Here is a 202,930-nt window from a genome sequence, read left to right as displayed (position 1 = left end):
CCATACGACCAGTGCGGACCAAGATAAGCTGGCACATCTGAGTGCCGACTGATCATGGTCTGCATTGTTAGCTATACAGTCAGTAACTCATTTTGAAATTTTCCTTATAAACGATGAATGGTTGAAAGATATTAAGCATGGTAAAGGTTTGAGAATGTCTTACCATCTTGGTTTATTTTCAGGTTCACATCAGAGCCGACGTTTAACGTCAACTGAAGGCCGCCAAGAGAATCGTCATCGTAGACTGCAACTCTCGTCACAACAAAATCAGGTTGAACGTTCTCGTCCACATCGACCGTGTAGTAATTCTGGGAAAATCTTGGTGGAGTATCGTTAACATCTTGTAACTCTATATGTGCCTAAAATGAACAAACAGACATCTCTTGTAAGGGTTTTTGTATGATAATTTCTGTATCATGCCCGATAGAAATATAAAATTATTTAATATTTTGTGTTGGTTATCTAAAATCTATATTGGTCATTGATATTTTGCTCTATATTTCTATGCTTCTTTTCAAAGCTTCATCTTTGTATAAACTACATTTGAGCCGCGTCACGACAAAACCAACATAGTGCGTTTGCGACCAGCATGGATCCAGACCAGCCTGCTCATCCGCGCAGTCTGATCAGGATCCATGCTGTTTGCTTACCAACCCTTTTACAAGTAAAGAAACTGATAGCGAACAGCATGGATCCTGATCAGACTGCGCGGATGCGCAGGCTGGTCTGGATCCATGCTGGTCGCAAACCCATTATGTTGGTTTTGTTGTGACACGGCTCATTTATTACTTTAGCATTATCGTCAGACTTGCACTCTGACATTTCATCACAAATTAATTCTGTTTCTCATGTTCTCTGTGCTTTTGATTGGCATTTCTGAACGTAGGCTGACAAATAGGTCACCAAAGATTAAACTTTTTCCGTCACCCATCAATAAAGATCATAATCTTCATAATAACCTCTATAGACGTAACAAGTCTTGTTACGGTTTTGCAATGGTCTTGTAACCGTCTTGCAACGGTCAACTTTTCAGATTATTATTTTCATAACATATTTACATCCGTTTTAGTAAGGGTCAATAAATCTGGTATGATATTACAGATTTGTATATAATACTCAAGACTTAAAAGGTTTCCCGTCACTTCATCGGACAAAAGTTGTTGTTCTGTAAATCGTTGTTTAAATCAATTTATGGACTATCATGTCGGGTCACTGCTAATGTATAAATATAATCTAAATACATTATGCTCGGCCCATAATCAATATAATCCTGACCTAAATCTGATATAAATACATATTACAAACTGATCAATTGAAAAAAAAATAATCATGAAATGAAAACTTTTCAATTCATTCATTTCAATTTGATATAAAACTGTCATCTGTGAAATATAAAAACTATGAAATGCAAGGTTACTCAACTTCTATTCCATTACAATTAATTCTGTATTTCAATTGATTTTATCTTAAATACATTATGATCAAAATGAAATTTGACACTTATAATGAAACGGTTATCAACAAAAAGTAGGTAACCAGTAAATAATCTCCACACATTTTTCTTTATTTATTTAGATGGGAAAGAAGATTGAAGATGAGAGCAAAGGGGATTGTAATGGGGCAGTCATTTCTGATGAGGGCAAAGGGTATTTTTATGGGGTATTCAGTTCTGATGTGGGCAAAAGGGATTGTAATTGGGTAGTCAGTTCTAATGAGGGCAAAGGGGATTTTAATAGGGTAGTCAGTTCTAATGAGGGCAAAGGGGATTTTAATAGGGTAGTCAGTTCTAATGAGGGCAAAGGGGATTTTAATAGGGTAGTCAGTTCTAATGAGGGCAAAGGGGATTTTAATAGGGTAGTCAGTTCTGATATTCTTTTAAAGACACAAAATACATTAACACTGCATGTCTACAAACATCAAGGTCAAAAGTTAAACAAGCTAAAATCTATGAAACATGAGTTTTAACTAAAAGGAACAAACATGTTATTGACTGTGGTAAAATGGCTAAAGATGGCCTGCAATTCCCAATGGCTTCAATTCTCTCCTAAATATCATATTCTTCTGATATTCCCAGGCCGTAGCATTTACTAAAGATACTGCAGGTCATTTTTAAGTAACACCACAGGATCATGATGAAATGGACATTGATTTCTAATTATATCCACAAGTGTTTTCTAATTGGATACTTTGCCTGCATGTTCAATGGATATCTTGTCACTTCCTATTTAATATTCCCAATGGTTGTCAGAAACCTCAAAGCAAAATAAGGACCATCTGTTAGCATTATCTTTATTTAAAAGAATAAAATATGATGTTTTCCTTATTAACATGTTGCATAAACTGTTCTTAAGTCTTTAACATTAATTTAAAATAAAAAAAATCTTCATCCAACCAACTATAGTCAAAAGCCATTGTCAGACTCCCTGACAACCAAATTCTTTTTGTCTTTAGAAGGTCTATTTAATTTACTACTTAAAAATTTCATTGCTATCTTAGGCTCAATAAAAATAACTAGTACTTAGCTAGCTTTTAAAGAAGTTTGAAATTATCTTCACATCTGTTACTTTGTACAAATAATATCTTTATTCTGATTATCAATAACATTGTAACCTGAATTACTTTCTGATTGTTTCATGCCAGAATGACATTATTTGAAAATTATTACATCATTTTGATTTTCTTTTGAATAATTATAACTTTTAAATGTTGTTTTTTTTCTGATTGACATCTTTTTAAACTTGTAATAAAATAATGAACATATTTTGGCCAACTTAATTATCATAAATCAAAGTACATCCCTAAATTTATAATTCATACTAAATGCCCTTAAAAGTACAAGCTTGCAGTACATGTAAAAAAAATCAAAAAAAAATCAAAGAAAATAGATCAATAAATCAATTTCTAAACACAATTCTGAATTGGTTATAGGTAGCTATTAAGAGATTTTGATTTTCCATTTATGCACCTAAACTTTCAACACAACACATTTAGCGAACAATTTAATAATTATATCTGTGTGCCGTTACAATCACTTTGATGGCATCCGTCAAAAAGTGAAATTTTACCGTGTCTCTTTCTTCGAGACAGTTAAAACTATTAAACTATTAAATTGTTTCAAATGACTGAATATATACTAAATTATTAATATTTTATTTCTTCTCCCCTTAGGCATTTTATTTTAATAGCTAAATTAATCGCTAAAGGCACTGGTTTTTTTCCTTATTGTTTAACATATGTTATGTGTTATTTTCTAAGCTTTTATTTTTTCTAATTATACAATGCCAATGAATGGGTATTTTATATGTTGAATAATTATAAGCATTTTATCACATTTTCAAGTTTTAGATTAGATTATAATAAAACATTTTATGCAAGCATGTATAAGAATTTTTATATCAATCAATTTTAATTTGTTAATTACTGATGTGAATTACTTCCCTTTATTCTTAACACTATAACAGAAAAAAAAATTAACAATATTATCCACAAAATTTAAATTTTAATGACAGGTGAAAAAAAATGTGTCCATCAATAAAAATCAGCCATACATAACCAATGAGGGGACAGAAGATAATTATGCAAAATGGAAAATATTTAAAGAATGTCTCATTGTAACAAGGGGTGAATGCATTATCTCATTTTTAAATCATAAATAATTTCCAATAAGATAATTTCCAATATATTTTTTTAAAATTTCCTTCAATAAGCAATACCTGCAATAACTAATAAGGAATAAGCAAAACCAAGTACCTATAAAAGGCAATACAAATACCTAATACTCAATATAAAAATATTCTATGCTCAATCAAACTCAGAGCCTGCAACATTTACAATTTTGTTGTTTTGAGCATCATTTAGGGATTCTGTTTTTTTCTCTATTTCTATAAGTAAAGGTTGCTGACAAAACAAGAAAAAATTTCTATTAACAATTCTATATAGTCAATTACATCCTCTTTAAAATTGCAAACATCACTTCATCTGAATTTGATACAGTTATCCAAAATACAGATTCAAACATTTGTTTTTTTTACTCAACATGTTCCAATATTCTTACAAATGTTCTACTATTATTTCATATTGACCTTGAAAACAATTGGGCACAGCTTTGTTTACTTTTGTGCCACAGCTGTTTCTTTGATACCTTTGACCAAAAATCTGCCACATACAAATCTATTGTATAGTACTGGATTGTTCCCCTACTTCTAAAACAAAGATTCAAATCAATTTTCTCAAATCAGTTGCTCTTTTAAATCCAGTGACATTGAACTTAAAGATACATGTAGCAATGAATTAAAGCACAAACTTGATGTGCTGCCTTGACCAGCTCTGTTTGAATTCACTCACGGTAGCATTTTATTTGGCATACAAGTACACAATTAAGTTTATTCTCAGTCACAATCTTTAAGGCATGTTGATCAAAAAAGTACCGAATGATGAAATATAAAAATGCAATGAGCTGGCTAAAAACATCAGAAAAAAGATTCCCGAATGACAAGCTTGTAATTGCCGAATATCATGTTCTAAATGATGTGTAACCCCCAAGTAGCCAAAGACTACCAATCACTGATAAACAGATTTTGCATTATCAGTTTTGCACCATGTATTTTACAAACCAACCGACATCTGACCATCTGTTAATGTATCAAACAGACTTTCTAAAAACTTTCTAGACCAGTTTGTTTCTTTGAAATAGAAAGCACAATAGCAAAAATGCCTAAAATATTGATTCTCCATACTTTTTTCAGCACATTTCACAAATTTTTCTTTATTCATTTATTTTCATTTTTCATTTCATTAACAAAAACAGTGTTATCTTCTCCAAAACAGGCAGCTATGGAATGTCTATAAACTACAGGGAGGAGACAACAGAAATGTAAATGAGGTGGTCCGAGAGATCAGTCAGATGATTTGAGATGACATGCATATCATTGCAGAGGATCACTTTTTAAATGAGCCGAGACCTACTGAGACCTCCCGATTCAAAGACATCCTGCCAGGTTGAACAAGCTCCCCTATCAATATTGCACCGCCTCTTTACCAGACAGTTACATTCTGACCATCTGTTAAATGGATTTTGCAGCCTTTTTGGAAGACACCATGCCACCGCTAAAAACTGCTAAATGAGCCAAGCCAATCAGACAATGTCAAGAGGGTGTCAAGCCCTCGTAAATCATAAACCGCATCTTTCCCTGTCTTTCTTCGATATCCATATCTTTCCTCAGCAACTGTAGCCGATATTAATTAATTCAAATATTGGCAATGTTCAAAGAAGCCGGTAAATGACCAGTGACAAAACTCATCCATCTTTATGACAACTGATTGACAAACGAACATTTAAAGATCAAAAACATCAAGGCAAATATGATCCGGCAATGCTTAATGTGGTATCTTTTCTAGATGAGTTACAAATTTAATGATTTAAAGATTTTGATTGACCATGTACTTTTCTTATCATTAGGATTTGAGTAATAAGCCAATTTAGGATAGGAATATATTCGATAAATGTATTGTATATTTTTGATCTTGCATTATAGTCACTAATAAGTTATAATACAAATGTAAAGTCAGTCAATGTATAAATCACTTGTGTTAAGTAATTAAAAAATTACACACTTTTATTTCTATCACAAAAAGCATTGTTGTTGTCAATGCCATATTTTGACCATTTCTTCATTTCTCTTGCAACAGTAACTGTACCATATCTTCCACACAATAAACAGATTTTTTGGTCAATTATCTCAAAATATCAAGAGCTCTCTTGGAAATGTAAATTCTAGGAAATGAAGTGGTTTGATACTGACATGATTATCGTGTCTTTCCGAGAAAATAACAGAAAAATCAAAAACACATTCTCTACAGAAAAAGAGACACAGGCACTGTTTAGACCCTATTATTATCATCGGACCTGTTATTATCGTCAATTCACAATCCGTGTTCATATTCATCACTTTCATAAAGATATGTTGCCTAAAGAACATTTTTGTCTATGCTATATTCAATGAATCGGAAACCCCCCTGAGCTTAATTCACTATTGAAAAGATTTATTCGAAACAGAGCTCTGTTAATGACACAGTTTCAGCAGCCGATTTCAAGTGGAGTCTGATTAAGTACGACTTTGCAAATTTGCCGCAGGATCACTGAATACTTAGTAAGACAAATCCTGAGCTTCATATAACAAAGTCGAATTAAAAAATTTCTTCAGTCTCGAATAACGTAATTTCCATCTTGAAAGGGACAACAATCATTTTGTTTCCTAAGGCATGTCTGCATCTGCACTTCGATGGTGGGTCTTATTATTATCTATGGACCGAATATAATTCATTTTTTGAAAAAAGGGAAGTTCAGTGTAATCTTATCAATCTTTAATTTAAGTACAGTAGTGGGGAGTTAACTGGAAATAGAAGGGCGATTTCACGCTGGATGCGATCACTTGTAAATTGAATTATGGACACAAATTGAAAGACCTAAGCATGATTAGATTGTTGAATTAACGGAAGCCGAGGGTTGCTGATTGGATAAGGAAGTCAACAATGGAGAAGCCTTTGACATATTAGATAGAGTCCAGAAGTATTTCGATCAGTTTATTCCTAATTTGTCATGAACATACAAGAGATGTAATGAAAACACTGTCAATATTATGAGGCCCCAGAACTCTCCTTACAAAAGATGTATTCGATCTGGAAAAAGTCAACGTCAACCAATTTCAAATTATTGCGGCAATAATTGTAATCAAAACGAGACAAACTTAACTCTAGGGAGAAAATGAATATTTGATTATGGCATATTCTGTGGAAACAAAATAGTACTATCTATTATCAGAGCTTCTATCTTTAACAGAACACATTGTTTCCCCATGATAATAGTGGGAACAATTCAATTAAGATATTAATATCGGCTAACTGTTTGAGCAATAAGCACCATGAGACAGGGATAAAAAAACAAATCTAATTTAAAACATAAAATACCCATTCTCAAGGTCAAATTCCCACAAAGAAAAAAAACTACAATATATAAAAGAAATAATACTGGTAGTACAAACATTATGTTTCACATACCACTACATGTTGTTAAAGTTTTAAGAGACTTTTTATCAGGAAACTTGAACTCAATTCAAACAAGTCTTTTTCCGAGGTATACCTCTATACTATATATTGGCAATCAATGAAATTCCAGGCAATAATTGGTCAATAAAATATGTCAACAAAGGACTTCTGTTAAGAAACACCATTAATTATTCATAAGTCATTAACATAACAAAGGGGTTTGAATTCACTCACCTGGTTGTCAATAAATAAGAAAACACAAATGAGCCGTGTCACGACAAAACCAATATAGTGCATTTGTGACCAGCATGGATCCAGACCAGCCTGCGCATCCACGCAGTCCGATAGTAAACTGGTAGTAAACGCACTATGTTGGTTTTGTCATGGCATGACTCAAAATTTAATGCACTTGCAGTTTGGAAGGAATGGGAAAAATTCTTAAAGTACGTAACTCTTAAGCATTTGAATTTATTTTAAGGGGAAAAAAATGATTTAGAACATTTAAACAAGTATGAGACAGACATGGCTTCTTATGTTGAAAAATTAATTTACACACTCCTTGAGGATGAACGTAATCATATCAAAGATATAGAAACTTTTTAAAAGTAAATGTCAATATTAAACAAGAATCTGGGCCACTTTTTTTCTCCTACTGCTCCAACATGCAACACCCATTATAATAGTGCACTCCATTCAAATATGGGATTAGTTGAAAGATCATTATAGTCCACTCAGGCCTACGTAGGTAAATCTTGACAAACATGCATATGACGACCACAATGATAAAGAATTAGTTCAAAGACCATCATACTAAGGCCTACGTAAGTAAATCTGAATATACGCACATATGCATGTAATGATCAACTTGAAGTTATTTTTTTCATTTGCTATGCAAGAATTTGACAAACCTGAACACACCTATGCCTGGACTGAACCATAATTTTTTTCCTTGCCAAAAATAGGCTGCATCATACAGTATGCTATGAAAACAAATTTGTACAAAACTTTTATTTACTTAGCCTCGACAAAAAAATGTCAAAGTCCTTGTTGATCTTGGGGTTTTCCATTCAACACTTTTAATATAAATACATGTAATGAATGAAAGGACAAAATTACTCCTTGTATTGTAGGAGTCTGTTTATTTTACATTAAAACCATGTCAAACTCTAACAGAACCCCCTTAAATTATCAATTTTACATTGACTAAAAACCCACTCATAAAAATATTATAATAACTATTAGTGATGTTAAGTACTGAAAATAAGTATGTACTGTATTATAATGTTTTAAATGTAATATATGAAATAACTGTATTTATGTATAGATAAATTGTAGACCTTAATTCAATAAATAAATTTTCAAAAAAGAGTGTTTTACTTTTAATACATAACCTCCATGACAATCCGATTTAGTGTGAATGCCCATTTTACAACTGTAAAATAAAACTTTTCAATTAATTAATAAAGAAAAATATACTTGTCCTGACTGTGTGATCAAAAGGCTTTGATGGAAAAGTTTGTTACATCTTTTTTATTTCATTTGATTAGAACGTAATATATTTTGACTTTTGCAATTCTACAATATGGTAGAGTATAGCAATATAAGTCAGGACAACAAACAAATAAACAAACAACAAACACTGTAGATCGAAACAAAAAGTCTCTGTATCCCATCTATATTTCTGTGAGGATCAACACAAGGATCAAAGCAAGGAAAAAACAAAACTGGACAATAACTGACCACATATTAAGGTCACACAACTGTCCATGTAGACATGTGAAACATTTACCATCTTTATGACAAGTGATCATTACACTTAGGTAACAAAATACCTCTCGTTTGACAGGTGTCAGTACACAAGATCACTTAACACACTAGGTGCTTTCTCTCATGTCCATCTCAGACAGCTAACATTAATAATCTAATGTTGAATCCAAAGCTTATTTGGTATTATATTTGGTAAAGTAGTCGTTTTTTACTCTTTACGCCACTGCATAATTTTAGCTTGCCTTGATTTGTTGCAAATTTGGGGTATTTGACAATATAATATGTCAATATAAAAATTCAGTGAGCAGGTAACAGCTCTGAAGTCCATCGGAAACTCATATGGGCAACTCACTCCAGAAGACGTACCTTAGTGATATTTTAGGAGCATAGTGCACAAAACAATTGTAAAGAAATTTCTCCATTTCAGAAGAAACACTGGTTCTTTATGCGCAAAGTGTAATTTAAAAACCTTGGAATCTCCTTTTTTTGAAAGACTTTTTACTATTTTCAAATGGTATATCAAAGGGATCAAACTTTCCATCCCCGGATTTGTAGAGACTTTAATACCAATTGTCAAATGTAACCGCTCCAACGATCCATTACTTTACTGGCGTTTCTGGCTATGTACTGATGACATTCTATACATGTCATTTAAGCCTTGTTATCACTTGAAATGTTGAAGCCTAATTTGGATTGAGCACATTTATTTTTTAAATATTCACTTAATTCTCTTCGGGAATAAAAAGCTATGGAAACAAATTATATTTACATTTTATTTACATTACAGCATTGTACATAATGAATCATTAAAATAAATGTGTTTTTTTTTCACCCTCTTCAAACAGTTAACAACTTGTGTAAAATAAAACTTTGCAAATTCATGAAACACTTCGTTTTTTAATTAATATTTTGTGAAACTCATTTTCACTGTCAGTGGTAAAGTAATTTAACATTGGAATTTGAAACCACTTAAATTCCATTCATTACATTCAAAGACAAGTTCCCATTGCCCATTGTTAGTACATTTTTTTTAAATTGCCAAAAAAAACCCAGAACATTTTGTTCATTCTTAGCAATATAAATGCCAAGACCTACCAAGAGCAGACCATGTTTCAATTAGTTCAAGACACTAAAATGACCGTAAAATGCCCACTGCTGATGTAAACAACATGGTAGAATTTGGACAATGTAGTGCTTTTATTGTCCTAATAATTCTGACAAAATGTAAGTAATAGATTTATAACAACTTAATTGTCATAGACCCTGGCTTGTTTGATTTCTAACTTCGGATTTTGCTTATGTTTTCTCAGCATGTTGAGCAGTATAATGTGGAAAATTGTAAATAATGATCTTTTTGAACACTCTTGGTCATACATTGGGACAGGATCAATTTATAAATCAACATCAGAATTTATAAATCCAAAGGATCAAATAAACCAACATCCAAATTTATAAACCTAAAGAACCAAATTAATAAATCAACATCAGAATTTATAAAGTTATATTAGAAAATCAAATAAACTAATAAGCATCCAACTTAACAAAAGAATAAAATAACATCCTTAAGAATCAAATAAACCACCAAGTTTAATATCAGTATTCACCTAAAGAATTGATCAATTTATAATACATTGTACTCAAATAAACCATTTTTATAATTTAAGAAACCTAAAGAGTTAAAATAAACCAGCATTGGTATTTATAAACCTAAAGATAATTATAAAACCCAAAGAATCAAATAAACCAATATTGAAACAATAAATATTCAAATTTTTTTGCAGCAAAGACACTCAAATGCTATCACAGAGACCAATGCATTCCTTAGTAATACCAATCAAGCGGGTACGTCAGACCGTTCATAATATTACAGATGTCTACTATAAAATTCAATAATAATGATTTGATTAAACAAAAATCAATCTCCACGTAAGAACATTTTGTTGTAATTCATAGTGTAATTCGATTACACAGTAGGATATAATTGTTCCACAGTCCCAATATATCACAGGTATACTGGTATATAAAATGACGGGGCTATAAACAATGGAGCCTCGTTTCCGCCATTAACGTTGTGCATAAAATCATTCTTTCTCAACATAATTTTTTTCTGTTTATAGGTATATGCATAAAGATAACTAAATAATTCATCATAGTTTCCTATTTAACATATCTATAAATCATATCTGTACCAGAATATTGACAGGACGTTAATTAAGCCTTCGTTTTTTTCCCCCTGTTAACATAAGTAAACATAGTTACAAGGAATCGCCTTATATAACGATAACTGTATATCATAGGAAAAAAATTCCTGTCTGAACGATGTTATTCAAGACTTATTTTAGCAATATCAAATTAATATTAAATCAAAAAGTTTTTAAAATGTTATAGTAGCATCAAACCTCACTTTTTAAAATATGGTCAAGTCCATTTCTGACTTACGTTAACATTATATTAAATTTGTAATTTTGATGGAGGATGTAAATTATTAAGTTGTTGAAGATTACTTCTGTCAGTGGGTTACTAAGTTATTGTTGCTTCTTCAATCACATTAATCTTTCAATCTTGAAGTAAATTGGAAATGAATTTAACAATGCAGTTCTAATTCGCGAAATTATAGCAAGTATTTTCTTATGATTTTGTTTCATTGTTAAAGTTGATTTATTTATCATCATGCACTCAATCATACTGTCAAGATATTTAATCTGAAAATCTCGAAAACACATTTTCAAATTGTGTGAAAATAATAAAATAAATAGAAAATACTGTAAAAATAAATGTAATTTGGAATTGCAAATTGCATAGAAAATGCACAAATACTTTAATTACGTAACCAAATACTACCTATATTTATGTGAAGACGGGGAAAACCTGATCGTAACAATACGAGATGACACTATAATCTTCTACTCATCAGACCGGTTTTCTTCATCCAATCAAGTTTATCAATTTTACAATCAGGATTTAAATCAATTTTCCTTTCCAGTATAGACATAATCTGTCCTGAATCGGACAAATAAAAGGTGCATAATTGAAAAATTGTCAAAAAAAAACAGTCAAAAAGCATTTTGCTATTTAAATTCTGTCAACATTTTTTTGGTATATTTTACAAAGAGGTAAAGAAAACATGAATTATTATTCAATTATGAATGTCTTCAAAAGCCTAAATGTGATAGGATAAAATCAGCAAATTTATTACAGAAATTTTAACACACAAAATTTTCTCCAACAGTACTTGATTTTCAATGTGTGTTAATTAAGGGCCACCCTGGCAGTGATGTTAAAATGGTTATAATTATTTTTTCTATAATTAAAAATATTTCTTAGTTCAAATATGACAAAGCATACAGAATAACAAGGTGAAATAAATTTTTAAGAATTTCTGTTAAAAAGTTTTCAAATAGTCATTGGCTTGCCTTCAATATAAAACTTTTTGAAATGGTCAGTAAGGTCAAAAGCAAGTATGTGCGTTATCTGAAGGGCGAGGCATGCGTTACTCACTTTAACGAATGGTCACTGGTTTTAATGCATTGCACGCAGCTGTGACAGAAATATATTCATCAACCCTATTAATGCTTTATTTCCAACCTATTACTCCGACATAAAGGAAACACAAAACCTACAGAATGTCGGAAATGAGCTTACCGGTTGAACTCTACATGTATAAATCAGTCACAATGAAATAATTTTATGACAATTTAATCGGGGTCCGGTGGATCAATTGAATCTCATCAAAGATTTATACAGATACAATTAAGGTTATCCGATTACAATCAAACCCCAAAAACCGCCAAACATATATCAAGTAAATCAATTCTAAACTTTATAATTAAGTGGGCAGAGAAAATTCAAAATTCTTTTATGACCTGTGCCTTTCCTTCTAATTTTTGCGCCTCTAGAAAAATTTTAAAATTTATTTGTCATTACAAACGCCAGCAGCATCAAAGCAAAAAATAAAATTTCATCCTATTTGGTTGATTTCAACATGAGAAAATCAGAAAGATGGGTGTAAATTTTGATCAGTCAGAAGGTAGTCAATGCTGTCTCCAAGAGTTTGCCCATGTTAACTATTATGATCAAATTAAAGATAGTTATAAACGTGAGTTAAAACTGTTGCATTTTGAGAAAATAATGCTCTGGAACATAGCTAGATTTGAACAAGTTCAACCAAATACGAGTATTGTCCATATTAATATAAATATATTATAAAGGCAGACCCCTGCCTGCACTATAGCTAATATATCGCACTGTGATCGAAAAAAAAGGAATTGCGCACTTCCGCAGATGTAATATCAAGCTTCAATTATATTAACATCCCTTATAGATTTTTTTTAGGACATAAGTGTTTTCAGTACATTTTTTATACCCTCATCACTATGTATGTATGCATTTTTAAATGCGACATAAAAAAAATAGTCAAATTTCATTTCATGTTTTGATAATGACTCATATACATTTTAATAACGCAAAAGAAACCACATGTGCTCTTCAAGCTTTTATAAAATACGTACAATGTACTTGGTGTCCAGAATTTAATATTTTGAGTTTACTGTCTTTAATTTTAACAACACTGAAAAGCATTTGATTGATTTTTAAGAGTTTAACACCTGTTCACAACAATATTTTAGTCATGTATCTTGACCACATGATCAAATCAAAATCGGCAAGAGATGATATTATAAAAATTGTTTTACATCATGCAATATCGTACTGTACTAAATGTTTAAGACCATTTTGTACATCTTACTGAACGTGTATCCAAAAGAGACAGTTTATATTACGCAAGATGATGGATATAAATCTGCAAATTTGCTGCCTTCGATTCACTCAGCAATCGGGCATCATTCTTCAAATATTTAAACCCGTATAATAAAACGCATGTCCCACCCACAGGTATTAATTGATAACATTCACTTCTTTAATTCAAACATCACGACAGGCGGCCATTTTGAATTGATGCTCGCACTGTCAAGAAAGACGTGAATTCAATGAGAGGGAAAATACAAACATTTAAATGTCAGTTAGACATAATATATTAATAGCATATTGCAAGTGTCAATATGTTAAAAAAATATTTTAACGTAATCTTTTCGTTCATTTATCAGATAGCCCATGCTGATAATACCCACAAATATTGCGATAAAAATCTATAATACACCTCGATAGCAATCTTTAAGATGCTATAAAATACGTTTTAATATGCTCTGCAAAATTTGATAACTGAATAAAGAAGGCATCATAAAATATCCCCCCCCCCCCCCCCTCCCGCACCCCCACCATTATGTTAATAACTGAAAGCAAACATTTTTTTTCTTGTTTTAGTCATACACAATCATTTTAAGGTCCACTTTTAAACTACTAAACAGTTCAGCGATTTTTAAAAATTAAATCTTTCATTATCACTTTATTTTTCATACATTTTTTTTTTTAATATAATACATTTAATATGCCACTCCCTGCATGCATCAATTCTGTTTTATTTCTGACACAAATACTTCATCATCATCAATAGTCATTCATTATATCAAAGTTGTTTTTTTATATATAAAAAAGAAGAAGTTTTTCATTCACTTCCTCAATGTCATGTGAAATATTTTATCTCTGACTAAATCTAATGATAAAAAAATATTGATCTTTGTTAAAAAATATTGACAAAGAAAAAAAATAATATGATTTTCATATTCTCCATTATTTCATTCCTCATCAATCATAATTCAAACAAACACTGCACAAAATTATCTTCAAAATTTTTTTTGGTCATTCATCAATCATTGCCTAATGCTGTCTCTTTTTTTTTAATTTTTGAAACACTATACATTCTCTTCTTCTGCGTCAAACTTCGAGACATTTTTTTGTAAAATAAAAAAATTATGACAATATTTTCCTTCTTTTTTTTATTCCTATCTCAAGCTTAATAATGAATTGCTGCCATATTTTGTAATACAAGCAAGCGATTGTTATTAAAAGAGGCAGTGCTGACTCATAAAATATGAGCCCAGGTAGCATCTCAATGTTCTTTAACTTAATAGTTAGAGTATAAGCACTATTAACAATTAGATTTCATTTTATATTTTATATAATTACCTTAGAATTAATAGTAAACTTACATTGAACATTTTATATACTGAAGTAGATAATACACTGTAAATGTTTATTATAATCAGCCAATTAAATCATTATCATAATTTTTATAAATCCACAAAATTCTCAGTAAAAGGGCTCTAAGTATTGTAATTGTCACAAATTAGTTAAGAACAAAATTCTACTCATGCAACCAGTGCAGACCAAGATCACATCTATGCCCCCTGTCTGATCATGGTGCACTGTTCGCTATTCAATCAGTACAAATTTTAGAAATTTTCCCTAAAAATGATGAATTGTTTTGTCCAGATTTAAATAAGGGCAAGAACATATAACATATAAAACATACTAAGGGTTATTAGGGACATTTAAATGACCTTAACCTTTGAAATAGAAAATGCAGACACTGCTAAATCAATCGGCCTTGTTCAAAATTAATCAAAGACTGATATACACTGATATTAACTTCAAACTGTGAAACATAACATTTTTACTATCCCTTCAAATTAAAATACGACCATTTACTTTTACAATCTTGTGACATGTCCAACTTTTATATAATTAAGTTGAAATGAAAGTTGACTTGAACATGTCAATGTATAAAATGTACCATCAATGCCCTGGAGTGTGACTGGTCATTTAGCTATAATGTCACCGTATTGGTATTTCTAATATTCTCTCTGGAATTTAATTACCTCACCTGACGAGGGACAACCCCGTTACATACCAATGGTGATCAAGCATTTAAATAAAACTTTTAGGACAAAGGTTTATATATGCATGGCAATTTTTAAGAGGTATTTTAAGAAAACTGTCTTTGTTTCTTCCAGATAAGGCACACTATAAATACTTTACAATTTTTACATATAGTTAAGTTGAAACTTATTACCTTAAGTTATTGGTCTCCTTATTTCAACTTTAAATCTTTAAAAATTAAAAAAATAATATTTACCGTACATGTACCTTATTTAAAATTAGGCCTGAAATTAGATCTTTTAGATTTCAACTCCCAATGAATTTATATGTATACTTTTAACATATAAATCATGGAAATCTCAGACATAGCGCCGTACCTGAATAACAAAATAAACTAAGATATAAAGAATGAATTACAACAGTAACAAAAACTCTCCCTTTACTGACATTTTTTAAATGCAAAATCATGTTCCTAAAATGACTCTTTAAAATAACATACTTCACGGGCCTATAAAAGGAAAGTCTGTTATCTTGTACACCATAAATTTTCAAAAACTTAAGAAAAAAGTAACAAGTGGCCAATCTACCAAGACCCATGTTCTGTTGAGAGAAAATGCAAATAAATTTGAAAGAAAATGCAAATAAAATTGACAAGAAAAATATATTTATAACTTGGTAGAATTATGGTGAGATTATGCCCAGGCTATTGAGAAAGGGCTATAAGCTAAAGTAGCCACTAGATGGGGTGTCACTACTGATAAGTAACGCTGAAACAAGTGTTTTTTATCTTTATTATTTTCCTGTATCAAGAATGAACTAACTTCAGTAAATATTTAACAGATCTTTTAAGTATCCAACTTTTATCCCATTTTTCACCTACTTTAAGTCTATATAAAAAGTAACACCAAAACAGATAGCTTTGTATCTTCATCTGAGTTCCATGCAAAACAATTGTCATCTTGAAAGTCAGGCTTATTAGGGTCCACTTGTAAAAGTTTGAAATCAGAACAAATATAGAAAATATAAGTTACAAACAATATAAAATTTTGAATTTTAACACAAGAAATTTCTTTACGACTGAGAATAGGTATTTGAATCAGTATGTAAAGGAAGACAAAGCACACTGGGTAGGAATAACTTTATTATTAAGTAAGTGTTAATGTGAATGTTTCACGAGATTAGTTGTGTCCATGTCTCAATGATATCATATACAGTTTTAGACTTTCCAAAAATCAGAGGACATACATTTATCTAGGTGCAACATGAAGTCATATATTTATACCTTAAGTACCTTAATATATGTAGTGGAATGAGCAATATTAATTTGCAATTTAAATTACCTCCCTTTAATAAATATTCAATATGAAAAATTAACATCTTTACATTGCATTAAACTTTGCAGCTAAGAATTAAAACACAATTAAATAATAAAACACAATTAAATATTTAATATCGCTTTGGGGCTCAGATACCTAAAGCTAAACAAGTGACTGACACAATAAAATTAACTAATAAAAACAGTTTGACAATAAAATGAACTTAAAAAACACAATGCGAATATATTAAGCTAAAGCGAGAAAAATAGAGGAAAGAAAACAAGTGCCTGTTATCAATCAAATTTCATTTGCCATGTTGACAGATGTATTTTATCTTCATTGACAAAAGGTGCTTTTTGCTATAGGTTTCTAATGTGAAGTAATAAATATGCAATCTTTACAAAACACGAGCCCCAGGCAAAATCTAATGAGCAATTAAGTCATTAACTTCCTAAACCAGTCTGCTTTTGTTCTCATCACAGTCTATATGTAAACATGTACATGAATTTACCTTATAACAAAAATATCTTTGAAAAACAAGCCCCCTGAAGAAGTATAAAATTTAAACATGAAAGGAAAATGCATCAATAAAACTGTAATTTATATGTCAATATTAGATTTCATTTTTTAAAACAGTAAAAATGTCTAACATTAAACTAAACTATTAATATTGTAGATCTACTTGTGAACCATACACCCTTTTTTGTTGCCAAGGAAATTTAAGTAATGGGGTCCATAGCGACTGACCCTTAGAACGCAGTCTTCAATGCCTACCATTATCATATTCATTAGAAGTATCCCTAAGGCTTACCTTAACAGTTCACATAAAATTCATTATAACATGCATTATTTCTTTATTTGAGATCATTTATAATTTATATCAAACAATTATTTCATACTGCTGATGGACAAACTTTTTTTCACAACCTGCATAAATGCTACAATGCTACCAATATTGTCCGTACATCCACTTATGCCATTTGAGCCTTTAAGCCCTAACTAATTCTTAATCAAACTGCAAAGGACTTCTAATCACTATAGTAACCGGGCAGAATGAGGCTATCGGACTGCCTTAAACCATATCTAGCAGGGGGTAGCATATGGAATTCTAATATCTCGGATTAAAGAACATGTTTTGATAATGAACAATTTGTTACCATCATTAGCAAGCACAGAAACCCCCTGGTAAAGTTTAAATCAAGGCTGTTAGGATCAGAGAGGTAACCAGTATAATATTTTCCCTGGACTTAATTTACCCAACATCTGTCATCCCCCAGAAATTTGTCAAAGTAACAGGGACACTTCCAATCCTGTGTATGCATCCATTTAACCATTTAAGCTTATTTCCAAATTTCTAGATTTTAAAAGCAATCAGCAAATTTAGAATGGGTATATATTCAGTTTTCTCCCATTATTGCAAAACAAATGAGCCGCGTCACGACAAAACCAACATAATGGGTTTGCGACCAGCATGGATCCAGACCAGCCTGCGCAGTCTAATCAGGATCCAATTCGATCCATGCTGGTCGCTTACCAACCCTATTACAAGTAGAGAAACTGATAGCGAACAGCATGGATCCTGATCAGACTGGGCGGATGCACAGGCTGGTCTGGATCCATGCTGGTCGCAAACCCATTATGTTGGTTTTGTCGTGACACGGCTCAAATATTCTAGCAAAAATACAGCGTAGGATGATAATCAATTAAACATTTATTAAAAAATTCACAGATGTATTTTTTTAATTATGAAATACAAATATGTTTTTATTTTGATAAAACTTACACTGCATATAAATTGTCTAATTAATTTTTAAATGTATCAAAATCCTATGAGAATGTAGTCCCAAGTTTTCATGGAATAAAAAGGGAGCGTAACAAACAAGGTTCCATGATAACCGCCATTATTGCCAACAAATATCTGCTGGCATTGCAAAATATTTAAGTATGCCATTAACTATGTATATTTAATGTTGAAGTCTGTTTAGGATTGGTTATATACATGCATCATACAGCACTACTACCAACAGTCCAAGACAAAGTTCAGTCAAACCAAACCTGCAACATATCGCACTATTTTAAGTTTGTCCTACGGCTATGATACATGTATCAATGAAAGATATTGTCACCTTAGGGCAGTAAGGGATGAGTGTGTATTTTAGTTTATTTATACTTGCCACTGGTTGCTGAATTACCTGTGAGTCCTCCAGAAGTCTTAGGTATTAGTCATTTTTAAGATTTTGAAGGAAAGTGAAAGATACAGATAGAGAACGATGCCCCAATTCAAGAAGCTTCTCCTGATTCCTTAGCCTGTCAGGTGTTTAGGACCTCATTTTAAAGTCTCATCTGAAAGACTGGTAATTTTAGCCTAGGACAGTCGGAGAAAGTCTTGGCAAAAATGCACTCTAACCGAATAAGCTATGAAGGCTAGCTAGCAGTAAAAGCTTAATGTCCATAAAACTTTGACCGGATATGGTATATTGTTTTTATATAAATGGTTCATACGATCATCAATTATAACTTCTTCATACGCAGAAATACATGTCAATTATAACTTCTTCATACGCAGAAATATTGAAAAATAAAAAGATCTCGAAAATTTGTGATTATCAATAAACTGTTTATATGTTTTATAGCAATATTTAAATAGACTATAATTCAGTATTCAAATCTATCATGGCGAGCGCGGTATTAATATATCTTATGACATGACATCGTAAAATCTACACTAAGTCTAATTTCCGACAGGGTATGTACATAATTTCTTACAAATTCAAACGCTATTTCATTATAAGGAAAAGTTTCCAACCTGTGGTTAAATTGATTTTTAACTTGGTAAAATAGATAACCAAGCTTTCAACTGAAGAAGCAGAGCATACACTCGGCATGGAAAATGTTTGAAACTCTTCATTTTGGAGATTAAAAAAGACATCATTCAATTTTATTTACTTATTTAAATCGCTACTGAATTTGATCTACTGAACCAAAATCCTTTTCAAAACCATTCATTTATAGTTGAATTATTACTATTCAATTGGTAAAAATATATATTTGATATTATAAAATTTATAAGATATGGCGGCATATGTTTATGGTACTAAACAAGTTGATAAACATATTCTTAAGCTATTATACCTCTTGGACTGTTTTCCAAGTAGAAAAAAATCGAGAAAAAAAATCACCGAAGTTGCTTATACCATAAACAGAAAAGACAGGATCTTGATTAATCATCGCTAAAAAATGATATACAATTGTACAATGAAAAGAGTACACTTTGACATCAAAATCTCTGATCTAAGATGAATTTTTTCTTTAGGAAGAACTTTATTCACAACAGTAATTCACAAATAGGGACTGAGCATGCTAGGCTGAAATTCTAAACAGTAACCGATATACCACAAAGTGAAACATGAACGGGTTGAAAAGGGACGAACAATGAAACAGCTAAACATTACACGGGAATGACTACCGCTCTTGCACTAAGCAACAGCCTCGTATAAACACAAGATATGCATCATAAACTTGAAACTGTATCAACCCTGTATAAACCTAATGACCAAATAACTTCAGATTAAATTTCTCGCGTGAACAATGGGGCATGAAAATCTGGCATGCTATATGACAGTAGCCATATTAACGTATGCTATAAGTCATTTTTCTTAATCAATAATGAATTCTCAAGTACCATCTTTGGAGACTAAAATTAAAATTTATGAAATTTCGACGACTAAATCTTCGAGTAACATTTAGCGTTGCCCACGGTTTAATGTCTTAAATCTATCGAGGCATGCCGCGATGGTATTTATGATAATTTCTGCTTTGAAAGAAAAAAGCTGATTATAATCTGACTCAAACAATGTCAAATTAAACAAAAGGTTGTTTGATTTTTTGCCAGGTTTAATGGCGAAGTGTTTTGAGCCTACTCTGAACACTTTGGGTTTGTGTTTTTGGTCTTTTTTTTAAAATAAAACTGTACTTTTGAACTATTTTTAGACCAATATGGAAAATTTTGTGCTGCTGTATTTATTATAAATTATCTCCTCTTAACAGTAGCTGCTGATTTACAGTGGTTAAATTGTGATTAATCTATGAGTGTTTTTATATAATTCTGGTCTTTCCATTATCCTTCATGAACAGAGGGTTCTATTTAAAACCTTGTCCACAATTTTTGTTGAATCGTTGCTCTCAAAGGATTTTTTTTTATTTTTGTAAACATCAGTTCCTTAAAATGTGTATTCGTTTTTTTAATTGTCCTCAGGTGAATTAAGAACAAGGCAAAAACCTTATCAATCAGATAATTGGATGATAACGAAATTTAAAACATGTAAATATTAGTTAAACATGTCTAATGGAAAAAGAAAAGAAAACAAAAACAATATATTAACATGAAGCTGCAAATATTTTCAAAAGTTCACCAAAAACAACAAACAAACGACATGCATTATAATTGCAATTAAAAATACCTTTAAAATGAGTAATCAACCCTTGTAAAGAACTATCTATATAGCTAGAGGGAAGCCTTGACTTAAGAGATAAAATTGTTCTCAAAAACGAGAAAATCTTTACAAATTTGACTAATTACAAAATATTTTTACACCAAAAACGAGACCTCTCAAAAGGATTAAAGATAATACTTTGAAAATGTAACCCTCAAACAGACACTCTATTTGCCAATTTTGCCGCAGGTTAAATTCATACTTTATTTTCCTTTTGTCCCTCGTTTTATTGCAAAAGCAGATTGAGCGAAATCCCCTTAAATAATTCATCCGTTCAAAATATTTCAAAAAATTATTTGAAAAGAAGACACTGTCTTGAGATTCATCAAGTGTTTCACCAAGGTAGGCAAAACATTTTATCGTAAAACGAATTATCAATAAGACCGAGCTTTTGTTACTTGATTTTTTTTCTCCCTCGATAGAGATAAAAGAATAGCTAGGTACCATTGTACGACAACTGCCATTCAACAATGTAGTTGCTAGGACAGGGATAAAGACGGCTAAACTGAAATCGTGAGGCTTTCAATACAATGCTTGAGAAAACCGAGGATTGATGAAAAGGTGAAACATTAGAAGTGACAGTGTAGTTAGAAATATGGTTTGGCTCAAAATCAAATTAGTTTTTGACATGAAGTAACATTTCGATACTAAAATGTTTTAAAAATTCATGTTTCCTTGTCAAAATAGAAAATTAAGAAATCAGAAAGTATTTTCTAGATGAGAATATCAAAGATGAAACGTAGAATCGCAAAATGATACGAAAGAAACTGTTGTGAAAATTGCAAATGCAAATCAATAGCTATGCATTTTTTATAATCTACTGCTCACATTTTGACAATATTTATAAATTGACAGAAAAAATATATCTACAAAGAAATCAAAATGGGTTGTTATATCATTCATGAATGAACCCAATTAAATATAGAAATTGAAAAGGCCCGTAATAAAAGTATATTTATCTGCCGTTGATAAATTGATGGGTAAATCACTGTATAATTTATTTGCCGCTGATTGAGGAAAGATAAAGCTATTCATATAATAAAAGGCGAACCTGTTTTTTTTAAACATCATACAGAAGCTGTGTTATCATTTCCATGGTTACCGCCTTTTTTTTTGATAGTCATCCTCCATTAAATACAATTGGGCATGACAATATTTTCTTTTATAAAGTAAGTAACATCACTCTGTTTGAATGTTTACGTTCATTCAACTTATATTTTAGCCCTGCTGGGAATGATTAGCCATAACGTAAGCCGGCAAAATAGTGCTGGGCCAGCCTGCACATCTTGCAGTCTCAGACCACACTCTTGTTGCTAGCTCAATTTTTGTGTTTTGTATTTGTGTACATGCTGCAGCATATTATATTTGCCCCAGACTTCATGCTTTTACTAGAAATGTTTTGTTTTTTCTATTTTAACACCAAAATGATCATTTCCTTTCATTACAGCTTGGCGGGAGTCTTTGATAAATAAAAGGCTGTAATTTTGAGAACTTATAAATTTAATTAAACCTAAAACACTTCCGCTGTTTGTCTAATTATCTTGCTGCATTAATTACCAGTATATTTTCTTACCTATCTATAATACATAATTTTAACTACATTTTAATAATTTCTTCATAACTGAATCAACGGTCTTCCGTTAATAATCGGAAAAAAGAAAAAAAGAAATCTTTTAACAACCTGGAATCAAATCCTGTTATAATTAATACCTTTTTGTACATTTTTAAGTAGTAATAACCCAAATAACAATAGAGACACCAAAAATGTTTTATACAAATAAAACCATAACAGAGAAAAAGAGCTTGAGGCCACACACTAATAAAATATTTTTTCAAGGCATTCTTTTTAGTATAATTGAAAAACCAGTCCTTTGTGTAACTAAATCATGACTAATTAAACTGTCAAATTGAAAAAAATCAGTGGTTGTAATAATTGAAAAATCACAAAGGATTATTCCAATCATGTCAACTTAATAATACATACTGGAATAATATCTTTATTGCAAATAGTCAAATATATATACATGACAAAATATGACTCACTAAGACAGCTCCTGATTTTTGGTTGATTTGTGCTTTTTTATTATATAAATGATACTCATATGAGTAATTAAGGAAGATTATTATTGAAATCAGTATAAATGTTGTTAAATGTACAAATATTAAAAGGAGCAAGATCTGAGTATCCAAAAAAAATTGTCATTATTTTGCATAAAACTTAGTCACATATTGTGAATATTTATATATTTCTCAAATTTTAAATATCATTTTTCTTCAGCTTTTCCCCTCATATATATGACTTAAAGTTCTGTGCAAAATATTAAATGAGAGGTTATTTTTTTTTCCATCAGCTGAATGCGGCTTCTAAATTTAATATGAAACTTTAAGAAGAACTATTAACATTCTAGTTTGGTTCTAGAATCATTTTGTTAACACTGACTTGTGAACTATTCTTTCCTGAAATGGCAATATTTTGAAAACAATAAAAAGACCCGTTTTTTTTTAACTACAACCTCATTTTGATAAAAAGAATATGCTTTTTTGGCAAACTTTGCATTTCAAAAAAGATGATTATAATCAAAAGGCTTTTTTTATAAAGATAAATAAAGCAGATAAAAATTTTTGCTGTCTCATTCATTGTCCGTCTTCAAAGAGTTAACGTTTTATTCAAACATACAGTCCTATCAGCAAGTGTTTCATGCAATAAATGACATTCTTTTTGGTCGCTATAAAGGTTGAAAATTGTTATCAATTTTTGAATTGAGTTCCACTGATCTGTTGGCGACAAGAAGTATTATAAAAAATCCCCTCACGTGTCATTGAAAAACGGTTTGGTCTATCAGTATATAAGATTGTGGCCGTCTTAGTTTATATAAAACGGGCCTTTGAATCACTCACTCCAACAACTGTGGAATTCGAACTACGATCTTACATGATTTGTGTTTGTGCAATGTCCGAACCTAATAGAAACTATGAAGTTATCATCCACCATGGAAATGTTTAGATTTGATATCATTGGTGTCAGGCCACGAAAACATATCCATTAACTTTTGTAAACATGACTGTATTTTACCATTAAAGTCACCTGTATTTACCTATACTATAGCTCTAATCTTTCCTGTTTTAAAATTCTAACACTTAACCTTACCTGTATATGATGAAATTAAAATACTTCAAAAATCTTAAGCCTTATTTAGACATTTTTTATACTGATTGTTTGAGGAATTTAAGTTCTGAGTTTGAGACTGTACAAGAAATATGTATGCTGCAGGTCTGTAATCAATTTGAAGCACCATTATTCTTATACAAGTTTAAATATTTAACAACGAAAATCTTGAGAAATCTTAGAGAAATACTATTTAAACAAACCTGTCAGTTTAGAAACATTGGAGAAAAAAAAAACATATATGCAGGCATTCAAGATAAATGAAAGTTTAATTCTGAACCGAAATCCCCCAGGAGTTAGTTGAAATGTATCTCTTTGATAATTCTATGAATGTACTAAAACCAGTCTGATCCCTGGACAGTCAATGACAACAATGGTGAAACTTAAAACCCTCCCCATAAACTATAGCACCACTTTTGTGTACCCAAGCTGATAACCTACCCTAATAAAAGCATGTGAAAAGGACCGAACAAGATAAATGGGATAAAATAATCTCTGCTGGAATTGAATCATATGATTGCATTATTATTTTATCAAGTCAACACAACAGGTTAAAACTATTCGAAAACAAAAATATGTACCCCAGTTATCAAAATGGGCACATGAGTTTACATTTGTGATTTTTTTTTCTCTCTAGCTAAATGCAGGTTATGTATGGGGTTTGGTAATTTCCTTTGTTGCAAACATGTCTATGTCCAATTGATCATCTATGTACAAATAAGCATAAAACATATTTTGACATTTATAAAACAATTAATTTAAGGTATGTACACCAAAGTTTGATTAAATATATGCTTTGTAATCTCTTTGATCTTTGAACACCTGTAATTCGAAGAACACCTTGAATTCGTTATTTGAATGCAATGTTCGCACAAGAATGTGCAAAAAGTTTAAAGAACAAATATTAATCAAAAGGTGCTGGAATTGTATATCAGTATAAAAAATATATATAAATATATTAATTTATGATACAAGTTTTATTTTAATATTGTTTGTTTGACCATTAGATTAGAATTCATATTTCTAATATATGCTTAATTAAATAATTGATTAATAGATCATAATTTATAGATTTTATTAATATTGATTAATAGATCAATCAAATATAAATATACAGTATATACAAATTTATATAATATCTAAATTTAAAATCATACGTAGTGAGACAATTTATATTAGTAAACAAATTTCAGCTATGGGTTTGGGTTTTTTTTATTTTTTTTTTTTTACACTTTATTGCCTTTTGCATAATTACATTAATTCAGCATGATGCTTATTTTTCTGCTCATCTCAAATAGACCACATGATACATATATTTAAACTGATAAAAATTAGTAAATGACTGAATGACATAGGGAAAGATTACAAATTTGATAATTTGTATCGATTAAATTTACACTATTTTTGACTAGATCTTGATAACGAAATTTCATATGGATGACACAACTAATTGGAATGGTCAGATATCGGCCTGAGGGTTGGTATATTGATAAATTGGCTGTTAAAATAAGATATTTGTACCAATTATCACCATATTGAAAACATATTTTCAGCTGATTCATGTATCATCAAATGATTGAACATAATTTATTCAATATAGAATGAATGACATGTAGGTAAATTTATTAGCCAAAATTTATTCTGTAAAAAAAAAATTCCTTTGATGTTGTAACAGAAGACAGCCTGGTGTCTGTCTATATTTAATAATGTGAGAAAAGCTTTAGAAAGTCATCTATGCCAACAACATATAATAAGGGATCAAGTCATCTATAGAAATCGGGAAAAATGAAAATCTTTGTATTTTGTCACACTACAAAACTGTTAAAAATTTATGGATTTAATCCTTATTTGCATAAATACCATACTTAAGGACAAGTAATAAAGTTTGCAACACCTTGCATAGGGATAATGCCATAAACTGTCTACTTCTTATCCATAAAAACTGCCAATTTTCACGATGATTATCATACATTAGATCCAGAAAATCAGAATTTAGCTATTCAAAGGATAATTGCATGAGAATACACCAATAAACACATAGTCACATATATCAGCAACATTGAAGTAAATGTTCATTTGCATAGCCAATTATACCATATATATTCTTTGTTATTGTGTAAAATAGGTTAAACAAAACCTCGAGGACTTCAATGCTTACCAGGGATCTTCTCCTTTCCAGAATAATTTTTGTTGTTGTTAAAAGTGGTGAAAAATGTTTATTGTAGGGGAAATCATTTCCTTTTTTTGTGTGATAATTATGTTTTGTTCAAATACCGGTAGGTTATAAGAAAGTAGAGAACTTTACAAAAAGGTGTGATTTATGTAACTATAAGGTGTGAAAATTGTTCATTGAAAGGCGATTCATTTTGTATTTGTGACTATAAAAAAATTAATCTCTACTTACAACAGTAACTGTGGTCCTTGGCATTGATCCAATTGTCTCCACTGCATAAATCTCCACTTCAAATGAATCGCCAACAACTTCCCTGTCGAGAGATCCAACAGTTGATAAAACTCCCGATGTTTTATCCACAGAAAAGTACCTATCAACTTCGATTTGTGTATTTGAATGAGTAATATTGGTCACATAATATTCCACTGGTGAATTTTGACGCGAAGTAGCTTTTACACGTAAAATACTTTTGCCAGGAACACTGTTTTCTACAACAGTTCCACTATATGGGGCTAATTCAAACACAGGACCATTATCACTATTTGCTACAATGATGGTAATAGCAGCTTGGGTTGTTCTTTGACTAGGTGTGCCATAATCGTTAGCTTGTACAGTAACAGAATATTTTACAGGCGTGTTTGGTAAACTGTTGGTTAGCAGAAGGCGTCCAGAGTTACTGTCTAAACTGAATGCATTTGTTCCAGATTGCGACAACTGCACTGAAAATCGGCCATTATTTCCACTGTCTTTGTCTTTAACTTTAATGGTGGTGATATATTCGTTTCTTGGAGTTGAAAGTGGCACAGCTATAGCATTAAATGAAGTTACAATAGGATCATTATCATTGACATCCTGGATGTTAATTGTTACAACGGTTTCCGTTTTGAGTCGTCTGCTAACCTCCTCAGCTTGGTCAGTGGCAACAACTGTAAGCTTATATAAACTTGTCACTTCACGATCAATTGGCTTATCAATATAAATCTGTCCAGAATTTTTCACAATCTTAAAATTTTCTCCAGGTGGATCCTGATACGCGATATGGTACTGAACTTCACCATTTTTACCAGAATCAGAATCAGTTGCTTGTATCTGTGTAACAGAACCGCTTGAGTTTTCCTGAATTGTAATAACGTATGGCTGATTCTGGAAAACGGGTGCATTATCATTGACATCATCAATTGTTATACTAAATCTAATGTAATATGTCAAAGCTGGGATGCCTTTATCTGTGGCAGTAACATTCAGTTTGTAGCTTCTCTTGGTCTCAAAGTCGGGTTTTTTCAGAAGGTACACCTTTCCAGTGTGACGATCTATTCCAAACATTCCGTCATTATCCTTTCCGGACAAATGATATGTGATTTCTGCATTTACGCCGATATCTACGTCAGTTGCTGGGAAGTAGGCAACTTCACTACCAGGTTCTACATCCTCAGAGACACTAATGTCCATTTGTGACTGGGCAAATAGTGGGAAATTATCATTAATATCACTGACAGAAATCTGTACTTTACAGGTTGCATTATGCCTTACAGTTTCACCAGAATCAGTGGCTAATATTGTCAATTCGTAGAAGTCCAATGTTTCCCTATCAAGCTGTTTGTCAAGAGTTATCTGCCCTGTAGTTGGAGAAATAACAAAATGTCCATCTTTGTTCCCAGCTATGATATTGTATGTCACAATGCTATTAATTCCTGCATCTGCATCGTCAGCCTTTACCACAGTTATATTAGAAAATCTTGCCTCGTTCTCAAACTTAGTAACTTTGTAGACTGGTCGCCTGAATATTGGTGGGTTATCATTTTCATCTTGAACTGTAACACGTACAGTAGTGATATCTTCTAATCGGTTAAGTCCATTATCTTTCACCACTACATCGAATACAATAACGTAGTTGCTCTCTGCAAGTTCTTCTCTATCAAACATCTTCAGTGACGTAATTTCACCACTTTGTGGGTCCATATGAAAGTCATTTTGTGCATCTTTGAAGGAATAATAAACTTCAGCATTTCGACCCATATCATCATCAGAAGCTCTTACATGGCCAACAAATGAACCAATATTCTTGTTTTCCAAAATGTAGAAAGTATAAGTTGCATTTAGAAAGATGGGCTTGTTGTCATTATAGTCAGAAATATGTACGGTGATGTTGCACTCAGAACTTCTCTGTTGTGCACCATGATCACGTGCAACAACACTCAACTTGTACAAGTCTTTCGTCTCCCTGTCAAGCTCTTTCGCAATATATAAATGTCCATCAGGAAATATTCCAAATTTTTTATCTTCATTTCCACGAGTGATATTGTAAGTCAGCCTTCCATTGTCACCAAGGTCATTATCTACAGCAATAACATGAAAAAATCGACTGTTCACTGGATGAGATTCTATCAGGGACATTTCATATGTGGTATGTGAGAATTTTGGTGTATGATTATTCACATCCTTTATCTTGAGGCGTAGTTCTTGATTTGCAGTAAACTGAGGACTTCCTGCATCACTTGCTAGTACAAGCAATGTCACATGATCAACACCAAGATATTTTACAGGCTTATTCAAAGTTAGAACTCCAGTATCAGATTCTATTCCGAACATGTTGTTTTGATTTCTTTGTAACGAGTATGATAACTTTGAGTTAGGACCTTCCTCGTCAGCATCTGTGGCACTTATCAATGCAATATAATGACCTACAGCCCAATTTTCAACTACTTCTATTTCTCGATATGGGAATTCAAATACTGGTGGGTTATCATTTGTGTCCTTCACAGTCAAAACAACTTCAGTCTCTGCAAATTTCTCGCCAACTTTAGCAATCACTTTCAGATTAAACACTGGGAATATTTCTCTGTCTACTCCTTTGCTTCTTTTAATCCATCCTGTTGATGGTTCTATTGAAAAGATATTTAAAGGATCTCCGTGAACAATGCTGTAACTGATACTAGATGCTGAAGAATCTGCTTTTGCAGTCACTCGACCAACTTGCACACCTATGTATGTTGGAGAATCGGTCCCTGAATCTTCTATTAGATTAAACTTATATGAGTTACTGGTAAAGTATGGTTGAGAATCAGTTGGTGATTGGACAGTGACTTGAACAGTTGCTGTTCCTGATCTTTGGCCTGTCTTGTCCTTTGCAACAACATCAAGTCGGAAACTGCTTTGAGGGTTTTTCTGAAGGACAGCTTTTGTTCTTATGGTCCCTGTTATTGGATCAATTGTAAATTTTCCAAAATCACTACTGCTAAAGGCATAGCTTATTTCTGCATTTATTCCTTCATCCAGATCAGTTGCAGTGACCTTGACAACTTCAATACCACTTGCTTGACCTTCAAAAACTCTTGCAAAATATGTTTCTGGATAAAAAACTGGAGAATTGTCATTTACATCCAGTACTTTAAGATAAACTGTTGCAGTTGAAGTAAGGGTAAATGGAGCAGGGGCTTTATCTTTTGCAATAATTTTTATTGTATAGTTTGGAATTTCTTCCCTATCTAATAACTTTCGTGTAGTAACTTCCCCTGTGTCAGGATCAATATGAAATGTTTTTGGGTACATCAGTTCAACATGTGGATGAAATTCATAAATAATTGTCCCATTCTGTCCAGAATCATTGTCAATAGCAGAAGCTGACACAACAGGTGACACTTTAGCTAGATTTTCCTCAAGACTAGCATTGAAGACAGTTTGTGAAAATTCTGGCGCCATATCATTTTCGTCCCATATTGAAATTTGAAGTTCAGCATAATCATACAATGGTGGAGAGGCCCCATCATGAACAGAAATATTCATGCGAAAGTAATTTTGTTGTTCATAATGTAATTTTGACTTAGTAGTCACAAGACCTGTATCTTTATTGATATAAAACCACTGTGGATCGTTTCCCGAAAGTATATCATAAGTCAGCTTGGCATTTATTCCACTGTCAAGATCAGTTGCTAACATGCTTTGTATAAAAGTACCAACTTCAGTCATCTCACTTATTGAAACCGTAACTTTTTTGTCTTTAAATTGTGGTGAATGGTCATTGATGTCATTAACAAATATTATCAGTGCTTTAGTGGATAACCTTGGAGGATTACTATTGTCACTTGCTTCAACAGTAAGATTATACATATGGTGACGTTCTCTATCTAAAACGCTGTCTCCGTTGACTTTTACAAAATATATTCCTGTGCTGAACTGTTCGAGTCTGAAATGCTGTAACTCGTTTCCAGCAATTATTCTAGCAGTTGGGTTGGCTCCATCATCTGCATCTGTTACAGACACTCCTGCCACGATGTGACCATCCATATCATCTTCTTTTATGCTAGAAAAGTCATTTCCTTTTGGAACATACCTAAAACTGATGACTGGGTCATGATTGTTGGTATCGATTACCGTGATATATACAAATGCACGAGTGCTGAAAGATGGCACACCTAAATCACTGGCTTCTATTATAAGAAGGCACTGGCCTTTAGGGCAAGACAGTGGTTGCTGAGTGGTATAAATCTGCCCTGTGACATTATCTATGCGAAACTGGGAGTTACCATTATTTTCGTCTGCAATGCTGTAAGTAATTTCCTGATTTACTCCAATATCAAGATCTAATGCAATTAGCTGAATAACAAATGTTCCACTTTCATCTGTTTCATTGACTTGTGCAAAACGTTCGCTTGGATCAAAAACTGGTGCATTGTCATTTTCATCATCAATTACTATCCTGACAGATGTTGTACCAGTTCTCTGTGGAACTCCAGAGTCCTTCGCTTGTATAGTTAATGTATACAAACTGGTCTTTTCTCTATCTAAATCTCCAGTTGTTTCGATGATCAAAACATCGCCATATATGTCTGGGTTGAAAACTAATTTGAAAGGACCATTGCCGTTTATTATTTCATACTGATTAACTAATGAATTTATACCATCATCTGCGTCAGTAGCTGTTACCAGTAAACCTTGTGTCTCCATTTTAGCATTTTCTCGAAAATGAACTGTTGCTGATTCAGTTGGAAAAACTGGTCCGTTGTCGTTTTCATCTAATATTTCTATTGAAACCTCAATTGGTACATTAGTATTTGTTCCATCAGTACTATGACCTAGGATTAAAAAACTAAATTTATTTTCTTGTAAATTTAATTCCTCTCTATCGATAATATCTTTTGTTGTTATTCTGCCACTGTTTGAATCTAAATCAAAATAATCTTTTGCGATTGAGCCTTCATTAATGCTATATGTATATGATGATTCCACAGAAATAAATCCAACTTCTGTCCCAGGCGCTTTATTTTCATAAACCTGAAAATTTCCAGGTCCTTGTCCCTGGGCAAATTTAAAGAAAAACTGCAAAAGTAATATAACGCAGGGTAAATATTTTTTTCTTGTTACTGATGGCCCCTTCCTCCTTAATCCACACTCCTTACGTAAATCTCCCATATTTTTCTCCCTTTCTTTTACAGAGGTGCACAATATACACCTGACCGGCGGCTAACATCAAAGACTACAAGTTTTACTATAATTTATCATGTTTAAAACATTTAATCCAATCTACGACTGGATTAATTCACATCTGAAATTCCCTATGCCGACGATAAAACAGTAGCGTCCCAACAAAAATGTATATTCCTTCTGTAAACACTAAGATCCCTTGATCAAACGTTTCGAGGGTCCAGGTAAACACTAATTCACCTGTATATACGCGAAAACTGTGTCCAATAATTTTACAGTCACTTTTCTTTTGTTTAAATTCCTTATTTTGTGAAATTAAATGTACGTACTGAAAGAATATTTAAAAATGTCTCTTATCACTAAAAATTACATTATTTTAAAACTTGAAACAGTTAAAACTCAATTAAAAATTTCACTCATTCTTCTTATCCGTCCTCGCACGTTTGTTTCCAATACATGTTATGTGACGTCACCAAATCCCGCCCTATCGAAATGATTGACAGCTGATCGCGTTCATTGAAAATCATTGCAGGGACCATCTCAAAATTAAGCTTTACCTTTTACAAAGTTAGGCGAAATCTAATTTGCAACAGTCGCATACGAGTTATCTTTCTTGCATTACTTTGCGTAGAAAACAAAATATTCCAGCTTGCATTGACAAAATCTAGCTGGTTTAATTTATGAAATAATAAGATTAAGAGTTATCATGTCAACTTTCATATTTATTGTTAAGTATTGTATTCACTGTGCAAATAATAAAACAATTATAAGTTGAATTAATGTTTCAGTTTGCAATATATAATAGTGATTGGAAGCTATTTTAAAGATATGCTTTGTAAGCACAATAACCAACGTACACATTGAATTGCATATTCTTGCAAATAAATGACACAGTGATTCTGTTTCTACACATTAGTAGGCTGAAATATTTTGCGTCTTAAAACAGAAACTGTTTGAAAGACCTGTTCATTTGTATAATTTCAGTACTTAATCAATTACAATTTAACCATATTATCATTTTTAGAATTTAGAACCACCCATATTTTAATCCAGGGATTTTGTTGAAAGTAAAGAATCTATGCTATATAGGTTGGTGGTACAGCACATTTTATAAATTGTTGGCTTTTAAATGACCTATTTTTTCATTATTAAAAAAAAAGAGAGAAAAAAATACCCTTAAGATTACATCCGGACTGCTACACACAGCCTTTAGAATTATATTCGGACTGCTACAGACTTTAGAATTAAGTTTGTGCTGTTGACTTACAAGAAATAAATAACAGGCCTGTATCCCATTCATATATCACAGCCATTGGCTTCTTGCAGTAAATCATGGTAAAACTTTTCAGTTAAGTGTTGTTTTTTCGGTACCTATCAACAGTAAAGATGCTATTTACAAGAGTCATTAGAACTGCTGAACAAGTTTGGTCTCTTTAAAGTTGAATAGCACCATACAGTACTGTCAATCATTACTATACAGATAGCAGCAGAATATATAGTCAAATGTGGGCCAAATGTTTTGTGAGGGTCATTCAATTAGAACTGTCACTTGGTTCAAATTTTGTATCTGCTACACTTTATAAAAAATGTTTTCTATTTTAAACCTTCAAAGTATTCCCTCTCTATCAAAATACATTTTTGTAATCTCTCTTTGTCCAGCTTTAAAAAGCTGAAATTTAATCCTGACGCAAACACTGATAAATTGCTCTGCCAAAAGAACTCCTGGAGGTATATATCTTTTACCAGAAAACATTATATTAAGCCTGGGAAACAGAAAGAAGTCGCACTAAGTCAGGAGAATAAGGCAGATGGTTTACAACTTTAACATTTTCAGATGCCTAGAAAGACTTTGTCATGTATAAGATAGACTCCTGATCATCCTTTGCTTGTGCACTGTAAAACAACTTCACTTTTTTCAGTACAGAATTCTTGTAGAACTGTCCAGTGACTGTGTGACCAGATGGACAAGGCACTTGAACAACTGGTCCAAAATACATGTATATTCCATACAACATCTTTTTTGTGATGGTCCTTTTGCCAATATAGGGAAGTTTTTTTGTTTTTTTATCTTCCTTCTTTGAGGCTCAAACATATGTACCCAAGTTTCATCACCTGTCAGCAAGTTAGAAATAATCTATCACAGTCTTTGTATGTTTTCAGAAGTTATTGGGTACACTTTAGTCGCTTTATCTTTTGCTCCTTAGTGAGCAAATGGTGTACCCACCTAGTGCAAACCTTTCTTAGACCAAAACACTTGGTCAGAATTAAATGAATACTGCCTTCTGATATGCCAGTATGACTAGCTTTCTTCTTTACTGCAATCTTACATACTGCTCTACTATAACCTTTACACTTAACTCTTCATACCATATGGTATAACCTATATATACATGTACATTACCTCTGTAACCTAGAATTTGGAGCTATTCCTTTTTCTCTTACAAATATTTTTTCATTAATGATTCATTCTTTACTGTGACCTTGAAACTAAGGCCTGATGACTGTGTCGTGAATATTGATATTCTTTTACTGGATGTTTTGAATTTCTTGCGTCATGTATTTTTCTTTCCCTTCACGACCATGATCATAAAAACTAAGACCATGAGTCATGCATATCACACATTATGACCAGTCGATTGTCTTTTAGGAGTCTGTGGTCGAGTGTTTGAGGTTGTCGACTTCAAACCACTTGCCCCTAACCATTGTGTGTTAGAATCCCCCCAACCCCAGGGACATTGGATTTTTTCATGTGAGCTATTCAGATAATTTGCCGAACATCAAGTGCTCATAAGTATCTATAACATTATACCTGATGCGTTCCTGGAAAGTCACCAGTAAGCTAGCTGCATGATTTCCTCATATGAAAGAATATGTTCCTTCCAGTATTCAAACCCACAGTAGTAAGCACTATGTGAATTTAAGTCTGCAACTTTATCCATTCAATTAGAAGGACCAGACTAAAATTTGTTTTAGTAATCTCTAACTTGTTAATAACAAGATTGCATTTGAGAAAAATGCTATGCCACCGCATTAATACAACACTAAATAGTAGTGTAGGAACAGATTTTTTTTGTTTCTATACAATTTTGAAGATTGTCATAATGCATAAATCCCTGACCTATCTAATTCTTATTATCAGATTAGTGGTTAAATCTGTTGTTAACTCAACAAAAGATCAGAGTAGGAATATATCAATGCACTCGAGTCTAGTGAATTTGGTGGTGAAGGTCATATTTCACACAGCCTAATTTTCATGACTACATCAAAGGACAACACAGTAAGACACCTTGTCAAAATCTAGGTCAGCTGATATCAAAGTTCACTTTACATCTTAATCTGTGCACATGGTTCAAATTTCATAGCTGTACATCAAAGGACAAGAAAGTAGGTCACATCATCAAAATCTAGGTCACCTGATATCAAAGTTCAACTTTACAACTAAAACTGTGCACATGATCAAAATTTCATTGCTGTACATCAGAGGACAAGAAAGTAGGTCACTGTCCCATTGGGCAAGGCAAAAATTTGGACCCAAGGGTTTAATTCAAAACAATCTTGATACAGGTCCATCAAACAACATTTCAAGTCAAATATCTAAGCTGTAGCTTTCTCCCATTCAGAAAACATTTGTTTTATTTTCTGTTTTTACTATGTGTACATAATGAAAATCACTGCCCCCGGGCAAGGCCAATTTTGACACCAGGGAAAAAATTTCACCAACTTTGGTAGAGGACCTATAGATGATATTATATAACAAACATCAAAGCTCTATGCCTTGTACCTTCAGACAAAAATATTTTTTAATTTTTTACTATATGTACATAATGTAAATCAATGACCCCCGGGACAGAACCAATTTTGACCCCAGGGCTATAATTTGAACAATCTTGGTAAAGGTTCACTTCGCAAAGTCTCATGCCATATATTTAACCTCTAGCCTTTGTCAATTCAGAGAAGAGGATTTTACAATTCAGAGAAGAAGATTTTTCAAGTTTTAATTTTATTCTTTTAAGGAAAACTATCGCCTCTGGGGCAGGGCAATTTTAACACTAGGGACATAATTAAAACAACTTTAGTAAAGGACCCATAGATGATGTTATATACCGAATATCAACGCTCTAAGCCTTGTACAAAAAGATTTTTTATTTTTTTACTACATGTACATAGTGAAAATCAATGACCCCTGGGGGTGGGGCCAATTTTGACCCCAGGGCTATAATTTGTACAATCTTGCCAGAGGTTCACTACATAATGTTTCATGCAAAATATCTTAACTCTAACCTTTGTAAATTTAGAGAAGAGGATTTTTTAAGTTTTTACTATCTACATATAAGGAAAACCTATGGCCCCTGGGGCGGGGCTAATTTTGACACTAGAGGTGAAATTTGAACAACTTTGGTAGAGTACCTATAGATGATATCATTTAACAAATATTAAAGCTCTTTTTTACTATATGCATATATTGAAAATCATGACCCCTGGGGCGGGGGCAATTTTGACCCCAGGGCTATAATTTGAACAATCTTGTTAGAAGTTCACTTCACAATGTTTCATGCAAAATATCTAACCTCTAGCATTTGTCAATTGCTAAAAGAAATTGTTTTAAAGTTTTTACTACATACATATAAGGAAAACCAATGACCCCCGGAGCGGGGCCGATTTTAATCCCAGGGCTATAATTTGAACAATCTGGGTAGAGGTCTACCAGACAATGCCTTATGCAAAATATCTAAGCTCTAGGCCTTTTGGGTCTTTACAAGAAGGTATTTTAAGTTTTTACTATATGTACATATAGTGAAAATCAATGACCCCCGGGGCGGGGCCGATTTTGACCCCAGGGCTATAATTTGAACAATCTTTGTAAAGGTCTACCAGACAATGCCTTATGCAAAATATCTAAGCTCTAGGCCTTTTGGGTCTTTACAAGAAGGTATTTTAAGTTTTTACTATATGTACATATAGTGAAAATCAATGACCCCCGGGGCAGGGCCGATTTTGACCCCAGGGCTATAATTTCAACAATCTTGGTAGAGGTCTACCAGACAATGCCTTATGCAAAATATCTAAGCTCTAGGCCTTTTGGGTCTCTACAAGAAGATTTTTTTAATTTATTCTTATAATTCCTTTTGGTTGCCATGGCAACCAGTTTTCTGCATGGAATGAAATTCTTTGAACAACTTTGGAAGCCCTTCACCCAAGGATCAATCCTGCCAAGTTTGGTTGAAATTGGACAAGTGGTTTTTCACAAGAAGATTTTTTAAGTTCACTATATAATCTATATAACACACACACACACAAACAAACAAACAAACACACACACATACACACACACAGGTGAATCGCTATATGCCACTGCATCGCAGATGCTGCGGTGGCATAAAAAGAGAATCTTAAAAGGTTGCTAAGCACAGTAAAACTAAATGTATCACATTCATAATTTTTTATGCTTTCGAATCTTTTCAAACTTACGGTCTCTCCAGACTCAAAAATTGCAGACGACACATAAATTGAAGATGCAAGCTACAATAATCATATTTTGAAATAAAAAATTAAAACAATATAAGTTTTTTAGTTTATTTTATTTCATTAATAGTCACAGCTTCGAAGCTCAAAGAAATTAAAAAAAGTAGATAACAAAAGATTTCCCATAAACTCAATAAAACACATTAGGCATGCCAATAAATAAATAAATAACACATATCAATATGATATCACATAATACTTGTAATATGTTCATATATTATCACATGTAGCATGATAATTAAGGTGTTACATCCACTAATTGCTTGTAAAAATCAGCCAATTAAAGCACTAGTCAATTGAAACCACTGCCAATCCACCCCTGCTGAATGATTGGGGCTTTGACCATTGGATTACCAAACCCTTGTAACAGCACCACTCTGCTGGGACAGTCAGAAAATAAAATTGACGCTAAAGACTCAGCACTGTGACTTGGCCAAATCCTTTGCCATTTTGGCGACAAAATAACATTATTAACCCAGCTGTTAAGGGACAGATGAGAGTTAAGAACTCCGTTCATCGTTCATATACTCCATTATCCTTGCCCTTGCTGGGGAGTGGGGGAGTGCATTATATAATGTATTTAACTTGTTTGATTATTAGAGATAATTGGCCTAGAATACCAGTATAGGGACAGACCATCCTATTCTGTTGGTCGCTCAATTTTTGTGTTTTGATATTGAAATCCCTTCAACTTTGAATGGGCAGTTCCAAATTCAATGTGTGACAATAATCAAGGTAAAGAAGAGGGATGAATTTTAGACACATTTGAGTTGATCAGACATATCTAGTAGTGACATTATTTGCTAAAATTTCTTACTAAAAGAATGGGTATTAACTTAAAACTTTTACTAGCATTAGATGGATGCAACACCTTTGACAAACAAAAATATAATGCATAGTAATTAACAATATACAGTGAAACTATGAACATGTATTTTACATTATCAAAGCTGTATTTTTGAGTATTGAAATTAAAATCCTTTAAACTTTGACTGGATTGTTCCAAATTAAAATTAGGGCAGATCCATTAGAAAAACTCAACAGATAAAGGACCAAATGTCAGTGGAGAAAAGATAAAACATTGATAATATGCTAAAAAAATTCAATTCAATTATTTTATTGGCTGATTTATATAGAGGATATTTGTTTAGTTCAGTGTAAGATCGGAATATATTTCACCGAGTGAGCACCAAAAGGTATATTTCACAAGTGGCGCAGCCACGGGTGAAATATGAACTTTTGGTGTTCACAAGATGAAATATATTTCGATCTTACACTAAACTAAACAAATTTTCTTTTTATTACATGCAAAAAAACGTTTTAAAAAGACATTAAATCTAATACTGAATGAAAAGCGCGCCAAAAAATAATACAATGTGACGTCATTTACGACGTCACGTCATTAAGTTGGTACCCTGTACTGTGCACGCTGGTATTTCACTGAAACAACGTAAGGGGCTTAAATTCAAAACAGTGAAATTATCAAAGTGGTAATTTCACTGTTTCAAACAGTGAAATTACCAGTTTTATATCACTGATATATTTCTATAAACCACCGAAAAGCATGTAATAAATATGTTTTAATATATTCATTTTAGTTTGATAACGTTGAAAGCTTGAAGCTTATTTTCATCATTAATGCCAATTAAATAAGTTTGACATCATAATTAGAAGCATAAATCTGTTTCTTGTAACACCAGTAGAGCCTGAACACAGACAGCACAACATAGCAACAATGACGTGGTGACCTTGTGCTTAAAGTGCCTGCCTCACAACCCAGGTATCCTAGGTTCAAGCCTACAGATTCTTAAAAGGTTATATAAAGGTTAAAAACAATTTGTTGACAGCTTAAATTGCCATATATAAATGGTTGTAGCAACATGCCTAGCAGCTTGGATTATTTATGCAGGTTATATTATGCAAGCAACCATTTATATCCAGCCATATAACCTATCAGATCTTTATAACTAGTAATTAACAATGATGTGTTTGAGAATATCTCAAATATAAAATGTATCATAGACACAGAATATGTAAAACAAATGTTGAAAAACATGTGCAATATAATGCTCAAAATGGGCAAACCTCACACTGAATTTAGTCTGTCTAGATCAACCCCTATCAAATACCAAAATGTTATAGATGCTTTTCACATAGCAATTATAACCCCCCCCCCCCCAGGCCATCATTTTAGGGGACATTCCAAATATATCACATACTTATGATAAGATAAAAATCTCTCATAGTTCTAACATCTTCATGAAAACTGATATAAAATCTTTCACATATTGGTGCTATAATAATATTTTGCTGCATATGTATAAAAGAAATCCTACAATTCACTTAAATCAGCTGTATATATATTTTTTTCTTCATATTTTAGCAATTATATTATATAGAAAATTTACCCCCAAAATCGCTGCAACTTTTGGCAAGGGAGGTAAAAATATATTTAAGATCGGGAACTATCTATACTCTCAAATGCTGTTACTCTACAGATGATTTACTATATCTCACACAAGGATATAGATGTCATTTACGATGTCAAAAGTACACTATTTCTATTTAACTTTCCTAAAAAGTTTGCATAAGATTCAATAAAGCTGTTATAAAGTATATAAAGGTAAATCTGATGAAATATTATATAGAAAAATTAGAAACAGTAAAATTATGTTGTTTACATGATCTAATGGTCATTTCTTGAAAGATTTGTTGCATAAATTGTCAATGTAATTTAATATACATGATTTTTGTATGTAAACAGAATAAAATGTTCCAGAACAAAATATTTTGCAGCTATTCTTAGTTAAGTAAGTTTGGCAATACATGCCATACTTGCCTTCAATAAAATATGCTGACAAATTTCTTCCATTCTAGGTATACTGTAATCATTTTAATCACAAAATAAACAATAGTGTTACAATCTATAGACAGCAAATACAGAGTCTTTTATAATACTGCATGTTTTTTCAATTTATGAAGAAGTCTCACTTTTTTCTCTAAAAAAACAGTTTTTGCAATATAACCCTTGCCCAGTGGCTCAGGTGATATATACAACCAATTATATAAAGCCATTTAACATGTCAAAAGTCTTTATAACTAATACCGGTAATATACTTTAAGGTGAAATTATATCGAATATTAAAAGACAAATATATGGTAATTATAAAATCACAATTTTAAATAATCTGGACATTGTTGTCAATCATGTACATTCATTTACACAAATTCTCATTTCATATTATCATTTATTAGTGTATAATATACACATTAGTGTAAAATATACACTAATAAACTGTAACATGCCAATAAAGTGAGCCTGTGGCAAACTTTATAACATTTCTGGGAATAGTCTAAGGCAATGCTATATAAAATGGCAACCAATATACCATTCTTTTCTACCACATGTTATACATGTATAAAGAGGAAAAGGAGATAAAATCATCGCATGATTCTCTACATTTAAAATATCTTCACCCTTTGACTTCAAATAGAGTTGATGATGTCAATAAGATTTTTTTTTTATATATCAAACATGTATAATATAAAGAAATAAGTAATTGCTACATAACACTGAACACAACAGAAGCCATGTGATAATGTATAGTTATATGAAACTGAACATAAGGCCAATATAGGTATCCAAATGGCTAGGCCACAAATTAATATATAATAGAATAATATATATATATTTTCCTTTCCTGTGATTACATTTCACATTAAGTCTGTAACATCTAAGATAAGTCTAATAAAAAGACATAGTCATAACATTTAAAAAAGGTCATAACATCTAAAAAGTAGTCATTTCATTACAAGAGGAAGAACTTCCATTAAAGAGGAAGAATTTCCATGCAAGAGGAAGAATTTCCATGCAAGAGGAAGAATTTCCATACAAGAGGAAGAATTTCCATACAAGAGGAAGAATTTCCATACAAGAGGAAACATTTCTTTACAAGATAAAAAGATTACCGTAACATACAAGATGAAGAACAATTCAACAAGAGGAGGAACCTCTAACATGAGGAAGCACTTATATTGTAAAGGAAGAACTTCCATACAAGTGGAGATACTTCCTCATTAAAACACATTTTGGAATGACAAAATGGAAATTTTCTATGTCAAAACATGTTTTTGAAAACACACAGAAAAAGTTTCTATGAGAATGCTAAATAATGGAAGTACATATCAATATTTAAATTTGTTCTGGATGAACATTGGAAGAACTTCCAAACCAATATGGCATTGGAATGTAAAATAAAGGAAGAGCTTCCTTTTCAAAATATGATCATGATTGAAAAAAAAGGATTTTGTGTATACTGAATGTTAGTTGCCATTCAAAACAATACATAGTGGCTGGCTTTGTCTTTGCATTAGATAGGGAAATAAGTATTATTGTAAACAAATTGTTTACATAATAATAAATGGAAGTCTTTGCCAGGATAATTTTAAAATTCATGATGCAGTCTGAACAGACTTGATATTGTTGGCTGACTAACTTTGACAATTTCATCATGACATCCCTATATGTGAGACAATGGACTGTTTCAAAATGGAAGTTGGACAAGTCCATTTAAGAAAATAGGATGTTTAGGATCAATAAGCAACTATCACAGCATAACTATTAGCAGATGATCTGTGTTTATGATTCAAGCAGTCCTTGTCTGTATTTTCAATCATGTATGAATTCTTCTCCATAGTAATTGATCACCCTCAGGTCTTTTTTCCTTCGAACCATGTCTACAATGAGGTTATCTAGTATCTAAAAATAAACAAAAACAATATTTAACAATATTGAGTATCAGTCAAGAAATAAAAGAAATAATTTATTCTAATACAACCTCATTTTTCGCTACTGAACATAGAAGAACCGAAAGTGTGTGTAAATATGCAATAAAATCACTGCTGATGATCTATTTTTAGACATGTGATGTAAGTATTAAGAATGCGCTGCAAATAAATTCGGAAACAAATTAGGAATAATTTAGCTTGATAGCAGGTATGGCAGCATTTACTTGTTGATGTTGAATCAAAATAATATATCCCAAGCAGTGATGTGCAGCATTATATTACTCAGGCTCCCTTGTGATTTAATTCCTCACATCCAAACTCCAAACAGTGATTCTATTTAGTGATTAAATCACTGTTCGTGATATATTATTTATATAAGAGCTTGTGTTCACGAGTAAAATAGAAATTGATCTGAAAAAATAAAAAGGAAACAAATTTTCTACTGTATTCGTTTCATGCAATTTAAGGGTTTTAAATAATAGTTAATGAATTTTTTCCTTGTAATGACATGCAAACTGATTCATGACGTCATCAAATCATGATGTCACATTGCTTTTCAGAAAAATAACTCTGTAAAATTTTACACATTTTTGTAACATTTTTAAAACGATATGTGCAGATATTCATTTGCCTTTTGTAATCAAGAACATTTTACACACAACAGAATGTGTTTTTTTTATGATATTTCCACTTATTTTAGATAATTTCAGTCTACTGTAAAGGATGTAATAAATAATTATAAATAACTTGACAGTTTTCCAATCTACAATTAATTGTTAAACAATAACCTTATAACATGCTAGAAACTGGAATAAACAGAATTTTAAAACTAGCATACCTTATTGCACTGTCTAAGATCAAGGAACTGCAGTCTAGTCATTTCCTCCGGTACCCGGGATAAACACTCCCCATATATTTTGTCTATACCCAAAATGTCCAGGCTCTCCAAGTTGCTGAAAGTAGACAAACAAAAATTTTATTTAATAATCATTGGAAATAGAATATAGTACATTATATCTCATTGACCTGAATGGAATATAGTTTATATCTCATTGAACAAAAGAGAATGTATATAATATCTCTTTGATAGGAAAATGATTATCACATTTCACTGAGCTTCATAGACTTTGAAATACAAATATATTTCAAATATTCTCATGGGCCTTCATAGCAAATGGAATATAAAATATTAAGATGTGTTTTGAAATAGACAAATGCTCCAATCCAAAATCAATAAATAAGTTAGGGTGAAATTTTCAGAATTAAATAAAAAAAAGTCCTGGTCATTTAGTGGTCAAGATCATATTGGTCATAATGAAAACCTCATTCACATGTTACATTCATGTAGAAAAGACTGTAGCTTATTTAATGAAAATGTTATGGTCAAGGTTAAAGATGCCAGCTAAATAAAGACAGACTGACAAACAGAATAAACACAACGACTACTTATAATATATACATATTCTATTTTTCTACTGATTAGCTAAGAATAAAACAACCAAACTGTTCTCAAAAAATAATGTCTTAGTTCATTCCAAACTCCCTCATATTTTTAACTGAAAATTACACTAAAATTCAGCTTCAAATATCAAATAAGCTATAAAACAAATCTGTTCTAATTATAAAGCAATTTAAAATGCATGTCGTACTCGAGACCATCTTTGGAATGATTTAATGCCTTATTATTTTCAAGATTTACTGTTTAAGATAACATCCCTATATTAGATATTGAAAAGATTTATTAAATATGAGCCAAATTTTTCTTTCAATAAACGCTTTGCTCCATGAATTTAATTGACATTGGCGTCCATTTTTTATTATGCACCTAGTAAATTATACACGCCTTGCGTCATTCTATTATTTATTGTGATGTAAAATTTGACAATAAATAAAGCAAGTTGCGATATGAAATTCAGGAAAGGGCAAACAAGCATTTTATCTCATCACCATTATTTTTAAAAATTTGCATAACAAATGATTCTTTTATATTGTATACAATTATGGCTATTGAACAAAATGATACAAAACTTCAGTTCATTTATTCATTTTTTATTAATCTGGGACAATTAAAAATAATCTGGTCTCTCTGTCATTGATCTTATTTACAATCAAACTTGACCTTTGTCATAATTTACTTTCAAAACTTTCTGTCCTAGATTATGGGAATTCTTAAAAGAAATTTAAAGGAAATAATTTTCACTGGAAAAAAACTACATTAGTATTAAGAAAATTTTCAACTTTATTTGTATTTTGTTTTATGTCAATACAACTCCCTTTGAGATATATTTTTGAGGGCTACGGTATTAACATAACAGTTGTAACTCATTTATGATAAAGATGGCGCTATGGTATTTTAACTCACTAATTTCTTAATTGCATATAGCTTTCACTTTATGATCAGTTGTACTGATTTGAGCATAAAATTCAAAGAGTTATGACCCTTTTTATGATCGAGACGTCAATTTGGAACAGGAAGGGATCTAAGTACATATATACCAGCAATGGTCCACTATAGAAATAAGTCCTGTATCTGTCAGGAACCAACACCAACTTAGGGACAAATCACGCAGCTGCTTGCCACACCTACAGATAACAAAGAAAAAATAACATTTTATAACCAGACAGAAAAGTTGGCTTGCTGCTGCTGTACCAACTATTTATACAGAAGGTAAGTGTTAATTTGTGGTTCGCAGTATATTTTTTTATAACATTTACAATTTAGCGTGCCATCATCTTTTTATATAAGGTAGTATTGACAAAATTCAACTGATCTGTTAACAGACACTTGAGTGTCCTGAGCCAATATTTCAAATTAACCAATAGCAGGCCACAAGGTTATAAAACTGTTTTTTTCTGTGTTCAGTCTCAAATATCCAGATTTTCATTGGTCAGTGTACATTCTGAGCTGTTTTCTGACCAATCAAAAACTGGCATTAAGATTATAACCTGTTTTCCTCTGAGCTCTGTTTAGAATCTCAGGTTTTTTATTCGTCTGTATACATTCTGTGTTAGTTTCTGAACAATTAGATACCCGAAATCTGAGTTTGAGATTAGAACATTTTCATTTAACTTCAGACCCTAGAGAGATATCAGTTTAACCTAGATATCAGTTTAAGGTAAGAAATTTTCTTTATAACCCTTAACTCTGATGCCAAACTGTTAATTGAAAGTCATCCCTCAAGTTTGTATCCTCTATTATTTTGTAAATACTTACGCTTGAGCTAAATCTAAAATCACCTCATCTGTAATCAACGAGCACTCGGAGAGATTCAACACCTGTAGTTTAGACAGAGATGCCTCCTTAAAGAAGTTGGAGAGACCTTGTGGAGAGAAGTCACTCCCTTTACGCAATCTGAGATTCACCAAATTCTTCAATTCCTGGAAAATAAAATAAAAATAATAATTTCATATATCAATACTCTAATGACAAATCAAACAAGGTTTTAACTTCTCTTATTAATCTTCAAAGCTGAGTTAAATAATTAAATCTACAATTCAAACTTCAAAAAAATAAATTTATAGTACAAGAAATGTATTGATAGGAGAAACTTTGAATGTATTATGCAAAATGTGACCAAATCTACTTTTTTATTTCCAAAATTCTAATGAAATGAGAATACGCCAAACTCTTTGTAATATTTTGACGTGGCCTCTATTGATGTCATGTGACAATAACATAATTTCCTTTTTTTTATTGTTTATTATTTATTTATTTATACACGCTAAAGAAGCCTGTTCAGCCGAAACATTGGTATATTAAAAGGAGTCTTATTTTTTTTAAACTATATTTTTTATAAACTATTTAATGAATTAAGAGAAATTTCCATATATGCTGACAAATTAAAGGTATTTTTATGGATAGAAGGACTCTAAGGCTAGTTTAATCCCTTAATTTGTACACTTGATGATAATCTCATTTATTTAAATAATATTCAAGCCTTTTTCTACAAATATTTGCTCAAATCTGGAAATGTGCCGCCTTAACCTGCTTCTCTAATTTTGACTTGACAAACATCATTTTGAAAAAGTCCATTATTAACCTTCAATTATGATAAAAATTTGGATGCTAATCATCTTATTATATAGGTTCTGGTAAAACTGCACATGTTTTCCAGTACTACACGGGTTGAAGATCAACAGAAATGTTCTACTTCATTGAAATCATATTACGGCCTTGCATGTTTTTTTGATGAGACATCATTTGCGATATACAAAGCATTACATTAAAGGCAATTAACAGGATTACTTTCAGTGTAAGCGGTTCTTATGTTGGTTATGTGATAATAGAATATTATATTCATATAGATTCATTACTAAATTTACTGAACTCGTTAAATAAAGTAATATTATACTCGCCAGAGGCTCACATAATATTATTTTATACAACTTGGTTCAATAAATTCAGTATTGAATGATCTACACTAATGTTATAATATCCTCTATTTCTCTACAGAGGTTGTACAGTATATTTACCTTTAGATATTGCAGTGACTGGTCAGTGAGACACTCACAGAATGAGATACCTAGATGTTTTAACTGTTTACAGTGTGACAGTTGCTCTACACCCAAGTCTGATATTTCTGCCCCATCTAATTCTACCTCCTCCAGATACAGATAATGCTTCTCCACCAACCCTTGCACCGCTCTGGAAAAACATAACAAGGGACACAACTTATGTTTACTTTCATAATTAGCAGATTTAATTCAAAAACAACCAAGAAGGAGAAGAATAAGAACTTGATTCTATCACTTTTTTTCAATACCTCTTCAAGTTGGTACAGTCAACACAACTTAAGACGATATCGCTTATATTTTAAGTTATAAGGATAAACTGCTTATAATGATTCTGTTGCCGCGGTTCCGACTGTTGTTTTCAAATTGGTTGCTTCTTGGTTATAACATATGAATTTGGCAGTCCATATCGTTTTAAGTGGAGATTACTGTATATTTCTATTTTTCAATCAATAGTTATTTGATATTACCTGCCAAAACATGTAAACCATTTTTTAACACTACATACACTTCACGTTAAAGGCTAAAATTTGTCTCCCTTTAATGAAATATCTGGTTATACAGATAACTTTTTCTATTTTTATATTTTATATTCATAACTTGATAAATTTCATAAATGGACTTGTCCAGCTATGATTTTTCGGACTATCCATTATTAATGTTGAAGAAAACATTAGATAAAAATTTAAAGATAGTCAGCTAACAGTAAAGACCCTGATAAAACTGCATGAATACTGACTCTATACTGGTGGCAAAGGATATTCACTTTCTGTACCAGCAACTGCCAGGTAAGGGCTAAAATTAGCCTTACAAATGCTGGACAGATGGAATTTTAGTAGTTTACATTGAAAATACCATTCTATATGATTGTCTGCTGTTAACATGTGTGTGCTTACTATCTTTGATTACCATAAAAACAAAATGTAAAATTATAATTATCATAAATATTATTATAAAACAGTACAGTAATATTATGTTAACATTCTGGTATACAGTATTTTTTACCATAAATAAAATAATTACATGTATGTATGGATTCAATAAGCGGACATGACACAATAACAAAATCGATTAAGTACTTGATAAAGTGAAGAAAACAAACACTCAAAAAACAACTACCCATACCTGTCAGTAAGAAAACTTATTCCATCCAAATTAATGCTTTTAATTTCTGGAAGCCTTGCAGCTAAAAATATAATGCCCGAATCCTGAAAGAACATGCAGTGTGAGAAATTCAGATGAGTAAGCTTTTTGCATCTCACTAAATACCTCACAGTCTTGTCCTGTTCTAGTTTGTCACATCCCTCAATATTAATTTTCCTTAGTTCTGGACAGTTTTCAGTTAAACATTTCAAAATAACACCCGTGATATCACAAAATCCAAAATCGATCTCCTGAATCCCTGGACAGCATTCAGTAATGATGGCAACCTCTGCATGTGTCACATTTACTCTACCACTAACAATGAGTTTTTTTAATAAAGGTGTACGCTTTAACACCCATAACAGATTCAAACTTGAAAGGTGCGGATAAGAGCTAAAATCAAGACATTTCCAAAGGCTATTGTCTAATGAGATTTGCCGCCACTTGCGACAAACCGGTGCTACATTCAGACAGAGTTCTTTGGTGGTTAAGAATGAGAATATCTTAATAATGAGTTCATCAGGTAAATCATGAAAAACACTTTCTTCACAGCCAGATTTCGACAATAGTTTATCAACATTTGTATATGGCAGAAATTCGTAAGTTTTCTGATTTCTAGTAACCCAATGTTCTCCAACATGTTCAGGATTCACACTAGTATTCATCCTAAAGTCATCTTTATCGTTTGAACAAGTAATCTCATTTCGGACAACAGGCTCATCTGGCAAAATTATCTCTTCTACATCATCAGCCACACTTTCTAAATCATATGATGTGACAAGTTTCACTCTTTCCTCTGTGCCGTCATGCCGTAAGCAAAATGATTTAGCAACATCCTGATTGATTGTGTCCAAATTGCAATCACCTGTAGCTACATGTACAGAAGCATTTTGTTTAAAACTAGAACAATGCGACCCTACTAAATCATCAACATGATCTTTTTCAACATTAACCATTCTTTCATTTATATCTACCTCTGCTGACACTTGACAATTATCAGGGTCTTCTTCATTTGTATTCTTTTTGGTGTTATCAACAACATGACTGTCATGTCTGCCGAAATCTTCAGAACCCTCGATATCATCAATATTTTTGTTTTCTATGCAAATACCATTGTGCTCAATATTTACACCATTTATTCTGACAACATTTTCTGCATCGCAACTTCTTAAAGTTTCAGAATCTGCTGCCTCCATGGCTTCAAAAACATTGACTTAATCAATTATGTAACAGATTCATCTTGTTCTGAAAACAGAAAAAATACAAGCATTTAGATTAAATCTGAAACAAAAGGCTAAGGTGCCACTGTACCACTTAAGAATTCCTAGTTTGATATGTGCAAAATATAAATACCCCTTAAGTCACTCAAGTTCATGCACGCTTGGCATGGTAAAATACTGATTGAATTTTGTCATCAGAAAATTTTACAAGGTGACTGACCTATTAGTCATGACTTTTCCATCTTGGCAATTGTCTTTGATGTTACCAGGAAAAATATAAATATGGCTCTGATGATACAAAAAGGCAAATTTTTGCTCGAGATATGGATATCATGGGGCAACAGATGAAGTGTTTACCATGTATGTTAATCTTTCAAAGACATTTCATAGTAAAGTTTTCTCATGTTTTTCTTTACAAATACAGTTCAATCTTAAAGATACAAAGTATACACAATCCTCAACAATCATCTGATTCATCAGATCATTTATGATATTATTTTATTTGTTTAGACGATTACTGGAGGTTACGTACCACGGAGGATACGTACCAGGAGGTTACGTACCATTTTTGGAGGTTACGTACCACTTATATATTTTGGAGGATACGTACCATATATATAATCACATCTGACCTACCATTTGTTCCTAACATAGACAACATAACGAGGGCAACTAACTTATTTCGTCGGAAAATGCGCCCATCTGAACCAAAGGAAGATGATTTGTCGTTTACGGTATTATATATCATCATTTTTGTATTGGAATGGAATCTTATTGAGTTATGATATATTTTTACATAATATATTTATGTATATATTAATGTCAACTTTATATACTTTCAGTTGTCATGTGACTTCATCAAAGAGGATGAGTTCCTCGTTGATGATATTCGTGTGGGAGAGGAACGCCATATGATGTTTGCGACGGCAGCCCAGCTAAGCCACCTTCAGACTGCAAGGCGGTGGTTTATAGACGGAACTTTTAAAGTGGTACGACGACCATTTTATCAGTTGATGTCTGTTCATGCTTTTGTAAAGAATGGTGAACATGTAAAACAAGTACCTCTTGTTTTTGTATTGATGTCAAGGAGAAGGAAGGAAGGCTACGTTGAGGTACGTTTCTTCAATTGAAATGAGATGAATTGAGAATTATATTTCATGTGATAGAATTCTAACGATTTTTTTTTATTTTTCAGGTTTTTTCACGACTGAAGGAGAAACTTGGAGATCCGATGGTAGAGTGGTTTATGCTGGACTATGAAGCAGGTAAATAGCATCTCTATTTTGTTTTTTGAAATGATTGAATTTAATGTGTAACATGTATACATCCACTTATTCTTGCTAATTACTCTTTTTCAACTGCGTGGCAGGCTATCAGACAGACTTTCCCAAACACCATCGTCAAGGGGTGTGTTTTACACTGGCTCCAAAGGGTGTATAGAAAGGTCATTCAGCTTGGACTTGCCACCGCATACTCTGATAAGAGGGACAAGTTCCTTTTTATTAGAAAGCTGATGGCCCTTCCATACCTTCCTGCGGAGCACGTGAGACCCACCTTCATTGAGTTGGAGTCTCAAGCTGAAGAGTCCAGATGCGTTCCCATCATAGATTTGACAACATACATCCGAGATACATGGATCGACGGCAGACTTATGGTCTTGTTTATTTCAGTATATTATTATTATTCAGTGCGGATAAATAAAACTCAAAAAGTATTTTTAAAAATACTTGTTAATTGTAACATAATTATTGTTATTTTCATTTTATGCACAGTTCGGTTAACGTGTAAATAAAACTTGTAAATGTTTAAATATGTAACGCTTGTTTTTTTCCAAGGTAAAGTAATTTTGTCCGGTATAATAACATGCATATGAAATATTATTATTGCTATTGATTATTTTGTTTATTTCAGTTGATTTCAGTGTAACGCGTATAAATAAAAAAATAATACTATAAATGAAAAGTGTTTTTTTTTATATTTACCGTGGTTTGTTTCATTGTACTGTTCATTTCAGTTTAGTGCGTGTAATTATATTAGTGTTATTAATTATTTTCATCGTTTGTTCGTTTCAGTTTTGTGTTGTAAATAAAACTTGTTTATTATCGTTAATTGGTTTGTTGTTTATTCTTTTATATTCATACATATTTAATCTCATTACAAAATTAATACAATTAATGCGCGAATTTGAACAATAAACCTGATAGTTTCACACCTTATCCCTTATTATCACTTTATTATATATTTCTATAGTGGTACGTAACCTCCAAAAATGGTACATTTATGCAGTGGTACGTAACCTCCATGGTACGTAACCTCCAAATTCCTGTTTAGACAGTAACTGCCTTTACAGTTGTATTTCTTTAATATATCCAGTATAAAAATACTTATTCTAGTTACTCTAATGTTAAGCAGAAAATTTGGTAAGATTTACATTTCTTTGGAAGTTTTAATGGTAAGTTTAACATTTACTTAAATAGGACACGACTTAATTCAATTATATCCGAAATTGCCATTGTCCGAACTCAAGGCTTCTTTGTACAACTATCGATTAAACTCAGCTTTAATCGTATCTTCAAATCAGGTTTGTGATAAAATTTATGTTAAACATAACTATTATGAATTTGATAATACTAAATGTTAATTATACCTTATTTCTTGTCGAACAATGAAATAAAATAAAATACAATATTATTTTATCAGTATCAACAGACGCTTTTTTCCAATAGAAAAAAAGAACATAAAAGTTTTTTAAACACCAAAAAGACAATAAAAAATAACGCAACTGACACAAAAAGCATATTTGAATTCTTAGTCAAATTTTGAGTTCATTTTTATAACAGTAACACACGGACGGTAGCTTGCAATTACCATTAGAGTCTACAGTAAACGTTAAATCCAAAGTCCATGAAGTCCGTTGCTTACCAGACGTCAAACTCCTCACAGTGTTTACCTCCCTTGGCAGAATTGTAATCACTGCCTTCACAGACGTCAAATGATGATGACAGTCACATGACGTAACGTCGAAATTCAAATGTAAATATCGACCGTTACATAGAAAATCTAACGTCATTTTTCTCTTTCTGTTTTATTTTTAACTTTTTGTACCTACGTCCGTTATATTTTATCAAAAAATTAATATGAAAAAGGCAAAGCCTCAAAGCGAGCTCGATGTACTTTTTACGTGAAATAGTATGAAACAATCTCAAATGCAGTGACGAGACGGAGTGCGTGTGACGTCACACGTACTGTGTTAAATATGACCCCGTCCCTGTCGTGAAAGGAATAACGAGTTTTGAAAACGTTGATAAAACTTTGTTTGTTTTATTTCACTCTATAATTTTTCAAGCGAAATAAAGTTTATTTTAAGTGAAATAAATGTAAAACTTTAAACGTTTGCGACATTAAAATAGCGTACTTGATTTGTTTGTTTTGCACGTGCTGTTTGGCGCTACATTGTGACGTCACGTAAACAATACTTTAAACGTCTGTACAGCGTTAACGACTGAATAAAAGATATTGGTGTTCGGATTCATTTTCTTAGTTAGACCATTTTCTTTCATTCTAGATAATTTTTACAACAAAATTCGACAAAAAATTGTTTTTATTTATCAGATTTCAAACAAAATGGCGCTTTCGATTTTCATTTTTTATACACAGCTTCCGTTATTCTGGTTCCCTGTCCAATTATGGTTCCCATAGACGTGCGCAGGTGACCAGTCTACACATCCGTTTTCAGTCAGAATTCCTCAGTTTTTACCGTTATCTTTAAATTCGAAAGGTTGCGATGTGTCCAATTTGGTACTTTGGACGAAAGTTTTCAAAACCATCACTTAGCAGGTACTCGCGTTACCGTAAAGCTCGCTTTGCGAGCAGGCCCTTCGGGCCAGCTCGTCGAGCTCGCTATCAAAAGTATACAAAATAATGAAAAATAAATTAAAAAGCTAAAAAATATAGATCTAAATATCAAAATATTGATATTTCAATGTTTGTGATGGCAGAGATTTCTGTACTGATAAGGGGAGATCACTGCGTAGGAGATTGACCAGACGTTAGTCAGATACCAGCTTGAATATGGTTCCGAACAAAGGGACTCGGCACGTTGGGGTGATGAATACAAAAGTAAAAACTAATAAAAAAAATCACCACATATGTATATTATATAGACTATAATATGAAATTAGGCAAAGCCTATGAACGGGGAAGTCGTTAAAAAATTCCTTTCATTCTTTCCGTTTTAAAATTGTCATTCGGTATTACATGCACCGCTTCCGTTTTCACTCGGAACACTCGACGTTTATTATTTATCCGAAAAGTTGAGATTTGTTCCGTTATCGGAATACCCCGCCTTTTATCATTGAGTTACATTGTAAATGGCGGCGCTCGACTAGAACTGACACTGAAAATTTCATTGATAGGTATAGAATTCTAAATATTTTTTAATTGTTTTTTATTTGATTTTATTTTAAATATACACGTGTAGTCTATAGCCGGGCAAGCCAAAGCCCGGACCCGCTTCGCGGGCCCGGTCTTTGACTTCCCCGTATTATACATATGAGGTGATTTTTTATTAGTTTTACTTTTGTATCCTATCACCCCAACGTGCCGAGTCCCCTTGGTTCCGAAGTATGGTCTCTCCAAACCAAAGTACAAACAGACAAAATTGAAAATGTCTAAGGAAGAGCAGCGCAATGGATCAAGCTAGATTATTGTCAGACATCTAGCGTCACGAACATGCTTCACTCACTTAAGCTACGAAGACTGGAACTCATACGTTCAGATGCTAGGTTATATTCACCATGGCCTGGTTACTACCCCCATAGAAGAATATGTCACACCCCTCTCCTGAACATCAGACATCTCTGTATGATATGGGCTATAGCATCTTCAGACTATTATAAATTCTCCTTCCTTCCTAGGACTGTATACCACTGGAACCACCTACCCCCTGCAGTTGCCCTACTCCCTACCCCAGAGCAGTTCAGTGAAGCCATAGATTGAATTTACAATTAACATGTCTCGCCTTAGTTTTTTTCTAGCCCCATCCCGTTTTTAATATTTTTATTATTCTTTTTTATACTCTTCTATTAAACAAATCTTTTTAAATTTCTTGCGATTTAACGCGTAGAGATGTCTACGTCCCCGCGAGGAATCTGATATTATGAAAGTTAGATAAATGTACAGGATTAGTCAAACGGAGCTTCAAGGGAGACAGACATTTAAAATTTTTGGTTCTCAAATGAAACAAAGGGTACATGTAAATAAGTTCATTGATAGTTCATTATTGATCAACTAGAAAATAATCTCTTTTTTATAGCCATTTGATATGATATTTCTTTTATTAAATTATTCTGTTTTGATGTGCGAAAATGTTCTAATGTTTTGAACAACTAAATTATATTGATTAAGATATAAGCTTAGTCTTATGAGTCTTATTTAGTCTTAGTTTGCCTTCTTGGTGCCCTGCTGTAGAGGCGGGATTGTGTCGGGAGCTGCGTCCTGTAAACGTTGCCTTTGCTTTCTTGATCTCTGTTCTCATTTTTTTTATGATTTAAGGCTAAAATATAAGTATCGACTAACATATACATGTCGCTTTGTTTCTACATATATATATTTTTATAAATAATATCATAATAAGCTTATATATATCCATTACACTTTCTTTATTTTGATACATGAGCACACATTATATATATGAAACAACGCCACGTACTGATTCTTGAGTATTTAACATTTTGTTTCTTCTGATTAATAAAAATAACCATCGTCCGGTTAGCGACTTTGATAGAGCGTTGGACTATGAATCGGGCGACCGAGGTTCCATTCCTGTGACAGTATAGGGAATTACGTGATTTTTATGGTTACGCTCACTGACAATATGGCGTGTTAAACCCATCGTTTCGCATGTGTTTTTCAGATATTTCTTATTTTTTTTTACATCTCTTATACTTAGATACAAAACCTGTTGCAGCCTACGCGTAATAAAGAACTGATGTCGCCTTTATACGAAAACATGTGCTAATTGTGCTTAGTTTTCACAAGAACTAAAAAATTCAACCGACAGTTTCTATTTGGCCATTTGGACAACAATTATGTGGGTAACATTCAAGCAAATTTTGTTATTTTAAAGTTAACAAATTCATGAAACAATGAGATAGCCTATAGAGAAGAGTCATCGAATTTCTTAATTCGAAAATGAAATTATTAGGCATGGTCGTTTTCCTTTGCAGAAAGAGAGAGAGAAAATGATTTGGATAATGGACATGTGTTTTTGTTTTGCTTATAATTCCCACGTAATATATTATGGTCAGGCAATATCTTTGCAAGTTATAGTTTAAATATTGATTTATTCAAATCGAAATCAACCTTTCTTCACAATAGGTATTTATGTAAGCACAAGGGATATAAATAGAAATACCTGAAAAACGCATGTGAACCGGTGAGTTTAGGCCTCCATATATTGTCAGTGTTCATCTCAATTAATCCTTTCTTACGGTCATTTGGGTTCAGATTGGCGTACGGGGGTGAACGGAAAGAAATACTAAATAAAAAAAAACAACAACAAAATGAAAGAACCACCCAACTATCAACCAACGAATGAATGAACCAACAAACAAATGAATAGACGGACACATCGACTCACACCAATCAACTAACTAACGAATGTAGAAATGAACTAGTCAACCAACAAATTAATCATACCCATTCCACCAACTAAAATCAACATCAACAACAAAACATCTTTTTTTCTCGCACCATCACGCTAGGGGGTCATACGGCAACATTCCAATTGAACTGGGGGGGGGGGATAAGGTGCCCCTCAGTGCATTATTTTTAAACACTAACAGGCACCTGAGTAGAACCACCAAAGTTCTATACGTACGCTAGCTTTGAATTCTTCAACAGAAGCAACAAATAAACAAATATTGATACTTACAAAAATGCCATAAATTAGGCACGTTAGAAGGATTGCATATAAATTATGTGTACCCAGTAGGAATATGGAAAATCATTATAAAAACAAATTATAAACAAAGAGAAGATCGAATTTATTCACGATATGAAAAGAATAACAAACAATATATCTTTTTTTTTGCATAACATTGAGATTATTATGCAAATCGTTGAATCTGATATTCCAATAAGTGTCTTTCAGTCAGGCGTTCCGTCGTATTAACCATAGCCTCGTATCAACTAGTTGACGTTATGAATTAATTTGGAATTTGCTTTCACAGAATGTAATCGTAAAATATTTTATGTTTATAAACCATTGCTCGAAGCGAGACCGATACTGCGGAAAATAATCAAGGTAAGTCATTTTGACTGTTGTTAGATAGCAAAAAAAGGTATAATACAGGATTCGAGTTTAAATTATACATGTATAGGAAAAAATTAATGCGCGCAGGTCACATAATGCTAAAAATAAAACTGATTTCAATAAATATTTTTGAAAAAAGAAGGCTAAATATGCTTGTATGAATGTTTTTCTCACTATTTCGCATCGTTTTAAAAAGATGAAATAGGAGAAAAATCAGCATAGCACTATAGGTTTAAAATAATCAAGTAAAGGTTAAACAATACTCGTGTTTTTTATTATTAAACTATAAAATTGCGTATAATCTGGTGAATGATAAGTATTTCAGTAACCCTGATATCAGAGAAAAAATTTAATTTTATAAAAATGACATGAAGATGTCTTATATATGTACTGGTACATGCATATCAGTTGAAACACATTTATACTGTAACTAACCCTTATTCAGCCGGATTTATTCAATGGTTTGCCCTATTCCTGCTGTGAATTTGGAAATCTCCACTTGAATATTAAATGATTCAGTAGTGAAAACCGACCGATCGATCGACCGAGCGACGGGCCAACTAACAAACTCACACCTCCCCCGTTTAATAAATCAAGCGGCAGCGTGGCCGGGTGGTTCACGCGTCGGATCCGTAATCTTAGGACTGCTGGCCGTGTAAGTTCGGATCCCAGCAAGCCGTTGTTTACGCACACAAGAAACTTTGCACACATCGCTACTAAGCAATGATTGGTTCAAGGAATGGAACTGAACTAAACGATAAAAACAATATATATATTAAAGAAAAATACCCAACGCTATATATCGAGCCTGTTTACCTGTCTTTTTACTGACGATATTAGCAACAATTTAGGGTAATCACTTCCGGATCATAATCCAACATGTAAAGGGTTAAAGTAATTGGAACCTTTCTTAGATTAATATATGGATTTTGTTATTTGTAGGCTATGCTAGAAATCATATTTAAAGCCCTACTATCTTAAGTAATGTTAGAGAGCTGCAATATTGTATTCAAGTGCGATGGGTTTGATAAAATGTCGCTAAAAATAAAGCGGGATATGCCCACTCGGTGGATTGGCACTCATTAAGCGGAGATTTAGAAATAAAAAAAAACCCAAAGTCTGCGCTATTTCCCGGAGTTTGGAGGACTGACACAAGTATATTACAACAGAATAGGTCCGTATGGTGCATGGATATACAGTGTTTATCTCAAATGTAACACAGGCATTGCTCAATTATGGTGGGTGATTTGGTACGCTTGGTGTGTTGCGTTGTCGCTAGCGACAACACGACAAAGCGCCAAACGGCGCGTTGTCGCGTTATCGTTCTGTCTCTAGCGAAGCACGCCAAACGACGCGTTGTCGTGCGGCGCTTTTCGCCCTGTCGCTTGACTTATAAGACAATCCTTCGATATGAACCGAGCGCCAATTAAACATCGCGACAACACGCCGCACGACAACGCGCCGTTTGGCGTACATCGTTAGCTCTTCGATTGATATGTGTTCTTTTGTGTGTGTGATTTTTATTTTTTATTTTAGAATGACGCATTGTAAATAAGGTGTTAAATCTGTATATGTCTTAATGTGTTACCTTCGGTAAATAAAGTTATTATTATTATAAGTTATTAAGACGAAAGTCCGACAACGCGCCGTTTGGCACTTTGTCGCCAACACGACGCACAAAAGCGTTCCAAATCAGGCACCATTCGCAATAGTAACGCCCAATATGTGCAATATCTGGCCGTAACAATCCTACATTATGTCATATTGATATACATAATTGTATTTGTTTGAACTACAATCTTTATGAAATAACTACAGCTTAAACCAAATCTCCGTTTTTGTGCAAAATTTCACTTGAAATACAAATGTGGGTATAAATATAAGCCAACATTAATGTTTAAGAATATTAAGGGATTTGGCGGCCATTTTTAATGCCATCTCGGATTTCTAAGCTTCCGTCAAGTCTTTAGAAGCTTCGCAGAATGAATAGTCATTCCGTAAATTACAGACTAAGACAATAATTTAGTATATAAAACATTACTTGCTGTTGACTTCGATGTCATTAACTTGTGACAAATGTCTAGGGTAAACAAGATCGTTTATATCGTCTTTCTACTTACATTAGATCTACTTAGTCTACATATAAATCATTAAGATTAAAAAGAACAATGGAGCTAATTATCTTTTCGGAAACTTTCATTAGATACAGTAGATCTATCTACATTCGTCACGGGACTATATAGTCTAGCTTTCCTGATTGTATTTCAAATCTTAATTAGAGCTAATTAATATGCACAATAAGTAAATACTGGCAATGACAGTATGCTAAAGTTACAGGAAGCTTTATTGAAATTATAAAACTAGCTTAAAGCTATTTATCGTTAACAATGTACGGTGTTCCGTTAGGAATAAAGAAATTTCAAACGCGAAGTCAGTATAATTATTTAAAGATACATTGATTTAACTCCGTACTTGCTCACTGTCTACAATATTAAAAAAAACAAAAGTTGTATCATAGTTTGGGGACCTTTCTGTTGAAAATGTGTCAGAGTTAAATCTTATACATATACATGCACAGTGCGTTAACTGGAGTGCAGGTATTAGTTACCCGCCCTCTAGAGAATGCCCATTGGTTGGCTCATTTTTGCAGGGGTTTACTTATTGTGACGGAAGAGAAAGGGAAAAGCGACAGAAATATCATATTCAGATGCTCGTTTATTGGTTACCTTTTCCCGGGGTTTCATATTGTGACAACAGGGAACGTGTTTTTATGTTTGACTATGATACAAAAGAGAAAGAACATCAAAACACTCGGCAATCTGATTAATGCTCGGGGGCTACGCCCCCTCGTACAAATCAGATAGCCTCGTGTTTCGATGCCCTTTCTATTACTTAACACATGGGTATCAGAACGTATGGTTTTTTTTCTCTCCTTTTTTGACACAAGTATACTGAGTAGTAAAAGGGCGCAAATGTGTCGTAATCGTTACTTTTCAATAAAAAGCATAGCATCTTAAAATCTACAATTATATAAACGATTTTAAAATTATCTTAACTTCCTTATCCTATATGAAATTTCTGCAAAGGTAAAATATCTGATTTATGAAACTCTCGACGTCATCTCTGTCATATAATAGACTTAACTATTGATGAATTGCATATAGAGTATGGTACATTAACTATTGTTTGTAATAGAGGATCAGTATTTGTCAGTTTCAAGGATATCATCATCATCATCATCATCATCATCATCATCATCATTATCATTATTATTATCATTATTATTATTATTATTGTTGTTGTTGTTATTATTATTATTATTATTATTATTTTTATCATTATTATTATTATTATTATTTTTATCATTATTATAATCATTATTAATATTATTATTATTATTATTATTATTATTATTAAGGTAATCACCATTGAACATTGTCAGTGTCGTTGAATTATAAACAATGTTAGTTATAAAACCTGTTTTCCAATACAAGATTTTACTTCGCAAATCAACATTGATATATGCTAAAATGAATTTGAACTGATACAATAATAAAACAATAGGTTAAGGTCGGGCGAGGTAAACAAAAATATATAAAATAAGTAAATAAGTTAAAGACTCATTATGCGTCAGAAACATTGAAATTTCGCTTACAATGAGTTTTATATTGTTGAAATAATTGTTTTAGAGTATGTGAGATACTTCTTACCTATAAAGAAAGTAGCGTTAATTTGAAATTATATGTCATAAAGGTAGAAAAATGTAAACAAAGTAGTATTTTGACTTCCATACAAAATACTTAACCACCATAAATGCGCCAATTGCTAAAAAGCAAAAGAAGCAAAGAAGCAAAAGAAAGTTCAGGTAATTGGCCAATTGGTATCTTTTTGGAAACTGTAGCAGGACATAACTTTTGAGAAATATAAATAAAAACATTTCTTGAGACTAATGGACCTTTTTAGGTAAGCTAGCTTATTTAAAGTCTGCACTTGTACTATTATTTTACTTTTATGCCAGTGGAAAAGTTAATGTAACATAAAAGTAATGGAAAATTGCCAGTAATGCGTATTTTGAAACAACAACCATAGCTTCCAATTATTCAAAACAATCTCAGTTAGATTAATATACTACATATTTCCGATGGGTTGTTAAGTAGGGGAATCAATTACAGTCAATTCCCTTATTCAGAGAGTTCCTGCGAGGAAAAAAAGAATTATTGATACGCATAACAGACCCAAATGTACATTTATTCTACATTCATTCTTTCCTAGGAAGTATATATACGGTATAGAAGGCATTTGTTAAAACCGCATTCCAGTAAAACAGATACACTTTTTTCACAGTATCAAATATGGCACTTCATTTCAAACAGCTTGAACAAGTACCCGACGTGTATATGTGTTTGGGATGTAATACGATTTAAATTCAAAACACTATTTCAAAGATATACTAGTATTAACAAATATTTTTTAGATATATAGCCTAAATTTTAAGATTTGAACATATTCATTTTCTCATTTTTTTGTGCTTGTTTTTGGCTGATTTTAGAGAAAAACGTTGCAACCCTTTAAAATTTATGGTAAGTTTGCACAATACAATTTATTATTCCAGGGAAATTAAGTGGGAGTATTTTTTAAAGTTATCGGTCCAGACCTACGACCAGTTATACAAAATCTTGAAATAATATTGTAGGTCCCTTCACGTCAATAAAGTTCATTGAAGTCATTTTAAATACCTGTAATTTTTTCGGATTACCTTGGCAAAAAAAAACAAAAAAACCCCCCAAAAAAACCCCAACAACAACAACAACAACAACAAAACAACAACAACAAACACCTTCAAATCAAAATAGAATACATTCTCAGGGTTTCAAACCCCGATCCTCTTGCATTAGACGTGAGCGTTTTACCTCTGCACCACAGACTCACTTAGGAAATAATTTAAGAATAAGCTATTACACAATCAGTAGGCAGTACATGCAGTTTGCATACATTGATTTCGTTAATTGTTTAATGTTTTGAACCCTTAGACTATTTTATACTCTCAATTTAACAGTAAACATAAATTATTTTAAAACTTTTCATTTTATTTCATATCCTAAACAATTTGACATTAACCCATTACTGCATGAGCATTTTGTGAAAAATGGCTGTATTTTTTTTTAAAGTTTCCCGTTACAAGCTCAAATTGTTATAAAACTATAAAAACTGCTTCAATGCTAATCAAACTCGCACAAATGTTGACTTGACCATAGCCATGCTCAGTCTTAAATGTCCTGTAACCATGGCAACGAGGGGACATATCAAAATTGCCAAAATCGCAACTTTGCGTAATTTTTTCCACCAAAATTGATTTCAAAGGGCTGCAACTTCTCAATGGATTGAGATAGAGTCAAAGGCTTTTCAGCAAAGGTTACACGTTAACTTATGATCGACCTGGGAACGTTTGTAGCCTCTCACAAGTCATAAATTTTCTTAGCGATGAGTGTGACTGCCGTCCCTTCAAATACCAAGACAGAAGGGGGCACAAAAGAAAAACGACAATTTGCGATGATTGCACTTGCTGGTATTAAAACCCCTCTCATTTCCCTTCTATCCAGTATGGCATCAGGATTTTTCAGAAAATCATCATGAATAACTAACTATTCTGGAACAATAGATATTATATTAGATAAAAATTATGTATCAATGTTATCATTTTCGGGCGTTTTCAATCCACCGGGGTTCTACCGGGGCTCTGCCTTGATCGTCCTGGGCTCTGCCGGGGCTCTGCCTGGATCGACCGGGGCTCTGCCTGGGTCAACCAGGGCTCTTCCGGCGTCATCCGGGAACGACCGGGGAAGCACCGGCATGAACCGTAGCTGCACCTGGGCTCTGCCTGGATGATCCGGAGCGCATCCTGGATGGTTAGTTGAGAACTACCGTAGTGCTGCCGGGGTAAGTGTGACCGCAACAATAATTTCACCCCGGATCGTCCCGGATCATCCCGGTAAGTTACCTGGGCTCTGTCGGGAGTAAGTGAGACTGAGGCTTAAGCTCTAGCTAGATCTTATTGGCTTTTTTAAAAAGAAGTGTTTTTTTTTTTAATTTTTCATTTCATTTAATTATTCTACATATAAAGAAAATCAATAACCCCCGGGACGGGGCCAATTTTGACACATGGGTTTGATTGAAACAAACTTGGTAGACACTAACTAGAGGATGTTTCTTGCCAAATATCGAAGTTCTTTGGGGTTTTTTTTAAGAAGAAATATTTTAAGTTTTTTTTAGTTCGGTTGCCATGGCATACCATCTCGTTCCCACGACTTAGCTATCTTCTGGCCACGAGTTAGTAACTCCTGGCCACAACTTAATAACTCGTGGCCACGACATACCATCTCGTTCCCACGACTTAATTTATCTATTTTAACTTTCTCGTTGCCACGACTAAGTAACTCTTGCCACGACATAGTATCTCGTTCCCACGACTTAATTATCTCGTGGCCATGACTTAGTAACACGTGGTCACGACATGAATCTAGTATCTCGTGCGCACGAGATGAATAAAAGCACACATACATGCACATGTCGCCTTTGTGCCACCGTAACTTTTCGTGTATTCGTCATCGATTGTTCGTCATCATCACTAACGCGTTTTCGACTTTTCGCATTCAAATTTCTTCTTTTAGAGACTATGGCCCTAAATTACGGAACACCATAAAAATGTCCCTGGTCATCTTGTCATCTTGAAACTAGTTCACGCATAGTCTAGTCCCCGCGTACTTACATGAAGGGGCAGGTAATTCAGGGGACTAGTTCACTTTGATTTTACGTAATATCCATTCATGACGTCATCAATTCCTTGAAAATCCTGAAAGATATGTCTTGTGCTGAAGTGAAGTGTAGAGGCAAAGTTCGTATCGAAGTTGACGCTGTTTTCGTGTTTATTTAAACGATGGTAGTTCTATAGGCTTAAATCTAGGTTTGTGTGATTTAATTATTTAGTCACTGTTTGCTATCTTCTCTTGAAATATTCTCAAAATGGCGATGTTTAAAAAACTTTTTGCCTGACCAAGATTTAAGTAAAGTCAATGATCTTAGTTAAAATAACAACTAGCGGACAATTTCACCTAAACAATGGGCGTGTGCTGGAAATGGCAATGTATCGGATTAGGAAATTTTCTAATATTTAAATTTTTGAATATAGATCTATTATTTTGTCTTAAATATCTACCATATAGGTAAGAAAAAAGTTATGAAAAACGAGGGGGGGGGGGGGTGTATAGGACCCCTATTGAATTTGAGGTCACTTGGTCAAAGGTCATAGTCACAGGGGCCTCGACTAAAAAAGCTTGTCTGCCCAATAACTTAAGATTCCTTTTACCCAAAATCTTCATATTTGGCATGGAGGTTAGTCATGATTAGAACATGGCATTTATGTATTGACATTTGATTTTGAGGTCACCAAGTCAAAGGTTAAGGTCACAGGGACTTGACTTAAAAAGCTTGTCTGCCCAATAACTAGAGTTCTTTGACCCACAGTCTTCATATTTGGCATGGAGGTTAGCAGTAATTAGTAGATGACCCCTATTGTTTTTGAGGTCACTGGGTCAAAGGTCAAGGTCACAGGGACCTTGACTTCAAAAAGTTTATCTGCCCAATAACTTTAGAAACCTTTGACCCACAGTCTTCATATCTGGTTTTGAGGTTGTGTGAGCATGACTATAAGGTGACCCCTATTGATTTTGAAGTCACTAAATTAACGGTCAAGCACCGTCAAGGTCACAGGGACCTTGACTAAATAAAGCTTGTCCCAGTGTATTCTTCTTTATATAACTGCTACCCTAAAATGGTACTGTTGCCAATAGAAAATAGACATTAAAATTCCCAATTTCCAATGTTGAAATTCCCAAAATGGCTGTTCAAAATTTCCACAAGGCCAGGTGATTTCTCTGAAATCATTTAAATCCAACATATTCATATAAATCACCACTCAATAGTTTTACCAGGACAGTTGAGGCTGTTAGCTATCTTTATTCATGATGACTTATCTTTTTTGTAGCTGAAAAATGCATAATTTTTTTTCCCAATTTAAGTCAAAATAACGCATTTTTTCCCAATCAGTCTGATACCATCACCATTCCCAAAGTAGAGGAAAAAACACTGTGTCCACTCAATTGATTGAGAATGCTTTGGTCAACAGTCTTCATATTTGGTTTTGAGGTTGTTTACATGACTAGTAGATGACCCCTATTGATTTTTAGGTGACTGTGCCAAAGGTCAAGGTCACAGGGATTTTTACTATAACAAGAGCCATGTCAACATGGCCATCCCCCGCCGAATGTGTTTGCTCATTGGAAGAATGTATATGTAGTAGAACAGAATAATTTCATTTTAAGAGGTCTTTTGGTAATGAAAACTGATGGCTATAGTGATTACAGATTTGAAACCTATGTGAATACTGATGGCTGAAAATAACAAAGGGCATTAACTGAAAAATAATGCAGGGTAGGTTATCATTCTTGTGTGCTGCATCCCTCCTCAGTAAAATCTATCCACCTATGAAGTTTCAAGTTGATACCTCAAATACTTTTTGAGAAAAAAATTGAATTGAAATATTAAGTATGAAAAATAACAAAGGGCAATAACTCAAAAATTATAAAAGGTAGAGTTATCATTCTTGTGCTGTGCACACCTCCTGAGGGAGATCTATGCACCTATGAAGTTTCATTTTGATATCTCAAAGGCTTTTTGAGTAATGCTCTGGACAAAAATTAATTTTGAAAAATAACAAAGGGCAATATCTCAAAAATTATGAAAGGTAGAGTTATCATTCTTAAGCACTGCACTCCTCCTCAATGAGATCCATCCACCTTTGAAGTTTCAAGTTGATACCTCAAATACTTTTTGAGAAAAGCTCTGGACAAAATAGCATGTAAAAAAACAAAGGGCAATAACTCAAAAATTGTATAGGGAAGAGTTATCATTCTTGCGCACAACATTCCTCCTCAATAAGATCTATCCACATATGACATTTCATGTTGATGTCTCAAACACTTTTTGAGTTATGCTCCACTCATGTGAAAAATTAGGTATGAAAAATAACAAAGGGCAATAACTCAAAAATTATGAAAGGTAGAGTTATCATTCATGTGCACTGCACACCTCCTGAGTGAGATCTATGCACCTATGAAGTTTCATGTTAATATCTCATAGGCTTTTGGAGTTATGCTCTGGACAAAAATCAATTTTGAAAAATAACAAAGGGCAATGACTCAAAAATCATGCAAGGTAGAGTTATCATTCTTGTGCACTGCACTCCTCCTCAATGAGGTCTAATCACATATAACATTCCTCCTCAATAAGATCTATCTACCTATGACATTTCATGTTGATATCTCAAACACTTTTTGAGTTATGCTCCACTCAGGTGAAAAATTAGGTATGAAAAATAACAAAGGGCAATAACTCAAAAATTATGAAAGGTAGAGTTATCATTCATGTGCACTGCACACCTCCTGAGTGAGATCTATGCACTTATGAAGTTTCATGTTAATATCTCATAGGCTTTTGGAGTTATGCTCTGGACAAAAATCAATTTTGAAAAATAACAAAGGGCAATGACTCAAAAATCATGCAAGGTAGAGTTATCATTCTTGTGCACTGCACTCCTCCTCAATGAGGTCTAATCACATATAACATTCCTCCTCAATAAGATCTATCTACCTATGACATTTCATGTTGATATCTCAAACACTTTTTGAGTTATGCTCCACTCAGGTGAAAAATTAGGTATGAAAAATAACAAAGGGCAATAACTCAAAAATTATGAAAGGTAGAGTTATCATTCATGTGCACTGCACACCTCCTGAGTGAGATCTATGCACTTATGAAGTTTCATGTTAATATCTCATAGGCTTTTGGAGTTATGCTCTGGACAAAAATCAATTTTGAAAAATAACAAAGGGCAATAACTCAAAAATCATGCAAGGTAGAGTTATCATTCTTGTGCACTGCACTCCTCCTCAATGAGGTCTATCCACATATAACATTCCTCCTCAATAAGATCTATCCACCTATGACATTTCATGTTGATATCTCAAAACACTTTTTGAGTTATGCTCCACTCCTGTGAAAAATTAGGTATGAAAAATAACAAAGGGCAATAACTCAAAAATTATGAAAGGTAGAGTTATCATTCATGTGCACTGCACACCTCCTGAGTGAGATCTATGCACCTATGAAGTTTCATGTTAATATCTCATAGGCTTTTGGAGTTATGCTCTGGACAAAAATCAATTTTGAAAAATAAAAAAGGGCAATAACTCAAAAATCATGCAAGGTAGAGTTATCATTCTTGTGCACTGCACTCCTCCTCAATGAGGTCTATCCACCTATGAAGTTTCAAGTTGATAACTCAAATACTTTAAGAGATATGCTCCGGACAAAAATGTCGGACGGAAGGACGGACGAACGGACAGAGGGATGGACGGACGGACGGAGACTATTTCTATATTCTCCGCCTAAAATTTTAGGCGGGGGATAATAAGCTTGTCTGCTCAAATGCTTAAGAATGCCTGTTTGCAGTGTATTGATTTTGACATTTTTACATTTGAAGTATGTTAACAGAACACATAACTAAGCACTGGCTTAGTGACCTCAGATTTGTCAGGGAGGTTGACCTTGAGCCCTAAATGGCCACTGTTGATTCTGTCAAAGTGGTATGCAGGGGTATTCACCCCATGACAGTGGCAGTTCTGGTTCCTGCTTTTAACCATTCATATTTTGCCAGAACCTTGCAACAGAGGAATATCTGCTTATTTTATAATTATAATTCTGTCTCTGTTGAATGTCATAGAAAAGAAAAGACATTGATTGAAAAGAATGCAGAAGGTGCCATCCTTCCACCACTGGGAAAACTCAAATTTTTAATTTTAAGACAGCCTTTAAGATGTATACCAGATCATGATAATACAACATACAGGTCATTATTATATAAGTGCATAATTTGATGACATTCACGTCAGTTAATGGCAAGAATTATTTTTAAGGTAATTTTCAGAAATACGAAACTCATCTCTTTTCTGATAATGACCTGGTACATGCACAGGTACTTGAAACAAACCTTTTTTAATGTTGTATATGGACAATACACTATAATTACTTAAAACAACCTATTTATAATGTTCTATATGGGCTATACACTATAATTTTAGTATATAGCCCTTATAGAATATTAAAAATAGTTTGTTATCTGTGGGTACATGTGTATAAAATAAATACCTTTTGTAAATTGTAAAACCATAAGCAGAATAGCCTTACAATAATCTATAAATATCCTTTGATTCTAAATGTAAAGTAGGTCTGTCAGATGTAATCCAAAGAGGAAAGCGTACTGTCCAATAAAACGTTTAATGATTTTAGTAAAAACAGCAGGAAAATTACCATGACCCATAATCTTACGAAGTTTGTAAATCAAATTGCCATAAAAACCAGACTGGCTAATCCTTTGTCAGAGAAACAATATATATGTAATGTCTTTTTTCTTAAAAGAAACATAAGCTCTGTCAGTGATTTTTTTCCCAAAAAATAAAGAGTATGTTTCCCAATAAAGTAAGAAACATAAATGTATGTTCCCCGTATTTGGGCATTTCAACAGTGAATTTTGTGTTTGCTTGTTAATGGCGTAGGGAGACATGTTTTTTGATAGAAGCAAATTTTTGTCATTCTGAATCTAATCATCATTATACCATCCGATTTATTATAGAATATTCTGGATAACAAACAAGTAAAATTTATGTTTCTTTGCAAGTCTTGAAATACATTTTATTTAATTTATCTATTAGCTAGGTTAACAGTTTCATAAAGACCAAGGCAATTCTTCTGTTTCCAGGAGAATCCAATAACTTTAAAATCTCATTTTAGTCTAGTGACATTTGTGTAGGAGTATCAATGCTAGACCATTTAATTTAGCATCCTTCATGGATGATCAGGTCCATTCTTTTGTCTTATATTGGAGGCTTTTCTTTTATTATTTTTATTTTATTTTCAAGACTGTTTTTTTTCTACGTAATATAGTCCTGTAAAGTTTCACTCAAATTGCTTGAGTATTAGTAACAGAAGTAGTCCGGACAAAACTTCAAAACAATAAATTTAATTTAAGGGGCCATAACTCTGACAAAAATAATTCATGCGGAAACCCCATTTAAATATCGGGTTAATTTTCACTAAAATTGCATTAGCAGTATACAAAACTTTTCAACAATACAAATAATTTAAAGGGTGATAACTCTAAGTAAATCATTCAAGAAGAAAACTTGTTTTATATGCGCAAGTACTTGACAGCAATTATGTAAAGTTTCTTTGAAATTGCATTTGTGGTATCAAAGGAGTTAAGTCCCGACAAACTCTAAAATAAAAATCATAAGATAGCCATAACTTTGAATATATACGTTAAATTTATATTGTTCATTTTTTAGGGCCACATTGAAGATTGTATGATACATGGATATGTTGTTCAAAAGAGTTCTCTCGTTAAATAAAGACATAATGATAATAATAATAATAATTATCATTATTATTATTATTATTATTTTGTACACGAAGACATTTTGTTTCAGTGAAGATGGGATTTTCACAGACCATATTATTGATTTTACTGGTTGGATGTTTCCACAATGGAGAACTGGCCAATACAATTACAGTGAAAGTTGGCGTATTGTTAATGCAGGAAGTTGATTGGCCATGGGATTTGAGGAGGGTAGGACCTGCTATTGAGGTGGCAAAGATTGCAGCAAAGACTAAATATGATGTTGAGCTTAACTATCAATATCACGCTTACCTTGGACAATGCCCATTGGAAAAGTCTGTTGGTATGTTGTTGTTGTTTTTTAATAAAATACAAGAATGTTTTATGCTTTATTTCTTTTTTGCTTATACTTTATATCAATACCATGTTTATTTTTTTAATTACTTTGAATCTTTACTTCAAGTCGTAACTGTGGGTCTTCAACAAAAGTCTAATTCTACTAAGTATGTCAGAAAATTACTCCACTATTTTTCAGGCCACCTTGCTGAACTGTACTATGATCATAATGTTGATGCGGTGATTGGCCCAGGTTGTTCAGAGTCAATCACTGGTGCTGCCCGGTTGGCGGAATATTTGGGGCTACCTATTGTTACAGGTGTTGGTGATCTTGTAGTCAGGAACACATATAATGATGATATGTACGAGACATTAACAATATTATCATACAATATTGGAAAACTCTCAGGTATATGACTTTACTCATAGAATCGGATGCTACTGTAACAAAATGTATAGTTATTATAACAAAATTGCGTTACCATGGTAGTATTATGTCGTAATTATTATAATTTATCTCTTTGTTGGAAGATTTTGAGTTTTTTATGTGTAAAACTAGAGCTAAAAAATTGTTCAATTTAGAATGGTATTCACATAAAGACTGTAACAAAGACGATGCTGTGTTACTTGATATTATGAACACAAAGATTATCATTTAACATGCAGACTTCATTATCATTCAACACAAAGTTTCAACAATAAACGCTATTCAATCATATCATATCAGTGATTTTTTTTCTTCTGTATTTTAAAACCGAATAAAAGCTGTTTCCCCTAGCTCAAAATAGGTATATTTTCCCCTAAAAAAGCTTATATTTTCCCCTGAAATGCCATGTGCACTTCTTCACCAAAACCATTTCTTAACAGCATCTGATTTATTATATCAGCTAGAAAACAGAAAGCTGTCCCAACAGCCTCTGTTATGTACCATGCATGTTAAATTGAATTTTAATTGGAAATTTTATAAATGTGTGGGTAAATTCCATTCTCGGTTGTTGGAATTTGATTTCCCATTTTCTGATTTATCGTGCTATACTTTCCCCTTCAGAAAGCCACAGGTTGTTTTGAAAATTGGAAAAAAAATCACTGCCTATCAATAGCTAAGTCTTTTTTTTCAGATTCTATAGCGGCTATTATGAAAACTTACAAATGGAAACACTCCACTGTGATATATGACTATCCGCTCACAATATTCAAAATAGCAGGTTCGAATCTCGTAAAAGATCTCCGAGACCACAGTGAGGATTTTGCTAGACCGTATGAAATAACATTTGATGGCAATAAAATGGACACAACTTCACAGTACAGTGCTATTCTTCAAGAAGCTAAATTCTACTCAAGAGGTGATATATAAACTAAATAATAATTACATCATTTTTTCTATCCAAAATATTATTTAGAACTTTTTTACTTGTTTAAGCTAACGGGACACAAATTATCATTACAAGGCTCTTATTAGCAATATTTAATTACTTTTAGCTAAAATTAGCACATTTATTAACTTAACTGAAAAGTTTGACTATCTGAAATTCAAGTGACTCATGCTTTCACTATCAAGTTGAGCTGAATTGACTACATATTTCATAAGATTGACTGTTGTAATAGAGATTGAACAACAATTGGTACTTGAAAATGTTATGGGTAAGATATAAATCTGTCTGAAATATAAATAGACTGATCCACTCTTTTTATAAAATGAACATTACAGGTTAAAACTCTGACTGCCATGACAACAGCATAAAAAAAACTATAAAAATAATCACCTCTGAAACTATAATGGCAAAAACTGATATATCTGGCCTCTACTAAACTGTTCAAATAATAGCCATGGGGTCAAAATTGGCCCCGCTTAAGGGGGCCATGGGTTTTCCTTATACCATATGTTTTTAGTTAATTCTTTAAATATCTCCTTTACAGCATATACTTATTTGGAATGAAACATCATCCAGTAGGACTTTACCATGCTTATTTAAATGATAGCCCTGGGGTCAAAATTGGCCTTGCCCTGGTTTTAAGGCCTAAGGGGGTCATGGGTTTTCCTTATATGTTTTTATTTCATGCTTTCCAGTGTTTTATTGTAATATATCAGATGATTATATTCTGATAAACCACTAGTGAAATTTATAAAATATAATTTTCACTCATTGTTACAAGCCAGACTTTATCTGAATGTAGATGAAAAGAAAATCATAACTAAATGAAATAACAGGCAGAAATAAATGCCGTCATATGTTAATTTTGCTTCTTTAGGAAAAGAAAGTTAATGTCACCATACATTATTTTAAAAATGTAACAAAGTTAGAGAAATTTAACAGAACTATATTTCAAAATTGATGATGTGACGTCATGATGTGATGACGTCACAAAGGAGAGCGCGACATTATGTGGCAAAATCAGTAAAAAATACTAAAAATCACTTAAAAAGCATGAAATAAAAAGAAAAAAAATTGTTTTACATATAAGATTGAAATATATCTCATTCTGAACACAAGCTATTGAATTTTCACTCTTGGCTTTGCCACTTGTGAAAATATTGCATCTGGTGTTCACTCAGTGAATTATATTTCAATCTTACATGCAAAACAAACAAATATCCTCTATATAGTATCACCTTTAAAACATTATTATACATATTTGGCATAAAACATGATCCAGTGGGACTTTACCAAGCTTGTTCAAAAATAGCTTATATATACAGTAAACTCTGCTTATAACAAACTCATTGGACATTCAAAATCTGTTCCTAAATGTAAGCATATAGCGAATTAGTTCCTTGCATCAGGAGTTTGTATAGCGGACAGATTTACAAATAACAAACTGATTGTTTACCATTGTCTGCCATTTTAAAGAGCATAAAATATCATATTTTGTTTCTAAACTCAGTGCTTATGATTAAGAATATACAAGATTTTCGATTTTTCCTTCCTTTTATATTGAATATTCTATTATATCTTAAGGGTCATTTTTGCTTATGAAAGATACAGATTTCTTTTCATTTCAATCAAACCCACGTTTGAGTTTTCAAAGGATTATGCTTGCAAGCATGCATGATAATGTTGAAAACCGATAAATGGTCATAATTATTTTACTTGTCAGGTAAAACTATTATATAAAAAATTGATAGAATAAAAAGAATGACCGTTTTATCTTGGTGACAAAAACTCATACTAAAAATATCCTATAAGTAAATAGAAAACTATTCGGTACTGCTATACAAATTCATTTTCATAGGTGTAGTGAAGTCGTGTCCTTGTTACATCAATAAATGGTACATTTGGCCGACTTTTAATCCATACCAATGAAACAAAAGTTGAATATTAATGGATAGCTGATATATTGGAGTTTGTTAAAAAAAAGTGTACTTTTCTGTACTTTTATATAATTTGGGGTTAAGAAATGAGTTCCTTATAAGCGATAATTCCTTATAACCGTGTTTGCTATAACCGTATGCTTTTATATGAAATAAGGGAGGGCAAAATTGGGGCTGATATAATTTGTTCCTTAAAACCGGAGGTTTGCTATAATCCTGGTCCCTATTATAACTGAAGTTAAAAAAAACATCTCCTTTGAAACCATCAAGACAAGAGCTTAATATATGGCATGAAAGTTTTTATAATTGACCACTACCAAGTTTATTCAAATTATAATCCTAGAGTCAAAATTAGCCCTGCCCTGGGGGTCATGAGTTTACCTTATACATGTATGTTACAATTTGTATAAATAAAAATCTTTAAAGATCATATCCTTTAGAACCATAAAGGCAAGAGCTTAGATATTTGGCATGAAATATCAACTATAAAGCCTCTACAAAGTTTGTTCAAATTATAGCCCAGGGGTTAAAATAATGGCCCCGCCTTCAGGCTTGTTGGTACATACATTTGCTTATTTGTATGTACAGTAAGATCTCTACTGTAAGAGTTGAAAATAAAGGTAAACTTTAAATGACATCTCCTATTCAGTCAAGGTTTTAATGAGACTCTACAGAAACGCTCATTTCGCAGCCCTTTACAAACATTTGTAAATTGGCAAAAATCTTAAAAGACATTGATGAACAGATCAAAAATAAAGACAAAGAGGCTTTTATTTTAAACATAACATTGCTTAAGTTAATAGTGCTTCTATATCAAGTCAGTCTTCGACCAGTAGCCAGTGAAAATTAGTTCGGGCCAGTGTAAATTTTAAGAAAATTTAGTTAAATATATAGTAGAATAAATTCAAAACTGGAAATCAGGCCAGTAAATTCAAAATCTTAAATTCAATGACTGTCAAGTTGTTCATATCATGCCCCCTGGGTCCCCACATTTGTAACCTTAACTTACTATACTTCCAGCAGCTCAATTTTAGTGTTTTAATACTGATATTCTATGAAATAGCATAATTGGACTGGGTATGTCAGTATTATTAGTATTTAAATCTATACAAGGATTGACTCCTTCCTAATTATTTCAGATATCATAGTGTTCTCGAAAAAAATGAAACATATACACTTAGATCAACTACAAAAAGAAACATAATACATATAAGATCTAATACAAAATATGTTAAAAGAACTTTTAGAAATAATGCTATGCAAGTATGGAATAACTTACCTTCATATATTAAAGAGTCTTCGTCTAAAGAAATATGAAGAATTATTTACTTTATATACAATTTAAATGAATCTGATGTATGCATGTGTCTGTCAATTTGAATGCTTGTTGTCTATGTTATTTATATGTGTGTTCATATTTGTGAATTTCTTTATCTTAATTAATTGAAGGCCATACTGTATTGTAAATAAGATATGTGTGTCTTGATATGTTACCTTCATGAAATAAAGTGTTTGTTATCATTATTATTATTATATTTTATTATTATTATTATGAAAGGTCTAAATTTTAAATAATCTATTCAAATTTGTTTGTCTTTATTCTGTTTTTCAGTGTTTATTTTCTTCTGCTATGACAGAATTTTCCGAGAATTCTTATGGGCAGCCTACCAAAATGGCATGGCAAATGGAGACTATGTATTTATAACCCTGGAACTGTTCCCATCAGCTTGGCTTGGATATTACATGAAATACATAAAAAGTATTGTTTATTTTATTACATTGGTTATTTATTTAATATTTGAATGCAAACCACAACAATGATTTTACCTATAATGGTATGCCACAAGAATAAAATCTGATCAATCTAGCAGCACATTTGTGCAGTCTGACCAGATTTTATACCACAGGGCTTTCTTCTTCTATACAATGTAGCACTAGGGCCAAATAAGGGTGCCACCCTACCCCCACCACCCCCTGCTCTCCGGGAAAATTCTTAGGGGGCAGGGGACCTAAAAATGAAAAATTTTGTATTTCAGTGTGACCAGAAACACGATTCCAAATATTTCAAAATCTGTTTCACAGGCAGATAACCAATTGCACAGCATTATTCAATGATATATGACATACATTTAAGAAAATAATAGTTTGCATGCATTGCTCCTTCAAAAAATGACTGACAGCAATTTATATTTACCCCCACCCAGCCAAAATCACACCTAAATTATACCAATATGGGCAATCTTCATAAAGGTGCAGCATACTCCAGAATCCACCCGATTCCTTTAAAAATATCAGTTTCAAGCAGTGCAAGCTATGGCATTTTCAGAAATGACAAATAAAGTGTCTGTCATACGTTTAGATTTTTCACAAAATTTATCTGAAATTTCTTACTTGTTTGGGGCCAACTGTCAAAGCTTGATTTTTAACTTTTTCAGTCAGGAATACATACAAAGCTACCAAAATGCTTAGTTTCGGGTAAAAACCCAAAAATATATCTCATTTCCTACACACAAACAAGAAAGAATTACAATGACAGAGAAATATCAGAAGTTATCAGTACCTTCAAAACACCATGTCTGAGTTATTAAAAAATTTGACCGGGGCCATCATTCGAATATGTCCCCTGCCCCCTGAACAATGATGATGCAGTTTTCCTCTAAATTATAATTATTGTGGTAGGCATTTTGAAGTAAAAAATGTAAGACACAGTCTTACATGTGAAAAAAATGAGCCCAATCTTTGGTAAAATTAAACAGAAATCGGGATCTGAATGTCATTTGCAAAAGCACTAGTGTTGTCGTGCCGACTGCCAAATGGTAAAACCTGCAACAAACTTCAAACTTAAGTTGAAGAGGGTAACAATGTAGAACCTCAGCAAAATATTGCCACCGACAAGTCAACCGATGTAATACAAAGGAAATATTCAAACAAATGATAAATTCATCAAAAAATTACAGTCATACCAAACTGCAAGAAACACTTTTTCCACAATGATTTATGCTTATAAAAATCTGTTTGCCTGAAACTTATGAATACATGTAATATATTGTTAAACGTGCTGACAAACAGCACAATATTTCCTAGGGAGCGCAAGTAAACACCAGGTAAATACATGTTAAAAGCATTAACAACAAAATACAAATTTTGATGCTTTTCATAATATCCACCAACAGTGCAATGTACTGCTCTGATGGTGGCATAATTATTCAAATGATTCCGAGCCTAATTCATAGCTTTCTATTTGAAGAGTACATTTAACCCATTACTTCATGAGCAGTTTGTGAAAAATGCCTGTTTTCATTGAAAAGTCTCCCGCTACAAGTTCAAATTGCTATAATACTATAAAAACTGCTTCAATACTAATCAAACTTGGCACAAATGTTGACTGGACCATTGACCTTTAAACAACATGCACAGGCTTAAATTATCTGTTACCATGGCAACGAGGGGACATCTCAAAATTGCCAAAAATCACTATTTTGCGTTGATTTTTTCCATCAACATTGATTTCAAAGTGCTGCAACTTCTCAATGGATTAAGATAGAGTCAAATGCTTTTCAGCGTTGGTTACACGTTACCTTATCATCAATCTGGGGCCATTATAGCCTCTCACAAGTCCAAAATTTTCCTGGCGATGAGGGGGACTCCGCCCCCCTTCAAACTCCCCCAAACAGAAGGGGGCACATCCCCCTTCTGGCAACCTCCTGATGTATCTTTTGGTTGGGGGGCCGCGCCGAAAAAGTGGTCACTTTTTTTAACAACATTTCTCAAACAAAAACAAGTGTTGGGGGCCTAAAAAAGGCATTTTTTCACCATTAGAGACAACGAAAAGGGGGGGGGGTGAAAAAGGCGTTAAAAGGCGTGTATATGAAGTAATGGGTTAACACCATTTAATATGTGGCAAAATTTAACACAAAATATTTTTGATGTTGCTGAAAGTTATAGTGATTGTTTGAAATAATGCACCAAGGTGCACCTAGGGTGTTCCCCAGTAATGCTCAATGGTTCTACTTAAGTGCCTGCTTGTAGCTGAAATAATGCACCCATTATTTAGGTGCTCCTTAGGTGTTCCTCCACCAATTAAACTGGACAGTTGGCTCTACTCAAGTGCTTATTTGAGGTTGAAATAATGCAGCAAGGTGCACCTTAGGTGTTCCTTCCCCATTAAAGCTGGAAAGTTGCTATATGATCTTTACATTGTAAAAGTAACAAATAACCAAACTAAACAAACTGTGAAATATATCTTAGTCTTACAATGAAAGACACAAGCTGTTTCAATATAATGCACATAACATAATGAAAAGTGTGCATGATAATGAATATATCACCTTAATTTCCTTACAGATTATAACAAGACTATGAATATATCACCTTAATTTTCTTACAGATGATAACAAGACTATGAATATATCACCTTAATTTTCTTACAGATGATAACAAAATTATGAATATATCACCTTAATTGTCTTACAGATGATATCAAGACTATGAATATATCAACTTAATTTTCTTACGGATGATAACAAAATTTTAAATATATCACCTAGATTTTCTTACAGATGATAACAAAATTATGAATATGTCATTTAATTTTCTTACAGATGATAACATGATTATCAATATATCACCTTAATATTCTTACAAGATTGTGAATATATAACCTTAATTTTCTTACAGATGATACCAAGGACTATGGTGTAAGCAAGGCCTATGAGACTGTCTTAGTGCTTACTTTAAAAAAGCTTGATAACCCTGAGTACTTACAGATGGCCCAATCTGTGATTGACCGAGCCAAGTTACCACCATTTAATTATGTATTCCCACCAGAAGAAGATGTAAGAAACTTAGATAAGTTATTATTACAATTAATTTCTACTATTTCTATATCATAACCTCAGCTATTTGTAAAATTAAAATTTTGTAAAAAAAAAAAAATTGCAGTACATGTATTTGTCATGTGGTATTTAAATTCAAATTATTTTCTGTGAATTCTGATCTTGAAAACAATTTTGTATTCTAAATACACATCTGGTTTTTATGATAAATAATAGAACATCAGAACTGGTATGTGACATTTATGCATTTAGCCTTTACTCTTCTGAAAGTGATAGTATATAGCTTTTCCAGCCTGCACATAGTCTGACCAGGCTCTATACTGTTGGCTGACCAACGTTTCCATAATTGTTATCTCACTACAATGTAGTACAATATCCATTTTTGTGTCACCTCTAAGGAGTAGTGGCAACATATAGGGTTCACTTCTCCGTCGTCTGTCTGTCTGTCTGTCCTCCCGTCACAAAACTTGTCCGGACTACTCCTCACTAGTTGTGCTTATTGTCAGCATTTTCTGGTTCAATGATTTTTGTCAGAGTTATGCCCCTTTAATAATTATTATTTTTAAAGTTTGTCCGAACTACTTCTCTTATACCACTAACACAATATCAATGAAACTCTGCAGGATTGATCTATAGGTCAAGTCCTTGCGCACATTGCACGGGTTTTCCGGTTGAATTTTTTTTTTGGCTGAGTTATGGCCCTTTGATAAAAGGTGTTTTTTTCTGTGTGTTGTCAGATACACAAAAGCTTTTCCGGACTACTCCTCATAAACTTTTGGTGCAATTTCATCCAAACTTAATAGGAATGATCAGTACCAAGTCTAGTTGTGCATATTTTTCAGCATTTTCCGGTTCAATGAATTTTGTCAGAGTTATGGCCCTTAAATAATTTTTATTTTTAAAGTTTGTCCAGATTACTTCTCTTATACCACTAATGCAATAACAATGAAACTTTACAGGATTGATCTGTAGCTCAAGTCCTTGCGCATATTGCACAGGTTTTCTGGTTGAATGATTTTTGGCAGAGTTATGGCCAATTGATAAAAAGGTGTTTTTTTCTGTGTGTTGCCAGATACACAAAAGCTTGCCGGACTACTCATAAACTACTGGTGCAATTTTATCCAAACTTTACAGGAATGATCAGTACCAAGTCTAGTTGTGCATTGTCTGTCTGTCTGTCACAAAACTTGTCCCAACATGAAATTGGACATCATGAGGCAACACATGTGATCACTGATCGCTCTTGTTTCATACATAATCTCACTTATCATTTCTCTATACATTATCTCACTAAAAAATTAATTTTTCCATATGTTATCTCACTAGAATATGTTTTTAGGACTTTAGGTTTACCCTCCGTCCGTCTGTCCGTCTGTCTGTCCGTCCGTCTGTCAGTCTGTCAGTCCGTCAGTCCGTCCGTCCACAAAACTGGATCCCGCGATAACGCAAAAAGTACTGAAAATATTTTTATGAAACTTGATATATGGATAGATGGCAGTATGGAGATTATGCACGTCTTTTTTTTTTCTTCCTATGTTGAAAATTCTGGTTGCTATGGCAACAAATAGTCTGAAAATATGGCAAATTTAACACATAAACTGGATCCAGTGATAACTCAAAAAGTACTGAAAATATTTTTATGAAACTTGAAATATGGGTAGATGGCAGTCTGGAGATTATGCACATCTTTTTCTTTTCTTCCTATGTTGAAAATTCTGGTTGCTATGGCAACAAATAGCCTGAATTTCAAGATTTCTGATTTAAATTTTTCAGCTTTTCACTATATGTTCTTTATTTCTTAAGGTGTTTACTTCAAACTTTAAATATAAGTTCCTGGTCATCAACCACATCATATGTGACAAGGTTTATAACTCTAGCACAAAAAATATCAATATTACCTCCCTTGAACTTAGATTTTTTAGGGGAAAAAATGTTGTCTTTTTTAAATAACTTCTTTATTTCCTAATGTATCTACTTCAAACTTCATATATATGTTTCTTATTATCACTCGACATTTTTGAGAAGGTTAAATACTCTAGCAAGACTATTTCCAGAATTATGTCCCCCTTGAACTTAGATTTTTTCCGAGAAACTGGTATTTTCACTCCAACTTCTTCATTCCTTATAGGATTTACTTTAAAATCCCACATTGTAATAATATGACAAGGTTGTATAAACATAATTTCCTTACTAAGCATGGAAACTTAACACATTACTGTGATATAGACAAACTTATTTTATTATGTTTTGTGATCGATATTTTCAAATACAGACTTCATCCTCAAATTCATTATAAATGGCAATACACAGGAGTGTATGACAATTAAAGAACTTTTTGAGGGACCGGTAGGGGACTACTGTATTGCCCGCAATACTATCAAATGCTTGTTTTCTGTATGTTATCTCATATCTGTATCTATGTTATCTCACTTGAGGAGAAATTATTTTTCTGTATGCTATTTCACTAGAATATGTATTTTTCTACACATGTATGATATGCATTATCTCACAGTATGTTTCAGTATGTTATTTTACTTGGAAATATTTTTCCTCATACAATATCTTACTAGAATACATTTTTAGCATTTTTAGAATATGTTTTGGACCTGTCACAAAGTGAAATGGTGAGCTTTTGTGATCGCTTTTCTTCTATCATCCGTCCTTTAATTTTTCCTTTAAACGACATCTCCTCATAAACTGCTAAGCAAATTTCACCCAAACTTCACAGGAATGCTCCTTCAATGGTAGTCACTTTTAAAAATTGTACAAAGAATTTAATTCCAAGCAGAACTTTGGCTGCCATGGCAACTGAAAGAAACAACTTAAAATATCTTCTTTTAGAAAAACGAAAGAGCTAGAGCTTAAATATATGGCATGAAACATCAGCTAGTAAGTATCTACCAAATTTGTTCAAATAAATGACCTTGGGTTTAAATTGGCCCCACCCAGAGGGGGGTGGGGTGGGGTCATTGATTTTCCCTATTTGTATATAGTAAAAACTCAAAAAACTTCTTTTAAAACCCAATAGCTAGAGCTGAGCTTAGCTTTTAAGAATGAAACATCTTCTAGTTGGTGTCTACCAAGTTTGTTCAAATAACAGCCCTGGGGACAAAATTGGCCCCGCCCTAGGGGGGTCATGGTTTTTCCTTCTATGTATATAGTAAAAACTTAAAAAATCTTCTTTTAAAAAAACCCTAAGAGGTAGAGCTTAGATAGTTAGCATGAAACATCTTCTTGTTGGTGTTAACCATTTTTGTTCAAATAGGGGCCCTGGGGTTAAAATTGGCCTCGCCCTGGTAATCATTGATTTTCCTTATATGTATATGGTAAAAACTTAAAAAATCTTTCGTTTATAACCCCACAGAGCTAGAATTTAGATATGTAGCATAAAATCTTCTAGTGAGTGTCTACCAAGTATGTCCAAGTAAAATCCCTGGGGACAAAATTTGCCCTGCCCAGAGGGGGGGGGGGGTCATTATTTCTCTCTATATTTGTATAGTTAACAACTTAACACTTAAAAAATCTTCTTAGAGCTAGAGAATATATATTTATCATGAAACATCTTCAAATGGGTGTCTATCAAGTTTGTTCAAATAAAAGCCCCTGGGTTAAAATTGGACCGCCCTGGGGGCCTATATACAGGTGAGCAATTTCAGGGCCATCATGGCCCTCTTGTTTTTGTATGTTATCGCACTAGAGTATGTATTTTACCATATGTTATCGCACTAGAATATGTATTTTCACATACATTATCTCACTTGAATATAGAAATCTCACTAGAATATATATTTTTCAATACATTGTCTCACTAGAATATGTATTTTGCCTTACATCACCTCACTAGAATATGCATTTTTCTGTATGTTATATCACTTGAATGCATTTTTCTCCATATGTTATCATGTCAGAATATGTATTTTTCCATTTTTCTGTATGTTATCTCACTAAAATATGTAATTTTCTGTATGTTATCTCACTAAAAGTGTGTTTTCTCATTAAAGTTATCTTACTGATTGATTTTTTTCTCCTAAAATTTTAGGTAAATTACTACATCACAGCTTTCTATGATGCCGTGCTTTATCTTGCCGCTGCATATAGAAGCCGAGCTGATGAGCTCAATTTAGCCGACCCTAGCTCACATGTGTTTAATGGTTCCGTAGTGGCTCAACAATTGTGGAATTCGACTTTTGATGGTAAGTCCTATATTAAAAAGATATTTTTATACCATACCATAATATATAGCATTTATAGCATACCATACTTGATTAAAACTGAGTCGCTGGTTTGATTCTAGGATGTGGGTAGTTTTTCTGTGAGATCGAGTCTAATGGTCATTTGAGCCGTGTCACAACAAAACCAACATAGTCGGTTTGCCACCAGCATGAATCCAGACCAGCCTGTGCATCCACCCAGTCTGATCAGGATCCATGCTCTTCGCTATCAGTTTCTCTACTTTTATATATATATGATAGGGTTGGTAAGCGAACGGCATGGATCCTAACCAGACTGTGCAGATGCACAGGCTGGTCTGGATCCATGCTGGTCACTGCAGACAGCACTTCAGATATACAATACCTACACACATTATTTTAATTTATTTCCAGGAATCACTGGAACAGTGGCTGTTAATGAGATAGGGGATAGAAAAGCCGATTTTGACCTTTTTGATATGTCATCAGATGAGACTTGGGCGGTAATTGTGGATTTTCTAAATACAGATTTGTGCTAAAGACCACTTTGGAAAAAAAGATACTTTTAATAAACACATGTAGAAAAGACCATCATTGTGCTTAACTTTTTCAACAATTATAGTTTAAATCTAGGCACATTAAGCTTCAGAATTGACAACTGTCTGTTTTGACAATCATTTGTCTGTTAGCATTCAAGTCAAAGAATTCCGGTAAACATGATGTTCAATTTGAATTTAAGCTTAGATATTTAAATGTTTATATTATTATGTTTCAGAGGGTTGGCCGTTTCCAAGGTGCAAGTCAAGCATTTACCCCAACTTCTGGCGTGGAAATTGTTTGGCCTAATGGTCTTCCTGAAGACATGCCTGTTTGTGGTTACCGTGGTGAACTTTGTGAACCAGAGGGGCCAAGTGAGTTCTTGAAAACAACAATATCTCTGTGTCATTAGTGAGAAAATGTGTTGGGCAGGATGTTTATTTGGTATTAAGTAGCAAAATGAACATTAAAATGTCCAGTAATAAAGTTCCTGTCAAGATACAGATATCTCTCATTCTGTGACATTATGTGCCAAATGTTGTTGGGTCCTACAAGTAGTTCCTGATGAAGTCACTTCTATGATTTTTCTTTCTTTGTTTTCTTTAATAATGGTCAAAACTACAGTAAACCGTTTATTTCTTTGGTACTTGAAAATTGTTGGTGTTTCTTGTGTGTTTTTTTTATCTTGATACAAAATCATAAATGCATATTTTTTAAAAGGGTGGTAACAAGAATTTTTTTTGTAATCCACCAATTATTTTAAATTTATATACATTATAACTTTTGAAAAATTAAGTATATAATTTATTACTTAAAATAAAAAAACAATAACAAAAAAAACAACAACAAAAATACAAATACATTAACAACAGGCCCATAAAAATATAATAAATCAGAGCCAAAATCTAATATATCTATATCATGTGAACTTCTTTTGTAGAGGATTACACTGTGCTGATTGCAGTCCTGGTCAGTGTATTTGTACTGTTAGTTTTAGCCCTGGGTGTGATGTATATAGTTTACAGGTAATTTTAAGTTTTTTCCTTGTTTTTATACCCTAGCATTGGTTGATCAGTCAGTCATAACCTTTTATTGACCATGTGATCATTTATAACCCTGTATTGATTATTACATCAGTTATACCCCTGTATTGATTGTTACATCAGTTATACCCCTGTATTGATTGTTACATTAGTTATACCCCTGTATTGATTATTACATCAGTTATACCCCTGTATTGATTGTTACATTAGTTATACCCCTGTATTGATTATAACATCAGTTATACCCCTGTATTGTTACATTAGTTATACCCCTGTATTGATTATAACATCAGTTATACCCCTGTATTGATTATTACATCAGTTATATCCCTGTATTGATTGTTACATCAGTTATACCCCTGTATTGATTATCACATTAGTTATACCCCTGTATTGATTGTTACATCTGTTATACCCCTGCATTGATTGTTACAATAGTAATACCCCTGCATTGATTGTTACATCAGTTATACCCCTGTATTGATTGTAACATCAGTTATACCCCTGCATTGATGGTTACAATAGTAATACCCCTGCATTGATTGTTACAATATTATTACCCCTGCTTTGATTGTTACATCTGTTATACCCCTGCATTGATTATTACATCAATTATACCCCAGAATTGATGGTTACAATAGTAATACCCCTGCATTGATTGTTACATCTGTTATACATCTGCATTGATTGTTACATCAGTTATACCCCTACATTGATTGTAACATCAGTTATACCCCTGCATTGATTATTACATCAATTATACCCCAGAATTGATGGTTACAATAGTAATACCCCTGCTCAGATTGTTACATCAGTTATACCCCTGTATTGATTGTTACATCAGTTATACCTCTGTATTGATTGTTACATCAGTTGTACCCCTGTATTTATTGATACATCAGTTATACCCCTGTATTGATTGTTACATCAGTTATACCCCTGTATTGATTGTTACATCAGTTGTACCCCTGTTATGATTGTTACATCAGTTATACCCCTGTATTAATTGTTACATTAGTTGTACCCTGTATTAATTGTTACATAAGTTATACCCCTGTATTGATTGTTACATCAGTTGTACCCCTGTTATGATTGTTACATCAGTTATACCCCTGTATTAATTGTTACATAAGTTGTACCCCTGTATTGATTGTTACATCAGTTATACCCCTGTATTGATTGTTACATCAGTTATACCCCTGTATTGATTGTTACATCAGTTATACCCCTGTATTGATTGTTACATCAGTTATACCCCTGCATTGATTGTTACATCAGTTATACCCCTGTATTGATTGTTACATCAGTTATACCCCTGCATTGATTGTTACATCAGTTATACCCCTGTATTGATTGTTACATCAGTTATACCCCTGTATTGATTGTTACATCAGTTATACCCCTGCATTGATTGTTACATCAGTTGTACCCCTGTATTGTTACATTAGTTGTACCCCTGCATTGATTGTTACATCAGTTATACACCTGTATTGATTGTTACATTAGTTTTACCCTTGTTATGATTGTTACATCAGTTACATGTATACCCCTCTGTTGATTGTTACAGCAGTTATACCCCTTCATTGATTGTTACATCAGTTATACCCCTGTTTTGATTGTTACATCAGTTATACACCTGTATTGATTGTTACATCAGTTATACCCCTGTATTGATTGTTACAGCAGTTATACCCCTGTTTTGATTGTTACATCAGTTTTACCCTTGTTTTGATTATTACATCAGTTATACCCCTGTATTGATTGTTACATTAGTTGTACCCCTGCATTGATTGTTACATCAGTTATACACCTGTATTGATTGTTACATCAGTTTTACCCTTGTTATGATTGTTACATCGGTTACATGTATACCCCTCTATTGATTATTACATCAGTTATACCCCTTCATTGATTGTTACATCAGTTGTACCCCTGTTTTGATTGTTACATCAGTTATACCCCTGTATTGATTGTTACAGCAGTTATACCCCTGTATTGATTGTTACATCAGTTTTACCCTTGTTATGATTGTTACATCGGTTACATGTATACCCCTCTATTGATTATTACATCAGTTATACCCCTTCATTGATTGTTACATCAGTTGTAACCCTGTTTTTGATTGTTACATCAGTTATACCCCTGTATTGATTGTTACATCAGTTATACCCCTGTATTGATTGTTACAGCAGTTATACCCCTGTTTTGATTGTTACATCAGTTTTACCCTTGTTTTGATTATTACATCAGTTATACCCCTGTATTGATTGTTACATTAGTTGTACCCCTGCATTGATTGTTACATCAGTTATACACCTGTATTGATTGTTACATCAGTTTTACCCTTGTTATGATTGTTACATCGGTTACATGTATACCCCTCTATTGATTATTACATCAGTTATACCCCTGCATTGATTGTTACATCAGTTATACACCTGTATTGATTGTTACATCAGTTTTACCCTTGTTATGATTGTTACATCGGTTACATGTATACCCCTCTATTGATTATTTCATCAGTTATACCCCTTCATTGATTGTTACATCAGTTGTAACCCTGTATTGAATGTTACATCAGTTATACCCCTGTATTGATTGTTACAGCAGTTATACCCCTTCATTGATTGTTACATCAGTTATACCCCTGTTTTGATTGTTACATCAGTTATACCCCTGTTTTGATTGTTACATCAGTTATACCCCTGCATTGATTGTTACATCAGTTTTACCCTTGTTTTGATTATTACATCAGTTATACACCTGTTTTGATTGTTACATCAGTTATACCCCTGCATTGATTGTTACATCAGTTATACCCCTGTTTTGATTGTTACATCAGTTTTACCCTTGTTTTGATTATTACATCAGTTATACACCTGTTTTGATTGTTACATCAGTTATACCCCTGCATTGATTGTTACATCAGTTATACCCCTGTTTTGATTGTTACATCAGTTATACCCCTGCATTGATTGTTACATCAGTTATTCCCTTGCATTGATTGTTACATCATTTATACCACTTCATTGATTGTTAGATTAGTTATACCACTGCATTGATTGTTACTCTGTGTTTATTCGTTTTGGTAACGTTTTTATTTATGGTCATTATCTGCAATAACTTTAATATTTATAATAATAAAATATTGTTACATTTTAACTTAAAATGTGGCTGCTGATCCTTGAACAGTTCTGTATACCAGTCATTTGCAGGTCAAAGGTCAAGATCATTATTACATGTAAAAACAAAACATAAAACATATAATTAAATTAATAAATTAATGAGTATGTGCTTCTATTAGCTTTTATTTTTGTGAATAGATGCACCATGATAAATTCTACTGATCATATCCATTTTCAGGTCAAAGGTCAAGGTCACTGGTACCTGTTGTAATAGTAAAAAAATGAAATTGGTCATTAAATCGAAATGCATTGACTTTGGAACTCCAAACTTTATATGTACTTGTACCTTGATGAGTTCTACCAGTCACCTCCATTTTCAGGTCAAAAGGTCAAATGTTATGATATCTGGTACCAGTAAAAGCAGGACATAAAAATGATCATTAAATTGAAGTGCACAGGCCTAGTAACATCACACTTTGTATGTAAATGAGGCCTACCTGCTAATTTCATTGTGTGTCAAGAGGTCAGTGTGAACTGTAATATCAGTACTGTAAGCCTCTGACTGCAAAACCTTAGATAAGTCATGACATCAAACATTATTTTTACAAGTCACCTCTTCATTTAGATAATCTGCAGTTTATTATCCAGCGCTTAGGAAAGTGGAGAATGGTATTCCTATGTGACATCTCGATATATAAAACCATATATAGAAATACTTACTGATTTATATGTTTATACATAATCAATGTTTCCTAGGAAATATCAAGCCGAACAAGAACTAGGTAGAAAGACGTGGATTGTAGACTTTTCTGAAATTCAAGTCAGGAAAGGAAAGTTCAATGATTCATTTCTCTCAAAGAGTGTACTCAATCTTGAGGAGAAGGTAATTTTGATATTAATTAATGCTTCAAGTCTTTAGCTTCATAAAAAGTAAATATTTTGACAAATGATGATTTTTTTAGAAATGGTTTAGCAGTTGGAAACTTTGGCCATTGTTGAATTTAAGCAGACTTAAAGATGCTTTGTCTAAACAATTTTTCATTGCACAGCTCTTCATTCTTTTCTCAAGGGATTTAAAAAAGATATTATCATCAAACATAATGTTGGAAATTTTTTAATTTGATCATTTTGGCAGAATTATGACCCTTTTGTGTGTGTGTGTACCTGTTCTGTTTTTTTTCCTCTCCAATAAATGTTATAATGGCTGTAAGTAAAACCTTTGACAATTTCTTTGAAAGTTCTTATCACTGTTTTCAATTATAATGTAAGAAATGATCTTATTAACAATATACAGAATTAACAAAGTTAACGTTCATTAGTAGTCTTTCTCTGGAAATAAGAATATTTTGGTTTATTTTAGCTAATCTGGGCATACAAACAAACTTTTATAGTTAAAGCTTTAGAAAATATGTGCAATAGGTTGACTAATCTATTGTGAAGGATAGTGCACCATGAAGCTATAATGGTAAAAGTTAGGGCTGGGGCGAGTATCCGAGTACTCGGATAATCACGAATCAAAGTGAAAAATCGAGTTTGAATATTCGTAAGCCCAGAGATCGTGTATCGCGATCTAATTTTTTTATATACATTCACTGTTTCTCACACTCTTAAAATCGAGAAAATACGAGTTGAGTATAAATTATATGAAGTTTACCTAAAATACAATTTGCCGGTTAAAGACCATGTACCATGATGCTGAGCTAGGAAGTAATTGGTTTCAAAAAACAAAACAAAAATACTCATCCAAAGAATAAAAACATAAATCTATTTTATATTTTATATGTTTAATGTTTAAAGTATTGTTTTTTTTATTTAATTAAACATGTTTTTATAACTAATGTACATGTCTTTATGGGTGTCTTGATAACAAAAGATTTGTGGTTCGATTTGTGAATCGTAAGTGCTGAATCGTGGTTTGGATCGGATCGTCACTTATCCGACAATCCACACCCCTAGTAAAAGTGTGTTTATACCGGGGAGGGGGGGGGGGGGAATTAATTAGCTGGGAAAAACCCACATTTGCTGAGTTCTGGATTACAAATATTTAAAGCAGGTCAAGGCCAATACACAATCTTAGCAGGTAATTGGCTATAGCCCATCTTAGTTGAAACTAAATTGAACTAATTGTAGTTCAAGTTAAAATTGCATCATCATTTTACAAAAAATTTTTTTTCTTTTGAAGGAAGAGCAAGTGTTCTGCAAGACATCATTTTGTCGTAATCAAGTGGTAGCAGTAAGATCTTTACATTTGCCATCCATCGAAGTGACAAGACAACTTTCTATTAGCTTCAGACAGGTATTTTAACATTCACAATAATCAATGATTTTAGAAAGGGGACTGATGGCCTAGTGGTTAAAGTCTCTCTCTCAACCCAGGGATCATGGGTTCGAGCCCTACTTTGGTCATGACCATGTTTCTTCATAATGACACCAGTACTGGTTGGTCCCAGGAAGCGGACGGGAAAGTGATAAATATAAGTTGCAAGAACTTGTTTGGCAATTGAGCTTTACTTAATATGTTTAAACTAAACTTATATAATGTTTTTTTTTCTTATTAATGAAAACTTTGTATTGCCTTCTCACATGAATTTTTTTGAAATGTTGTTTTCTACATAAGAAAAAAAACTTGGTACTAGAAACAGAATTTAAAAGCATGGCAGGAAATATAACTGTATGTTCATCCAATTTGCCTGTTTTTGAAGTTGAACCATTTAATAGAAAAATCTAAGTCCAATGGTCCAGTTGTAGAACGTAACAGGTTCCAGGTTAGAATCCTTTCAAGGACTCTGCTAAGTTCTGTTAGCAAGAAATATACGCTACATTGCTTTACTACAGTACATATGAGGGTGGTATAATTCAGTGGCACTATTATAATAGGATGCCATATGTGAAGTGAAGAGACATAAGGGAGATTGATTCATAAAGTAGCATTAATACAAAGCCTATTATGGGTAATAATAAAATTTTTTATTAGTATTGTAGAACAGTGTTTTCATTCCACTCTTTTTTCTCTATTTTTAGATGCAAATGGCCACCCATGCAAATATTGCCACCTTTGTAGGCATCTGTTTAGAACCGGATCATTTCTCAATGCTGATGGAGTATTGTCCTAGAGGAAGTCTTCAGGTAATACCTGCCTCTCTGGTTTACAGCCAGAACAACCTACATGTCATATTTGTACTGTCTGATATAAGGCTCTAAACTTATATAATATGCTGGTCAGTTAAAATCATTTAAATGATTAAATATTTCCGAATATCAATGAACACTTTCAAATTCAACAGGATCAAGCTTATATCACAAATTTAGCTGGGCAATGTTTAATAGCTTAGTTATTACTCACTGTGTGCCAGCTTAGCTAAATAGGGAGAGTAATGGATTTGTATTCCAGGGTTACTCGTTCAATCTACAGACCAGGCCAAATTTCTCTCTCTCTGTGACAGGTGATCTTCATTTGTCTTAAACTACTGCTACAGGAATCATATTGGATAAGTAGGTAGTGATTTGCAAAATTATTTGTAATTACTGCCCTTACAAAAATGGAAAGGTAGCCACTACCTTATTGAGCGGCTAGGAAGCTGCTTCGATCCATTTTTATAAGCAAAAACTAGTAGCAGATATGGTTTGTTATCCAGGAAAGATTGTTAGGTGGACTGACTACTGTGATATCACATAGAGGATATTTGTTTAGTTCAGTGTAAGATCGGAATATATTTCACCGAGTGAGCACCAAAAGGTATATTTCACGAGTGGCGAAGCCACGAGTGAAATATGAACGTTTGGTGTTCACGAGGTGAAATATATTTCGATCTTACACTAAACTAAACTAATTTTCTTTTTATTATATGCAAAGAAACGTTTAAAAAGACATTTTAACGTAATACTAAATGAAAAGCGCGCCAAATTATAATACAACGTGACGTCATTTACGACGTCACGTCAATAAGTTGGTACCCAGTACTGTGCACGCTGGTATTTCACTGAAACAAGGTAAGGGGCTTAAATTCAAAACAGTGAAATTATCAAAGTGGTAATTTCACTGTTTCAAACAGTGAAATTACCAGTTTTATATCACTGATATATTTCTATAAACCACCGAAAAGCATGTAATAAATTACCATAAAATGTGTTTAAACCACCCAATTTTGTGATTATGTCAATTATTTCAATAAACTAAAATATTGCTAAATATTGATACTGAAATGTTCAAGTTAAAAACTCTAAACAAGAAAAGAAAAGGTTGTCAGGTTTCAGGGTATATTTTTTCTCAAAGCAAGGATATAATTATGTTGATGTGTTTTGCAATAGATGGCTTGTGAAGCACTAAAAAATTCAATTTTCATTTATTTATTTACCATTATTTCCTTGAGTAAAAATCTTTTGCACTCTTGGCTTAGTAGTGGTTGGTTTCAGGAACAGATTTGAAAGTGTTTCTTTAAGCTAACAGTTTTCAACACAATGGCACTAAGACAAAAATTCTGTAAATTCCTTTCATGTCTTAAAATTATCTAAGTTTTCTATTTTAGAGATCAAGTTTGATAACTTTTCTTGATATTGACAATGAGTTACAGCCCTTAGTTCATGCTGTCATCATTTTCCCCTACAGTGTTTTATATTTTAATATGCCTAAAGCAATAACCTGTTATAATGTTTTCTTGTTGTTGTTTTTTCAGGACATGATTAACAATGACAGCATTGAACTAGACTGGGACTTTCGTTTTGCTCTCATTCAGGATGTTATTAAGGTTTGAATCATTCTTACTTATGATCACTTGCCCATGCAACCAGTATTGAACCAGTCAAGCCTGCACTTGTATACAGTCTAACCAGACTCTGTAAGACTCTGTTGTATGTTTTAGCATTACAGCAGTTTAATTCCTTATATCAATGAAGTTGTTTTAAAACTTTTTAAAAGCGCTTACTTAACAACAGAACTAAGAAGCAATGGTAGTATTCCTTTTGTTCAGAAAAGAAGACAGACCATAATTATACTATAATGGGGCTATAATGGATTCGCTTAGTCGCGTCGGTCGGTCGTCCGTCTCCATTTTCGTGTCCGCTCTATAACTCCTATACCAATTGAAGGATTTTCTTCAAACTTGGCTCAAATGTTCACCTCAACAAGGGGATGTGCAGAACCCATGTTGCCCATGTGACAGCTCAAGGTCAAGGTCACAATTGAAGGTCAAATATCAAACACAATCAAATATTAGACAGTATGTCGTGTCTGCTCTGTAAGTACTACACTAATTGAAAGATTTTCTTCAAACTTGGCTCAATGGTTCACCTTAACAAGGGTATATGCAGAACCCATCTTGCCCATGTGTCAGCTCAAGGTCAAGATTGAAGGTGAAATATCAAACAATCAAATATTACACAGTATGTCGTGTCCGCTCTGTAAGTCCTACACTTATTGAAGGATTTTCTTCAAACTTGGCTCAAATGTTCACCTCAACAAGGGGATATGCAGAACCCATCTTGCCCATGTGTCAGCTCAAGGTCAAGGTCACAATTGAAGGTCAAATATCAAACAATCAAATATTACACAATATGTCATGTCTGCTCTGTAAGTCCTACACTTATTGAAGGATTTTCTTCAAACTTGGCTCAAATGTTCACCTCAACAAGGGAATGTGCAGAACCAATGTTGCCCATGTGTCAGCTCAAGGTCAAGGTCACAATTGAAGGTCAAATATCAAACAATCAAATATTACATAGTATGTCGTGTCCACTCTAATTGAAAGATTTTCTTGAATCTTGGTTCAAATGTTCACCTGAACAAGGGGATGTGCAGAACCCATGTCAACCTTTTGCCGTCTTAAGGTCAAGGTCACACTTGAAGGTCAAAAATTGACTTAGAAAATATTCTGAAATTTTAACATTTATTTGAATATTTCTGAATCTAGAAAAGGTGTTTGCTTGAAACTTAAAATATATTTTATGAAGTGTCACAATTAAGATATGCTGGTCAAGTTTCATAACTCTATTGCATTTTAACAAAGTTATGCCCCTTTTTAAGTCTTCAAATTTACATACAATCAAATATTAGTCAATATGTTGTGTCCGCTCTATAAATCCTATACTAATGGAAGAATTTTCTTCAAACTTTACTCAAATGTTCACCTCAACATGGTTATGTGCAGAATCCATATCACCTTTGTGCTGGCTAAAGGTCAAGGTCACTTAGAAAATGTTCTTAAATTTAAACATGTACTTGAATATTTCTGAAACTAGCACAGGTATTTGCTTGAAACTTAAAAGATATATGAGGTGTCACAAGTAAGATATGCAGGTCAAGTTATATAACTCTGTATTGCATTTTGACAAAGTTATGCCCCTTTTTAAGTCTTTAAATTTACATACAATCAATTCTAGACAATATGTTGTGTCCGCTCTATAAATTCTATATTAATGGAAGGATTTTCTTCAAACTTTACTCAAATGTTCACCCCAACTGGGCGATGTGCATAACCCATCTTACCCATGTGCCAGCTTAAGGTAAAGGCCACACTTGAAGGTCAAAAATTGACTTATAAAATGTTTAGTACATTGGGAAAATGAAAGGTTATTTGTAACTGTTTGGAACATGATTTGATAATATATATTTATACTATTACCTGTACAATTAGTCTTTTTTTCACCAGAGATAATTTCTTTTTATGTATTTGTGCCACTTAAGTTATTCCCTTAACCACCTTTCCAAGTCGTCTTCTGTCAAGGACATTGGTGGGGGTATGAATCGCATTCAGCGATAGTTCTAGTTAAGTATGTTTATTCTTTTTCAAGTATTTTTTTATTTGCAATTAGGAAAAAGAATCAAAAATATATTTTGCTCTCCAAAAAAAGTAAAAATGGAAAAATTATCAAATGAGGATATACTACATTTGTAATAGTACCATTGGTGAGGATTTATATTATTCAAGTTTGCTCAAAGGTTATAACTGCATGATCAAACTTAAATGTAATCATTTTGCTATTTCTAGGGTATGCAGTACTTACACAACAGCCCACTTAATGTGCATGGTAATTTCTCTAGCACCAACTGTGTAATTGACAGCCGTTTTGCTTTGAAGATCACCGACTATGGCCCGGCTTCATTTTTGGCTGAAGACAGATCTATTGCCAGGAAGCAGGCATTGGAAGCTGGCGAATATAATAAAAGAAGTACATTTTATTTTATTATCTATATAAGCAATTGCTAGGTCTAAATTTTTGTATAGTACTTGTAATAAAATATGAGAAAAAATACAATATTATGTGAGATTATAGTGCGAGTACCTTGATCTGTAGCCAAATAAATTGTGCACCATGGCTTTTTATTATATATGATGGTTGCTCTTCCCTTAAAGACTGATATCTATGTCATATCAGTTTGTAAAATCAGTTGGTCTTGCAGTCAAAATATTGGGACTGCATACTTGATCTGGGGATTGATGTTTTTGTGATGCTAGATGGCACTTGGCATTTCTGCACTTGCCAAGATCCTAAATAATCAGAATCTGCTTTAGCAAAAATATATTGATTTTATCTTTAAAAGATTGTTCCATTTGAAAAAAAAGTACAATACTAGGAGCACAGCTTTGTAGGATTTTACATTTATTTGTCCAGATTTTAAATGAAAACTGAGATTACCTTTAATTATTGTCTTTACCGGAATCTTAAACTGAAATAATCATTGTGAATTTTTACCTTACTCTTAAAAACATACTATTTTTTGTCAATCTGTACTATATAAGGAGACATCTCAACTATGTTTTCCTTCTTCCTTACACCATAGTACCAGTTAATAAATTTGAGTCATACACAAATTTTCTACTTAATTTACTAATTAAACTACAGTTTTATGGATTTTATTTAGCAAGCATTTACAGATATGAGCCGTGTCACGACAAAACCAACATAATGGGTTTGCGAACAGCATGGATCCAGACCAGCCTGCTCATCCGTGCAGTCTGATCAGGATCCATGCTGTTCGCTATCGGTTTCTCTACTTGTTAAAGAGTTTGTAAGCGAACAGCATGGATCCTGATCAGAATGCGCGGATGCGCAGGCTGGTCTGGATCCATGCTGGTCGCAAATGCACTATGTTGGTTTTGTCGTGACGCGGCTCATATGTTTTCTACAAGCTATAGTAATGGTTGTTATTTCAGAGCTTTTATGGACTGCTCCGGAACACCTTGTAAGCACAACAGAGATCAATGGCTACTCTCAGAAAGGTGATGTTTATTCGTTCGGTATCGTACTTCAGGAGCTTATAATGAGGATGGAACCATTTGAGGAAAACCACATGGATACTGATGGTAAAGTCGATCTTTTTGCATAGAAAAATATATTATATCGGATATACCATTGGTCTGTCATGTCTTTTTAATTTTCTTCTTGTCCTTCTGAACTTGACAACTTAAACCTTAGTTATAACATCTTCATTAGATATGCTATTGCCTTCATTTTAAAACAGTACAATTATAAAAATACAATGTACCTATAGAGTTGACCTTCATTTTGACATACTTAAATATTACTTTGAACCCAAATGTCCTTGACCTCTAAAGTCAAACTTTCAATTGTCTTTGTTGTTTGATCTTAAAAGTAAAATTTAAATGTCACTTAGCTGATGAACAGTTCCAAGTCTAGTTGTGCAAATGGTAACAATTTTACAGTTCAATGAGTTACATTGCCCTTAAATTATTTTAATTTTTAAAGTTTGTCATGACTACTTCTCTTACTTTAAATGAACTGTTACAGCATTGATTGGTACCTCAAGTACTTGTGCATTTTGTAGTTGTGCAAATGATTTTGGCTGAGTTATAACCTTTGAATAAAAAAGGCTATTAACAGCCTGATAATGATATTTGGGTAATTCTTACTTTCTCCACATTACAGAAAACACTCAAGCATCCATTATGTAACAGTCAATTTTCAATTTACATGTCCAATCAACATTCAATACAACTTATTAATTGACTATCATCAGGTGAAACATATGATCGTTGATTGCTCTTGTATAATAAAAAGGGAAAGAAATGCTGGCTGAACATTGATCTATACATCTAATCACACTATCAGAAATTTCTATAATGTACTCTATGCAACAGGTTGAATTCAATCAAAATTATTTATAAATTTGAATGGATTACAGATATAATCAACCAGTTGATAACGAAGAAACCGCAACTTCTACGTCCTATTGTTGCTGAAGACGCATGTACTCCGGAACTTATGTCATTAATGAAGTCTTGCTGGTGTGATGAACCATCTGAAAGGCCATCGTTCAATGATATAGATGAAGTATACAAGAAAATGAGAAGGTATTGGAATAATTCAAAGAAATGAATAAGTATTTCAGGATCATAATGAAAATTCAGGCATGATTTTGTATAATCACCTCTGTACCATGTTATTGTTTCATCTAAACACAATTACGTTGCAGATTTTGATAATTCTTTCCAATTAACTGATCATTATCATGTTTTTATCATAGTTCTACATAAACGCATTTATGTCAAACACTGAGTTGAAAGGCAGATAAGCTTTTGAGAAGTCTAAAAAATATACAATACTCAACATTCAAGAAAGTATTATCTTTTTTACTGTTTCACATTTTTCATTGGTTAAACTAGTCAATGGGGCTTAAAATTTTGAGAACTTTGTAGTCAACAAAGCTTTCTTTTATGCAAGTGTCAATTTATAAGTTTTTTACAAAAAAGCTGTATCTCTATTTCATGGTTCATTAGTTTATATGAATATATTCCAGTTTGATTGTATAGAAAGCTTATGGGCTTATTGAAACACTTAAATCTGTTCCTTGAATCAACCAGTAATGAAGCAATGAAAGTATAGTTTCTTGCTCAGGGGAACATTACTGCTTGCCCCTAATTGGGTTTAAACCCACATATCCAGCAATCTTTAACCACTTAGCCATGCTTCCTTGATTTGGTTATTACAGGGGAAAAGTGACCAATATGATGGACAACTTATTGAAGAGAATGTCTGACTATGCAGACAATCTGGAACATCTCGCGGCAGAGAGAACTAAAGCTTACCTTGAAGAGAAACAGAAAGTTGAAGAACTACTCAACAAACTGTTACCTGAGTAAGCATCATATATTACAAATACTCATTGTATACTGTAAAACATAACCTGCTGAATTTCTTAAATGGACATGTACAACTTTCATTTCTGGAAATGTCCATTATTAATTTTGGGGATGTCAAGATTAAACTTTAAAATTCGTAACTCAAGTCAGCAATGTAGAGCATGTCAGACTGATACAATTGTGCCGGCTTGCCTGGCTCTATACCAAAGGCAAAGGCTAATCATTTTAGGCTCGAGCAGGTTTAAACCTTACTGTAGACTATATTTATGTAAGACTCATTTCAATATGAAATAGTAACTTAGTTGTTTCAGGGTTTTTTTTATTAAAGATTTAAAATTGAGTAGATAATAAGTCTGGTCTGATAACACAGATGTACAGCTTAGCCTACTGTAGAGACTGAGAGCTTAGAACTTATGTTATTATTTAAAGGGACTCTACGTGTTACTGGGTCAGAAAAATGTGCTTTTTTATTGAGTTTTGTATTTACTTCTTTAGTTTGTAAAAATTTACGAAAAACATATTGTATTCAGCTATATATTTAACAGCAAATAGTAAAAAAATCAGTTTATTGTACAGCATTGCAACAGATACAATAAAGTTAATAAAAAGGAAATATATGATTAAATATAGATTTCATGTAACCTTTAATTTGCTCTATCTATGTTATGGACTTCTCTGTAGTTTCCTGTTCTAAGGGACCTTAATATCAAAGTTCTGAAATTAAGTTACTTGAATAGAATAGAGCCTGTTAGGCCTGTTAAGATAATGGCCTGAAATACTTGTGGCATAGGTTTATCATTACAAGATTTTTGAGGATAAGGAATTTTTATTTTTAGATCAGTATCTAAGCAACTACAAGCAGGAATGACAGTCACTCCGGAATCATTTGATTCTGTGACCATCTACTTCTCTGATATTGTTGGATTCACAGTTCTGTGTGGAAAAAGTACACCAATTCAGGTATGTTTCGATCAAACAGTCTAAATATATGGGTTCATCTTCTTCCATTAGTTTTTTTTAGATGAGATTATATAGAGGATATTTGTTTTATTCAGTGTAAGATCGGGATATATTTCACCATGTTGGCACCAAAACAAATATTGAAATATGAACTTTGGTGTTCACAAGGTGAAAAATATTTCAATCTTACACTAAACTGACTAAACTAAACAAATTTTTTCTTTTTATTATATGCAAAGAAACATTTAAAAAGGCATTTTAATCTAATACTAAATGAAAAGCGTGCCAATTAAATAATAATACAACTTGACGTCATTTACAATGTTTAGACGTCACTAAGTTGGTTTCCAGCGCTATGCAAGCTGGTATTTCACTGAAACAACGTAACGGGCTTAAATTCGAAACAGTGAAAAATATCAAATGATATTTTGCACTGTTTCAAACATTGGAAATATGAGTTTTGTATTTCACTGATATATTTCTATATATGCAGCCAGACAGGACTCAAACACAGGACCCTTGGAATATTGTTCCACAGCTATACTGACAGAGCTACCTTGCCACTTACAATTTTTATGTTCCCCGAAAAATTTCGGGGGAGCATATAGTCGCCGCCATGTCCGTGAACAAGAACCGTAACTCTGCCTTGCCTAATTTTTGAATTATCCCCCTTTGTTTATTTTTACACTTTGAACTTTGTCTGGGACATAACTCTAAATGTATTAGAGGTATCAACATGAAACTTTGTAGGTAGATAGATCTCATTGAGTAGGTGTGCAGTGCACAAGAACCGTAACTCTGCCTTGCCTAATTTTTGAATTATCCCCCTTTGTTTATTTTACACTTTGAACTTTGTCCAGGACATAACTCTAAAACTATAAGAGGTATCAACATGAAACTTTGTAGGTAGATAGATCTCATTAAGTAGGTTTGCAGTGCACGAGAACTGTAACACTGTCTTGCCTACTTTTGGAGTTATTGCCCTTTGTTCATTTTGACACTTTGAACTTTGTCCGGGACATTACTCTAAAATTATAAGAGATATCAACATGAAACTTTGTAGATAGATAGGTCTCATTGGGTGGAAGTGCAGTGCTTAAGAATCATTACTTTACCTTGCCTTATTTTGAAGTTATTGCCCTTTGTTTATTTTTACTTTTTGACTTTTGTCATAACTTTAAAACTATTAGAGATATCAACATGAAACTTTGTAGGTAGCTAGATATAATTGGATAGAACTGCAATGCTTAAAGAACCTAAACAAACCTGGTCTAATTTTGGAGTTATTGCCCTTTGTTCATTTTTACACTTTGAATTTTACCCGGGACATAACTCTAATATCATCAGGAAACTTTATAGATAGATAGATCTCATTGAATAGAAGTGCAGTGCAAAAAAACATAACTCCGCCTTGCCTAATTTTGGAGTTTTTGCCCTTTGTTCATTTTTTTATACTTTCCTGTGTCCAGAACCTTCTCGGGGGAGCATCACCCGGTTCAACCGTTTCTTGTTTCTATAAGTGAACAATTCATCACCAAGTAACCATAGCTTAGAAATCAATATTTATTTTGGACTTATTCCCTCATCACCAATGATATTCTTACGAATGTGTATATTTTTATAAGTCTTTTATAATTAAATTCTATGCAGAATTTCTCAAAAATAACAGTCAACCTGTAAGTGCCTAAAAGAAATACTTTTTTTAATGAAACAGATGAATTGATTCAGGCTATAAAATTTATCATTATTCATATATTTCAGGTAGTAGATCTGCTTAATGACTTGTATACAGCCTTTGACAGTGCCATTGATCAGTTTAGGGTGTACAAGGTAAATTTGAATGATTAGAACAATTCATTATATCATAATTCAAGGATAAAAACCAACACAACATGTTTCCCTTTAATAAGCTTCATCAATTGATACAATAAATAACAAAGGAAATGACGTAAACGTACCAAACAGATGTCTACGTTAATAGATACCACATTTAGTACATAAAAGAAACATTATATAATAAAATAAATTGTTTAAAACCATAAAATAATTATGTATATGTATATTATATAGACATAATTATTTTAAATAGCACATATAATTTTTGAAATGATTTACATAAAATGACTGGTTACAAATTGGACAATAGGAGATGCTTACATGTTTTTATCTGTATCAAATTATGTAATATTGTTTTATATCAAATCATCTCATATCAAATCATACCATATCACTTAAAGACAATATTATTATCATATTCATATCATAATAATATGCCCTCATTCCCTCCAAAATCCTCACACCTCTATCAAGCTTTTTCTTTACATATAATTTGAAAATGTCAGAGGTGGAAGATGCTGGTTATTGTATGTCTTAGAGATTCTAAAAGAATTGTGTTTCATTTCAGAATTCTATTGAATATACTCTATGAGTTTGTTTGTTTTAACTCATTTTTAGCCATCTATTGGTGGCATGATTTCTGAATCAGTGTAGAGACAAATAATCATTTGACTCAATGTCAGAAATCAGTTGTCATGGAAAAATTCTGCTTCTCTCAATGATCAAACTAGTGACTCTTCGCTTACAAATCAGATGCTATCCAAATTGAGCTCAGCTGGCCAATATAAGTATTCATTATTTAACACTTTTGACTGTAATGTTTATTATATAACTAACAATTTCTCTCAAGTGTGAATAATATCTATGTAGGTTGAGACAATAGGAGATGCTTACATGTGTGTATCTGGACTTCCCAACAGGATAGGGGATGAGCATGCCAAGGAAATGAGCAATATGTCTCTTACTATACTCTATACACTGAAAACATTCAAGATAAGACATTTGCCAGAAGAACAACTTAAAGCTCGTATTGGACTCCATACAGGTAGTTTTGATATTTTAACTTTATAGTCTGAAGCCCCGTTTCAAGATTTGACATATGATAGAAGAACATCTTGTACAGCAACCTTTGATTTTATCTATACGAGGGTTGTCCCAAAAGTCCGTGACAAATTTTATAGACGGTTCATTTTTAACGCCATTAGATTACAATTCACACATATAATCATTAAGTTTATTATCTAACATTACAACAAATTATTTACAAAAAATTTACTCTAGTTACTTAGAAATTTTCAGTATTAACGACATTGGTTTGAGTTGCCGGCGCAAGTCAAATATTTTGTATTTTGTAATGAAAGGGCTAAAATTAATAACGAATACTTCAAATATCTGATGATGTGTCTGCACAATGTGACGTTGACTTCATCTGCTGCTTAGAATGTTTACATCATCTTAGAAAATTTTAGTTAAATAACTTAAGAAAGGAACAAGTAACGGATAAATGAAAGTATCTCATAAAAAAATAAAGTTAAAATAGCGATGTTTGAAGAATTTGCGGCGCAATGAACAGGTCACTCAGGTTTCGTGACTATTTCGAGATGACACATGTTACAATTTTCAACAAATTGAACAAATAGAGCCGTTTAGTAACATATCCTGAGCATTTGTTTACTAAAGGCATGAACGGAACCAGAGTTCTGCACTACAAAAAGCGAACATAAGGAACACGAATAGGAAGACCGATCTCCGTCCCCTATTTCCTACAGCTAAAAACAGGTGCAACGAGATCGGAAGTTTGTGTGTAGCAAAAACTAATGTATACTATTCAAACATTCCGCAGACATTAACAACCACATGATTTAAGTCCGTAATTGACGATTTATTGGTTAAACTGCACCATTATTGTATTGAAAGCCATTGAGAGTATTTGAGAAAGGCGCTTTATATAGATTTAACGCCGTCTTTCACGTTTGACGTGCGCCGCTATTCATATAGTTGCCATGGTATTTACAGCATATTTTTGTTGTTTGTTGATATTTTTCTATGTAAAATTGTGAAAACGTTTTAATTATATATGTTTATAACATATTAAAATATCAAATTTGTACCTATTTTATTTAGCTTTTTAACAATCTAGTAACAGAATATTGGGACAACCCTCGTATCTACTACAACAGGTTTGTTTTACCCTTGATTAACAAATGTACAATTTTAGCAAAGTGTATATGATTCTTAATTTTACTGCCATGTACTTTCCCCGTCCATACTAGCAGATAAGTATGGTTTTGTTATTGATAAAATGATAAAGATAGTCTGAACAATCAATCATGTTGAATACAATATGTATATATAATATAAAATACATTAAAACAATATCCAGGCATGTACATAGGCAAATATGGAGAAAATAGTATTATGCAAAAAACCCACAAGCTTTAATATATAGGCACAATTTACTTGTGTTAGTTGCAACACAATGAATAATAAGAATGTTGCTTGAGATAGACATGTTTTGTTACCCTAAGTCTCAAGCTTTGAGAAGAGTTGGTGCCTTTATTACCAAGTGGTTAAGGTCACTGCTGTGGATTCAAATCCCCTTTTTCCGTGACAACTAGCATATGGGATGTTGGTGTATCTACTCTCGGTGCCAAGTCATACAGTAACATGCAATAATGCATTATAGAGGGGCACATGAATTCCTGTTCAGTCAGTAAAGCTGGAAAGTCTCCAAATGAATATTTACAGTTTAAACGGCCCAATTAAATAAGTAGAATTTCCCTTTGTGTTTCAGGGGCAGTCGTTGCTGGTGTAGTGGGGTTAAAGATGCCAAGATATTGTTTATTCGGGGATACTGTCAATACTGCATCTAGAATGGAGTCCAATTCTATACGTATGTTGTCTTTACATTTCTGTACATTCACTTCATTTACAATGTTAATTTCTTTTCTTCTCAAAACAAATATTTAAGTAAAAAAAAAAATGTGTTGACATTAATACTTAAGCAGATCTCACATTGTTTATATATAAAATATGCAGGGTTCTTCTTTAGCTGTGTAATTGTGTGAGGATAGATATTTTGTTATAAAACATGTGGTCATGTATGAAGAGAAAACTTATTTTTCCAGCTTTCAGAATTCATATATCTAACACAACTAAGACATTGTTAGATCTTACACCAATATACAACATTGAAGAAAGAGGTGAAATTGAAGTTAAGGTAGGCTGATTCTTTCAAAGTAAATGGAAAATTTATAATGTTAACAGGATTTTTGCAGGTTTTTGATGCTCCCCAGAGGGAGGGCATATTGTTGCTGACTTGTCCCTTCTCTTTGTCTGTTACTCTTTTGTCTGAAGAATTACTTGAAAAATATTGAAGGAATTAGATTTTAACTTCGCACAGTGATAGAGACCATTGAGAGGAAGTGCAGAGTCCAAGAACCAAAACTCTACCTTGCTTAATGTTTTAATTGAAATGTACTTGTCTGAAGTGTAACTAATAAAGTATCAATGATATCATATTGAAACTACAAAAAATTGTAGAGACTAGAAAAAGAAAATGCAATGTCAAAGTAACATTATCCTACATTGCTTAGGTTTTTGAATTATCTCCCTTCGTAGGACTTTACAATGCCTGTATGGAGAATAACTTGAAAAATATTGAAGGAATTTGATTAAAACTTCACACAGTGATAGATACCAGTGAAAGTGCTGTATGAAAGAACCATAATTCCACCTTGCTTAATTCTTTAATTATCTCTATATAATACTTATAAAAATGTTGAACTACAGTGTATGCTTGCCTGCATGGAGTATAACTTGTAAACTATCAATGTTATCTCATTGAAACTTTACATAGTGAGATGAAGTGCAGTGTCTTTCTTGTTCAGTAGGTAAATAGTTTGCTTTGCACTTAAACTTTGGGTTAAAGAAAAGTAGGCACTTGGGTCAAGGTCAAGGTAACAAAATTGATAAAAAAGATTTTTACAATTTTGCTCATGCAACCTTTATTTATTGACTGATGTTTTTCATATTTGTTAGATACATTTTGTTTTTCCTCTTACTTTGGGTGGAGTAAGGGTTAACTGGGGTCAAGTTCACTAATGCAAGAAAAATAGATTATTACACTTTTGCTCTTACAGCTTTTATTGACTTATGACTGCATTGAATACATTGACAAATTTGCAAGTTTAGGGAGCATCCATTGCCTTCAGCAATGTTCTTGTTTCAAAAAAAAAATTCTCCAAACCTTTTTTCTAAAGTTTTTATCTGTTTTCCAAATTGTTTGTCATTACTGCACGTAACAGCCTTTTTAGTTTTAAGGTTTTGCTCTATATGTATAGCCAATATGAGCCACTTTTTAGCTCACCTGTCACAAAGTGACATGGTGAGCTTTTGTGATCGCTTTTTGTCCGTCGTCCGTCCGTCCGTAAACTTTTACTTTAAATGACATCTCCTCATAAACCACTTGGCCAATTTCATCCAAACTTCACAGGAATGTTCCTTTGGTAGTCAACTTTAAAAATTGTTCAAAGAATTTAATTCCAAGCAGAACTCTGGTTTCCATGGCAACCGAAAGAAAAAACTTAAAATATCTTCTTTTAGAAAACAGCAAGAGCTAGAGTTAAAATATTTGGCACGAAACATCACCTAGTCAGTGTCTACCAAGTTTGTTCAAATAAATGCCCTGGAGTCAAAATTGGCCCCGCCCGGGGGGGGGTGGGGGGGGATCATTGATTTTCCTTATTTGTATATAGTAAAAACTTAAAAAATTTCTTTTAAAAACCCCAAAAAGCTAGAGCTTAAATATTCAGCATGAAACATCTCATAGTGGATGTCTACCAAGTTTGTTCAAATAAATGCCCTGGGTCAAAATTAGCCCTGCCCCGGGCGGTCATTGATGGAGGGGGGGGGGTGGGGTCATTGTTTTAAGTAAAAACTTAAATAAAATCTTCTCATAAAAACCCCAAAGAGTTAAAGCTTAGATATTTATCATGAAAACATCTTCTACTGGCTGTCTACCAAGTTTGTTCAAATAAAAGTCCCTGGTTTAAAATTGGCATTGGCCTAGGGTTCTATATACAGGTGAGCGATTTCAGGGCCATCATGGCCCTCTTGTTTATCTTTTGTGGGTGTAATAGATGGAGTGACAAAGGATTTGTGTAATATTCCAGTATGATTATTAACAGCTCCAAACAATAGTTCCAGATAAAAGCCCTTGTTTTTTTTATTTATTTTATCTTTTTCTACTTTGTTTTGTTGTTGCCTGTATTTTATCTAAATTGTAAATATGTGAATGGGCATATTTTGTTTCTATATGCATGCATATACATGCTACTTAGTAAACCTACGTTAATTATCTTCAAAAAGGGGGCATAACTGAAAGAAAATATCTTATCATTTTGCATAAACAACTGTTCACAAGGACAGGGAATAAAGTAATAAACATTAATTTGAAATCAAATGAGTTGTGTCCTTTTACAGGTTTGAGTTATCTGCTCTTGAAAATGGCATAAAAACACATTTCCAAGGCAGATAACTCAAGAGAACGCAGATATCATAGAGACCCCCCCCCCCAATTTTCTTTTTGCTTCAATTATTCTCTTTCATCATGCAATATTTAAGAAAATTCTGTCCACTAGTTTTAATTATCCTTCTTTTTCTATATAAAAAATGAAGAAACTGTAAGACACATCCTTAAGTCCATGTTTTTTTATTCTTATTTCAGGGAAAGGGCACAATGAAGACATTCTGGTTGAATGAGTTTGAAGAAGGTCAACCTATTTACCCTGGAAGTGATATAATACAAACACCAAAGAGGCAATATGAAGCCTAGTACTCTAGTTGGACAGAAATTGGTGTCCATTTATTATGTATATGGTCATAGTTTTTGTTTACTTTAAGTGTAACAGTTTTAATGTTTACAAGTTTTGGATTGGAATTAATCAGAAAAAGGAAGAGAATTGAAAAAAGGAAGAAGTACAATGTATTGAAAATACAAGTAAAGGAGAATAATTTAAAAAGAACATTAAATCGTGGAACTGCACATTTTTTTCAATAGTCTTGAAGTGTATAAGTTAATTATGGTTTAACAAAATGAAATTAAGGATGATTAAAATTTTATTGTTAATTATTTATTTGTCTATTTTATTATGCCTCCTTTTTCATGGTTTCCAGATAATACATAAATTAGGAATGAGATATTATTATCATACTTGATAAATAGCTAAAGCTTATGTGGAGACCTTGTTTGGGCTTGCTTTTGGGTCCCCTAGGGTCAACGGCACTGCTTCTAAATATTGAATGATGGAATCAGGATGATAACTAGAGTTAGGAATGAGAGACTGGGTTATGGTTGCAATAAATACTCAGTGATGTTCTACATATATATATTTATTCTATAAAGTATAAAACCTGTAATAGGATAAAATAACAATAAGACATAAAATAACAATGCAAATATCTTTAAATAGAAATACATTTCACAAAATACATAATACAATATATTACAAAACAATTTAAATTACAGTAAAAACAATCTCACATATAATTAATTTATACATACCAGGCATTGTTAGAAGACATCAAATGTATTAAATAATTGAATGCAGATGCAAAGTATTTTTATAAAGAAATTTCTGAATATAAGGAAATATGTTGTCATTTTGAAAGCAGTGATAAGAGTGGTCATTTACCAAGAAATGTTATGGCAATCACAGAACCATATCAGCTAACAAAGACTTGCATACAAAATCAATCAACCATCACTGAACTTGCAAAACCAGTTCAGTCACCCATAACAAAGGAACAATATACAAACATAGAGAGGATATTTGTTTGTTTTGCATGTAAGATTGAAATATAATTTCACTGAGTCACTCAGAACACCAGATGTAATATTTTCACGAGTGGCGTAGCCATGAGTGAAAATATAATAGCTGGTGTTCACGAATGAAATTTATTTCAATCTTATATGTAAAACAAATAAATTTTCTTTTTATTTCATGCGTTTTAAGTGATTTTAAGTAATTTTTACTGATTTTGCCGCGTAACGTCGCGCATTCTCCTTTGTGACGTCATCACATCATGACGTCACATCATCAATTTTGAAATATAGTTCTGTTAAATTTCTGTTAATTTTGTTGCATTTTTAACATGATGTATGCTGACATCGACTTTCTTTTCCTACAGAAGCAAAATTTACGCATGGCGGCATTTATTTCTGCCTGTTATTCTATTTAGTTATGATTTTCTTTTCATCCGCATTCAGATATAGTCCGGCTACAGTTGAAAATTATATTCTATAAATTTCACTAGTGGTTTATCAGAATATAATCATCTGATATATTACAATAAAACACTGGAAAGCATGAAATAAAAAACACATGACACCACCATAGATTTGGTATGGCCTTAAAGAGGAATTCGCATTAGCATTCTGAATAGAGAACTTGGATTATTTAAACCTTATCTACAGTAGTATGTAGCAAGTTTATGTGGATTCTTAGCTTTGAATTGCTTTTGTATGCTCTAGGGTCAATGTTACTAAAATTGAAAAAAAGATGCCAAAAATAATTAGAGTTTTGAATGAGATATTGTAATCATACTTATAGTACTTATAGTATATAGTAAGCTTATGTGGAGTCTTCACGTGGCATTGCATTTGAAACCCCTAGGGTCAAGGTCACTGTTAATTAAACTGAAAACTGTTTCTGGTAGATACTTAGAGTAAGGAATGAGATATTGTTAATAGTAAACTAATGTCGGAGACCTAGCTTGGGATACCTTAGCATCCCCTATGGACAAGGTCACTGTTACTTAAGATAGAAGATAGTAAAAAGGGTTTCCGGATGGTAATTAGAATTAGGAATGAGTCTTTAGATTGCTTTTGACCTAGGGTCAAGATCACTAAAAGTAGGAAACTTTTTTCATTAGAGTTAGGAAAGAAGTTGTTCTAAATCTTGGTACACGTATATAGCAAGCTTATGTGGATACCCCGTGAGACCCAAAAGGTCAAGGTCATTGCTACATGTATTTTTTATTATATTTCTTTTGGATAACTAGTTAGGAATGAGATGGTGCTATCGATTGTAATAATTATTTGTACCTAGATTTAACATCATGAAACATACCAGCGCTAAGTTGACTTGAAACCACTACTATTTTCTACATTGATTTGATCTTATTCTCTTTTTTTTCTTTTACAAAAAAAGGTTTTTCGATGATTAATCTTAGGGCTACTAATTTTACACAAAGTAATTGTTCCTTCTTATGTTTTCAATGATGTTTTTTTTTTTCTCAAAACAAAAAAACAAACCCTCCGTAACTTAAGTGCCAACTGTCACACAACCTTTAAATTTCATTAGTTTAAGTCCCCTATTGGATTTAGCTCGCATGCTCAAAGGACATAAAACTTTAGCTAGACAACAATATTTTACCCAGAGCCGTCAAACTACACAGGATAACCGTCTTTATTGGCTCTATGTATGTATCTATTGTATGACTTTACCTTAGTCTGGGATAAAAGCAAGTTCCAGCTTTAGTACTTATAGGTCAAAGTGACATTGAACGTTAAAGTACTTCTACTAAAACACTGCAAAACCATATGATCCAGTTTTAAAGCATCATATGATAATAGCCTGGATAAATTAAAAAAAATGACAAGTTAAGTGGGATTGTTGTTCTTATTTAATAGAACACCACCATAAGGCCTTTACATTGTTATTGCGGCCACTTCAGTCCACTGACGTGAAACGTGTGTAAGAAGACTATCACGTGAAGCACAGTTTTTTTATGATAGCCCTCATTGAAATTGATTTCTCAAAGGTCAAAGGAACGGTTACCGTAAAAGGGAAAATCGTTTCCGCTTTGATAGAGAGAATTATTTTAATCACAACTTTTTGTTATAAAAATATAGGCACATGTATGTACTTTTTCTATTTTCGACTTACCATTTCCCCTATTTATTAGCTAAGTATTGTACTAACATTACCTCCGTGACTTCTTAACAATGAATTATTCTCATTAAACACAAAGGAGGCATACGATTCATGAAGGTATCTCTTGATAAAGCATGTACTTTGTGATTCGTTTAAAGATGAAGAACAATTTGCCAACATTGCAACTTGTATTCTTGCCAAATGTTGTGGACAAGTGTCTTATTGCGGGATGCCTCTTCATTCATATTGTCTAGATGAGCTAAACAGCTGAAGTCAGATACTGAAACATCTATTGTGTGAAATTATGTAACGGTAGACCTTACTCCTTTCAGGGATGGCCATGGCTATGTGATTAAGGTCGTTTATTGACATCAAATCACTTGTCACTCAATACTGTTGGTTCGAATCCCGCCAGGGACTTTTGACTTTCATGTGAGGAAGCGATCCAGCTTACAGAACACCGGTGGTTCTATTTAGGTTCCTGCACTTGTCTGAAATAATGCACGGGGGGGGGGGGGGGGCATATGGCCTATACTGTGTTGGTTCGACGTAAAAATAAATATATGTTAAAAAGAATTTAAAAAAATGAAATGATGTTTAAATGATAAATATCAAAAATGAAATACTACTGATTTAAGCTATTTTATTTTTTTACTTAGTTTAGTTATTATCATAATTAACATACATTTCATGAATTGTCAGTTTATTTTTTTTCTGTCATTTTCTAAGTCATCAGCTATATGATAACTACTCAAATCTATTTACAAAATACCAACACATTCATATACATTGTATTATATGATATATAATATTTATATATTTTATTCAAATAAAGCAAGAAAAATTAATATCTTAATCATTATTATACAGAGTTGTCTATTGCTTGATAATTGCATTAAATCGTCAACAAACACAATTAAATCGTCAACAAACACAATTAAATCGCCAACAAACACAATTAATAATGACAAAAGCCTACAGCAACCATATTTCAATGTCTTTTTACATGAATATGCTTTTTTATATACGAAAAAAATCTACGAAAATATAAATGCCTTTCGTAGTATTCACCGGTGTATACAGCATATACAACAGGATTATTGTTCATGTCGGCAAATGTCAAGATTTATACAAAGACGACAAAGAATCAGCAACAAATACTCATATTTACATGTATAGCATAAAATAATGTTACAATCCTTTTTTATATGTTACAGCGTGACTTTTTATCACAGATCAATTAAATATCAAGTTTGCCCTCCAATTTAGTAACCTTACTAACAGTCTGTACTCTTACACTTGTCCAAAATTACCAACGGTAAATTAAATTCATGTCTCGCATTCTATTTGATAACCCTAAAATTCAGGAATGTTTTTTGTGAATTAGTTTCTTTTATCTTCGATGAATTCATAAATCGGTTCCTCTTCTACGTTAGCAATGGGTATATCCACCAAACTCTCGCTCATCGTAAATTTTCGGGGTGGTACAACCGGTGGTGGGAAGTTCGGCTCTGGAACGTCTTGTACCTGTGGGACATCTGGGGCTTGTTCCACTGGCACATCACTGTCCACTTTAGAACCTTCCGAAACTATAACCGATTGGTACAGTGGGAAAAGTCTTTTCTTGTCGTTTGGATCAATGCAAATGAAAATGCTTGAATTTGTTGCTATTTGGAATAGTCGCTTGTCACACTGGCATTTGTAGTGTTGTATTTTGTTCTCGTTTCCTGCATTTGTTACAGTTACTTCTAGCTCTCGTATCGCATTTGTAGCTTTCTTTGATGCTGTATATAACTGGCAAAACTGTTTTTTATCAAGAAGTTTCTGCAGACTTTGCTTCAGCTCTTCAGATTTTGATTTTGTTGTCTTGCATGTATCCGACACATTAGACATGTTGTCCTTGTTGTCATTATTAATTTCATCCATTTTTGCGAAAGCCTTTTCAGCTTTCTCTGACAATATTTGCTGCACATTTTCTATATATGTTTCTACGTTCTTCTTAGCTACGGCGAGCATGTTATCGCTTTTCGCTGAATTTTTTTCAGAGCGATCAACGTTTTCCTCGCAAACTTTTGATATTTCATTTAAGTCACTGAATGTTTTTTCTAACTCGGCACTTTCAGCGAAATCTTTGGCCGCATCCGGTATGTACAAAAACTCGCATGTTTTATGTGTAGTCGCGGCACATGAATTGCAAAAGAAATCGTCATGTGTCACACAGTAGAAAGCAGCAATCTCCGCAGGATGTTTCTTGCATAGCTCATTACACACGTCCGGTGAAACGGATGATGTCGGCCTTTCGGTCGGCTTTGGCATCGCATTCCTAAGCAATAAGATATGGTTACGAGTAGGCTTTGGTTTTCGGTGGTAGTCGAAGCAATTTTTACACATATATTCATTGCAGTTTGTACAATATCCATGCACTATAAATTCTTCCCCAGTCTCGGAGCAAATTTCGCAGTAGAATGTTTCATCATCCGTAGATGAGATATCAAGATCTTCAGTTGAATTTGTAAGTACCTCCATATTTTATTTAAAACGATATGTAAATGTTTTACGGTGTTCAGTTTGTCATATGAGTTTGTGAAATTCTTTGTAATCTAGAATGCTGATTAAATGCCAGCGATTTTATAAGTATCTAATGAGGTCCGACTAGGTTCACGAAATGATTACGTTTAGGCGTTAATAGACATATTGAATAATCAAAATGTACATATCCATATTCACAAAGAAATTTATATTGTTTACAATACATCTTTATACAAATTTCATAATAAATTTTTGATACAAAATTATCAAACAACACGTGAAAGAATAATGACTGGCCAGCATTAATAACTTTTCCGTACCGGTATCCACATACATTGACAGCTGCTATAATTGCGTCTACCTGCATTGTTGAAGGTTTCTTAAGCACTGTTTTATTTTTGAGGTACTTTAGGTTTGTGAATATATATATATATATATATATATATATATATATATATATATATATATATATATATATATATATATATATATATATATATATATATATATATATATATATATATATATATATATATATATATAATTAATAAAAATATGAGGGCTAAGACTAAAGGGTGAGCGACGTCTACGGAACATTCAGTCACACAGGGCCTTCGGAAAGGTACCGAGTATGTCCCGTAGCAGAAACGCGGACACGTCAATGCAAGAGAGGGCACAGAAGGCGGAGCAAGGAGGGGTGTATTAATTAATAATGCAATTAGATGTCTTTCAACATTTTCATCACTTGATTTTGCAACTCGCCACAAAGCTGGTTTATTAATATTTTAGTATACCTTGATATAATTAGAAAGAAGGGCCTTATTGATAGTATTCAAGTGTTTACAATATACACAGTCATTTGACTACATGAGTTAATTTATCGTTTGCAGTATGCTTCAAATAGATTTGAACAAAGATAAAGGCGTCAGAGAAACAGCTTTATCTTTAATAGGGGACGAGATCAGTATCTGTACCATCCTATTAGTTGGTACTGTTTATTTTACTTCCAAGTGTATTTCATTTGATTAAAAGTATAACATCAATTATCAAATAAAATAGAGAGAAATAAAGAAACTCTAAAGAACGCACAAAACGACAATTGAAAAGATTTTAGGCTCGGTTTGATTGAGCCTGTTCATTGACGGTAATGGAAAGGACAAATTACCGCCTACGCCCACTAACGCCTCAAACTATTTCTAAAAATTGGTTTTTCGCCAGAGAGTGTGGATAGTAGTATGTATTACTGCACACCAATGTCTTAAATAAAGCTAAACTTTAACAAATAGTGTTATTAGGGAGGTTGGGCGTCTATGACTGGAAGGTTGAGGTAGTTTACATGTAACCGCTGTGGGTTTTGAATTTTCTTCATGTGAGGAAAGTCGACGTTATAGCGTAAAGCTGCGGTCTCACTTTACTCCCGGCAGAGCACAGGACCATCCCGGTAAGTTACCGGGATGTTTCGGGGTGAAATGATTGTTGCGGTCACACTTACCCCGGCAGCACTACGGTAATTTTTATTTAATATAATATCTATTGTTCCAGAAAAGTTATTCATGAAAATTTTCTGAAAAAATCATGCCATACTGAATAGAAGGGACATGGGAAGGGTTTTAATACAAACAAGTGCAATCATCGCAAATTGTCGTTATTCTTTTGAAATGATCCGGACCATGCCGGGGCTCTACCGGGATCAACCGTAGCTCTACCTTTATCCTATGGGCCTCTGCCTGTTGTTACCGGGGCTCTGCCGGCATATACCGGGGCTTTACCGTAGCTCTACCGGCTATATCCTACCCCGAATCACCCCCGGTTTGTGCCGGCAGAACTACGGCTCTTCCCCGGTATAACCCCAGTCGTTCCCGGCAGAGCTAAGGATGAAGCCGGCAAAGCTATACCTTTCCGGATCATCCCGGACCACCCCGGTGATTCCGTCCGGGGTCGAATGCCGGATGTTCTCGGATCATGGACGTTGCCGGCAGAGTGGTTGTTATCGGTCGTTCCCCGGTCGTTCTCAGATCACCCCGGACGTCTACCGGGGCTCTGCCGGGATGTAAGTGAGACTGTAGCTTAACAGTAGCGAACTTTATTAGATATATCCTAAAAGATAGACATAAAAAGAAAATGAATCGCAACATCATATTTTTAGATAAGGTCAAATCATGTTCGAGAAATGAAATGTGTGAGATGGGAAATGGTCCAAAGATTAAAAAAGAGAAAACAACAACAACAACAACAACAAAGCCTGTTTAGACAGTGAAGATTTTGAAAAGGTCAGCCTATTTTCTAAATTTTATTTTATCTTATTTTCGTTATTAATTCATGAACACTTTAAAATAAATACACGTGATAAAAATCACGATATACTGATAAAACGAAACAAAAATTTTCTTCCTTGTTAGAGGTGTACGTGCAGATAATAGTCAAAACAAGAAGTATCTTTACAAAAAGATAATCGGCCGAAGTTAACCTGGTTAACTTTTATTTGAAGTATGTAATTTTTCGATACATATTTTACTTATTTGACAGAATAAACAATGTCGTTATTCATCACTGTGAGATGCATGTGTTCCTGTCGTGATTCGGTAATTGAGCTCAGTTTTTGACACCAATATGTATGCAGTCGGTAGTTAATTATATTTATAAATACTTGATAAATATATATGCAAATTAAACACATTATACCAACTTAACACAATAATTATCATAATATAATATATTGAACACTTACTGAGAGTACCTGATAGGTATGTTTTTCTTTATTTTCTTATACATGAGTAAACTAACAGGATCTTAACATAATTGGTGGTCTCGTTATTTTGGACACAATTTATAACTCAGTTCTTGTGTACCATAAACATATACTAATGAGATTTAAACGCAGTGTAAAATGTTTTGTGGGAGGAAATATCTCTGGAATAAAAAACTATCCTGCACATTTTGTTTTAGAACTATCCATTACATTTTATTTTATATTGGCAATAACACTGCTTTACACTTTATATTAGAACTATCCTTGAAATTTTATTGAATAATGACAAGAACTATCCTTTATATTCTATTAAAAATGCCATGGAGTTTGTCATAGATTTCCCTGTAAATTTTACAGGAAGTAAAACTGATTTAAGATGGCCTTTGGACAAACAGACTACTGTTCGATGGGAAGACGAAACACGTATTACCGGCTTAGAGCTCGTTTGTCAACAATACATTCTCCTAGCTCAATAATAACGATAGTTTGGCCCTCACTTTGTCGCTTTATCTATGATTTGTCCTTGACGATACGGGAAACAGTCTGAAGAAGACTTAGTATTGTTCAACATCTGATAGGAATACCCTTCAGTTTTAGAAGAAATAACGGTTTCTTTTATGTGACATGTGTTTGTGTTAAGCAATGCGTTAAGTATATCAAGCGAACTCGATTACCTATGGACCACGGCACGTGATACTTGCTTCTCATATAGACTGATATATTTTGTATGATACTTTATGTAAGATAACGTTCAATACATTACGATCTGTCTGTAGATCAGGCGGTAATCATTTATCTTTTTTATCTGTTGATTTATCAATTGATTGACTGACTTACTGACTTATTAATTAAATAATTAATTAATTGTTAGATAAATATTTATTCAGGCATAAACATGGATAGTTTCACTTTGAAGGAACAAAAACGCTTTAATAAGTACATTGTGTACAGTCTAAAACATCTGAAGGACAATGTGTATAAAGTAAGGTTAACAATTATGTGTTTTTCCTTTTATTGAATATAAAAAGCACTGGTTACACATAAATGCATATTATAAAAGATTAAAACAAACATTTGATTAGTGACAGTATTTATAATGTGAGAAAACGAACTATGGGACTTAGTAAAATAAAGGGATTTTAGCAACGAAAATAACAACAAAAATAAAAAAGCCCAAAAGCAACCCGATCTTAAATTGAGTATGTTCAAAAGAATTAATGAAATATGCTAATATACTATACATTTCACGCCCTGTATCACTGGCGTTAGTTTTCGATCTTAAGTTCTTAAATGAATTAAGGATCCCAATCTTTTGTTTATTAATTATCCGTAGCATTTCGATTCTAGTTTTCCTGAACATATGCAATGAACTAGTTAAATTTAAAAAAAGAATTTAATATATGCGGTATCTGAGCTTATCAGAGCTTATTAGCGCTATTCGCAAACACACAAAGCTTACACACTGAAGTACGTAGTATTACGTAACAAACAATATATTGAAAAGTCCATCCGACTAAAATAGATATAAAGATAAAATCACTGGCTACAAGAAAAAAAAATATATAGAATGGAATCCTATTATCATTCCGAGCTTTGATCAAGGCAGAATCTAGCCTATCAAATCTCTGATATTTTCAATAGCATAATTGAAAATATGAAATAATTTCTTTAAACATCTGGTTATATAAAGCAATTATACATTTAATGTAAAATACATGCAAAATATACTAACAGCAGTTTCAGCAGCAGCAGCAGCAGCAGCAGCAGCAGCAGCAGCAGCAGCAGCAGCAGCAGCAGCAGCAGCAGCAGCAGCAGCAGCAGCAGCAGCAGCAGCAGCAGCAGCAGCAGCAGCAGCAGCAGCAGCCAGCAGCAGCAGCCAGCAGCAGCAGCAGCAGCAGCAGCAGCAGCAGTATCAACATATGTCATAAAATGGGTATTTGTTTGTAATGCAAAGTAGTGAATGTGCATCTGCATTGTATAAGTTAATTTGTTGTCCCTCTTCTGCGACATACAGGAAGTTACTGATTATATATATTGTAGACAAAGGTGGTGTGGCGCCTCATACTTCCAAAGCTATTTTTCGAATTGCACCTTAAAGGCTTTTCTGACTTTGGTATAACCAACAAACTTAAGTAAACTTGAAGCACAGAAAGAAAAAAACAAGACAATAATAATCTCCGCTTTCTTAGCGGCTTAATATCTTTCTTGGTTATTATATTACGTATATACCTAATTCAAATCAAATTTGTAAGTACTTTGTCTTTTCATTATGTCTATAAATGGTTTCAATGTTATTGAGCTATGCCTCATCGTTCACAATCCCTCAAGTTTTGACAAAACCGTCTTTGTAAGAATCATATTCCTATTTTACTCGGTACAAACTGAGTGCTTCATTGTTGCGAAACCCAACGCATACCTTAGTACAATTTGCAGAAAATGCAAGCGTTTGTGGGAATACCACTTGATCTCTTCTATCAAGAACAATCTGGAATTGTTTGAACGTTGGGGAGAATTGTATAATGTTGTTGCTATGATAACCGGCAACAAAAACGTTTCCACCTTTGTCAACAGTTATTCCAGTTGGAGCTTTTAGCTTTTCATCGCTAAATGTCGCCTTGATTTCACCGCCAGTAGAAAGACAGATTACGTTATTAGAACTCCAATCAGTGACGTATAAAAACTTCCATTGAACATTGCATTTTATATACTGAGGTTCGGCAAAGAGACTCGAACCTTCTTTATCAAATTCTATTTTCCAAACTACGGTTCCATCTAAATGAAGACATTCGATCTTACCGGGATTTTGGTAGCTGACATACAAGTTCTCTTCGTCATTAGTTATACTATGACAGTCGCCAGAAACATCGACGTGATCAACAATCTTTATTTCCATCGTGCCAGACGGCTGACCTCTTACAGGCAGAACTTTGATGAACATCAGCTTACTTTTGAACGGTAATGTAGCTATAATTTCACCGGCTTTTAAACAGGTTACATCCCATGGCCCACTTTGAACATCCTTCTTTGCAATTATTTTCTTTCGTCTTGAATCAATTACAGCAATTTGTTGACTGTTGTACACCGCAATTGCATGTATGTTGTCATTTTCGTCTATGTTTGTGATTCCAGTTACCCATGGTTTTTTCTCGCCTGTAAATGCTTTGATGTCAATATCAGAACTATGGCGTAATTTCTTGAAAGTAGTTGGTTTATGACTATTCATTGAACCAGAAGATGCTGGACTAGTCTTTGTTTGCGATGAAGTCTGTTGTTTAGGCATTTGGTTATCATTTGACTCATTAATTGAAGTTGCTCCATCTTCCAAAACCTTAGACCCTGTTACTTGAAAATCATTCAAAGCATCTGCATCCGTGTCAAATGTCCCGAAGTCACCAAATGCGTTTGGTTCACATAGAATATCAACAATGCTATTGTTTGGATAAAATTTAAATGTTTCCAGGTCATTTAAGACTTCAGCGTCAGGTAGCATGGAATCCCACTTTTCCAATTGTTCTAAATTTGTTTTTGCTAAAATATACATCTTTCCGTGTTTCTTGTCTGCTTTCAGGGACATCATTTCTTTTCTTAAGGCCATTACCTCTGACTTAACTTTCGAACAATGTTCCAATTTGTCTGTCAAATTTTCAACAATTTGAAGATTATGTTCATTTACTTTTTGGGTAACCTCCTCTTCGCGTTTATTCAACTCCTTAATCACACGTTCTCGATAATTGTCAATTTCGCAAAGTACTTTCTCGATGTGTTTTTCATTTGCGTCAGCCGCAAGTGAACATTTAGCATTGCATTCTTCAGCATTTTTCAATATCCTCCCAATGTTCTCTTCGAACTCTTTAAAGTTGTCGCTAGTTATATAATTACCAGCAATATCCGGAATGTAATCAACATGTTCACACGTTCTGTGTTCAAGAGCTATGCATGAACCACAATAAAATTGTTCATGTGCTGAACAATAAAAGTTCAGGGTTTCATTCGAGTGCTCCGTGCATACACGCTCAGTCTCTGCTTCAAAATCCTGCTTCTCTGAATCATTGCGCTTGGGCATTTCATCTTTATTAAGGAGAATATGATTCCTCGATGGTTTTGGTCTCAAATGGTAATCAAAACAAGCATTGCACAGATATTGTTCACAATTTTTACAGTAGCCGTGTGCTTTTATATATTCATCACTTGCAGAACAGATATCACAGTACACGGGATTGTACAGTGAAGAAGCAAAACTTGATTTCTTACCCGTAACAGAGTCGTCCATGGTTATTATAATCCGCACAAATTAACTTTAATCTCTGTTTAAGAGACATAAGTGATATCAGTTACAATAGACCTACACAATAGGCCTATCTTCTTCAATGCATAATGAGTACAAATGTAAGATAAGATTGTTCAAGTGTTTATTTCAAGTATAATTGTAAAGCTGGCATGTAATCAAGGTACAAGGTAAATTGATTATACACCTATAGATCATTTATTGTCATGTACTGATTAAATATACTATGTTTGGTTTATTTTATTTTATATATTAATGCATACCCTAAACAGATTAATTATCTATTTTACAGTATCGAAACTGACCTTAATGTTTAACGTTTAGCTATAAAATTCGGACACAACAATATAGAAATATTCCGAAAACAAAAAGTGAATGCACATTTGTAAAAATATATTGACCAATCAGGGCATTTTTAGAATAGTGAATCGATATATTTAAAGCGTTTATATTTTGCATATTGTAAATCATTTCTTATCAGCAAGTTATGTTTACTTTTGTTTGGCTATCTTTAATGAAGAATTTGTATTCCTAGCCTCAAACGAACTATGAAAATCAATCTTGTGCTGAAATACGAAATTCAAACCGCACTCAACCTACAGCTGATAAGCGGAGTTATTATAAACAATACCTGGATACAATACAAAATCTCAATCTATACAAAACACACTGACTAGAATTTTTACCGTATGAGTAAAACATTAAAAAGGGAAGATATTTTAATACCTATCTCAAGAAATGGAACAACGTGCTGTAAATGTTACATAAACGGAGGGCCCGGGTTCGAGTCCCGGTCGGTAAGCACATTTTTTTACACCCTGTTACATTGCGACTAAGGACCGTGATGGTATATAGCTCCGAGTCAATGCATAATGTTTTCTGTATCAATGATATAGATATTCGAGGACATAATATTATGTCAATAAAGCGGTGGCAATCATATGTTACAATATTCAACTACTCACTAAAAGGGAAAGGGAAGAATGTGTATGCGTCAGGGCAGCTCTGTCGACAGATCTGCACTGCGATATTTCATTGACCTCATGATCCAAGTCCCGGTTTTACTGCACATTTTCTCACCCTGTAAATAACTTTTAAAAGAAAAATAAGAGAACAGTTGCAGCCTCTTAAACATGTAAAGATCTAAAGGCCATTTTCAACTTTCAAACTTGATTTAACATATGTAATCCAAAGCGTTCTTTAATCATTGATAAGCGAAGTTTTACATTGGCAAATGTCATTGTGATCTTACCCTTAGACATATTTACCTCAGAATAAAAGTAATCTACAATTTGTGACTAACCTCAAGAAACATATCTTATGACTGTATTTCAATGCGTTCCAATGTTACTGTCTGGACTAACTATTTATGACTTTTCTGTGACTGTGACCGTAAACTTTGACCAAATAACCTTGTATTTAAGAGGTCATTTTATAGTTATGTCCAACCTCTTTAAGACAATCTTAGAACGGTAGGCCTAAACAATCTCTAGTTATTAATCGAACAAGCTTTGTAAGTTAATGTATACGTGTATAATTGTGCGTCACAAATTTTTTGCAAATGTCAAAAGTGGACTTTTTGCGTGTGAAACTATTTGCGAAAATATGATTTCTTGTATTTAATACTTTTGTGTGATATTATTAATAAAGCAGGTACATGCTATAAATATGCCTTGATTTTAATCGTTCTATTTAGTTGTTTAATACCTTTTATTATTTGTATAATTGTTAGAAAACTGCATTGTACTTTTGATAAAGGCCCTGATCACACATTTCTTTGTCCTATTTTGAAACATTCTTTTACTAAATGAATAACCTATTGTGTTATTAACACATGATTATATTGTTTCATTCAAACATTTGTGATTTGTTAAGACCAAGCTTTAACAAACAAGCAATGAGAAAAATTAATCTCAGTGCCTGAACAGTAAAACTTATTTACGCAAGATGCTGTATGAAAACGTGTTTTCAAATGATTGAAGAAAATTTGCCTAAAAAGAAATAATTTTTGCGCGATTGAATATTTTCGAATAATTTCAATTCGCAAGAATCGCAAATATTTCCACGTCGCAAAATTGACCACTTATACAGTACTGTACTGGTGAGACAAGCTCCGTGAAGTCAAATTTTTGTGATATTCACCTTCAACTAACTGATAAATTTGAAACAGATCAATCCTCATGCCAAGGACTGTGAGCAAAAGCATTTCTAGTAATTGGTCGTACACTTTTCTTGAGGGTTAAGTCATGATGATCTTTAACTTTTTGAAGAAATGATTTCATCGTTAAATTATGACCAACCAACTTTCTAACTAATCTCAGGACTGTAGACCAAAGCGTTCTGTTAATATTTATAGAATAAGCTTTTTATGGTCACGTCACTGTGTCAACTAATCAACTCACAGCACTCATTATAATGCCATTATAAACCTCTACACAAAGTCTCACACAAAACTACAACAAAAGTATTCTTTAGTTATAAGCCGGACTACAAACCGACGGACGAAGTGCAAGGCAATATATCTCTATTTCTTCGAAAGGGAAGTGCTAATAAGTATTTTTTTTCTACTAGTGTGCCAAAAATTGTATAAAATGAAATGTCGAATTACTAAATTCTTTAACAGTGAAGCCTAATAAAGATTATGTTATATAACTTAAATACAAACTTCTTCAATTCAACCTCACTAATGGGGTGACATGCTTTGTATCAAAGCATATATTCAGCGAAGCTTTTCACACGAAATATACATATAAATCATTAGTTTGTAGGCATATGATACATCCAACATTGCATAATTGTGAATAGATTATATTTTTTGTTTGACAAACATCATTTTGCTTTTCAGAAAAAAGTATATACTTAGAAATTATATGTTGCGCACATTTATACAAATATAAAGCAGTATTTACACATATTGTTTCACTGCGTCATGGTCTTTTACTATACTATCTTTGCATATTATTCCTCAATTCATGCCCTCGTCATATCACACAATTCACTATTTTTTGTATACAATTCACTTTCGTTATATGAAATTCGCTTGAATTGTAATAGAAACTTCTCTCATTTCATGAGCTAATGTAGTATATACTAAATAGTACATTTGAGGCGCACATTTATACAAATATAAAGCAGTATTTACACATATTGTTTCACTGCGTCATGGTCTTTTACTATACTATCTTTGCATATTATTCCTCAATTCATGCTCTCGTCACATCACACAATTCACTATTTTTTGTATACAATTCACTTTCGTTATATGAAATTCGCTTGTATTGCAATAGAAACTTCTCTCATTTCATGAGCTTATGTAGTATATACTAAATAGTACATCTGAGGCGCACATTTATACAAATATAAAGCAGTATTTACACTTATTGTTTCACTGCGTCATGGTCTTTTACTATACTATCTTTGCATATTATTCCTCAATTCATGCTCTCGTCACATCACACAATTCACTATTTTTTGTATACAATTCACTTTCGTTATATGAAATTCGCTTGTATTGCAATAGAAACTTCCCTCATTTCATGAGCTTATGTAGTATAAACTAAATAGTACATCTGAGGCGCACATTTATAAAAATATAAAGCAGTATTTACACATATTGTTTCATTGGGTCATGGTCTATTACTATATTATTCCTCAATTCTTGCTCTCGTCATATCACAAAATTCACTCTTTTTCTATACAATTCATTTTCGTTATATGAAATTCGCTTGTATTGCAATAGAAACTTCTCTCATTTCATGAGTTAATGTAGTGCATTGAATATATATGATTATACATATCATAGCTTTCACATAAACAGTGTCGTCCTTGACCCATCTTTCAACTGTTGTATTTACATATTTGATTCACATATTTGATTTACGTACATTTGGTGACTATCAACGTAACAAAGGACAGCATTGTAACAAAATTGGAACTGCTCCTGAAATATAAAAGAGTATATTCATAGTAAGATATCAAGTTACACGTACATTTGCTAAAAGATATATTGTATATATTGGATGGAACGTTTTTATCACTATCAGCTTTAACAAAAGTTATTTTTATACGAATATAAAAAGTATTTATTTTTCAAATTGTGGCTATATATCCTGAGTATGCAGTAAGCTTTTTAATCAGTGTTGTTACAGTAATAATTTTCAAACACATTTTCTCCCTTTCGAGGAAAAATGAAAATGAAATTATGCTATCTTTTGATGATAAAATGTTTTTAACATGATAATAAGGTGCAATATGAAATATATCAAGTGAAATAACTTAATATCTTGAAATAGAAACGAATCAAAGTGATCTGCAAAAATCCAAAAAATTGAAAACTACTTACTGACCCCTTTGTAGATATTTTAATCGATACATCTTCAATAATTACTTTATAAAACGATTTTAAAGTAAAATGAATATGTATGCTTATATTTGAGATAAATTCCTAAAAATCCGAGGAACCTGACGGCATGTCAAAAGGGACCACATTTTTACTCCTACATGTTTAGGTGTATCGCTCAATATATAGAGCCATCGCAAGGTCCAACTCACTAGCTCAATCATTGAACGTTTAGATTATACGTTTAGATTATTTACAGTCTGCTCCACATATAACGAGATCCCTTTTAACGTATTAGAAATTCTAAAAACTTACAAAGTTCGGGATAAATTGCTGACGAATATATCTGAGTTCCCTAATAACTTGTGGAATACACACTTCCTTGTCAAGCCGGACACGTTCAAATATGGTCATCAGTGTTATAAACAGTCCGCTCTTTTCCGATCCGTCCCTAAAAATGATTAATTTTAGTGTGACACTTTCTACCAGAAAATTTCATTTTATTGCCAAACGTTTTAAATATAATTGTTAAAATAGATTTTATTCTTCAATAGCAAAGTTTACTCGTTTTACTTCATTTCAGCTTAATATTTTCATAAAAAAAAGATTAAACATATCTAAACAACTTTGACTTTGCTTTCTCGAAATAACCGGTACTAATGATATATAATTTTTATTTATGTATGAAGATTAACCAAATTGATGTAAAAATACATTGATTAGGCTCTGTGCTCAAACAAATGTCTTTTGATATACAATGGTGCGTGTTAACGTTTATATCTAGAGCCTTATTTGTAAAGGTTTTTTAATGGAAACGCAATGCAATATCGTGATGGTCATCAAACGTTTTCTTGTATAATTGAAAAAATGAAAAATGTATACATTGCGGATATCGGGATTGAACTGTGGGTTTTGGGATTGAAATGCACTTAAGATCTTTGTAATAAAGTTTAAAATATTTGTCCCCCAAATTCATACTTACAAACATTGAACAAGGAGAGGACTGTCGGCTGCGATTCTGTTTAGACGTTCTACTTCTTGCAAGAAATGAAGCATGTTTTCAGGACCAGTCGGCGTGATTTGGTCGGTGTTCCAATTTTTGAACTCAAGCTGGGTGATCTTTTTATTCTACAACGATATTATTTCCTTGTCATTATTAAAAAAGATTAAACGTTTGTTGGTGCAACGTAAGGAAATATTTATAGATGAGAAACTACTTGAATAATGTCAATATTGATTTTTATTAAGAATACTTTTTTGAAAATTAGTTTGAATTGATCATTTTTCCTGAAACAAAACAAGGTGACACAAAAACTCCTATGCTAAGTCAATTTTTTTATCTCATCAGATGGATTACTTTACAAACACAAGCTCACAATTACATATATGTTTTAAATAAACAACCTTTGAACTATACGCCATGTTGAACACTGTCATTGTGTAGAAGACTTTGTCTTCTTCTGACACCTTCTTCAACTTGAATGGTCCTATTGACATATCTGGCTCCACCTAAATTTCATAGGTATTTCAATATCATCAATAATTGTATATCAAAGATGCATATTAAAATAGACATGGAGTTTATATAATTTAAAACTTTCACAATGCTCAAAATAATGAAGTTCAAGCATTTGCCAAGCAAATAAGATTGTTGGAGATTCAATCTACTGCCAACTTTGGGCCAAATATGTACCATTTGCAGCATTTACGTAATACCTTCATCCGATACTGCATGCGAAACACATCCCTTGATAAGGGGCCAAGCTTATATTTTCAGAGTTCATTGGTCTGAAAAAACTCTGTTTTTCTTAGTTTACCTGTTACCGTTCTAAGAAATGGTAAACCACTAAAGTAAATTACAGACTAGAAATTCACATACAATTGACGCTTAACAAAACTGTTGCTGCCATACTAAACACTACAATTGAAGTTTAGATTCATTTTACACATGTTTAACACTACAGTACACTATGCGTTTCTGATTGCTGTTGCATTACTTGGAATAAATTACAGTAAACTTATGTTTAAAACATTTGTAACGCTAAGAAATTATAATGTTTTAATAAATAATAAGTACCACTGGAATAGAATACATCCACGCTTTACGCATAAAGCAACTTTTAACACTGCATCTAAGAAAACTATGACCTGATTTTATTGATTTAATTGAAGGCTTTGACAGACACTCGCATGGTAAAGCAACATGTCAATGCAGGTAAAAAATCAAAGAAACAATTAGTGTGTAATTGTTTGCAAGTATTTAAATGAAATTCTGACAAACTGGGTAAACATTACAATAGGATAAAATAAGTAAGTGATTCTTTTCAACAGAGTTGTTTTGTAAAAGTCTTACATGATTCTTTTCGTTGTCAGGAAATTTCACAATGACCTTGACATTCAGCTCATAAAGAAGACGACAATAGTCGACTGCAGTATTTTCAAGTGGCTTCTGTGTGACATAAAAACCTTGACTGTGACAATAGCTCTAAAATACATAAAATAAATAGAAGTAATAAATTTTAAAACCATTTAATTCTGTTAAGTTAAACACTGCATTGTCCTTGGCAATATGGACCTCGATTGGTTAATCTGTCACATGACATTTAGCGTTTCTAAATCTTGAACGAAACTTGTTTTATGTTCATATAGTAAGAACTAATAGCAACTCAAACGACATTATCTGGATTAAAAATGAATCTAGATACATTTTTTTAAAAACATTAAAGTTGTGGTTATTATTTTTATTAAAGATTTTAGTAAACTGACCGGCGTTAAGACTGCATTGATGTAGTTTGTACATCCTGGTATGTTGGTGACTAAAAAAGGTCGAAAATCGTTAGCTGAAAGTAAAATAAAATTTTATAGCATGAATCTCAATATTATCTTTTATGGGACATCAATTTATCAGTGGAATTCGAAGTCAGGATTCCTTTTCACAATTTTCTGGCAATTGACGCCATATTTTCGATTTAAGAATACCACATAGAGGGCGGAATACTCCTCTTTTGCTAATTAAGAATCTAGAAACGTTCATGAATGCAACATCAACTTAAGAAATGAATTTGAATGCAAAACAAGATTTATCTAAGTATATACATATATTACACTGAAAAAGAAACAACTGGTAAAAAGTCGGATTGCTTTCTTTAAATGTTCATTGTTTAAATTTATGAAATTTATTTGCGTCGTTAAGAACCAGTTTTTATTCTGGAAAAGGTAAAAATAAATGTAAATAAACTTACGCGGAAGAACGTTGATGGACCTATTCTTGCTGCTGTTTTCCTTCAGCAAAGCCGCTGAATACATTTCTTTGACTTCTTTCTCAGTTCGAAGGAGAGTCATGTCTTTCTTCAATGCCTAAATAGATTTAAAACAATATAATACTGTTTTCACATGTTATAGCGTTTTTTTTAAAGTCACAATCTAGAAAATGGAAAACGTTAAACAAAGAAATGAATTTTGAATTCAAGTCATACAATCTAGCAAGTCAACGTTTTTAATACAACGTGTTTACATGGACATTTGCGGGAAAAAACGGCAGTTTATTGTTCTGATTAAGACAATACAAGGGAGTTAAGACGGTATACTGCGTTTACCACACATGTACATACTCAAGCAACCTGAGCCTGCATCATTCTTAATTTTGCCGCGTATCTATTTCATGATTACTTTCACTTGATCCGAGGGTCATTTGTGTCTCATAACATAACTGACCTTTTTATTAGATATTCAATCAATATGAATATGGCTGTCAAGAAATAGAATTAAATGAATGACGGTTGTATAAAAGAGGTCAAATCCTCGGTAGTATCGATTCCGGTGAGTACCTTATTTTTCACTAACAAAGTACCGATATTTCTATACGTTGAAATGTTTTAGTGCTTAATGAATTGTGTATATTTTAGGGAGAAAATTTGTTTTAGTGTTTTGGTATGATTGATATTTGTAGAATATTATACGACCAAATTTAAGCAAGAATTATCTTTTAAAAAATATACGCAATTGTGGAAGATCTCGTTTAAATATTTTGATTCATTCCTAAGTCAGTTTTGTGTAAGTTCTAAGCCGGAATACATTGTTATTTATTATAATCAAATTCAAGTGGTCATTTATTTATTTTTTCATTAATATGATTGATGTTCAGTAGATTTGCTTATTAATAACTTTTAGTTGTAGCAACATTATCATTTTCGACATATGACAGGCGGTTCTATGCTGCCGGCTGACCTTACTCCAATGTCTTCAGCTGTTATTTACGTTGAATCAAATCACACGGAGAAAACCACTCCAAAATTAATTTCGAACAGCGTAGCTACTTTCACAATGATAAACTGTAACCTGTGAACTTTTGCCGCTAGAATCTATTTTCGGGGAAAGAAATAATGCCACTATAATTACTGGCTTATTATTAATTTGCCTCTTGAATATTTTACCGATTATTGTTGAGCATTTTTTTTCCATTCAGGCCCTTATATCTGAAACGATCATATGCGGTTTATAGAAAAAAGCGTCTTAGCAATCTTGTGTGGCTTGAGAGGGCCTTAAATGAACCGATGAAAATCCTTTTTTAATTTAGTTCATCCCTGTGTATTTCACAGGAAGTCAAGTTAAAATCTGAAATTAGACTGTCTCCAGGCTGAAAAAGTTACCTCATATTGTAGCAGCATTTTTGTTTTCTTTGTTGCCTGATCCACAGTTTTTAGATCTCTTACAACTTTGTGTATATTGTCTAATGGAACCGGTTCTGAGAACAGAAGAAGAGCTTCGACCATCAAGCCGTGAAGATAAACATACTGTTCCTGTAATTAAACAGAATATTGTCAGTGTTAGTCCGATCACGATCGTTTGGTTAATATAACAGGCCTTTATCGTTTACATAAAATGAGAATAAAAGATGTGGATACACGTCCTTTCTGCAAGTATGAAAATATATTATTTTGGGATTGCCAGTTTAGTTATTCTTTCTAGGAAGATATAAAATCATTGATAAATTCAAAATGTACAGATGTCAACGCACAGTTGACCTTAAAAAGTATACTCTTTATCGATGCGAATAAAAGAACTCAGTTCAAAGCGTTCAACTTTTTAAAAGTTATGTCACTCTTCTTTTGAGAACACAATTATACAATGAAAATAAAATAATAAAAATAAAAAAGGGTCTTACAGTTTGACAATTTATGGAGCAAACATGTCTCTTTGCAGCCTAATCAAAACTATTGTTTAAGGATTATTTATTTAGGCTTGAATCACTCAGTACTGCACCCATAGCCTATTTTGTTTGTTTTTCTTAGTTTATTAACTTTGGTCATTTTATTTTTTTTCCATTTGATATTTATGCATAAAGTATTCTTGCAAAGAGATACAACTCTTAATTGAACATCAATAATAAAATAGTAGGAGTTGTTTTCCTTAAGCAGATGATAATTTGTGGTAAAATAAGTATCGATGTTATATTGGGATTTCTTCTTTATGTTGATAATGTAATGTAATAACTTCTGATAAGGAATTTTTAAACATGGGTCAGGTATTAATAACTTTTACAATATTGTTAAGATGCTACTGAATTACTTTCTTGATAATCTTTGTAGAATCTTGAAAACAATGTGTTCTTCTTTAAATGTTTATCTCTCTGTATTGTGTGTTTATGCATAAAAGTTTTGTATTGTGAAAAACATCTGACAAAATATTACACCTGTTAAGATAACAAAATCTATCTTCAAAATATTATAAGCACAACATTATTAAGGTAGCAGTTTAAATGTATATTTGTAACAAAAAAACATTGTCTTATGATAATAATATAACACAATTGGTTTTGTATGACAACAAACAACATTTAAGGGATGCAAAAAGAATTTAAAATGAACAGCAAAAACCATTTGTCTTTATAACTGACATTCAAATATCAGCTAAATATGAACACATATCACACGAATTACGAAAAGACATTACACACCTACTATTCTTTGCAGTTTTTCGAATAAATGTCTCCAATTAGTTTGTGTGCGTATGTAACGTTATACTTTGGGTGTTGTTTAGCTATAGCATGTTCATTTTCGTTGAAGATAATGCGCAGCAATCGGCCGGCGGTCAGATGGCTGGGTACATTCAATGTGTATTAAAGCAATTGATGAAATATGACAACTAGATATAATTATTACCTTTGTTTGAACCATATTCACTCGTTGGTCACGTAACTCTTTTACACATTGGTACACATCAATAGATTCTTTGTCTTTTCCTTGGTCATACAAAATGTCTAGGGCAATGAAAGTACCAGTCCGACCAACACCAGCACTATTTAATGTTGTGAAAAGTGAAATCTTTTACTTCATGTTTAAGTTTCTTAATTGTTTATTTTGTTACATGTAACAAAGAGATAACTTATTAACAAAATTGAGCACTTAACGCATGCTAATTAATAAATTCTCTGCATGACGATTCATAAGTTTATACACAATACCTGAATAAATTTCAGTCATTTGCTTAAAAAATGATAAACATCTTACATCATTATGTTGTATGAGAGGAGACCGTAATCAGACACAAATGACTTTAAACCAATACCTACGATTTGTTCAATAGGCCTTATTAATAAGGCTACTCTACAAAGTGAAATGAATTATTGTGTGATTGAAGATGTTTAAACGCATCACCTGCAGTGCACAAGCCATGTGTGGTCTTTGTTTTCATCGTTCCTCCGTACTTTTCTCCAAAACTGAATCAAACTTGAAGGTCTCTTTGGAACACTTTTATCTGGCCAGGATGTAAAATGAAACTGACGAATATTTCGTTGTGGCTCTCCCTTCAAAAACAGTATCGTTATATTTTTTAATTTGGTAAGTAAGTAAAATGACTGATCAAAGAAATGTAAAAGATATAGAATTATCTGATGGGTGGTTATGATCGATCGGTCCGTTTGTCCGTCAGTCAGTCAAAAGATCTAGACACTACTCTTTATGCTATTAACAATTGGCTTTTTATCCGTAAATGTGTTATTTAAGAGAATGTTTACAATTTACCTCAAATGATACATTGAAGTTCCGAATTGTAAAGTCATAGTAGATAATTTCCGATGCCGTGTTAACAAAAACGTTACCATAGCGTGTACTGGTTTCGACAGCCGGCCAATACTGCTGGCATTTTGTCTGAACAAAAGACAAAGTATTATAAAAGTCACAAGAATAACTAATGTAATAAGGTTTTAAATAAATATCAATAAAGTTATATGAAAAACATTACTTATCCTATCAAATACTTTCACGATGTCTATAATTTATGTTATATACATTAAAGAAAGTTAGCTCAATTTATCTATCTTAAATCAATAAAAGAAATCACGTATTTGGCATTAGAAAGGTTATTCTTAGTTGATGCATTGCTGATGCTTAAGAAACTCTTTTGTGGATGGTGGAAACTGACAGAGATAATGTTTTTTAAGTACGAGTATATGTGCAATATTATGAAATACCTTTTCTAGCTCAACCAGGTTTGTTACCATGGCGATGGTATATACATCTTTCTCCCAGATCATTCTCCAAAAGTCGTCCATGCTCGAGTCAATGGGACCTTAAACACATTTACAATTATTAAAATGTAGATACACATATATACAAACATAATCATCCGAATGCTATTGAAATGAAACCTGCACAGCTACGTTGCATTTTCCGTTCAAACCATGCTTTTGATGATCTCTTTTAAATAGTGGAAGTGTACATAGTTTCATAGGAATATATCTATAAATGTGTATAAGTATATCTTGCCATACTTCATTACCAAGTATTTTATTTTCAAGTCAATTAAATCAATCTGAGATTACCTTTTAGAAAACTTCAATATGAGGGAAACAAAAGGTTTTGATTAGTGTGATATTAAATATCTGCAAAATACCATCCACTGTTCCTCAAATAAAAGGCACATTATGCCTCAGAAATGAACAAACTTTGATTCTTTAGGAAAGTCTAACATGTGATAAATTATGTTTAAATAATGGATTTAGAACATCTTTAATGTTTAATAATTGAAAAGAGGAACGCTACACATGCAGCACGAAATACTAAAAATATTATACATATTGCCAAAAATTAAAATAAGCAAAAGACAATATTTCTTAAGAACCGATGTGAAACTTTTTGGAATCAGAAATAAAGTTTTTTTTTTTGAGAAATAATTTGATAGCAACATTTCGGGGGCTTAATGAACTTTTGTGATAAAAACAAAAAAAAATCAGATATTAGTTAATATGTTTTTAAATATTTCAAAGTTATAAATTACCTTGTGCCGCTATGTAGGCATATTCTTTGTGATGTCCCTGTTCAACAAACAAACAAATGTCCCGGTTTACTAAGAATAATGTGGTACGTAATAATAAATAAGGATATTTATTAACCTAAACATACTTATATCTTTGATGTCATCACATTAGAATAAAAATCTATTTTCGCTTATAAAATGTAATATGCCTTAGTTGCTTTTCGTTTGCGATATCCATATTAGAAGCTTATATCGCTTAAAGCTTTAAGTTTTGCAAAATAGAGTAAACAGTATTCCATAAAAGAAAGTCAAAAACGGCAAAATAAAAAAATTCTCTAGACTCGGTTTGATTGAGCCTGTTTATAGACGGTACTGTCAAGTGCAAACTACCATCCAAGCCCATTAGCACCGACTTAAGCAGAATTCAAAATTTAACATGAAAATGGTGAAGTTTTGAATTTAGAAACATCCGCAGGATATTTAAGGATTTATGTGATAATTAACGGTAACGAACAACCTTGTCAAACATTTTATAAAATTGATACAAAAAAGGTCTTACCTTGATGAAACTTGCATTGATATAATCTGATCCCTGTATGTTTGGCAGTTTTTTCAGCTTAACACGTGTTTCATCATCTAATAATTCAAGAAATTTAAGAATACTATTATACTGACATAAAGCTACCTTTATTGAACAAAATGTCCCTGAATACATGCATAGTTTTATTTTCAACATGCTTATAAAATGTATTGGTAGAAAAATATGTTTAAGACAATAATGCTGTTATTATTAAATATTGAAATCTGAATGTATTTTGTAAGACGATGTGTCATGACGGTAATCAGTAAGTGTTAGAGAGGCTTAATTATACAGTTAAAATTGCTATCATAGTTATAATTGTAACACTTGCTGACATTGTTTAAGCTATTTTCTTTATAATTTTCTTTAGTTTTGTTGTCGTTATCTTTTCCTCAACAAAACGTTTAACTTTGAATTGACATTTTGTCAAGTCATATGGCGATTTGCAATCTCACTGGTGGATAAAAACCCACGTTCATAATTTCAGGCACGACATCTTAGAAGAAAAGTCAGCCTTTTGTAAGCGTTCTGAACAGCATCGTCTTAATCAAGTTTATATGCTTAAATAAAGCAGCATGCCTCAAGGTTCTTGGTAATTTTATGACATATTTGGAAATATATTTTGAAGTAACAACTGTGAAGTGAAGAAAGAAAATATTGTACACATTGCAAACGGCACTTATAATCCTGTAGAAATATGGTGATAGGTACTGCAAAATAACACGTTGATTGCAGAAAACATGTACATTATTACTTGAATCATTAATAGTTTTACTTTTCCTGAATTCAACTTTATAAAAAAAAGATTAGTCGGTTTGAATTAATCTTTTATTTTCCCGTTATTACACAGGTTTAAAAAGAGATAAAATAATACTATTTTAATGTATATAACTGCAAAAAATATTTCATACATGCATGCATATCCTTGTATCTGTTCTTTCCACGGTTAAACGATTTCTTGGCAACAGCAGACGACTTTTTCATTCCATACGGTATTTCCTGAAACAAAACCAAGATAAAAACTATGAAAAAATACCCCAGAAAACAAAACAAAAACAATTGGAAGCATTAAGATTTGTCCAAAAACGCTCAATCAATTGAATAAATTGAAATAAAATCTAAACTTTCAGGTTTGTCAACGTTAGTTTTCTTCTTCTGAATAAAATGTGTGTATATATGTATATAAGTCACGCAATTAAAAAAAACTATTTCTTTTTTTTTCAATTCTCTATTTAATTTCTTTTTCTTATTGTTTTCAAACTATACAGTTTAAAGTGAATTGGTCTGCAATGGGCACATTTTCCATAAGAATTTCAAAATTGACAAACCAATAGAACCGTATGACTGGATATTCTTATAGAATATCTTTTGAACAAAATTTTGATACATGTTTTGTATATGGACATTTATATGATGAATAATAATATTTTGTGCTAGAACAATTTATTATCTGCTATATAAGGATATGTCTTTTTATAAGAATGTTACCGCTGTAAACAGTTACCCTCGAGCTAGATATTCCGGTCTGTACCGGCAGCCGGTGTTTGATTCTTTTTCTTGCATATTACATGTCAATTATTTTCGGAACAGAAGTAATGAAAACTGATATTCTCATTACGCACTTTTTTCTTATAGTAGCGTATTAACATACAACTTCATTCATGGCGGAAAAATGACGTCATCCTAAGAACGCAAATCATTCATAAAAGGCGCGTGTCAATGACGTCATTTAAAGCACGCGACTTGTCTTGCATGGGGGTGTAAGACAGAGTTTTCTAGCACCGGTGTAAACGGTAGGATATCCTGTCTGAGATGCAAGAAAAGATCATGTACCTCACACTTACCAACACCAAACATTAATATTTAAATATGGTAATAAGTTATATCTACACATAATTTCTACGGATTAACGGCCCCTTTTTAATGGGACAATCCACTTTGTTTTAATAATCTAGATCTCCAATATCTTTTCTAAATACATAAATAATTTAAAAGCGTTCCCATAAGGAACATCAAATGACCTGAAATTCAGTTGCAAAATGGTCAGGATTGGCCAGATTCTCTTTGACATATGGTAGGAGGTTTGACAGTGGTATGGCATTCCTGCTGGGACTTTGCATCGGGAAGTTGTTGTAAATGTTTGCATCACCTGCCGCTGCCGCCGCACTTCCACTGTCATCTTGAAAACAAAACCTTATAGATAAACCTTGAATTCTTCTACTATTTCAAAATCTCAAAACCCAAATTCATGTACGTGCACATTTACATTATCGTAAATGACATTCACTTCCATTTTCTTAAATGACATTCATTTACATTATTGTAAATGGCATTCATTTACATTATAGTAATTGACATAAGTGTAATTACCCTTCAATATAAAGCAATATATATAGCAATCTCCTTGAAGTAGGGAGCAAGAAAGATAATTTGATTTGATTTAGTCTGTTAATGAAATAAAAAAAGGTTAACCGAGCACTGGTTAAGTAATATTCAATCTATAGGTTGAAATCAATGATATCAAAGGTCTAGAAAATATACAACAAAGTACGGTCCAACATTTTACAGCGACACACAGCAAATGACTTGGCACCTACCGTACATGGAGATTCACGTTAGGAGTTGATTAAAACATGAACCCAGATAAAAAAAATCCCTTAACACCCAGATAATACAAAAAAAACCCAACAAAACCTGATGCATCAAATAATGAATATTTCCTAATTAAAATAATATAAAAACAACCTGATGCATAAATATTTTTTAAATGAAATATTTTTAAGGGGCACTTGTTACAATAACACTGAACTGTCGTGTGTGATCCGTAGGCTATACGTATCCATTATATAAATGTAACTAAAGTACCTAAAATAAGAGAATAATGTTTGTAGATGTCTGATGAAAAGTGGTTTTAACATTCGTAAGCAAAGGGCTATGCCTACTTATAGCTAAGTATCACATTAAATATAATCTATTTGACCTTTAATTTATCGAATACTATAGTTATCACAACTCTCCAGGTATGACCATGGGGTTGTGTTAATAAGAAAATGATACAGTTTTTGTATCTTTTTTTAATATATTTTTGTTTTGTTTGACCAGAAACAACTTTATACCTGTAAAATATAATTTGTGTTATTTTAGTTGGTAAATTACAATTGTGAGTACTTAATTATGACCAAATACCGTGTACTATTTAAGAAAGCATTCGTAAAAGCATTCTATAATGAAACCCAATGTTATTTAAAAACAATAATCAGATCTAACTTTGAATTAAGCCATACCTGTATTTGCATGCGTTTTTCCACCGTGAGATAGCCTTCTATTTTCATTGCTAGCAGTCGCAACAGCGTCTCTGAGCTCCACGTCCCCTCTTTGTTCATCTTTTCTATGGTTAAAAGAAAATGATAACCGATATCAAAACAGTAAATACTCAATATTTTGAACTTGTATTTCTTTATTTCTTAAATTTTCAGAGTTTCGTTTAACTTTGAAAGTTCTAATATCCTACAAGATATACAAGAAATGAGCGCTTAAAATTCTTGTTTATTTTCTTAATAGTGTTGAAATGTCATAGAAGAAAAGTAAAGATATCTTTGTCTTTATAATATTCTATAAAATTCAAAATATTATTTTGTACTAAAATGATGCAGTTTTGTGTTCTGCATTTACACTGCTTCAGAATTTAGACACATGCGGTAAGTTAGTAACACAATAATATAACATTACCTTTTATTCTGATTGCGTTGCTTATGCCAAACGAAAGCAATAACTCCAATTAAAATTAAGATGACAAGAACCGCTACTCCCCCTACCACAATCGAATTCGAAATATTCGACGTTTGCATTGCTGTAAATAAAAAAATATATGTCTATCAAGTTATATGCCCTTGGCGTAAAATAAAGGGATTACACATATTTTCCCTGTAACTTGTATTACATATTAAGTCTCTGTAAGTTTGAATATAGAAATCAACTCCAGTTTCAATTTAAAAATGTAATTATTTTATTTGAAAAATATACAACGTTTCGACTCAAAAGTCTTCATCAGGTATACTTTGTTTACAGGAAATGACGTCAATGTCATATGACGTCAAGGACAACGACGTCAAAATGTAATACATAATTTGGCGTATAAATGTTATATGTAGGATCTTTATAAAAGATACAAAACACTGGTGGAGATGCAGTAAAAAGCAATGTAAAATAAGAAAACCAGCATAAACTACATATTGACATGAAATAAGTTTTAAGTCATATTAAGCAAAAAATAGAAAATACAATTTTTATATATATAAAAAAAAATAAAAAAAAATAATAATAATATTAAAATGAAGAATTATAATCTACAAAATTAATGAAGTATTTTGGAATTCATGCCATCAGGAATAATTGTACCTAGCTTATACATCCATGAAGTTTCTTTTAATAATCTTTGCCAATTATTCTTTACTTTATCAATTGGCATAAATGAAAAATCTTTGATAGAATGCCCTTCAGAATTAAAATGTTCAGATACATTGGTAATAGTGTCAGGAAAGTGTTTAACATCAAATTTGTGGCTATTCATTCTTTGACTACATTTTTGCAATTTTAAACAACTCAATTCTGATCTACCACTCGGTTACCCTGGAAGACCAATAGTATCTGGATGCGGTTCATTAACTGAAAAGATATCATCGTATGTCGATAATATACTCAAACCACACATGGAATCATTACCCTCATATGTCAAGGATACTACAGATTTTATCAGAAAAATACAAAACATAACAAATATTTCAACAGAATCATTCTTAGTAACAATCGTGTATCATCTTTATACAGTAATATACCGCATAATGATGGAATCAAAGCATGTCAGTACTACCTTAATCAGAGACCACGACAACAACATTCAGTTAAAGACATTTTACATCTTATTGAAATAGTGCTTACAAAAAAACAACTTCCAGTTTGGTGATGATAATTATATACAAAATTTAGGAACATCTATGGGAACTAAAATGGCACCATCTTATGCTTCATTATTTATGGGAATATTTGAAATGGACTTTTTAAATACATGTGAAAGAAAACCCTCAATATGGCTGCGATTTCTTGATGATATTTTTTTCATTTGGGACCACAGTGAAGAGGAGCTTATTACATTTTTTAATGAAATTAACAACTATCACAACACTATTAAATTTACTTATAACTACTCAAAAACAAATGCAACATTTCTAGACGTAAATTTGGAAAAGAAAGATAACTGTGAAATTGAAACTATTGTCCATGAAAAAATAACAAATGCCCATCAATATATTGAATTTTCTTCATGCCATCCTTTGTCATGTAAAAAAGGTATTCCATTTAGCCAGGCTAAACGATACAGACGAATTACATCAAATAACAACATATATGAAAAAGACTGTGACAAACTACGAGGTTATTTCCGTGCCAGAAACTATCCAGAAAATATCATTACAGACACAATTACCAGAGCATCAACTTTATCGAGGGAGGATACATTAAAATTAAAAGACAAATCAGAAGAACGTGAAAATATTATCCCGTTTGTGTGTACATATAATCCATCTTTACCTAATATAGGTAAAATAATTAACCAATATTGGAACCTATTAAAATTTTCTCCAAATGAAGTGTACGTCAATTATACAAATACAAACCAATTGTTGCTTATAAGAGACCGAGAAATTTACAAGACAATTTTGTTCATACTCATTTAAATGCCAAACTCATGGTTGGTTCAGTATCTAAATGCTGTCGACCTCGTTGTACTCATTGTAATAATATTGTTGAAACTAATAATTTTTCAAGTACTACTATACCTAAAGAATTTGCTATAAAACGTGATTTTTCATGTATATCTTCAGATGTCATTTATCTTATAACTTGTAAAAAATGTAAAAAACAGTATGTTGGTCAAACTCAGCAAAAATGTAGTCAAAGAATGAATAGCCACAAATTTGATATTGAACACTTTCCTGACACTATTACCAATGTATCTGAACATTTTAATTCTGAAGGGCATTCTATCAAAGATTTTTCATTTATGCCAATTGATAAAGTAAAGAATAATTGGCAAAGATTATTAAAAGAAACTTCATGGAAGTATAAGCTAGGTACAATTATTCCTGATGGCATGAATTCCAAAATACTTTATATTAATTTTGTAGATTATAATTCTTCATTTTAATATTATTTTTATTTTTTTTTTTTTTTTTTTTATAAAAAATTGTATTTTCTATTTTTTGCTTAATATGACTTAAAACTAATTTCATGTCAATATGTAGTTTATGCTGGTTTTCTTATTTTACATTGCTTTTTACTGCATCTCCACCAGTGTTTTGTATCTTTTATAAAGATCCTACATATAACATTTATACGCCAAATTATGTATTACATTTTGACGTCGTTGTTCTTGACGTCATATGACGTTGACGTCATTTCCTATAAACAAAGTATACCTGATGAAGACTTTTGAGTCGAAAGCGTTATATATTTTTCAAATAAAATAATTACATTTTTAAATTAAAACTTATTATTTGAGTTATTTCTATATTCCAACTAACATTATTACTACAACGTAGAAGTCTCTTGCATCAATTGTTATTCTCCAGAATGAAAACCAAGGACATATTGACTAAAAAGATAAAAAAAATGGCAGACTTCCAGATGCGAAAATCAACTCATATGCGCTTCCTTGAGAACTGTATAGCAGAAAATGTTGTTCCAAATGGACTGAAGATAAAACTTCAAGTGCAAGTTGGTGAAAATGGTCGCCTGCAGAAAATTGTTGACAGAATTTTGTTAAAAACCGCAATGGAAATTACGAGACTTGTCTCTGAAGAACATTATCAACAATTACAAGAGTCAAAGCCAAAAATGATTGAACTTGAAAATGAACTTAGATCTAAACTAAACAGCAATGGTGAAATAAATAGAATTTCGCAAGAAATATTCAACAAAACAGAATTAAAGAAGAACACTCTTGTTGCAAATCACAATAAGAAAATAAAACAGCTGACTGACAAAAGAGACTGTTTCATTGTTGAAGAATCTGCACAAATCTCTACATCAAAAAGCAATGATGAGAAAAGAAATAAAAACAATTTTCTAAGAATCTAAACAAAAACCGAAAAATAGAGCAAAGAACGAAATAATTAACATTCAAATAAAAATGCCAATGAAGAGTTAAATGATAGAGACAACATTAAACCATTGGCACAAACAAAAGACAAATGTGCAAAGCCAAAATCAATGCAATCAAGTGTTTAAAAAAGAGATACCCCCAGGCAGCATGAAGATAAAATACAACGAAGCCGTGACAATGGGGAAACAGCAATACAAGAAAAGTCATGTTCCACAAGGGAGCAGCATACAACACCAGAATGGAAAAAACACATTACATCTAGAGAAAACTATTCAGGAACTGATCAAATGCCTACAGAATCTAAAAAGAACAGACGGTTCATTCGAATCACAAACAAGAGAAAATGGAAGAAAAACAAGAAAATAAAGAAAGACATAGAAAGGGGTAAGAACACTGTAATAAATCTTTCTAATAAACAGCTCAATAACACTGAATATCGATTACTTGATAAAGGTTTAAAATTCTGCCCAACACCAAAACCCCATAATAGAATTCAACTTAAACAAGATGTTTTTGAATTTACAAGAAAACTTAGATTGAATGAATATTTTGCAGCAAAAGAGGAAAATAGTGAGGGAAATGAAAATAATAGTACCAATAATTATGACATTAACAGTAAGAAGAAAAACAACTCTACTTTTAACCCCCCTTCTGGCAGAGATTCCAATCTTGATTTTTATATTGAAGCAATAACAAATGAAATTCTGTCAAACAATTAACACAATAGTTATAAAACAAATTTATCACCAGAAGAGTTAAAAGCCTTGCAAACCCTACAAAAAGATGAAAATATCATTATAAAAAAAGCTGATAAAAGTTCGGTTATTGTTGTTATGAACCGTACTGACTACATTAGAGAAGTTCACCGACAGCTTGAAAACGACCAATATTATAAGAAACTTGAAAATAATCCAACTGAACAATTTAAAAAAGAAATCTATGAGGAAATTTATCAAATGGATAATATAAGTTACTCTATTAAAAAATCTTTGGTTCCTGATAGTGACAATAGAGTTCCAGCTTTTTATATTCTACCTAAAATCCATAAACAATTCAATTCTGATCTACCACTCGGTTACCCCGGAAGACCAATAGTAATATACTCAAACCACACATGGAATCATTACCCTCATATGTCAAGGATACTACAGATTTTATCAGAAAAATACAAAACATAACAAATATTTCAACAGAATCATTCTTAGTAACAATGGATGTATCATCTTTATACAGTAATATACCGCATAATGATGGAATCAAAGCATGTCAGTACTACCTTAATCAGAGAACACGACAACAACATTCAGTTAAAGACATTTTACATCTTATTGAAATAGTGCTTACAAAAAACAACTTCCAGTTTGGTGATGATAACTATATACAAAATTTAGGAACAGCTATGGGAACTAAAATGGCACCATCTTATGCTTCATTATTTATGGGAAAATTTGAAATGGACTTTTTAAATACATGTGAAAGTAAACCCTCAATATGGCTGCGATTTCTTGATGATATTTTTTTCATTTGGGACCACAGTGAAGAGGAGCTTATTACATTTTTTAATGAAATTAACAACTATCACAACACTATTAAATTTACTTATAACTACTCAAAAACAAATGCAACATTTCTAGACGTAAATTTGGAAAAGAAAGATAACTGTGAAATTGAAACTATTGTCCATGAAAAAATAACAAATGCCCATCAATATATTGAATTTTCTTCATGCCATCCTTTGTCATGTAAAAAAGGTATTCCTTTTAGCCAGGCTAAACGATACAGACGAATTACATCAAATAACAACATATATGAAAAAGACTGTGACAAACTACGAGGTTATTTCCGTGCCAGAAACTATCCAGAAAATATCATTACAGACACAATTACCAGAGCATCAACTTTATCGAGGGAGGATATATTAAAATTAAAAGACAAATCAGAAGAACGTGAACATATTATCCCGTTTGTGTGTACATACAATCCATCTTTACCTAATATAGGTAAAATAATTAACCAATATTGGAACCTATTGAAATTTTCTCCAAATGAAAGTGTACGTAAATTATACAAATACAAACCAATTGTTGCTTATAAGAGACCGAGAAATTTACAAGACAATTTAGTTCATACTCATTTAAATGCCAAACTCATGGTTGGTTCAGTATCTAAATGCTGTCGACCTCGTTGTACTCATTGTAATAATATTGTTGAAACTTATAATTTTTCAAGTACTACTATACCTAAAGAATTTGCTATAAAACGTGATTTTTCATGTATATCTTCAGATGTCATTTATCTTATAACTTGTAAAAAACAGTATGTTGGTCAAACTCAGCAAAAATGTAGTCAAAGAATGAATAGCCACAAATTTGATATTAAACACTTTCCTGACACCATTACCAATGTATCTGAACTTTTTAATTCTGAAGGGCATTCTATCAAAGATTTTTCATTTATGCCAATTGATAAAGTAAAGAATAATTGGCAAAGATTATTAAAAGAAACTTCATGGATGTATAAGCTAGGTACAATTATTCCTGATGGCATGAATTCCAAAATATTTTATTAATTTTGTAGATTATAATTCTTCATTTTAATATATATATATTTTTTTTTTTTATAAAAAATTGTATTTTCTATTTTTTGCTTAATATGACTTAACACTAATTTCATGTCAATATTAAGTCTCTAGAACACATGACTCTGTTTGACTCCGTGAAAGTTAAACATTATTAATAAACATTCACATGTAAAAAATTCAAAATAAATTACAAAGTTCTAAAATGTGAATCTGTTGATAATAGTATGCAAGAAGGCAAACGAAAATAAACTAAACTAAATGATACCATCAAGATATAAAAAAATTCACATTGATAGAAGCCGGGATTGTTTTTAATAAGCTGACTTTCAAACAGAAACTTGTTTTTAAAATAAAGCGTATAGTAATATACCTTGTAAACAGGTGTCGCCGCTGTAACCCGTTTTACACCCTCCATGACAAGTGCCAGTAACATGGTCGCAACGGTTTCCAAGCTGGCAGTTACCACACACGAACGCGCAGTTTTTACCGTAAAACCCAATGTCACATTCTAAGAAATATATGTGTTTAAGTATAACGATTTGACATTATAAATATTTAAATAAACTATATAAAATGTTAAAAAAAACAACAACGAAGGTACAACATAAAATATAAATTCCCTTTCGGAACTATATTGTGTAGGTAAAATGTTATTCTTCAAAACCAACATTCACTTACAATTAAAAAGCAATACTCCCCGGATGTTATATTCTGATAGGTAATACCGGCCGAGTATACTGTGCAAAAATGTATTCAGGGCGAGTGGGATAGCATCATTATGCAATTTTCCTTTCATTTAATAACTTCTGTAAAAAGCGTTAAGAAAATTCTAACAAAACGAAGGGAATTATTTTTCATTAAGAATATGCGTATCAATTTATAGTATATACATATTCTGGGCGTTACGACCACAGCAATACAATGTGTTGAATGCTGAAAACCGATCGGGATGTATGTGGTTATAACGTCTTTTTTATCAGAAAACATACAGAATACTGAGAAAGCTCCCCTTTTCCAGATTTTGTAACTCACCTGCTATATCTTAAACCGGCTATTGAAAAGAAATTGTATTATGTGATGGATTAAATAAAAGGAAAAGTTAGATTTTTGTAACCTGAGATACAGTTTGTTCCATTCCACCCTGCCTGGCAACCATTCAGACAATGTCCATCTGTAGGTCTGCACATTTTATCCCCGCCTACACAATAATCACTGCATTTCGTGCGGCAATCTTCGCCAAAGGTACCGCTTGTACAGTCTAACAAATTAGTCAAACAAAGAATTTGAAATAATTGATATCAATTAAACATAACTATAATAAATATTTTTATCGCAGGCAATTCGTTTAAAATATTTAAAGAAATTTAAAGTTCTACTGAAAATTCAATAATTACACATGGTACATTATGCCAATTCAAGTGTATATATTGAGTGAAAAGTTGAAAGTCAAACAAAGTTAACAATTTCACATAATTCCCTTCTATTCTATAATTTAGTTAACATGAACGATATAAAACTCAAATAGCCAAATGAAGTTTCTATAAATATCGATCGAAATGTATCCGTTACGTTCAAATTATAAAAGAGTGGGCAGTCTTTTTACATTTTAGGCAGATTTTTTCCTAATCAATTTTAAATATTAACTGTTGGTCAATCTGCATTTTAATGGTCAATCTTTTGAAATATTAAGTCATTTCAGCTTAACTTGACAATAAAAATATTAGCATAATGTCACTTTAAGCAAGAGTTATATTTTTCAATCGAAATCTCCAGGTACGACATTCAATTGTATTGCATATTTATGCTTCAAAATATGTTTGAAAATAATTTCAATTTTAGATTCACAACTGTATTGACATTAAAACTTTATTATCTTTATCGATATCAAACATTAGATGTTAAGAATACTTTTAAGGGTATCACTTGAATAATAAAAAACCTTCTATGAGAAAATTGCATTTACTGATAGGCCTATGTGTTAAAGAAAAGTGCAACATATCTTATGCCATATACAACACGCTTAAGCAACGTTCATTCATTCACTTTAAGCACTGTAATTAATGACCCCGAAGGACCAGACTAAAATAAAACGGAAACATAATTACTTTCTTTACACTTCTTTCCTTGAAAACCTAGCTTGCACCCTTCATCACAATCGCCATTAACATACCCACACACTTCATGTTTACAATTTGAAGGACAATTCTCGCTACATCCAATACCAAACTTGCCAGAGCTACATTCTATAACATAATGAAAGAAAATATTATATTTCGTAATGTAAAAAATAAAGTTTTTTGGGCGTCAGTGGCCGAGTGGTTAAGGACCAATTGGCCCTCGACGCTTTGGGTTCGAATACCGACAGGGACTTTGGATTCTTTTATGTGAGAAAGCTATCCAGCTAGCTAACGGAACGTAAGTGGTTCTACTTAGGTGCCAGTTCGTGCCAGAGGCACCTGAGGTCTTTCCCCGCCAGTAAAACTGGAACGTCGCCAGATGACCTATACTGTTTCGGTGTGACGTGAAACCCAATAAAACAAACAAACAAACAAACAAACAAACAAACAAACGAAGAATAAAATTGTTTGAATCAACAGAAACACTTAAATACCGAAACAAATGTTAGATAACTCATCAGAATTCGAACATTATTCAGGAATAAAATATGAGGGTACATCCAAATAACATTGACAAAAAATGGTTTTTCTTCTGTCTTAAGTGTGTTTCCGTATTCCTGCTCGCATATGCAACCTGATGATTTATCATAAAAAGACGATGAAATAAAGATATAAATAGATTTTATATCTTGAAAAATAAATACTTCGATTTCAACTTTGGGTGAAAACGAAAAAAATAATAGAAAAATCAATGTAAAAAAGTTTAAAGAAAGAAAATGCAGAAGAAAAACAACAACACTAAAATATAAAACAATAAAATAATAAAACAAACAGATAGATTTAAACGGTGTTGTTTTGATTTTGAATTACATATGAGTGATAGATTTTTTTCATTTAATGAAAATGAGATATTTTGAAGTGATGTTTATTTGATTTATATAAAATAGAAAAACAAATCATGAGAGACAAATGAAATTTACATTTGTTAATTCCATTAACTTACGTGAATCACATTTTTTACCATTCCACCCTGCCTGGCAACCATTCAAACATACTCCATCCGTATGTCTACATATTGTGTCCCCCTCTTTACAATGGGCATTGCATTGATTGGCGCAATTATCACCATAGTAACCGTTATTACATTCTAAATATCATTAACAAGTAAACATTGTTTAAATAGACCAGATAAAATTGTAAACTAAAATTAAAAGACTGTCAATTCTATAATAAATGCAAATATTCAACAAATGCAAACAAGTCAAGAGAGTAAAATGCTAAACAAAAATATTGGTTAACGAAAATGGCATAATTCTGTCAAAATGCTAGATACAGGTACCTCGTCCTGTTTACAGGTTTGGGTCATAATGGTAAACAAATGTGCAAAGTTTCAAAACCATATGTCAATGGTCTTTGAAGATATTTGAGGTATTACAAAACCTTAAACAAAAATTCTAAGTCTTAAAAGGGGCATAATTCTGTCAAAATGCTAGATACAGTTACCTCGTCCTGTCTACACGTTCGGGTCAAGATGGTTAACAAGTGTGCAAAGTTTCAAAGCCATATGTCAGTGGATTTTGAAAATATTCAAGGTATTACAAAAACTGTAACGAAAGTTCTTAGTCTTTAAAGGGGTATAATTCTGTCAAAATGCTAGATACAGTTACCACCGCCTGTCTACAGGTTGGTGTCATAATGATGAACAAATGTGCAAAGTTTCAAAGCCATATGTCAATGGACTTTAAAGATGTTTGAGGTATTACAAAAACTTTAACAAAGAATCTAAGTCTTAAAAGGGGCATAATTCTGTCAAAATGCTAGATACAGTTACCACCGCCTGTCTACACGTTTTGGGTCAAGATGGTTAAAAAGTGTGTAAAGTTTCAAAGCCATATGTCAATGGATTTTGAAAATATTCAAGGTATTACAAAAATTTTAACGAAAAATTCTTAGTCGACGAAAGGGGCATTTTTCTGTCAAAATGCTGAATAGAGTTACCTCCTCCCGTCTACAGGTTGGGGTTATGATGGTTAACAAGTGTGCAAAGTTTCAAAGCCATATGTCAATGGACTTTGAAAATATTTGAGGTATAACAAAAACTGTAACAAATATTCTAAGTCAAACAAGAGGGCCATGATGGCCATGAGTCGCTCACCAGAAACAACTGCTTTTCAGTGTTGGTATGTCAATATATTCTAATATCAAATTTGAGCATAGAATATGTTCAAACAATAATTTGAAGAAATGCCATGACCTGGGGTATTTAAGCTTTAGCTTAAACGGGGCTAATCAAATTAATATGAGCAAACTTGATAAAATATTACCTAAGAATGCTACAAAGTTTGGTGATCATCTATCAATTATTTCAGTAGGAAATGACGTTCGAAGGTTTTTTCTATTTTTAGCTTTAGTGGCCCCTAAAAGGGGCTAATCAGATTAATATAAGCAAACTTGATAAAAGACTACCCAAGAATGCTACAGACAATATTTGGTGATTATCCATCAATTGGTTCTAAAGCTGAAAATGTTTAAAGGTTTTCTATTTTTATCTTTAGCGGCCCCCAAAAAGGGGCCAATCAAATTAATATGAGCAAACTTGATAAAGATTACCCCAAAAATGCTACAGAGTTTGGTGATCATCCATTAATTAGTTCTGTAGGAGAAGATGTTTAAACGTATTTCTATTTTTAATTTTAGCGGCCCCTAAAAGGGGCTAATCAAATTAATATGAGCAAACTTAATAAAAGACTACACAATAATGCTATAGACAAAGTTTGGTGATCATCCATCAATTAGTTCTGTAGCAATAGTCGTTTAAATGTATATTTATTTTTAATTTTAGTGGCCCCTAAAAGGAGCCAATCAAAATAATATGAGCAAACTTGATAAAAGTCTAACCAACAATGCTTCAGACAAAGTTTGGTGATCATCCATCCATTAGTTCTATAGAAATAGACATTTAAAGGTATTTCTATTCTTAGCTTAAGCGGTCCCTAAAAGGGGCCAATCAAATTCATATGAGCAAACTTGATAAAAGACTACCCAGGAATGCTACAGACAAAGTTTGGTGATCATGCTTCAATTAGTTCTCTAGAAATAGACATTTAACGGTATTTCAATTTTTAGCTATAGAGACCCCTAAAAGAAAAAGACATTTAAAGGTATTTCTATTTTTAGTTTTTGCGGCCCCTAAAAGGGGTCAATCAAATTCATATGAGCAATCTTGATAAAACACTAACCAAGAATGCTACAGACAAAGTTTGGTGATCATCCATCAATAAGCTCTGTAGGAGAAGATGTTTTAAGGTTTTTCTATTTTTAGTCCTAGAGACCCCTAAAAGGGGCCAATCATAATAATATTATCAAAATTGATAAAAGACTACCTAAGAATGCTACAGACAAAGTTTGGTGATCATCCATCAATTAGTTCTGTAGAAAAGACGTTTAAAGGTTTTTCTATTTTTAGCTTTAGCGGCCCTTAAAAGGGGCCAATCAAATTTATATGAGCAAACTTGATAAAAGACTACCCAAGAATGCTACAGACAAAGTTTGGTGATCATCAATCCATTAGTTCTGTAGAAGAAGATGTTTAAAGGTTTTTCTATTTTTAGCTCTGCTGACCCCTAAAAGGGGCCAATTGGAATGACATGAGCAAATTCAAGTGTGAATGTCACAAGGATGCTACAGACCAATTTTAAGTAAATTTGCCTAGTGGTTTCAGAGAAGAAGACGATTGTTGACGCATGACGACGGGCGCCAGAGCATCCCCCTTTGATACTAATAGCTCACCCTGAGCCTTCGGCTCTGGTGAGCTAAAAGGGGCATAATTCTGTCAAAATGCTTAATAGAGTTACCTCCTCCTGTCTACACGTTTGGGTCAAGATGGCTTACAAGCGTGCAAAGTTTCAAAGCCACAAGTCAATGGACTTTGAAAATATTTGAGGTATAACAAAAATTTTAACGAAAAACTCTAAGTCGACAAAAGGGGCATAATTCTGTTAAAATGCTTAATAGAGTTACCTCCTCCTGTCTACAGGTTGGGGTCATGATGGTCAACAAGTGTGCAAAGTTTAAAAGCCATATGTCAGTGGACTTTGAAAATATTTGAGGTATTACAAAAACTTTAACGTAAATTCCAAGTCGAAATAAGGGCAAAATTCTGTGAAAATGCTTAATAGAGTTACCTCCTCCTGTCTACAGGTTGGGGTTATGATGGTAAACAAGTGTGCAAAGTTTCAAAGCCATATGTCAATGGACTTTGAAAATATTCGAGGTATTACAAAAACTTTAACATAAGTGATTACACCGACACTCGGGTGACTACAATAGCTCTACTTATTCTTATCGAATAGTCGAACTAAAAAGAGGATATTAGTAACAGACGGAGTCATAATGTACAGGTTAACAATTACACACTGCATCGAATGTTTAAACTTTAATTTTCAAGTTAATTATAGTTGATACATTATGATCACTCCTAAAATAACTATATTCTATACCATGAGGTGGCTTACCTTCTTCACACTTTCTTCCTCGATAACCCGGATTGCACCCTTCACTACAATCGCCGTTGACATGATTGCAAATACCAGTTTTGCAATTTAGTGGACAATTCTCCTTACATCCTACACCATATGTTTCAGCTAGGCACTCTATAGACACAATTATAAATGTAGTTTTCTAAATGCTTATTTTAAATAATTTCTAAATCTGCAGCATAACAATTAACAGCGTACTGATGTCATCACACGTTCAGAAACAAATTCATAACTTTATTTATTAGTATCATTAATATTGGTGACTCTTAATATCTCAAAAACCTTGCAGTTAAGACCACCAACTGCACTGAGCAAAAGTTGTCTTAATTTATGAGTTGTCCCATTTGTCAATTTTAGTGTCAAGGCTAACATATCTTATTATCAACGTCTCTTTTGGTCATTTTGTATGAACATGTTCAAACAATATGTATTATACATTTTAAATTCTAATATAAAAAGATGTTATACTATTTAGTGTGATGGAAAGCAGAACATAGTTCTGTAGAATTTTTTATTAAGTTTAAATTATCATTTGTCGTGTTGTTAATGATGTACATAATTCACATAAGAATTAAAGTCTTCACAAAATAAAAAAATCTAGAGATCATCATTAAACCAATCTGAAATTCTACCTTTGCATTTATACCACATTCCAATTAAACAATTTTAACACCTTGTTATAAAAAATGCTTCAGAGCAATCAAGCAGATCATAACAAAAAACTTGTGGTAAAGATTTGCATTGACTGTATTTCCAGTGTCTCAATAGTTGGGACAAATAAAAGAAAGAATTGGGACTGAAATTGGTGGTCTATATCGCGGATACGCGGGGAGAGGTCTTAATTGTTGATAATGTTTCTATTGGCATAAAGATTCCGGTTTTTTAAAGTTTGTCTTAAATGTTGAATGGTCTTAATTCCGTGGTTGTCTTAAAAATGTTTTATTCTGTGTGCATAAATGTAAATAATATTTCATTTCAAATGTTCCAATGACATCGAAAGTTTAATCGAAACATTTGCAAATTTAAAATACCAGTCGACTCTCGTTATCTCGAAGTCTTCGGGACCGTCAAAAAAATATCGAGATAACGAAATGTCGAGATAAACGAATGTGGGTGTGAACATGTAAAAAACTAATTTTTACAGAAGACATGCGCATACCTTATAAGTAAAATAAGTACGATGTTTCATAATCTTGTGTCAATCCTTATAATAAAAAATAACAATTTGTTACATAATTTAACGGATGTTTACCAGCGGAAATACAGCATTTAGGTGCTATGTGATTAACACATAGTGAGGTTTACTCAGTTATACACCACTAAAACAAAAACGTTGTTTTCTAACTTTATTTATTTATTTATTTATTTAGTACTTTAACATTGCATAATAACACATATAAATTACATGAACACATTTCATAGCAATCATTTTGTGAGAGTAATAGCACATTTATAAAAGCACACAATTTATGAATAGTTAGCACGTTTATTTAATTTACCGATTATTCGATAACAAATTTACAAACTGATATCACTTGCAGTAAAGTTTATTCTAATGATAGCACACAGTATTAAACACATTTTAATCACTTTTCAAAATACAGTGTTCGTATGTTTTATACATAACGGAAAATTCACTCATTTTCGACATAAGTCAATCAACACGCAAATTAGATAAACAATACTTTCAAAACACCTTGACTTGTTACAAACATATCATCATTAATTATTATGACACGCGCTTTGAGCGATAAACGTCCGCTTTGTGTTTTTCACACCTCTGCGGGAGGGCGCAGACGAACAATTATTTGTCGAGATAAACAAAGGATTATAGTGTGAAAATAACTATTGGGACTGAAATATCACATCGAGATACTGAAAAAATCGAAATAAAAATATCGAGATAAAGAAATATATTCAATATAGATAAAGAAGGGGAAAAAACGGGACTTTCAGAATTTGATCGAGATAACGAAATATCGAGAAAAGCGATGTCGAGATAACGATAGTTGACTGTATAATAAATGAAATAAAAATATAGGCAATGTAGATTCTAATGCCTTAGACATTTAACGTTTTAAAATTCAACAATGACTAAAAATAATATTTAAAGAAAGAAGAAAAAAATAAATAAAAAAATAAAATAAATAAATTAATCAGCATATAATACATTTTAAACTATCTCGACATATACGTACTTTCTCCACACGTATTTCCTTTATAGCCAGGCTTGCATCCGTTTGTACAATTACCAGTCACATGATCACACATATTATTGTTACAATTAGAAGGACAATTCTTCTTACATTCTTCGCCAAACTTTCCAACACGACATTCTAAAAAATATAATATGTTACGCTGATTCACATTTCGCGTCAAATATCTGTTAGTATCAGAAGAAATGATTATCTCCGCTGTAATTAATTTTTGATAGAAGCTAATTGTTGTTTCTGATGTGCCTAGGCGGAGAATAAATTACATTATATAGAGGATATTTGTTTAGTTCAGTGTAAGATCGGAATATATTTCACCGAGTGAGCACCAAAAGGTATATTTCACGAGTGGCGCAGCCACGAGTGAAATATGAACTTTTAGTGTTCACAAGGTGAAATATATTTCCATCTTTCACTAAACTAAACAAATTTTCTTTTTATTATATGCAAATAAACGTTTTAAAAAGACATTTAAACTAATACTGAATGAAAAGCGCGCCAAATAATAACACAACGTGACGTCATTTACGACGTCACGTCATTATGTTGGTACCCAGTACTGTGCACGCTGGTATTTCACTGAAACAACGTAATGGGCTTAAATTCAAAACAGTGAAATTATCAAAGTGGTAATTTCACTGTTTCAAACAGTGAAATTACCAGTTTTACATCACTGATATATTTCTATAAACCACTCCAGTTACCGCACTGTGCATTTTTATGTATACGATTTAACTCTGACACTTTTTCAACAGAAAGGTCCCCAAACTAAGATACATAAAAAACATAAATCATCTAATGGATGATCACCGTGTAAGAAATAAAAGTTTTTTCTTTGATAAATGTGTAAAAGTTTTATTGATTTCACGGAATGACCGAATATTTTCATAGTGTACATTCTATCAAGCAAAAATTAATTAAGAATTTTAAACATATTTGCTAAATCAGCAGAAATGTTTGTCAACTTTTTTTTGATAAAGAAGTGTATGGTACAAAATCATTCTGCTCTCAATGCCCATTGTCTCACCTTGATTTCCTTTGTTTAATTTGAAATAAAGAATAATTTGTCAATTTTGAAAACAATTGATCAATTGTTGAAATAATTACAATGGATATTTTTTTTCAGATTTGCAAATAAATAACGACTATTATGTAACTAAATGATCAGTTTAAAGACATAAGAAAGTAATATATTTTAGAAGATTCTAGATTTTAGTTCGATTGTGTAGGAAACCATAAGCTTATAGACCTACCTCGAACCAACCAGTACTGAGCCATGTAAAGTGTCTTGCTCAAGGAAACAAGGGCTTGCCTCTGACGGGTTGTTAACCATGAGGCTAATGGTCATTAAATTATCAGTCCGACTTATTAAACACTCCGCCATGTCTTGACAATTTTAACAATCCTTTTCTTGATTCGTCTAAATAGAAATTTAAACATACTTCTCTAATCAATATATCAAAGATTGTCGTCTATAAAGAAACTACTAAATTGAAATCGTATATATAAAAACTCACTTCTTTCACACTTATTTCCTTGATAACCCGGCTTGCATCCATCATGACAATCGCCGCTGACATGATCACAAAAACCATATTTGCAAGTGGAAGCACAATCCTCTTTACATCCTGCACCGAACTTTCTAGGAGGACATTCTATTAGGTATAAAACAATACAAAACCATTAAACGGTAATTCTGTCTTCAGATAAGAAAACGGTATTATCCTCTTATTGGTCTAACAATGACATATGACAGACAGACAAAACAACAAGAACTACAAGAACAAAAAAGAAGAAACTCATTAACAGCGGTAGGTTATTCAGAAAATTGGATGGTGACTTCCATTTTATCCCATTTAATTTTGTTAACGTTTTAATTTTTTATCATGCACAAATTAAGAAAACTTCATAGCACTAGTTTTTTTTTCCATTATTACCTTTGTACTTAAATGCAGTACAAATTGTTAAAAGTAGCAATCTTTAAAAGAAAAATGAATTTTCTTCATTTTTTTCTTCGACAAAGTCTGGTGTCTTTTTCATGCAAACTAATTTTTAATAAGCGGAAAGAAAGCGAATAGTTGTTTTGTTGTTTTCCTTTTTTCGGCATTTAATCATACTTTTAATCAGCATGTCTCCAGATACTTGCTAATTTCATAAAAAATAAAATGTATTAAAAGAGTAAACATTTCTAAAAAACAATGACAGAAAGTTACACATTGCAAACTGCACATTCATTCTACGAAGATTTACAAAAATATGTCGGAATATGCTTTTAACAGCCATTAAACTACGCAAGCAGTAAGAGTATCGTGATAAATACCGCAAAATCAGCCATTTACTGCATATAACATGTAAACTACTTCTTGAATTGTATATATATTTACTTTCCTTAAAATCATTTTTTACATTCACGATATAGTTTTGCTATGTAGCATTACAGGTGTTTTCCATCCATCTTTATGTTTTATCAAGCACAATGAATAAAATGGCCGTAACAAGATAACATATTTGATACTTTATATAAACCTTTGAATGCTGTTATATTAATTGTATAAAGCTGACCTTACATTGTATGGTCACGTAAAAAAGTATAGTAAAATATTAAACAAAATGCTCATAAAAAAAGAAAAGATAAATCATTTTAAGTACGCTAATTAAAGTACGCTCATTCTATTAATCAATCAATCAAATTTACCATTGACACAACGTAGTCCAGTCCAACCTGACTGACAACCCATTTCGCAATATCCAGTAGTAGTATTACAGTTTCCGCTTCCACCCGCACAATGTTCACTACACGTTTCTCCACAGTTTCGACCATAAAAACCAGCATCACAGGCTAAATTCATCAAGATATTACAATGGCATATTTTACACATTTAAATTTATTACATGCTTTTTCATTAGACAATGAAAACATATTTTAACTATTTTAAAGTTAAGTTATTTAGTTTAATTTTCACAGTTGCCGGACTATTTGTTAATGCGGATGACAAGCACGTGTCATAAATAGAAGGACAATTGTGAAGAAACGCATATCGTCTTAAGGAACATATGAATGATTACGAGAAACAAATAGATGTATCCACATGTTAAAATGTGAAACCAAATTCAAGAAACATTACAAATGTTTTCAATTTGAAAATTGTGATGTCATCTTTGATGACGTCATGAAGAAAATCGCATGACGTTACGTAAAAATATTCGGTCAAATAATATATTTTGTTGGGGTTTACGTCGCAAAAACACAGTTAAGGGCATGTGGCGACTATCCGGCTTTATTGGAGGAAGACCTCAGGTGCCTTCCATACATTAACATAATGACACAAAACTACTAAATACCATGTAAAAATTTGAAATTGTGTTTGTTTTGCATGTAAAATTAAGAACGCCGCTCGTGAAAATATTGCAGCTAGTGTTCACTCTGTGAAATATATTTCATTATATTTGCTGAGTCGTATCTTTGTTGCATTTTTCTGGTCTTCAAGAACAAAGACGATGAGGACGAGTTCGATAGTCTTCCTTATATTATCTGTTCCCTTTTTTTTAAATGAACAGATGGATGTCGATTGTTTTTGACCAATATTTTTTACATTGGCCCCTCACAGACCAGACATATCACTATGTCCGTATTATGCATGTCAATCAGGCTTTGTAATTGAATTGGCAATTACCATACTTTTTTACAATTAGCAAAGGAACAGAACGATTTTTTTTAGAAAACTGAATATTTATTTCATTATGTTATAACTGGGTTTCTAACATGCATGTGATGTAGTCCATGTATGTGATGAAGAAATAACCGTGCACTGTACACACATTGTGCTAAAAAAGTCAAATGAATTAAGTTTCTGAATATATCTAAAAATATTTAAATAACGATTAAAATGTTTTAATTGATCAGAATATGCGATATTAATTTACGTGTGTATATTAGTATATCATTGAATTTTAGTGCAGATTTAAACCAGTTTATATATTAATAAACCAAACCCATCTGAACTTAGACAATATGAACTGGAAGATAACTCTCATAAATATTGAAACGAAATATTACCTTTTTCACACAATGGTGCCTTCCATCCATCCATGCATCCATGTGTGCATTTTCCATTAACCTTGTTACAGTATTCATTCCCGTTTTTACAATGGTCACTGCACTTCTTACAGTTCTGACCAAAATAACCACGATCACAAGCTGTATAATCAAATGAGATTGTATTTGTCAAATGATTGATAAAAGAGCAAATGCAGCATAATCTATAATAATCATTATAATTAACCACACAACAAAATCTCAACAAGAGTTATAACAATAATTTACAATCGACTTAAACATTCACACGCTTGAAGTTACAGGTCTTGTCTGTTCAGCAGCACAACCTGCCTCGGATTTCCTATCTATATATATATATATATATATATATATATATATATATATATATATATATATCATCAATAACAAATTTAATTGCTAATTTTCCATTTAAAACATGGATCCCACTTATAGTTCCTATACTGCTGATTAAAATGCATGATGTGAACAAATGTGATTAATAACCATTAGCGCAACTATTTTGTTAAATGTTATGTTTTATCTTAAAACATAAACAGTTATTACTTTTGTTTTTAAGGACGTTTTAGGGTAATTGTTATTTTAATACAAACACCACACTTATTGTTCATGCTATATGTATAATAACAATGTATAAATCAAAGGTTCCGCTAATAAGATATTTTGCTTGTCATCTTCTTTCACATAACGAATTTTTAAATACAGGTTTGCAAATTGTTCTGATATATTTACTCATAATGTAATTAATACTGTTATGTATGCAGCTTATTTGTGTAGAATGGTCTTTGGAATCCTGTTTTATCAATTGATAATTATATTTACATGAATTAGATTCTGGAGCATTGAACACACTTTAAGGAAGTTGTAAAATAGCATGGACAAGTCTCAAAAGCCTATACTTAGTCATTAAATTGTTCAGACACTCTAAGAGAATAACTAATGTTTCTTGAAACGACCAAAAATTGAAAAACATAGATTGTTTTTAAAAGACTGTCCTACGAACGCCGGGTTATTAAAATTTCTTGCAGATGATTGTCAGTGGTCCTACACAGATCATAATAGTTGCTGCTCGTTGAATATATTAATATGCCCAAAATGTCTTCAAGAGCAGTTTTGCATGTGGATATATGAAGTGACATTATAGGACTGTTATCAATCTACCAAAATTTGGTGATCCTGTGAATTCAATGAACTCATGCTATGTCTAATTCACTATATTAATGATTTTAATTTAAATAATAAATTAATTTCAACTTCGTTTTGCTACAAATAGGTCTTTATTTTGTTTAAATTTATAACAGATTTTTTGTAATCGAAAATAAATATAAAAATATAGAAAGATAAAAGGGAATTTCAACAGTCAAGAAAAATTCTCTTCACTGGAAGGTGAAACAATATCCTTTACTTTTTACTGTGAAATTATAAAGTATGATTCATAAATAAGTAACCTAGTTAAATCATAAATTTGACATTTGGTAATTTTACTTATATTTTATATCCGAAAAAATGATCGTGACAAAATTAAATTCTGACATGTCTGCTCGTTTAGCTCAATAGGGAAAGCATCGGGTAACAAATGTAAGGATTTTTCGTTAAATCGTCAGACAAGGTGTATTTCTTATTGACATTGAGTCTAGTGGTCATTTGCCTGTAATTGCTGATTCAGAAATAATGCAGGATAAGTATTCGACAAAATTTAAAAAACATGCTTAGAAAGGAAATTATCTTTAAAGTACGTTAATCTTAATCATCATTGGAATTTGCATTTGATACAACGTGGCTGAATCCAACCTGGTTTACAACCATATTTAAAATGTCCATTAGTATGATTACACTTTGTGTTTTCACCTTCACAATGTTGACTACACGTGCCTTCACAGCTGTTCCTGTCGAAACCAGCTTCGCAGTCTTGAGTTAACAAAATATTGTTTTAACACATTTCAGGTATTTAAGTAAAATTCAAATGACTATTTGTGAAAGACTGGACAATCCAAATTGACAAAACTTAAGGTTTTCTTACTTTTAATTGAATGAGAAAGGGCAATTAGTTTTACTAATATATTTTTTACTTCGGAAATCAAATATTAATTCCATGTATCATGTAAGAAATTGATGTTTAAATATTGTCATACTAAATTTTAAAGCCTGCCTTCACTTCACAGCTATTGCTGTTACTCATGCAAAAAATAAAAACATTCACTATTATAATTTATTTTACATTTATGTCAAGATAAAAAAAAATCCCAAAATAAGTTTTTCTGTTACTGTTTTCATTATTATTTTAATTCAAACATCGATGCAAACTGTTTCGGGACCTTTTTATTTTTCATTATTTTCTCATAATAATAGTGCTATAAAACAATATCGTTTGGTATAAAATATAGTATAACAATTCTTAAATGAAACACATAAATGAAATAACAAATTTAACTTGTTTTTCAACAGCTAAAATAATAAACAAAATCTCAATCATACCAGAAAGGGTTCACGTATTTTTGCATCCTATGACAATAATGATTAAGTTAAACTAAAACAATTTGACTTTAAAACATGACTTGAAAAGAAATCTACAAATTATTACTTTTACAGTATGGTTCCTTCCATCCACGTGCGCATCCATTTGTGCAAGTTCCATATACTGCGTTGCAGTATGTATTCCCATGATTACAATGGTAGCTGCATCTTTGAGTACAGTTTTGACCATAATAACCATTATCACAAACTGAATAATAAATATGATAGTATTCTGTTCGCTAGAACATATTTGGTATATAGAGTATATTGAATTAGTGTAGGTTTAATACTGAATTTATTGTACGGATTGAAAAAAATTAGTAGGCGAGCATAGTACCATCTTATTCAATGAGTTCATTTAATTTAGAAAAAAGCTACACCAAAAAATATTGTATTATCAAAAGTTAAGAAATATTAATCGTTTACGGTAAAAAGTACTTTTTATTGGTCGTTAACATTAAGCACGTCTGTACGATATGTTTTTGACGTCATGTCAAAATATATGCATGGCCGTACAATAACATTTTACGGAATCACAAATGAGGCACGAGTGTGTTATACAAGAGGGCCAAGATGGCCCTAGATCGCTCACCTGACCCATCGAACTCATCCGAGCAATTAGTTAGACAAGCATCCTGATCAAGTTTAATGACAACTGTTTCAAAAATGTTATCACTAGAATGTTTACAAGATTTTCCCATATTGTTTTTGACCCCAGGTGAGCCATATTCGAATTTGACATAGAAATCATCAAAAGAAACTTTCAGACAAATTTCCAAGATATATGGACCAAAACAGTAGCCGCTTGAGTCTTAAAGAGATTTTCTTTTTTTAGCTCCTTCTTTTTCATCCGAGATGACCAATGTTAAAACTCACCCGAGTAATTACCTAGACAAACATCCTGTCAAAGTTTGATGATGATTGAGGCAGAAATGTGACCAATGTTAACGTACAATTGTGGACGGACAACGAACGACGTACGACGGACATTCAACGATCCTAAAAGCTCACCCTGAGCTTGCTCAGGTGAGCTACAAAACCTATAATTAACATGATAGTTAACTAGTTAACTATACAGTATGATTTAAAGGCTATTAAAACAATTCACAATCGATATTAATGTTTTTAAATTCACACGTTGGTCCTGATGTTATAGCAGCACAACCGGACAGAAATATCCTTTTTATAGTATTCCATCAAAAAAAAAATTGTTACTAATTATCTCCTACAGCTGCTTACACCATATATAATGCATTGATTTGAACAAGGATGATTTGTGCAATCAATCCCCTTGCTAAAAAGTTTGATTTTATTATTAAACAGCACAATTGTTTTAGTTAAAATGTAGGGTAAATGTACCTTCAATTTAAATACTACTCATTGTTCATGCCATGTGTATGGTAACAAAATATAAATCAAAGTTTCAAAAAAATATATATGGGCTTCCCATTATACTTCAATTTTTTTTTTTTAAATTTGGGTAATTTTATTGTTTTGACTGATTGTCTCTTAAGATTATGAATACTAAAGGTGTCAAAGCCACACTTTTTATGTACTGTAAAGGTTTTATGCAACTCAGTTTATATCATATGAAAAAGAAATAGTATGGACTTGATTGGACTTAGAATTTGTAGCTTGTGAACCTAATCTTTAATGAAAAGGTGCAAATCGATCCTCTGTATTGACAATCATTTATCGTGTTTGTGTAAAACTAATCAGCACCTAATCAGAATCTGTAAGTCTGAGGTAACATTGCATGTGCATGTAAAAAACTAGAGTTAAATATTTAACAAAATGCCCGCCATGAAATAATTTCGCTTTAAAATACATTAATTCTTTTTATCAAACTATTACATCCCCCGGTACAACGTGGTGTTATTCAACCTGGTTTACAGACCATTTCACAATCTCAAGAAGGATCAAAGTTTCTGTTTCCACTACGGTGTTCCGTTAGGGCCAGTGCGTTTTCTCTGAGAAAGGAAGACGCGAATATGACAGTACGATGATGACTGTACGTCAGTACGTTATGACAGTACGACAGTCAATGGTGACAATACGACAGTACAAAGGACCCTTAACACTGTGCAGCTAGTGTTTACTCTGTGAAATATATTTGAATCTTTAGCTGAGCTGTATCTTCATTGCATTTTGCTGTTTGTGGTCTTCAAGAACAATGACGATGAGGACAGGCTCGAAAGTCTTCGTAATATTTTCTGTTACCTGGTATTTTTAAATGAAGAGCTGAGTGCCCATGGTTTTTGACCAATATTTTTTACAATGGCCCCACACAGACATATCGATATATCCTTATTATGCATGTCAATCAGGCATTGTTATTGGATTGGCAATTACCACATAGGAACAGAACGATTTTTAAAGATCCTGTATGTTCTGTGATTGATATTGTTACTGTGTGTATACAGCACTTGCAAAAAATTATATATGTATTTAATTATGCAAATAAAACATCAAAGAATATGTAAAATGTGTACTGCAAATATTTGTGCACATTATATTTAATTAATAAATTACATGCATTTATTTCTGATTGGAAAATTTGACTTATAATTTGTAGAAAATAAATTTCTAATAACGTCCCTTTTTTACATGAAATGTTAAATTAGGTAATATCTTTATAAATAATACTTATTTGAACTTACAATATTGACAAATCTTAATTTGAGCATCATATTTATGGAAAAAAAACATGAAAAAATTAAGCTACAGGATCTTTAAATAAACTGGATATTTACTACAGTATGTTATAACTGAGTTTCTAACATGCAAGTGGTGTAGGTTTTGTAAGTGATGAAGAAATAACCGTGCACTGCACACACATTGTGCTATTAAAGTCAAATAAATTAAGTTATAAATATATCTAACACTATTTAAATGTAGATTAAAATGTTTTAATTGATCATAATTTGCGATATTTATTTCCTAGTGTATATTAGTACATGTATATCAGTGAATTTAAGCCCCTGCTGGCGTGCAGTTTTAAACCAGTATATATAAATAAACCAACCAAACCCATCTGCACCTAGACAATATGAACTGGAATATAAATCTCATAAATATTGAAACGAAATATTACCTTGGTCACACAATGGTGCCTTCCACCCATCCATGCATCCATATGTGCAGTTTCCGTTAACCGTGTTGCAGTATGTATTCCCGTGTTTACAATGGTCACTGCACTTCTTAATACAGTTCTTACCATAATGGCCAAAATTGCAAGCTGTATAATAAATAAGATTGTATTTGTCAAATGTTTGCAAAAGCAAATACAGTGTAAAACTCTAATATATATTATAATTAACAGAATAAATTCTCATCTAGAGGTTATAGCAAAATTTACTATTGATTTAAATGTTAACACACTTTGGTCTTGTATATCCAGCAGCACAACATGACTGAGATATCCGATTTATAGATATTCATCAATAACAAAGAGAATTGCTACATTTTCCCTTTGAAATATGGATTCAACTAATAATCCCTATACTGCTGATTAAAAATGCATTGATGTGAACAAGTGTGATTAATAAATAGATTAATAACCATTAGTGAAACTCTTTTGTCAAAGTCGTGTCTTTCACTTAAAACATACAAACATTACATCATATTGTTCTATAGGGCTGTTAAAGGGTTAATGTACTTTCAATACAAAAACCACACATTGTTCATGATATGTGTATTATAACAAAATATGATAATATGTTTCCTTCAAAAAGATATTTTGCTTTTCATTATCCTTCACATTTATAACTTTCAAATACTGGTTTGCAAATTGTTTTGATAGATTCACTCATAATGTTATGAATACTATTATGTGCGCAGCATATTAATGCATAATTTTCTTGTTTTGTATTTAAGGTGCTGTTTCATTGTTTGCTAGTTATATGTACCTTTAGAAGATTCTGGAGCATTGTGGACACTTAATGAAAGTTTTAAAATAACACTGAAACGTCTTGAGTGTTTGTTGCCTGATAAAATTTTCTGGAAAAAGATAATCCTAGAATTGAGCATATATATGGTATTGTGATGCTCAGGCTGTATGATCAATGCGCTGAAACATTTATTCATTTTCCGACTTTGGTTACGAATATTTGTGAGTACGTAACGTTGCATTGTTTTGATGATTACTATCAATTTAACTGCTTTTTTCTTATATTATTATGATTTTTAGATGCCATTTGTATATATAAATGTTTATTATCTATTCTGAAATGCTGACATTAATTTATTTTCATGTAATCTTGCTTAATATTTCTGAAATTGCCACTGGTCGGCCATTTTGAATATTGATGTGATGACGTCACAGGGTACTATAAATAATGCGCGTTAGCATATCGTTGCCATCCATCTTATATCAGGTCGTCTGACTTTTGAGTTGACAAATGTAGATGAATAAGTGACCTAAAATGGATCTGATGCAGGTGAATTTCACTTGTTGGTATTGTTAACATGTTATATTTACATTGCCAGTGTAGAGAACTGTTGTTCCAGAATGGTTCATACCAAATCTGGTATAATACCCAATCTGGTATAGTACCCAATCTGGTAACTACCAGATCTGGTATCTCATTGATTATATTGTACCAAACCTGGTACTTGTTTACTGAATCTGGCCAGCTTTATTATAGACTTTAGGCATCCATGATAACCGCCGTAAGAACACATCGGCGGATGTTTCTAAAATAAATTTTTACCATTTCATGTTTAAATGTTGAATTCTGCTTAAGCCGGTGCTAGGGGACGTGGACGGTAGTTTGCACTTTACAGTACCGTCCATGAACGGGACCTGTAACTTTTTCAATTATGTTGTGTTGGACTTTCTTTAGGGATTCTTATTTTCTCTATTTTATGTATATTTAAACAATTAGATCTATATTATATTTTAATTAAAAGAGTTTAAGCTACAGAATGTCTTACATGTATGTGTTCATTTTATAATTTGTGCTTGGGCCGTGTAAAACGAACCCTGAGTTAATGTGAGGCTTCGGTGTTCCGTTAGGTACAGCGCGTTTTGTCTAAGAACGAAAAACGCGAACAGGTGAGTACGATGGTGACTGTACGTCAGTACGTTGTGACAGTACGACAGTACGATGCTGACAGTACGGTAGTACGATAGTGACAATACGACAGTACGATTAAGATACACGACAGTACAATGGTAACAGTCCATCGTACTGTACTGTCACCATCCTACTGTCGTACTGTTACCATCGTACTGTTGAACTGTCACAATCGAACGTATTGTTGTATTATCAGCATCGTACTATTGTACTGACCCTATCGTACTGCCGCCTTCTTGTAAAGCATAATTAAATAAAAACATAGAAGAAAACGTTTACTGTGCCATAAATTCACATTTTGACAATAGCTTGACATACACGTAAATTCTTGTGTTATTGAGAGTAGTTTAAATTTGTAGTTGATAAAAATTATCCAGGTCTTTTGAGAAAATACTATATTTCACAAGTCAGTCAAATACAAAATTTCTAGATTAGGCCTATTTGTTGAAATACAAATTATGACGACACAGGTGTACATTTTTATCTTTAAGCTCTTTATTTATGTATATAGATTTTGATTCTGTTAACTTTCGATTTTCTTGATAGCTGATCTTAATTGTTTGAAGAATAAAGATATTTTTATGAAACGCCGGTATAAGTTGGTTTAAGTTCGTAGCTTTGCAAGCCATTTGAAGGAAATGTTTGCCAGACATGAAGGCAATAGTACGACGGTGTCAATACGACAGTTCGAGGGTGACAGTACGACAGTACGATCGTGACGCTACCACAGTTCGATGGTGACAGTACATTAATACGATTCCGACAGTGCGACAGCACGATGGTGACAATACGACAGTACAATGGTGTCACTACGACAATACGATGGTGACAATACAATGGTGACACTACGACAGTACGATGGTGACAATACAATGGTGACACTATGACAGTACGATGATGACAATACAATGATGACACTACGACAGTACGATGGTGACAATACAACATTACGACGGACCGTCACCATAGTGCAGCTAGTGTTTACTCTGTGAAATATATTTTAATCTTTAGCTCCGCTGTATCTTCTTTACATTTTGTTGTTTGTGGTCTCCAAGAACAATGAAGATGAGGACAGGTTCGATAGTCTTCCTTATATTATCTGTCACCTGTGTTTTTAAATGAACAGCAGAATGCTGATGGTTTTTGACCAATATTCTTTACATTGGCCCCTCACAGATATATCAATATATCCGTATTATGCATGTCAATCAGGCTTTGTCATTGAATTGGCAATTACCATTTTTTTACAATTAGCAAAGGAACAGAACGATTTTTTTTAGAAAACTGAATATTCACTACAGTATGTTATAACTGGGTTTCTAACATGCATGTGATGTTGCTTTTGTAAGTGATGAAGAAATAGCATGGCACTGCGCACACAATGCGCTTGTTAGAGTCAAATAAATTATGATTATCAATATATCTAAAATATTTGAATAACGATTAAAATGTTTTAATTGATCAGAATTTGTGATAATTATTTCCGTGTGTATATAAGTATATCAGTGAATTTAAGCCCCTGCTAGCGTGCAGTTTTAAACCAGTAAATATAAATAATTCAAACCCATCTGAACTGGAATATAAATCTCATAAATATTGAAACGAAATATTACCTTGGTCACACAATGGTGCCTTCCACCCATCCATGCATCCATGTGTGCAGTTTCCGTCAACCGTGTTGCAGTATGTATTCCCGTGTTTACAATGGTCACTGCACTTCTTAATACAGTTCTTACCATAATGGCCAAAATTGCAAGCTGTATAATAAATAAGACTGTATTTGTCAAATGTTTGCAAAAGCATTTACATTGTAAACTCTAATATATATTACAATTAACAGTGCAGAATAAATTCTTATCAAGAGGTTATAGCAATATGTTTCACCGAAAAAGATATTTTGCTTGTCATTATCCTTCACACTTATAACTTTCAAATACGGGTTTGCAAATTGTTTTGATAGATTCACTCATAATGTTATGAATAATTTTATGTGCGCAGCATAATTATGCATTATGTTCTTGCTTTGTATTTAATGTGCTGTTTCATTGTTTGCTAGTTATATGTACATTTGAGCATTATGGACACTTAAAGAAAGTTATAAAAATAGCACTGAAAAGTCTTGAGTGTTGTTGCCTGATAAAATATTCTGAAAAAATGGTGTAGCACACTTATAAGGCTATATTTGGTGACCTTTGGTGATCTTTGGTGACACTCATAAATACTGAAATTACAGATTTACATTTCAATTATTTCTGGAGTTGACTGTGTTGATTATCAAAATCATAAATGCTCAAATTAAAAAGAATTAAAAAGAACATAAACCAGAATTGGACTTATTCAAAATATTGGAAATTTTATGAAATAAATTTTGTTAATTTTTTCCTTATGCCTGGCTCGAAACATTACGATCTTATGAATATTTTTTTTAAACTTTTACAGCTTTGGATCAAAAGAATTATGGTCGATTCCGAAAAGAGTTTTAACATTGAATGTCTCAATCATTTAACACACATACATACGGTACGTCAACTGAAACCAAATATTTTCAGCTATTTCAAGTGCGGGTTTATCCGTATAGCAATGACTGCATGTATGCGCCAAGCGATTTAAGCTTACTTCATCCATCCTCCCTTCATATAAGCATTTTGGAATTTTACTTTTATTCAAACAATAGTTATTGCAAAAGAGAATAGCTTCATACACTTTAATGCAGACTTTACGAACAAATACAACATTGCTGTTGTATAGATTTAAGTGATTAGAAGAAAAATTGTATAAAGTTTAGATGTATTTAACTCGGCTTATGTAATTTTTAAAAAGAAGCAATTTAGACTGAATTGGAATAAGACTTTGTAAATTAGGTTATGGACTTTTTTAATAAAAAAGTGCAAATCGATGCATTATGCTGTTAATTTTTTGTGTGTATAATTTGTAAAATTTATTGTATTTGAATTTGGATTGAAAAATATCTTATCACCTAGCAATAAAAGTGTTCAAAGACTCTTAGAGAATAACTAAGGTTTTCTTGGCGAAATCCTGTCGGTATGATTATTTTTTTAAATAGTTCTTTTCTTTACAATTCCCATACTTTACAATAAGCAAAGGAACAGAACGATTTTTAATTTAACTGAATATTCACTTCAATATGCTACAACCGGGTTTCAGACAATAAAGTTATGTACGTTTTGTAAGTGATGAAGAAATAACCTTGCAGTGCACACACACATTGCGCTATAAGAGTCAAATATATTTAATTAAGTTGATAAATATATCTTAAAATATTTAAATAACGTTTAGAATGCTTTAATTGATTAGAATTTGCGATATTAATTTCCGTGTATATATTAGTATATCAGTAAATTTAAGGCCGCGCAGGAGTGAAGTTTATACCAGTACATTATATAAACCAAACCCAACTTATACAATATGAACTGGAAGATAAATCTCATAAATATTGAAACGAAATATTACCTTGGTCACACAATAGTGATAAATTAATTTCAACTTCGTTTTGCTACAATCAAGTATATGTTTAAATTAGTAACAGATTATTTGTAAGCGAAAATAAATATATGGAAAGATAAAGGGGTATTTCAACAGTTAAGAAAAATTATCTTTATTGGAAAGTGAAACAATATCCTTTGACGTTTTACTGTGAAATTATAATTCACAAATAAGTAACCAAGTAAAATAAAAAATTTGATATTTGGTAATTTTAATTATATTTAATATCTGAAAAATGATTGTGACAAAATGAAATATTCATATGCTTACATGTCTTTCTCTTTAGCTCAATAGGGAAAGCATCGGGTCAGTAATATTAAATCGTCAGACAAGGCGTTATTAAGTCTAGTTGCCATTTGCCTCTTACTGCTGACTCAGAAATAATGCAGGATAAGTATCCGATAAAATAATAAAAATGCAAAGAAAGTTAAATAATTTTTAAAGCACGTTGATTTTAATTATCAATGGAATTCTCAAAAGATACAACGTGGTTCACACGTGATTTACAACTATCTTTTCAATGTCCATTAGTAATGTAGGGATTTCTCATCAAATCGACAGACAAGGCGTAATTTCTTCGTGACGTCCTAGTGGTGGTCATTTGCCTCTTTCTGCTGATTCAGAATATGAATGCAGGATAAGTATCCGATAAAAATTAAACAAATTGCTTAAATTATTTTTGAAGCACGTTTTTTAATTATCAATGGTTCACCCATCTTTACAATGTTCATTAGTATGATAACACTTTGTGTATCCACCTTAACAATCTTGACTACACGTGCCTTCACAGCTATTCCTGTCGAAACCAGCTTCACAAGCTTGATGTCACAAAAATTGTTTAGACACATTTTAGACATTAAAGTAAAATTCAAATGACTAAATGACTATTTGTGAAAGCCTGGACGATGCAATTTGAAAAAAAAAAAACAAAAACAAAAAACGTTCACTTTCTTTTAATGCAATAAGAAAGGGCAATTAATTTTACTTATACATTTTTCTTCTTCAGGAAATCAAATATCCCATGTATCATGTCATATCATTCCATGTATCATGTAAGAAATAAATGTTAAAATATTGTCATACTAAATTTAAAAGTCTGTTTTCACTTTGCAGCTCTTGCTGTTACTCAAGCGATTGATGCAAAAATATAATCATTCACTATTATCATTTTTTTACATTTAAGTTTTTCTGTTATTGTTTTCATTATTATTTTATTTCAAACCTCGATGCAAACTGTTAAAGGACCTTTTTTATATGTGTTTTCATTATTTTCTCATTATGGCAGTGCATTATAAAACAATAATTCCTGGAATATAATATAGTACAACAATTCTTAAATGTAACAATAATCAAAACATACTGTTGAATAGTATGGTAAGTACATATATAACTTGTTTGGTAAAATTTAGCACGTCTTTACGATATGTTTTTGGCGACATCTCAAAATATATGCACGGCCGTACAATACCATTTACGGAGTCACATTAGCGTCACGAGTGTATGATAAAAAACTATAATTAACATGAAAGTTAACTATATATATAGTGTAGGTTCAATACAAAAATATGAACTGTTTACGGTACAAACGAACTTTTTATTGAAGCATCTATCTAGGACGCTTACATTTAGCACGTTTTCACGATATGTTTTTGATGTCATGTGAAATATGAGGGCCGTACAATACCACTTTATGGAGTCACAACAGCGGCACGAGTGTGTTATAAACTAGAAATGTGTCCATTGGACACGGCTGCCCCCACACTCTACCGATTGGTCAATCTTATGTATTTAGGTCAATTTTTTGGGCTACATTTGCCCAAGTTGAAAACTAAAAATCTTTTATTAAATTAAAGGAAAATACTACAATTACTGAATGAATCCACAAGAAAACCCCAAGGTGCATAAGTACACATGCTGACCAACATTCTTGTAATCTTTCAGGCCTACAGGTCAAACACTTTTTGAGTTACGAGCAACACAAGTTGAATATTGTAAATTTTTACTAAGTCAAGGGCAATAACTCTACAAATACTAAAAATATCCACACGAAAATACACAGGTGCACAACTTCACATGCTGAGCAGCATTCCTATAAGGTTTCATGACTCTACGTGCGACACAAGTTAAAAATTGGAAATTTCTACTAATTCAAGGGGCAATAACTCTAAAAATACTAAACATATATCCAGACAAAAATACCCAGGTGCACAACTTCACATGCTAATCAACATTCCTATAAGGTTTCATGACTCTAGGTCACAAATATTTTGATTTACGTGCGACCTAAGTTGAACATTGCAAATTTTTACTAAGTCAAGGGCAATAACATCAAAAAAACTAAAATATCCACATGAAAATACCCGGGTGCACAACTGCACATGCTGAGCATCATTCTTGTAAGGTTTCATGACTCTAGGTCAATTACTTTTTAGTAACGTGCGACACAAGTTGAAAATTCGAATTTTTTTACTAAGTCAAGGGCAATAACTCTAAAAATACTAAAAATATTTCCCCGAAAATACCCAGGTGCACAACTTCACATGCTGAGCAACATTCTTGTAAGGTTTCATGACTCTAGGTCAAATAATTTTTTAGTTACGTGCAACACAAATGGAAAATTGGAAATTTTACTAATTCAAGGGCAATAACTTTAAAAATACTTAAAATGTCCACACAAAAATACCCAGGTGCACAACTGCATATGCTGAGCATCATTCTTGTAAGGTTTCGTCATGAAATATACTCAGGTCAAATACTTTTTAGTAACGTGCGACACAAGTTGAAAATTGGAATTTTTTACTAAGTCAAGGGCAATAACTCTAAAAATACTAAAAATATCCACACGAAAATACCCAGGTGCACAACTTCACATGCTGAGCAACATTATTGTAAGGTTTCATGACTCTAGGTCAAATATTTTTTTAGTTACGTGCGACACAAATTAAAAATTGGAAGTATTTACTAACTCAAGGGCAATAACTTTAAAAATTCTTAAAATATCCACACAAAAATACCCAGGTGCACAATTTCACATGCTGAGCAACATTCTTGTAAGGTTTTATAACTCTAGGTCAAATACGTTTTAGCTACGTGCAACACAAGTTGAAAATTGCAAATTTTTACTAAGTCAAGGGAAATAACTCTAAAAATACTAAATATATCCACACGAAAATACCCGGGTGCACAACTGCACATGCTGAGCATCATTCTTGTAAGGTTTCATGACTCTAGGTCAATTACTTTTTGAGCTACGTGCGACACAAAAAGAGAACGGTCGGACGGACAAGGGTAAATCTAAATTTCCCAACCCCCCTCCCTATAGTGGGGGCACAAAAACTATAATTAACGTGATAGTTAACTATACAGTATCATTTAAAGGATACAAAAAACATTGTAATTCACAATCGATTTTAATGTTTTTACATTCACATGTTGGTCCTGATGATTTTAGCAGCACAACCGGACAGAAATATTTTAATAATAGGACTCCATCAAAACAAATTAATTGTTATTTATTGTCTCCTACTGCTGCTTACACGATTTAAAATGCATTGATTTGAACCAGTCTGATTTGTTCAATCCTCTTTATAAATAGTTTGTTTCTGATATAAATCATCACATAAAAGTGTTGCTTAGTTTAAGAGTAGGGTAAGTGTACCCTTCATTGATTTCATTGTTCATGCCATGTGCATGGTAACAAAATATAAATCAAAGTTTTAAAAAATGTATATCGGGGCTTCTCATTATCCTTCACATTAAGACTTTTTTTAAATTTGGTTATTTTAATTGTTTTCATGATGTTATGAATACTAAAGGAGTCAATACCATGTTATCAAAGCCACACTTATTAAGTACTGAAATTGTTTCATGCAACTCTGAAAAAAGAAATGGAATGGACTTGATTGGACTTTGGAATTTGTAGCTTGTGAACCTAATCTTTAAAAAAGGTGCAAATCGATCCTTCATATTGACAAGTTTTTATACTTTTTGTGTAAAATTAATCAGCACCTCTGGACAGAATCTTTAAGTCTGAGGTAACATTGTATGTGCATTTAAAAAACTATAGTTGAATATTTAACAAAATGCCTGCAATGAAATAATTCTTTTTATCAATCTATTACACCCCGGTACCACGTGGTGTTATTCAACCTGGTTTACAGCCCATTTTACAATCTCAATTAAAACAAGTAGAGATTTTAATGCTAAAGCATCAAGTCGCCGGATAGAATCAAAGTGCTGAAAGCACTGGGTGCGACGGACATGAAAAGGGAATTGCATAAATGCTGTCAAAAAGGACCAAGGTTTTTCTTTATTATTATTTACAAAGGGCAGCAAAACTCTATGCCTGAGTTTTATGGAGCTTGGATAGAAACTTCCAATTATGACTAAAGACATGTAAATGTTTCATATGAATATCTTCTGTTTTCTTTTGAAAACTGATGTTATATGTTTAAATGAATACCACAAGTATATATTTGTTGTCCTAAAGATTGATTTTCTTGCAAAGTTTTAAATTAAGATTTTTCTAACCTAATAAATGACTATTACACTGTTAAAATGATGGGTTCAGAGAGTAACCTCCATTTATAATCCTGAAAACATATACAATAAAATAGAAAGAAATGAGCAAGATTAATTTGTTTCAAAATTGTCAATTTGTTCTGTCAAAAAACTATGCTAGTCCAGAGTTATTGGCTTTGCAAATTTTATTACGGACGATCTCAAAAAAATTTGTGAAGTTACAAGTGAATAGTTTAATTGTTTATTAAGTTCTATGCTTTATAAGCTGAACGTTACCCCAAAACCTGTAACCAAAGTGGTATGCCAACGCGGACACTCGTGACACCAAAATGAGAAGGATAGAAGGACAGTTGAGCTAATATTTCCATCAGGCTCCAGTATTTTTTCATATACAAGTGACATGATACCTTGCAATATTCTAAATTGTATTTGTTCCGTGTTCGGTAACACAGAAAATTAATAAGGAAGTAATTTCCTCAAGAGTCAGGGCATTTATAACAGTGCACACAAAGAGGTCAAGATTTGTGAAGGGAGAGAATATCATTCGAATAGACTCACTCTGTTACTACAGGGCCGGGCCATAAGAATTCGTAGGGGGGTTGTATGTTTGAAATGACCAACCCCCCGCCCCCTTTGATGAGGGAGGGTCTGGCGGTTCTCCCAGGAAAAAAAATGAAATTCATATGTTACCTTATGGCTTTTGGTGCATTTTATTTGCACATTTTGAAACTGAAGTGTCTACATATTTTTCACAAAAATGATTTTTCTGTAAAACTGGAAGAAAAAAACTTAATCTACATATATGGGAAAGCTATGATTTTTAATGAATTTTTCAGAGGGTAAGATATGCATTACATTTACCCTAAAAAGCGTGCTTTATGATTAAAATAATTTAAATTTACATCACTTGCGCTTCAGTTGAAAATTGAAAACAATTGCTGAATATGTATACGAAAAAATCATCACATTCAATATTCAATAGGGGGCTATTTATAGTTCAAAAGTAAATGTATTTAGATGTTCTACGAATAAGTTGCTCTTTCATTCAATATTATCAAGGTGCTTAAACTGCATCTACGCTGACCAAGAGAACTAATTAGTGTATGCATGTATGTATTTAGTCTAAGCCATAGTATTTAGTCTCGACTAATTGTAAAATGGACAGGAAACTCAGCTGGGGTCCAGGTTCAAATAAAAAAGGACTTGGATTTATATCATATTTTACTCTCAATGCGCTTTGTCTTTTTTTATAGTAAACAATTCAGGCCAGGGTGTCTGGGAAGGGAGCTTCAGCCTTCTGCCGTGTATCCGTGCCTGATATTATCACATAAGTCTATTTAATATGGAAAAATATCATAAATAAATGGTCAATTCAATTTTAATTTTCCATAAAAATGTTCAATTTGAGACATATCTTAGTCTTATAGCTGAACCGTACTTCAATATCTTGGTTACAAACTTGTACGTATCGTATTTGTCTAGAATATAGATCGAGGTCCAGTATGACTTACTTCATGATGCTGGAGAAAACATAATAGTGTCGATTCTTTTCTTTCGCTAATAAAGTTTCTTTTTAATGTCAGTCTACGGTTTAAAATAATGAAAAAATAAACAATATTCGATTTCAATGTTTTAATATTTTGTATGGGTCGTATTTCTATAGTTAATACATAATAGTTCGCTGAATAAATGGTTTATGCATGTTATAAAGAAGTGTGCCACCCGTGAAAAAAAGAACTGCCTTTGAAACCAAATCTCAGGAAAATGTACAACGACTGTTTTGTCTTACTGCCTGGATAATTGTTCTCTTTCATGTTTTTTTTCCAGAATTTATATTTTTCGCCAATCTCTACTTAACTGTTTACAGTAAAACTTATTCGAAAACCTAGAAATAACTCTATTTATAATGGAAGATGTCACTACTACGACCATTTTTATTTAATTGATTTTCATTATAAACAATATATTTTTTGAAAAATTTGCAATAGATATAAAAGAAATATTGATAATTTTCAAACACATCAATTATTTTCACCTTAAACGGTAAAGTAATAATATAAAATAAATATATCATGTTATTGTGTTATGTTCATCGATTAGTGTAAATGTCCCGCAGCTAAATCCGTAACGTGCCGGAATCAGGTGTTTAGCTATGTTTTCCGAAACTCGGCCGTTACATTTACCGTAGTACGTACTTCTACACAGTATACACTACTTTTAGATGCTTTAAGTATAATTTACACATTTTTTGCAAGTGAAGGAAATTAATATCTTAACACACTTTACATGAAAATACTGCAGTTTGATGCTTACTAGGTCAGATTTATGGGAAAAAGACACTTAATCCCCCGGACAATTCAAGCCACACCCACGCCTCAAGATACTTCAATATTGAATATTTTTATCGTTTCTAACATTAATTATAGTTCAACAGAAAATAAAAATAAAAATAAAATGTCTTAAAAAGATGAGTGAACTGTCTGAGGGTTAAGTGTCTGCAAAATGGCCAAAGTTAAAATGTCTGAGGAGTGTGGAGTGACGTGTCTGTACAATCTCATTGATAAAAATAGTGCTTCTAAGAGGAGGAATCGTTATTTAGAAAATTATTTCAGTCACCACAAAAAGATATTTTGGCACATATTTTTCACATAAAAGTTACATCCTAATGTTTTTACTAACATTTTTGCTCTATATTAAAATGCACTATTACTATTTTCTATATAACTTGTCGTTCTACTTTTTCTGCTTACAACTTTCATTCATAAAACCGTGTTTGGCTGTAAATCGGATTGGACAAATTAGATTAGGTCAAAGTAGTGCAATTATTACGATATTTTCTCGTTTATATTATATTCATTTGTTTATCTTATAAGTCAGATACCTAACGGTCTTTGCAATCAAACTGGAACATAAACGCTTTTCGCATATTTCGACATAATGGGTGTGCTTTATTTGATTAAATCGTGCACTATTTGTTAGATGTTATTCGGTTCGGGACACTTTTTTTATTGTAGACGTCGAAATTTCACGTGTAGATGACATAGCTCTGAACGCGCCTGAGGGCGCGTCCGTCGCAAAAATGATTGAATTATCATAAATATAAGAAAATATCAGTCTAATAAATGTTTCAAGTTTAAAGAAAAGAGAAACAATATGTTGAGTAACTGAAAAGAATAAAACATCATATATGAAGCAAACTTGCTTAGCAATATTGTCAAGGAACTGCTATGATTATTAAATAAGTAAGTATTGTCTGGCAATATTGACCTGAGACTCATTAATTTTCGGGTGGTGTTTCGTTAGTTTACGTAACTTATTATGATTAATGCTAAATATTTTATTGATAGTATAGATCTCGATATTAAATCAATTAATATTGCTCGATTGCCTAGTGGTGGAAAGTATGACGAAGTTGTGACCTAGTACGCCAAGTTCGAATCTTTGAAAATCCCTTTTGCAGTTTTCATAAAACTATTTTTTTTTATTATTTCTTTTAACTGTATGAAACATAAGTTGATAAATCGTGTTTCATTTCTAGCATTTTTTTATTTCATAATTTTGACTAATTTTATAAGGCGAGTGATATTCTTGTAATTCTATTTGTAATTCTACCTTATACATATACCGTTATACCAGACATCGAAATCCTTATTGTATACTTCAGAATCCGAATACCGCCAAATAATTAACGGTCATCGAATATTTGAAAATATATATGTTTTAATTATTGCATGCAGTGATTTTTAACAAACTCACCAGTGTAGGTCCTAGGACTCGCTGGGCTATAAATATATGAGTCCCAAAATTTAGCCGACAAATCCAAGTTACAAGGCTTAATATTGCTTTAGTGATATGAAAGGTATATTAACAATAAAAGAGAGAAAAAATGAATTTGATTTATACATTAATTACAATGCTTCTAATACTGAAATTATTCAAAACTGTCAAGTAATTTAATAAGTTTATTTCCATTAATTAAGTTTGATATTAATCAAAACTTCATTTTTTATGCTTATCTTCATGCAGTGTAGCACATTATTATTTCTTATCTGTAGAAGATTTGCAGACCTAGAATATGATTGACATAACTTGAACACAATTTGGTATTTATTACTGTCCAAAAGATGCAAATATTATTTGAAACTTTGCATCAATAGCAAATTCATTGAGTTCTGGACTCAGGATACAGAGGTAGAAAAATTACTGTGCATGAAACAATGCAATTCTACCGTAAAAGTGGTATCTGCATAAAAAATATTATTATGCGCTATCGAAAAAATAAATAATTTTGTTGAAATCAATATTCCTGTCGTTACATACGATATAGTTAACGTTTAAATGCCTTTCATTTCGATAAAATATCAAAAACAAAAAGATATTTTATTAGTTTTCTTTATGTATCTAATACGATTCTGGATCCGTACCGTCATATCGAGCGACGGAAATAGGCGGAATATAACGAAGACGACGATTACCACTATTTATTTCAATAAATGTGCCTCTTTATCATAAATCTAATTTGTGATGTTCAACCTAAACTAAACTATTGAACGTTGACAGAAATGGCCATGTTTAACCCTTTACCAAGAAAAAATGAAAAGGTTTTGAAAACTTATTCTTTAATGTGTAAATTATGAGTATACAGACCTTTCTAATGATATAAAATATGAAACTGATTAATGAAAGATAACTTTGAAATTATTTATACATTTGCATCTTATCAGCCGCGATACTTTTTGCCAACTATTCACTAGTAAAATGGTTTCCTGCGGTGAACATTTTAATGATATTAAGATATTTCATTTAACTATTTCAACATTATTAGGGGGGGATAAATAAACGTTTGTATCAGGAATAGAGTTGACAATAATCGATCAATATAGAAGAAGGTCTTTGGAAACTCGTGACCGTTGAAGACCGGAGAAGGTCGAACATAAAACAATTATTTCTTTTTGAGCAAATGATTAAATAGGCCTACCATTTTATGAATAATTCCGAGCAAAAAGTAAATAAAGTAAACACCCAAGTTTACGCAGAAAATATCTCTATTTATGATGGCAGATGCCACTACGAATATCTTAATTTTAATTTTCAGTTTAAACAATTTATTGTTTGTAAAATTTGAGATAGATATTAAAGAAACATTGATAATTTTCAAACACATCATTCAAGTTTTTCCACCTTAAACGGTAAAATAATTATAGAAAATTAGAAATATCACGTAATAATTTTTTGTTCTCATTAAACTGCCCTCACACATACCTCGCGACCTTACTGCGTCCTTACTGCGACCTTGCTACGACCCAGGACGCAGCACAGTCGCCATGGACGCAGCAGGGACTCAGCGAGGTCGTAGCGAGGAACCCAAGGACGCACAAGGTCGCAGACCGTCGGCGACTATTTTGAACATGCACAAAACAGTCGCAGAAACTCTGCGTTCTTGCTGAGTCCTGGTTAGGTCGCCATGGGATCGCAGTGGAGTCGCCATAGTCGCAGCAGCATCGTAGTAAGGACGCAATAAGAACGCAATAGACGTAGTACATTCGTACTAAGGACGCCGTAGAGTCACCGATGAAATTACAAGAAATTGATCGGAAACCTTTGGCGCTTTAGAGACCCTCGCTCTTTTGCCTCGTCCGCCTCTCATCTTTGGAATAATATGGATGATTTAACTTAATACTAATTAAATATACGTCTTCACTCGTTGAAGGTCAGACTCAGAATGAAATTTACTGGTAAAAAGTATTGTTTTTATAGACGTAGCAAGAACGTAGTAGGGTCGTCGTACAGTCGCAGGACAGTCGAAGGACAAACGCAATAGTCGTCGTAGAGTCGCCGTAAGGAGAACATAGCACAGTCGCAGCTGGGTCGCCGATGATCGCCGTGGGGTCGCCTTGGAGACGCAATACAGTCGCAGTGGAAACGCCATGGACGCTGAAGGGTCGCATTGAGGACAAAGAGAAAACGTACTGAACACAAGACTGCAGAGACCCGGACCGTCTGCGAGAGAAATTTGGAAATTTAATGAAAGAAAACCAACGATTTTCGAAAGAAAAATGCTATTTTACTAGTTTTCAGGTCGCAGTAAGGTCGTGGTTTATGTGTGAGGGCAGCATTAGGTATAATTCGGACTAATTCCCTACAGGTTAACCCGTAACGTACCGGCAAACGGTATTTAGCTAGGTTTTCGTAAAGGTCAATTAACCAATCATATGCGGTTTACAGATCACATGCTCCTCCATGTACCGAAAACAGGTCACGTGCTCCTCCATGCCTCAAAAGTTAAATGCGTACCAATACCCTGCGGTCTCCAGACCGCAGGGAACAAGTTACTTGTATGTCTTATCAGAAATCTGTTACTATTAATAGATTTTATAACAATAACACACAACGTGTAGTCACGTGATTCTTACAAAAGATGAGGGAGAATATGTTTATAGTTAGATAAAATAATGAAATATAATAGGTCTCATTAGATATAAACAACCAAATAATTAAAATGTGCTATTTCAAAAATCATTCATGATTTATCAATCATAAAATAGCAACGCTTGACACTTAGAAAAAAAGTAAAAGTATCCCTAAATTCAATGACTGGTCCATAGGGATACATTATTAATTCATTTTATGAAAATTGTAATGTTGCTTTTTAAGATGTCAATATTTGTATATTTCATTTCATTTAGCAACGTTACTTCATGTTTGAATTTTTAAGATTATGAAAAATAATTGTAGTCCTTAATTGTTCAGTAATTGATTTGCTTTTATATTCAGATTTTAAGGCCTTCTCCTACCATAGATATTATATTAAACTGTTACAAATATATTCGCCGGTTTCTACCGGCGACTAATGACCATAGTTTCTGTTTCCACTACGGTGTTCCGTTAGGGCCAGTGCGTCGTCGCTGAGAACGGAAAGCGCGAAATATGACAGTACGATGGTGACATTACGAAAGTAGAAAGGTGACAGTTCGATGTTGAAAATACGACTGTACGACGGACCGTCAACACCGTGCAGCTAGTATTTACTCTGTGAAGTATATTTTAGCCGAGCTGTATCTTCATTACATTTTGCTGTTAATGGACTTCCAGAACTATGACGATGAGGACGGGCTCGAAAGTCTTCCTAATACTTTCTGTTACCTGGTGTTTTTATATGATAAGCTGAGTCCCGATGTGTTTTGACCAATAATTTTTATAATGGTCCCACACAGACATATCGATATATCCGTATTATACATGTCAATCAGGCGTGGCAATTCCTATACTTAACAATTAACAAGGAAAAGCACGATTTTCAGTAAACTTAATATTTACTACAGTATGTTATAACCGATGTCCAGTCAAGCAAGTGATGTACGTTTTGTAAGTGATGAAGAAATAACCGTGCACTGCACACACACATTATGTTGTAAAATATAAATATATCTTAAACTATTTAAATAACGATTAAACTGTTAAAATGAATCGAATCGGAAATTGCTATATTCTTTTCCGTGTGTATATCAGTATATCTGTAAATTTTAGTCCCTGCAGGCGTGCAGTTTTAAACCAGTGTATATAAATAAACTAAACCCATCTGTACTTAAACAATATGAACAGTAAGATAAATCTCATAAATATTGAAACGAAATATTACCTTGGTCACACAATGGTGCCTTCCACCCATCCATGCATCCATATGTGCATTTTCCGTCAACCTTGTTACAGTATGTATTCCCGTGTTTACAATGGTCACTGCACTTCTTATAACAGTTCTGACCAGAATAATCACCATCGCAAGCTGTATAATAAATAAGAGTGTATTTTTTGTCAAATGTTTGCAAAAGCAAATGCAGCATGATTTTTATTAAATATTATAATTAACAATACAGAACAAAGTCTAATGAAAAGTTACAACAAGAATTCACAATCGATTTAAATGTTTACATTTAGCCGGTGCTAGGAGGCGTGGACGGTAGTTTGCAGTTGACAGTACCGTCCATGAAAAGGCTAAATCAAACCGAGCCTGCAAAATTTTCAATTTTGCCGTGTTGGGCTTTCTTTAGGGATTCTTATTTTCTCTATTTTACACACTTTGGTCTTGTCTGTTCAGCAGCACAACCTGACTGAGATTTCCTATCTATAGATATACATCAATAGCAAATATAATTTCTAAAGATCCAACTTATAGTTCCTACTCTGCTGATTAAAAATGCATTGGCTCGAACGTGTATGATTAATAACCATTAGTACAACTCTTTCGTCAAATGTTAAATGTTTATCGTAAAACAAATGTAGGGTGAATTGTTAATTAAAATAAAAATGTGTTAGAATTCATAAATATATTAAATAGATGAACAACTGTATATATCATGCATGTTTGTTTTTCATTTTCATTTCCCGCTATTATTGCAATTGTCAAAACAGTTTAATAAACCTTTCATGTATACCTTTACAACCGCAAGACTATCATTCCCAATCTATACTTTCTCTTTCTTCATAACATAGCCTACTAGATAACAATAAATTACTGTGACCCGTTTACATTTTACACGGAAGCAATGTTTCATTCCATTCACCATAAACGGTGTATTTTACACAACTGATGAATAAATATTGTTTATTCGGCTGCAAAGCAGCGGAGTCTTAAAACTTTGAAAAGTGACACTATTTATTTTGCGAGTATTAGTGATTAAAAACATTCACATGCATATGCTAAACATTTCGGTACCAATTTTATATAATTTTTTTTTTCAATTTATTGCAAAAACATTAGTTATTTCCATTTTTTCCATTCGACGAACAATATTTTCTTATCTCCGTAAACAAATAATGGACTGCTCATCTGGTTGATTTCCTATAATGAGTTAGCTTTTTCAGACTGTATAATGTGGAAATTTGGAATGTTCTGGAGCATTGAGGACACTTAAAAGTAAGTTATAATATAGCGCGGACACGTCTTGAGTGTGTGTTGCCTAAAATAGATATTGTAGAAAAAGATTATCATTTATATGGTAAAGCAGACTTATAAGTTTATTATTTGGTGATATTTGGTGACAATCATACATTCTGAAATTACAGATTTACATTTATTTTTTTTGTTTACTGTGTTACATCTGAGGATGTTTCAACTCATAAATGCTCAAAAACTTTCAAATATTTGGACGTCAATTGAAAAAAGAACATAAAACCACAATTTGAATTATTTAAACTATTATAACTTAAAAGAAAAATGTCGAGTTTTCTTACGTTACTCCTGGCCTGCAACATTACTATAAAAACCAATACCAAGTTGCATAAAGGGTATAAAGCTATATCTTATGAAATATTTTCATGAACTTCAACAGCAGTAGTTCCAAAAAATTGTGGTCTAATCACAGAGAATGTCTTTGTTATTAAACACACATAAATACGGTACATAAACAGAATAGAATTTTACGTAACAAAATATTATTCTGTTATTTTAAGATATAACAATGATTGCATTATGTGTCATTCGCTTCAGTGTAATTTTCTATCATTTTCACTTCATATAAAGCCTCGGTCTCACTTACTCCCGGCAGAGCCCAGGATCATCCCGGTAAGTTACCGGGATGATCCGGGACGATCCGGGGTGAAATTATTGTTGCGGTCACACTTACCCCGGCAGAACTAAGGTAGTTCTCAACTAACCACCCAGGATGCGCTCCGGATCATCCAGGCAGAGTCCAGGTGCAGCTACGGTTCATGCCGGTGCTTCCCCGGTTGTTCCCGGATGACGCCGGAAGAGCCCCGGTTGACCCAGGCAGAGCCCCGGTCGATCTAGGCAGAGCCCCGGCAGAGCCCAGGACGATCCAGGCAGAGCCCCGGTAGAACCCCGGTGGATTGAAAACGCCCGAAAATGATACCATTGATACATAATTTTTATTTGATATAATATCTAATGTAACAGAATAGTAATTCATGATGATTTTCTGAAAAATCCTTATGTCATACTGGATAGAAGGGAAATGGGAGGGGTTTTAATACCAGCAAGTGCAATCATCGCAAATTGTCGTTATTCTTTTGAAATGATCCGGGCTTTGCCGGGGCACTACCGGGATCAACCGTAGCTCTACCTTTATCATCCGGGGCTCTGCCTGTAGTTGCCGGGGCTCTGCCGGCATTTTCCGGGGCTCTACCGTAGCTCTACCGTAGCTCTGCCGGCTATATCATACCCCGGATCATCCCCGGTTTGTGCCGGCAGAGCTACGGTGCTTCCCCGGTATAACCCCGGTCGTTCCCGGCAGAGCTAAGGATGAAGCCGGCAAAGCTATACCTTCCCGGATCATCCCGGACCATCCCGGTGATATTAAATATTTTATTCCATCCGGGATCGAATGCCGGATGTTCCCGGATCATCCCGGATCATCCAGGACGTTGCCGGCAGAGTTACGGATGTACTCCGGTTGTTCCCGGTCGTACCCCGGTCATTCCCGGATCACCCCGGACGTCTACCGGGGCTCTGCCGGGGCTCTGCCGGGGCTCTGCCGGGATGTAAGTGAGACTGTAGCTTAAGCTTTTGGGAATTATAGTTTTATTTAAACAATAGTTATTGCAGAAGATACATAGCTTCATACACTTTAAGTCAGAGACTTTAAGAACAAATACAAATTTGCTGTTGTATATATTTAAGTTATTACAAGAAATGTTCTGTTAAGTGCATTTTTATATAACTCGGCTTAGTTCATTTTTTAAAAAGATGTAATTTAGGACTTTGTTAATAAGGTTATTTACTTGTTAGAAAAATCGTTTTTTAAAAAGTGCAAATCGATGCCTGATGCTAAAAATAATTTATCATTTCGTGTATAATTGAAGATATACTATGCTCAACCTTGAGTGAAATATTTTTTCATAAAGTTTTATTGAAATCTATGAAATGTTTACTGAATATGTCAAATTTGAATAATAGATGAAAAAAAAACTATGTATGGGAAGCGTCGTTCCCTATTACAGGTCAAGCAAAGTTGGTTTTTTCTTTAATAAAAAAACTGCCAGTTTTTTAAATGACACTATATATTCATATTGAGAACACCTATAGTGGGTAGAATTTTAAACTGAACATGTCTACTTTGCATGAAGTTAAAACATGTTTATGTTATATTAAAAAGAGACACTGTAACAATTTTCCATATTTCCTTATACCAAATTTAAGCATAGTATATCTTTAATCAAATTTATTGAATTTAAATTTGGATGGAACAATATCTTTTTTAACTAGTCACAAAAGTATTTATATACTTTAAGAGAATAACTAAGTTTTCTTGGCAAAATCCTGACGGTATGACGGATTTTTAAGATGTCTTTCTTTTTATTTCAAAAAAATAAACAATGGTCTGAAGAAAATATCAAAAATATGTGTAGAGAATGACAACTGATTTGAGATGATAGGATTTGTTTGTCAGTTTTTTAAGAGAATAATGACTTTTAAGTTATACCTACTGCAAAATAGTTTAAATTGATTTAGGTTCACAAACAGTATTCTACAATGGCTACTGTTTGTAAAACTAACTTTATGAAATAAGATCACATCTCACACAATATGTTTTTCATTCCGTGATAATTCTGAGATTAAATCTCATTACCTCATTACTTTAATATAACCTTGAACATTAATTTTTTCCCTACTAGCACTCATCAAGACAAAGATTTAAAAAAAAAAATAAGAAATGGATATTTTTTGGCGACGATAATGATTGCATTAATAAATGAAGGAAACAATTTTAGAAGATGAAAAAGATACTCCATCTTTTAACAATCATTCTTTATCAGTAAAACAATCGGAGTAATTCTTTCAATAATGAAAAGGGACATGTTGTTTTGCGAAAATAAAAATGTGTATAAACGCGATGGAAGTTATTTTATGTGTTTGATTTAATGCATATACTTTGGATTTGGTCATTTCTTTTATCTATATAAAAGAACGGAACGTATTTGAGGATTGTAACAAACATTAAATATTTTTTGGCAAATGTAAGCGCACATTCAAAAAACGAAATTCGAAAACATAGGCATGTTTTAAAAACGGTCTTGAGAACGCTAGGATATTTACTAAAATTTCTTGCTTATGACTTTATTGGTCCTACACAAAGCATCACAGTAACATGCATTTATGACACGGCGAACGTTTTCTTCTATGTTTTTTATTTAAGTATGCCTTACAGGAAGGCGAAAGTACGACAGTACGAAAGTGTCAGTACGATAGTACGATGCTTATTATACAACAGTACGATTGTGACAGTTCGACAGTACGATTGTGACATTACAATGGTGACAATACGACAGTACGACGGACCGTCACCATCGTGCAGCTAGTGTTTACTCGGTGAAATATATTTCAATCTTTAACTGAGCTTATCTTTATTTTGTTGTTTCTGGTCTTCAAGAACAATAACGACAAGGACGGGTTCTATAGTCTCCCTAATATTATCTGTTAAGTGGTATTTTTAATGAACAGCGAGTGCCGATGGTTTGTGACTAACACTCTTTACAATAGGCCTTCACAGACATATCGATATAAGCGTATTATGCATGTGAATCAGGCGTTGTCAATGAGTTGGTAATTATCATACTTTACAATAAGCAAAGTAACAGAACGATTTTTAGAAAACTGAATATTTACAACAGTATGCTATAACTGGGTTTCTGACAAACAATTGATGTACGTTTTGTAAGTGATGATGAAGAAATAACCATGCACTGCATTTTGGCATTTCACACTGGTATTTTAATGTGTTTTGTGTCAGAACTAAATGCCAATGAGTGGAAGGGAAATCAAGAAACAAGAAGTTAACCTGGCTAACTAGCATTTCAAGTTTTTCATATCGGGAACATTATTGGTGGTCTCGTTGTTTTGAACAAAGATTTTAACTCATTAAATTCTTGTATAAAATGAACGTATGATAATTAAACTGAAAATGTAATGAGATCTAAACGCAGCGAAACGCAGCGAAAACTGTTTTGTGGCAGAAAGTGTGGTTAAAGAACTTAAATATCTGATTAATTTAACTAGAAAATTAGAGAACTATCCTTTAAATTTTATTTTATTTAAATCTTATTTTAGACTGAACAATGAAATTCCCAGACTCTAGTTTGTAATTTTTAAACGACCAATGGAAATCTTTCTTATATTCAGTTCTTTTCTGTAAATTTTACAGGTAGTCAAACTGATTTTGATTAAAAAGACTTTAAAAAAGAAAAAGAGAAAGATAAAATAGACAAAAAACAAGTTATGCCTTTTTCCGAATGACATCTAGAAGTTAACTTGCATACATAGTATAATTACAAATTCCTACACACATTTTGCTGCTCCTGTAACTTCGGAACAAGTCAACGATTATTCCTTATTAAAGCTTATTCGGATATTGACGGAAATAGCCAAAGTGCTCTTTGCAAGTATGTGTTATTTTGAGACTACATGGCTCTTTGTCATTTATTGAGGGCAAACATATACCAAGCATATGCAATGGGTTTAAAGTATGGGCTCCTTGGAGGCCACGGCAATATTGTTCACTTTAAAAGACTTTGCATTTAGAGTATGGGTATTAAATTATGCCATAACAATCCACACATTTTGATAACAAAGCATCCATTCTTTTCTTTTTGACACAAAAAGGTTTTAATTGATAATTGTTAGTCTACATTTTTTTTAAATAATTAATATGCATTTTATATTGACATTCTATTTAAATATGGTTATTGAGTTTTTGCCTAACGATGACAGTGACACAAAGGTCAGTGATAAAAAAATGATAATTAGCGACATTCAAATATAAATTATCCTTATTATCATATGTTTTGTGGGAATTGTATTGCTACAAAATGAAAAATATTACTCGAAAACGGATGTTGTAATATCCGAAAGATAAAATATGTTTTCTCAAAATAGGTAATAAGGACAATTATGTACTATTAAAAATACCATACCAATTAAAACTTCCTGTTCACTATAAGGTTTAATATCATGGCTATTTGAAAACAAACTATCAGTTATTAATAATCAAATGAAAGTGCATTACTAGGATGAAATTATAAAATTTAAGAAAACATGCTCTGGCTTACTTTTTATTTCATGAAACAATATTATTTCTTTTGAATTGTTACAGACAAATAGTTAATAACCAATGTCTAAAATACAAGATATTAATTGTTACTTCATTTAATAGTGATGATGTATATAATATATCATCATATATATGTAACTTTGACATTATGTATAACATAAGATGATAGTGAATGTTCATATTTATAAATGTTCAAATGATTGTACTGGTGCACCTTCTTTGTCTTGAGGCAGCAAAAATAGATATGACATCCTCTTCAAAACCTTGTTTCCTGAAATCAATGTTATATAGAATATGATGAATGACCCTAAAACTTTGTTCAATATAATTATTTTCTGATTGGAACGAATGGAAATCAAAGGGTAAAACTAATATATAATAGAAATGCCAATCAATATTGATTTTCTTACAAGACAAATGATACTTGCAGAATTTCTGAAAAATGTAGCTTATTTAAATTGAAAAAAAGTCTTTGACTCTTTAATTACTGTTGAAAATGCTGGTATTGGCAAGATTTCAACAAATTATGACAGAAGCTACCAACTTCTTGTGAAACTAAAATCGTATCAAAATACCTAATTAACTATACCAAAATTCGGTATTTTTGGTTCATTAAATAGTTAGTCATCTAAACGAGTTATGCGTTAATCTTCTGTCTTGAAAAGGTTTAACTCACAATGCTTTTACTACTTGTTTATTAAGTGTGTATGTGTGATATGTTTCATGAATAAACATATAAAATATTACAAATAAAATTGCTTATCAATTATTGCTAACCTTAAGCACAGTATTGGATGAAATATTGGAAGTTCGGCAATACACAATATCTTCTTAAATGTTCCTACCTGAAATATAAATTAAGGATATGATTCAATCATAATGACCATTTAGAAGCATTGAGTCTTTCTCTTCCTGGAATTTTCTTGTTTATAAATCCTTCAAAGGTAATGTAATAAAATGACATAGATGTAAAAGCACATAACTTTTTCAAATATATATATATAACTTTTTGCAGTTTCATTGTCATAAAGATATTAACACGTTTAATAAATCTGCGACAGGGTATCCAAAACTTGCCACATGCTATAAATGATAGTTATAAACTGAAATAAGTTTTATGGCCATCAAATACTGCATAATAAATAAATAAAAAACAACACAATTAAATTATTTAAAAAGTTTTATAAACAAAAAAACGCTAAATTCAAATATGAATCATTCAACGCCATAAGTAAACAGATTATTGTTCACATAATATTGAAATTGAAAATAAATTGTACATTTAAGATAATAACATATTAGATTATGGTTAACAGAATAAGTATTACCTTTTAGATACAATCTTATGCTCCTGTTCCTCTAGAAGTTGATTTTCAGACTTCAAATGTTTTATTCAGATGGCTAGTTTTAATGTGTATAAACTATAGTCACCAGCTGTTGTCCTTTCTGTAGAGATCTTATTGTTAGATAAATGGATTCGTCAGTTCGTAAGACGATTGCTCGTCCACACAATTATGTTACACGGATTCCTAGCATTAACACGTTGAAGAAGAGTTCCATGTATTAACTACTTCTCTTCAGAAAATGTTGTTTTACACAATGATATATCAAGTTTAAATTAAGTTCCCTTGTTGAATGGGTGTAGCATAAGAATTGTTAAAATTTACAGTCGTTTTTGACTTGTTTAAAAATTTATTTCAAATGTTTGTTCATGTATAGTGTCACCTCTCATCCGATGATTTGATAGACTTTAAAGTTTCTATTGTTCTTTCAATGTATTTCAAATTACGAAACTAGGGCTTTCCTTTTGACCTTGATTTTCATGTACATTATCTTTTCTTAGATGTGGATAAGTGGATTATAAATTATTGTAGCTCTAAACTAAAGAAATAATCTACCCCTCCCTGTCCAAAATATACAAGTGTCCACTTTCACTGCTTGAAATTCAAATGATCTTCAATCTGGTTTTATAAGTATTTAGCATCTACTTACCACATATGTCACACTTCATTCGTTACATAATGTAAAATATATCCGAATACTGAAAATCCGAAAACTGCAACTTTTATATTTAATATCAGTCACTTTCAGCCACTGGTGCATGATAAAATATTCATCGTCCTATTAAATCTCACTAAATCCTTAGATCATTTCTTTCTTTTTATAAACATATTGTTTGTTTTTTGCATCTTAACATTTATTTACGTATTTAGGTGAAGAAGGTAAAATTCATTGCTAAATGTCGGTTTCGTACGTACGGTATATTCACGGGGTTAATAAAATACGGAGAGCGGTGAACTAGTTATAAAATATAATATACAATCAATCTCTTTACATTTTAAGGACAATAAGAAGGCTGCGTTCATTGAATGCCGCCTTTCCTTGTCGATCTTGTTTATCATATTTTATGCACAAATATTGGTTAGAGCTAATGCTTGGATGACATGTTGTCTCCTATCAAATTTTCCCTTTAAAAATTCCCTCAAAGTTAATGTAGCATATGAGGTATTTTAAAAGTTAAGGAGAAATTCGACATAAGTTACGGAATCTTTGACTTATTAGTTTTTATGAATAAGACTTACAATTTTCCTTATAAATTAAGGTAAAATTGTGTGATCTTAAGAGAAATTTTTGAGTTGAGGGGAAATTTTTCACTTAAGATTCTTTATAAATACGGTCACTGAGGTGCACAAATAGTGCCTAGCCGTTTGAAAAAAACATTTGTAAACCTTTGTTTCAAAAAGAACGCACATTAACGCTCTTTCACATGTCTTCATAATTTTACAATTGACAATGTAGTTTGTAAAGGGATGTTTTTGTGAATTACACTTTCCCTCTTACGTTTCTTATAAGAAGAGCGTAATTCTTATTCATTACAAATAAGCATACTTTGTAAGGTAATGTACAGGTATTGAAGTAGAAAGCTAGCTATTGCACACTTCATTTTATAATTGTGATGCTTGCACTCCATAAACGTTGACTTATTTTTTTCATAAAATCGTTACTGGAAGTCAAACAAGACACAAATTAAATAGAAAGAAAACTAATTGCAACGGAAAAGTGTTCACAATAAACGAAGCTCACAATGATGTTTATACAAAAGTATTTGGTAAAGAACTCGACAAAATATAACAACCTTATGTTGTGACAATCAAACAAATCATTTATAATATGAAATTACAATTGATATGCTCCATAATTCACACATTTTTTCAACTTATCATTTCGGTTAAAAAATCTGTAATTGTTATAGTATGAAAGCTTGTATGTTCAACTTATGAATATAATTGAATGTCTTTTTACTTTAACATTTTACTGTTAAATAATAATTAAGAAATTCTTTTCACAAGAAAGTATAATTGCCCTAGATTTGGAAGGATATTAGGAAATAATGAACCTCATTTGCGACTTTATTAATGATACAAACTTGTCATACTCTGACATGTTCTCTGTATAATATAATGCTTTACAATGTGAGTATCAAGTTAATGCGAATAGAAATCATTTAAAAGATAATACATTTACGAAAAATCCTTATAAACTGAATATTTGGAAATCCATGAATTTCCAAATCACAAATGGTAATTTGCTTGTGATAAACAGAAATTGTCTGATTTATATTTGAACGATGTGTATCTTGTTATAAAGATGTTTTGCATATTAATTTATTTTTTAAAGATCATGTTACGTGTATCTGAGTTAATGACGGATCTCTATAACGAAGCATGTACTGGTAACATTATTGCTATTAAATATAAAACATATGGAATTTCCTCGTCTGAAAATGTGGGAGATTGATATGCGAGTAATAAAATTATAAAATTGCGTGATCTATCATCACTTTTTTCTGTTAAGTGATAATGATATTTCCTTTCTATGTTTGGAAAGGTAGCAAAAAAAGTGAAATTGATAAAAAATTTAACCGTAATCTTTTGGTGTCCATCTTGAGTGAATTCACTATTTAAACCACAGAAATCCATCCAACTTAATCATTTAAAGTTGAAATTGGATTGTAATAAAATAGATATATAATTTTATTTTGAAACACACACACACACACACACACACGCACACGCACGCACAAGCACACATTATTTATCTCGTGCCCACGAGTTACTAAACCAAGGCCAATAGATAATTAAGTGGTGCGCATGACATACAATACATTGGTCATTAGTTAGTTTGTCCTGGCCAAGTGATAATTAAGTCGTGCGCTCAAGATCTACGTCGTGGCCACGAGTAACTATGTCGTGTCAAAGATTTACCTAGTCGTGGTCACGTGATATTTAAGTGTTGCGCACGAAATACTATGGCCTTTTATTTAAATAAGAATAGATTTAATCACAAATATTGACATGTGCCCTTTTGTTAACAAATATGTCGTGGGTATCCTATAATCTCATAATTAGAATAAAACAGGTCAGGGACCTATGCATGGTGTGCAAATGCTTTGTACATGTTGTGCCATCCCAGCTGTGCTAGGGCAATTGTTTGTACTTCATTTATTCTATTTTTCTTAACTTTCCCTGTATTTGTCAATCAATTTCTGAATTATAAAACAACATTAAAATTAAAATCAACACGTTTAGGATCCACTTATTTTAGTATATTCAAATGTTACCTTTGTTAGAAATGTTTTTAATCGTGTATTGTCACGAAATACCATGTCATAGCCACGAGTTACTTAGTCATTGCTACGAGATATTTAAGTGGTCCGCACGAGATACTATGTCGTGACCACGAGTTACTAAGTCGTAGCCACAAGATAATTAAGTGGTGCGCACGAGATACTTTGTCGTTGCCACGAGATACTTAAGTCTTGCGCACGAGACGCTATGTCGTGGCAACGAGTTATTAACTCGAGGCCACGGGATAGATGACCAATTAGATTACACTATATACATGTATATATGATTTTTCTAAAATTAAAAAAAAATCCTGCTTAAATACTGAAGATATTCACTTTAAACTTGATACATGTTTTTAGTATCATATCAGAAAGTCACCTTCCAAGGCCTATAAATCAGACATTTATTTTGTCTAAAATGTGGCCCTTTGTGGGGAAAATTCTATGATAGAATTGGTAACGATTACTTGAACAGAAATAAGTCCTGTTTATTTCATTTGGTAGGGACATTACCTACAGCCAGTAGATAGTCTATAAGGAAGTTTGAGGTCAAGGGTCAATGTTACCATAACACATCATGTAAAATCCTTGTCTGATGAATAATTAAAAAGGAATAAGCCATGGTTTATAAACATAGAAAGATCATTGCGCCTGATCAATATCTGACACTAAATAATTTTGAGGTCATTAGGTCAAAAATCAGTGTCACAATGACGCTAAATGTAAATCATTGTCCAATCAATAACTTGTATAAAAGGGACAATGACAGGCAGATGAAATAGGGGCATACTTGTCTTGTACCACATTTCTACTTATCTAGGGAAATTCATATAAAAGTGTTATCTGATTGGTTAATTATCACGTGTGCACCACTTAATTATCTCATCCCCACGACTTATAACCTCGTGGCCACGACATAGTATCTCGTGCGCACCACTTAATTATCTCGTGGTCACGACTTAGTAACTCGTACGCACCACTTAATTATCTAGTGGCCAGGGCTAAGTAACTCGTGGCCTCGACATAGTATCTCGTGCGAAACCAATTAACATTATCTCGTGGACACGACTTAGTAACCCATGGTCATGATTTAGTAACTTGTGGTCACGACATAGTATCTCGTGCACGCCTTAATTATCTCGTGGCCATGACTATTAACTCGTGGTCATGACATTATATCTCGTGCGCACAACTTAGTTATCTTGTGGTCACGATTTAGTAACTCATGGCCACGAGTTAGTAACTCGTGATCACGACATAGTATCTCGTGCACACCTTACTTATCTCATGGCCATGACCATTAACTCGTGGTCATGACATAATATCTCATGCGCACCACTTAGTTATCTTGTGGTCACGATTTAGTAACTCGTGGTCATTTTGATTAGATCAGTTTTCAGTTTCTCACATCATTATCATTCTCATAAATATAAATCTACAAGTATATTAAATTCAAATAGTAAAGCTGTAAAGTTAATATCACGTAAAATGCTTTTCTCTTTGCATACAGGCAAGCGTTTCCCCCAATACATCACATTTGAACACAATGTGAACAGTTAGTGTAGACCTATTTTGACAAACCTCGTCAGTCCGCTAAGGTCAATAAGTTATCCAAGGGTTTCTGGCTCGATCCTCCGGCAGGGCACAATTTCTTTGACACTCGATCACGAAAATTGAGTCAGAAGGTCATTAGTTTCAGAAATCATGTGAAATAAGTAGTCTGGTAAATGTCCAGGAATGCTTGTAAGGTGGATCGACGGCAGATTTGTATGACAAAAACATATGTTGAAACCAAAAGCAATAAACATACCTAAACTTATCACTAATAACAAATGCTTGGATAAAGTAAACATATACTCACTTTGGTTGCAGAAAGTTCCCTCCCATCCTGCTTTACAACCTCTCATGCATTTTCCGGAATTTGAGTCGCACTCATCTCCTAAACAATTCTCACCACACGACATGGAGTAGTCATTGTCTGTTTTGGAGGCTTTGCAAGATAAAATATCATTTAGCATTTCAAATTGATATATTGGTTTACCTTCTTGATAAATTGCCACATCAAAGATGATATCAACTTTATATACCATAAATGTATGTTATATGCTAATTTATTAACAAACTGCATTTATTTTTACAACCAAAATATTTCTTAATCGTAATAAATTAACATTATAAAAACATGAAGCAATGTCAAGCATTGAGGAAACATATGATGGAAACATAACTCATTTTATGATATGCTTGTGTCATAATTGTTTTTAGGTAACTTACGTCTAACGTTATTTTTTGTGCACATTGGAGTAAAAAATGAATATTTGATTAGTGAAACGCATATGTGCCGAAACTCGAAAATCACACTTAAATGTTAAGGATATATATAAAATTTAGCGTGGACTTATTCGGCAGATTTAAGCTAATAATAAGATTAACATATTTTCTTTCATTTTGTTAATCCAATCATTACAAGTTAGATATATATAGGGTCATTTATTCATAAAAAAAGAGAGATATAAAAAGTTATATGAGAGTAAGGATATTGAAGATAAATAAATCTATTATATTACCTCGGTGGACTAAATCAATTGAAAGCTTTAAATTAAGGACAATAATTCATAAAAAAAACGTTTAGGTATAACGTCTTAAAATGCGTATATCAACAAAGCAACACCCAGTAAAATGATATTTAGATTGTAATTGGAATTTCTCATTAAAAGTAATTGTTTAAGTTTAACTTACGCATATTGCATAGATAACCTTTGCCTTTTTTGTTGCATCTTATTGAACAATTTCCGGTAATTTTATTCCAAACTGGTGCATGCTCACATTGACATTGTTTCTCGCAATTATACCCACACCTGTTTGCTGGACAATCTGGTGATAAAAGACAGAAAGATTATACTAAATGAATATTTTTAAAACATATATTTCTTGTGATTTCAAAAATAGTTTAGTAAAAAAAACGGACACGCACTCTTCTTTATATCATTTTATTTTAACCGTTTCTTGTATCATTGTCATATGGAAGGGGATATCCACCAAAACAGATACAATTCAATTCAAGTAAATTAATTAATCTTACATGTAAAATACATTGATATAATTTTAAATTAATATTTTAATATAAGTTGTCCCTATTTCTAATTTCTGTGTCCCATTTTCTAATTTGTTTGTATATAAATTCACACTTAATATGTAAATTATGCTGTGAATTTCCGACATTAAATTATTCTATGAGACAATTTGTTAACTAAATGTTCACGTTTGTAAATTAAAATCACTCTTGCTGTGTAAAACGTAATAATTGTCAACATGTGTTTCTTTGTCAAGAAAGAATTTAATGTTTTTCAAAAAATTTAAGTTAAGTTTGCGAAATTATGAGATAAAAATTGCAATTTGAGTTTTAGAATTCAGCATGTTATGGAACTTTAAGACATTGTGATATAAATAGATTACGTGAATTTCACTTACAGTAAGCATTGTCGCGAATTTGCAGCACAAATCGTGGGCCCAGTGTAAATCTTAACGGTATGAGATGTGCGAAACTTCCTAACATTTGAGAGAGAACCGCCTCTCTGATAGTGGGCGCTGTTTAAACTTTGCAATTAAACGATCCGTCCTAATATTGGCAGGCTGTTATCACAGGGCTCGGGTTTGAGGATAAATGATGTTTGCATAATAAATTCATTCAATCAGTTGAAAAAAATCAATAGTGAACCTACACGAATGAAATATTCTATTTATCACATACCCAAGGTAAAGACTGTTTAAATGGAAAAGGTAATATTTTCCATTGACGCGCCTATAGTATAACGTCCTTACGCTATGTTTGACGTCACGTCAAAATAAATACTATTTTTACGCTAAGTACTGATATTATAATGTACTGGTTGAGAAAGATTTCATTCCTAATGGGTGAGTCTGCTAGCACTACCACTATAACACACATAATAATAAGTGAGAGAACAATTATATATTATCCTAAATGTTGAGAGAGAAGTCATTATTTTGCATGATGGGTGAGAGCAAAGTCCTATAAAACACATAATGAGTGAGAGAATTGTTATATGTTATCAAGATGGAGTAACGCTTAGACCGATTATTGCGTTTTTCGGGATTATCCGGACACTGAATTGAACATGAAAGGAGTCAATTGGTTATCTGGATCCCGTTACGGGATCGATAGGGACTACCCTAAAGAAATTGCTATTGCCAGAAATCGTCTTTACAAATACATGAAGTCAAACTATGAGCACTCCGACAAATGTAAAATAGCGTATCTGGCAAAATTGATTGTCAAGGCTAAAGTAGGGCGTGATGCATTTCCTAACTGGTACGCTGTCCTGAACAGAAACCGAATTGACCTAATAATTGACTTGTTCGCAAAGTAAAATATTTACTTACAATCTACAGTGATAAACTATATGGCTGAAACGCCTAATTGTACAACACCCGTCAAGCATGAACATACCGCTCTGCATGAAATCGACGTTTCCCATAAACAGCCAGATAAGCATGATTACTCGGTTAACAATGGTCCCCCCCATTTACTATGGACCAACAATTAATCCAAGGCCTCACGCTAACTATGGAAAAGCTATTTTAGTGATACTCCCGTTGAACCTGTAACCCCTGTGAACGATGCCGCTGCCGAGAAGGGTTCCCGAACAAGAGCGAACCATGCGGCTCTTAACCATTCAAGCTCGTCATTTCATGGGGATTTTCCCCCACTTTCGAAAGACACACAGAGTAATAGTGCAGCGCGAACCAGTGTTATAGAAAGATCTTCAACTTAGGACCACGGGGAGAGACATGTTGATTCGTTGAACTTTGTGCTACTAAATATTCAGGGATTAGTGACTAAAAACGTAAATAAACTTTAACAACTTGATTTAGTCGACATTTTCAATTCAAATGATATCATATTTATTGTAGAGACATGGGCAAATATTTTTATAAATTTAGAAAAACCTGGGTTTAAACTATTTATTGTACACAGAAAAGAATGAAATATTAATGCAAAAAGAGACTCGATCTGGTGGTGTATTTTGCTATATTAAATAGAAATATATTAATTTCGTAGAACTACATATAACAGACGGGAATGATATTTTATGGCTAAAATTTTCACGTCATCTTTTTGAATCTGATCATGACTTGTTTTTTATGCTTATGCTATGTGCAGGAAAGAAGTAGAAAACATTTAATAGAAATTCCGGTTTTTGATAGAATTTTGAGTGAAATGTCAAAGCTGTCACATGATTTTGATGATCATTGCAATTTTCTCGTGCTTGGAGACATGAACAGTCGGGTTGGGTCTTTAAAATATTTTGTAGAACATGACGATGTTGATCGTTTTTTTCTGAATTATTGTCTGATGATTATATAACTGACGTTTATATAGATAGGTTGACAACCGATACCGGTCTTAGTAGAAATGAGCGTCTTTTAATTAATGTTTGTAAAGCTAGTGGCCTGCGCATAATGAACAAAAGATGGTATGACGTAGAATGTAAAACTGCAAAGAATAATTTTTTGTCTATCAAAACAGATTTAGATACAAAAGCACCGCTAGGCGGAGCATTATATGCCCGAAAGTGATTTTTTTAGTAAAGATGAAGCATTTGTTAGACATGGGAATTAAATAAAGTATTACCTCCTTCAAATAACAATCATCCTTTGAAGTTTCAATATTGTGGTCCAAATGGAACTTAAGTTAGCCCCAGAAACTGTTTTCAATTCTAAGGTAATAGTGACCTTGACCTTATGACCCCAAATTCAATAGGGGTCTTCTACCAAATATGGACAATAATCCTATGAAGTTTGAACACTGTGGGCCAAATAGAACTTAAGTTATGCTTCGGAAACTGTTTTTTAGTTCTAAGTTTATAGTGGCCTTGACCTTTGACCTTGTGACCCCAAAAGCAATAGGGGTCTTCTACCAAAAATGAAAAATCATCCTATGAAGTTTGTACACTGTGGGCCAAATGGAACTTAAGTTATGCTCCGGAAACAGTTTTCAGTTCTAAGGTAATAGTGACATTGACCTTTGACCTTGTGACCCAAAATCAATAGGGTACTTTTACCCAATATGGACAATCATCCTATGAAGTTTAAACACTGTGGGCCACATGGAACTTAAGTTATGCTCCGGAAACTGTTTTCAGTTTAAAGGTCATAGTGACCTTGACCTTTCACCTTGTGACCCCAACATCAATAGGGGTCTTCTACCCAATATGGAAAATCATCCTATGAAGTTTGAACACTGTAGGCCAAATGGAATTTATGTTATGCTCCGTAAACTGTTTTCAGTTTTAAGGTCATAGTGGCATTGAGCTTTGATCTTGTGACCCCAAAATCAATAGGGGTCTTCTACCCAATATGAACACTCATCCTATGAAGTTTGAACACTGTGGGCCAAATTGAATTAAAGTTATGCTCCGGAAACTGTTTTCAGTTCTAAGGTAATAGTGACCTTGACCTTTGACATTGTGACCCGAAAATCAATAGGGGTCTTCTACCCAATATGAACAATCATCCTATGAAGTTTGAACACTGTGGGCCAAATATAACTTAAGTTATGCTCAAGAAACTGTTTTCAGTTTTAAGGTCATAGTGACATTGACCTTTTGACCTTATGACCCCAAAATCAATAGGGGTCTTCTACCCAATATGGACAATCATCCTATGAAGTTTGAATATTGTGGGCCAAATGGAACTTAAGTTATGCTCCGGAAACCAAATTGCTAACGGACGGACGGACAGACGGACGGACGTTCCTACTGAGTTGACATTATGGGGTTTTTTCTTTGATCTCCTTTGATCTCTAAAACCCCATAAGCAACGTATTTGCACCCCATAAGCAACCTTTTTCCTCACAAGTACCGTCTATACGGATGGAACATGGATATTCACCCAAAATCGTCATTTCAGTGAGCTCGGACAGACGGACGGACGGACGGACGCCAGGAGGAATAACATAATATGTCCGAAATGTCTGATAAACTGTTAAATGCAAGAGTTAAATCGCAAGGCTATATTGGCAAATGCTGAAAGATACCGTTTGTAACAATGACACAAAACAACCTAAATTAGATACTTTTGTTGACTATATCAAAGCTATAAATAATCCTGAAGATGTTTATTACCAAGCTGATGAAGATTACGTTTCAATGAGAATTTATTGAACGATAATATACAATACATTTCTGATGAATTGAACAAAGATATAACTGTTGATGAAATATATAGAGCTTTTAAACAATTGAAGGGCAATAAAGCGGCTGGATCTGATTTGTATGTGAACGAATTATTTATTCATGGAGTTGATGATCTGTCACCATATTGCATAAATTGTTCAATGCTTGTTTAAAATTAGGACATTTTCCGAATGTATGGAGTGAAGGTTATATAGTACCAATACATAAAGGTCATAAAGATGGTGATGTTGATCAGCCATCGAACTATAGAGGTGTTACATTGTTAAGTTCTCTTGGAAAATTATTTACCAGAATATTGAATACTAGATTAGATAACTGGCCTGAATCTTATGGTGTTTATGTAGAGACCTAGGCAGGTTTTCAAAAAAAAAAAAAAAAAAAAAATATGGGTACTGTTAATAATGTTTTTGTTTTAAATGCTCTTATTTCACATTAGTTGAATAAAAATGAAAAGCTTTATGTAGTTTTTGTTGATTTTAAAAAAACTTTTGATTTCGTAGTTAGAGATGAACTGTGGTACAAATGAATAGAATATGGAGTGACTGGTAATATTCTCAAAGTTATATAGAGCATGCATGAAGGCATTTCCTCAAGAATTAAACATTTTGATAATGTTAGTGAAGCTTGAACATGTAATTTAGGAGTAAGACAAGCTGAGAGCCTGTCCCCATTTTTATTTACCATGTATCTGAATGATCTTGAAGATGTGTTTTTAGGTAAAGGAGTGGAGGGCATAGATACTGGTATTTTTAAGATATGTTGCTTACTGTATGCGGACGGTATAACTATTTTCTCTAAAACGCCTAAGATTACCAACAGTTCTTGCGAACCATTCTTTCTGAGTATGTGATAGATGAAGTTATCAGTTGAATGTTTAACTACAAATACCAGTGTATGGAAAACTGCGACACTTTCTCCCGCGAGATTGCAAAGCATGAGTTCATACACGATACTATTTCTTAATATATTTATATATCTGTATATTGAATGTAGAATCTCAAAAAATGGAAGAAACTTGTAAATTAGATTCAAACAATGTCAACCCATACTAAGAAAGAAAAGAAATACTGCAGTCAGTCATCTGAGTAAATTAGAATATTTCCTATGTATACACGTATTGTATATATATGACATGCTTGTACAGTTTTGGAGATTAATTTGTACAAAGTACAAGGGATCTTCCGTCTTCTATTATCCTAATAATTGAGAGAAATTCATTATTTATACTAATGGGTGAGAGAAATGGCTCGCATAACACTTATTGAGCGCGAAAACTATTACATATTATCCAAAGATTGATTATCTAAAGTTATATACATACATATAAGAAAATGTCATATAAAATTAGAAACTAGGACTAAGCATATCAGAATATAAATTTGTCATAGTATCCATGTAATGTACATGCAAGCATAGGTCATTTACATGAATGGATTTCACTTTGCAATGTAAGAAAAAGTAAATTCCATAATGGCGGATATACCCTTCCATATTGTCATAGCGTTATGGGGTTTGTATTTAACCATGTAAAGAAGCTCTCAAGTTTGAGCAGTTATTCTTAGGTTATAATATAACAGGGTAAGCTGCAATGTTACTACATGCACTTTACAGTACCAGTTTAATTCAATACCAAACAACCAAATTAAGAAAATATTACAAAAACACTTCTTATGAGACATTAGCCGTGGGGCTACCGGAGTAAATTCCTGGTAACTCTTTCTTTAACTTGTATTCACATACATTAAAGTTATCTGTATTAAGTTTCATACAACAATTTGCAGCTCAAGAAATAACTTTCAAAAATTTTTACCTCCAAACACAAAAACTTCACAGACTGCTAATTTTTGTTTCACTTCTAGGTCTATAGATATTTTCACAAACCTGCCCATTGAATTTAACGCAATAGTTTGTGTATCAGACAAAAGTTCGTGTGTGCTGTATAGGCTTTCAACAACGGAATCATTACTTTTTGTAATGTGTACAACATATGGTACATTCTCGTGTTTTTTATCTGAAAAAAAATGTGTAATTATGTAATTTGAACCATTCCTTGTTTAATTTCCTATAGGGCATACATTTTAATTTACTTTTTATAAACCTCTATAAGGAATATTCTCCACACAACTCTAAACTATCCAATTGGAATGCTGAGGTTATCTTTGCGTTAGAATGGTAACATACATTCAACATTATCAGAATTGTTTTCTATATAAATACAAAGAAGCCGGAACGTGCGATTCTACAAAGTTGCCTCTTATTCCTCATTCTAGTACGTTGCTGTTTGAAATCTGAGGCAGAAAAACAAACCACCAAAATCAAGAATATTTCCAATTACACGCATTTACCTCAGGCCAGTTTAACTTAAGGTAAGAATCCCCCCTAATGCATACCTCCGCTTTGCAACGAGTTTTCAAAACTCTAGAATAAACTGTGATCGCGTCTTTAAACTAGAAGCGTGGGTTTATATCAATAAAGCATTTTTTGTCTTATACATATTTTCGGTACTTCTCTCCCCAATAAAAAAGGTATGTTAATATAAAATTGTGATTATTGGCTAATTAAAGCCAAATTTCATAGCAAATATAGTGCCTGATATTTCCAAAGTCAAATAAAATAAAACACACATGGTAAAAGTATTTTATTTTTTGAAGATGAACCAGTATACTTTAGAGAAAAATTCGGGAAACTTTGAAAACAGTCCCTCATTGTGGTCAATTAAGGGATATTTTGAATAAGTCTTTTTAAATAGGAAAAATGGTTTAATAGGTGTTTAAAGTGGAAGGTGAAGGGTAAACATTTTTATACCCATGTTCTAACATTTTTAGTTAGAAACAACCATTTCTCTGCCAATTTTGTTACGCTGAATGCAAACGTTTGTTCTTAATAATGATCAATATGGCAAAACATTTTTATAATGATGTTTCAGAATTATTGAGCTTCTATATTTGTGAAAAGACCCTGCTTCATAGCAATAGTTAGTTTCAGAAATAAATTACAATCATTTATTAAACATTACATAAACTATTTTTATTTTGCCAGTATTTGTTTCCTATTCAAGTATAAACTATATTTATGGGTGAATATTCATCATAAAGTAAACTTTGTAATTGCTTTAATTGCGATCATTTATGAGTTATAAAAATGATAAGAAATATTTTTGCAAAGAATTATTGATTCGAATATCATGAACGTTTTGATTCATTTTTAAACAGCAAAATTTCTCTTAAAAAAGACGATTTTATAATCAAACATGTTTGTTCTCTTTTTATCTTGAATTCTTATACTAATTGCAACTCGTTAGGAATTAGTTTTTATCTGAATAATCAACTTTTCATTTCAATACCTATATATGACAATATCTGAACACTCCATATTTGTATTTGAAAACCAATATCCACTTTCCACCAAGGTTTAATCTTTCTTCGTGTATAGCTACAATACCACATTAGTGTCGTATTTGTCTGTCCATCCAAAGACGCTTCAGCATTGCAGTATGTAGAACTACAACTTTTGGCTTTTGATACCTGTGAAGCTGACCGATTAAACGCTAAGTTTCTACCTAAATAAATAAAATAATAATGGCATATCAGACTATATTAATCATCTGGCGCAATTAACGGAAGAAGACAGATGTTCGTTCAAAATTAAAAAGACCAGAATCTAATCGAAGCAATTCCTGCTGTTCGTTTGTTCTCTCTTTTTCCATGAAGTGAATAAAAAATGGTTGTAAGTTATGTTGTGTAAATTTGATGCTTTTTCTTTAAAGCATGAATTGTGTTTATAATGCACAACTAAAATTGCAAGAATTTACCTATGAAATATACTTATACACATATGATATAGAGGATATTTGTTTGTTTGTGTGTAAGATGAAATTTTATTTCATCGAGTGGGCTTTAAAAACAGTATTCTCACGAGTAGCGTAGAATACTGTTTTTAAAGTTCACGAGATGAAATGAAATAACATCTTACACAACAAACAAACAAATTTTCTTTTTATTTTATGCTTAAAAACAAGTTAAAACGAAATTTCCTTAATATTTATGTTAATATTAAAATCTGTTTCCCCATTTAGAGCCTCAAAAAAGTCGAATTTCTCATTAAATACAAGAAATCATGGGCTGAATAATAAGTTCCACAATCAACGTTAAATGGTGGTGATAGTATTCATTTTATTAAAAAAAATGTGTCTGATCGCATGTTTAAATAATAAAAACAAACAATTCTAGTAGGAGAAAAAGTCCAACCATCCATCCATATTTCTGTTACTGACTGCGAATTTATATTAGACATGGCTATGTTAAATGTAAGCGGTGTATTTCACTGGAAGAAAATAATTGTGTTTGATTCAGAGGGATATCATTTGAATTTGTTAGTCATACATCTTTTTAAAAGAAAGAAAACTTATATGAGGATTGTAACAGACAATATATAAGTGTTGACAGATGTGTTGTACATTCAAAAAATGGAAGGAAATTGGGAAAACTTGGAAGCCTTACGAACGCTGGGTTGTTTTTACATATTCTTCGACTGAAAGCTGCCATTGCTTTTCAAAGTTTTCAAAAAGCATACTGCAAGTTTTGCTCGTAGGATACTTAAATATTCCCAAATGTCACCAAGAGCAGTTTTGCATGTGGAAGGAATGTATTTTTCAGACTGTAAAAATGAAACAAAAAATTAAAGAGACGATATTTGGTGTGACTAGAAGTAACTTACTGTAAGTTTTCTTCTTTTTATTACTTTTGACATATAAGTTAATTATCAATTTCAGCTTTGCTTTTCTTTAAACAGCCTGATATTGACGGAATAGTCAGCTAAAATAAAATTGAGGTACCACATGGAGAAAATCTTAAAAAAGTAGTTTCGTCATTGAAAAGTGTGAAATTATATTTTGATAATTTTCACTGTGAAATTATCAAATATAATTTTCACGGATAAATCAGTAATCCACTGAAAAGCATAAAATAAATGATTTTATTTCTCTATAACACCATTAGAACTGTATTGAGACTGATAAACTAATATGAATTGTCATGGAATGTGCGTCATTGATTCGTAAATTTAAAGTTGAATTGGTCAAGGATACAAGAATATATTATCAAAAGTATGTGTGAAAAATTATAAATTTACCTCCGTTTATTTTTACATCACAAAGTTCTAATTCGTTTTGCGATTCAGCAAACTCAATTTTTACATAATTTCCAACGACAGGCGTATCACATAAAACCGAAAACGTTCTTGATTTTGGAGTACCAACTCCTTGTTTAAAACACGTTTGCTTATTAACAACATCATCGATTCCTGTAGATGGAATATATCCTACAAAAACTTCAAAGTTCTTGAAGGAAGCTGAAAAAAGATTAACAGTTTTTCTCGTGTTTGCAAAATCACAATTGCGATCATTTATATATTCAATGAAAATAAATATGTATAATTACATATACTCGTACATTAACTTTTCACTAGTTCCTCTTTTATTCTATTTCTACACTTTTTTCATTACTTATTGAAAAACAAAACTGAGATAACACAACGGCGACTCCAAATTGACTTTAACTATTTAAAGAAAGACTATAAATATTATTCATTTATTTTTACATTAAAGCAGATGCCAAAAACTTTATTAGAAATTAACGAAGATACTGTCATGAAGTTTGTCTTAACATTATGAATTTCTAACTGAAGATAATTAACTATTTTCTTACCTATAGAAATTTCAGTAGTGACAATCTGTATCTCATTTATTGTTTCATTAGAACCTAATCGGACACTCCAAGTCTGACGTTTTGTACTACTACTTTGCCGGAGACATGTTTTTGAATCACCGTCTGTAACCGACCGACTGTAACTGGTATCTGAGAATTTTGAAAGCTTGTTCTCTAAGATATCCCCTGATTGAAAAAAAAACACAACAAAAAATTCCTTGGTATGCAAATTTTTAATTAACATAAAAAGTAAAGCAAACCCGTAGATCACAAATCTAGAAAATCATTGATATTTCGAATCAAGTAATTTTGGATTTAAATCAAAATGACAAAAAAAAACAAAAAAAACAACAAACAAATTGATGTTTTCATATCGTACATACTGAACTTTATTTTTAAAATACAAAATTAAAAATTTAAAATGTGAGTTCTTCCAAGTGATGCAAGATAAACAAATTTAACATTTCAATCACAGGTAAATACGTAAATATTATTCTAATGTCGAAACGACACCAAAGGCGATGACAACAACAACAACAACAACTGAAGAAAAACATCATATTAGCAATAAGAACAAAGGTTTAATAATATTTAGAGTATCATTTTACCCCAGAAATTCTCAGAAGCTTTTCATCTTTGATGTCCTATGATATTTTTCGGAAATTTACTAATTGGTCAGTTACCTGAACGATATTTTGCGTCGGCAATTACTACAGTTGTAATGATTTAGTGTATGCGATTTATTTATTCTCCCCTGAGCATACTAGTAATGTTAAAACATCGCATAAGTAAACAAGAGCTGTCGGTAGGACAGCAACGCTCGACTATTCTTAGTGCTTGATAGTAAAAAAAATGCTTGATACAGTTACCTCCTCCTGTTTACAGGTTGGGGTAATGATGGTGAACAAGTGTGCAAAGTTTCAAAGCCATATGTCAATGGACTTTGAAAATATTTGAACTAATACAAAACTTTAACGTAAATTCTAAGTTGAAAAAGGGGAATAATTCTGTCAAAATGCTTGATACAGTTACCTCCTCCTGTTTACAGGTTGGGGTAATGATGGTGAACAAGTGTGCAAAGTTTCAAAGCTATATGTCAATGGACTTTGAAAATATTTGAACTATTACAAAAACTTTAACGTAAATTCTAAGTCGAAAAAGGGGCATAATTCTGTCAAAATGCTTGATACAGTTACCTCCTCCTGTTTACAGGTTGGGGTTATGATGGTGAACAAGTGTGCAAAGTTTCAAAGCCATATTATGTCAATGGACTTTGAAAATATTTGAACTATTACAAAAACTTTAACGTAAATTCTAAGTCGAAAAAAGGGGCATAATTCTGTCAAAATGCTTGATACAGTTACCTCCTCCTGTTTACAGGTTGGGGTAATGATGGTGAACAAGTGTGCAAAGTTTCAAAGCTATATGTCAATGGACTTTGAAAATATTTGAACTATTACAAAAACTTTAACGTAAATTCTAAGTCGAAAAAGGGGCATAATTCTGTCAAAATGCTTGATACAGTAACCTCCTCCTGTTTACAGGTTGGGGTAATGATGGTGAACAAGTGTGCAAAGTTTCAAAGCTATATTTCAATGGACTTTGAAAATATTTGAACTATTACAAAAACTTTAACGTAAATTCTAAGTCGAAAAAGGGGCATTATTCTGTCAAAATGCTTGATAGAGTTACCTCCTCCTGTTTACAGTTGGGGTAATGATGGTGAACAAGTGTGCAAAGTTTCAAAGCCAAACGTCAATGGACTTTGAAAATATTAAAACTATTACAAAAAACTTTAACATAAGTGGTTACGCCGACGCAGACGCCGACGCTGACACTGACCCGACGCGGACGCTCGGGTGACTACAATAGCTCTACTTATTCTTATCGAATAGTCGAGCTAAAA

General features: G+C 32.4%; 6 protein-coding genes across 6 annotated transcripts; 1 reads left to right on the top strand and 5 right to left on the bottom strand.

Annotated features, from left to right (window-relative positions):
- Positions 1-163: 163 nt before the first annotated feature.
- LOC132730948 (cadherin-related tumor suppressor-like) lies at positions 164-32,646 on the bottom strand (the record flags this gene model as incomplete). The annotated part of the gene is given in 2 exon segments (XM_060717031.1): positions 164-359; positions 26,965-32,646. Coding segments are annotated over 2 exon segments (5,374 nt in total), but the record flags the coding sequence as incomplete, so codon positions are not given.
- Positions 32,647-37,714: 5,068 nt separating this feature from the next.
- On the bottom strand, positions 37,715-52,063 carry LOC132730951 (F-box/LRR-repeat protein 7-like). The gene is made up of 7 exons (XM_060717035.1): positions 51,988-52,063; positions 48,103-49,365; positions 46,939-47,110; positions 45,680-45,843; positions 44,962-45,048; positions 43,304-43,418; positions 37,715-42,436 (listed from the first exon to the last, which is right to left on the bottom strand). Exons 2-7 carry the CDS (start codon positions 49,314-49,316, stop codon positions 42,347-42,349), a joined length of 1,842 nt encoding a protein of 613 aa, XP_060573018.1. The 5' UTR covers positions 49,317-49,365; positions 51,988-52,063; the 3' UTR covers positions 37,715-42,346.
- An 11,399-nt stretch (positions 52,064-63,462) lies between these two features.
- LOC132730949 (atrial natriuretic peptide receptor 1-like) lies at positions 63,463-105,565 on the top strand. Its single transcript, XM_060717033.1, has 24 exons — positions 63,463-63,616; positions 69,255-69,506; positions 69,699-69,908; positions 70,618-70,842; positions 74,422-74,568; positions 77,487-77,644; positions 81,684-81,837; positions 82,249-82,337; positions 82,610-82,745; positions 83,312-83,396; positions 87,296-87,422; positions 88,722-88,835; positions 89,561-89,665; positions 91,213-91,284; positions 93,523-93,703; positions 94,690-94,839; positions 95,679-95,847; positions 96,486-96,632; positions 97,473-97,596; positions 99,358-99,426; positions 100,303-100,477; positions 102,227-102,325; positions 102,561-102,652; positions 105,161-105,565. Exons 2-24 carry the CDS (start codon positions 69,260-69,262, stop codon positions 105,266-105,268), a joined length of 3,183 nt encoding a protein of 1,060 aa, XP_060573016.1. The 5' UTR covers positions 63,463-63,616; positions 69,255-69,259; the 3' UTR covers positions 105,269-105,565.
- A 4,189-nt stretch (positions 105,566-109,754) lies between these two features.
- On the bottom strand, positions 109,755-110,897 carry LOC132730953 (transcription intermediary factor 1-alpha-like). The gene has a single exon (XM_060717037.1). It carries the CDS (start codon positions 110,895-110,897, stop codon positions 109,755-109,757), a length of 1,143 nt encoding a protein of 380 aa, XP_060573020.1.
- A 5,114-nt stretch (positions 110,898-116,011) lies between these two features.
- On the bottom strand, positions 116,012-117,919 carry LOC132730950 (uncharacterized). The gene has a single exon (XM_060717034.1). The coding sequence runs from the start codon at positions 117,917-117,919 to the stop codon at positions 116,012-116,014; it is 1,908 nt and encodes a 635-aa protein (XP_060573017.1).
- Positions 117,920-118,041: 122 nt separating this feature from the next.
- LOC132730952 (uncharacterized) lies at positions 118,042-201,152 on the bottom strand. Its single transcript, XM_060717036.1, has 37 exons — positions 201,025-201,152; positions 200,450-200,668; positions 198,663-198,878; positions 197,130-197,330; positions 190,839-190,973; positions 189,961-190,089; positions 177,049-177,192; positions 162,998-163,141; positions 159,401-159,544; positions 156,374-156,514; positions 153,775-153,915; positions 152,413-152,556; positions 151,235-151,372; positions 149,703-149,840; positions 147,481-147,618; positions 143,970-144,113; positions 142,955-143,092; positions 141,964-142,107; positions 141,220-141,357; positions 134,839-134,959; positions 134,394-134,497; positions 133,131-133,288; positions 132,021-132,108; positions 131,089-131,165; positions 130,551-130,587; positions 129,745-129,842; positions 129,296-129,421; positions 128,930-129,078; positions 128,435-128,570; positions 126,923-127,072; positions 125,516-125,630; positions 125,040-125,113; positions 124,627-124,758; positions 123,678-123,782; positions 123,256-123,401; positions 122,589-122,724; positions 118,042-121,874 (listed from the first exon to the last, which is right to left on the bottom strand). The coding sequence occupies exons 3-37, from the start codon at positions 198,763-198,765 to the stop codon at positions 121,785-121,787; spliced, it is 4,446 nt and encodes a 1,481-aa protein (XP_060573019.1). The 5' UTR covers positions 198,766-198,878; positions 200,450-200,668; positions 201,025-201,152; the 3' UTR covers positions 118,042-121,784.
- Positions 201,153-202,930: the final 1,778 nt, after the last annotated feature.

The sequence above is a fragment of the Ruditapes philippinarum genome, unplaced genomic scaffold, assembly GCF_026571515.1.
Source record: "Ruditapes philippinarum isolate M1 unplaced genomic scaffold, ASM2657151v2 ctg438_1_1_1_1, whole genome shotgun sequence".
NCBI lineage: Eukaryota > Metazoa > Mollusca > Bivalvia > Venerida > Veneridae > Ruditapes > Ruditapes philippinarum.
Note: the sequence above shows the minus strand (reverse complement) of the source record. Positions and strands in the feature narration are given on the sequence as shown.

Coding starts and splice junctions, on each gene's coding strand:
- LOC132730949 (XM_060717033.1), top strand. CDS start 69,260: ATGGGATTTTCACAGACCATATTATTGATTTTACTGGTTGGATGTTTC. Junction 88,836..89,560: donor TTTCTATTAGCTTCAGACAG/GTATTTTAACAT, acceptor CTCTATTTTTAG/ATGCAAATGGCCACCCATGC. Junction 93,704..94,689: donor TGGCGAATATAATAAAAGAA/GTACATTTTATT, acceptor TTGTTATTTCAG/AGCTTTTATGGACTGCTCCG.
- LOC132730950 (XM_060717034.1), bottom strand. CDS start 117,919: ATGGACGACTCTGTTACGGGTAAGAAATCAAGTTTTGCTTCTTCACTG.
- LOC132730951 (XM_060717035.1), bottom strand. CDS start 49,316: ATGGAGGCAGCAGATTCTGAAACTTTAAGAAGTTGCGATGCAGAAAAT. Junction 47,111..48,102: donor ATAAGTTTTCTTACTGACAG/GTATGGGTAGTT, acceptor ATGTTTTTCCAG/AGCGGTGCAAGGGTTGGTGG. Junction 43,419..44,961: donor TCTATAGTGGACCATTGCTG/GTATATATGTAC, acceptor GTCTACTTTCAG/CAACTTGGAGAGCCTGGACA.
- LOC132730952 (XM_060717036.1), bottom strand. CDS start 198,765: ATGTGGTATTGTAGCTATACACGAAGAAAGATTAAACCTTGGTGGAAA. Junction 134,498..134,838: donor CAACGCAATCAGAATAAAAG/GTAATGTTATAT, acceptor TTTTAACCATAG/AAAAGATGAACAAAGAGGGG. Junction 125,114..125,515: donor GTCCATCAACGTTCTTCCGC/GTAAGTTTATTT, acceptor TTTTACTTTCAG/CTAACGATTTTCGACCTTTT.
- LOC132730953 (XM_060717037.1), bottom strand. CDS start 110,897: ATGGAGGTACTTACAAATTCAACTGAAGATCTTGATATCTCATCTACG.